This window comes from Canis lupus, chromosome 23 (genome assembly GCF_011100685.1).
Source record: "Canis lupus familiaris isolate Mischka breed German Shepherd chromosome 23, alternate assembly UU_Cfam_GSD_1.0, whole genome shotgun sequence".
Taxonomy (NCBI): Eukaryota; Metazoa; Chordata; class Mammalia; order Carnivora; family Canidae; genus Canis; species Canis lupus.
In genome coordinates this window covers 19,290,298-19,578,655 of record NC_049244.1, presented here as the reverse complement: position 1 = coordinate 19,578,655, position 288,358 = coordinate 19,290,298, and the positions used below count along the sequence as shown (strand labels likewise).

At 37.0% G+C, this 288,358-nt stretch overlaps 1 long non-coding RNA gene across 4 annotated transcripts; it reads left to right on the top strand.

Annotated features, from left to right (window-relative positions):
* The first annotated feature begins 135,843 nt into the window (after positions 1 to 135,843).
* LOC119877431 lies at positions 135,844 to 287,998 on the top strand. Of its 4 annotated transcripts, none has more exons than XR_005376953.1 (6): positions 135,844 to 136,053; positions 171,978 to 172,160; positions 206,120 to 206,366; positions 206,764 to 207,342; positions 254,036 to 254,142; positions 284,981 to 287,998. It is a non-coding gene; the product is annotated as an uncharacterized LOC119877431 (long non-coding RNA). The 4 variants fall into 4 exon arrangements; XR_005376952.1 differs by having other exon boundaries at positions 135,857 to 136,053; positions 207,244 to 207,342; XR_005376954.1 differs by lacking the exon at positions 206,764 to 207,342 and having other exon boundaries at positions 135,859 to 136,053.
* Positions 287,999 to 288,358: the final 360 nt, after the last annotated feature.

Sequence of the window (288,358 nt, the reverse complement as noted above, 5' to 3'; positions counted from 1 at the left end):
TGCTCCATTCCTCTTTCCTGTAAATTCCAATCACCTGGAAATCTAGCAGCCCTGAAATCTAATCTCTCTCCTCAGTTCAGCAAGACCACCATGCTCTGCTTGGGCTGCACCTCCTGGTACTACTGTCTGGAGGGTGCCTCTGGGCAGAAAGCCAGGGCTACTGTGGAGCTCACCTTGAAATTTCCCTTCACTTAGGGATCACAATGCTGTGTTGCATGTTGTCAAATTTATGAAAATGTTTGTTTCATATATATATTTTTCTAGTTTTGTAGGTGTTTATATCAGTAGTGCTAAGTTGATACCAGTTACTCTGTTGTGGCCAGGAGTAAACCTTGAGTAAATTATATCATATGTCAGAAAGTGACAAATGTGGAAAAAAAAAGCCAAACCAACAGATATGAAGTAAAGAGGATGGATAATGCTGACTGAGAGAGGTATGATTTGAAATTCCAGATGAGGAAATAGGTGTTAATAATTCAGCATGATAAGTTCAAGTAGAGTATTTTAGATGCTTGAAGAAGGGATATCTAAACAATTGAGGGTGTCTGGGAAGTTTGAGCATAGGAGGTTATAGCTAGTCTAAGACCTGAAGGATTAGTAGGAGCTCAGTGTACAATGGGATAGAATATGAGAGTGCCAGCCTGTTTTCCAAGATACTGGAAATGCAGTATTTTAAAGATTCAGGAAGAGGTGTCAGAGCACAGAGTAAGTTTGGCAGAATATAAGTAGCTTTTTATAGCTGGGGTAATATTGTATGATAAAGCAGTGAACAAGTTGCAGAGGCCCTTGCAAGCCATATTGAGAGGTTTACATTTTGTCCTATGAGCCTCAGAGAACCATTACAGGATTTTAAGCAAGTATGAAACTTGGTCATAACCTCTGGCTCTCCATGTCCCCATGTCTATGAAATGAACATGTTAGAATTAATGGTATCAGTTGTTTTATTTATTTATTTATTTTTATGATAGTCACACACAGAGAGAGAGAGAGGCAGAGACACAGGCAGAGGGAGAAGCAGGCTCCATACACTGGGAGCCCGACGTGGGATTCGATCCCGGGTCTCCAGGATCACGCCCTGGGCCAAAGGCATGTGCTAAACTGTTGCGCCACCCAGGGTTCCCTGTTTCTTTTATTAATGAGTCCACTTTTCACATGGAGTGTTCAAGTGTTGTATCCATATCAAAAGCCAATGCCAAATGCCTAATATAGGAGGTCCTTTAAAAAAAAATAAGAAGTCCTTGAAAAGATAATGCTTTTCAAACAAATCTGTGGTTCACATATTTTCTGAGAAGTAAAGTGACCTCAATATAATAAAGAATATTAATTGGGAAACTCTAAAAACAGAACAAAGTTTTTCTTTCTTTCTTTCTTTCTTTCTTTCTTCTTTTCTTGGAGGAGTTCGGAATCTTGCCTTCCGGACTTGATGTAATTCATTTATTCTCTTTTTCTTCTTTCTTTCTTTGTCGTTCTTTCTTTCTTTTCTCTCTCTCTCTCTCTCTCTCTCTCTCTCTTTCTTTCTTTCTTTCTTTCTTTCTTTCTTTCTTTCTTTTTAGGATTTTATTTATTTATTCATGAGAGGCACACACAGAGAGAGGGAAAGACACAGCCTGAGGGAGAAGCAGGCTCCATGCAGGGAGCCTGACCTGAGACTCCACCGGGTCTCCAGGATCACACCCTGAGCCAAAGGCAGACACTCAACCACTGAACCACCCAGGTGTCCTGAAGTTTTTGTTTCTTAATCACCACTATTAAAAGACGTAAAAGATTGAGTTATAATAGAAGATAGTCAATTGAATCATGATATTTGTTAGTACATAAAAAAGACCTGAACAGAGTGAATAAAATGTTTTACTGAAGGATTAGCAGAATCACAAAAGAGAGGAATAGACTAAAAAAGAAAGGCAGCAAATGAGAAATCAGAAGTTTTTTTTTTAATTTCCATGCCAGATGGGCCAGATAGAAAAACAGTTGCTTTTTATTTATTTATTTTTAGCTTTTTATTTTTTTGATATTATACTTGATTCAACTCAATTCAACAAACAGTGTTTGGGTTTCATGCTAGGTACTAAGGGAATGAAAGGTGGTGACTAAGATTCCATTTTCACACCAAAGGCATTTATAAACTTTTGAGGAAGCTCAAGCTTCTAATTATTTGTTACAAAGAGCAAACTGAAATGAATGACCTCCATCTTGATTTGGGAGAAAGAAAATGTGAACATTTAACTGTATTAAAAAGCACACAAAATAAATGGACAAGAGAAGTACAAAGAAACTCCGATGGGAGACATAAGGCTGATAGATTCTGAAATGAAGGACAGAACTCTCAGATGTAAAACGGTTTGGGCTATATCAAAGGTTGAGTGGGACTTGGGTAGCTGGACAGGGTAGAAAAGCTGTTTCAGGAAAGGCATGAAATAATGGATTTGCCAGGCATATTTAAAAAGCATCAAGTGTTCCTGAATGGTTGAAGCTCACGACAACAAGGTGAGATGATTTTGGTGATGGCAGGAGATGCTGTTGCCTGCTTTGCCCACATCCTGTTAGTAGGGCATGCACCCTCCTCCCAGTGGCAGTGAGTTTTAGCTGCAATGAGGTAACAACTGTACCTTTTTTCAGAGAACTGCCTTCAGTGAACAGGAGCCATCTCAATAGATAGCTTACCCACTCTGGATCTTCATTCTCTGGTCAGTGACTGACTGGCATGGGACTACAAAAGAACAACACCCTTTGTCTCAAGGTGAGGTGACTGTGGTGCAAGTCATGTGTCACAACAACCTGTGGGGCCAGGCTGAAACCAGACTCCAAATGAGACCACATCCTTGCTTAGTTCCTTTCCCTTCCCTATCCCTAAAGACTGCTCAGAAATATCGATGGCCAATAGACCCATGGAAAGAAAATCAACTTCTTTTATAATCACAGAACTGAAAATTAAAACAAAGATAGCACATTTTCCTAAGAGATTGGCACTTTGTCAATTATATTACACATTTAGAATTAGCACTTAGTCACGTGTATTCCATACACACACACTTATACTCTTTTGTCATTTTGCTTTGTTTAGTGCATCTTTGCTTGAAAAAGTGATAAAGTGTATTATTCTATCAGGTAGAACAAATTTTGCCTTTGTGCCTCCTAAATCCTCACTTGCTTTCTTCTAGATATTTTAGAGTCTCATTTAAAAAAATGTAAGGCTTTTATTGTTCTGGAATTAATTTTGTTGTAAGTAATTAAGTAGTAATCCAGCTAACTTTTCCAACTGTTACTCTACTTCCAAATACCTTTTATTAAATAATCCATCTTTACTCCATTATTTAAAAATTCCATCCTTATTACAGACTAAATCCCCATAGGCATTTGGATCCATTTCTGAATTCTGTTTCATTGCTGTCTGTTCATTCTCCCACCAATATGATACTATTTTAGATACTATAATGCTAAATATTTTAAAATGCTGACAGTGCTTATTACTTCTCTCTTTGCAGATTCTCTTAGCTGTTGTCATGTGTACATTTTTCCAGGTGAACTTCAGAGTTATCAAGTATTTTAATTTTTATTAAAAATCTTTCTCCTAAAAAAAAAAAAAAAAAAAAAAAAAAATCTTTCTCCTTTAATCCAGCTTTTTTGAAGTATATTGACAAAGAAGATTATATAATTTAAATGTAATGATTTTATATACATATTAAGTTGTAAATTATTTACCACAATTAAGTTAATTAACCTACCCATCATCATAATTACATAATTAACTTTTACTTATTTTTGCTATGTTGAGAACTTATTAGATTCGTTCAGAAGATTTCAAGTGTACAATTTATTTCTTAAATTTAATTTATTTATTGAAAGAGAGAGAGAGCATGAGCAGGAGGAGGGGTAGAAGGAGAAGCAGACTCCTCTCTGAGCAGGGGACCCAATGTAGGGCTTGGTTCCAGGACCCTGAGATCGTGACCTGAGCCAAAGGCAGAACATGTAACCAACGGAGCCACCCAGGCACCCCTCAAGTGTAAAAAATTTAATATTGTTAATCATAGTTATTATTTTGTATGTTGTATCCTCAGGACTTACTCATCTTAAAACTGAGAGTTTGTATTCTGAGCAACATCTCCTCATTTCCCTGGTAAGCACCATCCTATTCTGTTTCTATAAATTAATCTTTTTTTTTCCCACAAACAAGTGAGATCAAACAGTACTTGTCTTTCTGTGTCTGGCTTATTTAATTTAGGATAATGCCCTTGGGGTTCAGCCATGTTGTCACAGATGGCAGGATTTCTTTCCTTTTTGAAGCCAGATAATATTCCATTGTATGTATACTGTATTTTCTTTATTCATCCATCATGGGCACATAAATTGTTTCTATACCTTGTAAAAATGCTGCAATGAACATTGGAAGGAAGATATCTCTTCAAGATAATTTTTGTTCCCTTTGGATATATACCCAGAAGTGGAATTGCTGGATCACATAGTAGTACTATCTTTAATTTTTTTGAGAACTCTTTATTATGTTTTCTATAGTGGCTGCACCAATGTACATTCCCACTAACAGTGCATAAGGATGACTTTGTTTCCACATCTTCACCAACATTTGTTATCTCTAGTCTTTTCAATAAATAGCCATCCTAATAGTTGTGAGATGATATCTCATTGTGGCTTTGACTTGCATTTCCCTGAGTGATGTTGAGCAACTTTCTATGTACTTGTTGGCCATGTATATGCCATCTTTGGAAAAATACCTATTCAGATCCATTGCCAATTTCTTAATTGAATTATTTGGCTTTTCTGCTCTTAAGTTGTGTGATATACATAAGATACATCTATATCTATATACTTTATTTTTAATGCTCTTTATATATTGTAGATATTAACCTATTATGCTTTAAAAATCCTTTAAAATCCTTATCCTTTAAAATAACTTTAAAAATCCTTTAAGATCCTTATCCTTTAAAAATAATGGCTATGCAAACGATGTATCTGATATATATATATATATATATATATATAATGATATATGCAAACGATGTATCTGATATATATATATATATATATATATATATATAAATGATATATGGTTTGCATAGCCATTATTTTTAAAGCCCTGCTTCCCTTAATCTTAAACTTCGTTGTTTTTCATTAAATTTAGAATTTCATCCATTAATATTCTTTTTATTGACATTTTCTATACAATATCATGACATATCTATTTATTTATCACCACTATGGCCCTCAGCAGAAGCTTGAAGTTTTTTTTCTTCTCTTTTTTGGGGTGTGTTATGTGTTCTGCCTATGTCTCTTGAGATTTATCCTTAGACTTTTGCTATTATAGATAGTACTTTTAAATCCATTGTATTGTGTACTTGGTTATTGTTTGTATACAAAAAATGTTGACTATATATAATTATCGTGTAATTGTTTTACTGGGCTCCTACTAGGTTTCTTTAGGCATAAAGTTTTTTTTTTTGTTTTTTTTGTTTGTTTGTTTCTTCAACATGTGAATTGTTTAACCTTCAAAAATCAGATATATTCCCTTTATTTAAATAGTTTAAAAGCAAAAAGAAGAAATACTACCAAAGTCTGTTTGTGAAGCTAGAAAACACTATTCCATAGATGGTTCCTCCAAAGGAAATCACAGATCAGTCTTTTTTGTGAAAATTGTGTAAAACTACTGAATAAAATCTTATTGTTTCTAGGTTTTTCCTTCTGTTGATAATCTCAAATTTTTGTACACATGTGGGCATATCATCTGTAAATAACTGTTAAGTTTACCTTATTTCTTATGCTGATACTCTATATTTCTTTTTATCTACATACATTATTTGGTGTCTGCAAATGATAGTAAACTGGAATTTCTTTTTTTGTTCCTGATATCAAGGGAAACTTTTCTCATTTTTCATTATTAAGCATGGTGATCAGATAAATATTAGTGTCAGGGCAAGGAAGTATCATTCACTGCTATTTTTGCTCAGAGTTCTTTTTTAGGTAGGAAAGTAATTTGAACTGTATCAAAGGTCCTATTTGGCATTATTTGAGTCAATGATTAGAATATCTCTTTGTCGTATTTAAAATCAATAAAGGTCTGAATATTAAACAATTTTTGCATTATTTTTTGGCATTTTTAAATTATATTTGCTCATATTTATTTACTGCTTTCACAGTTTCCATGAGTAAGATTCATATATTGTTCTTTTGTGTTTTGTTTTATTTTATGTGGGTTATCTGTATTGGGTTTCTTATTAGAATTTTGCTGATTTCAAAAAAGGTATTTGAAAGATTTCTTCTTTATGTTTTGGAAGAGTTTAAATAGATGGGATTTATCTGATTTTTGAAGGTTGAAAAAGTTCAGTTCCCCTGACTCCTTTTTAAACAGCCTATACCTGGAAAAACTGTGGCAGAAAGCCCACTAAAGGTAAAATGATTGACCTTGGGTGTTGGCTTAGCAATTTTTTTTTCTTTGTAGTTTTCTAAATTGGGGGGATTTTTGAAACACATTTTAAATTAGGTAGAGAGAAATAAAGGAGAGAAAGGAAGGGAGAGAGGGAAAGGGGAAGACAACTTTCTATGAGATGAAGGTAGTTAGTGAAACTGTCAGCAGGAAGTTTATTGAAGAAGCTATTGCTTCTTCATTCTTCAAATGCTAAGGATATATGGATTAAAGCAGTAGCCAAAAAGGAGGAGATGAACGGAGTTGGTGACTAAAGCCTTGAGTCTGGATGAAATAGCAAAGGGAGAAATCATAGAGGTAAGAGAGAAAAGAAGGTGAAGTCAGAACCTAGGGCAGTGCCAAGCACTTAAAAGGCACTCATGAGAAAATAAACATAAGTAATATGTGCCTAGAAACTCAGCTCTGAGCACAGTACACTAGGGGAAATCATCAGAGATGAAGTTGGAAGAAAAGTGTGAGGTCACATTGATCTAAGCCAGGAAAGAAGGGAGCTTCCAGAAAAAAAGGAGATCTGTCATCAAGGTGAAAGGCTGGATGGAGATCTTTTAGGATCAGCAGATCATTGGCATCTTTGAAGAGAGCCATGATATGGTAGGGAATCAAGTCATGAATAGAAGGGAAGGGGTACATAGAGCAAATGAAGAGAATAGGAGACTTACATGGTAACTTAAGTAGCATCAGTAGAGAGAAGATTTTTCAGACTAGGGAGGGATGGTACAATAAAGAAAGTGTGGCCCTGTCATCTTGGCTAAGTAGACCAGCTTGCTGTTGCTTTGGGTTACTTTGAACCCCGGCATTACCAATTAAAAATAAATTATTTCACTTATTACATTGGATCCAGTTGAATTAGTAAACACCTACCTGAATAACTCAGGAATACTTCTTTTTCTTCCCATGATAAGGAAAGATCTCCATATTGGTCTGAAATATCAGGGAAACAGCTATTTATGAACTTTGTAGAATTCTGATTGTAGGCTGTCTATTTACTGGTGAATTCTTTATTTTTGTTTTCCTGTTTCTTCTTAGAAGTACCAACCATGGAAAGTTTACACTAACTTCTCTAAAACAACTAGAATACAATGTGTATACCTTGAAGTTGAGAATTCACTCTCCTTATTGAGAAGGGAAAACAAAGAGAGGCACAACTGTTTGTTTTTGGAGAGCCAAGCTCCTCGGCAACTGTGCCAAGGTTCATTTTGCCAATTCCTCATAAAATGGCAGGCCTCATCTTGGCCTCTCATTCTGAAAGTGTTCTGCCTTTAGAAGTGACATGGGTGTCATTTGGGGAAGTACAGCCTTGGTCATTGACCTTGCATTTCTAAAAATGTTTTCCAGCGAAAGTGATTATGTTATTTTGAAATAGAAAAGGCTACAAGTATATATGTTTCGTGTCTGAGACTTACTGGAGATAAGAAATGTAGTACACGTATAATATGTTCAGAGTGATTATATAGAGCTTCAGGATAACCTTGTTGTGGGAGGGGCAGGGGGATAGCAACTTAAAACTATGAATGCAATCATCTACAGAACATAATTAGCATTATCCAGAGAACAGCTGTTGGTGTTTGTGAAGGTCTGCAACGGTTCCAGTGAAGAGTCATTCTTTTCCCAGTTGTCAAAGCAAGTCAATGGCTTCTGGGAAGACAGTTTGGCAGATTCTTACAAAACTAAGCCTATTATTACCATCTGATCCAGCAATCACATTCCAGTACTTACTCAAAGCAGTTGAAAACTTATATCTACACAAAAACCAGCACTTAATTGTTTAGAACAACTTTATTCATAATTGCCAAAATTCCAAGGCAATCCTATATCCTTCAGGAGGTGAAGGGATAAAAATACACTGCAGTACATCCAGACAATGAATATTACCCAGTGCTAAAAAGAAATGAACTATCAAGCCATGAAAAGACATGCAGGAAACTTAAATGCATATTCCAATTTGAAAGGTGATATACTATTCAATTCCAACTATATGATATTCCAGAAAAGGCACAACTATGGAGACACTGAAAAGGTCAGTGGTTGCCAGGGTTTGGAGAGCAGGCGCAGGTATGAACAGGCAAAGCACCAAGGATTTCTAGGGTGGAAAATAGCTTGCATGATACCATTATGACAGATACATGTAATTGTCTACATTCATCCAAAGTTCACCATGAGTGAACCATAATGTAAACCATGGACTTTGATTATGCCATGTCATTGTAGATCCAACTATAAAAAATGTACCACTCCATGAAGGATGTTGATTATAGGGGATGCTGTGCATGTGTGCATGCAAAGGTTGCATGGGGACTGTCTGTACCTTCCACCAAATTTTGCTATGACCTTAAACTGCTCTAAAAAATAGTCTTAATGAAAAAAAAAAAACAATGAATTGTAATATTTTACCAGTGATCTCAAGCTTCAGAATAAATAAAGTGTCACTCTTCATTTTCCCTCACGCAGGGTTTTGTGCTACTTCAAGAGTCTTGAAAACATGTACTGACATATTCACAGGGAATGAGTTGAGGGGAAATGGATAAGGGTGCTCAATGTCGATTCCTTTTTAAGAAGTTGGTTGAAGGAAATATATATGTCAGATGCTCCTTTCTCATGGGATGTTTGCAAAGATAATGGATGCACTTTGGCACTTTGCTTTTTCAGACTCGTTCCTCATTGAATATATATCTTCATCTTACATTTTGGGTGTTTCCTTTTCTGAAAGAGTAGACTGAAGTTTCTCAGAGATCAATAAATATTTGTAGAATGTTGGTGATGGTGAAGGGTGAAATACAAATTTTATTTTTGTTCATAAATGTCCCTTCTCTTCTGGGATGTGGGAGCTCTTCTTTAGACTTTCTAAAGTCCATTCTAAACCTCTGTCAAAGATAAGAATCTATGGGGACATTTTTTATCTTTGGGATTAAAGAGAATTGATTGGAGAACATGAAACTAAATTCATGATGGCTATAAGACCTTTTTATTCCCTAACATATATAGTGGATAGTAGTTGGATTTTATGTCTATGGGATAATTAGTATTTAAAAAATAATATGAAAAGTATCTTTTACAGATATTGCAGACTAGTTAGATATGACAAATAACTTAAATATTATTTTTGAAAATCATATATTTAAAATGGGAGAGCATTTTCCCATCCCTTGGAAACAGAATGTCAGCATATCTATAAATAATGGTTCAGGGTACACACACTGGGAGGGAAAACATCCCCTAAAATTTCATGTCCTTCCAGGAACATTATATGGAAATAAGGTTATTGCAGATTTATACTAAGTTGGAGGGTATACTGGGGTAGAGTGGATCCTTAGTTCACATGATTGGTGTCCTTGTAAAGAGAAGAGACTCAGACAGATGATAGCCTTGTGAGGACACAAATGGAGATTGCAGTTATGCTGCCGTAACCCCATAATGCCGGGGGATACTAGAAGCTGGAAGAGGCTAGAAAGGATCCTCCTCTTCAGGGTTTAAGAGTGTGGCTCTGTCAACAACTTTATTTTAGACTTCTACTCTTCAGAACTGTGAAAGAATCAATTTCTATTGTTTGACGTTCTCCCAGTTTTTGGTATTTTGTTATGACAGCCCTAGGAAACTACTACATGAAAAAAATCATAATGCATTTATTTTAAAAGTCAGGAAAAATATCCAAATATGGGGAAATGAGTTAGTTCATTGTGGTATATGAATAAAATACTTTATTGCCTATAAATCTGACAAATGTGTGAACTTTGGAGATACAAAGAAAACTCTGCTAAATAATAAATAGCAATCATATGGTACGTATACAATGATTACAATCATATAAGAATCACATATGTATAACAATAGTGGTTTAGAAAAAGATCTTTATTCTTATATAATTGGTAGACTACAGTAAAAGACCGTTGTTTCTTTTAGTAAAGGGAATAGACATTTGATATTAATTTAAAAAAATAAGTCACAAAAAGAGTTTAAAAGTCCACTTTAACTAGGTCGAATTGAGATTTGAACCAAATATGATTCATGCATTGGCTTAATGAATTTTTCCTCTCTGTTGTTTTTAAACCTGAGCTAGCAGCATATATTTTTAAATGAAGCAAGCAGTCCTTTAAGGATTTAGGATTTGTGGAAGATCTCAAGATCTATAGATTATACTCACTCTAAAATGCTGAACATCCTGCTAACTGGGGCTAACAGAGTTCAAAAAAATATGTCATGGCCAAGCAGTGTAGGAAGCAACAGGCATAGAAACTTACAGCTCTTTTCTGCTTGTTTTTGTAGAATTTAAGCTATAATTAATACTTCAAGCCCACAAAATGAGTGGGATTGGAGGGCTTGGCTTCTGGAGAAATATTTGCAGTGAAAGTTAAGAAGCTGGTGAAACATTTATTAAGCTAGCCCATCCATATAAATACCATAGTCTGCGTTGTGATGAAATCCTGCTGGAAGCTTTCCAAGTGAGCTTTCAGAGCTAGGGTCAATTTTCATTATACAACCGGGGTTGGCTTTTTTCAGGCCTGCTGATGCTTTGTGCAGGAGTATGGCCTTTTGGCTTTTCTAAAAAAATTAAAAATACACATATATACACTAAATATACATATACATATACATACTAAAAGCTGTTTTTGGAAATCAGCTTGTCATTTTGGTGAGTCACAGAGGTATCAAGGAGTGGCAAATATGGAATAATTAAAATATAATAATGCCAGAAAGAGTCCTTGCCTTAATGACCATGCTGACAATAAAAAGTAGTTATTTGTTTGTATAGCAAACAAGAAATCATTCTATAAGTGAATCATGCATTAAGAGTTTACATAATGATTTACATCTTTTTCATCAAACCACCAGTATGTAAAGCAACAAATGCCTTTTGAGTTTTCTTTTTTAAAAATTATTTTTAAAGATTTTATTTATCTATTCATAAGAGACACAGAGAGAAGGTAGAGACATAGGCAGAGGGAAGAAGCAGGCTCCTTGCAGGGAGCCCAAAGTGGGACTTGATCCCGGAACTCTGGGATCACACCCTGAGCCAAAGGCAGACAGATGCTCAACAGCTGAGCCACCCAGGTGTCCCAGCGTTTGAGTTTTCTAATAAGATTTTTCTTTTTGACACACAATTAGAATACTGTGGGTGTTTGGTACATCCATGGTACAAAGAGTCAAATTATCTATTTAAACATTTTCCAAGAAAAATGTGATTGATGAGAGAAGCAGTGCAAACAAAGGGTATTGTCCTTGTAGCTTTGGTCTTTTTTCCCCACTTGGGAGGGAATCTTTCAAATGTCAGTGCTTTGTATAATCAGGGCAATCATCTCATGGGTTCATCTTGGTAAAATCTCTCTTAGATACTGTCTTAGGAAGGGTGGAGCACCTAGATGGCTCAGTGGTTGAGCATCTGCCTTTGGCTCAGGTCCTGAGACCAAGTCCTGCGTTGGTCTCCCTAGGGGGAGCCTGCTTCTCCCTCTGCCTATGTCTCTGTCTCTCTCTGTGTCTTTCATGAATAAATAAATAAAATCTTAAAAAAAAAAAGATATTATCTTAGGAAATGCAAGCTAAGTATGAATGAGTAAAGCATCATAATGATGTAGGAAATGTTGGTGTTTGGATCTGATGGCCAAGTAAGAATTCTTGAGCTGTCTTTGGTGCTAAAAAGTAGTAATATTAAGCAGGAGGACAGGACCCATGGGAAGAAAAAGCAGCACTGGGGTTGTGACTGGTGACTGGTTATATACTTTCAAGTTGGGAACGGATGAGAAATAACCTGAGTCTCTATGGAACTTTGGAAACAAGGTTTTCAGGACCTTGAGGGGGCTAGCTATTATTAGGAAAAAGTCATTTATTACTGTGGTAAACCCTAGTCATGAGACCCTTTGAAAGTATAACAATGGACCATATGCTTGGAGTGAGTGAGAGACAGGCAGAGCTACATGGGGAGAGATATGTAGGGGGCCATGGATGGGATCAACCTCATAACATTCCAAAAATGTGGAGGTAAAAGGAAACCAGAGATAAGGAAACAAATCAGACCATCCTGTCCTAGGTGTCAGAGGTGGAATCTTGTTATAATAGCTACTTGTTACCAACAAAAAATTACTGGACCCTAAAAAGGTAGCAAACCATTAAAGGTATTATCACTGATCCTTGCTCAATGGTGATATCAATAGAGATATTATTATTATTTTTTTAAAGAATAAGTTTTTAAATTACTTTTTAGATTTTATTTATTTATTCATGAGAGACACAAGGGAGAGAGGCAGAGACATAGAGTGAGAAGCAGACTTCTCACAAGGAGTCCCGATGAGGCACTCGATCTCTGGACCTGGGATCATGCCTGGAGCCAAAGGCAGATGCTCAACCACTGAGCCACCCAGGCATCCCTCATTAGAGATCATAAAGGGATTTAAGTTCCTTGGTTAAGCTTTCAATAAATGACCAACCCTACAAGCTCCGAGGGGCAACCCTGTTGGGACCCCTCTCACTCCAAAGAGCTTTTTCTGTAACCTTGCTTAATAAAACCTTATCACTTTTCTCACCTTTGTTCTCAAGATTCATTCTTCAACTCCATGAGACAAGAACCTGGCTCTCCTGCTTATGGAGGATGATTGCTTACATGTATCTTGGGAGGCGGATAGAGATAAAGGAAGTTTCCAAAGGAACTTTTGTATGTTCAAGTAGATTCATGGGATCCTGGAAGTTGGGATAATGTTAAACTAAGATTGCTTTTGCCCTTAGCAAAAAGTATTAACATCCAGGCAGCTGAGCTCCCAGAGGCAAGATCACTTTACCCGTTTCAAGGACTTGTCAATGAGTTGTAGGCATTAAGGAAATTTGTTTTCTTTTGTGTTTGTTCTCCACATCAATAGGAGTAGAAGAGGGAAATCTTCACATATATTTGAAAAAACTGTCAAATGTTTTCAGAGCTATGGGTGAAAGCAATGGTTCCTGACATTCCAGTATGAAGTTCCCAACTGGATACTGGTCGTACATTGGGTAATAAAGAGTTTGGTCAATTCCTGGTGGGCATATAGCTTCTGGGAGCCTTTGTAGGAATAATTTGTCTCCACAGGCAGCTGAGGGAGATCCATGAGTGAAAAGTTTTAGATCTTAAAGTTAGGGGATCCCTGGGTGGCTCTGTGGTTTAGCGCCTGCCTTTGGCCCAGGGCGTGATCCTGGAGACCCGGGATCCAGTCCCGCGTCGGGCTCCTTGCATGGAGCCTGCTTCTCCCTCTGCCTCTCTCTCTCTCTCTCTCTCTCTCTCTCTCTCTCTCCACCCCCCTGTGCTTCTAATGAATAAATACATTTTTTAAAAAAATAAATAAAAGTTAATAAACCCTCCTCATACAAAGAAGAATCTGAATCATGGACTAATTCTGAGATTACATCCTGAGATTACATTCTGAGATTACATAGAAAATGTCTATGTAGGAATGTAATCTCAGAATTAGGGTTCTTTATGTGAGCATGTACAATTGTGTTTTTCTTTTGAATGGCCCTAAAAATAAATAGTTTCAGGCCTTTTTCCTTTAGTTTTTACTTTCTCTAAGTAGGCCAGATGTTCCTAAGACTATAAAGATAAATAAAAGGAGAAAATTGCCTGCACTTGCCCAGATGCCTGTAGTGTAATGACCTCACTGATTTTTTTTTTTTTTTCCCATTTAAAGATGCTGCTGCTAACGTGGTGCTCCCTTCTGCAAATGACACTAACTAGAACTTAAGGAATAGGTCTTTGTATGAGGGATGCTTTTATTTGATTGTGGCGGAGGTTTTTTTGGAGCAGAAAATTCCTGGACTTTTCATATTCTCCCAGGTAATACAGCATGAGAAGTGGACCATATCCTTTTGGTATTTTGTGACTTACAGACTTTTATTATTTCCCTTTAGTGGTAATTTCTGGAAAGGTGATTCTGAAACACATTTTGTTGATCATCTAAACACTATTTTTTTTTTTCATCTAAACACTATTAACTTCAGGCCTGACAAATCCAAATAAAGCTTATTGACAGCTAAGACACATGTAATTTGTAGTCGCTGTCTGAGACTTAGGGAGCTTTATTGCTGCCTACTTTGCCCAACAGCCCATGAAAGGGTAAAAGACAATATGTATATTCCTGATGCAGGTCAATTTAAGTGAGAGGGTACTGCTGATGGCACACAGACCTCCCTCACAGGATACAATTCTCTTCATTTTGTGTTTAAATAGATAAGAACTACCCAGGAAATGGCATCTTGCCATCTAAGTCAAAATTTAAGAATGTTCCTGTTCTCTTAGACTAATTAACTCTTAACAAGCTATTTTCACATTTTTGGCTAGGTCTACATTATGGTAAGTAACGAATGGAGCTGGCCAGATGGCTCTGACCAAAAACTCTGTGTATCTTTAGTATTAATAAACATTACCGATAGTCTACCAGCAGAATACATCTGAAAATAAACAACTGTTGAATCCCAAATACCTATTTTAAGTGGACTTTTTGAGATAAGGGATACAGAGCTATTCCAGGCTAACATTCTCATATTTCATGTGAAGAATTTCAAGTTCATCATTAGCTTGTTTTGCCCTGAATCATAACGATAATTATGATGATGTCAATGAACATATACCAAGTCATGTGCTTTCCAGGTATTATTATTCCTCCCTTCAGCCTTGAAAAGTCTGAATAATCCGCAGCAGCAATAGAGAATTGTAGGTTTATTTATTTATTTATTTACTTATTTATTTATGAGAGATAGTGACAGAGAGAGATAGCATGAGCAGGGGGGAGAGGCAGAAGGAGAAGCAGACTCCCCGCTGAGTGGGAAGCCCAATGCTGGGCTCTATTCTATCACAGGACCCTGAGATCATGACCTGAGCCAAAGACAGAGGCTTAACTGACCGAGCCATCTGTGTAGCCCGAGAACTGTAGATTTATTTGTCACTTATTTTTCTCTTTATTGAATTAGAAAATCTTGAAACTAGATTAAAGCTTAAGAAATATATAATGAACCATCACCCATAGAAACAGTCTTCTGGTTTGTTCTGTGATTTTATATGGATGCTGTTGAGTGTCCAGGCTTCTGTGGCAAATTTGAACTGGTACTGAATACTGAGGAAATGTGAGCAAGCAACTTCCAAGCTAATTTTTATAATAAATGAGGACACATTCTAGAAGCAAATTATCCCTACATTAAACTAATTTTAATTTACACCCTTTCCCCTGTTCCACCATCCTCCATCAATGCATTGGTACTTTTCAGATTTGGATAGTATTCACCAGTTAGCTTATTTAATTTAATGCTGCTGAGGGCATTTTTCCTACTTGATTCAATATAACAAGTCACATGCATGGAGTTTCAGCTACAGTGACTGCTACATATCACTAATTAATACATTGTGGCAGGCACTCTCCTAACTGCTTTCCAAGTGTTGTCTCAGTATTCACAGCAACTCAAGAGGGGATTCTATTATTATTACTGTTTTGTAGGTGAGGAAACAGTTTCAAAGAACTTAAGTAATTAGCTCAAGGTCACAAAACCAGGAAAATGTGGAGTATTCACTATTTGAAATCAGTATTGCTTAACTTCTGAGTCATAACATCTGTTCTTTCCTTCATGGTCTCAGTATCTTCTCTGTTGTCTTTAAAAAGAGGATATCAATAGTATGTTTTTTTTTAGAGTTGTCACATGCTTGCCTAGTCTCTGTTTCTTCCAGTTTGCTCTTTTCTGAAAGTTTTTGTCTCTAGCTTTCATGTTACAAGAGAGGTTCTCTACTCTAAGTATGATTAAAACAACCTAGGAGGCTTACAAAAAAATAACGCTCAGGAACATCACAGGCCAATCAAATCCAAACCTCTGCTATTGGGGCATATTTCTTCAAAGCTTGCTTTAGTTGATTTTTTTTTTTTAAGTTTTTATGTATCTATTTATAAGAGACACACAGAGAGAGGCAGAGACACAAGCAGAGGGAGAAGCAGACTCCATGCAGGAAGCCCCATGTGGGACTAGATCCTGGGACCTTAGGATCACACCCTGAGCTGAAGGCAGACACTCAACTGCTGAGCCACCCAGACACCACACTTTAGTTGATTGTGATGTCAAATTAGGGGCAATCTTTAGATGTCTGGATGTTTAAATGTGTTTAAATGTGGAAGACTAAAAAGCTGATTGGAAAACTCAGGCCATGATGGTTCAAATGGTTCTGTTGAACAATTAAGGAACAAGAATACCAATATTATACAAAATCTTTCAGAAATAGAAGACAATGGCCCTAATCAACTCATTTTATGAGGTGAATAACACTCTGATTCCCAAGCCAGAAAAAAAGCACTAAAATTACCCAAAGAAGGAAAGATACCTACACACACACACACACACACACACACACACATACACATACACACATACCCCAGTATGATTCACAAACATAAATGCAAAGATTCTTAACAAAATATTGATGAACAAACTCCAGGAATGCAAAATTGATTTAATGTTTGAGAATAAGTCAGTTCACCATATTAACAGAAAAAATATGTCTCTCTGTGTCTCTCATGAATAAATAAATAAAATCTTTAAAAACAGAGACAAGTAGAAAAGATAATTTTGATAGATTAGAAAAGTATTTGAAAAAATTCAATATCCATTCATGATAACATGTTTAATCAAATTAGAAACAAAGGAAATTTCTTCACTCTGGTAGAGGCTTATATGAAAAACCTACTGCTCACACCATATTTAATGTTAAACCATTAAATACTTGCTCCCTAAGATCAGGAACAAGGCAAAAATGCTGACTTCCACCCCCCACATTCAACATTGAACTGGACAGCCTAGCCCTCAGGAGTAAGCAAGAAAGGAAATAAAAGGCACAAAGATAAGTAAAGGAGTAAAATAATCTCTATTCAAAGATGACATGATTGATTAGGTGGAATATTTAAAGGAATCAACAAACCACTATTATCTACAACTATTAAGCTAATTTAGAAAGGTTACAGGGTAAAAGGTCAATATACAACAATCAGTTGCATTTTTCCATTCTAAAAGCTAACTGTAAGCTCTTGACACAGGAGTGAGGCTAGTTGACATTTGACTTCCCGATAGATAGGGTGATCTGTTTGTTTTTTTTAATTGGGACACTAATGTAAACATTTTATATCTCTGTTCTTGGACCAGCTGGATTCCTGGAGGAGAGTTTTCTGATTTTCTGCCTGGAAGATAATGTCCTGGCTGCCACTGCTCCAGAGGTTGAGAAGATCAGCATTCAGTAGGCATATTTTCCCTTAATCCTCAGTTTTGGTTCAGAGGTTATACTTTCTGTCTTTTTTTTTTAAGATTTTATTTATTTATTCATGAGACACACACACACACACAGGGAGAGAGAGAGAGAGGCAGAGACACAGGAAGAGGGAGAAGCACGCTCCATGCAGGGAGCCTGATGTGGGATCACACCCCGAGCCCTGAGCGGAAGGCAGATGCTCAAACCTTGGGCCACCCTGTGTCCCCAGAGGTTATACTCTCAACAATGCCTGGCATTCCAGGTACAAAAGCTTTCCATTTGCCTCAAAGCTTTCGATTTGCCCCCTGTGGAGAAAAAGATTATCTTCTGCTAAGGTGAGATCCTAGGAGTTTTCATTCAGTGGCCTGCAGTGGTGGAGTGTGTGGGAGAGTAACGACTTCTTACAAGACTTTTACGCAATCATTTTTATTTTAAGCCTCTCCCTCCTTCACCCTATTCCAGAAGTGTCTGTTGTTGCCAGTTTCTGAGTCCTTTGAGAATTCTGTGGTGTAGATTAGGTTGGTTCTCAGTGTTCCCTGTTGCTAGCTCAGGCTTCAGTTCCTGCTAACTTGATTACACTCATCCATCTGCTTCCTAACTTATAGTATTTTATTGCTGTTCTCTGTTCTTCTGTTCTACCCAATCTTAAATATCTTTTTAAGAAGTACCTTTACCATCATTCCTATAAAGTACAGCGTACGTGCTTCATGTGCAATTGAAATAACAAGATCACTGTCTGATTTAAAGGGATGACTTATTTTAATCAGAAAATAAGTTGTATATTACTTTATAGTAAAACTTTATACTTATGTGAGAGAAGAAGAATTGAGCATCTGACTTATAGAATTTAGAGTAGCAAGCATTTCACATGGAAAATCCCATATTGAATTCATGTCATTTCCACTGAAAAAACCTTCCATTAAAAAAAAAAAGACAAAACTGCTCAATATCAATGAGGCACTTTTCATTTGACTCTGCCTCTCACATAAAGCCTGTATACGTACCTGATATTTTCATGTAAGAAATTTAGTATAATTGTAGCCACAACTTTGAGGAAGTGAAAAAAACTATTTTATAGACTATACTAATTAATTCAACAAATGCCAATTAAGTGTGTACCATGAGGCAGGCACTGCTCCTGCAACTGGGGTTAGAGAATTATAAACAAAATGTACAAAATCCCCAGCCCTCTGAGGATTCCATTCTGGTTAGTAGAGTTCTGGTATTAAAATGAGCATGAAAGACACCAAAAATGCTCCAGTAAATTTTGTGAAATTTGGCACCTGTGTCTATATCTATGAATATTTCTTGAGCTGCTGTGTGTTTGACTTCTGTAGTGGAGATGATTAACAGATTGGATTCTGATTTAACTAAGTTGTTTTGTTGCTGCTGTTATTTGCTTATTATAAACTCCCTTTCTAAAGATGACTTGAAATGGACCTTTAAGATATATCCAATATGATAAAACAAAGTTGGAGTAAGTCAGAGAACTGAAGCAGAGAGAGAATTAGAAGCAGAATAAAGCAAACAGTGACAACTAGGTCCAAGACACATGTAGACAAGTCCCATTTCTTGCTAGGTACAGGCCACACATGTTTTGTGGGGGTTTTTTGTTTGTTTGTTTGTTTTGTTTTTGCAGGCATCTCAAAAAAATCAGTTTCTATAAATCAAAGAACAAATAAGTGATCAAGTGACATAAAAATACAGAATTTCTCCCATGAGTCTTCATGAAGGGATCTTCATTTGGAAATGAAGCAAAGAACATCCTTACAAAAAATAGAGCAATGAGTTCCACTGGACTATTTCTTTTATATCTGCTACATTTAATCCAAACATATTAGCACTAGGCATAATTTAGTAAGAGTAGTTATACTAGGAGTCTAAGTTAAGAAAATTCTAGACCATCTTTATACATATTTATTTGAAAATACATGAATTTTGCATTCTCCATGAAGTTCTAATAAATTTCAGATTTGCAGTTCAAAAAATACTTTCATATGCAATCTCTACCAAAGCAACTTTCAGGCAAATAGTATCATTATCTTCATTTTAACACTGAGAGAATCATACATATTAAATAACTTACAGAAGATCTTCTATCTGGAGGATGGGGAACAATATTGGAAGAAAGGATTTTCAGCTCTACATCTCCTCTTCTTAACAGCACATCAATCTACTGTTTTACTATGTCTGGTTGACCAAGAAAGTGCTAACATACACAGCTGTTTTTATTTCTTTCAACTTTTTAATTGAGGTACAACTTACAAACTATGAAGAACATAAATTGCACTAAGATTAATATTAATATACATGTAGCCTATGTAACAATCATTCAAATCAAGATATAGAACATTTTTAGCAGCCCAGAAGTTTTTCTTATGCCTTTCCTTGGTCAACACTTATTCTCCCACAGGTAAGCAATATTCTAGCTTTTATTATTATTTGATTAGTTTTATCAGTTCTCGAATTTCATGTAAATGGATTCACTTAAGGAAGTGTCAGACTGCTTTCCAACATTGCTGCACTGTTGCACATGCCCACTAGCAACATGTGGCAGTTCTGACTGGCTTTTTTTTTTTCATTTACCATAATGCTTTCAAGGTTCACTCCTCTTTTAGCATATATCAGTATTTCTTCCGTTTATTGCTGAATAAGATTCCACTTTATGATAATACCACATTATGTTTGCTATCAGTGTGTCCATTTTTTTTGCTATTTTAAATAATGCTTGAACAAACTTATACAAGTTTTTGTGTGGACATACATTCTCATTTCTTAGGGTCTATATCTAGGGATGCAATTGCTTGGTTATTATCAATGTTTGGCATTTTAAGGAAGTGTCAAACTGCTTTCCAATATGGCTGCACCATTGTACATGTCCACCAGCAACATGTGACAGTTCTGACTTTTCCACGTCCTTGCCAACACTAATTATTGTCCATGTTTTTTATTGTAGCAGTTCTAGTGGGCATGAGGTAGTATTTCATTGTGGTTTTGATTTACATTTTCCTAGAGATTAATGATGCTGAACATCTTTCCTGCCCTTATTGGCCATTTATATATCTTCAGAAAATGTTTATTTGGCTCACTTTCCTATTTTAAAAATTGAGTTATTTGCCTTTTTACTGTTGAGTTATAAGTTTCCTTATGTATCCAAGATACAAGACCCTTTTTGGTATATGGTTTGGAAATATTTTCTCCCATTCTGTGGGTTGTCTTTCCACTTTCTTGATAGTGTCTTCACTGAGCAAAATTCTTAAATTTTAATGAAGTTCAATTTATCTATTTTCTTTTGCTGCTGTGCTTTTTGTATTGTATCTAAGAAATCATTGCTTAATTCATAGTCACAAATATTTACTCTGATGTTTTCTTCCAGGAATTTTATAGTTCCAGCTATTTCATTAGGGCATATGATCTATATTGAGTTATTTTTGGTATATGGTATGAGGGAGAGGTCCAGATTTTCTTTTGTATGTAGATATCAAAATTCTCAGGCAACATTGTTGGAAAGACAAATCTTTTCCTATTGAATTGTCTTAATATCTTTATCAAAAATCAACTGATTATAAACATGAAGATTTATTCCTAGACTCTCAGTTCTGTTCCTTTGATCTTTATGTCCTTTTTAATGTCAGTATGTATTATCTGTACCAGAAAATGTAAGTACCTCTATTTTGTTATTTTTCAAGATCATTTGAGCTATTCTGAGTCCAGATTGTTAATATTTTCCCCAAAAACACAGCTAGCATTTTAATAGGGTTGACAATGAATCTGTAGAACAACTTGGGGAGTATTTCCATCTTAACAATGTTAAGTTTTCTGAACCATGAACATGGGGTATCTTTCCATTTGTTTGGATCTTACCTCATTTCTTTTCACAATGTTTTATAGATTTTACTGTATGTGTCCTGTAACTCATTTGTTAAATTTTATTCCTGGTATTTTATTTCTATATTGTTGTTGTTATAAATGAGATTATTTCTTATTTCATTATTGCATTGTTCACTGCTATTGTATGGAAGTACTAATGAATTTTAAAAATCTTTATATTGTATCCTGCCACATTGCTGAACTTATTTATCTTTTTTACAGCAGCATAGTGTTTCACTGTTAGTCTTTAGCCTGTTGAGATACATTTAGATTCATCTCAGTTTTTGGATATTCTGAATAACATTTTTTTAAAGATTTTATTTATTTATTCATGAGAGACAGAGAGAGAGAGAGAGAGGCAGAGACACAGGCAGAGAGAGAAGCAGGCTCCATGCAGGGAGCCCAACATGGGACCCAATCTGGGTCTCTGGGATCACGCCCTGGGTCGAAGGCAGTGCTAAACCGCTGAGCCACCTGGGCTGCCCTCTGAATAACATTTATATGAATATTTTTGAACATGCTTTTTGGTGGAAGTAAGAATATATAAATATGGAATTTCTGAGTCATGCATCTGATTAGGTTTAGTAAACATTGCAAGTCAGTTTAGAGGATTTGCTTTTGTTTCCATACTTTGAGTATAGCAACAGTCAGTTCAAGTTAATTTATAATGATTTCATTTATTAGTGGTTAATTAGTATTTATCAAAATTGAAGAAATGGAAAAGACTGCAGTAGACTGGATTTAGTGTGATGAGTGTTGATGTATGAGATCGATAGGAGGGTGATAGGAAGATTTGGAATAAGGGGAGGAGAATACATAGCTTAAAAAGGTATATTCAATAGATTTTGTTTTTCTAAAACAAACCACATAAAAGTAAAAATTGAAAATATTTCTCAAAGGTGAGAAAGATTGATTTGGTGGTCACTTATAGATATGATTTAAATAGGAAGAACATGAGCCTTTACTATCTGTTTAGTTTTAGAGGTCAGTCTTTTCCTATAGCTAAGTCTCATCTGTAATTCTAGTCTTCAGATGTTGCATGACAAGTAGTTAAAAAACAAAGTAATTTGATTTAAATGTAAAAAAATAAGTTTAAAGCATTGATTTAAAGTCTATTTTTCCCCCACTTTGCACCTCTTCTCTGATGAAAGGGATTGGAAAAATGGTAAAAAATAATCTTTACTAGAAAGATTAACTAAAGAATGGTGGTGAGGTGAAATTTGTCATGCTTGAACAAAATCCTTGCCTATGTGGGGGAAACTTGAATAAGTTTCCTAAAATGTTTTTGCTTAAGGAGATAATGAAAAAGATAATAAAATGTCTTTTAAACTTTAACTAAAAATAGGTAAAACTATATACTTCAACATTGGCAGGATTTCAGCTCTTAATGAGAAATGAAAAGGAAGCCAAATTTGAAGAAAAATTGTTAAGTATATTTAAAGTTAATTTATTTTGTGTGCACTTCATAGAACATTTTGATTTAGAAGTTTTGGATACAGATGATGGTTTAAAGTCAGCATAGTTTTAAAAGTCAACAACTTTTAAAAGTTAGCATAATTATCAGAAAGTTTAAAAGTTTCTTGATTTAAGGGCTTGTTTTAATTTTTATTAGTTTTTAAAGATTTATTGATTTTATTATTTTTTAAAGATTTATTTATTTATTTCAGAGAGAGAGAAAACAGGACAAATGGGGAGAGGGGCGGGGGTGGTGGTGCGGAGGCTCCTCACTGCATGTGGAACTAGATGTGAGGCTGATCTCCCAATGGGGAGATCATGACCTGAGTGGAAACCAAAAGTCCCACACTTACTGACTGAGCCACCCAGGTGCCCCTGGATTCATTTATTTATTTATTTGAGAGAAAGAGAGAGAGAGAGCGAGCGAGCACATGCACAGGAGTTAGTGGTGGGGGCAGAGGGAGAGAGAGAATCCTGAAGCAGACTCCCTGGCTGAGCGCAGGGCCCAACAACAATGCAGGGCCTGATTCCATGACTTTGAGATCAAGACCTGAGCTGAGGGATCCCTGGGTGGCGCAGTGGTTTGGTGCCTGCCTTTGGCCCAGGGCGCGATCCTGGAGACCTGGGATCGAATCCCACATCGGGCTCCCGGTACATGGAGCCTGCTTCTCCCTCTGCCTGTGTCTCTGCCTCTCTCTCTCTCTGTGTGACTATCATAAATAGATAAAAATTAAAAAAAAAAAAAAAAAGAAAGACCTGAGCTGAAAGGAAGAATCTGCTGCTTAACTGACTGAGCCACCCAGCTGCCCCAAGGAGATTGTTTTAATTAACATTATTTATATTTTTGTTTCCTCTCTCTCTCTTTCTCTTTATTTCTCTCTCAATTTCTTCTCTAAAAGAGAGAGAGAGAGAGAATGAGCAGGAGAGGGGCAGAGGAAGAAGAGAGAATGTTAAGCAGGCTTCATAGTCAGGCAGGGCCTCACATGCAGCTCAATCTCATTACCCTGAGATCATGACCTGAGCTGAAATCAAGAGTCCGATGCTTAACTGACTGAACTGGCCAGGTGCCCCTATATTCCTGTTTTCTTGCTGTATTTTTCTATCCTTCTTTTTTACCCTTTTCTTCATTATTTCAGTATCTGTGTTATGACTTTTCCAATATATTGACTCTATAATTTTGTCATCCTCCTCATTTTCAACAACTTCTCTGGCTCTTCATTTCATCTGGAGCTAGTATGGATTTCTAGCTCTGAAATTCTGCTCTTGGACCACAACTTCCATTCATCTCTGTCACTGTTAATCTTATAGAACCTTTTCTTCTCTCTCACTGAAAAACCTTCTTTCCCTTATTTCTCATTTTGCTGCTTCTCTGATGAATTATTATAATTAATGCTTTTGATAGCTACACAAAAATACTCCCTCATTTGACTTTCTGCCTGCGGGCCTTGCTAATTCCCAATTTTTGGTGAATAACAAAATCAGTTCTTTCAGCTGTCACTTCTGGAAGCTGAGCTTTCCTGGAGAAGGTAAGATGACAATTATGATTGGCTGAATATTCCAGGAGGCAGTCAGTTGGCTTTTCTGATTGACCTCTTCTGTGCATAAAGCCTCAGTGTCCTCATAGAAACATGGCCCATTTGACAATTAGTTTACCCCCTACTTATTTCCAGTGGGGACTATTCCAGTCTGAACTCCTATTTCTCACCTCAGTTCCCTTTGTCTACTTTTCTCAAATAAAGAATTTTATCCTTGCCTCCTCTCCTTCCTAATACCTCTTCATCTATTCTCCCATTCTTTCCCTTCTATTGTTGTTTCTTTTTTTCCTCTCCAATATGAGCTCCTACATAGGTGCCTTTGATTCCATCTGCAAGTTTAAAACCCTACTGCATCACTTACCTTTCTTACATGGTCAATTTCTCAAACTCACCTACTCCTGTCTCTAAGGAAATATTCCTTTTTCCAAACCAGAGGTTCTCAATTGGGAACAATTTATTCTCCCAGGGGATATTTAGCAATTTCTGGAGATATTTTTGGTTGTTGCAACTGGTGAGAGAGGATCTATTGTCTTTTATTGAATAGAGTCAGGTTTGCTGCTCAACATACTACAGTGCACAAGGCATGCTCCCATAATGAAAAAAAAAAAAATTACCTAGCCCCACATGTCATTAGTGCCATCATGGAAGAACCCCATTCTAAGCCTAATTCAAACCCAAATTTTGTTTCTCCAGGAAATTTAGATAATATGTTCTTATGACTATGTTTACCACTTTGAGTTCTTCCTTTGTCTCCCACTTTTTCAGTAGCAATCTTCTAGAATAGAAGTCAATACTTGCTGGCTTAATTCCCTTAATTTCCACTCATATTTCTAAAAGACACATGATAATGATGAAAATTACTAATCACTAGAAATTATTAAGGTCTTTAACAGACTCAGCTTCAGCTTCGCCACGCCCGCCCCCTGCCTCTTGCACCCCGCAAGCTTCTCAAAATGACTCTGGGAATGAAGAAGGCACATGGGAATACTTCTCTTATCTTTACTTGTTAATTGATTATTAGCCACAGAAGCATATGATGTTGAACTTAGATACTTATTTAATTATTTGGCTTATTATGAGGGAATAAAAAAAATTATCCCTGCTGACTTTTCTGCTGAGAAACACTAGGAAACAGCTTCGTGAAACAAATATTGTTAAAGATGTATTTAAAATTCAATTGTGTAACATTAATTTTCTACAATATATGAGACTTGCCGCAATTATAGAATTAATGAAAAATTGTCAGTTTGCTTATACAGATGGGGCCAGATCTGTAAGGCTCTACTGTGGGTGTGATTCCCTGCAATGAGGCTATGATGTTCCTTAAAAACATCAACAAGATGTAGAACCATTCATGGACATACCTTGCTCCAAATATTTGCTTTTCTGTCTTTTTAGAGCATTTAATAGGATATTCTACACACAATAAAACCAACAAATTTCTAGTAAAATGGGAAATAACCCTAAATTCTTCCTCTATCCTAGAACTAGCACAGCCAGTTGAAGGAGTTCCTTGGAATCCTTGAACTCAAATTAGAACTCTTATTTTCCTTCCTAGAGGAAAAATGATGAAACATCCTAAGACACAACTCTGGATAAGTTATTAATCCTAATGATAAATAGTAGCTTTCAAGGTTGAATTCTTTCACAGATTTTTTTTTTAAGTTTAGCTCTGTTAACTACTGCCATGAAAATACAGCTTGTGATGAAGAGAAGGCTCTGAGTTTAGATATTTTTTTTTTTTTTTTTTAGTTTAGATATTTTTAAAGTATGCAATATAGATTGTTGCATTAGGTGGTTTTTAATCACCCACTTTCTCTTTTTCACTGTAAAAGGGCTTTGAGAGTATTCTTCCAGGGAAATTAGAGACCTCTCAGGGACCCAGGGAGCTTTCCTGTCTCTTTTATGACCCAAATGGCTTGAAATCTCACCAAGAGGAGAAACAGTGAAATTTCTACCCAAAGTAGCCTGAACATATACCACCAATCTTTATGAAATTCATTTCATTTTTTATAAATTGACAGTCAGTATAGCAGCATTTTATTTATTAGCCAATGAGAGAGGGAGGAAAAACTGTTTCAGAAAAGAGGCTCTGATTAGATTGGTGGCAGGGTCTTTAGAGCAAAGGTAGAGGTATTTGAAGAATAGAAGTAAAACTGTATTCTTAAAAGTGATACATGTCTTTAGTATTGGTGGGTTTGGATTATTTTTCTTACATATAAAATGTTTAATTCACAACCTCTTTTTCTAAGAAATTAACACATAACTCTTTTTACTCTTCCAAGGAATTTGTTCAGTAATTGAAAATATCTATAATGAATGAGGATATTTAATATTAATGCGTTTAAGTCATAATACCATAGTTATCCAAAGAAGGAATGATAAAATTCATAGATGACAATTTCAGTTCTCTCTAAATTATTCATTTTTAAAAGTTCAAAATCAAAGAATATAAAAAAAGATGAAAATAGCTAAAAAAGTTAAACAGGACTCCTGTTCGACAGTTGTTGGAAATGAGTGATTAGAAGCACTTGTACGATATGTTCTACAAAGGACAAAAATTTTATTTTTTGGTTGCTTTCAGAGTTCTTTGACCTTTCCTTAGGGAAACAGGTGTCAAACTGGTGTTGAAGTACTTTCCTGACTGGAGGAAGAAGTTTTGAAAAGAGAGTTGTGTGTTTAATAAACTGAATTACATCTTATTTCAAATTTTAGGAAAGAATCTTCTCCTTATTAATCTACAGTCTGAAATTTTGCTTTTCTGACAATGGAAGATGACTCCAGAAGAAAACACAGTTTGTGAACATAGTTCAGTGAATTTCTGGTTGTTTTTGTTTTGTTTTTTGTTTGTTTTGGTCCTGTTGTATGTGATAACAGTTAAGGTTTCTCACTTGGTATTTATAAGTCAGGAAGCCAATGGAGCCTCAGAAGATTTAACTGAAAAGTTCAATAAAGGGACTATTTATAGACTCATAGGAAGGGTAAGGGAAATGAAAGATGTGAAGAGTTAGGTATGAACAATAGCTAGAAGCCTATAATGTCCCTAGGCCTGATGAATCCATCAGAGGAAGCTTTTAGTAAAACCGGGAAGGAAGTGTTGTGGAAGTGGATCCACCTGAAGGAGCTGCAATCTTAAATAGATAAGCTGTGCTTTTTCCCTTACTTCCATGTCAGCTGCTTCCTGCTTGGTTGGTTTAATTGAAACCAGTTGTGGGAGATTAGAGGGCAGCAAGAAGAGAAAGGCCACAGGGATTTCCTTTCTGTCTCCTTCACAGCTTCAGTTCCTGTTAGGCCCACCATGGTTCCAGCTACTCGTTGGTAAGCCTAGCTCCTGGGCTCCAGCCATAACACTTTTTCCTACTCAGCGGTGGGAATGGGTTCTTTCTGTTGCTAATCTCTGGGTTGGCTCACTAGCCTATCTTGCTTTTTAGCTTTTCTTTCACTTTTGAAACTAATTCACAGCTTTTTTTTTTTTTTAATTTTTTTATTTATTTATGATAGAGAGAGAGAGAGAGAGAGAGAGAGGCAGAGACACAGGCAGAGGGAGAAGCAGGCTCCATGCACCGGGAGCCCGACGTGGGATTCGATCCTGGGTCTCCAGGATCACGCCCCAGGCCAAAGGCAGGTGCTAAACCACTGCGCCACCCAGGGATCCCCTAATTCACAGCTTTAATTCCATTTTAAAAACTAAAAATGGTTTATAGTCCCCTGTTTGGTCCTGATAGATATTTTATATTTTTAATTGATACTTTGAGTGGCATCTTATTTTTCCTTATATTCCTATAATCAATATCCTTTTATCTATTTGGTTATTGCTGAAGTAGAGGAATAACTATATATGCCAACTGGCTATGCTGTGTTATTAATTTTAATCTTTATTGATTCTTTTGTGTTTTTATTAGAGATAATTATATCTGGAAAGAAAGGCTTATACCTCATTTCTTTTGCCTAGCATATAACACCGGAAAAGACTTTAAGTCTTAAGTTGGATGGTGGTGGTAATAGTAGTGTTCTTTTTTTTATTACAATTTTAATTGGAATGTGTCTGAGGTTTTTCCATTTTGGTACAATGTTTGTTACAGTTCTTTTAGATCTATAGTTGTTCACAAATTTAGGGAATTTTTATTTCTAGTTTTTGGAGTGTGTGTGTGTTTTAAGATTTTATTATTTGACAGAGAGATAGAGCCATAGCACAAGTGGGGAGAATGGCAGAAGGAAAGGGAGAAGCAGGCTGGCCACTGAGCAGGGAGCCCAGTGCAGGCTTGATCCTAGGACCCTGGGACCATGACCTGAACTGAAGGCAGACACTTAACTGACTGAGCCACCCAGGTGCTCCTTCTGAGTGTTTTAGTAAAAGGTTGACGATGTACTTTTACCATTATTTTTGCAGCATGTGTTGAAATAATCATACACTTTTCCTTCTTTAATTTCTTAAGATGGTATATTGTGTGGATAGATTTCCTGATATTTCTTGAATTACTGGGATTAATCTTGCTCATACTTTATTTTTTTATAACATTGTTGATTATATTAGCTAGAAGATTCTGTTATATCATCTATTATCTCTTTAATTAACTTTGGATCATAAATGAAGATGTCATTTGATTATCTTTTGTCAGCATTTTGTCTCATTAAGGTTTTCAAAATTCTAGATTTTGATTTTATTAATCTTCTTTATTGTTTCTCTGTGTTTTATTTCTTTATTTTATTTATCTTTAGTATTACCTTCCTTTCTTTTGTCTCTTTGGATTTTCTCTATTACTCTTTACCCATCTTCCTTCATTGTCCATTTTTTTCCTTTTTTTTTTTGTTTTTTTGTTGTATGCGTTTAAATCTATAAATTTCCTACTGAGTATCATTTAGCTCTGGCCTAAATTTTTTAATAAAATGTTTACACAGTTTTTCTTAATGTTTTTAGATTTCCCTTATGTTTTTTCCTCCTTTGGTAGAGAGGTTACTCAGTAATAAGTAATTTAGTTTCTATACGTATACAGCTTTTAAACTTATTGTTATTGATTTTCTGTTTTTCTTAACAGATAATATAATAAGTATGATGTAATTTTTAAAAATTTATTGAAATTCTCAGGGCACCTCAGTGACTCAGTGGTTGTGTGTCTGCCTTTGGCTGAGGTCGTGATCTTGGAGTCCTGGGATGGAGTCCCACATCAGGCTCACTGTGGGGAGCTTGCTTCTCCCTCTGTCTACATCTGTATTTCTCTCTCTCTCTCTGTCTCTCATGAATAGTAATCATGAAAAATTATTGAGAGTCTCATTGTGGAATTCCAGGCAATTAATTTTCTTTATTCCAAGAAAATATATGTTCTCTTATTGGGTGTCAATTTCCATATAGATCCACATGTTAGTTTGGATATTTTAACTTTTTAAAATATTTGCTATGCTTAACTGATTTGATTCTGAAAGAGATATGTTGAAAACTTCAATTCTAATTGTTAATGTATCTGTTTTTTACTGTATTCCTCTCAGTTTTGCATTTTTTGATTCCATATTCTTAGGCGCCTTTGTCCATGAACATCTTTTACCTCTTTTGATATGCTTTTCCTTTTCCCATAATATATTGTTGCTATTTAGCTTTTACATCTTGATATTTATTTTGTCTGATATTAATGTATCTACTTAGGCCTACATTTAATTTGTTTTATGATTTATTAATCTTGGATGTCATAAAGGTACTCTCCTATATTGACTCTATACATTTTGAAATTTTGCCTTTTACATAAAAATCATGAATCTATCTGGAATTGATTTTTATGTATGGTGTGAGATAGGGATCAAATTTTATATTTTTCCTCCACAGAACCAATCTCTATTTTTCTCCCTTCTGAGCTGAAATATCAACTATTATATAACAAGTTTCCATACATGTTATATTCATTCTGGTCTTCCTACTTAGGTCTACTTGCCTATCTTTGCATGACATAATTTGGTCTTACTTACAAGTTCTATACCAAATCTTAGTGTTGTGAGAGTAAGTTCTCCTAATTTATTTCCCCTCCTAATTTTTTTCCCTTCCAAATGTTCTTTGTGAGTATCTTCTTTTGCTATGCTTCATAAGTTTTCAAAAAAGCTTGTTGAACTATAGAAAATCTTATTGTCCCACGTGGAAGGCCTTGAACTGATATCCTGACAATATTGCATTTCATATCATGAACATGGCTGTACTCCTTATTTGTTGTGGTGTTCTTTTGAGTAACTAATCAAGTTTTTTATAATTCTTAACATAAAGGAGATTTACTTAGAGCAATCAGCTGGAGTCAGTTCCTGCCATCACTGCCTGGTTCTCTGTAGGGCTAAAGTGACAGACACATGACAAAAGGCAGTCCCTTTTATAATAGTGTGTCTAGTCTTCTTCAGCTGCCATAACAGGAAACTATAGGCTGGGTGCCATAAGAACAAAAGTTTGTTTTCTTACAGTTCTGGAGGCTATAAGTTCAAGACCAAGGTACTCACTGATTGAATTTCTGATGAAAGCTCTCTTCTTGGCCTGCAAACAGCTACCTTCTCAGTGTGTCCTCATATGGTAGGGAGAAAGAGATTGCACAAGAGCAAGCAAGGGAGGCTGAGCTCTATGCTGTTTCTTCTAACACTAATCCCATTAGATCACAGCTCTACTTTTAGGACCTCAGAAAACCTTAATAACCTCCATAAAGACCCTATCTCCAAATACAGTGACAGTGGAGATTAGGGCTTCAACATAGGAATTTTGGGATATACCATTCAGTCCATAACACAGTGCTTCCAGGATCTTCCTCATGTAGCCCTTTGTTTTTCAAGACTAGAGGTAAAAGCCACCTCTACCAGTCTAGCCAGAACTCTCCACTAAGCTGAACACCTTCTTCCCATCCTACTATATTCTGGCAGTTATAGTTTTGATATGATTGTAAAAAGATGCTTGAGGAGTATTCCTTTGGAAACCCAGAAAGGTAGAATCATGCAGGAGAAAGTTGCTCATTTTCTTTATTGCCCAGGTCCAGTTGGGGAAAGTAGAAAAGGAATGAAATATTTACTCCATTCTTTTAAGCAAGAAGGGATGTTCTTTTTCATGGGGCAAAGCATCAGTAGGTCTCACTCTGGTTTTTCTCCATCTGGTTTCATCAGCTTAATAGAAACTCCTTCTAGATTCTGACCTTAAATCATTTGTGTTGATTTTCAGCATTATTGTGAGCTTTCCTAACATCAAAGATATTTTAGTTGGAAGTCCAAGGGGATAGCTCAACACCCTTTAAATGGGAACGCCCAACTTTACCAGTTTTCACATTAAATAAATTTATGTTTTTTGGCCACCAAAAAAAAAAAAAAAAAGAAAAAAGAAAAAGAAAAAGAGAAAACACCCAGAATTCTGGGTGTTGCAATTGGAATTTTTATGTGTTTAAATAAGATCCATATTTTCAATCATGGCTATTTTTCCCATTTTTGTGGGCATATTATCAATATTGTGAAAATCCTTAAGGCCAAATAAATGAAGACAAGCCTGCCAGAATCACACATGACATGGGTTGGATGTTTTTTAAGACTTTACTGTTTTTCTCACACTTATTTCAAGAGTATAATAGTTCAGTTAATGCTTTCCTGAGGGTGAACTCTTCTGTGGCTTTGATCGCTAGCAATTCTTTTTCAATTACATATGGGATTATATGATGGTAATCTAATGCCAAATTAATACTTCCATGGTTTTCCAGTGTTGATGATAAACAAATCATACAAATGTGTTCTTTTATATTTTGAAGACTGAGATGAAGTTTTAAAGTAAAAGAGAATTTATCCTCTTAGAAGCCAAAGTTTATCTTTATAAACTCTTGCAGGCAGGTCTAGCCTTATTGTAACCATGTATAATATAATGTTTTAGAAACACCTAGCAATCAGGCACTTCTGCCTGAGTAAATAATTTAAAACTTTCTAAATTTAGCTTTCTAATACATAAAATGTAAATTATATCTACCTCACAGTATTTATATGACATTTATAAGACTTATTTAGTATAGTACTTACCATAAATGAACAGTTCTTAAAAGTTGGCTATTGTTAACTATTACTGTTGTCATGAATCATACCAAAGACTGAATGAATTTCTTTAGTTATAAGTCTTCGAAAACATGGATCCCTGGGTGGCGCAGTGGTTTGGCGCCTACCTTTGGCCCAGGGCGCGATCCTGGAGACCCAGGATCGAATCCCACATCGGGCTCCCGGTGCATGGAGCCTGCTTCTCCCTCTGCCTGTGTCTCTGCCTCTCTCTCTCTCTCTGTGTGTGTGGCTATCATAAATAAATAAAAATTGAAAATCCTTTAAAAAAAAAAAAAAGTCTTCGAAAACAGTATTTTCCAAGCTAAATGATACTACACACTAATAGGCTATCTATATACTGAATTTCATAAGTGAGAATAAAGTGAAGCCTAACTAGTTTTGCTGAGGAGTGTCTTGAAGGGGGCTTAGAAAATCATAAAATAAGCCTGCTCCTTGAAATATTAGAGGATAGTAGTCAAATAACATCATATAGTGATATTTTTCCCTCACTAAGAATGGAAGTACATAAAGTTTTAAGAAACATGGTAATAACAGCCATGGCTTGGTATTTTCCATCCTGAGCCAATCAGAAAAACACAATATAAGCCTTTGTTAAAAAGAAGTTGAAATTTTGTCCTTTGAGGAATTTCAAACATCTAGTTTCCATCTCTAACATCTAGTTTGTATTTCAAATAACAAAATCGAAGAATTATTGCAATAAGGATATCTGCTCTCTGTGTGCCAATCAATTTTTCAAAGAGCAACATTCTGATATATGATTTGTTTTTCTTCCAAATGGGTTTCCTGACTAGAGAAGCAGTGGCCAATGCCCAGATTAGATGTGGGCTCCTTGTGCTCTGTAATAAGGATGGACAGAGACCACTGGTAGCAATGTCTCTTCTCTGCTCTCAACAACTAAAATGTCTTGCTCCAAGGATGTGTACCGTACCCCTATGTAACTGCAACTCTTATTTTTTTTAAATTTTTTATTTATTTATGATAGTCACACAGAGAGAGAGAGAGAGAGAGAGAGGCAGAGACCTAGACAGAGGGAGAAGCAGGCTCCATGCTTTGGGACCCGACGTGGGATTCGATCCCCGGTCTCCAGGATTGAGCCCTGGGCCAAAGGCAGGCGCTAAACTGCTGTGCCACCCAGGGATCCCACTGCAACTCTTATTAATGCTTAATAATCCTCAGTGACTATTTGGTTAAGCCTCATAGGGATATATTGCTTCTATACAAGTGGTTTCTTAAGTTGTTGCTGCCAATCACACACACACTATTGTTCTGGTTAACTGGTGTTGTATAACAAACTACCTCAAAACTTAGTGGCTTAAAAGAGCAACCACTTTTTTTTTTCATGATTTTTGCAGGTCAGGAATTTAGGCAGGATTTGATAGAGTGACTCTCATCTAGAGTCACCTGGTGGTATTCAGCTAGTAGCTAGTCTGGTTTAGAAAGTCCAAAATAAGCCTCCTGCCTTGAAGGAGTGTCTGTAAAGCCCCTCCACGTGTTTTCTAAGCAGGGGAGATGGATTTTTTACACAGTTGATGGCTTCCCCAGAATGCATGTTTCAAGATAAGATGGCAAATAGATGTCTTCTGACCTGGCTCCCGAAGTCATTCAGTGTCACTTCCACCGCATCTATTGGTAAGACATAAGTTATAGGACCAGCCCAGATACAAAGAGAGAGTAGTTGATTACACAAGACTATGAATCTTGAGGACATTGTTCTTTTGAGATATCTTTTGAGGCTAGTGTTTCTGAGAGGATTCTAGATAAAAACAGTTCTTTCAATCTTGATACAATTATAGTAATGCTTTTTGTAGCCTTTATAAATTGGCACGTTGGAGGCCATCTGGTTGGCCTACCCCTTTATCAGGTCTGTTGATGCCAATAACCTGTATTGTTTTTTAGCATATGTCTATAGTCTTCTCTGTGACATAAGTTGTCACAAGTTCAAGTTGACATAAGTTCAAGAGACTGATTACCATGTGGGAACTGATCAAAAGAATCTAGGTTTATAACACTGAAGCTCAGATCATCAGCTATACTCTGATTCCCATGAAAATGTAGTCGGAATACACGGCTAGCCCTAGTTCATTACTATATAGCTTAGTTTGACACCATGCTTAATGTATAACATCCCACCAGTTTTATACATTCCTGTAATTCAAACCTTAATTGTTGTGCAGAGTCTGCTGATTCTATGTCAAATGTTGTTTATTATTGAAATAGCCTTCTTCCTGTTCTTCATGCTCAGGCCTTCCTACCTGTAGTCTTATCTATTGTAAATCTAGTGATCCTTTAAAGATCCAAAAAAGATCGTAATATTTCTCTGCTTGGAGACTTTAATGGCTGCTGTTCTTACTTTAGTAAAATCCAAAGTTGTGACAGTGACTTATAAGGCTCTATGTGATCTATACCCCTTTCTTTTTCTCTGTTCTTAAACATTTGTTTATTAATCCTTTCATTCCACAAATACTTATTTGGTACCTACTATGTGCTAGACAGTGTCTCAAAGGATCCATTATTGAACAAAACAGAAAAAAAACTTGTCTTTATGGAGTACCTCCCCCCCCCCTTCTCCATTCACATTGATCTCCTTGCTGTTCTGGAACATTCCTAGCACATCTCTGGGCCTTTTTGTTTACCATTCTCTGTTTTATCCATGTGGCTTATTTTCTCATACACTTAGTTCTTTATGTTCAAATATCACCTCTACAGTTTATTTCTGGACCATCCATTAAAAGTAGTCATTATTGCTATATATCATAGTCCCTTCCCCCGGTTATCTTATTATCACCATATGGTAAACTAGATATTTAATTTCTATCTGTTTTTTTCCACTAGACTGGGAGGTCTGTGAAGGTAAGGCTTATCTGTATTACTTAATGTTACAGCCTGTCCAAATCACATTAGACTGTCAATAAGTGCTTGTTGAATGAATTTTTGAATTCAGTCATATGAATTCTGTTAACAAAAGCCAAGTAGCTCCTCAATAATTAGAAGCTCCCTACTTATCTGTCTTTGTTATTTATCTAGATCATTTAATGCAGTTAGATTACATTTGGTGGTTTGAGTCCCTTCCCTCAAAGTGAAATATTATAACCTAAATTTACCTACACTGGCATAAAGAGAGAGGCAGCAGAAGCCCTACGCTGTATTTTAACAGAACAATTAAGGAACCCTATTTGTACTTCATTAAGAGAAAATAAATGGGAGAAGTTATCTTGAATAATCATCTCTAGATTATCCATATTTTCATATTCATGCATTATCCTCATTCCTAACTATGCCTATACCATTAGGCAATGAAGCAGAAAATGTTGGTTTGCTTTAATTAAAAAGCTACTTAAATTAAACCAACACCATTTAGAGTTACATTACATTAAATGGACCATCATATATCATGCAGTAACTACAACTACACAAATAAAATGGAGAGCTGGACAGAATTCTCTTTTAATTTTGTCACTGATGAGTCTCAAACTAATTAACTTAGGTACAAAACACCACTTATTTGTAATGCAAAGAATTCCGATAATGCCGTGATATGCCATGCTGCTTATGTAAACAGATGGATTTCAATCTTTCCTATCCTCAACTTTCAAGTTACATAGGCTTTTGAGATTTAAACCATATTAACTCAAAAAAGGAAAGAAAAGTCATAATCAATTCTTAGTTCTTCCAGCACGTCTGAAGCAATATAAACTAAGCTATAATCATTACTCATGAAGGAAATATTGACGCCGTTGGTAATTTCACATAGGGTTCAGCAAATCGGGACAAATCCTGCCTCCCACTTATTTTTGTTCAGCCTGAGAGCTAAGAATGGATTTTATATTTTTAAATGGCTGAGAAATCAAATGGAGAATATTTCATGATATGTGAAAGTTAGATGAAATTTAAATTGCAGTGTCCATAAATATAGTTTCACTGGAACACAGCCACAACTGTTTGTTTACATATTGTCTAGGCCTGCTTTCATGCCGGAGTTGAATAGTTTCAAGAGAGATCATTAGGCTCCCAAAGTCTAAAATATCAACTTGGCGGACCTCTTCAGAAAACCTTTGCTAATGGTTTGGTACACTGATTTCTCCAAATTTTGTCAGTAGGTCATGCATCAGAATTAAGTGAAGAAAAAGAGTACAGATTCTCCATCTCTATTAGATATTCTTATCCCATGGCTCCAGAGTAGTTTCAAGGTTCCAGCCTCTGGGCTTATACGACTTTTCTGGGGAGGAAATAGTATCAGAAAGTCTTGGGACTCACTCACTACACATGGACTGCTGCATATTTTCCTTCCAGTAAATCAACTGTGGTATTATTTCCTTGTTCATCATACTTCACTCATTCTGTGCATTGTTGTAAATAACCTCTTCAGAAGGCAGACGCTTTGGTTCATAATGACAGCACATATTTTTCTCAGGGATTATTTTGTTTACATCCTTAGAGTATCTTTAGTTACACACTTATGTTAATATGGTAATTTTACTAGGGTAATATAAAAAGACAAAATCCATAAAGTGATATTACAGATTAAACTATTTGCCATGTAGAACAGATTAAGTACCGATATTCATAAGCAAAGCTATCACTAGTTTCACATTAATTTAGGTTGGAAGAGAAGATGGTGCTCAATCATGAATTATGCCTGGAGAAAAAAGGGGATTGGACTCATTTATTGAATAAAACATGGAAAGCTGTATGCCAGTGTATTACACAGAGGCAGAAATAATTAATCCACGTGTGGCATCTATCGTTCCATATAGAGTCTAGGTAAGAATTTAGGATCTGAATCCTTTATAAAAAGAGATGTTCCTGGCTGAGTAGACACTATGAGCAAAGTTTACTTTCTTGAGTTGAAAAAAATTTATGAACAAGAAATTATTATTGAAATTAAATGGTGGCAGACATGTCTAAGGAATATTGTGGGAGTTCGATCTATGAATCTTGTGATAGATGAATGTGTAGAGATGGCAACTAATAGGCAACAGAACAATATTGGAATGGTGGTAATACAAGGAAATAGTATCATCACGTTAGAAGCCTTGCTTTTTTTTTTTTTTAAGATTTTATTTATTTATTCATGAGAGACACAGAGAATGGCAGAGACATAGGTAGAGGGAGAAACAGGCTCCCCACCAGGAGCCTGATGTGGGACTCGATCCCAGGACCCTGGGATCACGACCTGAGGCAAAGGCAGATGCTCAACCACTGGGCCACCCAGGCATCCCTAGAAGCCTTTGGAATGAGTAAAAACAATAGGGGTGTTCATATAAGAAATGAATTGCTTCAACATATCCCCTCTCCATAGCTCCTGTTTCACTAAAATATAAAAATCAGGTCATGTGTATTTTCATATTGAATTTTTCTGTTAAATAAAAGTCAAAAAATGCCAATTTTTTACTTTTTTTGTAATAGTAAAAAAAAAATTTCCTGGATTCCTAGAAAACTATATCAAACAATCTTTAGATCTCTCTTTTTGGCCCTATTTGATAATGTGATTTATTTATCCTATGAAAATATTTGTAATTTATAGTATCATTGTTATTTTCTTCAGAGGTTAACTATCAGAAGGCTTATTTTTTAAATCCTTTTTTTTAGTATGGGTTATAAAAATAAATGTTAAATAACTAAATGTGATTTTCATGGTATTTTAAACAAAAGAGGAGAAAGTCAGTACTAACTCTGTTCTTGCTATCTTGGTCTAAAATGGAACTAGAAGAATACTCATTTCAGTTTGGTAGACAGGCAGAGGCAGAGCAAGAGACAGAGAGAGACAGAGACAGGAAAACATACAGAGAAAAATACACAGAGACAGAGAAAGAGCAAGCAGAAAGACACATACACACGGAGATGGAAACAGAGAAAGATGGAGACAGAGAGAAAGAGAAATGGAGAGAGAGAGAGAGATGAAGACAGGGAGACAGAGACAGAAAGAAAGATAGAGACACAGACAGAGAGACAGAGACAGAGAGGGAGACAGAGACAGGGAGAGATAGAGACATGGAGAGACATAAGGGGAGAGAGATAGACACAAGGGGAAAGAGACAGAGACACAGAGAGAGAAGGAGAGAGAGAGAGAGAGACCTGAGACAGAGTGGGAGAGACAGAGACTGACTGAGAAGAAACACACTGCCACAGAGACTGAGATCCTGAGACACTGAGAGAGAAAGACTGAGACATTAGAGAGGTCATATTGCAGATAGAGGAAGAGACTGGAGTTAAGCAGCCCCAAGTCAAGGAGTACCTGGAGCCATCAATTGGGAGAAGGAAAGAATGAATTCGTTCTCAAGCCCAGAGAGAGTACAGTCCTACTGACATCTTGATTTTGGACTTTGGCGCTCCAGAACTGTGAGAGAATAAATTTCTGTTGTTGCACACCACTCAATTTGTAGTAATTCATTGCCAGAGCCCTAGAAAACTAATACAACCAGATATAAAATTTGTGGTAGACAGTTCTTTTTTTTTTTCAATATAAGAAAATTCTTATGTCACTTCCCTCTAGGTTCCATGGGTTCATATGAGAATCTGTCATTCACATCGGCATTTCTTGAGGGTAATATGTTTTTCCCCCTGGCTGCTTGTAAGATGTTTTTCTTTGCCTTTAGTTTTCAGAAGTTTAATTAGATACATGTTGGCATAGATCTCTTTGGGTTTATCGTTTTTGAGGTTCTCTCAGCTTCTGGAATCTATAGGTTTGTGCCTTTCACCAAATTAGTCATTATGTCTTTGAATATTTTTTTAGTCTCACTATCTCTTTTTCTTTTGGAACTTTAATGATGTAAATGTTGGATCTTTTGTTTTTGCCCCAGAGATTCCTAAGTTCTTTCCATCTTTTTTTTTTATGTTGTCAGATTGCAAAAATTCCATTTTTATGTCCTCAAATTCACCAATTTTTTGCCTTTTGTCATCTCCACTCTATTATTAAGCCCATGCAGTGATTTTCTTAATTTCTCTTATTGTACTTTTCAGTTCTGTAATTTCCACTTGGTGTTTTTAAAATAACTTCTCTTCCTTTGTGTAGATTTTCTATTTTTTCATTTATTTCAAGGAAATTTGTACTTGATCGTGGAAGTATTTTTATGACAGCTGCTTTAAAATCCTTGTCAGATAATTCCAACATTTAATTCATCTCAGTATTGGCATCATTTGATTGTCTTTTCTCATTCAAGTTGTAATTTTCTTTGTTCTCGGTCTGACAGGTGATTTTTAAATTTTTTTAATTTCTTACTGTACCCTGGACATTTATTTGGTCTATTATGTTAAGAGACTCCAGGTCCTATTTAAATCTTTTATTTTAGCATGCAGTCATTCTGTTTAGGTTTATCTTGCAGGTCCTGGCCTACATTTGTGGACTGTGGTCCCAATGACAGTTTAATTTTAAAAGTGTTTGTGGAATTTTTTTGGTCTGCTTACTTGGTGCTGCTGGGACCCTCTTGGTCCCCACTGAAACTAAGATGTGAGGGGGTTTCTACATACTCATTCAGTAGGTTTCTTCCACTAGAGGAGGGAATCTAATCTCAGGCTTATACGGTGAAAGAGGCTTCCCTGGCCAGGCCCCTGCTTGCTGGGAGATGGAGAGCATTTCTTGGGCCAGAACCTTCTTGTGGCAAGATCTCTCACAAAGGTGCCCACCAGCCCTCCCATGATTCTAGTGGGGGAGGGGAGTCTCAGGGCTAGGGAAACAATGAGACTTGTGGACCAGGCTTGTTTTGGTGAGATCAGTTTTGGTGCTGCTGGCCCCCTCAGTGTCTTTTAATCAGAGAGGGGAGTCTCAGGCCTATGAAAGAAAAGTGCTTCTCCTGGCTATTAACTGGTAGTGGAGCTCCCAAATGATTCCCCTGTTAAATGGTATTGGACAGTCACCTGGTGTTGTAAGAGGGTCTTTTTGATTTGCAGAAGAGTAAGCCTGTATAGACGGTCTTCCTTTGCTAGTTTGGGGTCAGAAAATGTAAGGTGGGAAAATGTAAGAAAATGAAAATGATGGGTGGGAAAACGTAAGACATCCTGCTGCTGTGTTTTTACTCCAGTTCTGGGTCCCAAACCACTTTGCCATCTTCCTAACACATTTTAGAGTTCTTTTCTTTGTTTGTTATTTCCAGGGTTTAACCTATAAGACCTATAGGTTTACTAGGCAGGGAGGAGTGGGGAGAAGTAGGTTTTTGGCATCTTCTTTGAACCCAAAGCCTTAGGTAAATTTTCTATTCAAATATAATGCATGCACAGAGAAGGAACATCCTGTTATGGTTGAATTGTATCTTCCAAAAAGATATGTTGAAATCCTAACCCCAGCACCTGACGCTGTGATCTTATTTGGAAAGAGGGTTATTGTGGTTGTAATTATTTAAGATGAGGTCCTATTGGAAAAGGGTGAGCTCTTTCTCCAGTAGGACTGTTGTGGTGATGAGAAGAGGGTAAGAGACATAGAGACACAGACATAAGAGAGGGGGAACATCAGATGATCATAGAGGCAGTGATTGAAGTGCTACCTCTATGAATCAAGGAATGCGGAGAATTGCCACTAAACTAGGAGAAGCTGAAAAGAGGCAAGGAAAAATTCTTGCCTGCAGGTTTTGGAAGGAACATGGCCCTGTTGATACCTTGATCTCAGAATTCCAGGCTCCAGATTTGTGAGACAATACATTTTGGTTGTTTTAAGGTACCCAGTTTGTGGTGCTTTGTTACACCAGCCCTAGTAAAATATTATGCCTTATATTTTCAAAGTTTCTTCCAGCCAGAGGAAAGATGTTCTGGTTACGAATCGAACAACTGGTGGATCACAGAAGTGTCATTACCTTTTCCTAGTCTATAACCAAATTAAATGCTACTAGCCTCTATCGGTTATATCTAAAGGAGGAAACACAGGACAATAAGGCTTCTACATGTTTCTTTTCATAACATTTTCTATTTGGACACCTACAACTTACTATGACGTGTGGTTAGAAACAAAACCTTTACTGCTGCTTGGAAACCTTTTATTCATTTCTTGTTGAATCCCTGCCCATCTTCCCATATTTTCCCCCATCTTCTCATATTTTCCCTCTTAAAACTCTCCCACACTCTATAAGTGATTAGTATCTCCTCTTCTAAACAAACTCTCTCCAGATGAACCAGAAGCTTCATAAAACAAATTCCTCAACTCTTCTCCCATCATCTCCAAGGAAGTGTTCAAATTGTTTTATACCTCCTCCTCCATCTTTGTGTGGCCTCTTGTCTCTAAAGACAAAACTCTGCTATAGGTCAACCGGACCTATCTGGAGGAAAAGTGTTAGATAGTGGAAAAAACATAATTTAGGTGAACTTTCTGACATTTCTGGACCTCTGGATTTTTTATTCATAAACTAAGGGTATAGGATTAGATTATCCTGAAGATTCCATCCAACTCTAATCACCTTGACCCAGTTTCAGGAAATCACTTATGGTGACAGACAAATTGAAGAACAGGCTGTACTGGAAGAGGCCAGAAGATCTGTTCAAGAAAATTTGGCAAAGCATGGACCATCTCCTTCCATTACTTACACTACTTCCTGGTGGAAAGCGATGAGCAAAGAAGAAAATCAAGATGGAACTGGAAAACCTTGGCAAGCCAGTCCACGTAACTAAGGTGATGGTGTGTGCAATATGAGAAGCAAGAACCAAGGGACTCAATACCTGTTTTCATAGTCATGCTCTATTCCAGTACTGTTAAGTAGAAATATAATGTGGGTCACAAATGTCTCTGCCTCCATCTTTGTGTCTCTCATGAAGAAATAAATACAATCTTTTAAAAATAAACAACACAAAATATAAAAAACATACAGAGGAAAAAAGTCTAAAAGTTGCTTAAAATACTATTACATGTATTTGTATAGTGTTTTATGATTTGCCATGTATTTTTGCCTTATTTCATTTTCATAATGATGCTGTCAAGTTTTCTAACCAGAAATTTCCACTTGCTTCCTAGCACACTCAGGTGTGAACATGTCAAAAGCTAAAATGATCATTTTTCCTTTCTGTACTTGTATTTTATTTCTGTATTTTTATGAATAAAGAGGGTTATACCATCATTTGCTATTTCAACCTGCCCGGGAGACAGTCTATGTACCTACCTACCTACCTACCTTACTTCACTCCTCTCTTGTCTCTAAATCCCATATCTAATTAGTTAACCAAGTCCTGTTGATTCTACCATTTAAATATATCTTAAATCTAGATGTTTTCTTTTTTCCCCTCCCATCACATCGTGATGGTCAGTCCCACATCATTTCATGACTAAACTATTGTAATATCCTTATAACTGCTCACTACCTCTGTACTAGTACCCTAATCCATTCTCTGTAATCCCCCTTCCAGAACAAAATGAGTTTGACACTTCCCCATATGAAACCTTAATGATTCTATATTTCTTAGACAAGTGCTTCTCTAAGTTTACTGTAGATTCAAATAATCTAAGCATCCCATCAAAGACAAGACTTGGATTCTGATTTAGGATGTCCCAGGTTCTGTATTTTGAAGGGAGATGTTGCTGCTGCTCCTGCTTGTCCATGAACAAGTTGAGTGGTAATATACCTGGAGGATGAAGTATACACTTTGAGAATAGCATTCCCTAGGCTCTTAGGATCTAGCTCTATCTCAATCTAGCTCTTGGCCTTAAAAATTATTTTCCTTCATCTCCAATCAGCTTATGCTGCTTCTCTACTCTCTAGACTCTCTAATCTAAGTAATTAATTTTTGGCATGTGAGAAAAAAATCCACCTGAGTTGAAACCCCAAATTTAAAATTCCAGTAACTTTTTATGTAACTTTACAACTTCATCACTAAAAGGCAAATGAGAGAGGACAAGCAACAGATTCCAACCTCAGAGTTTATTCTGTCCTCTTGTAGCTTTTGCTTTCCAATGCATCCAAGGAGAATATTTTGTAAAGTCTTCACAATTCTGTTTGTTACCTGGTCCAATTCAGCATACAGAGGGTTAGAGGTCAGAGATAAGAGAACAACTCAAGCTCCCTATTTTATTGAAGCAGTATGATGGCCTGGATCCTTTGGAGCTGTTCCAGATAGTGTTGTAAAGTATGGGATACCTCTCTGAGCAACTTTCTCATCTCTTTTTTCAAGACCACTGTCCTTTGTGCTCAGGCAGCCAATACTGTCACATTGTCTGGGATTTTCCTCTGTTTTACTCATTGCACAGATCTTCTTCCCTCCCCTTTACAGTCCAGGTACCTGGGTCAAGTTCCATATCCACTTCCCCCATCTTCCCTATCTACATACCATTCTCCTCAGACTTTTGTTTTTGTTCATATGTTCATTTGCTTTCATTCTGGCAATATTTACTGAGCACAGAATATAGTGATGAAGGGGATGACATAACTCCTATACTCAACATTGCTTAAAGGCTATGAGAGAGGCAGACACTGAAACAATTTAGGGTAAGTGTTTTCTTAAAAAAGCAAAGGTGCTTTGGGAGCCTGCACCTGGAGTTCTAATGATTTAATTCACTCCAAGATGTTAATATCTGGCATTACTGGGTTACAGCTCCCACTGGCACTTCTGTTTTAAAAGTTACTCTTTCTTGGGATGCCTGGGTGGCTCAGTCACTTAAGCCTCTGACTCTTGTTTTCGGCTCAGGTCATGATCTCAGGGTTGTGAGATCAAGCTCCCTTTCAGGCTCCAATGCTTGAGAATTCCCTGCTCATCAGGGAATCTGCTGGAGATTTTCTCTCTCTCTCTCTCTCTCTCTGCCTTTCCCTCCCTCATCTCAAATAAATAAGCAAATCTTTTTAAAAAGTACTTTCTTTTTATTATTGTTACTGTTATGTTTCCAAATTCCAGATATATATTAATAGTGAGAATAAGAAATCAGAATTCTTGGGAATTTCTAAAATTATTAGTCATTCTGAAAATATATCCAATGTTCTTCACACTCTTAAAACTCATCATTATAGATTTCTAGAAATATTTGATTGATAAATAAGAAATAATAAGTTTGGAAGTTACTAAATACCATAGCCTACAGTGAAAACTTAAACACTGAAAAATTCTAGTGAACATTATTAGGTTGTATTAGGTTGTATTCAAATAAAGTAACATTTGTATCTTCTAGCAAGATTAGCAGCACCCCACCAAATCATATGCCTAAATTGCCATTTTAAGGGTATTTTCTCTCTCAAATTTGTTCAATGGAACATGTTTCATAGGATTTTTGTAAGATATACTGTTCAAGTAGGCTATGAACACACAATATGGCAACAATTGCAAGCCTGAGTGACTGACTAGATGAATCATTTCTCTTATGTAACCTTGTCCTTGTTCCTGAGAAAGTTGGTCTTGACCTTCAACTTCATATGTCCACTTTTACTTCTTGCTTTTGATTTGGCATTGGTATATTCCTTAGAACCAATAAGGTCTTTATGTTGATTGTTAGGTTTAATTCTTGCAGGGGAATTTAAATTATTTTCCCTGATTTCTCAATTGATTTTTCTTAGTATTTGGAATTTGGAAATCATTTTTAACGAAGTTCTGGGGAGGAATTCCTAGAAGAAAACTCTGATATTTATGTATCACTCCTATAGGGAAATGTGTTTCAAGTTCCAAATGACTGGTTTACCATTTTGAATACTCTTAGAAACATCCTTTATGGAATAAGGAACTTTATACTAAGACTTATGATTATTCTTTCCTGGGAGCAGAGATGGGATCATTATATTTTTACCTGTTGCTAATATGCTGGAAATGCCTCTTCTTAAAAGAATTTTATACATAATTCAGCCAAGTAAGTGGAATTGCTTTGCGTTGTGAGTTTCCTATGTAAGCTCTGTCCAGAAATCATGCTTGGTTACAGTTTTAACATTGGCATTAGAGAGTAAGAGAGGAAAAAAGAAGCCTTTTCCTCAGTTTTTTGGTTAAGTTAAATGTGCTTCAGTATTAGTACATCCCATCTATGTACCAGAGAAGTTTATAAAAGGAGCAACTCCTTTCTTTCAAGCATTTATCTCTCTGTACTGCCAAAGCTTAGGTGTGGACTATGAAAAGATTCCTCTGGGGCTGACCATTAATCTCAGGAATCCAAAAATGCTATGATATTTGAAAGAAGAAAATAATCCCTCTAGTAGAGGGCAGAAAGACAATTTGGGCAATATTTGGACTTGAGAAGATTTTCCTGCGAACTGTAAATAAAAGAGAAACAAAGTGACAAGTTACGGACACCAAAAGGATGGTTCTAATAGTCCTCTTGTGGGTCTGCCAGGACAGGTACTGAGAGATCCCTAAGGCATTAAACCCTGTAGGATGGGAGGGCAGAAAAGAAATGAAGTCAAGTGCCTGGCATGCAAACATTTGCTGCATTGAATTAAAGTCAGGGCCTTGCCTTTGAATCCTTTACAGTATAACCTGATCAATGAACCAAAGCAAGATTGAAAAACTCTTAAAATCACATTTAAAGAAATTCATACACAGGGACAAATGAGTATGGGGTAAATTTACCATAGCAAACCCTCAATTCATCATAACCTCACTAATATCAACCCTTAATTACCTAGAATTTTAAAGAAAGAACAAACCATGAGAAAATGAACTCACATTAGTGTCTATTCGGGATCTAACATTTTATTGCCCTCTCTAATTGTACCAAAAATAGTATATGGTGAAAACTAGGTTCAGAATGATCAATTTTAAATGCAGAAATAGCAGGAATAATAAAATATGCCTTTTTTAGATTTTTTTATGGAAGACAGATAAAAACATATAAAGTTTTGAAGCAAAATGAAGGTTTTATAACCACAAAAATTAAGTGCAGCAGAATAACCAAATACCCACAAACTCTAGTTAATTCAGGCTGCTTTATACCTGAGTACCCATGAGGAAACTTGGAGTCATTATATCACAGCAGCTTTTAAACCTTCTGGATTTGCAGGGAGTTATGGGGATTACTATGGTCTAACTTTTGCAACATGGTTAACCATTCCTCTAAAATTCAGCCTTCCAAGTGATATGTCCTTCTACCCAAACCCTCAGTCTTTTGGGGAATTTCCATTCAAACCAAGCAATTAATGGTAAATGGAGTCCTTCAGGAAATTTCCACTTGCAAGATCTGATACCCGACTTCTTCCCCCTAGTGCATCCTCTAGGATACTCTCAAGTGCAGTTTAGGATTATTTGAGCCATCTTCTCAGACTTATCTCCTTATTCTATTTGTCTCCACTCCAAGCTTCCCTGGCAGGTAGTTCCATAATACAAGCTTAGAGTTGAAGCAGCAAGGGAATAGGCCGTTCCAGAGTCCACACAAAACTCTAGGTGGTCACCAAAAGGAACTGCAGAGTAGCCAACCTTCCCCTCCTCAGCACCTCACACACATCTCCTGGAAATAGATATTACCATCGTCAGGTAGTGCAAATGTAATCAGTAAAAGCCTCTGGAGAAGGCTGGAAGCTTGGAATAATCTCCATCCCAAACCTAGATTGAAACTGAAAACTCTGAGAAACCCAAAGATGGTTTTCAACTCTCTAACTCCTTCAGTCTAAAAACAAATACAAATAAATAAAGGAAGGAAAGAAGGAAGAAACTAAAAAGAGTTTATTTCCCAGGTTACAATTACAAAACTGTGGAAGAAAGAAAGCCTAAACATGATAACTAGGCAGCCTTTATAGGAAGAAGCAATGCCTCACCCCTAGGAAACTACTCAGAAAATACTCTTAGGTATTTTTTAGCAAAGCTTGTTATTAAATAATAATCCAATTGTTATTAAATATTAGTATCATCAACATAATTTTTAAGGTGATGGTGGTAGTAGAGGAGCTATTAGGTGAAAAACAGTATAATTTGGCTTCTATTTTCTACCATAGCTGTTTATGAAATATATTACATATTGTGTTATATCATAGTATATATTATATGTACCTGACTACAGGGTTTTTCCATGGGGAAAAGCACAGAACAGACCAACTACAGAAAATATATGCTCTAAATTGAGATATAACTGACATATATAACATTATATTAGTCAGAGGTACAACATAGGGATTCTGTATTTGTATACCCTGAAATGATCATCACAATAAGACTAGTGATCATCTGTCTCCATATAGTTATAAAATGTTTTCTTATCGTGAAAACTTAAGATTTATTCCTAGCAACTTTAAAATATACAATATAGTACCATGCTGTGTGTTATGTGCTCTATAGTATGCTTTTAGAAAGCACATTATTTAAACAGAGAAACATAAGAAACTGAATTTAAGACAAACACTTATTCTCAACAGAAGACATTCTTTGGTCCTTTATGTGCAAATAGAATTTCCTATCTGGATATGCCCAGTCTTTGACTCATTTATAACCCACTCTGTGTCTTCCACTGTGGTTATTACTGTTGGTACCTCACCCGTATTGCCCCAGCTCCCACATTTCTGGGCACCCCAACCACTAAGTTCCTGTGACTCTTTCCTTGAGGGTTTTCTCTGGCTGTGGAAGTCCACCTAACACATATGTGGGGCAAACCAGAAATACCTAGAGGTAACATTTTTCTGGGAACCATCTTCAACCAATAACTGAGGGAAGTTGGTAGGAAAATAACCCAGCTGCCTCCCACCTCAATTGGAACAATGCTGAAATGTATTCTACATAATTAGAGTTCTTGGGAGATACTAGTCCCCTGATCTCTCATGCTACCTGAAGTCACCTTCTAAATCACCTTTGCCACATCCTTTTCTCGGGGCATGTTTTGGGGTAATTTATCCTAAGGTATCCATCACAGGCTTAATCTCACCCATTCTATCACCTTTATACTGACAACACCAATCACTTGAGAGAAATAAGTCTCAGAAAAACTTGGGCCTAAGATAGAAATGGAGCACTTAACTGCCTTCTTTCCTCTAGTTTGTGCTTGCTACAGCCCCACCTGTAACCCCGTGCCCACCTCTACTCGTCCCTCACCCTGATCCAACTCCTACCCTCCCACTAATAAGCCACCACTCCTCCTAGAAACAATAGCCATTGCTGATTCTTGTTCAAAAAAAAAAAAAAGCTGCACTGATGAAATAGCAGATGGCAAGGATAGGTACATATCAACTTCCTGCATACAACCTTTCTTAATTCAGTAAGACCAGAATTTCTGAGGAACATCCGGAAATCCAGACATTTCCTTTGATTGTTGCAGCTATGATAAAAGTAAGCAGAGCAAATCTCTGATTCTACACCTACCACCCACTCTTCCCCCACGCCAAGATAATAAATTGTTTAAAATACTTTGCTTTTAACTCTTATGATATATTGCCTCTGTTATTGCTTTCTATTTATACCTCTAGTCCAACAGTTCCTGGAACTGTTGATGCGTAAAGCTTAAACCAACTGCTCCAATTTTGAACAAAACTGACAGCTCTCTTTGGATTTGCTAATTAGGAAAATCTTTAAGGCAAAGAACTGGGTAAAAAGAGTGTATTATTCATTTCTAAGCAGTCCTTTTTGATCTAAATCAATAAAAGCTATTTCCTCCTCTGATTCGTCCTATATGTTGTTCATATTCCCAGATGATCATTCTTTAAACTCTTTGTTCAGTGGGGACCATAGCTTTGTGATGAGCTGCATGTACTGTCTTTTCCAGCCACTTGTTTCCCTAACATATGTGATTTTGGACAGACCAGTGACTGCAGAGTTTTCCAAAGCAAGGTCCCAGACCACCTGCATCAGCACCGTATGGGGCAGTGGTTGAAATTCATCAGGCTACCTTCAGCTGACTCAATGCCACTTTAAGGAGAAGCCCAATAATTGTTAGGTGTGGATTTAGTTTGGGAACAACAGATTTGGGTGTTCAAATTTGACCAGACAGTTTAGACTGTGAAGTTCAAACTATGTTCTTCTCTTCTCTCCCAGACTGAATTCATGGCTTTGGCCTCATTAGTTGGCTGTAGCTAACTAAGCTAACAAGTTTTTATGCTAATGCCATTCCTAGGAATGACAGATAAATGCTAATCCTTTCTGCTGAAAGTGAAAAAAAAAAAAAAAAAAAAAGAAAACAATGAAAAAGATTGTTTTCAAAGAGTAAAAATATACCCTTGTTTTCTAATGGGAAAAATATGACTTGTATAAGCATCACATTTTACAGGGTAGAAGCAGGGCTCATATTTTGATGATTTTGATAGACTATCCCTCTGGGAACAGATCTTTGAGGAAAGAAGTTCTAGTTTCCTGACTTAGATGTTGGAGAAAAATGAAGGAGATTGTTTTGCATTTATATTGGGGAAGAAATGTTCTTATTTTAATTTTTTTTCTAAAATCAGTGTTTTGGGGACATCCACAGTTCAAATCTCGTGCAGTCTGATGTTCTTGGTTTTTCTGTCTGTCAAGATGCTATTAAGTAAATTCAGTCTCTTTAGAAGTAATCATCGTTTCCTGGCCCTGCGTTTGGAAGGATTTCCAAAGAAGATGACAGAAGTTTGGAACAGAATCACACTTGGCAGTGTCATGACAGTATTCATTATGGGCATATAGAGTATAGTTTGGCTTAAAGAGGAGGGGGATTTTACTCTGAAATCCCATAGTGAATGTGTTTGTAGATGTCAACAAACCATTGTGAGAAAACATGCCTGACTCTGGTGAGTAAATAAAAACTTTCTTCCTAGAGTAGAGAAGCCATTGTGGGATCAGTTGATCTATGTAAGAACAGAACAATAGTGATGTCTTTTAGAAACTCTTAGCTTCCAGAGCAGTGTGCAAAATACACATATTTTGATGAAGTTCACATTTACCACTGATGGCAGTTGGCAGCATGTGGCATTTTCCCAAAAATGTTTGCATTGTTCTTTGGATATTGTAGCATGTCCTTATATCCGTGTAAGGACATCACAAAATAATATTGTTTGTGGCTCAGTATTGCTGACTAAAGTCTTTATGTCAGCACTGGTTCCATATGAGAGATGTTTATAGTAGGAGTTAATTCATAGAAATGTGCCTGATGAAAGAAGTATGAGCTCTTGTGTTCAGAATGGGCTTACAAGCTCCTCTGTCTTTCCAACCTGATAAGTTATACAGCTCCCTATCTCTTTATGTCTAGCCAAGAATTTTCCAAGGCAAAAGATCTAGAAGTATTTCTTAATCACTTGAATACCTGGCAACATAAATGAAAATATTTTGCACAGCTTTTCTGTTTATGAGTCATTGGCCCAAGGAGCATAAACCAATTTTTCAGTTTTAAAATTATTTGAACCTTTTGTTACTCTCCTCCTAATTAGTGTCCATTGTGTTTCAAAACCCATTTTTATGTATTTATTAATAGCAAAAGTATTAAATGAAACCATAGAAACCTCTGGAGGAGAAAGAGTTCTATTTCCTTTTTAAAAACAAGTAATTTACTGAACTTCTTTTCTACTGAAATCAAAAGCTTTAACTTTAATGGTTGGAAATTAACATTCAGTTAACATTTTTTCAGCTTTTTAGTCTCTTTGAACTTCTACCTCGACACATAGTCTGCCAAATCCATGAAAAGAATTATTTAAATCAATCAATCAAAAGTGCTTTTTAACAGGTTTATATATCATATACATGTTTTAAATTTTCTGCCTTACTTAATATTTGATTTTCTGAAGTGTTATGTCGAAATACCATTTTTGGAAAGCAGTTTTTATTTCTCTATCATGGACATCCTAATTGAAATTATTTTTGTTTTGGTTTGATTTTCTTGGCTTGAATTTTTAAAAGATTGACTTAGAGCTTTTGTGCTTCAATTTTATCCTAAACCCAACCTGAAAACCCCAGTTGAATTTAATATAATCTATGTAAATCCTAGTCACCGAAGAGGTGATCAGCATCATCAGCCTCATTTGGGGGCTTGTGAGAGTCATAGTTTCAGGCCCCACCCTAGACCTCTTGATTCAGAATTTGTACTTTTGTTTTTAAGATTTATTTACTTATTTTAGAGAGGAAGAGACAGAGAGACAGAGAAAGTGCATGAGCAGGGGGAAGGGCAGACAGAAAGGTAGGGAGAGAATCCTCCAGCAGACTCCCTGATGATTGTGGAACCTGATGCAGGAGCTAGGCACTTAATTGGCTAAACCACCCAAGCAGCCCAGAATCTGTAACAAGATGTCCTAGGTGATTCTTGTACGCATTAAAGTTGAGAAGCTCTATTCTGACCTAATCCTTTTTTTTAAAATAATTTTTTAAAAGATTTTATTTATTTATTCAGATAGAGAGAGAGAGAGAGGCAGAGACACAGGCAGAGGGAGAAGCAGGCTCCATGCCGGGAGCCCGACGTGGGACTCGATCCCGGGACTCCAGGATCGTGCCCTGGGCCAAAGGCAGGCACCAAACCGCTGAGCCACCCAGGGATCCCCCTAATCCTTCTATATTATAGTGGCAATTTCAAATTAAAGTCAATGGCTTGGTTTTATAAATTTAAAAGATACCATAATAACCAGAAGATAGTAAATCTTTAAGGTAGAAGGCACTACGATGACAATGTCTACTGCTGAGCATCCTGTTAACAGCTCAATCTGTGCTTAAGGTTTTTGGTGCCATGGTGTTGATATGATGACCCACTGGCCCTGTACTGGCACTAGAGAAAGGGACAAAGTATGGTGAGGGAGCTCACAGCCAAGAGGAGAGACACACTACTGACTGTAGAGATCTAGACGTAGCACAGGGAGTGCTTAATTCTGTGGCTAGAAGGCAGGCCAGAGAGCAGAACAGGAAGGCTTCTCAAAGAAGATGACTCCATGTCAAGCATTTCACTGCATGGGCAAGCTGGAGAATGTTCCAGGCAGACAGGCATGAAGAGAGTGAGACAATAAACATTGCTAAGGAAATTCACATGGTTTGGTTTGGATGAACATGAGGTCTGTGTATGTATGCAAGCGGGACAGCAGGTGGGAGAACACCTGAGGAAACAGTGGGTAATGAGGCTGCTGAAGAGTCACAGATGCCCTCGAGTGCTAAGGAGCTTGGTTTGGGTTAAAGGGAGCCTGCGGAATTTTTGAAGAGGGAGGGCCCAGCCAGCTTGGTGTTTTTCAAAGGTCATTCTGGATGCAGTATGGAGAATGGACTGGAGGTGGGTGGAACAAGAGAAGAGTCAGGGAGACCAGCATGGAGGAGGCGGCAGTGGCCTGGATGAGAGACAGTGATTGCCTGGCATGAGGTGGTAGCCATGGGATGGACAGCTCAGGATAGAACCCAAAAATAAAGAGGAGAGAGAGAGACAGAAAGAGAGAGAGACAGAGGGAGAGAGGCAGAGACACAGGGAGAGGGAAAAGCAGGCCCCCCGCAGGCGACCCAACACAGGACTCAATCCAGGGTCTCCAGGATCACGCCCCGGGCACTAAACCAATGGGCCACCAGGGCTGACCACATTTTCTGATTTTTGAACTGCTACTTTTCAGACTTGGTTTTGCATCCCTCTACAAAGCCCTCAGTTTATTTATATCCCAGACGCATTGTAGTGCCAAGAGTCAAGAAAAGGTAAAGTTAAGTGGGGAAAGGGAACTAAAAATTACTGGGTACCTAAACAAGCCAGTGCACCATAAACATTCCCTCAATTACTTCCCACAATGCTCAAAGTAAGTATTATTACGTGTTTTAGACATGAAAAGAATAAGGATTTCCCTATGATTATTGGCTTCTACTAGTAGAATCTGAATTTGTACCCAGAGATCTGTGATTCACATATTAAAGTATCTGCACTGCCTTAGAGGAGCTTAAACTACCACTGCTTCCCATGCTTTGCTGAATGCATAGGTGACAATCAGGCTTCTCTGGCTACACAACTTCCCTACTGAACAAGTTAACTGGAACCAGAAGATAAGCAGAGAAGACACCCCGAGTGGCCAGGTATATGACACAAAATCCAAAATCTTTATGAAAGGACCTCACATGCACAGCTTGTTTACTTTGCTTGTACATAATGCTCTCAAGCTGGGCCATATGTTTTTGCAGCCCACAGATGATTAGAAACATCAAATTAAGAATGAGTGGGAAGCAAGTGAGATCTACTAGCTGACAAATCGACATCAAGGGAAGAGATAGAAAAATGTAAAGAGCCATAGATATAAAAAGTCAAGAAGCCTAGGTAATAGTTTTGGTCCCTGATATAGAGGCAGACAGTCCCACAGATTTTGCTAATCCTTCAGGGCATGATGGTATTATAGCACAAGGTATAAACCCAAAGAGTCAAGATAAGATAAACCTTATCTCCCACCCAAAGGAGAAAGTCTCAATATAACATCTGGCATCAGAGCATCATTTTTGCCTCTAGCTGAGCCATTCCAGTAGTATGACAGTGTGGATCTCTTTTCTGGTTAGCAGTTATTAGCAATTCTAGAAGATCCTTATAGTCCACTAAGCAAAATCTCTCTTAGTAATGTCCACCAATTGTCCAGTAGTCAGTGTGTTTTTTTTTTTTTTTTTTTTTTTTTTACATGATAATCATCCAAACCTTAGGAGATGGGTGTTACCAGTGTGGACTGGTAACAAGAAACTCCAGGACTATAGTCTTCAAAGAGCTGCTCCTTCTTTGTCTCTCACTTTCTCTCAAGTCTGCTCTGAGAGGATGCTCTGCCCCCAGCTAGGACAATCTCATGACATCAGTGGTAAATCTCAGGAAATAAAATATTCTATAGTCACTTTAAGTTGTAAACACAGCCCCAATCCTGTGGTTTAGTGTCTAATCAAATATATTTATTGATCCTTCAGTATTCGCTGGAAGTGAGTCTTCTTCCCATCCTCCACCCTTCCTGCCTTGAATGGCAGGCTTTTCCACTCTGTTCACTGCTCATCTTCCCAATTCTGTAACTGGTGTTTCCAAACATGGAACTCTAAGCAGGGAGAGGAGGAAAAGTTGAGAGGGAACAGGAAAGCTCCTACTTGACTGGTGTGGCCCTGCCCTGGCTCTTCAGTCTCATAGGTTTAATGTGCAATGAATCACATGGAGATCTCATTAACATGAAGATTCTGATTAGGTGGCCTGGAGTGAAATCTGTGATTATGCATTTCTAATAAGTTCCCAGCTTATACAGATTGTGTTAGGCTATGGATCTTGCTTGCTTTGAGTAATAAGCATTTAGAGATTCCCCTTTGGGTCCACTCACTGCAATACTTTTAATGGAACTAGTTAATGGAATTTCATTACTTCAGCAAACTCTTTCAACTATAGTTCCCGGTGGTGCAAATCATTATACTTTATTGTTGGTGACCCTCACCCTGATGGGCTACCCCCTTGGTCACAGTAACTTTCACTATAACTTCAGGTTCCGTTTCCAAAGGTAATTTATCTAATCGCCAGGTTTCACATAACTTTGACTTTCATATTTACATGGATAAAGACAGACATCTAGACACCCATTTGCTGAGTAGCTATAGAGCACTGTAACTTTCCAAATGACAGGCACAAGCCCCTCTGTCCTCTAGATGTAGGAAATGCATATGGAACCCTCCTGACAGAGCTGTGCAAGTCCATATACTGGACTTGGGTTTGGAAGGAGGGAAATGAAACTGGCAGAACAGCTCTTTCCAAAGAAATTGCTTCACATGTTCTCTCTCCTTATCCAACAATCTTGTTTTTTAAAATTCACAGTCTGGGTGAAAGGCCATGTATGCCATAACCAATTCAGATATTTCTTTTAAAAATTTGTATCTTGGTCATTAATGTCATGGCTAAATTTTGTATCTCATAAACTACAATATACCCCTATGTTTTCTCCTGTGACAAAGATCTTGTTTTCGCATATGGTTTCTGAATTATTCACCATTTTCTAGATCCCTTTTCATTTGCCAATATTCTACCTAAAATAAGGTAGCTAGAATCAGACCTATTATTGCACATAGAGTCTGACCAGCCCAGAGTTGACTGGAGAGATGTTTTTCTGTCTTTTACTTGTTTGACTTCATTAACACTCTTGTCATTTGAATGTATATGGAAGAGAAAAGGGAAAAAGGGAAAAATCAATGATAAGTATATAATCTTGAGTGGGACTATCTGTAAAATTGAACACCATTAATAGAAAGCAAAGAAATTAAGATGATATGGGGAGTAGAGTAGCTCCATTTTAGACCTGTTGGGCTTGAGATGCCAGCAGGATACCTATGTGGAAATGTTCAGTAGGTATTAAGAAATTGGATACTGGAACATACTATAAGTTAAATCTAGAAATAGAGATTTAGGGATTATCCTTATAAAGATAATATCTGAAGTCTAGAGAATATAAGATATAGGAAGAAGGTAGCTAGTTCAAGCCTGGAAATGATGAAAGTACACACAGATTCCAAGAGAAGACAACATATTCTCCAAAACTGGATAGTTACCTATGTGACTCAAAATATTTCTACCTGTCACATTGTTTGAAAGTTGTATCAGCTTTATTTCTTAGAATTTTCCCAATAGAGAAGAGTATATGATGCTACTTAGGAGGGAGTTACATGCTAGTTGCCTGGTAATTCATAAGGAATATAATTTACCTGATTAATAACCATTGCCACCCACTACTTGTCAGGCCGGAATCTTATGAGAATGACACATGGAACTTTTGATGTGTAGGAGGAATTGGAGATGAGACCTGGTCATTTGGGGAAAAAGTAGGGATGGGCAGCCAGAAGTTGTGTGGACTAGGGTGTAGGAGAGTATTTGCAAACATGACAGGGGTACTTCAAAATTCATTGCTTCATGGAACTAACATCTACTCAAAATGAGTTATTTTGTTGAATAATCCGCACCTAGCCAATGATTTTATTTTAAAAAGCATGTATTCCAGTTAAAAATCACTTTAGGTTTACTTTTTTCCCTTCGCTTTTAAAAATTGGATTATATTATATTATTCTTCATTACATAATATATTTGTTATCTATAGTCAAAGGAGTGGGAATGTCTGTTTTACAGTAAAGCATGAAGAAATGATACTATAGAAATTTGTTTGAAAGGATATCCACAAATCTTTATGTATTTTTCTATTTCAAAAATGTAACTTTTTATTCGAATCTGGCATTAAACCTCTAAATTTCAGAATACAAATACCCCATATAAGGTTTGATTATTGTTTTACTTTCTATAAATAAATACTAAGATAATAGTAATTTAATAGTTGCATGAAATAATAAGTTTAATAATTGTATAGCTAAAGAGATATACTGTTAAGTGTGTGGTGTGTGTGTGTCTGTATATATGTGTACATAAATATATATATATATTTAGAGAGAGAGTGTGTACAGCATTACCCATTTAGTTTAAACTCTCACAAGCTGTCATCTTGACTGTATAAGCAGACTAGTGATATATGAATTATACATACATGATCTTTACATTATCGTAATACATTCTGAAAAAATCTTTGTTCAGACTTGTTACATCATTTAAAGATAACATGTTCAGTGGCAAAATTTCTGGTGGAAACATTTTAGCATTATACAAGCTTCATTAATTGGTAATGCTTGCTAGCTTTTGCCATTGACTAAAATTGCAAAGATGGAAATCAGAATTCTAAGGATTCTTTAGGAGGGTGTGGGGATATGCCAGAGATCACAACACATACCACAAACTTGGCTTTAAACAGCCACGTTTCTAATTTTCCAAAGTTAGTCATTCCCAAATACCACAGTCAGCATTAAAAACACATATGGTAAGGGCTGGATGATCCAGCATTTAGTCAACTAGAACTCTCAGCCAGTTTGAAAAATTATAACATAATAGTTAATTCTGTAATCATGACTCTTGGGATAAAAGTCTTAGCTATATTTCTTATATGCTCATTGCATAAAAGTTTTAATATAGTTTCTAATGTAACATATTATTTTATTTAAGTAACAGAAGAATTCCATGAGGGGCCACCTGGATGGCTCAATCAGGCATCTGACTTTTTTTTTTTAAAGATTTTATTTATTTATTCGTGAGAGACACACAGAGAGAGAAGCAGAGACACAGGCAGAAGGAGAAGCAGGCTCCCTGCAGGGAGCCCGATGCTGGACTCAATCCTGGAACTCCAGGATCATGCCTTAAGCCAAAGGCAGACACTCAACCGCTAAGCCACCCCAGTGTCCCAAGCATCTGACTTTTGATTTCAGTTCAGATTCTGATCTCAGGGTTGGGGGATCAAGCCCCATGTTGGGCTCTGTGCTGGGCATGGAGTCTGCTTAAGATTCTCTCTCTCCCTCTGCTCCTCTTAAAAAAAATTATTTAAAATGAATGGTATTATCCCCATGTTATGGATGAAACAAATGAAGTTCAGAGAGGTTAAATTAATTTTTCCAAGGTTGAATGGTGAGAAATAGACATCACTGTGTTCTCTTATCTCCAGGAACACTTAAGTTCCAAAATGTTGTCATGTACTCATTTTTGGCAAGCTAGTAATCTATATTTGATCTGTCTTTGACAAGATAGTGTACTTCATTTTCAATCATGTTAGATAAGAATATTGCATTTATGTATACTGGTTGCTCCTTTCATACAAATATAATGAATGCCACCATGGGCAGTAGAATACATGCTTCACATTATTTTTCTCCCAGTGTTAGTAACAGAGTTGAATGTAGTTATCCACTAAGTATCTAGACATCTTCCCGTCAGAGTCCCCTAGTAATCAATAAGCTTCTTAAGATGGACCTCTAGAGCTAATATTGGAGGTTGTGGCCATGGCTTACAGCAAAGTTAATTACCTCATTGACTGCACGTGCCCACTCTCCCTCTTGCCCTCTCTCAGATGCGCGCGTGCACGCGCGCACACACTCACACACACACACACACACAACATACACACGTGAAAAGACAGGATTTATATATAGATTTGGGATCTATTTAGAAAGTGGAATTGGTAGAATCAACCGTTTGTCATCAGCAAGTGTTTCCTTTTTTTTAAAGATTTTATTTATGTATTTATTCATGAGAGACAGAGAGAGAGAGAGAGAGAGAGGCAGAGACACAGGCAGAGGGAGAAGCAGGCTCCATACAGGGAGCCGAGGTGGGACTCCATCCCAGGTCTCCAGGATCACGCCCTGGGCTGAAGGCAGCGCTAAACCACTGAGCCACCCAGGGATCCCCTAGCAAGTGTTTCCTAATTAGATGCCTGATACCATTTCCTAGATACATCTCAAATCCTCCTACTTCTGTTTGTTTCCACAGTCACTACCCTAATCTGATTCATTATTGCCTTCCTGGACTTCAATAGCCTCCTAACCAGTCTCCTTGTTTCTACTCTTGCCCTTGGCCACTGCCAATCCATTCTCCCCAGGGCAACCAGAGTGTTACTAAAATTCAAGTCTTATCATCTCACTACTCTACCTAAAATCCTACCTTGGCTACCCACTTAGGGGCTGTCAGAGTTGACCCCTGTCTAGCTCCACAATTGGTGTCATCTTGAGCTTTCTTTACTCTAGGTTCTCTGACTTTCTTGTGATACCTCTTATTTACTGCATTCCACTCAGCCTCAGCATCTTGAGACTTGCTATTCCCTTGGTTTGAAAAACTTCTTTTCTCCCTTTTCACTTTAATTAACCATCCTTTAGGACTTAGCCTAATGTTGATTTCTCATAGTGACTTTGCATGATATCCAGGCTAGCCTATCCAATTACTCATCATAGCATCCTGTTGCTTTTGTAGTACCCCCCATAACTGTACAATTTTACTAAACAATCCTATATTATGCCTTATTAAAGTTTCTCTCTTTTTTTAAAAAAGACTTTTATTTATTTGTTAATGAGAGACACAGAGAGAGGCAGAGACATAGGTAGAGGGAGAAGTAGGCTCCCCACAAGGAGCCCGATGTGGGACTTGATCCCAGACCCCAGGATCACATCCTGAGCCAAAGGCAGACGTTTAACTGCTGATCCACCCAGGTGTCCCTAAAGTTCGTCTCTTTTTTTTTTTTTTTAAGAGTTTTTATTTATTCATGAGAGACACAGAAGGAGAGAGAGAGAAGCAGAGACACAGGCAGAGGGAGAAGCAGTCTCCATGCAAGGAGCCCAACATGGGACTGGATCCTGGGACTCCAGGATCATGCCCCCGGCTGAAGGCAGGCGCCAAAATGCTGAGCCACCCATGGATCCCTAAAGTTCGTCTCTTATACTTAGTTGTGAACTTTATAAGAGTAGGTTTTCCTCATCCATTCCTATTTCCCTGTCTCCTTAGTACAGTGCCTGACCTTTGTCAGCCACAATATATTTTCCTAAAAAAATTTGCTTGTATTTACAAATACTAAGCTTCTTACCCTTTAATGATACAAGATGATTATGGTCTATGTCTTAGAAATGGCCACAAGCTACTGTGGGTTTGAATATTTTAATAGCCAGAATTTGGCCAAACTCAGGAATTCATCACTAAGGCTGATATACCATTGCCAACTGGATCTTGAATTTATATTTGATTTTCTACCAATTATGTCACTCGCTGATAGTTAAATAATGGAGCTCAGAGGACTTCTTAATGGGAGGTGTTGAAGAAAAGTCAGGAAAAAGGCAGCAAAAAGCTTTGAATATAGGATGGTGGTAAGTATAAAACTTTGAGAGATGCTATGAGGTAGAGGCTAAAGAGAGAGAAGTTACATGGATAAAGGTATAAAGAAGAAAACTATTTTCTGAAAGAGGTCCATTAAGTAGACTACAGGTTTAGAGATACGTTGGCAAGTTTAGATTTGAAGAGGTTATCGAGAAAATTCAGCAATTTTTTTGTCTCTCTGTCTTTCTGTCTGTTTTTGTCTTCCTGTCTCTCCCTCTCTTCTACCCTTTCGTTCTTCCTTTCCTCTTCCTTACCTCTCTTGAGCAATTAATATTTGCTCATGAGAGTGGAATCATTTGACAAGCACTGGAATAAAGGTCAAGACACACAGACAATGTTTATAGAGTAACCGGGATTTCCATTAGGTAATTTTCTGGTAACACCTTTGTAAACAAATGTGAGAATAGTACAAAGTGTTTATCATGACAGTCAGTTTTTAATCAAATCCATTCACTAAGAAAGCTGTAAAATAATTTGCAAAGTGCTTTGGGATAATGAACTACTATATAAACACAGTTTTATCCTAGCAACTGAAATTATAAGACTATTTGTTTTAGAAAATTTCAACTCTGGTATTTTATTTCCCTTGAGTGATTACAATAGATCGATTTATGAAACTGAATGTTCTTCACTTGGATTAAATGATTCTATGTGTATTTGTGCTGATTAGCTGTTAGTAGGGGATGAATACTGTTAGCAATAACTTTTGCTTTTGAATTTAATTTAAAAATTTTTGAGATTCAGAAAAGCATTTTGGGAATCACATCTGGTGTGCAAGGACACGGGTGAGTTTTAAGCCTGTGCTTTGCTCTTGGAATCACGCTTGTGCCAAAGCACATGCAGAAACTCAATATTCCTGGAGTGACTGTGCTTTTTTTTTCTTTTTTATGGTGTTAAAAAGAAAGAGCTATTGGCTTGGTAAAAATGAGAAAGAGGAAGAGGGAGAGAAGGAAAAATAACACCAACAAAACCTCAGCAATACCTCAAACATGATACTCTCAATGCATTATATATTGGAGGCAAGTAGAGATTTCTAACAGGCTGCATTTAATTTTAATTTTTTTCCATAGCCAGAAGAAGAGCTACTTTTTTAAGACTCACAGTTTAATTCCCTTTTGTGTAACTTGTCTATTAAGGGCACCTTGCTAACTGGAAGTCTCCAACGTTCAGAGAACTCATAAACCCAGACTGCAGTTCTCGCTATAGTTACTCTCCCCAAAGCCCAAGGCCAGCCCATCTCAGGTTCATGATGAGTTTATCTGCTAGTTTACAGTACACCAAGACTCTAGTGAAGGATAAGGCACCTCAAACTTTTATTGGACGTCTAATGTGGGCTGTGGCTATTTTCAACATAGTTCACAGAATCAGAGATCCACCTATGCTGAAGTTGCACAAGGGTTTTTTGTTTTGTTTGTTTTTGGTTTTCCAGGAGTTTTTGGAAAGATTTATTTATTTATTTGAGAGAGGGAGAGAGAAAGAGAGAGAGCTTACACAAGGGGGAGGGGCAGAGAGAGGAGAGAGAATCTCGAGCAGACTCTTTGCTGAGACCAGAGCTGGTCTCCATCTCACAACCCTGAGATCAGGACTTGAGCCAAAACCAAAAGTCGGATGCTTGCCAATGGATCCAACCAGGTGCCCCAAGTTGCAGGAGGTTTTAAACTGGCTGTCATGGTCTGTCAAGAGGATTCCACATTTAGTAAAGAAACATGCCCCATGATCTCAGTGAAATGAAGTATCCGTAGAAGTTTAATCCCAACTCGTGTTCTTTAATCAAGAATCTGTTGGGCAGCCCGGGTGGCTCAGCGGTTTAGCACCGACTTCAGCCCAGGGTGTGATCCTAGAGACCGGGGATTGAGTCCCACATCGGGCTCCCCGCATGGAGCCTCTTCTCCCTCTGCCTGTGTCTCTGCCTCTCTCTCTCTCTGTCTCTCATGAGTAAATAAATAAAGTCTTAAAAAAAAAAGAAGAATCTGTCATAATGTCCTAATTTCCTGATGTAGGAGAATTAAACAGGAATTATTAATCATATTCAGTGTCAATTGAAATTACTAAATGCAAATCTACTGACTGAACAGCCTCATTGGTTGGTAGGCCCTACAACCAATTCCTCACTATCGGTTAGCTAATTAAGAAGTCCACACACACACATTTTTCACCCTCCTAAAAACTCAAGTTAACAGTGATTTAAAGACCATGCTTTTTTCCTCTTGCTTTGTGCTGAGTGCTTAAAGTTTTTAATACTTAAAGCATTTAAAAAAATATTTATGCCCAGGCCCCACTCTCACAGAGTCCAAGTCAGCTGGGCTCGAAAAAGACCTGGGCATTCCTATATTTTAAAAGGTGGCTGTTGGGGTGTCTGGGTGGCTCAGTGGGTTAAGCATTTCCTTTGGCTCAGGTCATGACCCCAGGTCCTGGGATGGAGCCCTGCTTCTCTCTCTCCCTCTGCCCTAGCTCTACTCCCCTCCCCCTGCTCATGTGCTCTCTATCAAATGAATAAAGGAACTCTGTTTTTTTTTTTTAAATAGTTGTTACTAGAGCCCAAGGTTGAGAACAGACAAATGCTATTGCATTTCTTCTTCCTGCTCACATTCATAAGGAGACCTGCCATGATAATTTTGCATATCCAGAAATTGACATTCAGTTTAAGGCTAAGATTTGAACCCATGTCTCCAGGATTGTTGTCTTTGCTTTTCTCATCAATCACAATTCTTAAGACTTCCAGTGAGATCAAAGCATTTTCATAGAAAGATGCTCAAAGCTATTGCACGAGAAAGGGAAAAGAAAATTCAATTATAGCAGTTAGGCTAAAAATAGAAGATTTATTTAAGGCTTAGCAAATTCTCTGAAGTTTTACACGTTTGCGGTGATGGAAAGCTTAATGTATCTTACTTGGTTACATAATGTCACATTGAAGAGTCTGGCACTGAAGTATCAAGCCATCTTCCCTCCAGCTTGTCTAATATGTGAACTTTGAAAACAGGGCAAAAAAGGTGACATTTAAGTTTTCTCCACATGCATCTTAACTTCATAGAAAACAAAATATTTTTTACCATTTTTCTCTGACATTCAATCTCTTCCATAAAACATGGATAGTATAAACTGTTTTGTACCTACCAAACTGTGGTTGACTATTTCCTTTGAATCTCTCTTCTTCTGGGGGGAGAAGAGGATGTTGAACATGCAAAATATTATCATGGGCCAACTTATCCCTATGGTATTCTCAAAATACAAATAATTACCCAAATGTAAACATCTGAATCTGAGCCTCAGGTAGGTCAGTTTCATCTAAGATTGAGCACTATTCTATTTTTCTGTCCTTCCCATTTTCATTTTCTGTCTTTGGCAGAGCCTCCTATAGCAGATGTAGTAAGAATGTGCAGAGCCGCCAAGATGCTTAATCAAGTTCCTGTGATTGTTGTGGCTGTCACCTCAAATTTCAGATTCAGAAACACAACTTTATCAACTCATCCACAGATGATGAGGCTCTTGAGGGGAAGTATAATTTGTATTGACAAAACTCACAAGCAATTAATTTATAAATCATGATGCCAATTTGTTAAATTACAATGGGCCAGGAACAGTTTGCTCATCGGATCCCCCCCCCCTTTTTTTTGTTTGTTTGTTCTTTCAATAACAATTAATTGAATGCCTCTTTCTTATAAGATATTCTTCATACTGGGCTTGTCTTTACAAGTTAACAGATGATAAACCAGAAATGTTTTTGGTTGTTTGTTGGTTAAAAAGGACAAAATCCTACTCAAGCTTGTTTGAATTAAAAGGAGTTTATAGTAAAATAATAGATACATTCAAAAACAAAGTACAGGAAGGGAATAAAGTGAAAAGCTATTAGGTATCTCTCTAACTCTTGCTCTCACTGTCTCACCTTCTCTATCATTCAGACACTCTCAGACTGAGTGGTCTCATGTCTATAGCTCTTTGTATCTCAGCCCTGGTTTGGGCAACCTTCCTTTGCTTGCACACAGCCCAACATGGCTGTCACCCAACATGATCACCAATTCAGAATGTGTAAGACCTCATAGCCAGCAGGAGCGCCCACACATCTCTACCCAATCTGCACAGTCTCCAGGCTTCTTAGCTTTATTTCCTTGGAAAGACTCTGACTCATCCTCATCTATGGATATTTCCCCAGGCCAAGTATCTAAATCCTGCCCAGTCATGATCTATATGTACCTGACCCGGACCTATCCCTCTTCTAGGCTGGAGATTCAGTTTTAATGGAGAGTTTGCAGGTGGGAGACAATGGGAGAACATCTAATATATTGGTGAATGTGAGGCAGCCTTTAGGCATTCTCCTGTTGGGTATAGGAGCAATCTGAGTGAGGACTGTAGGACTGGGACCAAACTGATAGGACAATTGAAGATGTCCTTCCTACAAGCCATAGAAAGTTAAATCATAGAGGCAAGGCCAGGAGAAAAGGGACAGCACCCCAGAGGTTTTCATGCCTCCAGGGCACATAGCTAAAGTGAAGCCCTATCATTCAGAGTTCTTTCAGGGACTCTTCCTCCCCTGCTTCAAGGAATAAGCTTTGTTGAGCCCCTGCAGGATGTTTGGAAGACAAGTAGAACAATGCCAGGAGAGGAAGACACTGAAACTTACAGAAAGAAAGGCACTGAGCCTTTCTGGAAAGAAACCTGGAAATAGGATACAGTGGATTGAATAGTGGCCCCCAAAAGACATGTCCAAATCCTAAACTCTGGTACTTGTGAGTATGCTCTTATTTGGAAATAGGGTCATTACAGATGTAAGTAAGGTAAAGATCTCAAGATGAGACCGTCTTGGATTAGGGTGGGTCTTAAAAACAATGACAATAGATGTCCTTTAAGCGATGGAAAAGAAGAAAACCCAGAGGAACAAAGGGAAGAAGGCAGAGTTTGGAGTTATGTTGTCACAAATCAGGGAATACCAGGAGCCAGTGGAAGCTGGGTGAGGCAAGGGAGGTTTCCCCTTTGAGACTTCAGGAGGAGCACAGGCTTTCACTTCAGACTTTTGGCCTCCAGAACCACAAGAGAATACATTTTTGTTGTTTTAAGCCAAGAGGTTTGTGATAATTTGTTAAGTAAGCCCTAGTAAATGAATATATTAGGCTGATGGCAGGCAGAGCTCTTCTGGGAAATGACATTTGAGCCAAGAGAGATAAGAATCAGGCACCTCAGAGCATGCCTCAGCTTTCTTCAGTAGCAGCTTCCAGACCATGAACATAAGGGATGAGCCTCTGGGTACTGGAGAGAAAGTGTAAGTCACGATCTCACTCTCAGGGAGGACATAAACTCTGAGCCAGTTTGGGCAGAGAGGGCGCCCTGTCTTCAGTTGGAAACACTGCCTTGTGAGATTGTACAAAGATGGGAGGTCCACCCCTCACTTTGCCATTGACTACCTGCACACCCTTGTGTAACTTCCTCACCCTGTAAGGTCCTCAGCTATAATGTATAAGACTATTGCAGAAGATGGCCTCTAAATATCATTGTGGTTGGGGCCCCCTGGTCCTTAGGGCTGTGTGGTTTGGATAAGAGGAGAGTCAAGCCTGAACCTATAAGAGTTTGACTGTGGCCTAGCTCTCTCAGTTGGATACACCCGCTTGATAGAGGTATTGCCTCACCCCCCTCCTAGGATCGATCCTTAGACCCAATCCTCCCCATGTCTCAGCTATACCTGGGACCAACAGTTACCTTGGGAGGATTTGGCCCTTGAGTTACCACTCATAGTCAATGTCCCTCCCTATCTCAAGTTTTTGAGGACATATAGCTCTCTAGCCATATAACCCCATAGGGATCCTGCTGGATGTCCCATAAGGTATATTGTTTTCCAGGCTCAGACCAATGTTGGAATGCCCCAGGTGACTTTGGAAGCTTATGGGAGTGAACTGTTAAGTGTCCCACCTAGGATTTTTTTTTCTGAAAGCACAATTTAGACCTGTACTCTAAAATATGTAGTCCAGAAGCTGAATGTGACTTTATAAACTTAAATTAATTAAAATTAAATCAAATTAAAAATTGAATCTGAATTGCATTAGCCATAATTGCTTGATATCCATATTCACATGTGGCGGCTAGTAGCTATATATTGGACTTTGCAGAGGGGGAACATTTCCATTATTCTAGAAAGCTCTATTGGATAGCACTAATCTAGAGATCAGTGTTTCAATTCATCTGAGGATCTTGTTAAAATACAGATTCTGATTCAGTTGGTCTGGGTTGTGGCCTGAGATTCTGTAATTCTAGCAAACACCCAGCTGATGTCCATCTGTGTGAACGCACACTTTCAAAAGCAAGGATTTTACATCACTATGAATCATTTAGGGCCACTTTACTAACTAACTATATTCTGGGGCTGGGGAAAGGTAGGAGGGAGAACATTTTATCTGCAAGAAGTAGAAAAGAGACTGGACTATCTTGGTTGGAATAGAGGCTTCATGGGAGAGGAAAATGGAAAGTCCCTTGTTTAGGTAAGTCGGGCCCTAAATGTCAGCCAAAAGGATACAGACTTCTCTCTGTAAAGCTGACCTTCCAACTAAGATGAGAGACCCATTAGTACAGGGATTGGCAAACTTTTTTGGTAAACAGCCCTATAGTAACTATTTTAGGCTTAGTGGGCTCTGGCTCAATTATTCAAGTTTGTTGATGTTGCCTAAGTGCAGCTATAAACAATATGTAAGGAAATGAATGTGGCTGTGTTCCAATAAAACTTTGTTTACAAAATTAGGTGGCATAGTTTATGGACCCCTGCACTAGTGGGTCACATTGAATGGTGGGAGCATCAAAAGAGGTTACAATTTGTCAGTTAGAATGTCTATATAACCTAAATCCTGTTTTAGCTATCCTCATTGTTAATCATTACTAATAAGAGTAAATGTCAATCATTGTTATAATTGGTTTAATTTCAGTTTTCAAGCAATAATTTCCTAACACAGACAATACCTAATTACATTTCAGTGATACCGAAGTCAAACTATAATATGCATAAATTGCAAGTTGCTCAGAAAGAAAAAGTGAAACTAGACAATCAACTTAAAAGTAAAAATTCATCCAGCAGCTGGTACCTTCTATTATCATATTACAGAAAAAGATAATGTTCTAAATTCCAGGTTGTAGAATTGCCTTATTTACCATAAGGGTAAGCAAAGACCTACAGACAATCACTGGTCTGATGATCACAGCTAATGGTTGGCCAGTTTAGGATAAAATCAGGGTTCGTATTTCCTAACCAACATATAAACCTTCCTTGACATCATACTACAGAGCAAACAAAGCACTCCTCAAATACGGTCAGTACCAGGTACCCATAGTCCAGAAAATGCTCACTGAGACCAGGGAAATTGTACTGAATTATGGCTATAAACACAACCATTGATATTACAGACATTCATTGAACATTTCATAAATCAATAAATCATTTGTTTTCTTAGACTTTACAGAGAAGGATTCAAATGATAAACATCTCTCTAAAGAGCTATCCAAGAAATTTTATTTTATTTTATTTTATTTTATTTTATTTTATTTTATTTTATTTTTTTTATCCAAGAAATTTTAAATGAAGTCTTCAGTAATTTTGCAAGAATTTCTATGTGGCAAGCAAAAAAAAAAAAAAAAAAAAAAAAATCAAGATCATTTTATTTATATTTTTTTCTTCTTTAAGAATAAGACATTCCTTGCAGCAGTTTTGTTGGAGGAAGCATTGACCTAGATAATAAGAAATTTTAGTGCTAGAGAAGGTCTGTTGAGACTTCTCATGACTTAATATTCTGATACCTGAATTCCAAATTACCCTTATCTTCTTTCTCCTTCATATCTGTCCAATTCTCAAAAACTCTTAATTGTAAATATGTTATCCTCTCAAAGACCTGTCTTTCTTCTTCTAACAGTCCATTTGGCAAGTCATTTAACCAAATCCTAGATCACTATGGGCTTCAGAGTGGGTCATTTTTAACAAGCTCATGAAGGTACCAGGCTTTGAGTTAAAAAGCAGTGATCTTGGGGCCCCCTGGGTGGCTCAGTTGGTTACTTTCAGCTCAGGTCATAATCTCAGGGTCCTGGGATAGAGTCCCATATCAGCCTCCCTGCTCAGTAGGGAGTCTGCTTCTCCCTCACACTCTCCCTCTGTGCTCTATCTACCCCCTTCTCAAATAAATAAATAAAATCTTTTTTTTTTTTTTTAAAGTAGTGATCCCATGACACTTCTGTGAGCCACGAAGGACAAATGATATCAATCCTATTTTATAGATGAGGAAACCAAAGTTCAAAGAGTTGCATCAAGACGCCCAAGGTGATCTTCTGTCTTCAAGTTCAGGTCTCCTTTCCCACACTTACAGTTCTGGCCAACCTGTTATTTTCCAGGTGTCTGATGAGACTTACATGGAGATAGGGCTCAATTATCACAGATCCAGAATGCTTCAACAGCATGGGATAGAAGAACTCAGGATCAAAATTACTTTGGTTTGAAAGAGAATAGGTAATATTTCTTGAATCTCAGCTTGTAGATTGATATATAGCTTTGATATAAACAAACAAGAATTTATTATGTGAAAACATTCAGGGGAAATGTCTTTATCTCAATGAATGGCATAACATAGTTGATCAACTGGCCAGACCAGAGTCTGGAGTTTTCTCTTGAGTTCTTATCTTATTTGTCATAATCCATCACAATAGTCAATCACCCATTAAATTTTAAGATAGTGCTTCATTGTTAGATTATTTTTTAATCCAAAAATTAATAATTTCTCATCAGGGCAAATAAAACACCACAAAGATATATGAAAAGAGAAAATAAATTTCTTTTCTTTTGACTCAGTATCTTTCTCTAGCCCTGAAGTAATTAAACATCTTGATGTATATCTTCTAAAACACATATATATGCCTATAAGTAGGTCCTTCCTTTCTTTCTTGAAAATATCTAATACCACAAATATAGTTTTTTTTTTAAAAAAAGCCATAACTTTCTTTATTTCCTTGTGAAAGTTGTACTTGTTTTAATTTTCCAAATTGGAGTGAGATTGAGCATTTTCTCATAGGTTTCATCACTATTTATATTGCATATATTTTACTAATTTTTGTATTTTATTTATTAGTATGTTATAGCTTTTAATGTGCCAGAGATATTGATCATATGGATGGCAAGTAATTTCTCCCAGTCTAGCATTTTAAAAAAAGACTTATTTTTTGCATCTTTGCTACACAATTTTTCATTTTGATGTACATTGGTCAACTTCTTCTATATCTAGTTTTTTGTGTTACTTAAAATGTTCCTCAACCACCCTTAAATTATTCATGTAGTCTTCTATACTTTCCTCTTATACTTTTATATTAAAAACATCAGATCTTCAGTCTGTTTACATTTACATTTTACACTTACATATTCAAATTTACATTTACACTTTGTTTACATATGGTGTAAGGAAGGGGTATACTTTTATTTCTTCCATATGGATAGGTCAACTGAATTAACTAAAACATCCATTATTTCCCAATTCATTGGAATGGTGGCTTTATCATATATAAAATTCCCAGGTGATAGATAGATAGATAGATAAATATATAGATATATAGATAGATAGATAGATATATTACAGGATCTATTTTTGAACTCTTCACATTCTACTCATCAATTTATTAGTTCATTTGGTAGCTGTATCCCCTTAAAATTGTCCAGAGCAGAAGCTTCTACTAACTCCCAACTCTTATTTCATGGATAATCTCTTTAGGTAACACATTTTCTCATTTCTCTTTGGAACCTGTATGACTCAATGCATTTTTTGAGAACATAAGGGGGAGGTAGTTCTGATGTTTTAATGAAGTCTTCAAGTCTTCTACTTCCTGTGACATGCAATAAACACTGACTAACATTCCATCTCAATGTTCTGAAAAGAGGAGAGGGAGAGATTGTCTCAGGAAAATGAGCAGCAGGGTATCTCCATATGTGCTCTCAACACTAGCTCCATCAGCCTGTATCCCTTACTGTATCCAGCCATTCATTAATCTCCATCCCAGTGCTGTAGCCTGCATCTGAAGCCTTGTCCATCCCATAAGTACCCTCAACCATCCATTTAAGCTTACCTTGACCCAACCACTATAAATCAGATACTACAGAGTGTCAGACACTAACAAAACTCAAAGCTTTTTCATTAAGTGCTTTAAAAGTTAAAGTAGAAAATAAAGCAATATTTGTCCCATGTAGCTCAAGCTCTATTATGAAAACATTTTTAAGACTTCGATTGATGGATAACCTCTGAGCTGCAACTTCTAAGGTAAAAAAGTAATGGAGTAATAATATACCAAGTGGAGAAACTGCTTTAAGTTGTTCAAAGTAAAAAAAAAAAAAAAAAAGAAAAAAAAAAAGAAAATCCCAGCAAATAATTTCTCCTCCCTTCCTTCTGCCTCTGACCTCCCCCTTGCTCCCACCAGGTAGCTTTGATTCCTATGTAAAAATGGATCATGTGGAGATGGTGTCCTCTGAAGCCAAAAATCCCAGTGTAGAAAGCAAATGTCTCAAATTACAAACTGGGATAGAAAAAAAAAGGAGTTTGTCTTTTACACTCTTAAATCCCTCTCCAACAAGGCAGAAATTCTTACAAGATAGCTTCAAAACACAGCAGCTTGTGAGGGAGCGGTGTGGCTGCTAGCCATGAAGTTGGCATCTAATCCAGCCTGAGACCATTCTCTACCAGCACTCACCTCGAGCCTCCAGGATTTCAGAACCTCCTCAAGGTGGATTCTCACCACTGCAAGGCTCTTATTCTTATATGCTGATTACTTCCTTCCAAAGGGTTCAACTGAACAATGCTGGTTACTCAACCCCTTCTGGGTAATACGGAAAAGTATATAAAGTATGCGTACAGACTCAGAAAAAGACCCCACCTCTGTCTCCTCTGAATCATGGGGACTCTGGAAAATTTATTGCCCACAAGGGACAAAAGAGCAAAACAGATGGTGAAATTTCATGCTTTTTCTGGATAGTTAAAAATATCATCAATCATGTACTTAGAAATTGGCAGTAACTGAATTTTTGTTATTCCATAAGTTATACCAGACAGAAAGTTTTTTAAGCAAAAGAGCATGGATGTCTACCATCAAGTAGACATCGTTCATGATTTCTGGCTGCCCCGTACATTGGTAGAATCTAGAAAATTCCTTCTCAGCTCCTCTTGTACCTAGAACTAGTGACCTAAATTCTATTGGTCAGACACAGTGAATAGGAAACCTCAATTTGGGATTGAGCAACCTGAGAAGGAAGTGCCATATGGACCCCACTATGTTAAGAGCAGAGGCCTCCAGCTTTTGGAGCGGCCACAATTGCAAGCCTGAAATTCTGTCCTGCAAGTGGCATTGACAGGAGGCAACAGCGGTGGCCCTCAATTCCTCATCAGACCAGCTGTGCTGCAGGGTTTGGGACATTGATCCTGGAAACTTAGCTTTGATATGGTCTCCATTTCTCTCATATGGTCTCATATGGTCTCAATCTCAAGGATTCTGGGAGATGCTCAGTACTTTTTCATAAACTCCTTTTATAAACCAGAGGCAGTTTCTGTTGCTTGCGATTAAGAAATCTCAAGTAAGATAACATATCTTTTATTCATGTATATCGAAAGTGAAAAATATTTGGGATTATTCTATCTGGTTGAAGCCATGAATAAATTTACCTGACAGAAGATGTTTAAGATGTGAAATTTGCCTCTAAAGGAAGCAGATTTTTGAACTCTCAGAGATCTTCTTTGGGTCCCTGAGGGCACCCCGAGAAGCTATACAATGGAGTGACTGATTTACCTGAATCTAGAGCCCTCACAACCGTTACACTGAGAGGGAGTAATCCTACTTACAGTATCTTGTGTGCCCCAAATCTGGGGAATTTATGGGCTGAGGAGATCATTTCTTTGGGGGGGGGGGTTGAGCCCCCTTCCCACTGACTTTCTTTGAATCATACATGCACTACCCAAGGAATTTTGCATTAATTATTTTTGGTATTGTTCCTTCTTTTATATAAGATTGAAAAGTCTGACTCCATGTGTGAAGAAGAAGGTGGATGGAACAGATGCCTCACATCTGATGAGCTGCTTGGGGAAGACTGTGGTGGGTTGGATACTTTCATTTTCTCAGTAAAAACTGTGAAATCTAACACATGTACAGGAAAGCATATAAAATATATATGACCTTTAAAGAATAATAATGAATACACATATTGCCATCGCTAAAAGTGAGAATATTACCAATAATCTACCAGCTCTGAGACTGTCCTTGAGTGCATTTCCCTTTCTGCCCTAAGAATAACCATTATGCTACCTTTTGTGATATTTGTTCTTTTGCTTTTCTTTGTTATCACCTATATATATATTCCTAAAAATACTATTAAGTTTTTCATGTTTTAAAACTTTATCTCAATTTGCCATATGTATTCCTTTCTCTTTTCTTTTGTAAAACATTATGGTAGTGGAATGTGTTCATATTATTGCACATGGTTGTAGTTCATTCATTTTCATTGCTGGGGAATATTCTATTGTGTGAATATACTACTATTTACTTATCTATTCTAGATAAGTGAACATATGGATAGTTTCCAGTATTTGGCTATTGCAAATAATGCTGCCATGGATATTTTGAGTGCATCTCCTGATTTAGACATGCAAGCGTCTTTGTACATACATGCCTATGCTGGATTGCAGGGTTATGGGATGTGGATATTTTTACTTTTCTGAGTAATGCTAAACTCTTTTCTCAAATGGTTGTATCAATGTTCAGCGTTACTGACTACACATTGAGAGAGAGAGTTCCTACCTTTTTATACTTACTGGTGTTCATCATCTAGTGGCTTTATAATGATACCTCAGAGTGGTTTTAAGTTGCATTTCCAAAGAACAGTAGTGAAGTATAGTATATATTTTTGTTTATTGAGTTATTGGTCACTGACTGGTTATTGGTAATTTGAAGTTTATGTACTGTTAATTACCTTTTCAACTCCTTAACTCTTTCTCCATGGGGGAAGTTACTGGCTAGGTCTGGGTTGCCCAGAAGCAGAGCTTGCTGCGAATGAATGTATGCTAGAGATTTGTCATGGAAAGCACTCAGAGAAAAGGAGACTGAAGCCTGGGGGTGGGGAGAGCACATCTCACACATGTGAGAATATTTTGCCCACCATCACTTCCCTATTCTACTTAAATAATAAATATATTATATAATCATGGTGACTTTTAAATAACTGCTTATAATATTTAAATAGAAGCATTGTTTAAGAAAACTCAATACTGTGAAGATAGCAATTTCCCATTAAATTTATCAAAATATGAACTTTTAAGAGAAATCAGTGGAAGGTCTTTGGTTTGTTTGGCTTTGCTTTTGGTTTTCAGGAAAGATACTTGGAGAAAATGAAATATATGAAGTAATGAAAGAGAAGAGTAATGAAGAAAGACTTGCCTATCATATGACATGCTAGCTGGAACAGTATTTAGACACATCAAGTGGTAGAGAAAGGGTCATTTAGAATAAATGAGGAAAATCAAAGTGTTCCAAAAACTATACAGAGACAAATGGCAGTCATAAAAAACAAGGAATGAAAAACACCCCCAACAAAACAGGCAAGACAAACCAAAGACAAACAAAACCAAAAGGTTAAAGCTATACCTAAACTCTATATCACACCCCACTCCCAAAAATTTACAGGTGAAATTGGTAGAGTAGGAACACTCTAATTATTATACAAAGTCTAGAAACTATAAAATATTGGTAGATTATTGGTAGATAATGAAAAAACATACCATAAAATAAAATTTAAAAATAATTTCTATAAAATATTTGCAGTATCTATTTCTAGATAAGGCAAAGTCTTATAAATTAAAAATTAAATACCAACTTGGAAAAAAAATGTAAAACTTCACAAAAAATACAAATGGTCATGAACATTGAAACTATGCACATCCATCCACACTAGCAATCAAATAATTTTTTTCACCTAATAGATTTGTGAAGATTTAAACAGTGGATAAAACTCAAGAGTAGGGGAGGCCATGGGGAAGGAAGAACTTTTACACAAGTTAGATGGGTCTGTATATTGTTAAACTGTCAATATATTCTTATAATTACACTGTACATTATATAACTATGCTGTGTATTGTCACAACTATAATTAAAAATGGGCAAAACATTTGAATCAGTAATTCCACTTTAGAAACTTATCACAGAGAAGTAATCAGACATTACATAAAGGTATGATGACAGAGATGCTTGTCAAAATGTCACTTATAACAGTGAAAAGACTGAAGTCTAGTATCTTTACTAATAAGGGACTTATTATATTTTAATCCAAATGTATAATGGAATTCTACTTTGCCATTAACATTGATGAGGAATATCATGCAATAACAACAAACTAATGGCCTCTCAGAAATAAGAGGACTCAAATGAAAAAACAATTTTGCATTTAATAAAAAGAGTTAAATCGATACACTTCTATCAGCTAAAGAAATAATGACAAGTAAACTTGTTAATTCTTTGCAAAGTTTGGGTCCCAGGGTATAGTGTGAAGAGAGAAAGAAAGTGTTCGGAAGAAAACCACCTGAAATTCAGGGTTATCACTGAGAAATGACAGCCCAGGGAAGGAATTCTAGGACCTCAGCCCTTCTTGGCACACCTACAAGAAAGTGGGTCTTCACACATCCTTGGAGCTCAATGGAAATCGATGGGACGAATGAGTTGTACAGAAACAAAGACTGGGTGAAATCCTGAGTGGAATCAAAATGGGAAACAATAGAAGGGTTTCTAGTGTCAGCAATGTTTGTCAATGTGAGCATCAATGTTTGAGAACATCTCAGAAGCTGCAGACCTGTTGGTCCTTCCAGAAATTCACATGCTTCTCACTGTAAATAAACCTGTGCTATAGAGATTTTGGAGGCTTTGCCACCCCCACCCTACAGCATCCCTGCAAAGTTTGCTCTTTGATTGGAAGAAAGGATACTTGGCAGTGTTTTCAAGATGGGTTGGAATTATAAGGATCCTGTTTGCCACTGTAACTGAAATATTCCTAAAATATTAGACCCTCAGAGAGAGGAGACCAAGGAGAATAGGGCAGGATTTTTAAACCTCAGCATTATGTTCACTTCGTGTGAGTGATTCTTTTTATGTTATGGAGGCAGGATTACCCTGTGCATTGCAGGATGTTGAGCAGCATCCTTGGCCTCTATCCTTGCCCCCATTTGTGACATCAAAAAAAAAAAAATCTGAAATATTGCCAAATGTCTTCTGAGCAAAATTTCCTCTGGTTGAAAACTATTGGCATCAAAATGGAATAATATTTTATAAAGTGAGATGGTATCTTTAAGTGGGAAAAGCAGATTACAAAGCAGAATATGCTATAATCCTATTTTTACTTGAGAAAGCATATCAGGCATACAGGTATGCATTAAGTGATTATGAGTGCTATTTTATTCTATATGTGTTTTGGTATGTTCAAATTTTTTGACAACAGACATGCAATTGTTACATTGAAAGATAAACATAGATATTTAAAATCTTAATATATGCATAGAAAAAATCTTGAAAGGATACACAACAAAATGGTAAGGATAGTTACTTCTTGGTTTTAAGATTTTTCTTTTTTCCCCTGTTTTTGTCTGCACTTTCTAAATTTCTTAGAGTGAACACATACTAATTTTGTAATCAGAAACAAAGTAAACAGAAATTATTTCAAACACAAATCCCAGATTTTAACTAACCACTAGATGCCTACAGATAATTAGGCCCATTAAAATGTATGCTTCTAAATTTAGTTGTTCAATCCATCTTAACTCTTAGACATGGTTTAATGACTTTTCCTAGTTGAAAACAGTAAGTTTCACAAATTTTCTCCACTCACCTCATCATACCTCCATTCCAACTGAAGATTCCCTTCTTATTTTAATGTGGAAATGGATACAATCTAGTGTTGACATCCTCAATAGTTCTCCCCTCCAAATTTTTCTGCATTTTAACATTCTTCTGTCTTAGCCTCTGTGTTCTGTAAAGAAAGCTCTTAAGTATTTTTTCTGAAATCCCCAAATAAAGTTTTCCTCTTTTGCTTTTCCTACCAAAATTAAGAATCCATGAAGGAAATAAGAACTTTCTCCAGTCAAGACTATGGTTCATAACTAAGATTTGGGATCTTGAATTGCCCAGGAGGGTTTTCTTTACAAGGCATGCTTGTCTCTTGTCTCATGTTAAACAGAGAAACTGAGGATAGGAAATGAGCATGTGAAGCTTGACAGACCATCTCCACCTTATCCCAGGTCAAGTAACAGAGCCTCCCTAACCCCCTGTAATTCCTGCAGAGCTGCTCTCCCCAGTCCTACACCTCTGTCACCACGTCGTTGACCATGTGACCCCAGCTAGGCACTTACATATCCTCTGCCTGGAATGTGAATCATGAGTGGAGACACACAGGACAGAAGGTAATCAGGAATAGATTATATGGTGCCAGAGATCGCCAAAGTTGCCATGGTTCTTGAGGGGTCATCAGATATACATTCCTGAGTATTTACCCATTCCCTACCCAGTCCAGTTCCCTAGAGAAACTTTTCAAGTCCTAGTTTTCCATATCTAGGTTGTGAGAAAAACCTCCTGAACCTACTGTTAATCTAAGGCTTAGTTCCATTGTAGCAGAGAGTAAACCGTAGTGTGAGTAAGTGCTTAGGAAAGTCTCACGCCTACCTAGTGAAAACCCACAGATAGCTGCACCATCAAATGGATGCTTTAACCTGAAACAGAGATAGTAATTAAATTATTAAAGGCTGAAAATATGGCAGTGCTGAAAACGAGGCAGGGGCAGACCAATGAGATTTTAATTTTGTGAAATTCTCCCACATATACCACAGTCTCATTAAATTAGAGTGCAAAGCTTGACATCTCCTGGGTCAAACTATAGGCACTGCCTTGGAGAAGAATTGAAGAATGGACCAACCAATCAACTAACCAACCAAACCAAAAAAACAATGAACCAGAATGGAGTGGATGGACACCAGCAGCAGTGTTTTTCCTTTCTATCTAGAAGAGATCCTATAACAGAGTGTCGGTCTAAGTTGTCAATGTAATTTCATTGCTGTAGGAATGATTTTGAAAGGAGAGTCAATTAACTAAACTTTGGAATATCCATCAAATATTACATGTGTTTGCCTTCTAAAAGATCAGGACTTCTATATTCCTAAAAGCAATACAAAAGAATCTTAATTTCATTGCTTTGAATCATTCTAAGTTTTGATAATTTCCCAGTGTTATACAGTTGCTATTATATATACTGCCTTCAGCCCATATTTAATATCCAGGTACAAAAGCAAAGATTAATTTCACCATTTTATATATGATAGGCTGAAACACAGAGAGGTGAAATGACTTGCCAATGTCAACTAGCTAAATGACCTGAAAAATCACAAAAACTCAGATCCTCTGAACTAAATGTCATTTCTACCATGCTGGTTATCAGTTATCATGCCAAGTTTAAATCAGATGATTCATCAAATTATCATAACTGAAGCAGTACCTCACTAAAAATATTCCACATTTGGTATAGTGCTACGAGGAAATGCAGCTTGTAAAGAAATTACCCACTCTCAGGATTTCCTCCAGCTATTCACAAAGCTATATAATGATCCTATTGGTTTAAAAGGTTTAATTATGAGGGTTGAATATAGTCTCTGAAGATTATGAATAATTAAAAATTGAATGTATGAAGTTATTTATATGGTCAGAGTATATGGAAAAGAAATATATACTCACTTTTAGAAACTACCAAAAGTAGAGATAAATATGCTACCATGTGCCAAGACAAAACCTATGAATGGACAGTTGACTGTGATAATATGGTCACCCTCACCTAAGGGAATTGAAAATTTTGCTGCTGAGGTCAGTGTTTGGAGCATCTGGGTATCAGTACCTCAGTTAAGAAATAAAAACTTCAAGTAGGCCATCCAAGATGCACTGGTCCAAGTACCACCTCTACTTCTGATAGCTGTGGTTCCCTCATCTCCCTCCCCTGACAGCAAACTCCCCCAGTGCATGAGGCCAAGCTGCTGGGATGTTCTGCAGGCAGGCCAGGTGTTCCGGTCTGTCTCTCTTCCTTTCTCCCTGGGTGTTACTTTCTGATTGAAATCAAAGACTATGAGCAAGAAGAATTACAAAACCAGTCCTTAGAGTCACAGTGTTTTAAATTTCCATTCTATCTTGTCTAAAGTCTACTAAACCAAGGGACAAATGAATGAACCCACTTAGCCAATTGGAATTAAAAAAAAAATAGAAGTGGACTTTTAATTATAAACCTTAGGATCATGTTACTCATTAGTCATACATACCGGTAGGATGACCACCTATTCTAAGACTCAGGACTTCTGGGAAAGTGGGAGCAAATCAGGATGTGGATCACTCTAATACCTGTATGTCACCATAGAAGATGCAATAAATTTTCAAATGCTGGTGAAGGTAGTCAGAATAAAGTCACTTTGCTGTCACCAAACATAATTATGATTTTGTTAGGTTTAAGTTTATATATTGAAACTTAAAGGATCAATGCTGGATGGTCCTTAATTCTAATTCAACCTATAGCCTAAAAACATAATCAAAATAAAAAAAAAAAAAAAACATCTCTTTAAAATTGAAGTCCTGGGCACCCCGGGTGGCTCAGCGGTTTAGCACAAACTTCAGCTCAGGGCCTGATCCTGGAGACCCAGGATCCAGTCCCACATCAGGCTCCCTGCATGGAGCCTGCTTCTCCCTCTGCCTGTGTCTCTGACTCTCTCTTTCTCTGTGTCTCTGATGAATAAATTCTTTAAAAAATTTTTTAAAAGGGTATAATTTGTGGAAAACTAAAGGTCACTCAGTACTTGGACTTTCATTTTACAGATGAGGAAATCCAGGCCTGTAGAGGTGGTCATACAGGGTCATCTCATTTTATAACATCAAATTCACACTTAAAGTCTGTGCAGAGCACTTGACTGCCAATCCAGACAATTCTCTTCTGCACCTTGTCTTCCTCTCTTCCAAGACTAAAAATACTGATTAAATCAAGGTGTGTGGGATCCCTGGGTGGCGCAGCGGTTTGGCGCCTGCCTTTGGCCCAGGGCGCGATCCTGGAGACCCGGGATCGAATCCCACATCGGGCTTCCGGTGCATGGAGCCTGCTTCTCCCTCTGCCTATGTCTCTGCCTCTCTCTCTTTCTCTCTCTGTGACTATCATAAATAAATAAAAATTAAAAAATAAATAAATAAATCAAGGTGTGCTAGAAAGGGTATCTTTCCTTGATTTAATGCTACATGTGTGGAAGGCTTAGGGGATCTCTACATAATCCTTTGTTGTTAACGCATCTCTATTTTTGTTTTTTGTTTTTTGTTTTTTTTATTCATGAGAGACATACACAGAGAGAGGCAGAGACATAGACAGAGGGAGAAGCAGGCTCCATGCAGAAAGCCCAATGCAGGACTCGATCCCGGGACTCTGGGATCATGCTCTGAGCCAAAGGCAGACGCTCAGCTGCTGAGCCACCCAGGCGTCCCAGCACATCTCTGTTTTTGATTTATACATCCTGTGGTTCTGAGGGGTGGATGGGAACAGCCCGTGAAGTGCATTGTGTTATAGTCAGTGGAACTGCTGAATCACACTCCCCAAAAGAGAAGCTACTGGCCCTGATTAGTCGCAGAAGTGATGATAAAAGGTTGACAGTAATGAGAGATACCATATCTCACTGGCTTTTAAACTTCAGTGCCTTAGAATCACCTTGCTTGTTGGGACCAGGCTGCACAGCTCTTCCCTCAAAGACACATTGGCTTTGAAACATACTGGAAATTTTGCATTTTCTACAGATTCCCAAGTGAGGCTGCTTGCTAATGCTCTGGGGCCATGCTTTGAAGACACCTGCTGTTTCCCAGTGCTTTACACACACACACACACACACACACACACACACACACACAGCAGAATTTTCATGTTAGGGGAGGAGTTGCATCAGAAAAATCCACAAAAAAAATACAGCAACACTTAATATAAAAAACTGCTAAGATTTATAAATCTTAATTTTTCCACATCTTACCTCTATATCAAATCTCAGTTTTTGTGAAAAGAAAAGATTTTAGAAATCACCTTAGTTAAATATATCTGCTGTAGTAGGAGGATAAGTATAGGAGAGCTCTTTTAATGACTTATTTACAAATTGTGTCTTTATAGCCTTGGAGTGTAACATACCTTTAGGAAAAGCTTACTAAGCTTACTTGTGAATCAATTTACAACCATAGTTAAAGGTTTTAACCCATCATTAATTTTCACAATGGTTGTTGCCTTTATGACTCAAGTAATTAAACAATGTTTCACAAACATTTTAAACAACTAGTTACATCAAGGGCTCAATGTGTGTAATAAGAAAGTAAATCAACAGGTTTATTGGCACTGGGAAAATTCTTACCTTGTTCTTGGGTGTCAGGAGCTTAAGAAGAATTAGTTTAGTCAAATCAGACCTGTTGGTGCTTTGAACCTCTCAGCTCTCAAAATCTAGTTATCAAGCTATTTAAACTGATTTTTTTTTCAAGTAGGGAGGGCAAAGGGAGAGAATCTTGAGTAGGCTCCACACCCAGCACAGAACCCGATGTAGGGCTCATCTCATGACCCCGAGATGGTGACCTGAGGTGACTTAACTGACTGAGCCACCCAGGCCACCCCCGACTTCCATTTTTAATTAAAAAAACATATTTCTGATCTTATATTTTTCTAAAGAGAAAAGTATATGCTTTCCTTTATATCCTCTCAATCTGCAGCTTATTTCAACACCATCTCTTCCTCAAAACTAAATCCCTCATATTGCTTTTAAAGCTTGTTCACCAAGCTACTCCTATGCATCCTATAGGGCTTAGTTGAAGGCACATTTCCTCAGTGAAGCCTTCGGTGATTCTGCTATTTTACTTGCCTATAGCAGCATGAGTTCATTCTTTCAGACAAGCTTTATAATAATAGAAATAAAATTATTTGTTTAAAGTCAGTTTTGCTTTCAAAATGGAAGCTTCATAAAGAAAGGATTCATGTATATTTTCCCCCTAGCACACTCCTTACCCACTAGAAGGTACTTGTGTAAGCCATTCTCCAAGGTGGATCCCACCGATCCCTGCCTCTGGGCATCCTCACCCTTGTTAGTCCTCTTCTACAGGTACCAGAGTTGATTTGTGTGACCAGTAGAATACAGAAGTGATGATAATATCACTTCTGAGATTAGGTTATAAAATACTGTGACTGCTGCCTTAGGGTGATCTCTTGTTCTTTCTTTCCTAGCTGTGGAAAGCCAGCTGCCATGTTGTGAGAACCCTTAGGGAGAGTCTTAAGTGACAAAGAACAGCCACAACTGTGTGAGTGAGCTGAAGAGTTGAATTTTCCACCCTAAACTGAGTTTTGAGTAGACTGCTGACCAGCCTCGCAGCTTGATTGCAACTTCCTAAAAGACTTCCTAAAAGAGTCAGAACTAGCCAGCTAAGGTGTTCCTGTATCCTGTATCCTGATCCTCAGAAACTGTCTGTGGGAATAGATGCTTGTTGATTTAAGCTGCTAATTTGGGGAGCAATTTATTATGTAGCAATAGATACCTAATACAATACTGACTAAATACACAATAATTCAATGAATAGAAGATCTAGAGATACTATGATTCATATAGCAAGAATCCATTACAAATAATCTGTGTCAATTTTGTGACGTTACCTTACTTCTATCAGAATAAAGTCTGATACAGATCTAAAATTGAAGGCTGGGAGTTGTAGTAATGAGTGGAAAATATTTTTTTATTGTTACAGATTTAACCAATTTAAAAACTTGGTTCAGCATAGAATTTCTGGTTAGCCCCTTAAGATTTCTCAGATATAATAATTTAGCAGGGCCATCACTGGCCCAAAGATACCACAAAAGTTGGTACATTATTTATTAATAATAACTAAAACAATGTTATTACATATGAATTACACAGATCCAATAATTACACACGAGCTTATTCTAGTCATAGTAATTAGGTGTTCAAAGCCTTAGGATTTAACAATTTGTTATAAAATAGTTGCATATGTTGCTTTCATGGAAATAAAATTCCTTATGATAGTTTCAGAGTTTACTTGCTCTGATATTTAAAGTGACAGTCACTAGATTTAACAGCTTTCTTGTGAATTTATAGTAGAACTTGTATAATTTTGAATGCATTTTGATTTGAGTATCTACATCTGCTGATTAAGTTAAACATCCTGACAGTTGCAAAGTACTCAATGTCAGATAAATTCTTGCCTTAAATACAATGTAGGACTTTACAGACATCAGTTTAGGTTTTAGAAAAACACAGGTTGTTTATTACATATTTTCTATCATAAGTATACATTCCTTAGTATGTTTATCAATTTCAATTGTACATTTTATATAGTTATAATAGTTCACATTCACTAATTCTTCAAATTTCTCATGTCATCTGGAATATAAAAAAGGTCATGACATTTTTTCAGTTTCTTAAACTTTTCTTTTAAAATAAAATATTGAAAAAAAAAAAAAATAAAATAAAATAAAATAAAATATTGGGGGCACCTGGGTGGCTCAGTTAGCTAAACGTCTGTCTTTGATTCAGGTTACGATCTCAGGGTCCCTGTGCTGAGCATCCTGCTCTGCCCCTCCCCCTACTCGTGCTCTTTCTCTCTCTCTCTCTCTCTCCCTCTCAAATAAATAAATAAGTAAAATATTTTTAAGGAAAAGCTGATATTGTATTTCATGTAGGTTGAAAATCAGATCTGCAGGAGAATCAAATTCCCTTTCTCGTTTTTTCCCCTAGTATTTTCTATATTGGAAGTTGTTGTGAATGTCAGCAGGTGACAACTTGTTTAGCATCTGTTGTAGGTTGGAGTCCCTAGAAAGCAGAGTCTGAGAGACAGATTCACATGCAGAAAGTGTTATTGGTAAGCACTCTCAAGATTAATGCCTTTGGAAGAATGGAAGGAAAAACAGGAAAGGAAAGGGAAGGATGCAGGATTGGGCAATAAGGCCTCAGCTGACCACACATCAGGATCTGGAGCTGGGGTGGTTCTTCATAGTTGTTTGGAGTTGGGGTGGGAGACCAGCCATTATGCCCCCATGTTGATCAGAGGTTGGAGTGTTGGCTGCCCCAGGAAGGACGTATACCCTCAGATGAGGAAAGTCTCTTCAGCAAAAGCAATTCAGGAAGGCGGCTGACAGACAGCTCCCACCCCAGCAGATGGGGGACTCTTGGCAGCACAACCTGGAATCTACTACATCATCAATAATATATTTTTATGAAGCTATCTTTATTTTTCCTTGAATAATTTTTATATTTTTTAATACATGCAAGAGGATTAGGCACGCTGAATTCTTATTCTTATACCACTTGTATATAATTTGTCATTGTGCCAAATTAGTCCTGACCAAATGAATTTACAAAGAAATATGGGAGTGTTTTCTAAACTACTCATTCTCTAGTGTATACTGCTCATTGCTGTCTCTGATTGAAATTTTTATGACAGGACAGCATCATCTCTAGTTTCTTTTCCAGTTGTGTATTTGGTAACAGTTTCAAATTTATGCTTGGTAAATATGTTTTTTTTTTTCAAAGATTTTGTTTATTTATTCATGAGAGACACAGAGAGAGGCAGACATAGGCAGAGGGAGAAGCAGGCTCCCTATGGGGAGCCTAAAGTAAGACTCAATTCCAGGTCCCCAGAATCATGACCTGAGCCAAAGGCAGATGCTCAACCACTGAGCCACCCAGGTGCTCTGATATGTTTTAAATCAATATTTTACTTCAGTAGACTTCCACTGAAGTCCATACTTGATTGTGTAGTGTTTGGAAGCTATAAAAAAAATGAATGGTATGGAGATTTTTAAATTTATTGTTCATGTATTGTTTTAAAATATATAGAAAAGAATAAATAATTTCTTATAAGTTTTACTTTTAAAATATTTTTAAATAAGTTCTTATGTTTTTCCCATATACTTGTGGCATTGTTGTATCCCTGGACCCACAGATTATTTTTGTCTAGATTTGATTATGGAAATTATCTACACACGTGTGTGTGTGTGTGTGTGTGTGTGGTCATGTTACTCTACTGAAAAAAAAATCCCAAAATATTCAAAAAATATTTATATTTTGGAGAAGCCATAATGCTGTGTCAGTAATCCTGGTCTTCCTTACATTGTTTATGATAGATGTTTTAGTATATGTGCTGCTGAAGCAAATATATGTTTATGATAGATGTTAAGAATAACTTAGATATTTGTAATTCCTTAACTTATTCTAAAAGATTTTGCTCACTTCATATGCTATAATTTTATGTGTTTTTTTTTTTTACTTTATACACTTAACTATTACAATATTTTGGTTTCATAGTTGGTATTCTGAATCAATATTCTGATAAAATAGTAAAATGTTTTACAGTTTCTGCTAACTAAAGGAAATTGTCATTATCATGCCCCTGTAATTTTGTTGTTGATCCCCTACTAGAAGTTTAATGTGCAAAAATGGATCAGCCCATTTTAAAATTCATATAGAAATTCAAGGGATGCTAGATAATCAAAACAATCTTTAAAAAGAGCAAAGTTGGATGGACATCTCATGCTTTCTGATTTTGAAACTTACTGCAAAGCTACAACAATCAAAATATGTGGTACTGGCACAAAAACAGACACAGAAACCAATGGAATAGAATAAAAAACTCAGATATAAACCCTTACAAATAGGGTCAAATAATTTTTGACGAAGGTCTCAAGACCATTCAGTGAGGAAAGAACAGTGTTTTCAACAAACAATGCTAGGAAAACCAAATATTTTCAGGCAAAAAAGAAAAGAAATAAAGCTGGACACCATGTACAAAAATTAACTCAAAATGGATCAAAGATATAAATGCAAGAGATAAAACTATAAACCTTTTAGAATAAAACATAGTGGAAAATCTTCATGTTCTTGCATTTGGCAATGACTTCTTAAATATGACACCAAAACCATGAGCAACAAAAGAAAAAATAAATTGTATACACCAAAATTAAATACCTCTGTTCCTCAAAGGACACAACTGACAGTGAAAACGCAACCCATGATATGGAAGAAAATACTTGCAAATCTTACATCTGATAAGGGGTTAATATCTCGAATACATAAAGAACTACCAGGCAGCAACAACAAAAACCCCAAACAGCCAATTAAAAAATGGGCAAAGGACATGAATGGATATTTTTCCAAAGAAATGGCCAATAAGCACATTAAAAAATGTTTAGCACCACTAAATATTAGGGAGATGGAAATCAAAACCACAATGAGATACTATCTCACACCCATTAGACTGGCTACTAGGAAAAAAAACCCAGTTGATAACAAGTGTTGGTAAGGATATGGAGAAATTGGAACCCTCGTGGATTATTGACGAGAATGTAAAATATTAGAGCAACTGTGGAAATTAAATGTAGAATGACCATATAGTTCAGCAATTCCATTTCTAGGTGTATTTCTAAAAGAATTGAAAGAATGATCTTAAAAAGATGTCTGTACATGCATGTTCATAGCAGCATTACTCACAATAGCTAAAAGGTAGAAGCAACTCAAGTGTTCATCCATGGATAAATAGCTAAGTAAAACGTGATATATGCATACAGTGGAATATTGTTCAGCCTTAGGATGGAGATTCTGACACATGCTACAATGTGGATGAACCTTGAGAACATTAGCCTTGAGAAATTAGCCAGTCATTAAAAGACAAGTATTGTATGATTCCACTTTTATGAGGTACCCAGAGTAGTCGAATTCATAGAGACAGAAAGTAAGATGGTGGTTGTCAGGGCTGGTGGGAGTAGGGAACTATTGTTTAATGTGTACAGAGTTTCAGCTTTCCAAGATGGTAAGAATTCTGAAGATGGATGGTGGTGATGGTTACAAAACAATATGAATATACTTAATACCATTGAACTATGCACCTAAAAATTACAAAGATGGTAAATTTTGTTATTTGCATCATAAAAAACAACTCAGAGTTAACACCAACACACCTGTATGATTTTTACCTTTCTTATGCTACAGCGTTAATAGCTAGATATTTTAAATTTCAATTTTGAATATTACCATTATTTTTATGGATATTTGGAGATCTTTTTTTTAAGATTTTATTTATTCATGATAGACATAGAGAGAGACAAAGAGAGAGAGAGGCAGAGACACAGGCAGAGGGAGAAGCAGGCTCCATGCTGGGAGCCTGACGCAGGACTCGATCCCAGGACCCCAGGATCATGCCCTGGGCTAAAGGCAGGCGCTGAACCACTGAGCCACCCAGGGATTCTGATATTTGGATATCATATCTATGTTTTACCAGGAAAATGTGATAAATTTTCTGCCGATACTTGAGCCTATTCTCTCTTTTAATCTCCAAAGAGTTTATTGATTTGTGTTTAATATGTTGCTGAAACTTACCTACTCTAACTTTTGGAAAATTAAAATTTCATGCTTGAAGTGGATAATAGCCAATGAGAGGGTCTGCTGTTTAACATTTGAGCTACACTGCCATGTAGCTCTATGAGCAGAAAGAATATTGATTTTTGTCTTTTTTTCTTATCTAGTTTTCCTTGAAATTCAACTACTATGATTAAGAAATTCATACTCTACTCCATTTGTGAGGTAGTTCTAAGTTATTAGCTCTAAAAATAGAAACATTAAAAATTACCTAATAGAAATTAACTAAAATATTTTTCTTACTTTCAACCTATTTTGCCCAAATTTATTTAGTAATACAAATATTTTTCATTTTCCTCTTTAATATCTTGTCATTTTCTGTTTTCTGGTCCTGATTTTCTATATAAAATTTTCTATTTTACATCAGGAAAAATACTTTATCTTAGAATCTATAAAATTGTAATTGGCTTGATCCTAACAGTGATTAATTTTTATACCAGTGGAACTTTCATTAAAAACAAATAATTAGAAGTAATTGGCAGAATTATAAATATATAATATTCACTTATGATTATTAAAGTTAAACATATTCAATTGTTACATGTTTAATGGCATAATTAAAATACTTTTAAATTTTATTTTCAAGCTCAACAACTCCATTTAGGAATATATGTGAGTAAAAAAAAAAAAAAAGAATATATGTGAGTGGCTGAATATATAAATAGCAATCTGAAATGTCAAATTGAGCCTAAGCACTAATAGCAACATTAAGAACAGCAGCTCTTTATTAAGTGGCACAGGACAGGTGACATATTGGATCAACAAGGTATTTTTTTCCTTTTTTTATTGTGATAAATTATGCATAAGAAAGTTTACCATCTCAACCATTTTGAGCCTACAGTTCAGTAGTGTTAAATATGTTTGCAATGTTGTGCAACCATCACTACCATCCATATCTAGAACTCTTCATCTTGTAAAACTGAAACTCTAAGACCATTAAACAATAAATACCTTTCCGCTTCTCTTCCAGCCCCTGGTACTACCATTCTACTTTGTGTTTCCATGTTGTGGACGATGTATTTTAATTGCTACACTTGTTCCTACTTTGTTAAGTTTTCATATTCTCAATATGAAGCTTTCAAAAAAATGTAACTCTTCTAAATTTTTTTATATATTTATTTTTAGAGATGAAGAGAGAGAAAGAGAGAGGGGTAGGGGAAGGGCAGAAGGAGAGGTTCCAGCCCCAGGGTGGAGCCCAACTTGGGGCTCAATCTCACAACCCTGAGCTGAAATCAATAGTTGAATCACTTAACCAAATGAGACACCCAGGTGCCCCAAAATTTAACCCTTTTAGAGTTAAGCACTTAATATCCATCAATATTATAGTATATATTTTGTGTATTTAGTATATATAATATTTTTCTTGATTATTATTGAGAAAACCAACAGAATATACTTACTTGGCTGGAAGAGGAGAGTTTATTGCCATCTGTCAGAAGTGTTCAAAATTCTCACATAAAATTGTTAAATTATAATAAAAACTTTTCAGAAACAATGAAGATATTAGATATTAATAATATTAATAATATTAATCAATGAAGATTAGATATGTATCTAATGATATTTGTATCATTAGATACAAATGGTGTCCAGTTAGATGTGGCATCTTTTTGCAGTTCACAACCTGAACAACCAAAGTTTCACCTTTGCAAAGAAGTTGGAGGAATAAATAATGCAAACATGTTCCTAAAAAAGATATCAGTAAAGAGATATTTTGTATATAAAACCCTTGTTTATAGTATGAAATTGGAAACCCTTTCTTCTTTCTGTAGATATGTTGAATATACCTTAGGTTCAGTATTCACAGCGAGGTCTGGCTTTATATTAAATACTTAAAAATGCTAATAAATCTTCCTATGCTTCTAAGTAAAATAATTTAAAGCTTTCCAAAGTAGGATATATTATACATATATGAGTATGTGTATTTGTGTATCTACATAGTGTACATATTTTAAATGTTAATATTAATGTTGATATTAATAATTTTAAATCTAAATTAAGAAATATCTCAAGATCTTTTTTTAAATTTTATTTATTTATTCATGAGAGACAGAGAGAGAGGCAGAGACACAGGCAGAGGGAGAAGCAGGCTCCATGCAGAGAGCCCGACACAGGACTCGATCCCCAGTATCCAGGATCACACCCTGGACTGAAGGCGATGCTAAACCGCTGAGCCACCAGGGCTGCCCTATCTCAAGATTCTTAAGAAGCTTTTATTTACTATATAGAAATTGTGCACAAACACATTCACATATACAGAGAAACCAGTGTGTTTACCTTAAAGAGAAAGGAAAATGAAAGGAAGTAGTGGGACAAGTTGGCACATAGGAGGTGTTCTGGAAATACTTATTAAACATGATCTAAATGGAAGGTACCATTATACATCATCTGTTTCTTCTCTTCATAGTTCCCACTCTTGCGATTTTGAGAGAAATCCATAATTTATTCCTCTCTGTATCCTCTGGTATTTTCTGCCATAGGTGTCTCTAGAACTTCCAAAAGATTTTGGAATTTTAAAATTCCATACCATGTGTCTACACTTTTTATTCATTCTTTGATTCCTTTAACTTCTTGCCACCAAAAACAACGAGACTACCATCCTTTTGGGTTTTCTTGATAATAAAATTTCTGGTATATTGCTCACTCTTTAGCTGGAATCCCTGTCTTCTTGTTGATTTATAGGAATTCTTTGTAATATTTTCTTATATACCTAAGCTTTTTTTTTTTTCTTTTTCTGGTGTACCTATTTTGTTCTATTGGCCGATTTCTTGTTCTTGAGACATTATATTATTTTTATAATTTTGACCTTGTATGCTTAATATGTGGTAGGACAAATTTACTTTCTTTTTCAAAGTTGACTTAGCTATTATCTTTTTTCCTTTCATTTATAGTTTGTTGAATTCCTAAAAAAGAAAATTCAAGAAATTTTAATATAAACTGCATTGGATTTCTATTTTTCAATTGACTATTATAATATGAAGTTATTCAATCTAATATCAAGGGATACATTTCCATTTCAGATAATTTTTTATGTCTTTTAGTTTTTTAAAAATATTCTTCTTAGATTACTTTATATTTTGTGTTATCCATGGATATTTTACAACTTTTGTTCTTATTGAGACTGGTTTTTAATTTTTATTTATAATTTCCATTTGGTTATATATGGAGTAAGATTTTTCTTTTTCTTTTTTTGGAGTAGATTTTTCTTTTTTTAAATTTTTTTTTAATTTTTATTTATTTATGATAGCCACAGAGAGAGAGAGAGAGAGGCGCAGAGACACAGGCAGAGGGAGAAGCAGGCTCCATGCACCGGGAGCCCGACGTGGGATTCGATCCTGGGTCTCCAGGATCGCGCCCTGGGCCAAAGGCAGGCGCCAAACCGCTGCACCACCCAGGGATCCCTGGAGTAGATTTTTCTAAGGTGATCTTGTATCCACAACTTTTTCTGAAGTCTATCATTATTTATGAAGTTAAAAAAATTCGGGTCCCTGGGTGGCTCAGCGGTTTGGCGCCTGCCCTGGGCCCAGGGTGTGATCCTGGAGACCCGGGATCGAGTCCCTCATCGGACTCCCTGCATGGAGCCTGCTTCTCCCTCCACCTGTGTCTCTGCGCCGCCCCCCCCCCCCCCGTGTCTCTCATGAGTAAATAAATAAAATATTTAAAAAATCTATAGAGTTTTCTAGATGCTACATCACTATCATCTCCAAGCAATGACAGTATTATCTCTAAAGTCCAATTCTTAAGCTGCTTGATTTTTATTCACAGTATTGGTTGGGACTTAAGCAGGTGTCTTTTACATCATAAAGAGAACACATCTGAAATTTCTTCATTAACTATTATATTCTATTTGTTTTTTGGTTACATCATTATGAAGTAAATGAAAGTTTTGGATTTACTAATCATAAGCAGATGTTAAACTTTATTAAATGCTTTTTTCCTAAAAGTTTTGAGATAATCATAGTTTTCTCCTTTAATCTATTAATGTGGAGAACCACTGTGATGGTATTCTGAAGATGAACTATTCTTTTAGTCTCAGGATAAATCCTATTAGACCCTGGTTAATTATTTTCAATACACTTTTTGATTTATTTAGTTTCCATTTTATTTGAACTTTTCAATTCTTACATTTATTGAATGAATAAAATGGTTTATGCTTTTTCTGTTCCAACTTTGATTTTTTAATGATTTTTTTATTTTTTAATAATTTTAAATAATAGTTTTATCTGTATAGGTTTTCATATATATTAGTATATAATTTTTCACAAATTCCATTTATCATTTGAAATATTTCTGTTTTATCTGTGATTATTTCTCATTTTTCCATACTATTTTATTTTCATATACTCCCATATTATTGACTAATTTTTTCAGATGTCTTATTAATCTTTTTAAAAACCACCTTTTAATTTTCTTAATACTTCCATTGATTTTTAAAAATAGGATAAATTTTCTATTTTTGTCTTTATTATTTCTTTCAATCATGTTTCTTTGGATTTCCATGTTGCTATTTACCTAACTTCTTGAGTTGAATTTTTAACTTGTGGTTTTTAACTTGTCTTATTTCCTGGTCAGTGAAATTTAAAGCCATATTTATCTCTTTATGTGTTGTCTTAGCTGTGTCAAATAAATTTGGACAGCAGTTGTTTTATTACCATTTAGTTTTAAGCATTTCATTGTTCCCTTTTTAGTCCAAGATTTATTTAGCAATATATAATTTGGAATTTTGAAAATCTGGTCCTTTATTAATTTCATTTTGACCAGAGAATATAGTCAATATTATAGCCAGTCTATGGAATTTATCTTGTGGTCTAGTGACCTTATCTGTAGTTTGTTTATGAAAATATCTCTCATGTGCTTGAAAAGAATGTTTTCCCACTTTGTTTATAGTTGTGGGTTTTTCATTTTTGTTATTTTGTGTGTGTTAGTCAGAGTTCCATATATATATGTGTGTGTGTGTGTGTGTGAGTCAGAGTTATATATATATCTATCTATCTGGAACTTATTAATTGAAATATTCTGATTTTTCATATATCTGCTTAGTTTTTGTCTGAACTCCAAGTTTCTGAGATGGGTATATAAAAATCATTAACTACAGTTATTGATAAACATATTTCTCACTAAACTTCTGCAAATGGCAGCTAAAATTCTTGTTCTATTATATCTTTCACCAGTGCATAAAGTTTACTCTTTATTCCTTATGCTATTTTTTGCCTTAAATGAAATTTTGCCAGATATTAAGTTTTTAATCTAAATTTACATTGGTTAATATTTCTTATATCTTTCTTTCATCTTTTTATTTTTAGTCTTTCTGATCTTTTATTTTAAATGTGTGTCTTGTAAACAGCTTGTTAGATCTAATGTTTTTAAAAATCCCCTGGCTGACTTGCCTTGTCTCCAGTGCCTTCAGATAGCTACATTGTATTGTTTTGTTTTGTTTGCATGTTACACAAGTTTTTACAGATGTTCTCGGCGGGAGGGTTGGTTTGATATTAGTTACTCTGTCATATCCAGAAACAAAAGAAACACATTTTTAAATTAGAAAAAAAATCGAATTTGGTTCAACTAAATGAGATTAAGACCATGTTTGAAAAAAATGTATACTTTACAAATAAGGGTTTTGTTAGCAGTTAGATACAGAGAGGAAAAACCAATACTTAATTTAGAATTCTCTAAATATATTTACAATTTCACAGATTATTCTTGTTTTCCATGTAGTTTTGAACTTCAGAATGATCTCTACTTAATAAAAATATCGAACACTATTTCTGAAAATTTATATTGTGAAGATAATGTTAAAATCTATCACATGCCCCGTACTGATTCACTGTGCACAGGGCATTACATATGTGGCATAAATGACCTTTATGGACACAAATGCAAACTAGAAGCTTCTAAGACACAAATATCAAACTAATCATTTTACCCATAATTCAAGGATAGGTCCATGAGTTTCAAGACTCATTTTTACAAATTGTTAATGTCTCTAATATTATGACCAAGGCTGATAGATCAATTCCCATGCAAATAGGCAGAATTCTGGTGAAAATGGCTTGGTAAATTTTATCTTCTATAAACTAATCTCATTGGCCTAGAGCAGTCACTACATACTAAATGTATAAAGTGACTTTAAAAAATCTTCTCATAAAAGATTTTTTCCTTAAAAATGCATTTAATCTATTTAAAAATATCTTTCAAATACACAGTATTACTAAAAAAGAATACTGAGAAAACAAGGTAAATATAGATAGTTCATGCTTGGGTCTACGCCCACACTCTCTCTCAATTCCCCAGGAAGATGGTGAGAGAGCAGTAAAAGACACTGCTATAATCTCCAGCCAATTTTTGCAGAAACCCAAGAATTAACCTCGAGTTTCTCAATCCAATTTCATGCAGTGATAACACGAGACAAAATTGGTGGGACAAATGTATATTTGAGACTGCATGATTTGTTTGCTCTGGCTGCAGCAAAGATGTGGGAAACCCAGAAGCACAGCTAGTATCCAGGGCTTCTCTGCACACAGGTCCAGTTTAACCACTTTTATGCAAAAACCCAACCCAACCGCTTATAATCATTCCCTTTGTCTACTGTACAAACTTCTCTCCATCTCTTTTCTATTCTTTGCCACAAGATAGAGTTGACCCCTTGTCTATGCTTGGTTAACTTTCCATGTTATTTACATAAAAATTTTATTATTTCAATATCATTAAGTGCAGAAGGTGACCTTTTACTAAGTAATCAAGATTGAGGTAATTTACTATGGTGACTAGTGTGTGGAAGTTCAGTCTTTGCTGAGACCTTGGCTCTGTTTGGTTGAATTCCAACGGCGATCTTGACTCATCTCGCACTTACAGGCATGAGTGTGGAAAAATTACAGACTTGATCTCTTTTCTATGTAATTTGTTGACTGGGAAAGCATTTTGCAATAGTCTACCCAGCACATTCTATTTTTTATTAATTAAAAGCACTCACAGCCATTATCTTCTTAAATATATATATGTGTATGTATATATACACACACATAAAACTATAATGCTAACAATGTAGAATAATATATTTTCCAAAATGATATTATTCCTTTCCTAAAACAATAAAATCTGATATAATAAAATTCTTTCTTCTATCATGTCCCATCATAATTCTTTTGTTCTTTTTGATTAAAATGGATAAAGTACAGGATGAATGCCATTTCCTGAGGTTAAAAATGAATTTATATGTATATATTATTATTTCACTCAGGCATTATGATAAATAAATAAATAATTTCATCTCTGTGGTTTGCATATTAAAATAACCATTTTTTCTTTATTATCTCTGGTAGAAATTTTTTGCTCCTAAGCACTTTTCATAAAACTATGAGATACTGTATTAGATTCTCATTTAGCACAATACTAATTTGACCAAGTTACAGATACTATTTGAAAAGAAAGTCATAGCTACAGTAGGATTATCATATTTAAATCTGAAGACAATGCAGAATGTTTTTCACTTAGATTCAGAAAATATGCATGACTGAAATTGTTAGTGTCTGAAAATGATCAAGTTTACCAAGTTCATTCACATATATATTACCATTTAGAAAAACAAAGATAAAAAGAGAGGTTATAGAAATGAAGGATTTTTAAAAACCAAGAAGTAGGAGCATATTTGTAAATTTTCAAATTGTAATGTAAATTTTCAAATTGAGGGGACTTTCTAAAGAGGATATTCACCATAAAATGACAAGAATAAAAGAGTATGAAATTCCATATAATTTAGGTTTACTTGAAAGAATTATTTTTTAAGAATATGGCTTACTAAAATATGTGACTGAAATGAGTTAAAGATCCATGATCAAAAGCTTATTTTTTGGTTCTGTTTTATTTTTATTTATTTATTTTTAAAGATTTTATTTATTTATTCATGAGAGACACAGAGAGAGGCAGAGACATAGGCAGAGGGAGAAGCAGGCTCCCTGTGGGAGCCTCACATGAAAACTCAATCCCAGGATCCCGGGACCCCAGGATCAGGACCTAAGCCAAAGGCAGACGCTCAACCATTGGGCCACCCAGGCGTCCCTTCTGGTTCTGTTTTAAAGTAGGATTAGATCAAGCAGGCTTAACCTAGAGTCTCTGTTCTGAGAGCTTTCCTCACAGGCTTCGGGGTCTTTGACTTTCCTGAAATTATATGGAAAGTCTATCCAAAGAGGAAAAGTTTTCTGTGAAGAGGGCTATGGCTTGCTTTAGATTCTCAAAAGGGTCTGGGCATAACTTCTTCTCTCCCCACAATGCTACAAACTAATGGAGAAAATGAGTTTGTAGAGCTCCTGTTGACAGCACCAAGAGTAACGACATCCTTCAATGTCTTATACAATGACTAAAAATTATCCTATACGTTAATATGAAAGGCAAAAAGAATAAATTATAAAGAAGGTTCACCTTCAGTTTAAAAACATTTATACCTCAATAAATTGCCACTTTTATATAATTGTTACTTGACAAGTGATATACAGCCAGGAATATGACCAAACTTTTACTCACATGGAGGTCATATACTCTCATTTCCTCGGGGATAATTTCAATTTTAAATCACTAATCAAGAAAAAAAAATTCCAATTTTTATCTTGTGAATTTAAATATTTGGATTTGCAAACAAAGTTGAACTTAATCAATGACATTTAAAACTAAATTTTCTTTATCTTGCCAAAGCACCTGCAGAGGCCTAGTGTTGTACTGTAGTAATGTTGAAAGATTAAGACTCATAGTTAGATTTCATTATTGGAAAAACAAAAGCTATGGTTATTGCTGCTTAGTTTTTATGTTACATATATTTCTTACAAGTAAGCAGGCCATAAAATAAACAGATGAGTCCCTTATCAAGATATGTTTATGATCCCTTTCAAACCCAGAAAACACTGCTGTCAGTTGTTTTTCTGTTTTTTGTTTTTTGTTTTTTTGCAGGAATCCTAAATCAACATGTGTTCATGACTTGAGTAATCCTTGGCAGGGTACAGGGCACTAAATCAAGTTTTATTGTTATTGCAAGACAGCAGAAGGTACAGGGTTATCTGAAAGTTATCACTTCTTTTAATAATGTTCCACTAGCAAGTCTATGATCTAGTAATTCTGATAAAATTTTAGAGTTAGGTCTTTTCTGGTAGTAATCAATTAAAAAAATGGTTGGTCCTCCCTTTCACCACACCCTCCACCTCCCCTTCCCTACCACATTCCCCCACTCACTCTAATTTTCATATTCAAAACTCTGCTTCTAGTCTTTTCTCTTAAAGCACAGTCTGGTTGGATGCAACGATGGTTGGCCTGCATATTTTTTCCCCGCTGGTATTTTGTAGTTGTTGGGTCATCATGCTCAGATATTAAAAGTTGCAGTGGCAAGGTCTCCTGCTTAACTCTCTTTCTTTTAGAAATGAATTGACCTCATCTTGCTGCCCAAAAGGTTCTTTCTTCAGTTTTAAATTTTAATAATTGTAATAGTATATATCTTAACATCACCTGTCCTGGGTTAATTTTATCTGTATTATTATGGTGTTCTTTTATAATATGTCTTTTGCTTTAATATCAGAAAAGTTTTACTGCATTATATTTTTTCCACATTTGTTCTAGTCTATTGTTTCAGTTTTCTTCTCCAGAAATGCCACTTGCAGGTATGTGTTGTTTCCTTGGCTGTCTTTCATAGACAGCTTTTTCTTTCTTTTTTTCTTTTTATCTTATATGTGTCACTTCATTGGCATGTTCCACTTCCCTGCTCTATGTTCTGTGTGTTCTATGGTATGGTATGTATTTTCTTGTGTGTTCCTTGTATTAATTCAGAAATGATTTCATCTCTTCCTTCTGTATCTTCCCTGAATTTTACTAGTTGCTGTTTCTCCTTCTCTTGTTATCTGGTCCCATTTTTCCTGACTTCTTCATCTGTTTTGTGGTCTTCATAGCTATACTTGCCTCATTCAATTTGTTTTAAATTTCCTGTTGGAATATTAATATCATTTTCATAGGGAGATTTGCTGACTTTGTTTCCTAAGAGCTCATTGATATGGATGGTGTGCCTATCTTTTTTTTTTTTAACTGTTCTGATCCTTGTGTTTTTATTTATTGATTTTAAAAAATATTTGTTTATTTTAGAGGGAAAAAGAGAAAGTGAGAGAGAGAGAGAGAGAGAGAGCAAAGGGATCAGCAGAGGGAGAGAGACAGAAAATCCAAGCAGACTCCCCACCGAGCATGGAGCCTAATGTTGGACTTGAACTCATGACCCTGAGATCGTGATCTGAGCTGAAATCAAGATTTGGAGACTTAACAGACTGAGCCTCTCAGGCACCCCACATTCTTGGTGTTTTTTAAAAAATATAAAAATATGCTACTCTTTTAGTACAATTTTACGTTTGCAGAAACATTGTAAAGCTAGTAGAGAGAGTTCCTATATACCCACTCTTCCAATTTCCCCTATTATTAACATCTTACATTAGCACAGTACATTTGTCACAATTAATGAACCAATATTAACACACTATCTGTACGTTATTCAGATTTCTGCAGTTTTTATCTAATGTGTTTTTTTCTGTGCCAGGAGCCCATCCAGGATCCCACATTACGTTTCATTGTCATTCTCCTTGGGCTTCTCTTGGCTGTGACACTTTTTCAGACTTTTCCTGTTTTTGTTGACCTAAATGGTTTTGGACAGTACTGACCAGATATTTTGTTGACTGTCCCTCAATTGGGATTTGTAAAAAAAAAAAAAAAAAATTGGGATTTGTCTGATATTTTTCTCAGGATTAGACTAGGGTTATGGGTTTTTAGGAGGAAGGCTAAAGAGGTATAAGTTTCATTTCCATTATGTCACATCAAGAGAATATACTATCAACATGTCTTATTGTTGATGTTGACCTGATCACTTGATTAAGGTAGTGTTTGCTAGGTTATACACTTCCCTCTTTTTCCCTACTGTATTCTTTGGAAGGAAGTCATTTTGGGCAGCCCACCTTAAGGAGGAAAGGTTATGCTTATCTGCTTGAAGGCAGAGAGTAGCTATATAAATTATTAGGAATTTTTCTTCATGGGAGATTTATCTGTTCTCTCCCATCCATTTATTTATTCAACCATTTATTTATATCAGTTTTTGGTGATTATAAATAAAGCTGCTACATTCATGTGCAGATTTGGTGTAGACATATGTTTTCAAATCAACATGATTGCTGGATCATATGGTAAAAGTATGTTTAGCTTGTAAGAATCTGCCAAACTGTTTCCAAAGAAGCTGTGCAGTTCTCCTTTCCCAATAGCAATAAATGGAAATTCCATTGCATCAAATCCTCAACAGTAATTGTTATTGTCAGGTCATTTTTGGATTTTAGCTATTCTAGTAGCTATTTAATAGCATGTTGTTTGACTTTGCAATTCCCTGATGATAAAGGATTTGAGTATCTTTTTATGTACTTACACATCATATGCATATCTTCTTTGATAAGATGTCTGTTCAGATCTTCCTCCCCCCACCCTTTTTAAAAAGATTTTATTTATTTATTTGAGGGAGAGAGTGTACACACAAGCTCAGGCACACATAAGCAGTGGGGGAGGGGGCAGAGAGAGAGAAAGAAGTAGACTCCTCACTGGGAAGGGAACCCTATTCAGACTCTATTCCAGGACCCTGGGATCATGACTTCAACTGAAGGCAAGTGCTGAACTGACCGAGCCACCCATGCACCCTTCTTTTGTCCTTTTTAAAAGTGAATTGTTGGCAAATTGAACACCAATAAAAAAAATAAATTTATTATTTAAAAAAAGTGAGTTGTTTTTTTCTTGCTGTTTTTAGAGTTTTTGTGTATATTAGACACAAGTCCTTTATCAGATATGTGTTTTGCAAATATTTTATTCAAGCTTATGGCATTGTTTTTATGATAGATGGTCCAACTTACCTTTTTTTTTTTTTTTTCTTTTTTTCTTTCCTGGATCATGTTTTGGTGTTTCATCTAAAAAATCATTAACAAACTCAAGGTTGCCTGAATTTTCTCCTATGTTTTTTTTCTAGGTGTTTAATAGTTTTGTGTTTTATGTGTATTTTTATAATTCATTTTAAATTCATTTTTGTGAAAGGTGTAAAGTCTAAGTTCTCTTTTAAATTTAAACTTTTTTGCATATAGACATCACTATTTGCTGAAAAGTCTATTCTGTTTCTATTCAATATGCTGTTATTATTACTTTGAACAAACATTTATTATGTCAGTTAAGAAGAAGAAAAACAAAAGATTTTTACCTTCATTTATTTGTTCTCTGATGATTTGTCGTCTTATATAAAGATCCAAGTGTCTGACCAATATCATTTTCCTTCTTTCTGAAGAATTTCTTTTAATATTTCTTTTAGAGCAGGCCAGCTTTTATTTGTCCGAGAAGGTCTTTATTTCTCCTTCTCCTTTTTTTTAAGTTTGTTTATTTATATCTTTTAGTAATCTCTACACCCAAAATGGGGCTCAAACTCATGACCCTAAAATCAAGAGTTTCATGCTCTTCCAACCTTGCCTATCAGGTACCCCTCTCCTTCTCTTTTGAAGGACAATTTTACTGGTTATAGTATTCTAAGTTGGTGGATTTTTCTTTCATCACTAATATTCCACTCTCTTCTGATTTGTATGATTTCTGATAAGCAGTCTTAACCTTTTTTTCCATAGGTAAATTGTTTCATTTCTTTTTTCAAATTTTTCTCCCTCTCTTTCTCATTCTCTCATTTTTCTCTCTCTCTTTACTTTGAATATCATATATATGATATATATAGGTAAAAATATTTTGCTGTTTATCCTGCATGAGAGTCTCTGAGTTTCCTGAATCTGTGGTTTAGTGTCTGTTATTAATTTTGGGAATTTTTCATCCATTATTCCTTCAAATATTTTTTTGTCCACTTCTCACTTCTTCCAGTAGTCCAATCACAATTATTCTTAGATGTTTGGGGTTTTCATTCTTTCTTCTCATTCTTTTTTTCCTTTTTTCTTAACACTTGCATCTCTCTGATTACGTTATCTATCTGGCCTTGCATATTGTCAACTTTTTCCATTTAGAGTCCATAATATATCAATCATATTTATTTTAAATTCTCTGTTAATTCTAAAATCAAGACATATCTAATTTCTGTTCTGACAATTGCTTTGTCTCTGTAGATTGTTTTCTTTTGCTGTTTAGCATGCTTTGTAATTTTTTTGTTGCAAGCCAGATATAATGTATTAGTAGGAACAGAGGTAAGTTGGTTTTTAGTGCGAAGTTTTATGTTAACCTGGCTAGGAGCTGGGTTATTTTCATGTCTACTGTAGTTGTACCTGCCAAAGTTGTCAAATTCCTCTAGTGTCCTTGTTTTTGTTTCCCTGTTGTCTTTGGATTTCTCTAGGAACTCTTCCTTGGAGTGCATCTTGTAGCTGTTTTAGTTGTAATCCATACTGGCATCCTGTTGGTGTTGTGGTAAGGTGCAGGTGGAGAGAAGCATTCTATAATCGTTTGATTATATCTTTTAGTGAACAGTTGAACTTCTCAACTGTTTTTTAGCTCCTCAATCCCCCATATCAGTTGATACAGTTAAGCTAGAAGGGGATGGAGTCAAAGAATGCTCTTCCCCAGGGTGAGATAAAGATGGTAATATATTTTCTCCTGGAGAATAGGCCTTTGTTACAGTGAATGCTTTGGTATATTTCACAATGATTACTCTTCCACCAGCCCCTTCCTCCTTCCTTTTCCAAGAGTCATGAGTGGTTCCTTCTTGGATCTTCAAATAAGAACTTGATGGAGTTCCTAGAGGCAAAACTTACAAAAGGGCAAGGGTCCCCTAAGACAGGGTCTCCAGGACTTTCTCATTCTCTCTAGTCTCAAGCTACTCAGCCTACAGCTATTCATCAAATACAGCTATTATTATTTATGTGTTCCTACCAGATATAGCTCTAGCAGCTTCTGTTCCTGATAAGAAGATCTTGGCTATGATCCTTTAAATTCACCTGTCTCCTCAGATTTCTTGGTGGTAGCTTGCCCTGTAATTTCAGTCCTCTGATAGAGCCAAGATAAGTCTTTGATTTTCAGTTTGTTCAGCTTTTTTCTTGTTATAAAGACAGAGTTATGATTTCTGAATTCTTTATGTGTCAGAGCTGAAATCAAAAGTCTGTTTATTCTTTTTGTTATTATCAAATTTAAATAGCTCAAATTGTCTTATACTAGCTATTATGCAGAAGGTACCTCAACATGTGGAGTGTGGGGGTGGGCAGTAGGACAAGTGAGTTCCAAGGTTTCTCTGTTTTCTCCTTTGTTGCTACCATGATGAACCATTTCTTGATAATACAATTCTCTCTGTAGTCTAACTTCCTCTGACTCTCAGAACCTGACTGGATTCCAGAATCCTTCTGTCATTAACCCTGAGCTTCCTAGGATCCTTCACTGGCTGCAGATACCAGGAGACATAGTCTGTCTTCTAAAATATGCCTCATCTTTTTCAAAGGAGGGTTTTTTTTAGATTTGCCTCTTCTGAGTTCCTCTCATAATTTTCATGCCTTTCTCTACCTTCTCCAGCAATTATGCCCTGATATATTTAATTTCTGTTCAAATTGGTTTTACTCAGGATGGGATATTTGTTGATTTTTAACATTTGATACCTAAAGCCTTCTTCTATACTCCCTATTCTTCCCCACTGCATTCTGGCAGTTTCCTGCACAGGACTTGCTGATCTCAGTTTCTTTTGGCCACATTTACACATAATTTGGAGTTTGTGGATTTTTCTCTGTCTTCTACTTTTACCAAAGATGTATTTCATGGCTTTATTTTTGTTCTCCTTTTTGCTCTATTTGGTTTCCAGGAGAAGTGGGAAGATTCAAAAATGAACAGTCACCATGTTCCTAACCTCTGTTACAAAATTGGAAATAATGAAAAAAAATTAAGAAACAACAGGAAAGAGTGCCAGAGTCACTGCATTGCCTGATGCAGAGTGCAAAGTAAATAGTGCCCTCTGGAGTGGCCTAATGCAACAGCCTTTATAAACACAACCTTTTGCCAATGGTCCTTATTCTTATGATCTAAAAATTGTGTTTTCCTTTTCTTATTGAGGTGATATGCTCCCAGGTGGGATTTTGATAAGGAAACAAGTACTGCTGTAAATGTAAAATAATTTGCTCTTCCTTGGAAGAGTCAGACTGGGAGAATTTGACTTTGGTGAAATAATATAGGAGAGAAAGGCAATTAAACTGGTTTTCATGTTGCCAGGCTTTCTCCCACCCCTCCATCTTTGAACCATGACTTTATAAGCAAATGATTGTAAATTATTTTAAAGGTCCTTCCATCCACCTAAACACACATATATTCACATGGAGGAATTTTCTTTTTTAATCTGCATAAGCACTCCAATAAAGTTTTTAAGAGAGAAATGTTTCTTCAGTAGTTTATGCCAGTTTCCTTCCTCAAGGCAGAAAATCTTAAAATAAAAATATCTCCAGCCTATGAAATTACATATGGTTTTCACATTGCCTCTGAGTAATTACTTAGACGGTAATAAAAAAATATTTTAAATACATTTGCATTTAAGCATATAATTAACTGTGTCCATGTAATTTATGTTTAAAAGAAATCTGGCACCTTATTGAGGAAGCTAAAAGAAATATCAAAATCTGTTCTTCTCAATAAAAACGATTTTATTGAGTTTTTATAAGAACGTGTGTTGGAGAAGAAATGGAATTTATGTGGTGCCAGTCATATTTTATTACAAAATTAGAGATAAATATCAATTTCAATGCCTCATAAAGCCAGCTTACTCTGACCCACACAGATCTATTTAACCATAATGCATCAGCCTGGAAGAGCAAAATGCCTTAAAGAGACTTCCAGAGTCTTCTCACACTTCGAGGACTTAACTCTTTCTAGTCCTAAGAAGTACAGCCTGACTAGCAACTTTGCAACTGGAAACATAATCTTGAGGACCCCAAACTCTAGTGAAAAATCTGGGTTAGGCTTAGCAATGTTTGTCAGTCACTTACCTAGAGAGTAGGTTAGAGCAGACATACTTAGAAAGGAAGTGAGAATCCAGAAAACACAGAGAAGATTCCAAGAAGCTTTGCAGTGGCCATCCTGGAAATGAATGAGGAAGATTTGTATTTCGGACCTTCAGTGATACTCGTTTTCTGCTTTTCCTACAAGTTGTATAGCTGCCTCTGGAATTATTAGAGTGGTTATCTATGCAGATTCTTCCAGATTCTGTCCTTTGAGGCTGTAGAGGGACATGCAGGGCTGAAGGAGCACACGGACAGAAAGGGTACTTGGTCAGCAGCCACAAGTGTACTGCTGATGGAAGACAAGGTGGTCTCTCTCCCAACATCTTAGCTCTATGACAGATGTCCAGGATCTTGACATATGCATATGGAAGGGGAGGATTCCTTTATAAGACTGAATTTACAGAATTATATATATTTCCTATTTCTTCTATAACAAATTACCACACTTAAAATAATGCAAATACAATTGACCCCTGAACAATGTGAGGGTTAGGGGCACCGATACCTCCACACACAGTTGAAAATCCCATGTAACTTTTGACTTTCTAAAACTTTACTACTAACAGCCTACTGTTGACTGGAAGTCTTACCAATAGCACACTCAATTAACACACATTGCGTATATGTATTATACAATGTGTTCCTGTAGTAAAGTAAGCTAGAGAAAGAAACTGTTCAGAAAATCATAAGGAAAAGGAAACACATTTACAGTATTTACTGTACCGTATTTATCAAAAAGATCATGTAAGCGAACCCGTGTAATTCAAGACCATGTTGTTCAAGGGTCAATTGTACATTGTCATACAGTTGTAGAGGTATGTCAAAGGTTTTATTTTTTATTTTTTTATTTTTTATTTATTTATGATAGTCATACAGAGAGAGAGAGAGAGAGAGGCAGAGAGACATAGGCAGAGGGAGAGGGAGAAGCAGGCTCCATGCACCGGGAGCCCGATGTGGGACTCGATCCCGAGTCTCCAGGATCGCGCCCTGGGCTAAAGGCAGGCGCATGCCTGTAGGAGCACCCGGCTGTCCGAGTCCATGGAGCATGTGACTTCTGATCTTGGGGTTGTGAGTTTGAGCCCCACGTTGGATGTAGAGATTATCTAAAAATAAAATCTTAAAAAAATAAGAATAAATAAATGGAAAGGTACTGTGTTCCAACAGAGGCTCTGGATGAGACTCTGTGTCCTAGCTTTTTCCAGTTTCTAGAGACTACCTATATTACTTGGCTCCAAGTTCTTTTATCGTTAAAGCTACATAGCATTTTTCCTCTCTGCTTCCATCTTCACATTGACTTCTCCCTTAGAAGGACACATGTGATTACATTAAACCCACTTTGGATAACCCGAGATTATCTCCTTCTCAAGGTTCTTAATTTAATCCCATCTGCAGACATCTGCATAAAAGGTAAAATATTGCCATATAAGATAAAATATTCATAGTTCAGACAATGTGAGATTAGGATTGACGGGCTTGTATTCAGATTGCCACACCTCTGTTCCAGTGGGTAGAGTGCTCAACATGCAAATTAAGCTTAGCTCTAACAAAATAAAACTATTTTGTAAACTTGTGGGCTGAGACTCATACCTTCTACATTAAGTTCAAACTGGGCCAAGGAAGAATATAAAGCAATCACCATGAATACTTCTATCAATGCTCGTAGCAAAAAGGGAATTTGTATTTAATAGCAGAAGATTTATCTCCCAGGTTATTATTATTAAAAGCACAGGCCAGGAGGCACAATGTGCATCTTAAAAAGTGGGTGTGCCTGGGTGGCTGAATTGGTTAACCTCAGACTCTTGGTTTCAGCTCAGGTAGTGATTTCAGGGCCCTGATCTCACCGTGCTGAGATTGAGCCCCTTGTCAGACTCTACACTCAGTATGAAGTCTGCTTAAGACTCTTACTGCCCCTGCTCCTAATATAAGTAAGTAAATGTTTAAAAGAAACCCCACACATTTCTTTAAAATACAATTCATCCTCATATCATCAATGCTATTTACTCTGTAGACAAAATAATCACCATCATTTTTATTTTCCACAATTATTCATTAATCCTATGTTGTATTAAGTCTTGTAAATATGATCTCAACATCATTTCTACTACAAATTCTGTAGGTACAGTTCTTTAGATAAAGGTAGATACAGATAGATATAGATTGAGAGAGAGCAAGAGATCCAAACATTTCCATAATCATGCTGGGATAATGCACCTGGTATCCATACTCTATGGTACATAAATTTCCTCTTCAGAAAGAATTGCTTTATTGTTCTGCATTACACTGTTTAATATTCAGCACTGAGAATGGTGATGGCCATACAAAGGACTCAGAAGTGTTTGTAGAGTTGGAATGAAGCAAATTTTATGCTAATGGGGAAAGAATCATCAAAATAACCAACTGGGAAAAAAATATAATTATCCTTCAGTTCATTTATTATGCTGTCAAATATACTGCTGGCCTCAGTTATTACCATACAGGATGAAAAGGCACCAATATTAAGGAAAAAGCAAAAATACCCTTGGTCCTGAAAGATTGGAGAGTTTATTAAGTCCATACATCTTAGAAATTTATCTTAGTTTGGCCTGCTATAACAAAATACGATAGACTGGGTGGCTTATGAAGAGCAGAAATTTGTTTCTCATAGTTCTGGAAACTGGAAATCCAGTATCAGAGTGCCAGGATGGTTGGGTTTTTGGTGAAGGCCCTTTTCCTTGTTTGTGAGTGGCAGTCTTACTGTGTTCCTTACCTGGCAGAAAGAGAGGAAGAGAGTTCTGTAAAGTCCCTTTTATAAGGACACTAATTCTATTCATGAAGGTTCCTTCCTCATATCTGAATTACCTTCCCCGGAGGCCCTGCATCCTAATACTATCATACTGGAGGTTAGGAATTCAACATGAATTTTGGGAAAACACAAACATTCTATTTCAAAGTTCATACTCAATCAGAGACCATTACTGTATGTGAATGGTATGGTAGACAGTTTGGAACTGACCAGTGGCTACTTCCTCCAACTACTTTTTCTACCATCAAACCCTGTTCATATTTTGTCTATGTATCTATTTTCCACTGTTCTTGAGGACAGCACTTCTCAATGTTCAATGTGCATATGAATTATCTGAGGATATAGGATATATATCAGAATGTAGATTCTGATTCAGCAGGTATGGGGAAAGGCCTGAGAATCCACATTTCTAACAAGCTCCCGGGTGATGTCAGTTTGTCCCTCTGTGAACTGGGATTTTGGGAATAGTGACCTCATTTTCAGTTCCAGAGGTGGATCCTGAGTGTCTAATACCAAACACCAAACACGGTAACCTCAGTCTCCTGCCAGTGAGGATTAGAAATGGGAGGGTGACCCAGTTGAAGCAATTTGATGCAAGGGTCATCCCCAGGGTGGATTTTGAGAAGTATTTTCTAAGGAAGCAATGAAGAGACATTCTCTCCTTCCTCTTCACCTGATGAGTCTGTAAATCCAAGAGTTCTGTGGCCATCCTAGGACCCCACAGTGAGCTAGCCTGAGTGCATCGCTGCTCCATGGAAGAAGGCATAGTGGAGTTAGAAGCTCTCATTGGAGTAAATGTTGGCTATAAAAAAATCAGGTATGATAAAATCCATGCATTTTCTTGTGAAGGAGATTTACATTCCAATGACAAAAAAATTCATTGCCAACTTCAGAATCTTGCAGCAACGGGAAAACATTTATGTAACTTCATACATTGAGATTTCTTTCAGTTTATGTTAAAAAATATACTACATATGTAAAGTACATAGTTTGAAAATGTCCAGACTAGAGGAAACAATTTCTATAAGTGACCCATGCTATCAAAACATTAAAAATGTGATTGCTCTAAAATCTAATGAGAAAAGTATTGTTGATTCATATTTAAAGAAATGAAATCCGGGATCCCTGGGTGGCGCAGCGGTTTGGCGCCTGCCTTTGGCCCAGGGCGGATCCTGGAGACCCGGGATCGAATCCCACGTCGGGCTCCCTGCATGGAGCCTGCTTCTCCCTCTGCCTGTGTCTCTGCCTCTCTCTCTCTCTCTCTGTGTGACTATCATAAATAATAAATAAAAATTTAAAAAAAAAAAAAAAGAAATGAAATCCCAGTGGGTTAAGAGTGGATTAAGCTGATAATTTAAGGGATTGTGCCTGGTAGGGTGGGAGTGAGGGTAAGAGGTATTCTTATTCACCATTGTAACAAGGCATACTCCATTCTACTAACATGAGTGATTGTGATTGACTTAAAAAATGTTATTTGTCAAGTAACTGTCATTTATCATCATTGCTGGGAATAAATCCAGGAGATGCTGGTAGAAAATCAGCTTTCAAAAGAAAATAACTTATAATCTCTCTCTGAACTTGAACTGCTCAACTGGTTCACCCCAATATCCCAGTCTCCCTATCACTCTCCCTCCGTGGGTCCTTCCATTGGTAGGTTTGGGGCCATGTTTCTCAATTCCAGTTGCATATTGGAATTGCCTACAACATATAAAATTACTGATGCATGGGCCTTTCCCCAGAGAGTCTGATTAGATAGACTTGGTGAGCCCCAGGCATGAGTCTTGTTTGCTTTTTATAATTTTAAATTGTGATATAATTTCAGACTTACACAAGAGTTGCAATTGTGTAAAGAATTCCCAGGTACACTTACCCAGATACCTCCCTCTTTTCTCCTCCCTCCTTCTCTCTCTCTCTTTATATAATATATACACACACACACACACACACACATACACACATATATACACATATTTATATATATAATTATTCTGAACCTCCTTAAGAGCAAGCTGAAGACACGATGCTTTTTATCCCTAAATACATTTGTGTGTATTTCCCAAACACAAGGAATTCCCAAACATAACCATATAACAATTATTAAACATCAGAAAGTTACAACACTGCTATTTAATCTGTAGACTTTATTGAGATGTTGTCAATTGTTCCAGTAATACCCCCATAGCAAAAGGAACTACCCGCTCTATCAGTAGATTAGTAGTTACTTTTTAACAGCTTGAAGGTGACACCAGTGTGCTGTTTAGAAACAGAAAACAAAGATGTGCTCAACAGAAGCTGGGAGCCAAAGGAAAAGGGAGGAGGTTACAAATCTTCCTAGAAGATTCCTGGTACTCAGGGAGCAGGCAGGTATTTGCAGAGCAGCGCATGAGAGGCAGCGGCAAGGAGTAGAGCCCGGGAGGGCTTAGATGAAACCCACAGCAGGCCCAGGTGTGGAAACTCCACTGGCCTTGGATTTTGGGGTGGGCATGGTGACCCTGAACTTCACCATTGTCCCTGCCTGCCCCTCCTTCTCTGAAGGTATGGAAGAGGGATTTTGAAAGTGTTGAAATCTTGGGTTTCTCCCCATAAGTACCCTACAGCCCCCAGGATGGAAGCAGGTGGGCTCACACAACTAAAACAGCTGTTCTCAGCAGTTGTCCAGAATGAAGGTGGCTCAGCAGGATGGGGGGATGCAGCCTGCCTCGGCCTGCAGTGGCATGACAGCCAGGGGACCCTCCCCCTGAAGGGGAGATGTGCATATGGCTGGGAGTGAGGACAGCTGGCGCACCTGCCAGGGCGCCCCAGCCAGGTGACTGGCAGGGCAGCTTCACCAGCAGTAACCTCGAGCCTTTGTGCCCAAACTGTGTTCTAGGGGCTACACAGGGGGTGAGGATCTGCAGCCCCAAAAACTGCCCAGGAGGGAGCCAGGAGAAAACCTAGGGAGGGAGTAGCGAGCCTGACCACAGCAACTTGTTTCTGGTGGAACCACAAGTGAGGGAATAGCAGGGAATGTGCACCATGGCGGTATGCTCTAGTAGTATTTGGTAAGCAATCGAGTAACAGTTAAACTGGGTGAGGAATCGATGAAAGCAGTATTTGTTAACCCTTAAGTATTTGGTGCAAGATGGCAGATGTCTTTTCTCTATTTGTTTTGGTTATCTGTTACCAGGTAACAAGCCTCTCCAAAAGTTTGAGCTTGAAATGACCATTTTGTTATTTCTCATTTATTTATTTTAAATTTTTTTTTATTTTTTGTTGAAGACTAGTTGACATACAATAATATTATATTAGTTTCAGATATAAAACATAGTGTTTTGACAACTATATATGTTTCAAAGTGCTCACTACAATAAAATGTAGTTGCCATCAGTTACCATACAAGTTATCACAATATTTTTAAGTACATTCTCTATGCTCTACTTTTCATCCCCATGTTGTATTTATTTTTCTAGTTGGAAGGTTGTATCATTTATTAATTATTGTCATGTGCCATCATTTCTGGGGGGCAAATACAGGAGATGCTGGTAGAAAATCAACTTTGATAACTGAATTTGAATTTGAACTGCACAATTGGTTCACTATTACTTCCTGACCTTCCTATTGTCTATTTTTCTTATTGTCTACTCTACTCTGTGTGTTGACTGGGGCTTAAACAAATAGATTTTTATTTTGTTTAGTTTTTTAAGATTTTATTTATTTATTCATGAGATACACAGAGAAAGGGAGAGAGAGGCATAGACACGGGCAGAGGGAGAAGCAGGCTGCGAGCCGGGAGCCCGACATGGGACTCGATCCCGGGACTCCCAGAACATGCCCTGGGCGGAAGGCAGGCGCTAAACCACTGAGCCACCCAGGGATCCCCTATTTTATTTTGATGGTCTTCTGGGCAACTGCCATCAGATGGTGGCCAGTACTGGAGTATCTAAGATGGCTTCATTCACTGGTTCTGGTGGGGATGAATGAAAGGCCAGGAAGTAGGATGGCCACTCTGTCTCTCTCTGTGTGGTCTCAGGGCTCTCTCTGTGTCCTCTCCTAATGATATATCCATATGGTATCCAGACTTTTCACATGGTAGCTCCCTAAACTGCAGCATTGGAAGCTGCCAACCCCTTGAGCTTAAGCTTGGGTTGATACAGCATCACTTCTACCCATCTTGTTAATTCAAGTGAATCACAGAGTCAGCCTCATTCATTATAGAAAGGATTACCCAATGGTCTGAATATGGCAAGCATGGTTTCTGTGAGGACCATCCTTGGAGACTAGTTACTCATTTCTTCAGGGGCCACTAATGAAGTTCCAGCCAGATGCCATAAAAATGACTTTTACTGGCAATATTTTAAAGCTTATTTTTGGCAATCACCTTGATTACATAGCTGGACATAAGCAGGTAATGGTCGTGTGGTACTTCTAGGGGTACCACATCCTCATCCTGGACTCTCAGTGTCTGCAAATATTTCTATGTCCAGAAGACACTGACAAAACAGGGGGAGCTCTGTGAACAGGGCAGTTTGCATTTAAGAGGAAGGCTATGCATATATAATATATATATATATATATATATATATATATATACACACACACATAAATATATATTATATATATATATATAATGCCATGGGGCCCGGTCCAAAGCCAGGTGCATTCCAACACAGCTCCAAATGGCCTGGCCTCTAGAGTTGGCTAATGAGCTGGGGAGCCCTTACAAATATACTTACCACAATGGTATATGATTTAAAGAATGTTAGAATTAAGATATCTTTTTGTATACTTCATTTTGTGGTTTAAGACTTGCTACAGTTTTTCTTTGTTTTCGTAGAAGAGAAACAAAAATCTTAGATTCCATGAAGCCCTCATGGAAGCACTGCCATCTTCCACACATAGTAAGTCTTTCTGCCCAACCTGTTAACTACCTACTCCACTTATACCTAGTAGGTTTAATTTTGAGAATTATAGAGTATAATTAAATGTGATATGAATAGTTTACCAATAACTTTCAGATATATACCAAGAAAAATAGATGATTAAAATTTTTAAACTGACAGTCAACTGACTTTGCATAAGGCATTTGTATCTGACATCATATATTTTTCCCTCTCCATAAACAGTATTTATACATTAAGGCATCAACACTTTAGCTCACATATTAAAGCTTTAGTTATCTTTACAAACAGTCCCTATGTTATACTCTTATTTTTTTTTAAGTTAGCTACTTTATTTTTTTTTTTTTGAAGAAAATATTTATTTATTCATGAGAATACACAGAGAGGAGAGAGAGAGAGGCAGAGACACAGGCAGAGGGAGAAGCAAGCTCCATGCAGGGAGCCTGATGTGGGTCTCGATCCCAGGTCTCCAGGATCACACCCTGGGCTGAAGGCGATGCTAAACCACTGAGCCACCCGGGCTGCCCATGTTATACCCTTATGATTTAAGCTCAGGCTCTACTAATCCACCTTAATATTCAAGATTTTTGGGGCAGCCAACATTAAAACATTCATCATGTTTCCAAATATGATTTAAATAGACATAATTGCTCTAGTTGAGTTGCTTTCTGAAACTGCCTTGTAAAAATTTAAAAGGTCAGAGTTTTCCATTTGAGAATTCTGACTAATGATCATCTGTCTTGAAGGGGGGATCTATGGAATCAGTTAAGTGAAGAAGAAGCAGAAGCAGCCTGTCCCCCTGCCTCCTGCTGACACCCACTTGGAGGCATTGCCAGTCCACAATGATGCCATTTCTTAGCAATCTGGTGCTATTGCTTTTGTGGGAAAATTATCTTCAACAGTAACATCTTCTGGCTTCTCAGTTCAAGCTGCTAAAGAATAACGGACTTTACTGTATCGGGCATCTTTATGTGTACCAAATAGGGCTCCTTTCTTTCCCCTGGGAAACTATGTTGTATTGGTCTGTTCTCAGTAATAAAGAGTATTATGAGTCTTGTTACATAGGAAGTACATAAAACCTGCTTTGGATGATGGATTTTATATCTCCAAAGAGGGTTAAACAGTTATTTAAAGCCCTTATTATCCTGCTTGAATTCTATGTTGAATTTTACAGTTTAAAAAATGACATAGTACAAAAAATAGAAAAAGGAAGATAATTTCAGTTTCCCAGGGTCAAGGCAGAAATACACAAATCAGAGTGGGAAAGAAAATCACATTAAAATATATAATCTACTAAGAGAGTTTTTTTACCTTTATTTCAAGCTTTCTGTAGTGATTAAATTATAGTTCTGCTAGGCAGATATACATGATATAATTTTCTACATAAAAGATAAAACAAACTTGAGAGATTTGTACAAAACAAAATTTGTAAAATAAGGAATATGGGTTAATTAACTTGCCATGTGAATAAAATATGTGGCTTCCTTTAGAAAGTAAGGACTTCATATAATTTGCAAATTGCTCCCATAATGAGTCCATTTACAATGAATATAAATTGCTACTCCATTTTCATAATGAAGGAATGAGGTTTTAATGAATCACACTTACTTTAACATTCTACAGAAAAATGGACAATATAGAGCTGAAATATTATGATATAATTAAACTGAAATATTCTTTATGAAAACATTAAGGTTGTAACTTGTAGATTTTTAAAATCTATTTTTTATCATTCTTTAAGATATATCTTTTATCAAATTGGTTTGAAGCTTGGTTAACCGTCACGTGAAAGTAAATTAATGTCCAATGAAAAAAGCAAGTAGACTTGGTGGTGTTGCAAATTATAAGAAAAAACATATGGCTTTAATCACAGAGCAAGATCAAACAATTTCTGTAGACAATAGCAAAATTTTAGTATCACATTTCTCTTACATTTTATATAATATGATTCATCCATTCATTAAACAAAGATTTCCTGATTGTTTACTATGTACCACCCCTAGACTAGGTACTGTGCTTACATAATTGCATTTGAGGAATTTGAGGACAGTTTGTCAGGTGATCCTCAGGGCATTCTCATGACTTAGGGAGGTTAGGTGTATAACATGATGCTCTAGTGAGAATTACATTTGTGCTTGTTTTATTTAACTCTATAGAGAGTGCCAGGAAGTTTTCTCCTTGAAAAGAGAGTGAGATTCACCTTGGATAGACTGAAGATATGTATATATTTTAACATTAGAGAATTTATGGTGGGGGGAGAAGAACACAAGCAGGGAGAAGGGCAGAGGGAAAGAGAGAGGTAGACTCCCTGCTGAGCAGCTAGGGACTCCATCCCAGGACCCTGAGATCATGACTTGAGCAGCAGGTATATACTTAACTGACTTAGTCACCCAGGTTGAGGATAACTTTTGACCTCATTCTCCAAGCCCCTCTAGCCACATCTGTATTCTGTCCTCCAGAAGTATAGGGCATTTGGAAAAGAATAGCTTTATCATCTGGAAATGCACTGTAATGATATTTTTTTCTTTTTATGATTCCAGAAGGAGAAGTTTCTAGATACTAGAGAAAAAGTGGTTAGGGAGGTGGTCTTTGGATCCTTTTTTTTTTTCTTAAAGATTTTGTTTATTCATTCATGGGAGACACAGAGATAGAGAGAGAGGCAGAGACACAGGCAGAGGGAGAGGCAGGCTCCGTGCAGGGAGCCTGATGTGGGACTCGATCCCAGGTCTCCAGGATCATGCCCTGGGCTGAAGGCAGGTGCTAAACCGCTGAGCCACTCTGGCTACCCAGGTCTTTGGATACTTAAGGTTCCAGTAGCCTAAGTCCTTATCTTATGGGGTAGTGTGTGTCCTCAAAGGAGGACTACTATACACAGGCCTCGGGCCACTGCCCCACATAGAGGTCACAATCTCCTTGTGGCCCAGGAGACATGTGGTTTCCTGGAGACATTTTTGATTGTGACAACTGGAGAGAGGAGTATTATAGACAAGAAGCAAATACTCTGGGGATGCTGCTAAACATCTTACAATTCACAAAATAATCCCTACAACAAAGGGTTGTCCTGTTCAATATGTCAACAGAGCAGAGACTGGAAAATCCTGTTGTACCTGGAGGGCCTAAGCATAGTGCCTTGTGCCTAGGATATATTCAGTAAATGCTTACTGATTGCATTGATGAATGCATAAGTGAGTAAACAACAAACCACCTAACTTTGGAAAGTGATCACTTTAACAAGTCTATATTGTGTTCAACTCTATATCTAGTTTGATTGGAGGGTCTAACTCCAAACTGACATAGGAAGGCCAGAGAAAGTGGTTTTCTACAGGGTACTACTACTGTTCTGCTATTTGCCAGAGCTTATGGTTTAATCAATCTATTATTAAGGATTATATTCATTTAACATATATTTCTTGAGTACCTACTAGGTGTTGGATGTAACTCTAGATGCTGTGTATAGAGCTGAAAAATACAATGATGGTTCTTGTCTTCATAGAGTTTGTAACCTACTTAAGAGAAGGAAAGACTGCCATATTTCCTTAGATACACATATATGGATGGATTTGGAACATACTAATGGATTTTATAGCAAGGCTAAGTTCCAGAGAGTGATCTAGGATTTGGGGTGATTGTCAAGGGAGATTTTATCCATATTGTGTGAATATTTTTATAAGAATGTACCTGTGCATATTTGTGTAATGAAAAATTAAACAATTCCAGAAAAGCAGTAATGCATTTTTTTTTAAAAAGCATTTCTTTACTTTTTGATTAACATTTTTGTACCTCACGTTTTCCCAACATTTTATTGTAAAAATTTTCAAACATACAGAGAAGTTGAAAGACTTATACAGCCAACACCCAGACATTCACCATCTGGATTCTACAAATAACATTTTACTATACTAGCTTTATCCCATATCCATCCTTCTATCCCTGTCTCTATCCATCCATCAATATGTATTTCTTAAATTTACTTCAAAGTAAGTTGCAATGCATCAGTGCGTTCCTTTCAGTATATATATCATTAACTAAAATTTTATATTTGTTCACAATTCAAACATACTTTTTATTAACACTACCTTGTTATCCAACACAAAATGCATGAAATGTAAATTCCATTCTGCCACTGGTTTCCTTATATAACTTCTTTAAGTGGGATCAAGATAGAAGTCTGACCTATAAAACAGTGATTTTTTATAACACTTTTCCTTAAGGGACATGCCCTTTTAGTCACTTTTACATTTAACTCTTATTAATGAAAAGATCTGTTGGTAGAGCCATTATTCTGTCTAATGATACATTCCCACTACAAACTAAGAAATCTAACAGACTCTGTGCATCAGCAGTAGGCCAGTTAGGTTATTAGCTGAGGGAAAGATGGTTTACACTTCCGAAAGGACTGTTGGTAGTATTCCCCATGCCTTTGAAAATCCTGCCACACTTGGATTTGGTAGCTTTGTACACAAAGCCCATCTGGAATGAGGACATGAAACTTGTTTCTTCTGTTTACAGTTTTATCTTCAGGGTACAGTCAGTGACCAGCATGTGGTAGGTCCTCAATAAATATATATTGAGTGAATATAAATGAGGACCTTGTAGACAGATGTATGCAGTCAGGTTTTTGTGAAATTTATTAATAAAATTAAAGGTCTGTAGAACATTTAGGACAATGAAGACCTACTGGCATTGGCGCTTTTAGAGTCCTTGTCTACCCTTGCCTGTTTCCAAGACATCAATGTAATTACAAGTAAATTCTGGAAATATTTAATTCAACAACTTCATAATAAAGACAGAACTACAAAATCTCACATTAATTAATTGGACAAACATTGGTGAGTTGTCTGCAAATGCCAGAATAAATATTTATTTCTTGGCTGTTATAATGAAAATAGTATATAAACTTGTCAATTTCTCTAAGTGTGGTATTGAAAAGCATTATGGTAACATGATTCGATACTTTGCAATATCATATTAAAATGTTGAAAAGACACTTGGAGTAAAGGTGAGCAATTACATAAATGGGGACTGTCCATTCTTTTTTAAAAAGATTTTTATTTATTTATTTGAGAGAGAGAGAGAAAGAGGGCAAGCAGGGGGAGGAGCAGAGGGAGAATATTTTCTGGAAATACACAGTAATGGTATATTTTTTCTGAGCACAGAGCCTGATATGAAGCTCGATCCCAGGACTCCAAGATCATGTGACCTGAGCTCTAGCCAGGAGTCAGATGCTTAACCAACTGAGCCACCCAGGAGCCCTGGAAAATGTCCCTTCTTAAAGTAGTTTAGCAAGAAAAGATAAATAGGGTGAAGAGTGTGAGCTTTGAAATCAGAAAGACAGGAGTTCCAGCCATGGTACCCACACTGCCACATTTCCTAATCTACATAGGAAGATGATGCTTGTATTGCTTTGTTGTTTCAAGAAGTAGATAAAAAATATTGCTTAGAATTCTGGAGGTAAATACTCCATAGTTGATAGTTTTTTTCTTTAAGGAAAAAAATATTTGAAAACTTACATTGCAACAGTAAGTAACTAATATTATTGAGCACCTCTTTAGAGTGATTATTTGGTAAATTTTTCTTTATAATTTTTATAAAAATTATGTATATAAATAGGTTAAAAATTTAAATGTATTACAAAGTTTAGTGCTATAAAAATATATATTTAAGATTTCATTTTCTGCTTAACCTTAACATATGACTATAATTGATTTTTATATATTGACGTATCAGTAGCCTTGCTAAACTCATTTATTAATGTTAATAATTTATCTTTAGGTCCATTTGGGCAGTCTATAACCATATTGTATTATTAGCAAATGATGCCTGCTTGATTTATTTTTTAATTTTTTTAATCTTTTCTTTAATTGTATTGCCTCTTGGCTTTGAAAAGCCTCTCCCATGTGATGTTGAAGAGAAGTGTCAGCTTTGTCATGTTTCCTATTTCAGAGGAAAACCTTTCAATGTTTTAACTTTATGATGTTAGCTATAGGATTATTGGGGGAGAAATAGCCATTGTCATATTAAAATTTATACTATATTCTAAGATAGCTAAACACATTTGCCATAAGTGTTAAATTCTATCAAATATTTTTTTGCATCTATTGAGAAATACTCATATATTTCTTTTTTCATTTCTGAATATAGCAAATTTTGAGGTTTCAAATAATCTTGCATTCCCATAACAAATGCAATTTGGTCATGATATTTTTATCTTTTTTATATATTGCTGGATTCTGTTAGGCAATATTAAGTCTAGACATTTTGCATTTATGATCATGGATGAGATTGGCCTGTGATTTTCCTTTCTCATTCCATCTGTGTTGGTTTGTGCTATCAAGGTTTTGCTATATCATGGAAAGAATTGGTGAACATTATTTCCTTTCTATTTTCTCAGGTATGTGTTATTTCTTCCTTAAATGTTTGGTAACATTTTCTGGGATTTAAATAGCTCTCAGGGGACTGGAGTAGGTTTTGTTTTGTTTTGTTTTGTGTTTGTTGTCTTGTATGTGTGTGTTTAGGAGTCATTTAATTATAGGTTCATTTTAGTGGTTATAGGATTAATCAGATTTTTTATTTCTCTTTTTAGTTTTTGATAAAATGTAATTTTCTAAAGATTGTTTCATTTCATCTAAGTTTTTCAATTTATCAGCATAAAAGTTGTTATTAATATCATCTTATCTTTTTGGTGGTTGAAGGATCTATAATTATTTTTCATTACTGTTATGGGCTATTTGTTTTACTCCTGTTCTTGATTAGTTTTGTCTCAAATATAGAAATTTTGTCAATCTTTTCAGAGAGAAAATTTTGACTTCATTGATTCTCTTTATTCTGCATTTATTCTCTATTTTGTTACTTTCTGCTCTTATATTTATCAATTTCTCTTCCCTCCGTTCATACACTTTAATAGGATAGTTTTTCTCACATTCCTTGAAGTTGGTAAATGGGTGTGTCCTCAGCTTATGAACATCAGCCCTTTTGTTTCTTTTCCTCTAGATATCACTTTAGAATAGTGTTTCTAAACCTGGGACAGTTCTGGCCTCCACCAGGGTCATATCTATAGATATTTCTGATTGGCACAATGAGGGGGAAATTCTATAGGTTTTTAGTGTGGAGAAGCCAGGAATACTGCTAAACATCTTGCAATGTACAGGACAGCCTCCGACAGCAAGAAATCATCCAGCCCTAAATGTCACTGGCTCTGAGGTTGAGAAAACCTGCTTTAAAGCATTCTGCAAGTTTAGAAATATAACATTTTGTTATAATTCGGTTAAAAATACTTTCTAATTTCCATTTTGATTACTTCTTTAACCATGTGTGATTTATAAATTTTAAGCTTTAATTTATAACCATATGGGAAATTGCTTCTTCTCTTTTTTGACTGACTGAAGCTTTTAATTTCCTGCTTTAATGAATTGTGATTAGAAAACATACTCTCTATGTTTTCAGCCCTTTGAAATTTCTTGAGACATGCTCCATGGCCCAGTAAATGATTAATTTTGTAAATGTTCAGTCTGTCTTTGAAAAGAAATTACTTCTGCAGTTGTTAGGTAAAATGCTGTTTATATATTAGATTAGTTTTTAAGATCAAATTATTGATATTTTGGGTGCGTATTTGAAAAGTCATTTAAAAATGGTTTTTGGAACACCTGGGTGGTTCAGCTTGTTAAGTGTCTGACTTGATTTCAGCTCAGGTCGTGATCAGGGTCATGAGATGGAATTGTATGGTCTCCATGCTCATCATAGAGTCTGCTTAAGACTCTCCTTCTGCCCTTCCACCCTCCCCTGCTTTCTCTCTTTCTCTAAAATAAATAAATATTTTTAAAAAATGGTTTTAGAATCTTCCACTAGGATTGTAATTATTTACCTTTTCATTGTATTTCTTTCAGATTTTGCTTTATATACGTTGAAGTTGAGTTTAGGTACATAAAAATATAAAATTCACTCCTTCCTGGTGAATAATCATTACGAAGAGACCATGAAGAATCTTTGATCCTCAATAATGTTTTTTTTTTTTTGCTTTTAAGTTTACTTTGATATTAATGAAGCTATACAATCTTTCTTTTGTCAAGTGTCGATTTATCTTTTGCCACTGTTTTATTTTTAACCCTTATGAATCTTTATGTGTTTTAGGTATGTCTTGCAAATAATGTATATGTATAGATGTATATATAAATCTACTGTGACAAGCTTTGTCTATATTCCATTTGTATTTAGTGTAATTAGTAAAACATTTGGTATTATATCTACTGTTTTACTATCTGCTTTCTATTGTCACACTAGATTTCTATATTTTGTGTTCTATGTCCTGTTCTAACTTCTTTTATTTTTCCCCCTATTTTTGGATTGGTTATTAAAAATTTTTAATTTAAATTTAATTAGCCAACATATAGTACATCCTTAGTTTTAGATGCAGAGTTCAATAATTCATTAGTTGTGTATAACACCCAGTGCTTATCACGTGTCGTGCTTAATGCCCATCACCCAATTACCCATTCCCCCACCTACCTCCTCTCTAGCAGCCCTCAGTTTGTTTCCTATATTTTGGAGTCTCATGGTTTTTCTCCCTCGCTGATGACTTCCAATCAGTTTTCCCTCCCTTCCCCTATGATTCTCTGTGCTGTTTCTTACGTTCCACATATGAAGAAACCATATGATAATTGTCTTTCTCTGATAATTTTCCTTAGCATAATACCTTCCAACTCCATCCATGTCAATGCAAATGGTAAGTATTCATCTTTTCTGATGGCTGAGTAGTATTCCATTGTATACATTCCATTGTGTGTATATATATATATGTATATATACGTATATATATATGTGTGTGTATATATATATATATATATATATATATATATATGAATTACCTTCTTTATCCATTGATCTATTGAAGGACATCTTGGCTCTTTCCACAGTTTGGCTATTGTGGACATTGCTGCTATAAACATTGGAGTGCAGGTGCCCCTTTGGATCATTACATTCATATCTTTGGGATAAATACCTTGTAGTACAATTGCTGGGTCATAGGGTAGCTCTATTTTAAATAAAAAAAAAAAAACTTCTCCTTTACTAGTTCGGAAGTTAAATACTTTTTAGTTGTTATTAAAAAAAAAAATCCCCACAATTTGTATCCTTTACTAATCAACCTAATGTTAATCTGCTCTTTGCTCCAGACAATAAAAGAGCCAACTTTTTATTTTAATTTCATTTTTTTCTCTTGACTCTATGCTATCACTTTTGTGTATTTTTTAAATTCATTTTTTATTTTATATTACATAGTACCATTTTTTATGTTTATATCATCAAATTTTACTTTTACTGATATATTCATTATTTTGTTTCTTCATTCTTCCTCATATTTCCTATCTTCAACACATAATCATTTTTCCTTTTTTAATTTTTGTTATTATTTTTAAATTTTAATTATTGTCATTTTCCACCTATTTTCACTTTTTCTCTTTTTGTCTTTCTTTCTTTCTTTCTTTTTTTTTTTTTTTTTTTTTTTTACTGTTGGTCTACTGATAGTAAATTCCCTTAGCTTTTGTTTGACTAAAATTAAAAATATTTCACCTTAAATATTGAAGGACATTTTTGCTGGGTTTAAAATTATTTTGGGGGGGAAAGTTTAAAATTCTTGACTGACAGATTTGGTGGGGGTAAACACTCTGAAAATATTATTCTAATATTTTCTAGTTTCATTGTTGCCATCACTCTATCCACTATTTGTTTGGTGGTAAATTATCCTTTTTCTCAGCCTGATTTTTATATATTTTTTTCTTTATCTTTAAACATTCTGGAGTTTTGATATGATCTCTAAGTGTGGATTTTGTCTTTTTTTTTTTTTTTTAATTTTATTTATTTATTCATGACAGGCACAGAGAGAGAGAGGCAGAGACACAGGCAGAGGCAGAAGGAGGTTCCACCCAGGGAGCCTGACGTGGGACTCCATCCCGGGTCTCCAGGATCACACCCTGGGCTGAAGGCGGCGCTAAACCACTGAGCCACCTGGGCTGCCCTGGATTTGTCTTTTAATTTATCTTGTTTGTTATCTGTTGGTATTCTTGAATTTGTATATTGGTGTCTTTCAATGGTTTGGCAGGTTCTCAGCCATCATTTTGTCAAGTATTGTTTCTGCCTAATTCTTTCTTTCTTTTGCCTCTGGAATTCTAACTGAATGTGTAACTTTTTGTGGCAACCTCTATGTTTCTCACCTTCTCTATATTTCTTATGCTTTTGTGTCTGTACTTCATTCAGAATAATTTCTTTTGGCCTATCCTCCATTTTACTAATTTTATCCTTGGCTTTATCTAATCTTCTGTTGAACCATTCATTGAGTTCCTAGATATTTTTCAATTCTAGAATTTTTATTTAGACTTTTTTTTTTCTTTAAAAATTTACATGATATTTTATATATTCTTGGTTCTTTGGAAAAACTTTTTAAATTTGTCTTTTATCTTTTACTTATTAAGCAGGTAGTTTAAAGTCTGGGTCTGATAATTTCAATGTCTGAAATCTTTATGTGTCTATGTTGTCTTTTTTTAAAGACAGATTCATTTATTAGAGAGAGCACAAAAATGAAGGAGAGGGGTAGTTGTTTTAAATGAATACAAGTTTAGAACATATTTCAATCTTTCAAAAGTGTTGAGGTTATATCATGTGTCTCAATTTTTTTTTCTTGCTACTTTCTATTATTTCTCTTATACTTTTCTCTCCCTGAAATTTTCTGTGGCATTATAAATTACAAACATGTCCCCAAAACAAATAAGTAGATTTGGTATTTTAATCCAGTCTAATGATTGTTATCATTTAATTAAGTATTTAATTAATTTAAATTGATTGTGAATACTTGTGTGTTTGCCTCTACTTCTGCCATGTTATTTTGTGCTTTCTATGTGCTTTCCTTTTTTTTTTTTTAAGATTTTATCTATTTATTCATGACACACACACACACACACACACAGAGGCAGAGACACAGTCAGAGGGAGAAGCAGGCTCTAGGCAGGGAGTCCCCCAAGTGGGACTCAATCCTGGGTCTCCAGGATCACACCCTGGGCTGAAGATGGTGCTAAACCGCTGAGTCACCCGGGCTACCCTCTGTGCTTTCCTTATTCTATTTTTCTCCTTTTTTCAATTTTGAATGTTTTTTCTCTTAAAATTCCATTTTCTCCTTAATTATTTTGAAGACTATATTCTGTATATCCATATTTTCACTGTTTACCCTATATCTTAAAGTGTATCCTTAACTAAGTCTGTTGTTAATATCTGTGCCTCCTCCTGAAAGAATACAAAGAGGAATATTAGGACATTTTAGACCACACCTTGCCAATGTAAATGCTATTGTGTTGTAGTATTTCAATTTTATCATTTTTTTTTTACTTTACAAATCATCATTATCATTATCACTTCATATATCAATACTTGTTTAAATTTGCCCACATGCTTACTGATATGTTTGTCTACTATTCCTTCTTGCATTTGAAAATAATTGCAGTAATTTTCTTACCCTTAAACTACATGATTTAGATATTTGACTTCAGTGATCATCTATTGCTGTAAGTGGTAAACTCAGTTTTTTGTTTTGTCTAAAAGTGTTTTTATTTTATCATCATTTTTGAAAAGTAATTTTTCTGGATATTTAATTATTGATTAATAGTTGTTTTTTCTCAGGATTCTGAAGACATAACTTCACTTTTTTTCCGGTCTCTATTGTTGTAGTGAACTTAGCCATCAACTTGTTCATTGTTCATTTTTTAGGTAACATGTCCTTTTTTTTTCCCTGGCTATTTAAGACTTTTTTCCTTTTTCTTTTTTGTTCTGCATTTTGACTATGCTATGTATATGTACATATGTCTTCTTTAATTTATCCTTTTTGGAATTCATTGGACTTTATAAATATAAAGATTTTTGCCTATCAACACATCTAGAAGGTTCTCAGCCATTATGCTTTCAATAGTGCTACTTCAACATTCTCCCCCAAAACCCCTTCTGAAATATTTAATTGACATATAGCACCCTTTTAACATCAGCCTCTGTGCCTCTACTATTTTCCTTCTCCTAGACTTTTTGTGCTACATTTTTGAAGTTTAAGTGTTTTTGATTCACTAATATTTTCTTCATATTTGCTTTATTTGCTGTTTAACATATTATCAAGTTTTAAATTTGCTTTAATTTTTTAAAAGTTCCATTTGCTTCATTTTCAAACATGTTTTTTTTAAAAAGTCCTATTCTTTGCTCAAGTTGCTCTACCTATCTTCGATGCTTTTAAATGTATTTGATATATTTACTTTATATTCCATATTCTGTAATTCCAATATTTAGTGTTTCATAGGTTTCATCCTGATGCCTATAGATTTCTTCAGGCACTCATTCACAGTAGAGTGGAAATATTCTGAGATAAGAAATAAAAATTAATCCCTCCAATGGAGATTTTGATGTGCTTTTAGCTAGTTGCCTGAGAGCACTAGCAATTGAAGAATAAATTAAATTTGTTCTTGAGGCTTTTTGTACTACATGTGTAGTAGGAATTCCAGCTTTTGACGGATAAGAGAATTGAGTTGAATAGAGGATTTTCCAGGAAAATAATAAAGTTTAGCAATGGGCCCCTGTGGGACTCGTTACTCTCAAGGGACTCTTCCATTGCCTGAAGGAGGCCTAGTAGTGTGCTTATGAGGACATATGTTTTATCAGTATTGTCAAAGTATATTTAAACCAAAGTCACTTTGAACCACTGCCTACTTAAATTCCAGTGTTTCTCCTCTGTCACACTTCCCTTTGTATTGGATGCTGTTGCAGTAGCCTCAGGTCTTTTGGGGATCTGAACAAAAACTGAATTGGGAATATAACATTTTTACTGCAATTTGGAAGGACATTTTAGAACACTTTAATAAAATAGTCATTAATTGTAGATTTCTACTTAGTTGTATTTTTCATCTTCAAATTTATTTCTTAGATACCTGAGAGATAATTAGGATTAAAAAAATGGAATTTGAAACAAAAGCAATAAAAATGATCAATTAAATCAGAAGAAATCATCCTGACATTAAGAAGTAAACTGTATAGAGAGGAGGGGAATAGGAGGATGGGGTAACTGGGTGATGAACATTAAGGAGGGCATGTGATGTAATGAGCACTGGGTGTTACATAAGACTGATGAATCACTGACCTCTACCTCTGAAACCAATAATATATTATATGTTAATTATTTGAATGTAAATAAAAATTTTTTTAAAAAGAAAAAAGAAGAATTGTAACAATTTTTTAAAAATCTTATACCAAAAACAGTATTTCAGGGAGAGGAAGAAATAACTTTCAAATAAAAGTAGCAGGTAGACTCTTGGATTGTTTCATAATCCAAGTGATAAAAGGACATGAGACATATAAACACATTGGAAAAAGATTTGAATTCCATTATGTTTTGACAGGAGCTATTAACGTTGAAGATGAAAGCATACAACTCATGCTACGTCAGTATGAGGACATATATGACAAAGTACTCACTGAGTATAATCAATTCAAAGCATTTAAGATATATCACTGCATAATAAATGTAAAATGTGCTTAAATTTTCTACCTCACTAACGAAGAAACAATAGTTTTTACCATAGTTTGTAATAATCTTTAAAAATCATGTTACCAATAACAAATTGTAAAGTAGAAACTTTATAAGTGTTGATTTTAAAAAATTGTTTTTCATCAAATACGCTAGAAAAGACTAATTTATCTTTTTATCCTCCCAGTTGAATTGATATAACAAAAGTTCTGTCATAGAAAAAGCTGATCAAGGAATTGGCAGCCAAAAAATGTAGGAAAACACTATTAAAGTGGTACGTCAGGCTATTATTTAATAGAACATATTATGTTTTCCTTCTGGATTTTCTGATCATTGTGACATTGGTCAGCTTTTTAAAATTTATATTTTGTTGTGATTTCTTTTCTTCTTCTAATAAGTGTTATACGTACTTAACATTATATTCTTTTTTCTTCTTTCTTTCTTCTTTCTTTCTTTCTTTCTTTCTTTCTTTCTTTCTTTCTTTCTTTCTTTCTTTCTTCTTTCTTTCTTTCTTTTCTTTCTTCTTCCTTTTTTTTTTCAAGATAGGGAGAATAGGATCAGAGGAAGAGGAAGAGGAAGAGAGAATCTTAAGCAGGCTCCACACCCAGTATAGCCTGACACAAGGCTGGATCTCACAGCCCTGAGATCATGACCTAAGCTGAAATTAAGAGTTGAATGCCTAATTGACAGAGCCACCCAGATATGCCAAACCTTATATTCTTAATCTTGTATTCTTTCTGTTTTAAGAGGCTTCCTTCCATAACTTGCTGAAACTTTGCTGAATTTATGGGTCCACACCTGGTTTGTTAGGAATCCTCAGGGAAGAATTATTTTTCTGTGTACATGGGACCAAGATGAGACAGGCAAGCAAGAATCCTGTTGTCCTCTGTGTTGTAAATTTATTTCTCACCGAGATGAGCCTTTTGGTGTCCCTGCTTATGCCTCTGTCTCCTATACCATCATCAAACACCAGAGCTCCAAGGTCACTAGGATTCTGCAAACCCCAAGATCAACCTGGGTGCTTACTTATACCCCAGATTTCCCAATTTCTTTCTTCCTTTATTTCCTATGGGTGTGTGTGTGTAGGGGTGTGTGTGCATGTGTGTGTGTGTGTGTATTCCTATCTTTCTTATCAGTTCTGCAATACACTTAAAACAGATTTTTAACACATTTTTTTCCCAGAGTTTTTGTTCTTTTTAATAAAAGGAACTCTTAGGTATTTAATTCATAAACTTCCTGAAATGAAAATACCCAAAAATCTAATGTTCAAAATTATATAAGATATTTACTTGATTTTTACCTGAATTGGCAGAAATTTTTTTTGATACATCACATTCTTTTTTTCTATAAGGTTATTATATTTACAACATGCACTAAACATTTTCCTTCCTTCTGAGACAATACTTAATATCATTTATCATTTATTTCCTGACTCTTATATAATAGTGATCATCAACCATTGTAATATGCCAAAATTATGGCTTTCTATCAATCCTCAGCCGCTGGCAACCTGCTAGAGTTAAATAGGTCAGGCCCTTGATCTAATTTAAGATATGATTCACTAAAAATATTAAAGATGACAAATAATAATGCCATTCATTTTCACACTGAGAAAGCCTTGAGGAAGCTGATTCATTCCCACCAGCCATTCTGGAAGGAGACCAAGGCCAGGGAATTGCTCTCCCTCCAGCCCCAGCCTCCACCCCCAGGGCTGTGACAGAGGTTGCTGCTATAGTTGGAGCATTTAGGATTGCACACATACACACGCACAGAGACATGGAAGCACAAACAGAATGTGAAGGTAGGTGAAAAGAGTGAGATCCAAGGAAGGATTAATATTTCCCTTTCTTCCCAAGAGTGAGATCCAAGGAAGGATTAATATTTCCCTTTCTTCCCTCTCAAAGATGAGCTGCAGAAGGAATAGAATCTTTGTACTAGTTTATGGGTTGGGACAGGTACTTATATTGTGTTTAGCACCCAAATTAAAGAAGATAGTTTCCTATAAGGGGTTGCTTCAGCGGTCAGAAAAATTACTGTTTCTACTTCTTTTTATTTTCCTTGCTTCTGTGTCATCTGAGACACAGCTCTGCTTTTATTTCCTGCCCAGCACAAAAGATCACGGACACCTGCCTGTTAGCTTGCATCCACTCTTTTGCCTTACTTGCCTTTTTGCTTGCAAATTGTGAAGAATAAGTGTACCAGACTGGAAATTCATTTCTGGAATCTGTGTATAGACTCTTTATCCTCAGAGGAGGCATTTCTACCCTTTTAACTCCAGGTTGAAACTCACCATAGGTCTAGCAGTGGACTGAATCCTGGGAGCACACAGTATTAAAAGTTGCTGCCAGAGCTGACACTGAAATCACCCCAGTTGCCTTTGTGATGAATGCATTTTTCATTAAGTCTCCTTCCACCGTCATAGTCCAGACATGCCCCAAAGCCATGCCTTCAAAGTCTGCTGAAAGGGAAGTCTTTCATTCATGACCACTGGTAGCCAATCACAGCACTATTCCCATTTCAAAATGACTCATTGATCATTGGTTCTAGTAACTGTGACATTTATTTTGTATTCTAGAGTCTGTGGATGTAGAGATGATAGGGAGCACTTCCTGCCCTGCAAGAGTTTCTGGTCTTGTTCTAATAGAAAGAGAAAGAAACCAACATTTATTGAGGGCCCGTTGTGTTCTGGTACTTTGTTCATGAGCTAACAAGATATTATTTAAATTTCATGGTAACTGTAAAGGAAAATAATTTAGAATTCAAACCCAGTCTGATTATAGGGCTGATATTCTTGATACTACATCCTTGTGCATTGGTGAGTTTCATACTTTGATTGCCAGGTTCTAAATTTTGGTTAAAAAGACATTTTTTTCTCTTTTTCTTCTGGGCCCTTCAGAAGCTTGAAAATGCATATGTATAATATATATTTGTAAATGAAGATCAGATACACCCATGTATGTATGCATACACATACATGAGAACATATGGTAATCATGGACTCAAGTGAAATTATTCATATGTTCAGTTAATTATTTGTAATTGTTATAGCATAATATATAAGTAGTAGAATTATTTTATTGTTCAACATATAAATTAGGGCATCTGGGTGGCTCAGTCAGTTGGTGCCTGCGTTGGGCTCAGATCATGATCTTGGAGTCCTGGGAGATCAAGCCCCACATGGGGTTCCCTGCTTAGCAGGGAGTCTACTTCTCCATTTCCCTCTGCCCCTCCCTACTGCTCATGCACTCTCTCTCTCAAATAGGTAAAATCTTTAAAATATGTATACTAATAAAGATTAATATGTATATTAATGATGTAATGTAAAGCTCTCTCTGTATTGTTTTTATTTTTTTGTATCTTTTTTATTGGAGTTCGATTTGCCAACATATAGCATATCACCCAGTGCTCATCCCATCAAGTGCCCTCCTCTCAGTATCCATCACCCAGTCACCCCAACCCCCCGCCCACCTTCCCTTCCACTACCCCTTGTTCGTTTCCCAGAGTTAGTAGTCTCTTATGCTCTGTCATCCTCACTGATATTTCCCACTCATTTTCCCTCCTTTCCCCTTTATTCCCTTTCACTATTTTTTATATTCCCCAAATGAAGGAGACCATATAATGTTTGTCCTTCTCCGATTGACTTACTTCACTCAGCATAATACCCTCCAGTTCCATCCACGTCGAAGCAAATGGTGGGTATTCGTCGTTTCTGATGGCTGAGGAATATTCCATTGTATACATAAACCATATCTTCTTTATCCATTCATCTTTCGATGGACACCAAGGCTCCTTCCACAGTTTGGCTATTGTGGATATTGCTGCTATAAACATTGGGGTGCAGGTGTCCTGCTGTTTCCCTGCATCTGTATCTTTGGGGTAAATCCCCAGTAGTGCGATTGCTGGGTTGTAGGGCAGTTCTATTTTGAACTCTTTGAGGAACCACCACACAGTTTTCCAGAGTGGCTGCACCAGTTCACATTCCCACCAACAGTGCAAGAGGGTTCCCCTTCTCCACATCCTCTCCAGCATTTGTTGTTTCCTGTCTTGTTAATTTTCCCCATTCTCACTGGTGTGAGGTGGTATAAGTTTTTAATTCCAGTACAGTTAACATATAATGTTATATTGGTTTCAGATGTACAATATAGTGATTCAATACTTCCATACATGACCCGGTGCTCATCACAAGTGCCCCCCTTAATCCCTAGCAACTACTTCATCCACCTCCCCTCTCTGGTACCATCAATTTGTTCTCTATAGTTAAGAGTCTGTTTCTTGGTTTGTCTCCCTCTCTCATGCAGGCACTCTTTTTTTTTTTTCCTTTCTTTAGTTTCTTAAATTCCACATATAAGTAAAATCATATGGTGTTTGTTTTTCTCTGACTGACTTATTTCATTTAGCATTATACTCTCTAGCTCGATCTATGTGTTTGCAAATGGCAAGATTTCATTCTTTTTTATGACTGAATAATATTCCAGTGTGTGTGTGTGTGTGTGTGTGTGTGTGTGTCACTTCTTTATCCATTCATCTATTGATGGACATCTGGCTGTTTCTATAATTTAGCTATTATAAATACTTCTGCTATAAACACAAGGGTGCATACATGCCTTTGAATTAGTGTTTTTATATTTTTGGGGTAAATACCCAGAAGTGGGATTACAGGATCTTAGAATTCTATTTTTAATTTTCTTAGGAACTTCCATACTGTTTTTCACAGTGCGTGCACCAGTTTTCAATCCCACTAACAGTGCATAGGGTTCCTTTTTCTTCATATCCTCATCAACACTTGTTGCTTCTTGAGTTTTTAACTTTAGCCGTCTGACATGTGTGAGGTGATAGCTCATTTTAGTTTTGATTTGCATTTCCCTGATGATGAGTGATGTTGAGCATATTTTCATGTGTCTGTTGGTCATCTGTATGTCTTCTTTGAAGAAATGTCTATTCATGTCTTCCGCCCATTTTTAATGTGATCATTTGTTTTTTGGGGGTGTTGAGTTATATCAGTTCTTTATATATTTGGATACTAGCTCCTTATCAGATATATCATTTGCAAATATCTTCTCCTATTCCATAGGTTGCCTTTTAGTTTTGTTGCTTGTTTCTTTTGCTGTGCAGAAGCTTTTTATTTTGATATAGTCCCAATAGTTTATTTTTATTTCCCTTACCTCAGGAGATCTAGAAAAATATTCCTATAGCCAAAGTCAGAGGAATTATTGCCTGTGCTCTCTTCTAAGATTCTTATGGTTTCAGGTCTCACATTTAGGTCTTTAATCCAGTTAGAATTTATTTTTGTGTATGATGTAAGAAAGTGGTCCAATTTCACTCGTTTGAATGTAGCTGTCAAGTTTTCGCAACACTATCTGTTAAAGACACTACTGTCTTTTTCCCATTACATATTCTTTCATCCTTTGTCAAAGAATAATTGATGATAATTGTGGGTTTATCTCTGGACTTTCTATTCTGTTCCGTTGATCTATGTATCTATTTTTGTGTCAGTACTATACTACTTTGATTACTATAGCTTTGTAATACAACTTAAAATCTGAAATTGTGATACTCCGATTTTGTCTTCTTTTTTCAAGATTGCTTTGGCTATACGAGTTCTTTTGTGGCTCTATACAAATTTTAGGATCATTTGTTATAGTTCTGTGAAAAATAATGTTGGTATTTTGATAGGGACTGCATTAAATGTGTAGATTGCTTTGGGTAGTATAGACATTTTACCAATATTTCTTTTTCCAATCCATAAGCATAGACTTTCTATTTCTTTGTGGCATCTTTAATTTCTTTCATGATTGTTTTATAGTTTTCAGAGTGCAGATCTGTTACCTCTTTCATTAAGTTTATTCCTAGGTACTTTATCATTTTTGGTGCAATTATATATGGGATTATTTTCTTGATTTCTCTTTCTACCACTTCATTATTAGTATATAAGAATGCAACAGATTTCTGTACATTGATTTTGTATCCTGAGACATTACTGGATTTAGTTTTAGTAGTTTTTTTGGTGGAGTCTCTGGGTTTTCTATATATAGTATCATGTCATCAGCAAATAGTGAAAGTTTTACCTCTTCCTTACCAATTTGAAGGTGGTTTTTATCCTTTCTTTTATTGTGTGTTGTATCATATTGATTGATTTGCAAATATTCAACCTATGTAAACCTTTTTCTGTTATGTGCTTGTTATATTTGGGGGAACTATTTGGATCTGTGTAATTATGGAAGCAGTGAAGTTGTCAGCTGTATGGGCTTATTGTACTTAATGCTACTTGAAATGTCATAAGGGAGACAAGTTTTATGCTTAAAACATCTGCTAACTGATTAAAATGAAGGTTAAAATTAACTGCTAAGCCACTAGATGAAGGCTATATATAAGTTTTATATTATTTGATTGGTTGCTAGTAGCTGTCTGGAATAGGGACATTTTAAATGTATTTTATTTTATGTTTTCAGAAGGAATTTGAAGCCTTCTCTTGCTCAGAAGGAGAAAGTATACTGGAAGATTAGTCAAATATTTTCCCTCACTGACCTTGATAAAATTACTAGTTAAAAAAATCTATAAATGTTTCCTTAAGAACTTTTTTTTTTCCTTAAGAACTTTTTAACTATTTAGAATGAGCAAGCCAATCCATATATCTAAATTTCAAGTGCCATTATAGAAGGAAAATATCTAAAGCAAAAATGACATTCCTAAATGTGAAGAAGGATTGGGATAATAATCTTGTTGATAAAATGTACCCTTATGATTGAAAAGCCAAATTTTTATATTTATTGATGATAATCCTGCAACAAAAGAACAGTTAAAGCAAATAAGTGTCTTTGTATCAGACTTTGATTTTAAAAAATCACCAGTATTGCAAACCATTTGATACTGATATAAATGTTTTAAATTTTTTCTTAAGATTTCACTTATTTATTTAAGAGTGAGAGAGAACACTAGAGAGAGAGAGAAGGAGAAGCAGGCTCCCCACTGAACAGGGAACCCAATGTGGGACTTGATCCCAGGATCCCGGGATCATGGCCTGAGCCAAAGGCAGACGCTTAACTGACTGAGCCACTCAGGTGCCCCATAAATGCTTTAAAATTTAAATGCTAAGGTAATAAATTAATTGCTGTGTTATTTTCTTACTAACACATCTCCTCCACAAGTCTTCTTTGAATATCAATTACGAGTGCACTCAGTGTCTCAGAACAAAAATCTGATTTTTTTTTTTTTTTGGTGGCTTGAATAAGCAAAAGTTAATTTTATTCATTTAGTGGGAAGCTGGTAAGTAAGGGTTGCCCCAGTCTGTTCTGCTACTCAACAGTGCTCTCAAGGACCTTGTTCTTCCTAGTGTTATGCTCTGTCATCCAGAATATATTGGCTTTTACTCTCATGATAGTCCCCAGATGGCTGTGACAAACCAAGACATCATCTCCACATTCCAAAGAATGATTAAAAGGGCAACTTCTCCTAAGAAGGTTTAGTCTTCTTATTTAGGATGAGCTGCCTCTTCTACAGAGATATCAGGAACTGGATCACTTGTCCATTCTGGGCCTATTATTGGCAAAGGAATTATCATAGTTTTATTTCCTGAGGCTACAGAGGCTTCCATTTCCCAGCAATCAAGAACTCTCCACCTACTCCATCAACAAAAAAGTGGCACAGTGGCTGTGAGCAATAGACATAGTCATCCACAAAGGGCAAAAATATTTTAGAGCATTCAGAATAATAACTTTTGAGTCAGAGCATAATTTTCCTATTGAAATTGCTTGAGATAAATATTGCCAAGTTCCTGAAGTTTGAATATAGGTGTATGTGTTTCTTACAAACAAACAAACAAAAAACCCAGAATGTCTTATTAAGCTATTGTTAAAAAAGATATATCATTAGCCTCTATCATCTAAGAAATCCTGAACTAAGTCTAAATAAAGCCAAGCTAAAGCAAAATTGGTCAGTTTCCACATAAAAAATCTGAAATAAACTCTTGGTTATTTTTGATAAGTATATTTTTCTCATAGTACAAGACACTGTTTAAAAATTCAGACTATATTTCACTTCAGTGCATAACACAAAGGGGTACTTGGCAGTGCCGTGTTTGTGGGAGAATGCGCCAGAATGTTCCCTAATCACTTTCTTAGAATTTTGAAAACTCAGTGTTAAGTCTGAAACTGTGAAACATCTGAGATTTTACCCTAATTGCAAACTAACAAGTTAGCGTGCCACGATTTTATGTACATATACTGCAGAAGACACCAGACTCTCGGTTAGTCAGAGGCAAAGATGGTTTATCATTCTCATGTAGCCAGGGCAGCATCTTGTGTCAGTTCCCCATGCCCTAGTTCATGAGAGATGATGTGATGGATATCTCTACATGCAGTGATGGAAGAGGAGATAAGCCCACAAACTAGGAGACTTGAAACTTTTATGGACTGTGGGCACATCTACCTGTCTTCCCCTTTGGAGAAAAAGATTACTAATTACCATGGAACTTAAGCAAATATCTCTAGGGAGGGAAGTAAAGCAATAAATCTCTACTATCCTTGGATGTCTTCAAATCTCTCCAGAAGAACACATTATCTCTGGCTTCCCAGGCAATTTGATGTACAAACATATCCTTCTAACCAAAGGATATATTTGGCTCAGACCACAAAGGAATATAAGAAATCAGTGGAGAATTGTTTGGTAACACTGAGCTGATATTCTGGAATCTCATTCTTAACAGAAGTCAGTAACTACCACAGACTAATGGGATTTAATATTGAAACCAAATAATAAAAAAAGTAAACAGTTTGTTAGTCATTGTATATAGTAAGATACATTAAATTTCTATCAAAACTTTTTCTTGAATCAATGGGGAATTCCCTTCTACATCTCTGCCAACCCATTTCAGAGCCCGTGCCACTGAGGTGACCCTGAAGAAAGGAAGGGAAACAGAGAGGAGAACAAATTATGTAGTTCAGATTTATCTTACACGATGGACATTCAGTTAATAACTTTTTAAAAATCTGAATAGCACTTGAGAATTTTAGACTACTTGTATTAGTTAGGCTGCTATTATAAAATATCATAGATTAGCTGGCAACACGTTTATTTCCTCACAGTTCTAGAGGTTGGGAAGTCCAAGATCAAGATCATGACAGATTTGCTGTTGGGTGTGTACCCTCCTCTCAGTTTACAGACAGCTACCTACTTGCTGTATCACCACATTGAAGCTGGAGTATGTGAGCCAGTGAGTTTATTAGGCTCTTCTTCTTATAAGGGCACTAATCCCATCATAGCAGCTCCACCCTCACGACCTCACCAAACCTACTCACCTCCCAAAGGCCCCACCTCCACATACCATCATATCAGATTAGGGCTACAACTAATTTGGGGAGGGCACATCTAGTCCATAGTGCTGTTCTTTGAATAATGACTACTATTTTATTTTATTTTATTTTATTTTATTTTATTTATTTTATTTATTTTATTTTATATACAAATTATTTTCAACCAAAGCCACACCAAATGGGTATGATAGATCAAATAATATTTCAACATTAGAGTTTCTGGCACAGAAAGTCTCACCAATTTTCTTGACTGAACAATTTCATGACAGAAACTATCAAATGAAGCTAACTGAATTATCTACTATCTTTGGACCCCAAACATTTTGATTTATATTTAAATTTATATGCCAGGCAAGAAGGATGAAGGGGTAGCATCTTCTATTCCTCTTCAAGTTCTTGTCCATGAGTGCCATTTCCCCAGAAGTCAAAGCTTTCTTGTGTTTAGCCTACATTTGACTGCAAAGGTGATTATCTGTGATGGAACATTATTTTTAAATTATTTTGAGTTCAGGATTAATATGAGCAAGCAAAAAGCTGAAAACTTCATGAAGAAACCATTGCCAAAAAAGAGGCAATAAACTTTTATCATATCACTTTTTTGTACAAAATTTATTTGCTTATTTTTGACCTATATTGTCTTGTTTTCATTGTTTAATTTTCATATTTTACTCTCTCTGAAATTACTTGGGTATAATGGAACATGTCATGGAACATGACATGTCATGCTTGTCTCCTATGGAACATGTCATGCTTGTCTCCTATGAAAATTTAACAGTTTTTTACTTAAGGGCAAGGTTATCAGAAATGAATTAAAGCAATTAAGCATAAAATGGGCTTATTTATCAGTTTGTGAAACTGTAGCTCTATGAAATCTCCCCCATCTCTTTCTCTCCCAGCCAGATCTGAGGGTATAAGGGAGATGGTCCCCAACTCTAGAATTATTATTGGGTTATCTCTTTAACACCCCTCCCTGATAAAAATTCTTTTTTTTTTTAAATTAATTTATTTATTTATTTATGATAGTCACACAGAGAGAGAGAGAGAGGCAGAGACACAGGCAGAGGGAGAAGCAGGCTCCATGCCGGGAGCCCGACGTGGGATTCTATCCCGGGTCTCCAGGATCACGCCCTGGGCCAAAGGCAGGTGCCAAACCGCTGCGCCACCCAGGGATCTCTCTGATAAAAATTCTTTCAAGACACTGCAATTGTCTTGCCATCAGTGGGCATGATTTTGATGATGATACCAGCAGTGGAAAATTCAGGACCTAAATTACAAGGAGGACTAGTCTGTTATAGCAAAGGCTTTTCTGTTTTATTTTAGAAAAAAAAAATACTCATTCAGGTCTAAAAGATATGTGGGATCTGGATAGACTAATAGCTTTGATGCCTAATTATCATATTCATGCTATTTATTTTTCAAGTTTTATTAAAGATTGCAAGGGGAGGAGAAGGTTGGGGGTTGCGGGAAAGGCCCCCTAGTGTCTACCCTCCTCATCTCTTCCATTGGCCACAGCCATTCAGCTCTGGCCTCAAACTTGGACTTAGCAGTATTAGAGTCCTGCCATTCACCAGATCCAGCCTCCCAAAAAGGGAGTTTGGGGCTCATCCATTGTTAACTGAGTCTGACATTGTTAAACTGAGTCTGATATCAGCTCTCACCATAGCCTCTTATCCAACCATCTCTTTCAATCACTCACAATGTTCTCCCTGAGAGGATTCTGTAAATGAGATTTTCTCTATCTTGTCATGTTTTGAGCGTCTTATAAAGATTGGCTCTCCATGCAAATGCCAAATTGACCCACCTCTTAATCTATCACTGGAGTCACTCAACAAACTCTTTTAAAGTCCCAACTCTATGCCACACATTCTGATAGGTACCAAGGTGTAGGCATAGCCCATCTTCCCACAGAACATAAAATCTGGTAAGGAAGGCCCTTGGGGCATGTTTCACTCTAGACATAGGCAGGTTTCACTATGACATATTAGACATAAGGCAGGTTTCACTCTATGATGTCTGGGAGCACATGACCTGGCCTGAGGAAGGTAGAGACAAGCTTGTCTCTCTCCAAAGGCTGAGAACCTGCAGAAGTTATGGTCCAGTTACAGAGACTAAAGAGGGTCAGATTGATTCAGATGGAGGAAATAGCCTCTTTGAAGGACCAGAGACCAGAGAGAGCCTGGAGAGGGAGTACCCAGAGAACTGAAAAGTCCAACAGGACTGAAATGTGGGAAGAAATAAAAGTGAAGGGTTATGTAGGGCAAGATCATAAAGGAACTCATGCTCAGGATTAAAGTGTCAGGGGGCACGTGGCAGGACTCAGTCTGTTAAGCATCTGACTCTTGATTTCTGCTCAGGTCATGATCTCAGGATCATGAGATTGACTCCTGCATCAGCTCCACACTGGGCATGGAGCCTGCTTAAGATTTTCTCTTTCTGTCTGCCCCCCTCCTCCCCTACCCCACTCTCCCCTCTTAAAAAAAAAAAAAAAGATTAAAGTGTCAGAATGTCTATAAGAACAATGGAGCATCCTTGAAAGTTTTGAAGCAGATCCATGTCGTGAGCAGACTTGGATTTTTGAAGGGTTACTTTTGTTACAGGCACAGTTACTCTTGTTCCCTTGAACAAGAAAACCTGAAGGGTAATATTAGAGACATGGAAACCTTTTTGATGGTGTCTTAGGACTCCCCCACCCCCCGAAGCTGGCTCAAAGATGAATATTTTTGTATAAATGACGAAGTAAGTGCTTCCCAAGGATTCCTCTGAGGAGGTAGAAGAAGTAAGCCCTGGGAGGGAGGAGGCCATGCAAGGGTACAGCCTCTGCCTGAGTCCCAGTGGCAGCCTGATCCTGATGGGAGCCTTTAAGAGGAAATTGCACTTAGGCCTTTGACCAGCCTCAAAGTAAGGCAGCTGGGTTTTAATGCTTCCACTGGCTGGTCATTGGCTGTGGCTCCTTGCCCAGGGAAGTGTAGCCCCCAGGCCCTGCCAACTCTCCTCCTTTGTGGGTGATACTGCTCCAGGAGGCCAACCGCAGTCCTCTGAAGACAGCTCACAAGTGGAAGCCATAAGAAAGCACACAAAAGCTGGAGAGAGATAGCCAGAGTGGAAGTAAGTGTGAGCAAGGGGGTGGGGGGAATGGCAGTGGGGAGAAAGAGAAAACAGTGTGTGGGGGGGAGAGAAACAGGCACATTTAAAAGATAAGATGTGTGGGAGACGTCAGAACATAGGGGTTCTGTTAGTAATCAAATACTTCATACATTTTTAAACTTTTATTAACAAGTATTACATACTCTTTTCTAAATGGTAATAAGATTGTAAAATAATAAATATGTAACAATTTATGTTTAAATACTTGAGAACAATATTTATGAGAGAATTGGCTGTAGTGATCAGAATCTGAGGTCTCTTTATAAGAATTAAAAAAAAATACTGGTAGCACTAGCCAGTTTTTTGAGGGTGATGTACAGACCAGATATAAATACTTACCAGTTCAAAGAAAGGGAGGAAACCAAGGCTGTAAACCTTACTGAGAGCAAATCAGTGCTAAAGAGAGGAACATATAAATTGCCATCTTCCCCAGGATTCTGCATGTATCCTCATCAGGCTGCTGCTTTTTTGATGAGCCCTAAACAGTGGATTCATGCCGAAATGCCCAGAAGGATTTAAATGGTGGAGCTGGACATCTCTTCCACATGCATTTGGCCATTATCTCAGAGTTGATTTAATAAAAGGAAGACAACATACTAATTTTTTTCTGAAAGGTTTGGTTGGATGCCCTTGGAAAAAGCAAACAGATGAATTGAGAAATTAGTTTCATTAGCTGATATTAAAACTCTGCTATCTCATTGAAATATTTCATTGGCTTTCAAGTCAATTTCACTAATGGAGAGACCGGCTAGCAAAATATGCAGGAAAACACAGTGTACTGATATAATTCAGTAATTTCCTACAACTCCTTAGAGAAATCCATATATAGAAAATGGAAGTCTTATTTAACAATCTTAAAATAGCATTCAAATAACTTCGGAAACAGTTTTTTTTTTTTTTTAAGATTTATTTATTTATTCATGATAGACAGAGAGAGAGTGAGGCAGAGACATAGGGGGAGGGAGAAGCAGGCTCCACGCCAGGAGCCCAACGTGGGACTCGATCCCGGGACTCCAGGATCGTGCCCTGGGCCAAAGGCAGGCGTCAAACCGCTGAACCACCCAGGAATCCCTCAAAAAAGAGTTTGATCAATGGACTCTTTGCCTAACGTATATTTTACAAACATAGGCAGCATTGTCACTCTGGGAAGAAAAAAATCCTATATTTTTAGGAACTGGTAGCATTCCTCTAAAAAGAGGAAATCAAGTTCCAGGAGGAGCTAGTTTGATAATTAGGTACTTAGGAGGAAGTCCATGTTGCCTAGTAAAAGGACATACAGGTTTGAATGAGATCTTTCTATTTATCCATGACACGCAGACATATCATTAATTTCTTTTAGGCTTAACTTCACTTGTGGGGCAAAAAGCACTAACAAAATCTAACATCCTAAGTTTTGGTTAACCTTCCTTGGGAATGGGGAGACACTCCCTGGTGTAGGATATAATTGGGCTGTTGCTTACAGCTGTGTAGGCTCTAACAGACCCTGCATGAGTGGCCTTGAGTCTCCTCGTGAACAATGGCTGGATTTAAAATTTTATAGTTTAGCCAATGACCTGTGAAGTGGAGGTAGGTGGTGGTGGTGTGTGTGTGTGGGGGGGGGGGGGGGGGGGGGGGGGGGGTGGTTAAGGCCCCTTGGAATAAATTCAATGGTACAGGGGAAGAAAGGACAAAAGAGGGTAAACAATTGTTAACAGCAGTCTTAGCTCATATCGCAGGCTTTTGTTTTGTTTTCTTTCCCAGCCTCTCTCTGGTTCTCTACGATTTATTTAGAGAAGATCCATGAATAGAACATTAATTTGCTTTAGTTCCCTGAGAAAAAAAAATTAGGTGTATCTGTACCATGAAAACCCACTGGCTCTGGAATGTAAAAAATCAGCTACCTAATACTTTTGTCTCCTAGACACTAAACACTCTGTTTTTTAAAAAATAAATAGCTGATTGTTTGGGTGTCAACTACCATAGGCTCAAGGTGCTACCATTCGAAAGGCAGTTTTATCTTAAATTTGTATTAAGCAACCTTATGTAAAAATTCTTGGTGATTTACCTGAACAGAAACTTTATTGACACCTGTACGTCCCCCTTATTTGTTCTCTGCCAGCCACTTGTTCCATTTCCCTTAATTATCAAATGACAAAATTAACTCATTCCTTTTAAACCACTGATTTAACCATCACTCACCTGTGCATCAGGATTTGCTACGAGTCACAGGCCATCACATGTGACCTTCTCTTCCTGCCCTGTGCTACTTATTTTTCTATATACACACTCACCTTTACCTCCTTTAATCCAGGTTCAAAGGATGAAAGACTAGCTCCTTCTTCTCAAGCACTTCTATACATCATCAACCCTCCGCCCCATAGGATTGGAGGAAAATGTGGTTAGAAAGTCTTACACAAGGGCACCTGGGTGGTTCAGTGATTGAGTATCGACCTTTAACTCAGGGCTTGATTCCGGGTCCTGAGATTGAGTCCCACATAGGTCTCCCTGCAGGGAGCCTGCTTCTCCCTCTGCCTCTCTGTCTCTGCCTTTCTGTGTCTTTCATGAATAAGTAAATAAAATCTTAAAAAAAAAAAAAAAGGCTTACACATCATTTCTTTTAAATATTTTAAATTCATACACTGCTCCATTTTAGGCAAAAAAATTTCTCTAAATAAATCAAGATTAATCTCTTCTTGAATAGTACTGGAGACCTCCAGAATTATTCTAACCCTAATTTTTCTATGTGCCACGTTTCTGCATTGGTCATTCTAAGAATTCTCTTTGTGTCATTTTTTCCATAGCAGATTATGTTTTCCATGTTACAAGTGAGGTTTCATTTGCTATATTTCATTTAATTTAGATGTTCCCCAGGGACACAGAGAGATAACAGAAGTCTATTAATCTCATTGGCTGTTGGATATCCTCAAGGTTTAGGACTAGAATGTCTCCCTTTCTTGCCTAGATCTGCTTCTGAGGCCCCCTCATTGACATTCACTGACTCAGTTACTGTCTGCCCATTGCCCAGAGATTTTTATCTCCAGCCTCAGACTCTCTTCTGAACTCCTCTTTATATACCCAATGGTTATTTACATATGCACTAGCTTATTCGATACCTAATTTGTTATCCATAAGTGTTCGAATAAATGAACGAATCAGTTGGATGTTTCTAAATTTCACCGGAGGAGGTGGGGCAAGAGAAAGAACATTCTATGTACTCAAAATCCAGGGCCTAGCTCATCTTCTGACTGAAGTTATATCATTTTTATTTTTATTTTGAGGTTTGTTATTTCCACAGATTCAAAAATGTTTCCCTCCAAAACAGTTTTTCACTGTAGATTTTATGTGCTATGTTTTTCACTATTGAGCCCTTTCTGCTATGAAGTGAAACAAAATCTCATTGTGGCTTTAGATTTGCCTTTCCTCCTGCCATACTTCCAGCATCACTATCCATGGACTCTCTGAATACTTACAGACTCATGATATTTCACAACCTTCCAAATGAGAAATTGCCGTATAGTGAGACATGTAAAGCAATGAGTTGATGTACATAGGATTCACTAGTCTGACTATGCACTCTAATTTCCATATGGAAAATGTACCCTTTATAGATGTGGCATAGTTTATTGAGAACTTTGATACAGCATCAGCTAGGAGAGACCACACATTAATGAGATTTGGGTGCTGTCTTGTAAGATGTATATGTATGAGGGTTTTTTTTTTTTTCTTTCCTAGCTACATGTGGTCTTGAGAACCAAGTAATGTGAGGATGTGCCTGTTATTATTTTTTTTAATAAATCAATTGGAAAAACGTGCCTTCTTTCCCTATGACTAGCAGCTGCTGGTTTAGAAATGAAGGCTTTTACCTACAAATTGCTTTCCTTGAATTGTAAGCTGAGACTGCCACTGGGCTGTTTTGGGTTTCTGTGGCCTTTGGGTGAAGAGGTCAAAGTGGGTTTCAGTGTTGGCTTTCACAATTGATGGTGTCAAGGAGATAGGGCTGCCAGTAGACTGTGGAGAAGAAGTGAGTGTGGTACTGGAGTGTTCCCTGTGATGGTCAGAGCCCTCAGAGATAGACCATCTCACCAGGTAAGGAACCCAGATCAGCTGACATCATAATAATTTGGAATGAGGACCAGCAGAAAGGAGTCATAAGTAGCAACCATTGCCAAGGGACTAGTGGTAAAAATGAGGATCACAACCCTATGATTTGTACCATACTCCCTTCCTTGCAGTAATTTGTGTATTTACTTAGGCTAACTTTTAAATTCATCTATTAAGTTAATTCTCTCCTTTTCCTATATGTTATTGTGCTGTATACGGTGTGTTGGAAATGGTTAACTATCTCGTTGAGTCCAAAGGAGAATATGGAGACAGGATCATGATAAAACTACAATAATTGATCTCAACTAGATTGGGATGTAGTAAATAATGAGATTTTAACCTTTCTTCCTTTGTGAAGTGTACATTTTTGGAAATAAGGGGTGATTCTGTTGTACCACCTAGTAGCAATGGTTTGGGATGGGAAGTAGTGGAGTGTGGAGGATATCTGTACTTTTTATTTGTTATTCAGCATCCAAACCCATGCTTCTATGTTTGGGATGTCTCCTTTTATGAGTCTTGGTAGGAGGCAGAGTCTATTTCTACTTAGAATCTTTTTCAAGTTTTTATTTAAATTCCATCTAGTTAACACTCAGTTTAGCATTAGTTTCAGGTATAGAATTTAGTGATTTATCACTTACAACATCCAGTGCTCAACACAAGTGCCTTCTTTAACCCCATCACCCATTCAACCCACCTCCCCACCCACATCCCCTCTACTAACCCTTATCTTATTTTCTATGGTTTAGGGTCTGTTTTCTGGTTTGCCTCTCTCTTTTTCCCCCTTATGTTCATCTGTTTTGTTTTTGAAATTCCACATATGAAACTGGACCACTTTCTTATACACAAAAAATAAATTCCAGCGATCCCTGGGTGGCACAGCGGTTTGGCGCCTGCCTTTGGCCCAGGGCGCGATCCTGGAGACCCGGGATCGAATCCCACGTCGGGCTCCCGGTGCATGGAGCCTGCTTCTCCCTCTGCCTGTGTCTCTGCCTCTCTCTCTCTCTCTGTGACTATCATAAATAAATAAAAATTAAAAAAAAAAAAGATTTAAAAAATAAATAAATTCCAATGGATGAAAGACCTAAATGTGAAACCATCAAAATCCTAGAGGAGAATATAGGCAGTAACTTTTTTGACATTGGTCATAGCTACTTCTTGCTAGACACATCTTCAGAGGTAAGAGAAACAAAAGCAAAACTATTGGGACTTTATCAAGATAAACAGCTTCTGCACAGCAAAGGAAATAATGAACAAACTAAAAGGCAACCCTTGGAATGGAATGGGAAAAGATATTTGCAAACAACATATATGATAAAGGGTTAGTATTCCAAAATCTATAAATAACTTATCAAACTCAATACCCAAAAAACGACTTATTTTTCCTTAGAATTAAAAAAGGCCTGATGCTCAGTTACACAGCATTCTTGGCAGCTGAAAAGCATTTACCTCACTTAGGCCAATCACATTTGTTTGGTGTACATTCGAGTCTGGTGGTAGAGATGTAAAGCCACTACCACCTGCAAAGAATACATTTTGCAGCCTGAGTAGTGTTCCATCTTTAAAGGCTACCATAGTACTTTTAGTGGAAGTAAAAGTGCTATTCCTTCTAGATGGATCTGTGCCAAGGTGTGGCACTGCCTGCCCTCATTTTCTGCTGTTTTCTGAGCTCACTTCCCTGGCCCTCATGACAATTCTGGAAGCTATCTAATATAGTTTTTTCAATAAATTGTTTTTCTGCTTACATCATTCAGGGTCACTTTCTGTTTCTTCCAGCTGAGAAGCCTGTGTTGTGTACTGAGGGTACCCACAAGCAGTGCATGAAAGAAACCTTCTCTGAGAGTTGAACATTCTAAACCCACACGGGTGTGGGATGTAGGTTATGTCTCCAAAGGATCCCTGGGATCCAACTCACTAAAAAACCTCCAGCAAGACTCCCTTAGTTGCGTATAAATACCATCTATAAACAGCTGTTTATCCTCCTTGGTGGAGTGAGGTTAATCCTGTGGTCATCTTGACTACATGATTCACAAGGACTGTCTCAATGTTCTGAATCATAGGAAACCTCAGGTGGTCTGTGAAGGCCCAGGAAATGTTTGTGGTATTTTCATCCTGATGTTGCAATACGGGTATGATCTACAAATTTTGCCTGCTGGCCTCAAAATGCTGAAAAGGCATTAACAAAAAGTTTTTAAAAAACAAATGAGTGAACTAAAGAGGGGGTCAGTAGAAGGAAGTGGGATCCAAAAATATGTGGTTGTTATTTCATTGACAAAGGTAAAAATGATTGAAAGGTGGGTAGGAGTTTTTTGATAGCTTAGAGTGGAAATCAACAAGGAGCTTATTATACAAAAAAGAAGAGAAAAGGCAAGTTTCCAAAACAACAACAAAAAAAAGGATGAATTTTTTTTTTTTCTGAGCAGTTTGTGAGATCATTAGCTAATCACAGGGCATAGCTAAAATGGACAATTTAAATTATCTAGTTGCTTATTAGAAAAAGAAAAGGTAGTATGCTTATCTTTTTTTCACTTAATAGGAAAATCATGTGACTATTCAGAATTCTCATGAGTAGGGAAGAACTACCAGAAAAATGTAACCATGGGAGGCAAATCAGATAACAGAGGTGAAAATGAGGAGTGTTTATGATCTGAAGAAGATGAACGAAAGCAATTTTAGATTGAATTGAACCTTGAGGTTACAGAAGTTCTAGCATTGAAAGGAGAATTTTGTAGCATAGCCAAAGAGAAAAGCCCAGAACTTTATATGTAAAGATATATTGTGAAATACTATATAAAGGTATTTTCACCAAAGCAAGACTCTTTTTGGCTGCGGAAATGCAGAAGGTAATTACTATGGATGAGCATAATACTTTATGAGAGTGCTTTATAATACTTTCAAAATCACTTATAAAATAATTTACAGTTTCCAGGATTAAGGTTGTTCTGTGATTCAGTAAGCAAAGTTTTGAAATTTTCCAGGTCTAGATTCAAATCCTGACTCTGTCCCTGTATATTTGCTGGGGCTACCAGAACAAAGTGCCACGGTGGCAAGGTGGCAAACAACAGAAATCTACTTCTCACAGTTCTGGAGGCTGGGAATCTGAGATTTAAGTGTTGGTTGACAGGGTTGGGTCATTCTGAGGGCCATGAGAGAGGTTCTGTTCCAGGCCTTTCTCCTTGGCTTGTAGATGGCTGTGTTCCCCCCATGTCTTCACATCGTCTTCTGTTTGCATGACTGTGTCCAAATTTCCTCTTCTTATTAGGACACCAGTCTGACTGGATTAGGACTCCCATAATGACTTCATTTTAATTGAATTACCTTTTTAAAAACCCTACCTCTAAATAGCAGTCACATTCTGAGATGGAATTAGGGAGGTAGGACTTTGACATACACATTTTAGAGGAGACACAATTCAGCCTGTAACAGCCACTTACTATCTTACTATGCTTTCTTAGATAAGTCAATTCTTCTGAGACATTTTCCTTATCTTTAAAATGGGGGCAATTGTAAGATGAGAGGTGAAGCACCAACAGCCAAAGCTGGCACATAACAAGAATTAAGGATTTTTTTTAAGTCAACAGATATTATTGCAATTGTTGTGATAAAGTACAGCATGAGCACAGAAAAGGAAACCCTCAAAATTAAAAAATTCCATTACTCCAGCCTGTCAGTGAGTTCAGAAAGATCTCTGTGCTCCACAGAACTCTTCTCTGACCCTCCCAGTCAGGGGTGTCTCTGAACACACATCAGCATCTTTCTCCTCTTTCCTGACCCACACAGTTTGTCAGTATCTCTTACTTAGCCAAGAAAATAGGCAGCTGGCTAGGAAAAAAAAAATCTAGTTTCCTGCTCAGATACTATTTCAGGTGAAAAAAACAAACAAAAAAAAGGAACTAAAAAAGGAGAGTTAGAATATATTAGATTTTTTGGATACCTGCAACCTACTTTTCTAATCGCTTTTAAACCAGCTTTCAGATGGTCTGGCCTGTTGGAGGTGAAGCTGAGAGAAGCCAGCAGAGGGCAGCAAAGTGCCAGGTAATCAGGCCTGTAGAGCCACTCTAAGGTACAGGAGGTGTGGGGGCCATCCTGGCAGGTGGGTGTCCCTCTAGGGTAGTGGTTCACAAATTTTGTTGTATTAGAGCCACCCAGGGAGCTTTAACACATTCTGATATCTCAGGTAAGTCCAGACTGACCAATTAAATCAGAATTTCTGGGGCCTGAAATCAAGCATTGGTATTCTTTGAAGGACTTTAGTTGTCCTAAGGTGTAGCCAAGTGTAGCTAAGTTTCAGAATTACCCATTAGCTTTGGTAGAGCTAAAGAGGTAGAGCTAGAAATTGTACTGAAAGGAATGTTGGGGCATAGGTGCCAGTCCATTAGAAGGCCAAAGGGCCAAATTTGGGATTTGAGAAAAGATGGGGACAGAGATGAGTAAAAACCAGCCAGGGTCATTACTCAGATTATAGTCCTCATCCTAGGGAAGTGGGTTTTGACAGTTTCTAAATTGTGGCCAAATCACAAGGTATTAGTAGTGCTTTGAAGGTAGACATTCAAATACATTGGAATTGTTGGAGTTGCTAATAACGAGATAACATTCAATAGGGTTACTTGATGAAATATGGCAAATGCAAAATGGAAACAGACCAAGTTAATAAGAATACGTTGAAAGAAACAGAGATGAATGTTACCCACCAAACAGGAGAAGGCAGGAAGTAGTAAGAAATTCCTACCCGGAGCCCTACATGAGTGACCAAGGAACCCTCCCTGCTGACTAGGTCCAGGCTCACGTTTGGCATGTAAATCACTTGTATGAAGGAGAAATGTAAAGAAGGTTCAAAGCAGTACTGTGAACCCTGAGGTCTAAAGAAAGTACGAAGGGAAATTGGTAAAGAGTTTTTGTGGGAGGAGAATTTATAGATCATAGAATTAATAGAATACAGAGGGAGGAAAAACCCTGACTTTATTCACATATGTTCTGCTCTTGATATGAGTCAGAATATGGACCAGGGGAGTTTAACATGTATATAAGGAAAGACAATTGTGACAATTACATCTCTTTGTTCAAAGTGTGATTGCTACTTGAGTAGGTAGTTTGAGGTGGAGGTGGTGAGAACCTGTTTGTCAACCACTTGAAGAAAATGATTTTGTGTGTGTGTGTGTGTGTGTGTGTGTGCATGCTATGACTTAAGTAACATCAGCCTTTTCAAACTGCGTTATCCTAGAATTTTAATAATCAGCTTTGAAATCCTGACAGAACACAAACGTGTTTCCTTAAACAGTGACTCTCAAAATCAGTGTGCATCAGGATTGTCAGAAAACAGCTGGGGGCAACCCGGGGTGGTTCAGCGGTTTAGCTGCTGCCTCTAGCCCAGAGCATGATCCTGGAGACCTGGATGGAGTCCCACATTGGGCTCCCGGCATGGAGCCTGCTTCTCCCTCTGCCTGTGTCTCTGCCTCTCTCTCTGTGTGTCTCTCATGAATAAATAAATAAAATCTTAAAAAAAATAATAAAGAATGCTCACCTTTACTTAGCTCTGTGATTTCAACTTTGTATAGGGAGTCATCTTGGAGAGTGTTAAAAATACTCCACCCCAGAGAGTATGTTATGCTTGACCTGGCAAGTGGTCTGGGCATCAGCATTTTTAAATCCACAGGCGTTCAAATTGGCAGGATTGAGAGCCATGAGCTAGTGCGTCAGCATCCCCCTCTAGTTGGTCTTGTGTCTCTGGATAGTCTCAGAATTTAGGCAGTCAAGACAATTAATAATCCCAGTTGACATTTTGTCAAGTGCTTTGTATGGGTCTGCATAGTTGGAAGCTTTTCATGTGGATTATCTCATTTAAACCTCACAACAAGAAATGTATTATCTGTTACCCCTACAGGAAAGTGTTTAGGGCTTATGGCTCTGCAACAAATTATAAAAATGGTTGAGACTTGGCAAAAATATATTGGTCCAAAACACAAAAGGAAAACTGCAAAAGTGAAATTAATATTAACCATTTTTAAAATGTTTTATTTATTTATTCATGAGAGACACACAGAGAGAGGCAGAGACCTAGGCAGAGGGAGAAGCAGGCTCCCTGCAGGGAGCCTGATGCAGGACTTGATCCCAGGGCTCCAGGATCACGACCTGAGCCAAAGGCAGATGCTCAACCACTGAGCCGCATAGGTACCCCAATATTAACCATTTTTTAGTAAAAGAGTACAATTCTCTTGAATATTTTTAAAACAATGTCTTGTATTTAATAAGGTGTATAAGTGTCTTCTAAATATGCTTATTATTTTGTAAGGTAGGACTTGTAAAATACCTAGTGCCTATGAATGTCTGCAAATGGCCCTGCTCACCATAACTTGACACAATAGATATTAACTCTATAGATGGGAAATTTGAGGCACAACAGATTTAAATGGCTGATTTAAGTCACACAGTCAAGTAAGGGATAAAAAAAAATAGTTTAAAGCAGAGTATCTGTGAGTCATTGAAATGACATGTATTGTATATATACACACATCTCCCATACACACATGACTTTTGAAAAAATTCCCCAAGGGAGTTGTAAAGAAATTTCGATTTGAGCCTTTTAAATCCCTTTCAGAGAATCTAGGGATCCCTAATCCATTTAGTCTGAGTTCAACAGGGCAGCCACTTAGGGGGTTCCTTGGAGACTGTGTGGGAAAGGCACCCCAGGCATAGATACCACTGCAGTCCTGCATCAGGGCCGCTAATTCATGCATCATGATTAGAGCACAGGTCTCATTAAATATTTCTCGAAAAGAAGAGAAAGTTAAAAAAGTATTCAGAAGACATACTTGGTTCACTTTAAAACCGTATGCTCTTGTCATTAGGTAGTACTTGATGCCTTTCATTTTAAAATAGAAGTGGGGTGCCTGAGTGGGTCACTCAGTTAAGTGTCTGACTCGTGATCTCAGCGTAGGTCTTGATCTCATAGTCTGAGTTCAAGCTCCATGGTGGGCTCCACACCCAGTGTGGAGCCTGCCTACTTACTTACTTAATTAATAAAAAATAAAGATAGAAATAAATAGAAATAAAAAAGATATGGAGACTGAACCCCAGTGACTGTCCCTCACTGCACCAGTTAATGGTGGAACCAAGGCTGGAGTGCAGACACCAAAAGTCCCCAGGACTAGCAGGTATTTTACTGGCATTTTCCACAAGCCAAATTTCAGTTAAGAAATGTGTCATGTTTCCACTATAAAGGCCTTTGCAAAATGCCCTGAACTCTTGACTTACTGTCAGAGACTTCCTATGTCTTCACAATAGGTAGAGAGAAGGAGATACTAGGCTGACAGCTTGGCAGACAAATGATTAAAAAATTGTCACACTCTAGCATGGAAGCTGATCAGCTCTTAGAGTTTGGAATTTTTTCTCCTCTCCTGCCATCTGCTGGTGCTTTGAGACACATTTTCATTCATCTGTCTTTGATCCCAAGTCATTCCTATAATACTTGTTTAGTTGTCGAGGTCATTACTGCTCAAATCATCAAGTCACATTCTTAGGAAATTCAAAAATGTTTATTTGATGTTCAGGACAAAGCTATGACTTATGATTCATTTTTATACCAGAATATTTTATTTCTGCTAAATATTTTGCTCTTCAAATTTGAGCTGATTATGTGACAATGTCAAATCATGTGACTGTGAATATATATACATCTACACTTTAAAGAGAAGGGAAAATAAAGACATGCAATTCTATTACATTGGATATTTACTTAAACATATTAAGCACTAGTTGTCGTGGTATCAAATATTGATGGAAAAAAATGCTGTTTAAAAAATTTCCTTTTGAAATTGTAGGGGCCCTAAGGCAGGCTGCCCCAAGCCATACCACTTAGTCATGAAGATCATTTCAGAGGAAGACAAACCATGAGAGACTCCTAACTCTGAGAAACAAAGGGTTGCGGAAGGGGAGGAGTGTGGGAGGTTGGGGTAACTGGGTGATGGGCACTAAGGGGGGCACTTGATGGGATGAGTACTGGGTGTTATATGTTGGCAAATTGAGTTTAAATAAACATTTTTTTAAAAAAGATTATTTCAAGCTAAAATAACGAGGCCCAAAACACTGGGAAGAAACTTTCATCTTCCCCCTAATGGTTTAAAATAATTTAGATAGAGCACCTGCTCCAGAAAATGGTCACCACAAATAACTACAATATAAGGTGAACTTGGTGTGGTAGGCCCAGAGGAATTTAGCAAAGTGTTTGTTAAAATTCCTCTCTCTGTCCCATTGTTTCTGAATGGCCTTGGCAAACATTTGTTGGCCAATCATATCGTCTTTTTCATCTTCCTGAATTGCTTTCCTTTCTTTTGAAGTAGTAGACTCCTACTCCCTTCTCCTTAGTTTGAGATGACATATAAACCTCAGTTTGCCTGTCTTTGAAATCTCATGTCTGTGTGGTTTCCTGGTAAGTATGTAATTAAATTTGATTTTCTCCTGTTAATCTATTTCATGTCAATTTAATTCTTAGACCAGCCAGAAGAATCTTGAAGGGTAGAGTAAAAATTTTCCTTCCCAACAGAATGAATCCTTGACCCTAGCTATTGTTGCTGGATTTCTGGCATTAGGTTGTTGCCACTCTTATACCTGGAGTTAATGAAAATCCATTCGGGTTCACTCACATTGTTAAAAATTAAATCCATTTCTCAAGTTATCTGAGATTTTTTTTGCCCTTCCAACAGTCATGGAGATTTTATATAAAATCCCAGATCTCCAACATCTCTGAGGAAATTAAAAAATCTGGCTAACTTTGGCCTACTCCTGCAGTTGCCAACTTTCTGTAACCTGCTGTATCTATCTATTGGGCTTCCATTTTAGGATTTTGGAGAGGGGTCATCAGTATTCCTCATTAAACTCCAGATTAACAAATGCTTCCCCTCTGGCATCCCAATCAAGTCCACCAAGTAGTAGAGAAAATCTTCATCATAGAAAAATCAAACCCCAAATTATAATGAATGAGTAAAAAGGCTGAAAGAGACTCCAAATCATCATAGCCAATCTTCAAGTGAAACCAACAATTAAAAAAAATAAAGAACAGAAAAATAAAATGCATACTTTGGAAGAATTAACTGAATATTTTTATTTACCAAATGTCAACATGTAATTAATTTGTGTTTTTTCTCGATTCACAGTGGCAACCAATACACACAAGAAGCCTGAACATGATTTGTTTATTAAGGAATATGATGAACATTAAATGCTTGAAAATTAGGTTGAAAATTGTTAGTTGAAAAAATATTTTGAAATATTGATACCACTAGTTAAAAATTTGTTGAAATGCTTGACAATTATTTGTCTGCTAAAATAAAACTAAACATGATTTGTTGATTAAATGACAATACTAAATGCTTGAAAATGATTGGTTTTACCTTATATGTACTATTTTTATCTACTCTAAATTTCCAGCTTGCTCTCTGTCCCATTTATATAGATAGAATGAAAAAATGAAATATCTGAAAGTCTTTTGTGAAATTATATTAATTAATTGGTACCAGTATGCTCGTTGTGCTAATGTACAATATACTTTTTGTAATGCCTTATTCCAAAGCTTCTTGTTTCTTAAGGAAAAGATATTTCTTCACATTTACAGCCAGGCTACTATTGTTCTCCTTCTCACTGTAATATAATTTTAGAATGAGAAACATCACATAGAAAAAAAAAAAGAGTGAGAGAGAAAGAAAATTCATTTACCCTATGACACGACTGCAGGAACAGAACATGGGCTTGATTTGCTCAAGATCAGACCTAGGAAAATGAATGAGATGAAGTCCCAGATTTCTGGCCTCTATGTCCTGTACCCTGCCCTTTGTAATTTAAAAGAACTCCAGGCATAATCAACAAATTGCAAATATAAAATGAAATCAACATTTTATAATAGTACTTCCCAAACTGATCAGTTTTCTCATGAAGTCCCTTGAGTGGACACATTTTGCTGTGATTCATAAACTGGTTCAGTGACATAACAGCATTGGCAGGTTAGGAAAATGGCAGAAACACAGCTCCACATGAATTCTCCTCTATAAGGGTGATTACAAAATTGCATACCCTTGATGTCTTTGTCAGTACTCTACCAGATGCAGAAATCCAGATACCTACCTGATAAATTCCCAAAGGGGTTGTAGCCTCTTAGATCACCCAGAGAAGGCACCAGACTGAAAGCATATACTAAGTGGAACATTCTTGAACCCATGGCAAGGAGTCTGGGACGGGGAACTTACGTGGCTCTGAGACCCCAATGTGATTCATGGCTTTGCAGACAAAAGATGATACGGTACATGAGGTATTTTTTCAGTTTTTAATTTTTTTTTATTTTAGAATTGTGGGGTTTTTTGTTTGTTTTTTGTCTTTTGGCTGGAACAGTTTCAGGCAAGGATGTTCCAAGTTTTTGGGCTGTGGATGAGATCAAGGACAGTGTAAGCTTCACCAAAGCTTCCTACGCTCGGTTCCTATAGGTATTTTTGACACCATGTTCAGAAATCATGTTTTAAAAAATAAAACACCAAGTCACTTGCCCGCTTTCTAATCAGCTTATTGTTTTTCAGCAGATAACTTTAGCTTTTAGATGTGAATTCAATGTATTTGAGAATATAAAGTAATCCTTTAGAAAATACACATAGCTCAGTCAAGAGTACATTTGCTCATAAAAACTTCTGGCTCTTCAATAAGCACTGAACCAGAGATAGGTATATTCTCAGTGCATGTCACTAAAAATACTCATATAAAACCCCCTCCAGCCATTCAAGTTTAGACCTGTGTACAATATGGCTTTTGTTCAGCAGTTTTATTTTAATCTGAATGTGCAAAGACTTTCAGCAATTGTTCTTTATGGGCCTACATGCCACATAATGTTGACAAGCGAGCATTTTATTGATGCGTAAAAGCCTTTCTCGTCAAACGAGTAGGCATAGCTATCTATTTTTCCTCTTAATATGAATATGAATCTTATGCTTCCTGGTGCAGGTGTTTTGGAGCCCTAGAGAGGGGTGGATTATCTTGTGTCTTCTAGAAAATGTACCCAGTTTGATGCTGTAGCTAACCTTCTGCAGAGTCCCACATTTGTTGCAAGATTACATTCATCCTCATGCCTTTTAATTCCCCACCTCTACCCTCTCCCTTCCTTTTTTATCAAAACCATCTCTTGTTTAGGGACAATTGGGTTTTACTGCCCTAGATCTAGACACACTCAAAGGACTCTGGTGGAGGCCCACTGTGACCAACCAGCATACTAGAGAGGACATGTGTAGGTACTCTAGTTAACAGCCCAGCTCAATACCAGCCAATAGCCAGAATAAACTTCCAGTCCTGTGAGTGTGCCATCTTGGATTTCCAGCTTAATCAAGCCCTAAAGTGACTCCAGTTTCAGCAGTTATCTGACTGCAATCTCAAGTGAGATTTGCTCAACTCAGCATTTTGCCCAGAAAGAATTTTGTAGGGCTCCCAGAGAGAATTTTGGACAGGATAGTTATTAAAAAATTGGAGAAGGACCCAGGGAGAGCTTCTGTTAGTGGTAGGAATATTTGTATCATATAAACCTGTAGTAATCTCAGACACAGCTTTTACATTTCTGTCTTTCTAGATAAAATCAGTGGGACTCTCTCATCCCTCTATCTTTTCTCTCTACCTCTTTTTTCTTCACATGTAATCTCTATCGGTGTGTCTGTTGCAATTTTGTGACAGGTTTGTGTGTGTGTGTGTGTGTTTTGTTTTAGTTTTTTTTTTTTTTTAAAGAGGCCTCACTCTCACTGAATTGTCATGTGAATGTTTGCAGTTTCTCTCTCTGTCCCTGAACAACCTTGGAACTGATGCCATTTTTTCTCTCTGCAATTCTCTTTCGTTTGCCTTCTTTGCTGAGTTCAAATCTATCCCATTTCTTCTTGCTGTTCAGTGATCTTTTTTCTTCTCCTAATTCTTTGCCAAGCTTATTTTTCTTTCTTCTAAATGCTACCAGTCCCCATCCACCCCCTGGTATAAGCTACATTATAAGCAATTATGGACATTTTCTTTAGAACAAATTTACAGAATGATAATTATGGAGAAAATCTGAGAAAAGGGAAAGAACTTACAGTTATTTAGTCTGGAGAAAGTATTGTTTAGAGAGTTTCACATATGTGAACTAGAAAAGCAATAGAATTTAGTTATGTAATGAGAGGATGTGGCTAAGCGTGGATAAGACATGGGAGGTGATTAATCCCACCAGGAAGGCTTCTTCAGGTTCCCTACAGTTGGATGGAAGTCTTCTCTTTGTTCTTCATATGTCTTATAATGTGTCTTGTTTATCCTCACTTTGGAAATCTCAATTTAAAGTTACTGTGTCTACAGTAGGCCTTCTTCCTTAAAAAAAAAAAATCTTTGCAATCTGTTTCCCTCATAGCACTGATTGCAATTTTGTAAGCACTGCAATTTAAAAACTTCTGTGGTTTCATAATTACTGTTGTTTATTTGGTTACTTATGGGCTTTCTCTCCCACTGGAATGCAAGCTCCTTGCAGAGGTGGGACACCTCTGCTATCATTGATGCTGATTCACACACATCAAGGATAGTATCAGGCATACATAGTAGGTGCTCAATGAAGATTCATCAACCAAACGTTAAACCATTGTAACATCCTCAAAGCTGCAGTAATGGTACATGCTATTGCTGCAGAAATTGAAGGTATAATAATGCCAGACCACTAGAGTTATATCGCTGGTATTATTTAGATAAACATGGAAAAGATTATCGTAGGTAAGTTTATCAAGAATACAGAGCTTGGCTATGATGATTTCCCCTACTGGGTTTCTTCTTTCTCATTTATAGACACACTAGAAATATTGGAAATTTAATAAAGATAACTTTTTAAAATATAGATAACTCTCAAAGCCTTCCTTCTTGCCCCCACAAAAAGCCTTTATGATCCCGAGAAATGGATTGAGTTTGCATGTATTTGGGTGTATTTAGGATGTCATGATAGGCAGGGGGCGGCAAGGAGTTGGGAGGAACAATTTTTAGATGATGCAACTTTCTAGCATCCATCATTTACCACACATTGAATACTAACCTCTCTGTCGATGCATATTATCATATTGAGGAAGTGATTTGGGTTTCAAAAGGAGGAAGGGTGAATGTTTTAAGCAAGTGTGCCTGACTCCATTTTTTACTCCGATTTTACCGGAAGTGGGATCAATGCCATGTGAATGGATTCCAAAAATGCAAAACTATGGAGTGGAGAGAGCAGGAGAATAAATGACCTGGAGGCTGTCAGTCTGGAGTTCATTTGCTCTTGTGCCACCCACCAAATCAGTGACCTCATTCAACCATTATAAGGCTCATGTTTTTTACCTTTATTTTTTAAATTAATTTTTAAAAATAACACATCTTAATTGAAAGGTTTTTTGGTGCAAAATACCACCACACTGTATGAAGCTGATATATGCCATTTGCCTGATGAATAACCCAAGAAATCCTGAAATCCTAAGATTCTGTGATTATTATGAACCAAATACAAGCATTTACCCTAAAGTTTTACATACAGCTTGTTATTTCCCTTAAATTAGTAAGCTATGGATAGCATGAAATATAAGGATAGATGAACTCCCCAATTATTTTATTCCCTTTTTACTTTCATTTGAGGTGTAGTTTACATGCAATAAAAGTGCACAGATCTTAGGTTTATAGCTTGATGAATTATTTTCTAATGTGTAAATCCAGGTAACCACGACACATATCAAAATAATTTCCTGCACCACAGATGGCTCCCTCAAGCCCCTCTCAGTCAATACTTCCCTCCAAAAATAACCACTATTGAGGTGCCTGGGGGGCTCAGTCTGTTAAATATCTAACTCTTAATTTCAGCTCAGGTCATGATCTCAGGGGGTTGTGAGATTGAGCCCTGTGTTGGGCTCCACTCTTATTGTGGAGTCTGCTTAAGATTCTCTTTATCCTCTCCCTCAGCCCCTCCCTACTCAAACTCTCTAAAAAAATAGAAAAGAAAAAGCACATCTACTCCACTGAAATATTTTATTGGATTTTAAATTTCACATAAATGGAATAATACTGTCTGTTTCATCATAACATATCTATGAAATTTATCCATGTTTTTATATGATTAATGACATTATTTTAAAGAGCAGTCTTGAACTCATCAAGGAAAGAGTCATTTTCAGAAATACAAATTATTCTCATCCTCTCTCAAAATTATTTATCCATTTAGTTTTCCCCAAATATATGCTACATGAATTCACTGTCCTTCATGTCCTCTCTGAATAATCTAATTCTTTCTTTACATCTGTGCTCCACTCCTCTTCATTTCTGCCATTTGGATAACCTGCCCATCATATCTAATTACGTAATCGAAGTCTGACTCCATTTTTTGGAGTGCTATCAGATAAACAGTGATGCTTCAGATTTTAGCAGTCAAGCATAAAAGATACAGTGGACTGATATTTTCACAAGTCCAGTGGCCAGGGCTTCCTGGTATCTCAAGGGTGATTCATTTATTTCTGCATTGCTGGTTTCATCATTCAGTTTGGTTTATCTAGGAGGAACAGTGTATTAAACATACCTCAGGATCAGATTTTGGAGTATTTTTACTTTAATTACTTACAATTAAGTAATTGTAAGAAGAAAGGTATGAGAAAGCCAAAAATACAGGAGAACTAAATTTAACTGCTTTATAACATATTGAACGTGACCCTTATTATATTAAAGACCTGGCACTAATCTGGGCCTGGGTATTGGGCTTGATGTTATTAATTATTCAAATTATACTACCAGTTATTTCTATACTAAGCAAGACCTTTCTGATTATATATTAGCAGCTTACAAGTTTTACATTGACAAATATACAGCTCATTGCAAATTAATGTATCAGTATGGCAATTGTAAATAATAATCTTTCAGAGCCTTGCCAAGTTGAGTCCATATCCTTGGTCAGCACAAACCTTGTTGCACTGGAGTTTCCAAGTCTGGTAGGCTGAAGGTCTATCACCAAGATAAAGGTGTGCAGTTAACTTTTTTCCAGGTAACATTTTGAGGATGCTGTGCTGCATTGCCTATCAGAACTGAAAGATTTATTCACCCAGCTGTTGGGGGCAGAGGGATTGTCTGCTGTTACTTTTCTTTCTTTTGGAATTGTCTCTGCTGAGGAGTCAACTTGTCTAAGACCTTGTTCTTTCCTAGGGCAGCTCACATGCAGTGACTGGACATTGTAGAACAATGTTGTCTTGTCCTATTTGGGGGTAGCTCTGAAGAGCCATCTATTTACAGAGTTCCCCATGGAGTCAGCTGTGGGCTTTCTTGAGACTGCATCACAGCTCAGTTTCTCTGGCACAATCCTTCTTCTTCTGCTTTCCATACTTGTTGATCCCAAGAGCACTTCCTAACAGATGTCTTGTATACCATATCAGATCTATTTCTGGAGAATTTTAAACTTCAACTCATCCCTTCTACAATGGACTGAATTGTGTTTCCTCCAAAATTCATCTGTTGAAGCCCTAACCTTCAATGTGACTATAGTTGGAGATAGGGCTTTTAACAAATATTGTGGTTAAATGAGGTCACAAGAGTGGGATCCCAATGCTATATGATTTGACCTTCTAAGAAGAGGAAGAGAGAGAGAGAGAGAAATCCCAAGAAAGGCCATAAGTATCAACAAAAAAGCAGCTATCTACAATCTAGAATAAGGGTTCTTGCCAGAACCCAACCATGCTGGTGCTCTGATCTCACACTTTCAGTCTCCAGAATTGTAAGAAAATAAATTTCTGTTGTTCAAGACCCCCTAGTGCATGGTATTTTGTTACAGTAGTCCAAGCTAACAAATATACCCTCTGTCTGATTTCATGTCTTCTAACTTTGAGAGCAATTAAAAATCATGTTCTTAGAGCTTTGTTACTTGTTAATAAGCAAGCTATTTATTGAAACTTAATATACATACAGAAAAGCACACAAATCATTAGAATACACTTCAATGATTTTTTTTAAAAAGGAACACAGCCATAAAACTAGCACATAGACCAAGAGATACATCATTCTTTCATTCCTAATATTGGTAATTTGTATTCTCCTTATTCCTAGGTAGTGGCTTATTAATTTTTTTTCATTTCTTAGAAGAACCAAGTCTTGACTCTGTTAATTTGTCCTGTTGTCTCTTTTTTATTTCATTTAATTATACTATTTTCTTTACCATTTTCTTCTACTTTAGGTATACTTCACTCTTCTTTTTTTGTAGCTCCTTAAGGTAGAACTTCACATCATTGATTTTAGATTTAAAATAAACATTCATGGGGATCCCTGGGTGGCTCAGGGGCTCAGCACCTGCCTTTGGCCCGTGGCGTGGTCCTGGAGTCCCAGGATCGAGTTCCGCGTCAGGCTCCCGGCATGGAGCCTGCTTCTCCCTCTGCTTGTCTCTCTCTCTCTGTCTATCATGAATAAATAAACAAAATTTAAAATAATAAAATAAATAATACAATACAATAAATAAAATAAAATAAAATAAAATAAAATAAAATAAAATAAATAAACATTCATGGGGATCCCTGGGTGGCTCAGGAGTTCAGCGTCTGCCTTTGGCCCAGGGCGTGGTTCTGTAGTCCCGCAATCGAGTCCTGCATCGGGCTCCCTGCGTGGAACCTATTTCTCACTCTGCCTGTGTCTCTGCCTCTCTCTCTCTCTCCCTGTGTGTTTCTCATGAATAAATAAATAAAATATTTAAAAAATAAAAATAAAAAAATAAACATTCACTGGGGTGCCTGGGTGGCTCAGTTAGTTGAGCATACAAATCTTGATTTCAGCTCAAGTCATGATCTCAGGGTGGTGGGATCATGCCCCGTGTAGGGCTCTGCACTCAGTGTGGAGTCTGCATGTCCGTTTATCTCTGCTTCTCCCCATCCCCCTACCCCCCCCAAGTAAATAAATACAATCTTTAAAAAAATAAGCATTGACTGCTATAAATTTCCCTCTAAGCACCGAAATGCATTCCTCTTATTTGATATGTATTATTTTAATTATATCCAATTTGAAGTATTTCTAATTTCCCTCATATTTTTTGACCCAAGAATTATTTAGAAATATGTGGTCTAGGGATCCCTGGGTGGCGCAGCGGTTTGGCTCCTGCCTTTGGCCCAGGGCGCGATCCTGGAGACCCGGGATCGAATCCCATGTCGGGCTCCCGGTGCATGGAGCCTGCTTCTCCCTCTGCCTGTGTCTGCCTCTTTCTCTCTCTCTGTGTGACTATCATAAAAAAAAAAAAAAAAATGTGGTCTAATTTTCAAATATTTGGAATTTTTGTATGTATCTTGTTATTCATTTCTAGTTTATTATTTGTTTTAACTTTAGCAGTTTGTTACTTTGTCAGAAAACACAATCATTATGATTTTGGTCTTCTGAAATTCATTGAGATATTTTAGTGGTATAGAAGGTGATCAATCTCACTAAATATATCATGTATATTTTGTGGATTCTACAATTTTTGGATGTGGTGTTTTATCAATACCAATTAGGACAAAGTGGTTAGCAGAGTTTTTCAGATCTTCTCTCTTTTTTTCTAATATTTTTATCTGGTTCTATTAATTTTTGAGAGGGGTATTATAATCTCATGACAATAGAATTGTCTATTTCTCACTTTTATTCTGTCAGTTTTTCTTCATGGATTTTAAAACAGTTCTGTTGGGAATGTACATACTTAGGATTGTTATGTCTTTCTTATTAATAACACTTTTACCATTATTTCTCTTCTTTGTCATGAAGTTTTATTTATCTGATATTAACACAATCACTTTACCTTCTTAAGCTTACTGTATTTGTGGTATTTGTTTTTCTATCTTTTTTACTTTTTACCTGCTTTAAGAAGGGTACATAACTGGTTTTGCTATTTAAATTTATTTGAATTTTCTCTCTTTAAATGTTTATTCTGTTAATATATTAAGCTAATTATTAACATGGCTAAATTTAAGTCTGCTAACTTATAACAAAATTTTTATCTTCTCTACTTTTTGTTTCTATTTCTCCTTTTGTGTTTTCATTTACATTCATTGAATATTTTTATAACTTCCTTTTAATTTAGTCATTGATTTTAACTATAGCTATCTGAATTTTATTTTATTGGTTGTTCTTAGGATTATATACCCATCTTTAACTTGTCACAATTTTGGGTTGATACTGTACCAGTTTATGTGAAATTCTAAAAACCTTATAATCATTTATATCCATTTACTTTCCCCCCATTAGTTATGGTATGATTTGTATGTATCACATCAGATTATGCCAAAATCCCACTATAGAGATAGAGATGTTTTTAAACTGTCATATGCATTTATTGTGTATTTATCTAGTTATTAAGAGGGCATTGTTTTTGTAATCAGTCATACGTTTACTACTTACAGTGCTCTTCATTCTTTTCTGAAAATCTACATTTGTATTTGGTATCATTTGCATTCTGCCTGAAGAACTTTCACTAGATTTGCTAGTGAAAAAGCTTAGTTTTCTTTCATTTGGAGATATCTTTAGTTTACATTCGTTCTTGAAGGATATTTTTGCTGGATATAGGGTTCTGGATTGACAGTTTATATATTCTTCTAGAGCTTAAAGAGTTTATTCCACTCTTTTCTGACTTCAGTTGTTTCTGATAAAAAGGCAACAATATTTTGAATTGTTCTTTGTATGTAATGCCACTTTTCTCTGGCTAGTTTTAAGATTTTCTCTTTACCTTTAGAATTTGACAGTTTGACCAAGATGTACTCTGGTGGGTTTTTTGTTTTTGTTTTTGTTTTTGTTTTTTTTTACTTTTTGTATTCTTCTTGTTTGACCTTGCTAAACTTCTTGAATTTATATGTTTATGTGTTTCACCAAATTTGGAAATATGTTAGCTATCTTTCTTCAATTATACTTTTTTCTGCTTTAATTTTCTGTTCTCTAGGGTCCAACTATAAGAAACTACATATTTGATGTGTAGTCTTGAAATGTAATTTTTAAAAAAATTGATCCTCTAATATTACTTAAAATGCTGACATTTGAGTCAGTATACAATTAATTTATTTTTTCAAAGAGTTAATGTTCTTAAGCATTGTAAACTGAGTGACTATAATATCTATTTTTATGCATATTGGTAATTCTTTTAACGGGGTTTCCTGTCTTCTTCACAAATAATTATCTTACCTTTGGGCATTTTCCATGTGATTATAAGATTTTCAGTTCTTCCGGGAATCCTCATATATAGGCAGATGCGTTAGCAAAAGTCATTACCAGGAGATTAAACAGGTGTAATCTGAAACCAGTAGCAGATTTTGATGACACTTTTGTTGTTTAACTCACTCATAAAACTGGTGAAAGCTGCTCAGACTAGAGGAAATTCTACTGTTATTTGTTTAGGGAGGTGGGGCATCTGATAGTTCATCTCTTCTTCATAAGGCAATGCTATCCTATTTCAGTGTAATATTTTCATTTCTGGTCAAGGTTAAATAAATCAACAGCTGACTGCAGTACCATTAGGTTTATGGTGATATTAAACCAAATGAACACAGAAAGATTCATAGAATTTTGGAACTGTTAGGCATTCTGCATTATCCTACTGCTTGAGTATCAAACCATGAAGAAATATATGGACCTAACTAATTTTATTAATTTTTTTAGAGGAAATTTCATTTATCAGTATTTTTTAGGATGTTTTTCTCAGTATTTAACAGGATGTCTCCAGCTGCTGTATATAGGTATACATAAAATCTATTTTACCCCAAAGATGACAAATAACAGCTTTTGATGATGTGGGAAAGATGTATGTTTACAATTTACCATAGGTTTTATTTTTAAATAAGCAGTTTCCTAGGGAAAAAATTAATACTGGTACAAATCATCAAGAAATAAAACTGCTGTATTGCAAAATACTGATGATTGGAACTTCAGAATAATCAGTACCATAAGGTATGCACTGTAATTTGGGAATGCACAGTTGCCTCCATAATTGGACAGTATGCCCCTTCCTTTTTGGTCATAGCCTCTCCTGAGACCAAAGCAGAGGCTAGACCCAGAGAGACAAAAAGGAGGAAAATATGGTTAATATTATACTCCTATGACATCAGACCTACAACTCCATCCGGCAGTGGAGGAATTAGGCGAAGAAGGAAAGGAGCAAGTAATTAGGATTGGATTTCTGACCTATTTCTGATTCCTTTGTAATATTTGAAGGTAGGATAGAGTTGAAATAGCTTAAGAAATAGGCAATAACAGGAGAGCCTGGGTGGCTCAGTCAGTTAAGCAGCTGTCTTCAGCTCAGGTCATGACTGGGTCCTGGGACTGAACCCAGCATAGTTGTTCTCATCTCTCAGCAGGCAATCAGCTTCTCCCTCTCCCTTTCCCCCTCCTCCTGCTTGTGGTCTCTCTCTCTTTCTCAAATAAATAAATAAATAAAATACTTAAAAAAATAAAGAAATAGGCAATAACATACTGCTTTAATATATATAGTAATTTGGGGGTGATTTTTCACCAAATAATTTATATTTACTGTTTCTTAATTACTACACACTATTGATCACTTTTACCATATGAGCATATTAAAATGGTGAGTACACCTTAAATTACTGGATATGACTTTACATTTATATAAAATCCATCAAAGCACACTTTGACTCATATTTTGCAACCATGATTTTGTATACTCTACATCTTTTAACTCTTATTATGCTATTTGAGAATTAGCTGTGCTACTTTTGGTCCGTTCTCACCAAATCCTAGAGAATTATTAACCATCACCTTGTTACAAAGACATAGTAACTATGGTCCCTCACTCATAGGGTTTGCAATCCAGTTGAATAGACAGATAAAGTAGAATATTCTATACATCATACACAAGAATCATTTGTTTTATTAGTTTTGATTCTAAGGAACTCCAACCAAGGATAGGCTCTTGTACCTTTAATATTCTACGTGGTCTAGGGCAGGGTTTCTTAACCTCTACACTATTTATCTTTTGGATCAGGTAATTCTTTGTTGGGGGTTGATGTTCTGTGAAGGATGTTTAATAGCAGCCCTGTCTTCTACCCAGTAGATGCCAACAGAACCCATCCCCCTTTGTGACAACAAAAAAATGTTTATAGATATCCTTTGTGGGGCAACATTGACAGATATCCTCTGGAGCCAATACTGGTCCTAGTTGAGATTTACTTCTCTAGGGCCTCAGCAACTATCAGAAAATACTTTGAATTATAACCATATGTCAAGATAAAACAAGTGTTTTCAATCCAAAGGCAAGCAATGGCAGCATTCTTTTGAATAAGAGGACATATCATATGTTTAAGTTTCTGAAGTCAAATGATAATAACCCTTTCAAGAAACCATTTTATTGGACTTTCAATGAAATAAATACCGTATCATTAATAGTGAACAGCAAAAAGATCTTTCACCTGCCTGTACCCACAGGTATCTGTTTCAGTTTGGCAAACACTTTTGCTGTTCCTCCAAAAGTTTTGGATTATTCACTCAGAAGTTTGAGCCCTCTAATTCAATCCAGTCCTGTCCTATTAAGGCCAAGCTCTATTGCCAGATGAATGTTGCCAGATTGGTAACATTCCAAAAGCCCTTTCTAGTTCTAATGAAATTGTATGAACTTTTAAAAGAATAACAAGTTGAATGCGGCTATCACAAGAGAAGAATTTTATGGAATAAACACAGAAGAGACATTTCCAATGTTCAGAAGTCATCAGCAAAGGGGAGAACAAATAATTGGTAGGGGAGAATGGAACTATATATAAGTGGTATTTCTTGGTATTTAAAGAGGCTTAAATTCCACCATCATCATCTAACTGCATCAGTATCATTTAAATAAAATTGCTCATATATAATCAGGGCCAGAAGCTGTCTTTGGAGGCTCTAGCTTTCCACTTTTCATGTTTTTTCCTGAATTTTCAATGATACCCCATGGTCTCAAGCAATCTTCTACAACCAATGAGTCAAAAGATCTTTTTAGATCCTTATTTAACCTTTCATTTGCATCAAAGAGACAGCACATGCTACTAAGGTATTTGTATGAAGCCAAAGTCAAAGTTTCTGCACTCAATTCTACCAACGGAGGAGGAGTACAGGGGTGGTGGAGTCTTCCCACACCAACAAGCTGTTCTCAGACACCAGCAGAGTTTAAAATTCGACTTAATTCTGACACTATCTACCCAGAGATAGCGTCAGATTCCACAGGTTAGGGACTCACCTCCTACCCGCAAAGACAGGCCATTCAAAGGCCCAGGTTGTCGGAAGCCCAGGTTGTCACCTGTGCTTCTGACTAATCCATTATAGACTAGAAGTTCCAATGACCACATCCTTAGGTTTGATTAATTTGCTACAGTAGCACACAGAACTCAGAGAAATACTTAATTTTCTAGGTTAATAGTTTATTTTTATTATTATTTTGTGTATTTTTTATTGGAATTCGATTTGCCAACATATAGCATAACAGTGCTCATCCTGTCAAGTGCCCCCCTCAGTGCCCGTCACTGAGTCACCCCATCCCCCCGCCCACCTCCCATTCCACTAACCCTTGTTCCTTTCCCAGAGTTAGAGGTCTCTCATGTTCTGTCACCCTCTCTGATTTTTGCCACTCATTTTCTCTCCTTTTCCTTTTAATCCCTTTACTATTTTTTATATTCCCTGAATGAGTGAAACCATATAATGATTGTCCTTCTCTGACTGACTTACTTCACTCAGCATAATACCCTCCAGTTCCAACCATGTCGAAGCAAATGGTGGGTATTCATCCTTTCTGATGGCTGAGTAATATTCCATTGTATATATAGACCACATCTTCTTTATCCATTCTTCTTTTGATGGACACCAAGGCTCCTTGGTTTTGCTATTGTGGACACTGCTGCTACGAACCTTGGGGTGCAGGTGCCCTACCATTTCCCTGCATCTGTATCTTTGGGGTAAATCCCCAGCAGTGCAATTGCTGGGTCATAGGATAGTTCTATTTTTAACTCTTTGAGGAACCTCCACACAGTTTTCCAGAGTGGCTGCACCAGTTCACATTCCCGCCAACTTGCAAGAGGGCTCCCCTTTCTCCACATCTTCTCCATTTGTTGTTTCCTGTCTTGTTAATTTTCACCATTCTCACTGGTGTGAGGTGGTATCTCATTGTTGTTTTGATGTGTATTTCCCTGATGGAGAGTGATGCAGAGCATTTTCTCATGTGTTTGTTGGCCATGTGTATGTCTTCTTTGGAGAAATTTCTGTTCATGTCTTTTGCCCATTTCATGATTGGATTATTGGTTTCTTTGCTGTTAGTTTAATAAGTTCTTTATAGATCTTGGATACTAGCCCTTTATCTGATGTCATTTGCAAATATCTTCTCCCATTCTGTAGGTTGTCTTTTAGTTTTGTTGACTGTTTCTTTTGCTGTGCAGAAACTTTTTATCTTGATTAAGTCCTAATAGTTCATTTTTGCTTTTGTTTCTCTTGCCTTCATAGATATATCTTGCAAGAAGTTGCTGTGGCCAAGTTCAAAAACTGTGTTTTTGTGTGGCCTGTGTTTTCTAGGATTTTGATGAATTCTTGTCTCACATTTAGATATTTCATCCATTTTGAGTTTATCTTTGTGTATGGTGTAAGAGAATGGTCTAGTTTCATTCTTCTGGACATGGTTGTCCAATTTTCCCAGCACCATTTATTGAAGAGACTGTCTTTCTTCCAATGGATAGTCTTTCCTCCTTTATCGAATATTAGTTGCCCATAAAGTTCAGGGTCCACTTCTGGGTTCTCTATTCTGTTCCATTGATCTATGTGTCTGTTTTTGTGCCAGTACCACACTGTCTTGATGACCACAGCTTTGTAGTACAACTTGAAATCTGGCATTGTGATGCCCCAGCTCTGGTTTTCTTTTTCAATATTCCCCTGGCTATTCGGGGTCTTTTCTGATTCCACACAAATCTTAAGATGATTTGTTCCAACTCTCTAAAGAAAGTCCATGGTATTTTGATAGGATTGCATTAAATGTGTAAATTGCCCTGGGTAGCATTGACATTTTCACAATATTAATTCTTCCAATCCATGAGCATGGAATATTTTTCCATGTCTTTCTGTCTTCCTTAATTTCTTTCAGAAGTGTTCTGTAGTTTTTAGGGTATAGATCCTTTATCTCTTTGGTTAGGTTTATTCCTAGGTATCTTATGCTTTTGGGTGCAATTGTAAATGGGATTGACTCCTTAATTTCTCTTTCTTCAGTCTCATTGTTAGTGTATAGAAATGCCATTGATTTCTGGGCATTGATTTTGTATCCTGCCACACTGCCGAATTTCTGTATGAGTTCTAGCAATCCTGGGGTGGAGTCTTTTGGGTTTTCTATGTACAGTATCATGTCATCGGCGAAGAGGGAGAGTTTGACTTCTTCTTTGCCAATTAGAATGCCTTTTATTTTTTTTATTTTATTTTATTTTATTTTATTTTATTTTATTTTATTTTATTTTATTTTATTTTATTTTATTTTATTTTATTATTTTATTATTTTTGGTGCCTGATTGCTGAGGCTAGGACTTCTAGTACTATATTGAATAGCAGTGGTGAGAGTGGACATCCCTCTCGTGTTTCTCTCTCGAGTGGATCGTGTTTCTGATCTTAGGGGAAAGGCTCCCAGTGTTTCCCCATTGAGAATGATATTTGCTGTGGGCTTTTGATAGATGGCTTTTAAGATGCTGAGGAATGTTCCCTCTATTCCTACACTCTGAAGAGTTTTGATCTGGAATGGATGCTGTATTTTGCCAAATGCTTTCTCTGTGTCTATTGAGAGGATCATATGGTTCTTGTTTTATCTCTTTTTGATATGATCTATCATGTTGATTGCTTTACAAGTGTTGAACCAGCCTTGCATCCCAGGGATAAATCCCACTTGGTCATGGTGAAAAATTTTTTCAGTTTTTTCAAGGATCAATTGTTGGATCCTATTGGCTAGTATCTTGTTGAGAATTTTTGTATCCATGTTCGTCAGGGATATTGGTCTATAATTATCCTTTTTGGTGGGGTCTTTGTCTGGTTTTGGAATTAAGGTGATGCTGGCCTTTTAAAATGAGTTTTGAAGTATTCCATCCCTTTCTATCTTTTGGAACAGCTTTAGTAGAATAGGTATTGTTTCTTCTTTAATTGTTTGATAAAATTCCCATGGGAAGTGATCTGGCCCTGGACTTTTGTGTCTTGGGAGGTTTTTTTTTTTTCTTTTTTTTTTTTTTAAACAAATAACTTAAGTATTTTATTTGTTTGCAACTAAGCTTGTTAACACTATATAATGAAAATGTACAAAGAATAATGTTGCAGTTTTTGGTTAGATTTAAGTCAAAGACGTTCATGAATAAGGAATCTTCAAATATGAATATTTAAGCCATCTGATCAGAACTGTCTCTGAATATTACCTTACTTTGGAAGGTACTGGCATACATTTGAATTAAACTCAGAATTTTTCAAAATAAGCCCTAATTAATAAAACTATTCTATATTCAAACTAAAACAATTTTAATAGAATTTTCCTTTCCAGAAACAATAATAAAGGAAACAAGGAATTTTGTAAAATGTGGTCCTGAGCAAATTACAGTGAAAAATAAATGTATACTTAAACTTCTACCTCCTCAAAACAGAGACTACTTTCTGTTCCACAGTCTTGGAACATTTGGTATCCAGATATGCAAGAAAGAAACAGTCTGTAAGCAACTTTGGGCAGGGTGTTGCCAAAACAAAGCTTAAGCAGTTGAACAGTTAAAAGTTGGTCACTTTTTAAAAAGAATTTGGGGGAGCCTGACCAAAGGATCCAAATTCTGTTTTTAATAACCCATACAAAGGTGAAGTGGCTCCTCACAAGTAGCAGTGCCACCAGGGGCTGGCCCCGCCCCTTGCTCACCTATGTTGTGCTCCCAAGTAAACCCTCATGCTCCTGCTCCAGGGGAGACTTTTCTTTTTAGAGGTTCAGTGTCCAGGGAGCTCTCTGTGTGAATGAGGTGAGCACAGACTCCACATGGGTATTTTAAGGCTTGGAGTCAAAGTAGTTTTCAACACGGCTAGGCAGTTCATGTGTCAAACGGCCCATCTCCAGTTTGTCCTAATTCCTCACCACACATTTGTAGACCTAGGACCACAGACCTTTGCTATGTCATCATAATCACATCTAATGTCCATTCTAACTTATGATTCATATTCTGTGCCTGGAAACAGTCCCTGTATTTAACAATAATACCTACACATAAAACAATCCACAGTCGCAACTTATATGGTCACAAAACATTAATGATCTTCTGTAGAGCAAGCAAATGTTTTTAACCATAATTGTTGTGCATCAAATTCACAGCCAAAATCCTCAAGATCAAAAAAATTTGCACAATACAAATAATAACTTAAAACACACACACATATACACACACTCTCACACACACTTCTTACAGAACTGTGCTTGGGGAAACTCCATGTGTTGAGTGCCACTGAGGGCATATTTTACTAAACTGCTGCTCCAGGTATTTTTGTTTGGAAAATCCATCACAGTAGGGTACAGCCGTTTATTGGATGAGCAGAAAAGAAAGATATGCTTGTGGCAACCAGAAAGTTTTAAGGTCTTTCAAGTTGTATAAAATGGACCTGCAGAAATGTTTAAGTGTTCTCAGGATGCAAAGTTGGAGCTGAAATGTGATATCAAACCAGTTGCAAAAAGTGTACAGCAGCCATCTCTTGAGGTCAAACCTGGTATCCAGATATGCAAGAAAGCTTCAGGACACATAGCTTGTTGGCCTTGTCCCATACTGTCGCATAATCTGATCATGTGTGAATTTCACAAAAGATTCATATCGTTCTGCTAGTTTGGTATTGAATATTTGCTCATACTCCTCCGGAATTTTATCTTCATAGTCTTTTAAGAGACGCTCACATGTTATTCCAACTTGTCGGAGGGTAAAGGTGGGCTGGTCCTTCTTCATCCGGGAGGAACCTGGAGAACTGGGTGCTGTGAGTGCTGAGGAATGAGGCTGACTTTCTGAAGTACAAGCTTCACTCTGATTAAGAACAACTTCTAAATGTCTCCACCTCTGCTAACAACTGTATTCTTGTTTTATGTTCTGAAAGATTTGTTCCGGGGTTGGAAGGCGCCGCTCACTGCCGGGCAGGGCGGGCCAGACGCGGAGGCAGCCCCGGCCCAACCTCCGGCTCCTCAGCGGAGCTCCCGAGCCAAGCCCTCTTGGGAGGTTATTGATGACTGCTTCAATTTCCTCCCTGGTTATTGGCCTGTTCAGGTTTTCTGGTTCTTCCTGTTCCCGTTTTGGTAGTTTGTGGTTTTCCAGATATGCGTGCATTTCTTCTAGATTGCCTAATTCATTAGCATATAGCTGCTCATAATATGTTTTTTAAATCGTTTGTATTTCCTTGGTATTGGTTGTGATCGCTCCTTTTTCATTCGTGATTTTATGAACTTGAGTCTTTTTTGTTTTTAATAAGGCTGGCTAATGGGTCATCTATCTCATTAATCTTTCAAAGAACCAACTCCTGTCCTTAGGTCTAAAATGAGTCTCTTGTAGACAGCAAATAGATGGGTCTTGCTCTTTTATCCAGTCTGAAACCCTGCACCTTTTGATGGGGTCATTAAGCCCGTTCACGTTCAGAGTTACTATTAAAATATATGAATTTAGTGTCATCGTAATACCTAATCAGACCCTGTTTTTGTGGATTATTTCTTTGGGCTTCCTCTTTCTTTTACAGAGTCCCCCTTAATATTTCTTGCAGAGCTGGTTTGGAGGTCACATATTCTTTCAGTTCCTGCCTGTCTTGGAAGCTCTTTATCTCTCCTAATCTGAATGAGAGCCTTGTTGGATATAGTATTCTTGGCTGCATGTTCTTCTCATTTAGGACCCTGAATACATCCTGCCAGCCCTTTCTGGCCTGCCAGGTCTCTGTGGAAAGGTCTGCTGTTAATCTAATATTTCTCCCCATATAAGTTAGGGATCTTTTGTCTCTTGCTGCTTTAAGGATTTTCTCTTTATCTTTGGAATTTGCAAGTTTCACTATTAAATGTTGAGGTGTTGAACGGCTTTTATGGATTTTGCGGGGAGGAACCTCTCTATCTCCTGGATCTGAATGCCTGTTTTCCTCCCCAAATTAGGGAAGTTCTCAGCTATGATTTGTTCAAATATGCCTTCTGTCCTGCTGTCCCTCTGGGTGCCTCTGGCCCAGGGTGTGATCCTGGAGTCCCAGGATTGAGTCCCACATCAGGCTCCCTGCATGGAGCCTGCTTCTCCCTCTGCCTGTGTCTCTGCCTCTCTCTCTCTCCTTCCCCACCCCTCTGTGTGTGTGTCTCATGAATAAATAAAATCTTTATAAATAAATAAATAATAAATAAAACAAACTCATTAAAGAAGAAATAGAGAAGGACAGAATGGGAATGAGGAATCTCACAGAATGAACTAGCACAGTATACCACTTGGTTCTGGGTGCCTGCTGGTCGTGTTTTAGAAGGTATTAACTTCTGACATTGTAGAACAAAATGAGGCAGAGAAAACAAAAAACACAAAACAAACAAAAAAACATATCTTGTATATCTCCCAAAGTTAAGTTGAGTATGTTGAAAGAATCTAGAAGTGGAAAATATATCTAGGACCTGTAATTGTAGAAATATTAAAGTCAAAAAGGACAAATTTTAAAAATGAAGAGCTGTTAAAATATAGTAGTTAAGGTGGGAAAAAAGAAAAAAATTGGAAATTTATAGTCTGATATAAAAAGGAGTTGTACTGGAAAAAGGAAGCAAAAAAATAGGAGAGGTATCCTCTGGTTCTATATACTGGAAATCCCTCGACTTCCCCTGGAGCTTTCCAGTGCTGCTCGGTCAAGCACATGCCCTCCCCTGTCCTTCCAGCTGGCCTTCTGGGGTAGGGGCTGCTGTGCTGATTCTCAGGTGTGTGCACCTGGGGGAGCTGCCCCCACCCCACCAGGTGCCGGGCTCAGGTGAGCTGTTTACCTGGTGAGGCTCCTGTTCCCTGGCAGCCCCACCCCATCCCAGGCACAGGGTAACACCAGGAGGAACAACCCCACTGGTGGCGGCCAGCTCTCCAGCCCTGGAATCGGCTCCCGCAGTAACTGCCACAGCTCCCAGTGGGCACTGGCCTAGGCATCTAGGGCGCCCGGTGGCAGGACCGTCCTCGCTGTCCTGTGCCCTCCGTGCCTCCGCCCATTCTGGGGACCACAGGATCCTGGGCTGTGTCCCCGGCGCCCTGGGATCCAGGGCCTGCGCCGCTGGAATCACGCCCCCGGGTCCGGGCTTCCGAAGGCATCAAGGCGCAGCCCCCTCCGCCCGGAGCCCCCGCCTGACCCACCGGCTTCTCCCGAGGCCCCGCCGGGTGCTCCAGCCCTTTACCGAGATCCGACCGGGTGTGTGGGGCGCTCCCCCCGGGGCCCTCCTCTGCCAGTGACCCCGGGATCCTGGAGGCCCCGCTGCCCTCCTGCGGCTCTGCCCGGGTTCCCTGCTGAGCGCCTCTCCCTCCGGAAGGATCCGGTGCGGATTCTCAAAGTACCTGCTTCTCCCGGGGGCTCTCCTGTCCCGAGGCTCTCGTCGCCTCCTCGCGGGGCCCCTCCCCCACTTGATTCTTTTTTTATTTTTATTTTTCTCTACCTCCCTACCTTGTTAGAAGCAAAAACCCTTGTCTCTGTAGCATTCTCTCTTTAAATCTCAGGTCGAATTCATAGGTTTTCAGGATGATCTGAAAGTAATCTAGGTAAGTTGGTGGGGCCAGGTGAGGTGAGGCCCCTACTCCTCCACCATCTTGCTCTACAGCCGGTTAAAAGTTAATTGTAAAGGGATCCCTGGGTGGCGCAGCGGTTTGGCGCCTGCCTTTGGCCCAGGGCATGATCCTGGAGACCTGGGATCAAGTCCCACGCCGGGCTCCCGGTGCATGGAGCCTGCTTCTCCCTCTGCCTGTGTCTCTGCTATTCTCTCTCTCTCTGTGACTATCATAAATAAATAAAAATTAAAAAAAAAAGTTAATTATAAAAAGGATATAACCCAGGAACAGCCTAATGGAAGAGATGCATGGGATAGGATGAGGAGATTCTATGCCCTTTCCAGGTATGCCAACTCTCTTTAATCTCCATGTGTTCACTAACCCTGAAGCTCTCAGAACACTGCCCCTCCCCCACCTTAGAGGTTTTATATGGAGGCTTTTTATGTTGGCTTCATCATGTAGGCACGATTGATGAAATCATTGGTTATTGGCCATGGATTCAACTAACCTCCAGCCTCTCTCCCCTCCATGAATGTCAGGGGAGGACTGAAAGTTCCAGCTTTCTTTTTTTTTTTTTTTTTATTTATGATAGTCACAGAGAGAGAGAGAGAAAGAGGCAGAGACACAGGCAGGGAGAAGCAGGCTCCATGCACCGGGAGCCCGATGTGGGATTCGATCCCGGGTCTCCAGGATCGCGCCCTGGGCCAAAGGCAGGCGCCAAACCGCTGCACCACCCAGGGATCCCAGTTCCAGCTTTCTAATCAAGTGGTTGGTTCCCCTGGCAAAAAGCCCCAATCTTTAGGTGGTGCATAAAAGTCACCTCATTAACATAATAAAAGATGCCTTTGTTGCTGTGCTCACTTAGGAGATTCCAAGGGTTTTAGGAGCTAGTGCCAGAAATGGGAAGAAGGCCAAATACATATTTCTTATTATAAATCAGACTATCACACAGGTTGGAGAAAGAATTGGGGATAGGAGGGCCTCCCTGAAAACTACAGCATCTTAGGTACACGGGAGTTATAAAAACTTAAAAACACAAGCATTAGCATGAAAGATGTCCAGATGAATATGAGGAAAGTTTAAAATTTGTGCAGAATGGAAGAAGGCAAACAGATAATGCCTAACTAGCATTCTAAGGCTAGCTGAACATGTAAACACAGTGGTATTAAGCCAGGCCTTAAAGCAGCCAGTGCAATTAGGGTGTGTTTGAATGTTAAAGAAAGGGTGAAGTAACCAGAAAACGGATGCCTGACAGATTTTGAAGATTGGATCTGCAGAGGCAAAGTCTCTAGTAAACAAGGTCAAAATATGGAGTGTTACTAAAATGTTCAGATATTTCAGGAAACAGTGGTCTCTTGAATATCAATAACTCAGACACTTCTTTTGTTGCCTTTCAGTTGAAATCCATGTACAATAGTTGCACATAATGATAATGGTTCATCTGTGTTACATCCTTATTATATGCTAGAAAATTATACAATCCTTGCAACCATACTCTAAGGTAGGTGCTTTTATCACCTTCATTTCACAGATGAGGAAGTTGAGACTGAGAGGTGAAGTAACTTGCCAGAGGTCACACAGCAACAGCCTGACAAGACTCCACTACTAAAGTATTTATCTACTCAAAATTGTGGTTCTTTAGCAGCAATGAATTAGGTACTTCCAGGACCAAATGAGGAGCCCAACCACACAGGGTTCTTCTCGGTAGACCCACTTCACCCTTCTTTCTGTACACCCAGGACCACAGATGGCTCTCATAAGATTTGTCTTGAATATATGAAAATCATTGAACTTGATGTCTGCTAAATTCGTGCTAGTTGTCTCGTTGAAGCCAGAGCATGGTAGGAGTTGCAATGAGAGCAGTGGGGATAAGGCAGAAAGAACTTGTACCTAAGTGTGCTTGGTACAATTCTGACAATCATTGGGTGGTGGAGATATCTTAGGAATTCTGTCAGTGTGGGTAGAACCAGTCTATCCAACAGGGATCCTGAATGATAGTGGAAACAGCCCTAGGCAGCTGACTAGGAGGGTGGAGAATTCCAGACCTCCTTCCTTTTTTTCTCTACCTTGTGGCCTCTAACAGCCAATTTTATTTTCCTTCTCTAGGTCCCCTTATGGCATATGAAGTGACTGGGTAAGGATATAACCTCTAAAAGCCTCCAAGAAATTCCTGATTTTGTGAAAGTACAAGTAGGATGAGAAGTTATTGAGAGAGGAGCTGTGTTATTCAAAGTGAATGTTCACGGGTCAGTGTCAGCAAATGATATCTGTAACATGTTGCTAATGCAGGTAAGGAAACATACTGATTCCCTTCCCATCTTTGTCCCCCTACATCTTGCATGTGGAACTGTAGGGCTCCAGAAATTAAGAATCTCCTTATAAACTGTGTGTTCTAACAGTTTTCATGGATTGATTTGCCTTTCTTATTTTTTTTCCCCATGTGGGTGTCAGTGTTGGGTAATGGCTAGAACATGACATCTGTAGCCATGTGAACTGAGTTCTAGTTCTTGGTTCTGTGTGACCTTGGGAGAGTTCATATAGTGGGAGATAGTCCCTTTGTGCCAATTGAGAAATCTCTAAATCAGAAAGTCGATATCTGTTACTTGAAAATGTTAATTAAATATGATATTGTACACTGCATTAATTAGGATATTTCAGTTGAAAATGGCAGAAGCTGAGCTCAAACCGATTTAAGCAAGAAAGAGAATTTTATTACCTTTTGTAAATTAAATGTTTAAGACCAGTCTCAATTCAAGCATAGATGGATCCAGGTGCTCAATGGGTTTCATCAGAATCTTTTCCCAGTTTCAGGGTTGCTTTTTTACTCATAATTTCCAGATAAGCTCTTCCCAAGAAGAAACAAGGATGGCCAGTGGGTTTCTTGATGTCTTGCCTTAGGTCTCATTTCCATTCCTGATCCACTTATTGTGGTTAGGATTGGGCTCAACAATTGGCCAAGTGTGCCAGGACATTCTTAGACAATTTTGCTGAAGAGACCTTAAAGATGATTCTTCTTGGGCAAAAATTGGAAAGACTTCTGTTGAAAAATCCCTTTGAGCTATTTCAGAGTTCTGATTTCTCACTTAGCTATTTCATGAGGAACAATTTCATTAATTAGAGCAGGCAGAAATTTTATTCTGAATCTTGGTCAAAGAGCTTAAAATACCAGGCTTTGGTTACATGCTGCTCCTAGGAGCCTGGTGTGAGGTCTGACCTCAAAGGACATTAATTAAAGGTATGGGAAAAGTGATTTCACCAAAGGAATACAAGAGTGCATTTACCAGAAGAAGTGGGAAATGGGTGCTGGGAAGGCAAAACTAAGCTGTACCTGGTGGTTACCAAACCACCAGACACACAGAATATGATAAACTGTATATCTACACAATGTTTGAGAAATGTTTTTGAATACCTACAGTAGATAAGGCATTGTCCTATACCAGAGATATAATAACAGAGAGTACTCAAGAAGTTTAGGGTTTAGTGGAGAGAGGAGAGAATACAGAAAGTAGACAGGTAATTTTACTTTTGTTAAGCAGTCTGTAATTGGAGCAGAAGCAGTTGCTATGGGAACCATGGTAGGGCAGTAATGTTAGTGTTGAGACAGTAACTAACTTCCCGGAAGAGGAGCCATCTATACTGAGACCTCAGGGGGATGGTATGAGTTAGTCAGATGAAAGTGGGTACTCCTCTAAGTCTGTGTCCACAATCTACCTGAGGTTGAAATTTACCATCTTGTAAGACTAGCAAAGATTAGACATCTTCAACCCAACTTGAGGGCTGTTGAATTCAAAAGAGAAAAATAGAATAGCTGACTGAAGTATCTTCTCAAATTTTCAAAAATCTTGTCCCAGTAGGATAGAGAAATGTCCTGGGTATGAGTATTCATTTCAGGGACACCATGCAAAGAACATTTTTAAGACCATCATCATAGTTTAGTATCCCAAATAATATTTACTTTGGATGTTAAACAAAATAAAGATTTAAATAAATAAGCAGAGATAAGAAAACATAAAACTGCCTGGAACAATGGGTATAGCTAAGGCTCTTACCATCTATGTGGAACCCGGTGTTGGTGATTATGAAAGTAGGACCTGGCTCAGTTAGCAGGTATTTGGAGCAGGAGAAATTTAGACAGACCTGGTGTAGAGTGTGAGGACCACGGACAACTCCCGAGCCTAAGCCAGGGCAGGTGGGAAGTCAGAAAGGGAAGAGTGAACATCAGAGTTCATCCATGCTTCTGTGGACCTTAGCAGAAATAAGTATTGGATTAGCCAAGAGAATTCAAACCAATGTGTCCTAGCATGCTTTAGAAAATCCACCCATGATTCCAAAAATTTATTATAAGTTATAGAATCTGACTTAATGTGTCTACTGGAACTTAAACAGGAAAACTGATTTGTTAGAGGGATTCCAGATAGTTTCAGATTGAGGAACACACCGGAAAACCAGACCTCAACAAAAGAAAAGATCCAGGATGGTACTGGAAGTTAGTAGTTCTCAAAGTGAAGTTTATAAATCAGCAACATCAATATCACTTTGGAACTTGATAGAATTGCAAATTCTCTTCCTTACAACAAATCTCCTGAACCAGATGCTCTAGGAGCAGGGACCAGAGATCCATGTTATAATAAGTCTCTATGTGATTCTGACATAAGTTCAAACTGGAAAACCACTGTCTGGAATATTAGAACTGGAACATCCTTATATACCTCTCTAGTACTGCCCTTGGATGAATCATCTCTAAACCATTTCTGTCTTTCCGTGTCTCTAAGGAGCAAACCTTAAAAAGTAGAATGTCCAAAGAATATTTTTAAGGCCACCATGATAATTTAATATCCAAAATAATATTTATTTGGGATAAATAAAACATAATTTAACATCCCAAATAAATAATAAATAAATTAATAAATAAATATTATTTGTGATGTTAAGCAAAATAAAGATTTAAATAAATAAGCAGAGGTAATAAGAAAACATGAAACTTCTGGTTATGTGTCCACTCCTATGTCTGGTAGTGCACCTTGGTGGTATGCTTGGCAACTCCCCTCCCCAAACTAGTAGAACCACATGAAATGAGAAAGGGAAATTTCCACAAGGAAGTATGAAAAGAGGTGTTTTAACAAGAAAAGGATCCACATACATAAAAATACATAATCCAATTAAAATGAGAAGACAGGAACAGACATTTTCTAAGAAGACATACAGATGGCCAACAGAGAAATGAAAAGATACTCAACATCACTCATTATCAAGGAAATACAAATCAAAACTACAATGAGATATCACTTCACACCTGTCAGAATGGCTAAAACCAAAACACAAGAAACAAGTGTTGGAAAGAATAGAGAAAAAGGAACCCTTATGCACTATTTGTGAGAATGAAACCGGTACAACCACTGTGGAAAATAGTATGGTGTTTTCTCAAACACTTAAAAATAGGATTGTCATATGATCCATTGATTCCACTACTGAATATCTACCTAAAGAATATGAAAAAGTAATTTGAAAAGATATATCCACTTCTATGTTTATTGCAACATATTTACAATAGTTAAGATTCAGAAGCAATTCAAGTGTCCATTGCTAGATGAATGGATAAAAAAGAGGCAGTATGCATATACAATGGAATATTACTCAGCCATAAAAAAATGAAATATTGCCATTTGAAATAAGTCAGTCAGAGAAAGACAAATACCATATGATCTCACTCATATGTAGAGTTTAAGAAACAAATGAACAAAGGAAAAAAAAGAAATAAAGAAACAGATTCTTAACTATAGAGAACAAATTGATGGTTGCCAGAAGGAATGAGTGAGGGTGGGGATGGGTGAAATAGATGAAGGAGATTAAAAGTACACTTACCGTGATGAGCACTGAGTAATGTATAGAATTGTTGATTCACTATATTGTATACCTGCAACTAATATAGCACCATATATTAACTATACTGGAATTAAATTTTTAAAAAATAAACAAGAAATTCTGGCCAATCAATAGATACATCAGAAGAGGAATTTTGAGGGGTGGAATATGGGGTAGAATTAGTTTCTTGCTAAAGAGATTTTTCAGCTATATAACAAGATAAATTATAAAATGAAGAACTTCACAGAGAACAGGGATTTAGCACTTCTTTTTTTCTCTCACTATAAATATTCCATGTGCTTAATGTGACTAATATTTTTGGCAATATTAATAAGTCAGGTTTTCCAAGCATTTTTTTTTCCAAGTTGAAAAAAGAAAATAGTAGAAAGAGCCACTGCCCACAGACTGAGCTTTGAAATGTATTTCTCATCATCAAGGATGGTCTTGTACTTAGAAGTGCATATCATAAAAAAAAAAAAAAAGAAGTGCATATCATAGAACCCTACGGTATAAGAGATGGACAAAAACTAGGAACCACCTAGAGCAGCTGTCCCATTTTTGGGATGAAAATGCTGATGCCAAGGAGTTTGATAGACTTCTAGGGTGCTGTGAATATTTGTTTGGAAGTGAATCCAATGTCTATTTTCCTATTTATGGCCAACTAAGAGAAAACTAATCATCTATTGGCAATATCTCTTAAGGGACCTGGCTTTGGGGAATCTTGCCCTTTTTCCTCCTTTCAGTATCCTTCATTTATCCAGCCAGCCAGCTAGTAAGCTAACCTGCCAGCAAATAGTCAGCCATCTACCTGTTTAGTATTAAATTAATGCTTCCTTAGGAGCTAATCATACAAAGACAAATAAGACATAGACCTTGCTCTTTGGCTTGGATCTAGTCTTAGAACCCATGTTTTCTGGTTTCTAATTTAGGGACCACATTTCTTATGCATTAAACAAATAGACACTGACTGTAGAAATGTCATGAAGACATTTCATGACATGAGCCAAAAGCCTGACTTTGCCTTGATCTGGCCTTCTGCCTCTTGCAGTTTCTGTTTCAATTTTAATTGTGCCTACTGCAATGAGCTAGGATTTTTTTGTACTTTGAGTTACTGGAATGAAAATTTTTGTGAAGACAGATCAAAAAATAATAAAATGAAACTACTTAGGAAAATTCTACAGTTCTGCCCTAGAAAGAAAACCCTGTGGTAATTGGGGAAAGGATGGAAGTGATCTATTTTAGAAATACTGCTTAATGTTTTCTGCAATAACAAATGTTCTATCTTATATTACATCTGAAAATCCAACCCTGAATGTCTCTATAGATTTTGTTAGATGGGAAACCTTGGGAGTTCTTTGTGGAAGCAGTTGTATTATTTTTGATCATAGCAAAAGGATAGACTGAGTTTTGGTCTCTAAACTCTTAAATCTATAGCTGTTGTACTTCCACTCTCAAGTTCTTCATCCTGATCTCCTCTACCAGACAGATCTATGGAAGTGGATCTTGCTCTATGGAGGAAGACAGAACAGCCACACGGTCTTTTGTCCATTGTTTGAAAATAATAAAGTCATAGTTCCTGCTTCAGTGACTTTGCATGTGCTATTCTCTCTGCCTGCTAGACTCTTAAGTCTTCACAAGGCCAGCTCATTTTTAACTCAAAGGACACCCACTCAAAGAGGATTCTCTGATTGCTCCCATTAAAGTGGCCATTAAACTCACTGGCATGGATTGATTTCAAATATGAAAGCAATTTTTCATACCTTTCTGTGTCCAAACCCCTTAACTTTTCAACTCCTCCCATTAAGAGGTGGAATCTTACAGATTTAATTTGGCCAATTGAATGAAAGTGAAGTCCTGCTGAAGGGTGCCAGCCCATATGGAATAGACTCAAGTTGTCTCAGTGTAGATCTCTATACATGTAAGAGACTCAAGCCAAGATCTGTAGAGCCATTGAGCCAACATGCAGATGACCACTGATAAATGAGTGAGACTGGCTGAGTCTAGAAGAACTATATAACTAGTCTGCAGCAATAATAAATTCTTGTCTTTTTAAGTCACTGAATTTTGAAATTAGTTACATAGTAACAGCTAACTGGTATATTCACCACTTTTTAGTTCTTATCACTATCTAAATGATCTCATATATTCATTTTTTGACTTCACCACTAAAAAGTAAACTCTTGGCTGGCCCCAATAACCCAACACTTAAATTAATATGTAATAATTGTTCAATATTCATTAACTGGGTAAATAAAAGAGAAGTAACATTCAAGCACCACTGTATATAAAGCTCTTTATTTCTCACTCTTATTTTAATATTCCCAGGAGCCCTGTGAAGAAGGTATTATTATTCCTAGTTTTCAAATGAAAAGTGAAAAAGTCATGTAACATGTATGAATCGAATAGTTATTTAAAAAAAACAGAGTTTACTACATGTATGTATAACATATAACATCCATGGACTGATCAAATGGTTATTGGCACTAGAAAACATACATTGTTCAGGGACACTCTAATATTTTCTGTTGCTATTAAGTAGTATATAAATATAATAAATATCTTGTTCTGAAAGATACTTAAGAACTAAATGCTGCAAACTAAAAAAGAGTCATAAATGCAAATTATTTGTATGAACCAACACTTTACATTTACTGACTCAATTAACAAGTGCATATTTTGACATGTTAACTGTGTCCACTAACAAGCAGTACAACCCATAGTGGGCCCCAGGAGCACTGAGTTTTCTATTAGAAGACACCATCGCAGGGGAAGCTCTCAGAGTCCTTGTGTCCTGCTGCAGGCTGGAACTTAGGCCCTCTCTGTGTCAGGCAAAATTCAGCTTTTCTACTCTTATAGATATGAACCAGGAGGGTCAGGTCAATCCTTAGGAGAAAGAATAATCTCCATAACACTTAAAGACCAGTTTTCTCTAGCCTCATCAGGTATTAGAATTGTGTGGGGTATTTTAGAGACAGAAATGTACCAAGTTATGGAGTCCTTTTTTTATTTATTTATTTTTTTATTTTTTACAATGGTATATAATTTACACACTAAATGGAAGGCCCTTGAGAGGTAGTTGCTACAACAAGCAAGGAACTAAGTTGCTATGGGCCAGACAGAGAACTGGGTGCTTGAATTTGGGGATCTTGTTTAACCTCCACTAAGTCCCTGTCAACCCTGCCACTGTAACTGTACATTTTACACTGCAGTAAATGGAGGCTCAGAGAGCTTCTTGGCCCAAGGTTATATAGCCTTGCCAACATCAACCTGATAATTCCTTCTTCCTTATCTCAAATGGGTACTGCAGGATTTGCAACACTTTTATATGGTTCTCCAAAATACTCAAATTCTTTGACATTGTACGTGTAGTTTTTTTTTAATGCCCATCTGCAACAATAAGGCATTTTCACTTTATGATGGCTACTTACCATATGAATAATAGAATTTATACTAATTTTGAGTTAGAATGTGTGTCTAGCAATATAGAATACAAAATGTGATGCTAATAAAATAAATATTCATCAAAAGTAGCACCTAAGACATGTTGTCTACTAGAAAATGTCCCCTCTGGGGCAAAAATAATGCCCTCATTGGCTCTCATATGATTCTCATATTCAAATAAATCTGACTTTGCTATATAGTTTTTATTTAAAGTTGCTTTATCCTATTTAAAAACATAGCCATTCATTTCTCAGTTTGCCCAGGAGGAAATAGAAAGAAGAGACAAATATCAAATCAAACAAACATTTTTGGGGGGCCATATGGTTATTTTAAATAAATATTTGGTTTGAGGAATGGGTAGCATTTGAATCCATTCCTATTTTTCCTCTAACTGCTTTTCCTTGCCAAGAGAGTAGAATTAAACTTGACTTGCTCATATTTATCCTCCAGCCCTGATAATTTCTTAGAGTATTTGCTGTTTGTGCCTTTGATGGCATAGTCTGCAGCCCCAGGATGTACTGTTGCAGAGAAGAGAGCTAGGGTTTAAGTAAGTTTGATGTGAGGTTTCTGTTTGTCTAATTCAGTGAGTCATTAGCCAAGAGTTTTTCCCTGAGTAATTAGCTATTCTTTCAGTTTCTCTCTTGGTGATCACTACTGTTTTCCAGTGGCCATAGACCAAAGGATCATTTAATGTAAAATAACTAGGGAGAAGAATGAGTGTGTCTGCTTGTATCAGCTTCAAGAATGACCCTTTCTTGTCAGTGGAATGTGGGTTGGAATGAGTAAGATTGAATCCAATTTTTCCTTTAATTCTGATAAAATCAAGCAAACTTTAAACCAAAGAATTGGTTTAAAGGATGGAGGTTTAAAGGTTTAAGGTTTACATGATGGAGAGAAATACATTAGTGCTTTTGTGAAATCAGGTCAAAATACAGCATTGTTGCAAACAAAGAGAGCAAATATGGACAAGTTGGCCTCACATGTCTCCATGAGATTGTAAACATCAGTAACAGGGAGTCAGACAAACAGAGCAATTGGAACTATGGAAACATTACTGTTCCCAAACAAACTCTGTGAAATTACAAGCCCAGAGAACACCCACGGAGCTCTCAAACAGGGTACCAAAGAAGACGAGACTACTAACTTCTAAGGAAGCAACAATAGGAAAGGAAAAACCCAGCTGGGCTGAGCTTGCCCTTCTCAGCTGGCACTAGAATAATACTGCTTGAAGAAAACAACGTGAAGTCTGGGAGTCAGAGAGCCACAATAAAAGCTGTATTATACCAAGGAGTGGGGAAAAGTTATAGTCTTTATTTCCTAAAGAAATTACTGTGTTTAGAATGTTGTTAATGGTATGTATTATGTCAAAACAATCTCTGGCTAGTGGGTGCAAAAGTAGATGCTGTATCTGGGCAAATGGTAAGATATTCTCTAAAGCACTGGCATTTATTGGTAGGCTAATACCTGCAGCTGAGGATTTACATGTAGGCTTAGATGTATGAGGCCATTTCAAGATGTTGCTGATTTCCTGAGTCCTAGAGCAGAGCTTCTCAAACTTTATAATGTGCATGATACAATCACCTGGGGACATGTTAAAATGCAAGGTCTGTGTGCCCTCTGCTGTTTTGTCTTGGCTGCTCTATCCTTTAAGGCCAGTCATCTGCAGAGGCACTCCTCCTGCTGTGGGCAGTGTTTGGTCCCTGGCCTCAATGTGGTGAGTTTTAACTAGATGTGCTCTGGTCTGCTTGTGAAATGAGACCTGACACCAACTCTACCAGAACTGAGGCCCTGAAACACTCTGTTCTAGAGACATGGTGGGAGCAGGGGTTGTGCTGGTCTTTTGGGGGAGGGTATCACTACACTGGGACTGAGACAACTTGACTGAGAAGGGCAGGCCTGCCAGAGCACAAGGGTGTGGGATTTGGTGTAAGCAAGTTAGGCAGCCTATGTCTGCACTGTGCTGCTTCCCTCAGGTGGCTCTGTGTTTGTGCTGAGGGGAGGGTGCCAGCCAGATCCTTTGTTCCCAGAGAGGCATCACTATGAATGCTGTCTCTCAGGGAAGCTCTCCAAAAAAAGTGAATAATCTCACCATGTGCCCCAGGTGTTCTTCAAATTGCTGTTTCCACACTGTCCCCAGGTTGTTTGACAGCTTGTCTTCAGTAGCAGTGCAGTGCCCTACAGGCTCTATCCCAGCCAAGCCTAGTGATCTTTAAAACTCCAAGCATTAAGCCCCACTGGTTGCGAGAACTCGTGAAATTTAGCCTTTCTCATTTTCTAAGCCAATAGCTTTGGGGAAATGTTCTCCTTGTGCATTCCCCTGTGTGCTGTTCTGTGACCACAGTTCTCTTCCCTCTGCAGCACCTGCAATCCCTTTCTCCCCTAAATTACATCTCTGCACTTCCTACCTTCTTTGAGGTGGCTTTTTCTCTTTCTTTAGTTGTAGAGTGTTTTCTATCTTCAGGTCTATTTAGGATGATCTGATAGTTATCTAGTTGTATTCATGTGATGAGACCAGCCTAGGGTCCTCCTACTCCATTGTATGCAGCACACCCAGAGATACTCCCTGAAGCATCAGGCCCTGGGCACTACATTCTAAAGCTATTACTTCAGAAGCAGGAGACATAATTAGCTTTTCTATAGAGAAGAAGGCAGACACTTAGACAAAATGCCAAGATGGATGGATTTCTCCCAAATGAAAAAATAAGATAAGATCACTACCAGACAACTAAATGAAACAGAGATAAGTAGCATACCTGATGGAGAATTTAAAGCAGCAATCAAAAGGGCACTCATTGGAGTCACCTGGGTGGCTCAGTGGTTGAGTATCTGCCTTTGCCTCAGGTCATGATCCCAGGATCCTGGAATCAAGCCCTACACTAGGCTCTGCATGAGGAACCTGCTTCTCCCTCTGCCTATGTCTATGTCTCTCTGTGTCTATCATGAATAAATAAATAAAATATTTTTTAAAGGGTACTCATTGGGCTTTAGAAAAGAATAAAAGACATCAGTGGTACCATTATCCTGGAAATCAAAGAGTTTAAAAAGAATCAGACATGCAGAATGCAATAAAGAAGATTGGAAACAGGCTTGATGTAATGAACAGCTACAGCTTGCTGAAAGAACAAGAGGAATGAATTAGTGACCTAGAAGACAAAATAATGGAAAATAAGCTGAATGCAAGAGAGAAAGAAGAATTATGTAACACGAGAAAGGACTTAGGAAGCTCAGTGACAACATCAAACATAATAACATTCATATGGTAGGAATCTTAGAAGAAGAGGAGTAAAGGGGGCAGAAAATTTATTTCAAGAAATAATAGCAGAAAATTTCCCTAATCTGGGGAAGAAAAAACAACATTTAAATTCCAGAGGCACAGAGAATTTGCATCAAAATCAACAAAAACAAGCCAACACCAAAGCAGGACAACACTAAGACACGTTGTAATTAAATTTGCTAGATACAGTGATAAAGAAAAAATCTTAAAAGCAAGACAAAAAGAAGACTTTAACTTACAAGGAAAACCCATAAAGCTAGCTGGATATTTCTCAACAGAAACTTGGCAAGCCAGAAGAGAGTGGCATGATATATTCAAAGTGCAAAGTGCTGAATGAAAGATCTGCAGCCAAGAATACTCTATCCAGCAAGGATATCATTCAGAATAGGAGAGGTAGTTTTAGACTAGTAAAAACTAAAGGAATTTGTGACCACTAAACTAGTCCTGCAAGAAATATTAAAGGAGACTCTGATTACAAAGGAGAGACCAAAAGTGACAAAGAAGGGATCAGAGGAAATCTCCAGAAACAATGACAAAATAAGTAATTAAAAAGACACTAAGTACATATCTATCAATAATTACTTTGAGTGTAAATGGATTAACTGTTCCAATCAAAACATAGAGTGTCAGAATGGATTAAAAAAAAAACCCATCTATATGCTGCCTACAAAAGACTCATTTTAGACTTGAAGATGACTGTAGATTAAAAGTGAGGGGTTGAGAAATATTTATCACTCCAATGAATATCAAAGGAAAGCTGGAGTAGCAATACTTATATTGGACAAATTAGACTTTAAAATAAAGACTGCAACAAGAGACACAAAAGGGAATTATAATCATAAAGAGGACAATCTAAGAAGAAAATGTAACAATTTTAAATATTTATGCACCCAACATGGGAGCACCAAATCTATAAAACACTTACTAACAAACATAAAGGAGCTGATCAATAATAATACAATAATATTAGAGGACTTTAACACCCCATTTACATCAATGGACAGATCTACTAAACATAATGTAAACAAGGAAACAATATCTTTGAATGACACACTGGACCAGATGGATTTAACAGATATATTCAGAACATTCCATCCTCAAAAACAGACTACAACAGCAGAATTCTTGACAAGTGCACATAGAACATTCTCCAGAATAGACCACTTATTAGGTCACAAAACAGGCTTTAACAAATATAAAAAGATTAAAATTGTACAATGCACCTGTTCTGACCACAACAGTACAAAACTAGAAATCAACCACAAGAAAAAATTGGGAAAGATCAAAAATACATGGAGGTTAAACAGCATGCTACTGAACGATGAATGGGTCAACCAGGAAATCAAAGAAGAAATAAAAAAAGTATATGGAATTAAAATGAAAGCACAATAGTACAAAATCTTTGGGGTGCAGCAAAAGCAGTCCTAAGAGGGAAGCAGTGAGCAATACAAGCCTACCTTAAGAAGCAAGAAAAATCTCAAATATACAACCTAATCTTATAGGAGTTAGAAAAAGAATAACAAAGTCTAAAGCCAGAAGAAGGAAGGAAATAAAGATTAGAACAGAAAAAAATGATAAAGTCTAAAAAAATAGAATGGATCAATGAAACCAGGAGCCAGTTCTTTTAAAAAATTAATACAATTTGATAAACTTCTATCCAGACTTATCAGAAAGAGAAAGGACCCAATCACAAATGAGAGAAGAGAAAATCCAACATCACAGAAATTCAAACAATTATAAGAGAATATTATTTAAAAAATATGCCAACAAATTAGATAACCTGAAAGAAATTGATAAATTCTTAGGCACATATAAACCACCAAAACTGAAATAGGAAGAAATAGAAAATTTGGACAGACCCAAAAACCAACAAAGAAATTGTATCAGTAATCAAAAATTTCCCAAAAAACAAAAGTCCAGGGCCAGATGGCTTCACAGGTAAATTCTACCAAACATTTAAAAAAGAGTTAATACCTATTCTTCTCCAACTATTCTAAAAAAATAGAAAAGGAAGGAAAACTTGCAAATTCATTCTATGAGGTTAGCATTACTGTGATACCAAAACCAGATAAAGACTCCTCTAAGGGGCACCTGGATGGCTCAGTGGTTGAGCATCTGCCTTTGGCTCAGATCGTGATCCTGGGGTCCTGGGATCAAGTCTCATATCGGGATCCCTGCGAGGAGCCTGCTTCTCCCTCTGCCCATGTCTCTGCCTCTCTCTGGGTGTCTCTCGTGAATAAATAAATAAAATCTTAAAAAAAAAAAGAGACTCCTAACTAACTGCAGGTCAATATCCCTGATGAACATGTATGCAAAAATTCTCAATAAAATACTAGCAAACTGAATCTAACAATACATGAAAAAAATCATTCACCACAATTAAGTGGAATTTATTCCTGGGCGGCAAGGGTGGTTTAACACTCACAAACCAATCAATGTGATACATCACATTAATAAAAGAAAGAATAAAGTTTATATGATCATTTTAATAGATGTAGAGAGAGCATTTGACAAAGTACACCATCCATTCATGATAAAAACCCTCACCAAAGTAAGTTTAGAGGGTATGTACCTTGACATAATAAAGGCCATATATGAAAAGCCCATAGCTAATATCATTCTATATGATAGAATAAGCTGAGGGACCTTATCATTGAATGTGCCTATTGTAATATGAGATAGAAAAGCCATGGGCTTACTTGTAGGAAATATTTTTTCATTGAGCATATAAATTACTGAAATTTTGATTTCAGTCCAGAAATAAGGATTTTGGAATTCCAGCCTACATACTGTAAGAGGATACATTTTTGTTGGTTTAAACCAACATGTTTGTGATCATTTGTTATAGCAGCCACAGGAAACTAATATATGTGATGGGAGAAAGTTTGCTAATCAATCCTGAACATGAAGTGGAGACCCTTTGGGCTCTGCAGAAGCAACACTAGGTGGGAAGGCTTACTCAATTTCTGAGGTCTCTGCTGACATAAAGATACCAGCATATAACCAAATTCTGCCATTCTCTTATGAAGACACTTGCTTTTAGGGATTCCCTAGTTATTCACAATGGTCTCCTCACCTGAAGACTCTTAATCTATCTGCAAAGACCCTTTTTTCCAAACAGGGTAACATTTACAAGTTCCAGGGATTAGGACCCAATATCTTTGGGGGCGTTTACTCAGTCTGTCACACACAGCCAACTACTGCATGACTCATCAGGTGTGCTCAGAAAGATTTAGTGACATGGCAAGGGCAGGATTAAAACAAGTGATCCCAAGACAATTGTCAGTTGAAATACTGAATGTCATTCACGCACTGGGTATCAGTGCAGATCAATTTCTTAGATACACATGAAGACTCTCTCCATTTGCAAGACATTTATAGATGGCATCATGTGCAATGGAATTTAGGTTGTTGGGCACTAACGTCTACACAGCTTGCCTCTTAGATCCCAGCTAAAGAGCAGCATCCTATCTTGCAAACTAAAAGCTTTTCCTATAGGACAGGAAAAACCTTTGTTGTTATTGTTTAAACTTTTAAAAATGCTTATTTTGAAAAATCATAGGTACACATGAAATTGAAAAGTACACAAAGATCTCTAGTACTCAGCCTGCCTCAGTGTTAACATCTTGCATCATTATAGTCCAATATTAAAACTAGGAAATTGACATTGATATAATTTACATAGTTTATTTAGAAGCTCCCTACTTTTAACTGACTAAATACTAGCAGATAATTATTATAATTATCTATATAATCTACCTATAATTATTTAATAATTATTAAACAATATTTGAATATTACATAATTAATAATCATTAATAATATGATTAAATATGATTATTTAATCATAGCAGAGGACTTTTTAATTTTTTATGTTTACCTTAGAAATAAGTGGCCAGATGTCATTATTACAGCCTGTTCCAGCAACACATTCAAAGATGAAATGCATGCTCCAGTTTAGAGGTACGGAAAAGCTCTCGCCAGGAGATGGCACCTTAAATGTATGTTATAAAGCTCATGAGCTAGGAACCTAGTACACTTGCTTCTCATTCCTGCTTCCCAGCATTTCATTTGCTACAATATAGCAAGTAATGAAATAAATTTAAAGGCATGAATCCAATATTATATTCCACTTAGAGTTGTTTAGTTGTTTACACATGCAGTTAGAACTGTAACGTGACAGGGTTGTGATTTTCATAGTTGGAGCTTCATGAATTGTAATGAATTGTAAAATATTTTTAGGGCAGGTTATTATTTTCTCTGAAAGTAATATTATGCTTTCAGTGTTAAGGTCTATGCACTTTTCTTTGTATCACATTTTCTACCTGTGGCGTTGTCAGCCTGAGGACAGGAGAAGGTGTCCAGGTAGAAGGTCAAAATGAGGCAGCCCAGTAGGCGAGGGCTCTGGAGTCAGCACACTCTCCATGAGGGGTCAAAAACTGTGGGGATTTCTGGGGGCTGTTATGGCAGCTAAGGTCAAATCTCTCCAAGCATCCTCATAATTTTACAGACCAACAAGAAAAATAAGATTACATAAATCTAATGCCTCTGACAGAATAAAGTCCACATTACCTGAAGGTGGAAAAACAGAAACTTTTCCTCAAGCCAGGTCAGAGGGTGGCTGGGTGTCCTACTGCGTGAAAGGAATAAGAGGAGATTGAACTAAAATCAGCACTAGAAGAAAGACAGACTATAGGAAGTACAATAGTAAAAAATAAATAAATTCTTTAGTCTTGGCAGATCAGCATACTGATGGAAGGAAAAGTGCTGGGAGTGAGATGTGCCTCAGAAGACAGTCCTTCTAGAAAGGTGACACTTTTGGAGGGGTGTCCTGTGGAGATTGTGGGAATGGGAAAACAAGGTGTGTGGCGGGTGAGATGGGAGAGATGTAAATCCCGTGAGGAAAAAGAAAACCCCCCAACTCGAAAAGACAGAGGAGTCCTTCTCCCAACGCTTTAGGCCCCAGAGAGAGGGGAAACATCTAGAGGGGAGCTTTGGGGCAATGTGGAAAACATACTGGAACCTGAGGCAATTTCAGTAATATCGATGTCTATAAATTTTGATATTTTGATCATCATGGATTTTTGTGTTCATTCTGATTTTTTTAATATTGCATTGAAATATTTATTTTGATTACCAAATTTTTGGTGTCTCCTTAGATTATATTCTTCCCTTACCTTCCCCTTGCTCTGGTCCTGACGCTGGTGTGGGGCTGGAGCTGTTATCAAGTGCTGCCCTGGGGTGAGGCACGTTTCCAGACTCCCAGCTCTCTACAAATGCTAGTGAAGCAGTTCTGGGGGCCCCCAAAATCATCTGAGAAAGAACTGTAGGTACCGGCTTTTGGACGGGAGAGCCCACCAACAGTCTGGGAGGGAGGTGCCCAAAAATAGTAAAAAGGGATCAGTGGAGATCTGGGGCAGCACATGATTTGCTAGAGAGGTTCTCAAAAGCTCCTTAGCTCAGTGCCTGCACCAACCTCACTGTCCTCATCCTCCAGCAGTTCTTTTGACTCAGTGGCCTGTTATTCTAGCCATAGTGATAGATATTTACTGTCAACATGCTCACCCATAGGGTCCCCTGACTGGAAGGAACGGGTTATTCACATGCAGGGCTGACAAGGTGAGCTTTGGAGAGCTGAACTCTGGTCTGTTCGTCACTGACTTCATTGGAATCACTGACCTAGATGAGTTATAGATTCTTCTCTCTGTTCAGTGTTTATATAGAGAATCTGGCAGGGTCAAGAGGATGAATCAGCACAAATATAGGGCCATTATTGGAAAACACATTCAAAGTAAATAACAGACTGGAAGTAGATAAAAGGCATAATCTTTGCATTTGGAAATTGTCATGTATTTTCTATACAAACTCTCTATAGCTCTTCTCTGTAGGATAGAAGACTATGAATCAGTGAAGATAACCAGCAAAAAATCCCCTACCCTATGAACAACCATAGAATTTGAGGAGAAACACAGTCAGACATTTTTTTTTTTTTCTAGGAGTAAATGGTGCTCTGGTATATGGCAAACCTTCAGAAATGTTTAAAAATTTTAAATGTTAACCTTAATACATTTTCACAAAATTACCCATGTGGCCAGCACTTAGATCAGGAACTAGCATCAGAAACCCCTCTTACCCCCACCCAGTAAGCAGCCTCCCCAGGCTATCATTCTCCTGACATCTAAGCTCATAGATTGTTAGCTTGGTTTTGTATTTTATATAAATGAAATTGGGCAATAGGTACTCTATTATATCTGGCTTCTTTTGCTCAAATATTGTGATTGTGATATTCATGTTGTTTGTGGCAATAAATTGTTTATTGTTATTGCTGTACAATATTCCCCTTTGTGAATATGCTCCAATTTTACGATTGTTTTACAGTTGTTGGACATTTGTTTGTTTTAGTTTGGGGCTGTTAGTTTAATATGGCTCCTATGACCTTCTTGTGCATGTACATTCTTGCCGTCTAGGACATGTCTGGAAACATATAGAGACATTCCTCTGAGTTATGCATAGGAATTCAACTGATATGTTTCATAGGGCTTTTTCAAAGTTTGTATGCTTATGAGTAGAATTGTATATGTGGCAACTCAGGAGACAGTTACTTGAGACAGGCAGGATGCCTCCTCCCATGGCATAAATGCATGACCATCACTGAATTTAAATTCCATTTTGAGGAGAGCATTTTCTAACATGGTAACCCCTCCTCCTAATCCAATTACAGGTATCCACTGTATCTAGTATATCTAGTATATCTAGCATTTCTCTTTTGGGTAGCTTAAAACTATTGCTTCTCACATACATGGACACATTAGGAACCCATTTTCAAAACTGAGGATAGCAGCATAATAGAGTAACTTCTAATCTGTTTCTAACAGGCGTGCAGGTGATCCCCAAATCTTATCTTCCTGCATTAAATACTACATACTAGAAATTGTGCTAACCTATTGAGACCTCTCTACTCTTCATATTTTTAATCTAGTGTGAGGTCTGATATGTTGCACATCTTTTTTGAGTAGTTTTAACTTTTTTTTTTTTTTGCCTGATTATAAGACTCATCTGCAAAAAATTAAGAATAGATTCCTAATCCAACTAGATCAAGGAGAAACCTGGGAATGGATATTTTCCCAAACTGATTTTATGATCAGGTGCAAAAGAATAATACAAATTATTGCATGATTGGTATGTTCAAACAAATTGTGTGTATAAAGTCATGGTTTCTGAGGCTTCCTATAAAAAAAGAGAGACTTGGACATCCAATAAATTGTGTGCATGTGTGTGTGTGTGTGTGTAATATATAATTAATTCTTTTATTTTATTCTGCTCTTTGATATTACTGGTCATTCAAGTAGTGTTTTCATTCATTTAACAGATATTTATTGAGTGCGCACAAATAACCCTATATTTTTAGTTATGTGTCAGATGATTTCCACCTGAAAGAATTCTAGCTATGACACTCAGAGAAATGACTTAATCATAAAGCATGGTGATGTCGTACAAAGTGCTATAGGAATGTTCAGAAGGAGAAAATAATTCCTAACCACTTTTTGCCTTTTCTGCTTCACTTCCGCCACTCCCCCATACACAGCAGAGTAACGATTGCTAGAGTTCACTGTGAACCATGTTTGTCATTACTGCTTATTAAAAATGTAGATCTAAATGGTGAGGTTAACATTTTATTTTATTCTTATTTTTTTAAAGATTTTACTTTATTTATTATGAGAGACAGAGAGAGAGAGAGAGAGAGAGGCAGAGACACAGGCAGAGGGAGAAGCAAGGCCCATGTAGGGAGCCTGACGTAGGACTTGATCCTGGGACTCCAGGATCAGGCCCTGGGCCAAAGGTGGGCGCTAAACCACTGAGCTACCCAGGGATCCCTGAGGTTAACATTTTATACAGTTCAAAAATAGAAAACAGGAGTAAGAATAACAGCCTATTATTCTTAGGTGATTTCTCAGCTTCCTACTTAATTTTAAGCTTCTGCGAAACAACAAAGTGGTCTATTTATCCACTGTTCTTTCTCCAAATCCTGGAACAGTGCCTGGAACATAGTGGTTGATCAGTAAATATTTGCTGAATGAAGAGTGAAAAGATGTAGTAGAACTTAATTACATTATTGATGGAAAAGTACATTTATATGACTCAACAAATGAAAGTACTATATGACCCTGTAATTGCACCTTTGAGGAAGGAATCTGCTAGAAGAAAGTCATTATTTAGCATGTAGATAATGTGTGGCAATGCAGACATCTTTGGTAGTCAAAGTCAGTCTAATATAGAGTTTATCAGTTGTTTGGATTTAGACTCAGAGTCTGAAAGAACTTAGAATAACTCACCCTCCCACTTGCTAACTGAGTGAATTAAGGTTTTAGTTTCCTAATCTGTAAATAAGATTGACAATAATTCTTTCTATACTCATGGGATTGTTGAGAGGATTACATGAGGTTATATGGGAAAACCTCATTGAACAGAGCCTGATGCATGTTAGACTGGAGAAATAGGAGCAGCTCACCATTAGCCTAAATCCTATGAGTTAGGGAAAGCCAGTCCTTATGCAGATACATTCCTGGTGTCTGTGGAATGCTGGCATATATCTTATGATGACTAAAATGTCAGCAGTGGCCTCTAGAGCCATGTCACATTCAACCTACACAACCATAAATGGCAGCACAGACTGAGCCACCATAGTCACTATCATTATTATTATTAATATTGTTCTGTTTCTTCAAATAGTATCTTCAGAAGAAGAAAGTATCCCAATATACCAAAAAGCTAAGCTCTTTTTCACCTAAGACACGATTATCAATAAATTTTATTGAGAGAAACTTACCATAGAAATATTTATACTTATACTATTCTATAGTATAAATTCTATGAATAGAACTCCAAATTGTACTTAAACTAGGTTGTAACTATTTATAAATAATAACATGGCTTGGAAAATAATCTTTGGAGTGATGACATGAAAATATAGACACTTGTTTCTAATTGAAAACTGTACAGTGATTCTTGTTATAATATTTATGTAATAAACACACATACTTAAATATTTATATCCATCAGCTATGAAGGAACTTTCAGCAGAAAGTCATTTAAAAATATGAGAGAGGGGGGCACCTGGGTGGCTCAGTGATTGAGCATCTGTCTTTGACTCAGGTCATGATCCCAGGGTCCTGGGATCGAGTTCCGCATCAGGCTTCCCACAGGGAGCCTGCTTCTCCCTCTGCCTAAGTCTCTGCCTCTCTCTGTCATGAATGAATAAATAAAAACTTTAAAAAAATATGGGAGAGAGCCTTTTTTGGAGAAAGGCTCTAGGAGAAAAGCAAGAAGGACATGGGGATATAATGGAAGGAAAATGAGAATTTAGGAGCAGTGGAGATAAATACACAAATAATAATGTGTTAAAAAGATTATTCTCTTTCAAGCCACTATTTTTTTTTTAAATTTTTATTTATTTATGATAGTCACACACAGAGACAGAGAGAGAGGCAGAGACACAGGCAGAGGGAGAAGCAGGCTCCATGCACCGGGAGCCTGACGTGGGATTCGATCCCGGGTCTCCGGGATCGCGCCCTGGGCCAAAGGCAGGCGCCAAACCGCTGCGCCACCCAGGGATCCCTCAAGCCACTATTTTTTAATGTTCAAGTAATTATATGGTATAGAATCTTTCCACTGAATTTTCTTATGCTTTTATATTGCTAATCATCAATTTCTAATTTTCCAGGAAGGAAGGCCCAGTGGCTCTACGGACTACATGTGAGCTTAAGGAGATAGAAATAACCCATTTTCAGCTGCATGTTTTTACTGTCTTGACATGCTTCCTTGTAGTGCTAGAAGGAAGACAGGTGTCTTCCTCCATTCTTCCAATCAAGCCAGAGTTTGTGCTTGATTAACATAGTACTTCAATTCTATCTTGTTTTCCCCATTGCCATCATCTTTTTTTTTTCCATTGCCATCATCTAATAGTGTTTCTTGCATTTCGAAACAATTAAGCTTGTTTTACTAACATTTTGAGAAAAGCTTGCTATAGTTAATGTTCTCCATCATTAGATCTATTAATTCTTCTTAGTCACTGATGAAGGATTAATTTGGTTAGCCAGGGATGGACTCTGTGTTGTTTCCAAATTAGTGACCTCATTTTTATCCAGATGATGGAAAGCCACAGTGGTCCTGCTTTAAGAGTAGAACCATTGGTTCTAATAATTTTGTTTTGGAAGTCTGTGGCCATAAGAACCAAATGATCCCGATCCTCAGCTCTTGGCTTGAGCTGTTTGTAAAATTTGTCATCTGTATTAAATTATTCAGATGGAATAAATATTAGTAATACAAAAATGGTTCACCTTGTTCACATTAATGATGAAACAAACATGGTTACATCATTTGTGGCCTGTGGAATCCTCAGAGGACTTCTGCACATATTATACCCATGAGAACCCCCAACATGGTGAGGTTGGTATGTGATCCCCATTTTAATGGTGAGAAAGATGAAACTCAGAGACATCAGATGCCTTTTCAAGGATTGTGGTGCTAGTGAGCATTAGAAACTGGACTGGAGCCCAGATTTCCAGATTCTAAGCCTATAATGCCAAGGTCAGATGCTAAGTGATAAGAAATTAACAGATATAAGTAAACTATATTTTGGCCCATTTGGTTGAGACCTTGAACCATGACTTAAATTTACCTTCTTTCTCTATGAGGCATTTCCATCTCTCCCTGTCCCACTTTCTTGAGAATGTAAATTAATCTCTGCTAATCTTTCTCAATCAGCAGGCAGACTAAAATAATACCACTGGGAAGAAAGAACTTTCTTCATTTATCTTAATGGAGAATTAATTTTGAGACTTAATTATCAGAAACACTGTCCCTTTGCACTTGTGGTAACCTATGCAGAACTACTAAACATCATCAGTTGGTGTGATTTCATTCCATTTTTGTGCAGATGTGGGATTTGCTACCTGGGAGAAAGTGCCCAGGGAAAGAAGTGTAGGCACTAGCTATTGCTCTCTGGATGAAGAGAACTTTTCTTCAGTTGCTTTTCTACATCCAGGGGTTGTAGAAAAGTTGATCCCCGACTCCTTACCCTCCTGACTACAAGAATAAAATTCTTCCAGATGTGCACACCTGATGTAAGTTGTTTGTACTGGGTCTCTTCAAAGCCTATCACAGAAAGTGTGTGAAGGTGGTAAGGGGATGTCATGTTCCTGAACAATCTTTGATGCTTTCTCCAAATAAGGATAACCAGATCATTTTATGTACAGTCGTAGAAAGTGTGGGTTTTAGAGTCGGACTGCCTCTTTCTGATTCTGGTTCTACCTCTTAGCACTGTGTGAGCTTTGGCAGCTCACAGAATCTTTGTTTGACACTGAATCCTTATCTGTGTAAGGGGGGTGACGATAACAAGTACCTGTGGATAACAAGTACCTTATTGTTGACGGTGCAGGTGAAAACCTATCTTTTAAGCACTAGAAACAATAAGCACTGGCTATTACTATTTATATGTTAGAGTAAAGCGCACCACAATTTTTATAAATGTGATAGGGCATTTCGTCAAAATTTTCATATGTAGAAACCCTCAAGAAATGGAAATAGTCCCACTGTCTTGCTAAATAATTCCCTCTTTGAAACTTACTTGTGGACTCATGTCTAAATCTTTGCGATGAGCGTATAGATCTTCCAATTTAAAATCAAATAACACTCACAAAAGTGATGTAAGCATGGGAAATTTTAGTCATGGAGCTTATTCTAATACTCATGGTTAGGTCCTCGTCCTCATTCTACCAATGCCCTTTTATGGAGCCATTGATTCCCAAAGGAAAAAAAAATAAAATCCTGAGGTTCATTTCAGGTACTTCTTTGTCATGTTTTTCTCCACCATTCAGTTCACAGAGATGTTCTCCTTCCTCTGAATACCCACTGAGGTCCCCGACTTTTCCACCACTAATTTGGTATTTAGATATTTCACTATGCCTTTGGGCTTATGGTTATATACCTTTCCCCTTCATGAGATTTTAAGCTCTTTTAAGCTAAGAATTCTTTTGCAATCCCTGAATCAACTTATAACTCTGACTCCTGAGCCCAGAGGTGTAGCCTCTTTTTCACCCCTGTCGCTCCAGGGACAAAGTTCAGAAGCCCTGTGATATCCTAGGAGATCCACCTACAAAAGGCATTTCATGCGTTTCAGAACAGTTTACACATCATCTGGGGGAGGGATGATTGTGAATGGCCACACTACTGAGAATGTATACGCTGCATATCTCCTTTCTATTTTGCTGCCCTTACTAGAGTGCCCATCCAGAGTTCCAGATTCTGTTTTCTATATTTTCGGTCTTTTCCACATTCTTTCAGTGTCTTCAGGACAGCCAGTTCCTAATAAATAATTTGGGTAAAAACATTCTCTCCAGCTACTTACTCGTTTGCTTTTCCCAGAACAGCAGCTAGCATTTTTGTAATGCATTTACAATAAGCACTCAATAAATGTTTCCTGGTAAGCCAAATGCTTGATTATGATAGAAGAAACTGTGGTAACTGGGGGCATGTGGTGAGGATTTCTTGGATTATCTGGGAAGGGATTCTATTGGGTATGATATCATACCCCCCTTGTATGGATTCAATGTCTGTGTCCCCTTCAAATTTCATCTACTGAAATTCTAGCCATCAAGGTGTAATACACCTTGAGGTGGGACCTTTGAGAGGGGATTAGGTCATGAGGGAAGAGCCCTCACAAAAGGAATGAGTGCCCTTATAAAAGAGACCTTAGAGAGCTTCCTGGCCCCTTCTATCATGTGAGGTTACAGCAAGAATATGGCCATCTGTGAGGCAGTGGGCTCTTATAGACATGGAATCTGCTGGTGCCTTACTCTCAGACTTCCAGCCTCCAGGAACTCTGAGAAATAAATTTCTGTTGTTTATAAGCCACCCCAGTCTATCAGGCCAAGCAGACTAAGACACCTCCCTAGTAGGATTACATAAGAAAGGGATCTGTTTAAAAAAAAAAAAAAAAGGCATCTGTTCTTATTAATAGTGCAAGCATTTTAGGGAGAGGTCTGTTCTTAAACTGGCCATGACCACTTCTTTTTTTTTTCTTTAAACTTGATTAATTAACATATAGTATATTATTAGATTCAGAGGTAGAGTTCAGTGATTCATCAGTTGTATATAAAAACCATTGCTCATTACATCATACCCTCCTTAATGCCCATCACCCAGTTACCCCATCCCCCACCCTCCTCCCCTCCAGTGACCCCTCAGTTTCCTATGATTAAGAGTCTCTTGTGGTTTGTCTCCCTCTCTGAGTTCATCTTGTTTTATTTTTCCTTCCCTTCCCATATGCTCCTGTTTTGTTTTAGATTCCACATATAAGTGAGATCATATGTGGAGAAAGATCATTGTCTTTCTCTGATTGGCCTTACTTAGCATAATACCCTCTAGTTCCATCCATGTTGTTGCAAATGGCAAGATTTATTTTTTGATGGCTGAGTAATATTCCATTGTATATATGTATATACCACATCTTCTTTACCCATTCATCTGTCAATGGACATCTGGGCTCTTTCCATAGTTTGGTTATTGTGGACATTGCTGCTATAAACATTGGGGAGCAGGTGGCCCTTTGGATCACTATGTTTGTATCCTTTGGGGTAAATCCCTAGTAGTGCAATTGCTGAGTTGTAGGGTAGCTCTGTTTTCAACTTTTTGAGGAACCTCCATACTGTTTTCCAGAGTGGCTGCACCAGCTTGCATTTCTACTAACAGTGTAAGGGGGTTCCTTTTCCTCTGCATCCTTTATCTAATAACCTCAGTTAGAACTAATAATCACTGGAAAGCTTATTACTCTAATTTCAAGCCTGGGAAATACCTGGAAGAGTGTGTTTCTCTTAACTCTTACTGACTGTGTGGAAGGGTCATGGGTGTCAAAAGAATACTGATGGTACACTCATATCCAAGCAGTCTGACTGCAGAATCAGGGATAAGCAAGAGCTAGCTAATACTTCCTGTATGTGGGAATCAGGTCATGTTTCTCCATCTTTTCCCCTGTGACAGGGCAAAGCAAAGGTTTCCAGAACCCATACGGCAAAGAGGGCCCATGTCCTTCACAAGAACAGCTGGTCAGAGATAAGTGCTTGCTGACTTCTAGAGAAGAAAGCCTAGAAAAGGAGGCTAGACCTCCAGGAAACAAGCCTGGAAAGGAGATGTTGTCTATTTATGGCTCAAGAGATTTAGGAGGTAAAACACTGTTGAGCTGGAGGGAGGACACACTGGCTCCTCCTACAAGAAACCGGACTTCAGGCTCAGGTTTGGACATGAACATTTAGCACATTGTAAGCAGAATTAAGAATGCATATATAGGCCTTCCAGTTAAGAGTTCAATACATTTTTTAAGTTGACACAAAAACCACATCATGGATGACAGAGAATAGAATAGACCAATATTACCCAAAGTGTGGACTACAATGTATTTTAGGTCGTATGTAGCTCATCTTTTAATTTTTTAATACACTTTCATTTACCAAAATATATGGAAAATAAAGAATTAGTACATCAAACTAGCAATTTCACACACAGATAACAATCCTCTTTAGCAAATAGCAGTAACAATAGATGATGTGTTCAAGCATGTCCAGAATTGTTTTGGGACTTTGATAACTGAAATTTTCACCCAAACCTTCTGTAATATAGACAGTACAGATGATATAGACTGCTAGTATGAATTTGTGTAGACTGAATTTCCATATTTACCAACACACGCTTTTCAGGGATACAAGAAAGGAAAGGGATTGGACTATTTAAATAATGTGATGGTGGTATGTGAATAGCCCAATTTAGGACAGTAGGTTAGACAACCACTTGGTGGAGATGTTGCAGAAGAGATTCAAGCAGTAAATGGGTAAAATGGACTGTGAGGTCCCTTTCCTGCTGGATAGTGTGTAACTCTTTTGGGACCCCAAGAAAGGAAGGAAGGAAGAGATAATGTAGCAGGCGTCAAAGGACACAGGACCTTCTTAACATTTTCATAATGACAAGGACTGACACTTGCTGGGCAGGGATTAGTTTTCTTTAGACATCTTGTACTGTGCAAGACGCCCCCACAATGAACAACTGTGCCACATCCACACAACTTTTGAATGTTTGGCTGGGTATTCCTTTGGGTGAAAATGCTCTTGATAATTATATAAACCTAAAAATTAACTGTGTTTGCTGTATTAACAGCATTTTTTCACAATTATAATATACACCTATTTTTCCAGATATACAACTGGGCCATTATTTTAACAGTGAAAATCCATTTTAGTTTATTATAAATTACCTTTATTCCTCTTAAGATCAGGACATTTGATTACTTTTTAAGACACTGTGTGTTTATTTGGGTTATATTATCTATCCATTTTTGTATCTGGTTCTGCTTAAAAATTGTTGAAGTTGTAGCTCCATACACATATTAATTTGTTATTAATAGGGCACCCATTTGCCAAAGATCAGGCCCTGTGATTTGGTAAGAGAATTGAATTCAGAACTTGTGTTATCAAAATTCTAAACACTGGGGTTTCTAGGACGCTTTTAATTAGAAGTTCCACAACAAACCCTGAAGATATCTGGATTTCTACACTATTTCAATCCCAGTAGACCTTACTTATTAGGTAAGTTTTTTTTTAAGTTAGATTAAAGAAATATCTCTATTCCACAAAAATATCTAGTCCAACTATTCATCTTTTTAGCTTAGCTATCCTCAGAATTCATTCAGTACACATTGAATCACCTTGGCCACTTGTAGAAAATGCAGGTTCCTGGGTCCCATCATTATAAACCTGCAATGTAAAGAAATGTCCCCCTATTTCTGATATAGGATGTTCTTGAGTCACAAATTTCAGAACACTGCTTGAAATTATATGGTTCCTGCTGAAGTAGAAGAGAAACAAACCAGATCTTGATATCTTGATAAAAGCATTTTGATGCTAAATGATGTACTTCATTAGGTCACTTAAGTTCAAGGCTATCATACACATCCTGGTTTATAAAATTGGTTAAGAGAAAAACAGATAAAATGAACTTTGGTTGATATTTATTTGAATCCATTAGGAAAGCTGTTCTGAGCCTCCTACTTTAAAAGAAATTCAATCACTTTTAGGCTATTGAATCTTAGATTCGGCAAAGGATGCACCAATGTTCACATGGCACTTCAGCTGCTACCTTTGCAAATAAACCTCTAAATGGCTTTGAAAATCAACATTAGAAAGGCTGAAAAATAATTAGCTGAATTTAGTTCAAATGTTGGTTACTGAGTGCCTTCACTTCAGAGGGATCTTCAGAGAAACAGAAACACTCTCTCTCTGTGTCATATATATATATATATGACACAGAGAGAGAGGCAGAGACATAGGCAGAGGGAGAAGCAGCTCCCTGCAGGGAGCCTGATTCGGGACTTGATCCCAGGACCCTGGGATCACAACTTGAGCCGAAGGCAGATGCTCAATCACTGAGCAACCCAGGTGCCCCTAGAGAGAAATTTTAAAGAATTTTTTCACGTAATCATAGGAGCTGGCAGGTATAAAATCTACATGGCAGGCTGGCAGACTGAAAATTCCAGCAGGAATTGCTAGTTCAATCCTTACCTCAAAGGCAGTCTACAGACAGAATTCTTTCTTTTCCAGGGGACCTCAGTCTTTTCTTTTAAGGCCTCCAACTGAATGGATGAGACCCACCCACATACATTGTGGAGGGTAATGCTTTACTCAAAGTCTAATGATTTAATGATTTAGCTATTCATAACATCTAAAACAAAAACAAAAACCCACCTTTCCAGCAGCGCCTAAACTGGTGCCTGACTAAACAACTAGGCACTAAACAACTAGTCTAGCCAAGTTGACACATAAAATTAACCACCACAGTAAGCTAAATAAAAAACCAAAATGAATCATAATGGAAACCTTAAACATGAAATAATGGTGTCATCTTTGAAAGCTATGCCACAGTATTACCTAACCTAAGTGGTTTTCCTTCCCTCCATACCACCATAACATTGAAAATGCCTGTTTTAGGGGAAATCTTGGCCACTTTCTATGTCAAAAATTAATGAATAGGTTATATTTATAAAATGATGAAGAAAGGTTTAAACCTCTAGGAGGCTTAAAATCAGACAGAAGGGTTTTTCTACAGTCTTCCATACTCCCTCTCACCATTTTATTTTTTTTAATTTATTTATGATAGTCACACAGAGAGAGAGAGAGAGAGAGGCAGAGGGAGAAGCAGGCTCCATGCACCGGGAGCCCGACGTGGGATTCGATCCCGGGTCTCCAGGATCGCGCCCTGGGCCAAAGGCAGGCGCTAAACCGCTGCGCCACCCAGGGATCCCCCTCTCACCATTTTAGCAGGAGTGGATAGAGTTTATCTAATGGTCCAACTCTGTGAACACAAGATGGACATCTCTCCCTCCCCTCCAGTGAAAAGACCCCCTGGAATTGTTTGTGCCAGTAATAATTGACCATCATGCCACACAATTACAAACTTTTTTCTTATCTCTTTGTAAAATATAAGCTTATAATTTAGTTCTTTTTTTTTATAATTTAGTTCTTATCACCCTCATCTTATAATATTAAGACCAAATTTCTAGTCATTAATTCAACTGCTGCTTTCTGTATCCTGCGGTTTATGACTCTAACTCTGAACCAAAACATCATTTTTCTACCTACAGGGGTATAGTTAGAAAAGAAAATACGTGGGACACTTGGGTGGCTCAGTTGATTAAGTGTCTGCCTTTGGCTCAAATCATGAAACCAGGGTCCTGGGATTGAGTCCTACATTGGGCTCCCTGCTCAATGTGGAACCTGCTTCTCCCTCTCCCTTTGCAGCTCTCCCGCTTGTTCTCTCTCTCTCTCTCTCTGTCAAATAAATAAATAAAATATTTAAAAAAGAAAAGAAAAGGAAATATGTGGTTTATGTTTCCAAATAACTCCATATTGGCCTTTCTACCTGGACTGGAGTGATCCCCAGGTAGAAATCTCTTCTTTGAGGAAGACCTTAGGAAATAGTAGATTCCAGCTTTCCAATTTCCAAATTTTCTGATCCATCCTCAGAATATTTGGGTGTCCTGAAATTCCCTTTAGTCAGCCCAACCCCACCCATTTAGCTGTGGCCTTTGAATGACTGCCCAGAAAGGCATGCAGACAGGTTTCTGTTTGGTCAAGGCTGATGCTTCTCTCATTTCTTCATTGCTGTCTTTTTTTTAAGAAATACCAGTCACACTTGAGTTGGATTTTTTGAAGCTAAAAGCCAACATTTCACTCCTTATTCCAAGAGGACCCTCTTTCCCCAGGCTCTGACACAAGCTCCTTGCCTTTTTGTCTCTGCCCCCTCCCCTGTGCCTAAGGAAGTACTGCTGTTTGTTTCCTCACCTCCACCTGCCAATCAGCAGCGTGAGGGGCGATGTCTGATGAGGTCCCCACTGATACCATTTTGCTGCCAGTCACAAACAAACACATTCCTTCTTGAGGAAACAATCTATGGCTTAGCTTTCACAATCTCAGCTTGCAGAAAGAAATCCAAGGGTAATAGTGTTATATTTGTGTCAAAGGCATTATTTATGTTCATTAGACATAGTGTGAAAACACAATGGCTTATATACATGCTGGTGCTTTGGCTATTACGCTTGCCACTTCATTGCTTTCTTTTTAGCTTTGCTTTCTTGTTAACCCATACCTACATAGTAATTGATTATTAAATATATATATATATATCCAATTTTCTAATTAATGGAAAGATAGACAGGGTTTACATATTTATCAGGCTCTGAATGTGCTTTTACAGAAAGTAGACTGATAAATAAATAAATAAATAAATAAATAAATGTTAATAGGTTCATTATCTATCTATCTATCTATTTAAGTGGGGAGCAATAGGGAGGGACAGAGGAATAGAGACGATCTCAAGAAGGCTCCATGCTTAGCATGGAGTAGAACACAAGGCTTGATCTCATAACCCTGAGATCATGACCTGAGCCAAAATCAAGAATCAAACGCTTAACTGACTGAGCAACCCAGGCACCCCTAAAAACTAATTTATTGAACCAAATTAAAACTCTCTATATTTTACTGAGAAATGGCATCCATGGTTTTGGTATTTAAGATTGATTTTCTAAGAAAGCAGAAGAAAGATTCACATATGCATGAGAATGAGGAACCACATTGATTTTTTTCATTAAATAGCAATCACAGAATTAAATTGTTTCTTTATTCCAGATATGTTTATTGAGGTCCATCTAATTGCCAGGCACTGAAGTAGGCTTTATAAATAGTGGGAAGTAAGCATGCAACGGTTGTAATTACTACAGAACTTCAATTACCATTTGTGGTATGAGTGGGATGAGAAATATTGAACAAATGAATCCTCCAAAAAGTCTATATACAGAAAGACTTCCACATAATGATAAAGAAGAACATAAAGGAGAAGATCAAGGTTTGTAGAAGAGAAAATGGAGGGGCCATTGTCATATCCGTAAGTATGCCAGACCCTGGAATAATAGAGGTACTATTCAAGACTGAAACACCAGATTTTTGCTCCAATTGGGGATACAACAGATGAACTAATGGGTAAAAATCCAGGTTGGTAGGTTCTGTGCTAACCCTCATGAATGAGGTCCTCTTGGGGCTCTAGAAAGCTTCAGTCTTTTTTGGAAGACTTAGAGAAGCCTCTTGAAGGAGGTAACAAATCACCTTGAAAGAACTCAGGTATTTTTTTGGTGCCTGGGTGGCTCAGTTAGCTAAGTGTCTGTCCCCAGACATTTGGCTCAGGTCGTGGCCCCAGGATCCTGGGATAGAGCCTCATCTGGGGGTGGAGGATGGTCTCTGCTCAGCAGGGAGCCTTCTTCTCCCTCTTCCTGCTGCCCCACCTGCTTATGCTCTCTCTCTGTGTCAAATAAATTGATAAAACCTTTTTTTAAAAAAGGATCTCGAGTGTTTCATTAATGACCACAATTCACTAAGCGCTTTTCTTGGGGTATAAATAACTTCTTTGCATAAGCTGTGAAAGGGAATGAAGCGCACATGGGTCTCAGCTGAGGGGAAAGCACTGGAAGAAAGAATTAAAGAGTGTCTGAATGTGGAAGTGAAGGCTTCTTGTTCCATTGCTTGTGGTAGAGTTTTGTGTAGTTGAACATTTCTTTGACTTTACAGAAAGGCAGTTATGTCAGAAAAAGGCCATTTACTGAAGGTATAAATCAAGGGGAAACAAATCCCTTTCTCTACAGCCACGGGTAGTGCAGTTGGGGCCTTCTGATCTGCATACTGCAGCTCCATCTGTCTTTGTACCTGCTGTTCATTCTTCATCCTGATGCCTCCTGTCTTTTCTCTACTTCACATTGGTAACTACTACCTGACCTTTGGGAATGTCTTTAAACAGCCCCTCCTTAGGACAGTTCTTCCCAAATCTTCAAGATAGAATTAACTTCTCCCTCAAGCAAGGGCTCCCACAATTTTGTCTATGTAATTCCTTGTTCCAGTTTTTTGCCACATTATGCCATGTTTGTTGTTTATTTAGTTGTCTCCACCAGTACACTTGATGAGATCTCTTAAGGAAATATATTGAACTGACTCTTCTTCTCTCATTATCAATTGCAGAGTCTAAGATCCAGCAGATGGTTAATAAATATTTGGTGAATTAAAGGAGGAATGAATAAATAAATGAATGAATCATCAGTAGGCTCATGGCCTTCTGGGAACACTCACAATATCTAGCATAATCAGTCTCTGAAAGATGACACTAGTTTCAAGGTAGATTCTTCCGTAGAATGATATCAGGACCATCCTATCCCAATCTACTATAGGTGCATGAGTTGCACTGATACATAATATATAACTCCATAAGTTAGGGCTTAAAACAACAAAAACAATTCATTATGTTGCAGTTTCTGTGAGTCAAAATTTTATGAGTCGCTCAGTTGAGGACAAGTTCTAGCTCAGGTTTCTTATGAACTTGTAGTCAGATACTAACTGAGGCTGCTGTCATCTGAAGGTTTGACTCTGGCCAGACAATACATTTCCCAAGTCACTCACTCAGGTTGCTGGTAAGTTGGTTCCTCTTAACTTGGGCCTCTTCCTGAAACTTGCTGAATATCCTAACCACATGGTAGCTAACTTCCTCAGAGTAAGCAATCCAAGAGACTAAAGTAGAAACTGCAATGCCTTCTATAACCTTACCTTGGAAGTCACACACTTTTGCCATATTCCGTTGGGTAAATAAGCTAGCTGTGATTCAGTATGGGAGGAAACAACACAAAGGAGTGTATACAAGGAGGTGAGGGTCAATGGGGCCATATTGGAAGCTTGTTATCACATTTGGCTATGTGAATCATCTTGGAATTCTAAGAGAGGAATCAAGGAATCTTCTTTACTAGGCCTTACCCCAGAAAGGTATTTGGGAAGTTCATGAAGAGAAGCTTAAATCCATGGGGAAGTACACATGAACCATACATGAATTGTTGACAGACAAAGAGTCTTGACTTATCTTCAACCTTTCACCTATGGTCCCCCATGCCTTTTGGTAACATAAATATATTCCCACAACATCCCTCTTCTGTGGGTGTCATTTTTCTTATTATAGATAAACTAGGGTCAAAATACAGTCACAGGAATTGCCCAAGGGTACACCATATGTCACCATATGTCAAAATAGGGATTACTACTCAAGGTACCTGAATTCCATGCTTATGTTTAGACTAGACCCCCTCCGGTACATGATGAGTTGTGGCATATGCTAACTTCTCTGAATTTCCTTTAAGTCTGCCTAACCCCAGATGAATCCATTCCTTTACCACCACTACACTCACTACCACCCCCAATCCATACATTTATTTTAAACATAGCACACACAAACACATACACACACACACAAACAAATCTTACTCTTTCCCCATATCTTCTGAAAACCCAAACATGACATCCTCTCTCTTGTGCCAATAGGGGGCCTCTAGGGGGTACTTTCAGAGTAAGAGCTGAGGCTCCCATGTTCAAAATGAGAAAGCTATAATTTTCATATTGTATCTCCTTGCCAATTGTAAATCAGTCATTTTAAGGATGCTTCCCATTCTTGTTTCCCTTCAGGCAGCTCTTATTCCTCTCCGGAAGAAGAAAAGATTTGCTTTATAGCTAACTGCAGGACTGAAATGACATATAAAATAGCAACAGCAGGGAACAAATGTGTCCCTAAAGTGGCAATATGGTGCCTTTTTGTGTGTTTTAAAGCTTTGGAGTGAGAGGCAATTTTTCTTTTCAGGCTTCTATTTGAATAGGTGTTGAAAATTTAGAAAACAACATTAGGTGTGTTCAGTAATGGGGCCTGACCTTAGCTGTTCTGTACTATCAGTGGTAGGGATGTCTATATATATATATATATATTAATATATTCTACTATTACTGCGGCCAGCTGCTCTGATGATATTTGCAGGGCAAAGCTATCAAGCTAATAACAAAGATTGTTCCATTATTAGGTTGGAGTTTTTGTTTATTATGTAATACTTTTCCCACCAAAATCATTGGTGTTCTGTACCATTAATTGAAGAACCAGAGAATAAAAACCTATTTTATTTTATTCCCTCCTTCATCTTTCCTTTTCTTTCCTTTCAATGTAAGAAATAGCCATTGTGACTGCCAAGCCTGTTTTCTTTTTTTTTCTTTTTGTCAAATAGGACAATTCCAACATTTCTTTTGAAACAAAGAGCCCAAAAGCCAAAGTAATGCCTATATTTCTCCAAACTCTCGGTAGTATCAATAAATCCAAAGGGCTGACAGCACAGGGAAAGTTCTATGCTGAGAAAAAGAGCAAATTGGATCAACAGTGTTGTTCATTATCCTCCATATTAGAAAACAATGCTGCTGAAGGTTATTTCCTGGAGGGGAGACCCCTGTGTGACCTGCCCTCCTCATACACTGCCTGTGCAAGGTCTTCGTCACAGCTGAGACTTGCAAGCATCACTGCAAACAAAGGAAGAACAGCCTGTTCTTTTTTCTTTTGCTTTGTGCCCCTCTCCTTTCCTCGTTTCATGTTGCTCAACCAGGGTCCTCCTTTGTCCCTTTAAACATTCATCACACGTAAGATTATGAATGACTTACTCCCCGAAGGTCACCGTTTTGCAACAATCGTTGGAAGAAGAGGGATGGCCGCACACTGAGCACTGCCCTATCCCCACACACGAGGTGGGGGAATTTCCCACAGCACCCAGCAACATGGCCATTGACTCCCATCTGATTCTTCATTTGCCACTGACAACCTGGGCAACCTTGGGCTTCTCTGCCTCACGTTCACATCTGGAAGATGGTTTGCCAATTCCTTTCCATCTCTAACAGTTTTTCTAACTGTAGGATGCCGAGCCCATGGGTGGCATTTCCAGACTGTGGGCTTGAGGAGTGGAGCCTCCTGGGATTGGTCACAACCCATGTGCACAATGGGCGTGGGATTGGAAAGAGGCAAAACAAAGCTTTACGACTGGCCTGTGTCGTAGCATAATCATGCGCTTTCCTCTTACAGGTTCTAAACCATATGAGAAGTAGATACAGGGGCCAGGAATCAAAACATCAGTCTGATTATTGGCAGCATTCGATTGGAAAACCTGGCTTGGACCTGAGGCTCAGCTGGGCTGTTCCTCCCCACTCCCTTCCCTGATTGCCCTCTGATGATCCCCATTTCGTAGGTGAGAACATGGAGCTGCAGGGAGGATAAGCAGGATGCGCCAGGTCCTATAGCTCTTGTGTGGCAGGATCAGCATACACAGCCTGCACTACCACTACACTGCTCTCAAGCAGACAAAGCCGCTGAAGAGGAGAACCAGCTTCTATACCAAACTGCTCAAGGCTTGCTGAGCAGGGAGGCGAATGCATGAGCATCTGGATGGGGGTCTAAGCAGGTGCCTTGAAGACCTTTCTCTACTCTCTAATTAGGTAAGTCTCTCTTCCTCTCTTGGGAAAAATGAGTGAGCAGGCAGGGATGTTCTTCCAAGAGGACAGATGTTTTTATTTTATGTGCTAAGGCAAGAATACAGGGAGAGGAGGAAATAGTTTGCTCTTCAGGGGCAGCATCACTTCAGAATGATATGAAAAGGTGGGCTAACATTGCACACTAGAGGCCAAGATGTAACCATTTGATTGCTTTTGAGGGAATCCAGCCCCAGGATGGGGGCAAGCAGGACAGGCTACATGATCTCAGGAGCCCAGGACAAACTGAAAATACAGGGCTCCCTGCTTAAAATTATTAAGATTTTCAAGATGGTGACAACAGAGCATTAAACCAAGAAAAGGTTCCTTCTAAGCATGGGGTGTTTGTCGTGTGGTTGCACAGGTCACATGCTGAGGAAGCCAGCCCCCATGGTAAAACTAGAACTCTGGGATCTAGGACATGCTGAATGTGGAGATATCTCCTGGAATCGAAGACAGCAAGATCATCATACCACATTGATTAATGAGAAGCAGTAGCAGCTGCACAGTAGAATCACCTGGAGAGCTCTTAAAAAATACCGATGCCATGCAGACCCCACCTAACACCAACTCAACCAGAATTTCTGGGCATAGGATCTTTTAAAATTTCCCCATGAGGGCCCAATGTGCAACAGAGTGAGAGATAGTGGTTTATTCCATTTCTAACCAACTCAAGGGTCTTCAGGAAGACACCTTGGCCATGGTTCTAGAATTCTCCTTTTTGAGATCTTCAGGTCGGAGGCGCTACAAGGCAAATGCCTACACCTGGGCCTGGCAGGTTACAAATGAGTGGAGACTGCGGAGAACAAAAAATATATACATATATCCTTGGCATTTGTCTCAGGAGGCAGCAGGGAGCAATGGAGACCATGGAAAACTCTAGAGCCCAGGTGGCATCTAAAGAGACTGAAGCTCCTCATCTTTGATCTATTGTTGTCTAGAGGTAAGTGCCCCTGAGTGGCCAGATCTCATTATCCGTCAGAAGATGGACATCCAGATTGTTAAATGAAGCATCTCAATTTTCACATGTGCTGAGGGCTGATAGGCACTCAGATGGGAAAACACTCTCCTTTCATGGATGGGGAAATGAGGGCTCAGAGAAGGGGAGGGGACCCACGCAGCCACACTTTGAGCTTGCGGACAGGCCACGTGTGCAGCACAGGATTCCTGATCTGACTCCTCACTTCTTTGACACTGAGTCTTAATTGGAGAAGAAATGCAGACAGAAGCCAAGTGCAAGGCTTTCTCACAGAGTATTTGAACTTACATGATTAACTAGAAGTTCATCTCACATTAGATTCCTCGTTCTCCTGATCATCAGAATTACTGGACATGATTTGAATGAACACAGATCTCATATTTTTTGCTCCTTTATTAACAGTTGTATCCGTAGCACCTCCGGCAGATGCCCTTCTCATGGCAGATGCTCAGTAAATATTTGTTGAATGAAGGAGTGACTAAATCAGTGAATGTCACAAAGGGTACAGACTCTCTGGGTATTGGTGGTCTTTTTTTTTTTTTTTAACCCAGGCATTCCCTAATAATCATAATTACATTATTAGGTTACATTTTAAGCTGCCTGGTTGAATTCACTAAGGAAATAAATCAATGCTGTTTTTCCTGAGCCAAAAGGAATCACTCTTTGTAGAAATAGAAATATTGCTCTAATTTAAAAGTAGTCAATAACTATAACTTCCTTTTTTCTTAAAAGTTTTCATGAGCCAAACAGTGTAGCAACAGAAAGGCTGCCTGGCTGAGAAGGGGTATCCGGGCTCCCAGACTTTTCTCAAAACCTAGGTAGTTCCAGGACACTATCAAATGTGTGCTACCCTGACTTCTCGTCCTGCTTCAATGCTCGTTTGCTTTATATGTAAAGGACTTCTAAATTGGCATGCTAAAAATAAATCAGATTTCAAAGGTAATTTGAATCAAATGAATGAGGGCACAGGTTTCTCTAACATCTTATTTACTTGCACCGGGAGGGGTAATAATAAACTTTGCAGAGTGATTGTTTTCCAAAGCATTTTGCCTGTCACGTGGGATCTGAACCTCACGACAGCTTTGTGAGGTCAGAATGCAGCATGCAGTATTGTTTCAGTGTCTCAGATAGGAGACCTGAGGCTCCAGGAATTTTCGATTGACTGAGGGTCACAATGCTGAAAAGTAGTGTTGTTAATTCCTGAAGTCCAGGGTGTATGATTTGAAAAGAATGACTCTAAACGCCACGAAGGAGAAAGAATCTGTATGCACCCTCTACCCAGATGGGCTAGTAAGGCAGGCCCAGCGTGCGTGGTCCTTCAGGGACACAGAGTAGGGGGCACATACATGCCAGGGAGGGTTTGTGTTTGGAGGAAGGGGCTTGCCTGCTGAGGTCTTTCTTCCTCCTGGGCTCTGTGATTCTCTGGAGGGAGTGTGATAACAGAAGGGAAACGTGATAGCCCAGAGACCTGGCTTGTGGGAGGTCCTGGGGGATGAAGGGGGTGTTAGGCAAATCCAGGCTGCACAGTTCATGGCTAATACAAAAGGAACTCCTGAAAGAGGAATACTAAAACAAACAAGTAATTTAAAAATAACAAACTTTTACTGACTTCCCCTGACTTCCCTGGTCTGGTGAGCCACAGGGCTCTGTTGGATTATTTTGTTAGTTCGGAAAATGGTCAAATATTGACCTCTCAAAATAGCAACTTCATAGTTTCCCTAATATTTTTAGCATACTGTGAATTTCATTATGGAGAACTGAAGTAGTTTTATGTTGTTGCTTTCTTTTTGAGCCCCTCTCTGAGAAAAAATAGTGAAGGGATTTATAGGTATTGGAGGGGAACCACTAGGCAGTAGCTTGAGGTAGGGGTGAGCCAGCAACCTTTGCCTGTAGGTAAGAGCCTGGGAAAGGAAGGCCTTTTTGTAGGAATTGAAAACTTCTTTACTGTATGCTGTGGTCCCCTACCTGGGTGAATAAACACACTGTCTGCTGGAGGCCTCTCTGGGAGGCCTCGACAGCATTCACTGGAACAATAATTATAGTGTGTGTGGACCCCGTGGAGTACCAGACACTCCACTAAGAGGGCTACATTCCTTATCTCATAGGCTCCTTCCAAAAACCCATAAGGTGGTTATTATCCCCATTTTACAGACAAAGCAGGCTCTGATAGGTTTAGTAACTTGCCCAAGGTCGCACAGTTCGTAAGTAAAAGGGTGGCATCTATTCAAATCTAGACAAGCTGCTTTTTCTTTTTTTAAAGATTTTTATTTACTTATTCATGAGAGACAGACAGAAGCAGAGACATAGGCAGAGAGAGAAGCAGGCTTCCCATGGGGAGCCTATTGCAGGACTTGATCCCAGGACCCTGGGATCACAACCTGAGGTGAAGACAGATGCTGAACCACTGAGCCAGCCAGGTGCCCCTAGACAGCCTGCTCTTCACCATTATACTATACAGACATCCAAAGGCAGCATTCGCACACACACTAAATGAGCCCCTCTGTGGACCAAACACTGTATTAGGTGCTAGAATGAGGCTGTTGTATTGATTTAAACCACTTGATGTTTTTTGTTTGTTTGTTTGTTTGTTTGTTTATCCTGTTGGTCAGTTAGTAAATGTGCCGTTGGTGGTGTATACATTCTGCTGTGTGCTTTTTGCTAAAGGGCATTGCATAGTGGGTAAACTTAGGCTTTTCAACCTAAACAGGGAGGCAGTGGTTAGGAAGCAAGACCTTGTAGAGAAATGGGGAATATGAGAGAGGAAGTTCAGAGGCTTGCATTTTCCTGGGACTGCTACTTCTTTCGGGGTGGGAGAAGTTTGAAGAGACCCCCTGCCCACCCTCCCATCAGAGGATGTTGAAGGAGTCAGACAGATGGCACCCATGTGCAAATTATTAAGACCATAGGCGCAAGACCTGAGGCCTCTTCCAGAGTTGGATGTGGATTGGGAAATTAACAGGGCTTTTTACTAATTGAGCCATTTAATCCCTGGTGAAGTTCAATGCCAGTGTCATATTTAGACTTATGAGTGTCATAAGGCTGGTTGCCTTTTGATGATAATGATAATGAGTCAACATTAGATGCACACACACATTCCATTACTGAATCTCCAGTGGTCATCATAAAAGCTGGCATTTACTGAGTGTCCACTCATTTGCAAACCCTTTTGTTGTATGTCCCTGTGCCCCTGCCTGAAAAGAGGTATCACTATCCCTTTTTTAACCTGAAAAAAATGAAGTCACAGAAGTTTAGAAAAATTAAACGATTTGTTCATGGGGCAGGGTAGGCCTTTAAACCCATGTCCACCCAGCTCTCAGGCCTGTGTGTTTGCCCTACCACATCTCTGTCAAGGACTAACAGGGGTGGAAACAACAAACTGCTGCTCCAACTCCCCTTAATATTGGGCACATTCTGGGTATGCTAGCCCTCATGGTCCTTGAATTAGCCCTGTTCCCTCTTGCCTCAGGGCATTTGTAAGTAGGACTTCATTGGCCTGAGATGCTCTTTCTTTCTCTCTCTCTCTCTCAAATAGAGTTTTTTCAAGACAAAAAAAATCTTACTTTCTTGATCTCTAAGTTAGATAAATTCCCTTTCTAAGGTCTACTCCTTATAGCTTTTCTTCACAGCCTTTATCATAGTTTTTAAACATTTGTAAGATGATTTAATGCACATCTTTTCCCAACCAGACTGGGGTTTTTCTCAGCTAGACCAAATTTCTAATGTCTGGGCCTCTGTTTTTTCATGACTACATCCCTAACAACAATATGTGGCAGTGTTAGATATGTGTTTGTTGAATGAATGACTGAATGAATGGTTGAATAAGGAACACTGTGTGTGGCACATAGAAAGAATTCCAATAAATTAAGGTATTATTACTATTATTATATGAAGTATCAAGAATCAAATCAAGAGTTATATAAAAATACTAGTTGACAATACAAATGGTAGCATAAGGTACTGTATTAGTTATCTATTGCCACAGTAATGGTGACTGACAAACAACTACAAAATGCAGTGGCTCAAAACCATAGGCATTTAGTAAAAATCTGTGGTTTTTCTGGTCCCACTGAATATAACCATTGGCTCATAGTTTTGTTGACCTTGGCTGAGATTTCCCACATGCAGAGGAGTTGGCTGTCAGGGGTGGCACAGCTGAGACAACTGGGCAGCCTTTGTGTGTTCATCCTCCTGCTTGCTGTCCTGCATGTGTTCTCATGGTGAAATCAAACTGTCCTGTGTTCCAGCACTGAAACGCATTGTGTTGACCTTAGAGAAAGGTTAGTGAAAAGGAAGAGGAGGAAATCTGATTGCAAACAGAAGCTTTCTTCCTTTACATTTGCATTTTAGGCCGTCGTTTCCTGCTGCTGATAATTGTAAACTCCTAATGATAAATGGCAATAAATTCTGACATACTGAAGAAGTGAAGATTTATTTTCTGATTTTCCTGGTAGCATTTTCCGACTGGTTAGCAACCCATCCACCACCCCTCACCCCCTGACCTTTTTTTTTTGAAAAGTTTATTTATTAGTTTATTTATTTATTATTTATTTGTTTTTTATTTTTTTAGAGAGTGCATGTATGTGCATGCATACTCACAGCAGGGTGAGGGAGGGGCAGAGAGGGGGGGTAGAGAGAGAATCTTAAGTAGGCTCCATGCCCAGCATAGAGCCCACAGTGTTCAATCTCAAGATCTTGAGATCATGACCTGAGCTGAAATCAAGAATTGGTGGCTTAATTGACTGAGCCACCCAGGCGCCCCTATTTATTTAAGTAATCTCTACACTCAATGTGGGGCTTGACCCCAAGACCAAGAGTGGCATGCTCCTCCAACTGAGCCAGCCAGGTACCCTGCAAACCCCTGTCTGAATTAACAGGGAGCTACTGAGTAGAGAGCAGAAACAAGTCTTTTCAAGCTTCTGACACAGTCTGAGATATGATGGATACTTGGGTTTTAATGAAAACACTGAGGGTCAAATGGTCAGGGCTGTGTCAATGGGCAGTGGCCTCTTGGAGTCCACACTCAAGTTCAGCTGCTGTGTTGCCCTTGACGGATTGTAAGCTCTTTGTGATAGGCTTGTTGTCGTTTCACTTTGATTTTCTTTCTTTCTCTCTGTTTCCCTTCCTTTCTTCCTCCTTTCTTCCCCTCTTTCCTTCTTTGAATAATCATTCCTCAGACAATAGTTAAGAAGTTTCTATTTATTGCTAAGACAGTGGTTATTATTTGCCCCTTTCCTTTCTGTGCAAGTAGTTTCTCTCCACAGCATTCCTTAATGAATTCTTGTGTTCTGGAAATATTTACTCCATAGCTTTGGACATATTTCACTAAGGCAAGGTGGAAAATCATTGATCCCTGTTATCAGTTAATGACCCAGAGCTGGTTATTGTGAGAATAAGCATTAAATAGAACAATCTGCTGTCTTTCCCTTTGCAACTCTACTCCCATATTTAAATGTTTAAGAGATTCTTAGTCCCAAAAATTACAATGAAATTTACAAAATATCCAACTTTAAAGAACTCATATTTTACAAATGGAGGAAACTGAAGTTCCAAAAGACAGTAAGTGGTTAAAAGTGGATAAAAGATTTGTGTAGTTCATGACTATGTTGCAGTTTCATACCAAGGAGTCAGGCTCAAAAAATACTTTCATGTTCTTGCCACTTCTCATTGGGGTCAGTCTGTTTCAGGGTCAGTAATGACGAAGGTAATCAGAGTCCTGTTTCTCCCTCAGCCTAGCTGGTGGTGGCTGAGGCAAGTGACCTCTTATCTCAGCCATCCTGGTCATTTCTTTTTCCCAAATCCAGCTCTTTCCACTTTATTGATCAAATATGCAAACACTGATACTTTTAGTCCTCAAAGAAGCAACTAGACCACGAAGCGCACATTGTATTACAGAAATATCTGGATTGACAAACTCCACTGGAAGAAACTTCTACACACTCAGAGGAAAAATATAATCTAGTGGATACGGAAATCATTAATATAAGTGTATCTAAGCTTACAACAAACATCTTTTGACCTACAAATTTAAAATTGTGAATATAATTTCTAGATTAGACTTCGCTAAAATTCTTTAAAAATGTAGAGAAGAATCACCTAGAAAGTAGTTAAAATATACTTCTTAACTGAGGCCTGAGGGACTGTGAATTCATTAACTAAAGATTTCTTTTCTATCAAATATCCAAAGTAGTGTTCCCTACAAAGTAAAGGTTGCATTTATTTTGAAGCATAAAAATGAAGCTACTACCACAATAGCATCAATTAATTGAGATAACTCTTGGGTTATTGGATAAAGCCAGGCATTTCTAATTTAAAAAGAAAAGGAGACATCCCACCACACACAAAGTTCAGAATAATTTTTCTTGTAAGGTCCCAATTCATCTGCTCTCATGATACACAAATATCGTGATCATACTGCACCTTTTATTGCACTATTACTATTTTTGCACTAATTAGATTAATGATAATTGGCATAATGGTAAATGGGCAAAGATTTATTAAATAACCAAATGACTGAACAATTAAGCTTTTAAGACAATTGAATTAAGTGACCTGATTCTTTATTTATGTTCAGCTGACTGATTCTATTCAGCCAAATAGCCCACCCTAGAAACACCTATATCAGACATTGAGGAATAGGAAATATTGTCTGACACAGGTCCCCACTTCTGGGGCCCATGACCCATTCCTGGAGCCCTGGTTTGTGCAGAATCTTCTAAAGCCCAATTTTACTTTTTCTTTTACATTCATCCATTTTTTTTCTTCATAGAACAGAGATGATTTCCTGGTCTCCTTTCCAATAATCTTTGTTGCTACCCCCAGCCTCCTTGGGCCTGTCCCATGCAGTAATGCATATCACTGTCCAGTCCCATCCAAAAGGGTAGTCGCATGTATAGCTTTTCTTTGCCTTGTTGGTTCTTCCTCTTTTTACTTGGTGACTGTAGGGCTGTTTGAGGCCTTAATACCTAGAGCAGTCTGTAGCAATGGCAACTAGTCAAGAGCTTGGAACTGCAATTCAGGTCCCTCTCAGATTCCCTAGCACTGTTCAGTTATTGGAACAGCCTGCTATTGCTCTCTGTTCAGAGAAGAACTCTCTGAAGACACTATTTCCAATTACCACCTAATGGAAAAAACTGAATCCTATTCCTCGTGACTGATATGTCTGAATATATTCTTCTGTCTCTACTAGCTGGGCCTTCATCTAGCATCCTTTCCTAATAAGAGATCAAGATGCCTCTCACTTTGGCCAAATGACTATGATGAACAGGCTCTTTCCAGGACACTTTGTGGATCATGTTCATAAAGGCCATTAGTTTAGAGAATTGCAGATATCCTTTAAATGGCAAACACATCTGTGTTATTAATTATACCAAACTAACCTTTATCCTTTGAAAGCTAATATAGTCCCCATGACACAGCTGTTCTGCAAACAGATGTTCAATCCGGATATTTGCTTGATTTCTTAAATTAACTGTGCATTGATCTGATAAATTGTTAAAATCACAGTTTTATGATTTTTTTGGTTAGTTCATGAGTATGTGGATGTGAAGGAAAAATTAATGGAAAACATGCTATTTAAAAACCATTCTAATGAATATATTTTCTTCTTCTCCCCTCCTCCTCCTCTTCCTTCTTCTTTTTTTGAGGTATACTACATGATTACAAAAGAACTGTGAGACCCAAACAAGATCGCAGGTTACTACATATAAACTATCAAAATGAGGGATCCCTGGGTGGCGCAGTGGTTTGGCGCCTGCCTTTGGCCCAGGGCGCGATCCTGGAGACCCGGGATCGAATCCCACATCAGGCTCCCGGTGCATGGAGCCTGCTTCTCCCTCTGCCTGTGTCTCTGCCTCTCTCTCTCTCCCTCTGTAACTATCATAAATAAATAAAAATTTAAAAAAAACTATCAAAATGAGATTTTGAGAAATTAAATTTCTAAGTTCGTCTACTTTCTGTCAGTTGCAGAGCTGGCATCAGACACTAACAGCTGTTTGACCATGGCATATAAATACATTTCAAATTTAACTGGCTAGTGATCTTTACTGTTTTAGAGTCATCCATCTGATTGTAGAGCTTCATGATGATATGCCTTGCAGTATATTCTTTTTTAAAGATTTTATTTATTTAATCATGGGAGACACAAAGAGAGAGGCAGAGACACAGGCACAGGAAGAAGCAGGCTCCTCACAGGGAGTCCAATGCAGGACTCGATCCCCAGACCCAGGATCACACCCTGAGCCGAAGGCAGACACTCAACTGCTGAGCCACCCAGGTGTCCCGCCTTTCAGTATATTCTAGATGAGAGTAAAAGCCAATAGTACTATGCTAAAACCCAAAAAACTGGGAATGCCAAGGTGTAAGGCACATGCGTTATTTGCCAATGCCATCATAGAATGTGTCTGTGCAGAACAGAGGCAAAATTTTAGATCTCTTGTCCTCTGGCACAATCCTTTGCGATAAATGCATTTTGAGAAGGGGGTGCTTAAAGCATTGGTTTGATTTATTTTCGAAAAGATAAATTAATAACCCATATCCCCACCTAAGGATGCTCAGTGATTTGATATGCATATACCTCTATCCCACCCGTTTACATAAAGAATCATCCACACATTAAGGTACACATGTCATCTGCCCATTAGTGAATCCTCACTGCATTAAGAAGCTTTCAATACCCAATCTTTCTAATGTCATTAGACAACCTTGACCTTCGATTTCTTGCAGTGTGAATAATATTGCATCATATCTACACAGAGCAGTGTAATCATCTTTTCTATTTGTGGCACTAAGACAGTCAACAGTATTTGATACAATCAGCATGTGTCTTGATACGGAAGGCACATGGTGACAAGCCTAACTGAATGTAGTTATTCGGCTGTCATGAAATGCACCTTATGGTGATAAACTTCCACCATAAAATTGGAAGACTATCACATAAACATGTTTCACAAAGAAATACACTAGCAGAATTCACTGCTGGGTTATTGTTGGAAAACAGTGTTCTATTTATTGTGCTGCGATTTTTACAGTATGTGTCAGTGTTTGGGTGCTCGTTACGTTTTACAATGAAGTAATTACTGGGTGGTGATTTCTTTATTCTGGACAACAATTCTATCTAATTAGTGAACAATAAATTGAAGTGGTTGGATTAGGGAAATCTGAATGGACATAGCAGGGCAGGCTGATTTTCAGTATCTTGGAAGCATTGTGTTGTTTTAAATTTAGACTCTCAAACTACATGCACATTTTTTAACTTCATGGGAAATTATTTCTTTCCAATCTGCCAGTTCTTTTTACCTCAATCTCTGCTTTTTCTGTTTCCTTCTCTTTGTCTAATATCACCTCATTATTAATAAAATAACATATTCATGGATTGATGAAGTATGTGAGATATGCCATTGAGGCTGGGGATATAATCATCATATATACCCACATAACTCCTAAACTGATAATATGCAATTTTTTAAAAGACATCTGTCCTTTAATTTTATTATGACCCTGGGAGTGACACTCATATTCCACTGCCAGCTCTCTGGGTAAGAAGGCTAGAGAAGGAGCTACTCACGGAACCTGCATGGTAGGAAACCAGCTTCACTGATTTTGCTGAGGAAAGGTCTTAAGAACTCATTTTCCCCTCACAGAGCTACAAACTGTCTATATTTATCTGGCACAAGCTTTATCCCATATCCTGGATGTTCAGTCTATATGTTTTATAGACTCCATGCCTTGAAAAATAGTCACAACCAACTTTGAATTTTATGTTCCATAAGGACAGATAAATGTTTGTTTTTAAGGAGAAAACTTAAAAATAGAGAAAACCATAGCCAGATACAAATGAAGACCCATAGGAATCAGACCCAGCCATTCCTCTGATGCTAGCCCAACCTGCCTGCTGGCAACATAACTGGGTCTTCTGAATTCCCACTAGCCTGTCAGATGGTAGCCCAAGATGCTAACGTAAGATCTGCTTCTTTGGGTCTGAGGGAGCAAGTGAAGGGATTTTCAAAAAACTGCTGCTCAGGTAGGAGTAAAGGCTGAAATCGAGGTGAGGGGTAAAGAAAATAGGAATAAAAGAAAAAAATACAATAGGCAAGTAATAATTGAAAGAATACCATTATAGCAATACTAACTCAGACAAAAATAGATTTTAAAGCAAAAACAATTGCTAGGAACAAAAAAGGGACACTAAGCAATAATAAAAAGAGCAATCTGAGAATATATTACAGTCATGTATATGAACCTCACAACACAGCCTTAAATATATATAAAACAAACACTGACGTGGTTATATGGAGAAAATGAAAAAGTTACAATCATTGTAGATTTTAATATTTGCCTATTGGAAAAGAGGATAGAAAGATATTGTAAGTATATAAGCAAACTCACAATTAATAAAATCTGGAGAGTTGACTTAAAGGGGGCAACCACTATTCAGCTTCAGAGTTCAGTTGCCAAAAGGAAATGCAGGTCTAGTGTTGCTTGGCCATCCAATCTTCCAAGAGACACTGGAACCAGAATTTTTAGGTAAGATCTTCTTGAAAATGTGACAGTTTAAGACTTCAGCATCTTCATGACACAGTGCAGGCAACACAAACCAGGTCCGTCGCCAGGGTCAGTATCTGAGTGAACTAATGTCTGCCTTTCCTTTCATACAGTTTTTGAGGTTCAAATCCTTGTTTCTCCACAGCTGTGTCTTCAATGGTATTTGAGGATTAAATGAGGAAAAAAATTAAATGTAATAATGATTTCATGAATTAATGATTTATTTTTATAACTTATTTCACAGAATGCTTTATATAGATGCATGTAGTAGAAATTTCTGGTAATCCAGGGGAGAAAAGTGATACTGAATACACCCTCTCCCCCTACTAGTCCCAGGCTGTCCTAAAGCATGGAGTAAATCTTATTCATTTGTGCTTCTCCAGTGCCTAGCTCATGAGTACATGAATAATGAATGATACAATGAATAATTGGAATGACTATGTTTATAATTCTTTTTTTTTTAATTTATTTATGATAGTCACACAGAGAGAGAGAGAGAGAGGCAGAGACACAGGCAGAGGGAGAAGCAGGCTCCATGCACCGGGAGCCCGACGTGGGATTCGATCCCGGGTCTCCAGGATCGCGCCCTGGGCCAAAGGCAGGCGCTAAACCGCTGCGCCACCCAGGGATCCCTGTTTATAATTCTTTATAAATATTATAATTCTATTGACATTTACTCAGCACTTCCTAGTGTGTCAGACATTGCTTGCTTTTTACATTTAATTTATTAATTCCCATAACTATTACAATTATGTCCATCTTACAGATGAGGACATCTAGTTTTAGAACAGAAGCAAAGTTAAATAACTCACTGAAGCTCCCCCAGCTTGTAAGTAATGAAGCCAGGATGGGACCATTTCTCATAAAAGCTTTATAATACATCATGTATTTCATAAATACATGAAAAAGAAAGTGCTGACTGCAGCAAATGTGAGAATTATAATCCTCTTTTTATAATCTCAACTACTTAACTGACATTCTCAGCAAGACTCACTTAAAATTTGGCAAATATTTATTAAGCACAAACTAAGTCTGGTGCTGTGGATCTAGCAGTGAACAAAGCAGAAAGAATCCCTGCCTTCATGGAGCTCATATTCTAGAGAAGAAAGAAAAAGTAAACAAATATGAATGATGAGTATGAAACATAGATAAATATATACAAATGCATGTATAATATGATTTTAAGTACTTCTAGGAGCTATGAATAACATAAGCCCAAGTCAAAAGGAAGAGAATAGCAGAGTGCTTCTTCAGCTAAGATAGTAAGGAAAATCTTTCATGGGAGTAGCAGGGGAAAGTGTCCCAGAGAAAGAGCTAAGCAATTACAAAAGCATAAGAAGGAGCATGCTTATTGGTTCAAGAACCAGGAGCCAATGTGGGCAAGGGAAGTGGGCAGGAGCCAGATCCTGTAAGAGCTTTTAGGTCAGAGAAATGATTTAGAATTGTTAATTTCGTGTGACGGTAAGCCACTAGAAGGTGGAGGGCAGGGGAGTGACCGGGTCCGATACAGGTTTTTGAAATTAACACTCTGGTTGCTATGTGGAGATGTGGAGTAGGGGGTTTACATGGAGTTCTTTGCAAAATTTGGGCTCATGTATATGAGTATATATTTTTTCCTTACCTACTAGCAAATCTGGGGAAAGAGTAGAAGCAAGAACACTAATAAGAAGTCTTGGGTAAATCCCTTAAGCACTCTGAACTTCTGTTTTTTCATCTATTATGTGGAGATAATGCTTACTCAGCCTTCTTACACAATAATAGTGTAAATTAAAGTAGGCAGGTACTACACACATGTAAGAGGTAATGCTTATTATTAAGATCATAGTGCTAGAGATTATAATAGCAAAAAAGATAAAAATCTGACATTAAAGTAGACTGTTTTTGGTTTCTCTGTGCACTCTATTTAGGTGTATAGAATGAATGCTGTACAATTAATAGTGGTAACTCCTTCTTATTGGAGAAAACAATACTTCTGATATCACATTACTCAGAAATACCTGCTTAGATTTTACTGACATAGTCCAAATATATGGGATATATTGTTAAATGTTAAGAAAATATTTTTAAAAAAAAAAACCTTCCATTCCTAAACTCTGAACACTTAGGAAAAGATTCATCAGATCACCTACATTTTTTTCTCTAGCAGTGGCCAACTCTTTTTTTTTTTTTTTTCTTTATTTCCTCCAACTGCTATTTTAACAGACATCTTATGTGAATGCTCTTGGTGTCAGGTAGACAAAAGCAGAGGCTGTAGTAGCTGAATTAGTGTTATGGCTACTGTTCCTGTACACTACCAGTTCAATCTGAGATGCTGTTTCCTGCCAGAAACTTGGCATGAGGGTCTGACATAGCCTAAGGAGTCCAGGTGGTATTTCAGAATAAGACCCAAAATTTAGAGGTGAACAGGACAAACGAGTTTAAATCCAAGTCAGTTTTGCTATATTTGTGACCTTGAACAAAATTTGGAAACTTCTTGAATCTCAATTTGCTTCTACATAAAATGGAAATAATAATGCTTGGCCTGAGCCTTAAATAAAATTAGTCCACAGAGCACCTGGCATATAGTAGACACACAAATCATAGCTTCTGCTCTTCTCTTTGGGGCAAATCTATTTCTCATAGTAGTGGGCTAGGGTGAGGGTGGAAGGTAACTGTGCTACTAGAATTAGTTCTGGGTTGGTTCTATAAGAGTAGGAACAAGGATTACAAGCCTGCTCCACATTATCTCTCTCACTAGCCAGTTTGGGTTCACTTTTCCACCCATGAAATAAATATCTTTAGAGCACTTTCAGAGGTTTAAAAATTAAGGCTAAGCAATTATTTCTGGAACACTACTGAAATGAAGGTAGACCTCTGTCATTAACTCATAAATAGGAATTTTTTTTTTTAAAGATTTGTTTTAGAGAGAGAGAGAGAATAAGCATGCACTCTCCGGGAATCCTCAAGCAGATTCCCTGCTGAACACCAAGCCAGACACAGGGCTCGAGCACAGGATCCTGAGATCATGACCTGAGCTGAAATCAGGAGCCAGCCACTTAACTGACTGAGCCACCCAGGAGTCCCCAAATTGACATTTATAGTGGGAAGTTAGGAGCACACAGAGCATCCCTTCGAAGACCCCATCTTGTGCCCTATGAAATCCTGGAATATTGCAATTAAAGCGCTTCTAAGAAGTCATCTCTTATCAATGGCTCCTAACTTGGTAGGGTGAAAAGCACTTGAAGCAATCTGTCAAGGTCAACTCATCTCTCCAGGAAATGTCTCCTTTACACTTACATACAAAACTTCATGTATGGTTTCAAGGTGTCCATAGTCCTTCTCATCCATGCATGAACCTCATGTTAAAAGCTCATGGCTCTCTCAGTATTGTTTTTATTTATTTTTGCCCCCTGATTGGAACATGAAACTGAGTCCTAGATTCACAGACTCCAGTTGGAGGTATAATTGCAGATTAGATTTCCCAGGAAAGAGACTGAGGTGGAGACTAGGAGCAGGATGTTTATCAGGGAATGCTCTTGGGATCAACACCTGTGTGAGGGAGAGGAAAGAAGCAGAACTGGGCAAAGGGAGAAGTTGAGATGAAATGCATTTTTTAAAGATTTTATTTATTTATTCATGAGAGACAGAGAGAGAGGCAGAGGCATAGGCAGTGGGAGAAGTAGGCTCCCTGCAGGATCTGGGACTCAATCTGATATGAGACTCAATCCTAGGACCCCAGGATCATGTCCTGAGCTGAAGGCAGATGCTCAACCACTAAGCCACGCAGGCATCCCAGAAGTTGAGATGCAATGCATTCTTAACAAAGGCCCCAGGTGACTTTTGAGGACCTCTGGAGGTAAAATGGCCTTTCTGAGCCATCTTAAGTTGGGGCAAGAGGTCCAGCTAGGCTTCTTCATAGATTAGTCATTAGATGTGGACTTCCCTGAGAGAAGCTGCACCCTTCAACTGAAGCAATCCTTGAAAGTGTTGACAATTGACAACTGAGGCTTTCTGCCTGGATTACTCCCCACAGTGGGGGAAATGTGTCCTTCAACCCTGAAGGGACAATCTGGGTAGTACATCACAGCACCCACCACATGAAGTGATTTGCCCAAGGTCACACATTATTTATCAGAGCAGCTGGCACATGGACCCAACTTCCAGGGTCTTAGCCAGTCATCTTACCATTCCCACTTTGCCTCTTTGTCCACTGCTTCTCGTGCATTTCATCCCCCCTGTCAAAACTTCTAAGCTCTTTGCCATTCTCCTTTGAAACAACTTTACTGCAGCCTGTTAGGAAGGAACATTTCCTTGAATATTATCTAAGCCTCTTTGTGTAGATTGTTAAGTGTCCCGCTACTCTTGTGTAAGACCAAATAACACCTGCACTTGGGGGGGGAAAAGAATCTAATATTAAATTCCATTACTCAGCTCAGGAGCACAAGAGACACAGAAAAGGTTCAAAAAGGGGCAATGAAAAAGAATTGAGTCATAACAGGAGTATATAGAGTAATGAGTTTAATTTCCCAAATTCTCAATTTCCACCCTCAGCTCCAAACATGTTTCTTCTTATGCAATTTAGCCATAATTTCAGAGTAGCCTTACAGTGTATTGACTAAGAACTAATTAGTGTGCTCAAGCCTTTAATGTGTCTGATTTGTGAATTGCAACTTTTGGAGTTTTCCTTTTTTTTTTTTTTTCAGTGTACTTTGACCAAAGCTAAATCATCTTTTAAAATGCTACCCTTGAGAGTAAAGTCTTTTGCTGCCAAAGGAAGTCCCACAGATATCTGATGGCAGCCAGGAAGCAAAACAAATGCATCTCTCTCCCTGATAATTTATTTTGTCTCTAAGAGTTAGGTCTCAAGAGGCACCCACTAACTAGGATGGAGATTGGACTAGGCCATATCCATGCCTCTCCTATGAGCATCTGGTCTATTTTCCTACCTGGTTTTCTTTGGCATCCTTAAGAAAAGATCTTCCATGTCACAATCAGAGACATCACAAATAATCTCTGCATTATAGAAGACTTTATTGTCAAAGACAGTATGCATTTGCGGTTAAGTACTACAATAGATGTTAGTAGGGTTCCCCAATTATGGCTTTTTCTTGTTCTCAGAATACCTATAGGTGAATGGGTCCATGTAACTATTTCTGGCCAATAAATTCTTAGCAGAAGTAATGCATTTCATTTCCAGTCTGTCAAGAAAAATGCCATGTATTATTCTATTTTCCTCTATTCTGGCAATAGCAAAGGAGGCCTTGTGTTGGAATAATGAAAGCCCTCTCCCATCCTCCAAGAAGAGGAAGCCATCTTGATCTTTGAGTTATCATTTGGAGAATGGCTTCTCCCGAGAATCATCACAGTGGACTTTGAATTCATTAAAAAAAAAAAAAATCATCACTTTGTAAAACCACTGAGATTATTGTTACTGCATCATAACATAACTTAGCAACTAATATAAGCACGTCCTCTTTTGCCTTATCTTTATCCAGCGCCAAATTTATTTAAGAAGTATTCATATTCCTAAACCCATTCTCTTTGGTCTATAACAGCCTAACAAACTTAGCTGTTGGATTCTCAAGAGTACACACATGGATCAGAGCCTTCATCACTGCCAGCCTATGAAGCAAGGCAATATTTCTTTACCCTTGTAATATCTGAACCAAGTATAAGCCCAGGCTAGAGTAAACATTCAATAGAAGTTTGCTGGACAAGAATTGATAAATGAATATTTCTTTTGGGGACAGTGCATATATGTTTTGCCTTCAGGCCTTTTCTAGTTGTTTTAATCCTCTACCAGTTCTAACTCAACCTTCTTTAAAAATCTTACAGAGAGGGCAAGAAAGGATGGGAACATACCTCAGAGGAAGTGAGGCAGGGGATGTGGAATCCATATTCTTTCTCATCATTTACTAGATCTGTGACCTTAAGCAAGTTTCCTGAGCTTCCTTAAACCTCATTTTTCTCATCTGGATAAGTTCAGGCTAATAAGGCTTCCTTCACAGGGTTGATATAAAAGTTACATGAGACAATGCATGGAGACAGCTTAGCATGATGCCGTGCACAAAATATGTGACATATAACAAATACAATCTACTGAATCTATTCAATACCTTTCCTTCCCTTTAGATTTCTTTCTCTCCTGTACCTCTGACCCTAACTTCCAGCTGCTACTTCATGTCCCCTCACTACCCAGAAATTTCCTCTCTATTTGGTGATACCTCATCATCTCAGCCTGTCTTCTTCAGACAGTGGCCTATGCAACAAGTCCAGTTTCTTCACTTTAAAAATTATAGAGGGCAGCCCGGGTGGCTTAGTGGTTTAGCGCCTGCCTTCAGCCTGGGGTGTGATCCTGGAGACCTAGGATCGAGTCCCACGTCGGGCTCCCTGCATGGAGCCTGCTTCTCCCTCTGCCTGTCTCTGCCTCTCTCTCTCTCTCTCTCTCTCTGTCTCTGTCTCTCTCTCTCTCTCTGTGTCTTTCATGAATAAAATCTTTTTAAAAAATTTAAAAAAATTATAGGTAGTTGCTTGGTTAAATAGGGTTAATAATCTAATTCCTATTATTCCTAATTAACTCAGTATGTTAATAACTACTCTGATATTGCTTTAAAAGAACACAAATTTTAAGAAGGGATACCAGCAAATCCAGGGCACCTGACACACAAGATGGTTCTATAATGGCAGAATTCTAGCTAAGAGTGACTGGCTTTGGGGAAACTGGGGCCAGTTGGCACTGAGGATGCTCATTCCTTGATTGAGTCACACCATGTAGTTTGTCACTGATTTGGTTTATGGCTGGAGTTGGTCCTGAGATCAGCATGTACCACCATAACCATTTCTAGGTATAAATGATGTAGAGGGACAATTGTTGTTTTTACATACATTTTTTACATACATTTTTTAAATTGTATTTGCATAATTGGCATATAGATCAACAGTGTCCATTCTTAGATAGTTTCCAAGCATTTGTTATTGCTACCTTTCAGCATGTCATTAAAAAAAATTCTTTCACGGTATCTACCTATTATCATTGATCCAGATTCTCAAAACCTTAATAGAACCTAAAGCAGAGAAGGTATAAGTCACTGGAGTCTTTATGGTCAGTAAATCTTTATTACATTGTACATGTGCCCAATAAAGCCGATATCAATTCCTTCAGCAGAAACAAAAGAAATTCTACTGTTCCATGCTCATTTCCAGCCTCCATGTGACCCTCTAGGCTGGATGTCTTCTGTGTGCCTCATGAAGCTCATCTCTTTTCCATCGTGCATTGTAGTCCATGAGGCAGACCCACATGGCACACAGTGGATTTCCTTGCCCTTTGGCCACAAGTTGAAGTGATGGGAAATACAGGCAGGATTTGGAATATGGGGAGTGAGTCAGGACCATTTACTTCCATAGATGCCTCCTTGTTAAGCGGCGATGGAGTGATTATGTCCCTCAGTGGAAGACCAGAGCTGCTTAATGGTCAGTTCCTTTTAATTGCCTCTTGGGTTTCTGTAACCACTCTCTTCCTTACCCCTTCAGGTGTGAAGTACTAATGGTTCCCCTGTAGATAGTTCCAGGATATTACACTACCCTGACTTGATTTCCCTAAATACCTTTGTAAATTGTAAGTTTTAATTAAATTCTGAAATACCCCATTCTTTCCTTTCAAGACATTGACATACATCCACCAACCTACTTTGTGTTTGGGTCCTGGTACTACATTGCACAGAGAAACATCTCAGATGAACTTAATCCTTTCCTTCTGAAATCATGAAAATTCTGCATATATTGAAAATTCCTGGACCAAATGGAGTGATTTTTCCTAATTTTATGACATTATGCCATCTTTCTCCTCCCCCTCCCCCTTTAGGAGAGTGTTATCTGTAGAAGCTTTTGGCTTAGCCCAGGTCCAGAATTGGAGGCAGGCTTCCAGAAGGTATGACAAATGCTCAAGCATGTCAAGCTGTGACAGTCTCAATGGGCTGAGATTTCAAAAATCTTATGAAAAGGAGACTTTGAAGTGCTTTATTCAAAGGCAGCCAAAGCTTTTATCATCAGAGGAGGAGATTCTAATGTGGCCTGATAATTAGCGTAGAGTGGGGGCATCCACTCTCTCCTAAGGAATGAGATTCCATGGCTGGAATGTTCCCTGAACTGAAATCTGGCTGCACAAAGAAACTACGTCTCATTCCTGAAATTTATAACCATATTCACCATAGTTTTATGAGCCACGGCATCATTTTTTAAAAAGTCTTGAACCCTTATAGAGCTATTCAAATAGCCATTGAGCCATTGGGACTGAAATAGGAGTTAGTTCAAAGTGGCAGTTCATAAATTAGAGGTGCTGTTGTTTCAAGGAGAGTACATACGTGCGAAGCAAAGAGGCTGATGGACTAGTTGACTAAGTTATTGTTATGCTCATGACTGCATAGGAGTGTGGGGGTGCTGAACAAGCCGACTTTGACTTTTCATTTGACTTTGCATATAATTAGAGACCATGAGCCATCAGACACATAGAGAACACATTTCATGTTGTTTATTCATGTGTTTAACATACACATTTTTAGCTTAAACTATGTACATGGGGGGAAAATTGGTAAATAACTAGGTGGTTCATAAGGAATTTCTAGTTTAATAGAGAAGGCCTAAAAACCCAGAATTATGATGTAATGTACTAGCTAAGAGCTTTGCGGCAGAATGAGCAGAAAGGGAAATGTCGTGAAGATGGGCTGAGGGAGTTGACTTGGGCATAACCAGGGAAGACTTTGTCGGAAGAGGGTATGTATGAATTATTTCTTACTAGACCAGTTGTAGTGTCTCAGTTGGGTGAGGTCAGGTTGAACTTCTCAGCAGAGAGTTCAGGAAACTCAGCTGCTTAAGGAAGCAGAAAAAATTCAGAGAACTTCAGGTGATTCCATACCAGTTTAGAACATCTTATTTGTGGGATGGCATGCCAGAAAGTAGTGACTGAATCCAGGGGTTATTAAGTATTAAAGGATCTGGCTTTTTTTTTTAAGTTTGTTTGTTTGTTTATGAGAGAGAGAGAGAGAGAGAGAGAGAGCGAGCGCGCGCGCGAACATGTGCACCAGTGGTGAGACGGGTAGAGGGAGACGGAGAGGGAGAAGCAGAGTCCCTGGAGGAAGTCTGATGCAGGGCTGGATCCTTGGACCCTGAGATCATGACTTGAGCCAAAGGCAGATGTTTAACCCACTGAGCCACTCAGGCACCCCAAGGGATCTGGCTTTAATCCAAAGGCTAGCAACCCATGTTTCAAAAGGCATTCATGTCACCTGGAGAACCTGTGAACATGTAAATTACTGGGGCCCTGTTCTTTGACATTCTGATTCAGTAGGTCTGGGATCTGCATTTTTAAAAGCAGCCTAGGGGCCATATTTTCAGAAATACTGCTACAGGAGATGGAAAGCCCTAGAAGAGTTAAATGGAGGATGCCCCACATAAGCATATCTATATGGACAATCATTCCTTTGCATTCATTTGACCCTTTTTCTTCTGATTTGACCCTTTTTTGTATATGTGAGACTGAAGGAAAGTCTAAGGATACTACTGAAATGATCCATGGATGAATATTTCCCTGGGTATGTGACACTCTCTAGTTAGTCACCTAAGAGCTACTTCATTTATCATTTTGCTATTTATAAAATTGATGTAGATCCCAAGCAACTCCAAAGTATAATTGAAGAGATTAGTAATATCAAACACAGTATGCAGTGGGGGAGTAAAATGGTTCATCTAAAGAACATGCACCAACTGAAGGAGAGAAGCTATTACCTGGGGACTCAGAAGCTTAGCTAGAAGAGACAAACTTTAAGCAGCTTTGGCTTTTCTGGTATCATAAGGAAAAGTAGGAAATATGTTGAATTACATGTTTTGCATTGTTTAAGAAAAATGGTATTCTGGGGCACCTGGGTGGCTCAGTGCTTGAGTACCTGCCTTTGGCTCAAGGCATGACCCTGGGGTCCTAGGATAAAGTTTTATATTGGGCTCCCCATGGGAAGCCTGCTTCTCCCTCTGCCTATGTCTCTGCCTCTCTATGTGTCTCTCATAAATAAATAAATAAAATCTTCAAAAAAAAAAAAAAGAAAAATGGTATTCATTTGTTGGAGACAAATACTTTCCTGTTGAAGGTTCAAGGAGTGATTTGTATACAGTGATCAAGATCATTTATTGTTCCATAAAAACTAGACAATGTATCCTGGTAATAAGAATGTGACTTTTTTAAAAAAATGCCGGATACCTGACTGAAGAAAGATCAGGAAGTTTGTAATTGCACCTAAGTAATTTTTGATGACAGTACAAATAAAAGCCCAGAGAACATAGAATGTATAAGATTGCATACATATTGGACTTTCTATTTGTTCTTACAGACAATATTATATCTTTGTTGTTGTTATAAATTAAGTTACTCTATTCAGAACCTTAGTTCTGAAAAAGCAACAGAGGCAGTTGATAGGAGTAAGGATCAGTGTCTCAGTATCTTTGGCCTGATAAAATTCAATATCTAATACATAACACAAGTGACTCTTGAGAGCAGGGGATATGGAATAAAAACATGAATTTCAGCATGAAAAATTAACAAAAAGAAAAAGGAAAATGCAATGAAGATAGTAAAGAGATAAAAAAGTAGAGAATTTTTTATGAATAAGCCTCTTATAATGAGCAAACATTGAGTATTACTATATTCTATCTGTCAAACAGTCACAAGTCCTGGCCCACAGTCAAGAGGGTAAAAAAAAGGAGTCCACCCCTTGGTGCAGGTATAGAAATAATAAAATTGTGGCTACTTTTTAAATTTTTTAATCTTTGATTGTGGTAAAATACACTTAACAAAATTTGCCACCTATTTTAAGTGTGCAGTTCAGTGGTATTAAGTACATTTACGTTGTTACACAATCACTCTCCAGAACTTTTTCATCTTCCAAAACTGAAACTCTATACCTGTTAATTGACATCTCTCTATATCCTTTTCCCTCCGACATTCTGCCTTCTGTTTCTAAGTTTGGCTGCTCTGCATACCTTGTATAAGTGGAATCATATAGTATTTGTCTTTTTTTTTTTTTAAGATTTTATTTGAGAGAGATAGTGACAAAGATAGCAGCAGCTACAGCGACAGAGATAGTGACAGAGCACAAGCAGGGAGGAGAGGGAGAAGCAGACTTCCTGTTGATCAGAGACCCCGATGTGGTGCTTGATCCCAGAAACCTGGGATCATGACCTGAGCTGAAGGTAGACACTTAACCAACTGAGCCACCCAGGTGCCCCAGTATTTGTCTTTTTGTAACTGGTTTATTTCACTTAGCATAGTGTCTTCAAGGTTCACCCACCATGTAGTGTGTGTCAGAATTTCCCTACTTTTTAAGACTGGATAATATTCCATTGTATGAATGGATTACATTTCATTTGTCCATTCATTGATGGATATTTGGACTGCTTCCACCTTTTGGGTGCTGTACATAATGCTTCTATGAGCATGAGTATATGAATATCTCTTTATGATCTTGCTTTCAGTTCTTTTGAGTATATACCCAGAGTTGGGATTGCTGGCTCATATTACATTAATTTATTTTTCATATGAATTTTCCACCTAACCTATTCTATTCTCTAGCCTGATTTTTTGTTTGTTTGTTTAATGGTATAACTAGAACAGCTTTCTATGGAAGTGCTGCCATATACTTGTGGCTCTTTTTAATTCACCAAGAAGTGTATAGATCATCAGTTTGTTGTAAACATACATGCTTGGATAATTCTTTCTGTGGGTCGGTGTTTAGAATTCAGAGGACATTCCCCCAAAAAATCATTTTGCAAATGATATTTATAAATACAATTTTTCTATAAAGGGCGAAACATAAAAAGATCATGAGAAGAGGCTTTGACATCAGATAGTGTGACTTTGAGTCTCAAGTTGCATTTGAGTAAGTTAGTTGACCAGTCCAAGCCCTGATTTTATCATCTATACAACAGGAATGATAATAGTACTCACGACAGAGTTTTGAGGATTGAATGAGATGATATACCTAAAAAACTCTGCATAGAGCCTAACAACATAATAAATGCCCAAAAAATGTAGCTCTTATTGTTTTTACCCATTGAAGATTTCTAGTACTGGTAGGCATAACCCTCAAGCCTTAAACTTGTCTTAAATTGTAGCCCTCATCTCCTCAGAGCCCTACACTCAGGATCTAGTGAAGCAAGGTTAAAACGGTAAGAGATTTGGCTGATGATAATCCTTCCCACAACTGAGGAGAAACAGTGGACATCGTATATAATGGGTGTACACAAATGGATTGTGTGTGAACAGTAAACACCAGTCAGATCAGTGTTTCACAATCTCTTTTTCATTATCATCTCCCCCAAGGGGCCTATTTAGAAATTTTTTTCTAATTGTTCTCCCAAGAAATTTTAATATTTCAGGTGTATATCTGGTTATGTTCTGTGTGTGTGAATATGTGTGTGTGTGCGTGTGTGTGTGCGCTCATGCTTTATATATTAAAAGAATAAGATTATTTTATCTCCAGTCAAACTAAGTTTCACCCCCATGAGGGCAATATTGCCTGCACATCGAGTACATGCCCTAGACTGTGCCACCTTAGAACATCTAAGGAGGATGAATAAGATCAACCTATCAGTCAATGCCCATTGTTGTCTTTATAACAGATAAAATTAATTAAATAACTCACTGCTATAATTATTGTCTATTATCTTTCTTACTCAGTTGCAAGCCTCTGTGATGGCCGAAGCATAGATTTCTTAGTCATTGTTGAATCGATTCTTTTTTTAAAAGATTTTATTTATTCATGAGAGATGATACAGAGAAAGAGGCAGAGACACAGGCAGAGGGAGAAGCAGGCTCCTTGCAGGGAGCCTGATGTGGGTCTCGATCCCAGGATCCCAGAATCATGCCCTGAACCAAAGGCAGATGCTCAACCACTGAGCCACCCAGACATCCCTTTTGAATGGATTCTAATACAAAATAGGCAACTGATACTTCTTAAATATATTGGTAAGGATTTTAATGTCTAGGAGGGAAATGAGAACAAGACATGTAAAAGTGAAAGTATTCATGAGCTCGTTTAGGGTCTTGTATGAGGAGTAGCAAGAGACAGAAGGAACTGAGGCATTTTCCCTTACCCAGTGCAGATTTAATCCTTCCCGTGAGGAGCTTCCCAGATGAAAGCTTGAGTATGGAACCATGTCTCATTCATTGTTAAACACTTTAGAGGTCTTTACACAATGTCTGCTAAATGGTGGTTGAATGTTGTTTCAATTATGAATTAATAGCTAAGATGGAAAGTCTTGAGAAGAAAGAGAGATATAAGGTCGCTTCCTTTTCTCTTTCCTATTTCATTTATTTAAAGATGAATTTAGATGTATCTGTATTTAGATCTTTTAAAAGAAGTTTTTCCAAAAAGAAACATTTTATATTTGAAGATAAAGAATCTTTGACACTAATATTTTCTTTAATTTAATATGCTAAATTGAACCTAGGTATTTTTTTTCCTCTTTTCAGTTCATCTAAAATATTACAATTCTTTTCCCTTTTTACTATAAAATAGATTCTAAAGAACCAATTATAACCCCCTTAAAAAGTAAAAGGACTGTAGGGAGATTTAAAAAAAAAAAACTAGAATGAGTTGTATATGTCAGTTCTCTTTTTTGCTACATTTTTGTGACTACCATGGGAAGACTATAAAATCTTTAAGTCTGATTTTGGTGGAAAAATTCCCAACAAACTCCCCCCTCAAGGAGTGATCAGTATTATGGACAAAAGAGTGTATTTCTTCAATATGTCTATTTGATTTTATTTTGTGAGGCAACTACCTTTGTAAACCACACTAACATGTCAGAAATATGAAACTGTCTTCAGTTCACTGCCCTGTAAAAGATGTCTGGCAAAGAATAAAAATAAATAAATAAATAAAGCCAGGAATGCCTGAGTAAGTCATTTTATTTTTTATGATTCAAGCCCCCAAAAGGTCTTGAACTGTCAGATTTATTGTCTCTCCAATTTTATGACTTTTAGTTGTATTTATTCTTTGATGTTTACCATCAACTGTGCCTACGTGTGCCGTGGTCTGTGGGATTTCATATTGCTAAATCATTTTTTAAGCTTTAGTTGTAGCTTCTATTTAGCATCAATCCCCAGAGACATGCCATTAACATGAATCATTTTTGAAAGTATTTGGTGCAATATGAACTCCTTGTTGAGCCAATCACTCATTGCGATGGAAAGAAATGATGTGACCTTCTCAGAAATACCCATCACAGTTAAATAACCCAGGACAGGACTCAACAGTCAGGGACTTCGATTGGGGTACCCCCATCGGCTTAATCATCACCCCCCAAAGCAGGAGATGGGAGATCAGTGCAGCTTCAGGAGGGAAAAAACAAAAGAAGGGGACAGGGAGAGAGACAAATGCTGACCCAAACCACAGTCACTTTTTTCCTATTTCTTTGAAGGTTATTCTCACAGCAGGTACTTCAGTGACTATCATCAACACTATCTGAATGTATTTTTTCCTAACATTCCATTTGAAACCTCCAACCATCTTTTCTTTTTCAAGACAAGAGTTTACCTTCTCTGATTTTTCTTCTCTGCTATGCCCCCCTCCCTACTTTTTTGTTTGTTTTCCTCAGTCCAAACTCTATATTTAGCTGCTCAACTCATTCAAGATCTGGAGAGTCTTATGATGGGCTAAAAAAATTTTCAAAGAATGGAGTATAATTAACATGAGCAGTAAATTATTTCCTTGGTTTATACCAAGTATTTAGATACTTTCAAATCATAAGCCAGTGTAATGACTTCTAGATTACTCCTATAGGTGGCCATTCTTTCTCTGCTTCTATTTAGTTAACTCTGGCCTCCAGACTTTCCCCTCACCTCAGGTTTTCTAGCTTCTTCCTTGGATGAATAAATACAAATACACTACATGCTATGATTAAGAAAAGACATATAGGTAATATCCTAAAGGAAGTGGCAGAAAATTACAGCCTACAGCCACAGCCTTGCCCGTTAATTTATATATTGTCTGTGGCAGCTTTCACTCTATGGCAACCATTGAGTAGTTGCAACAGACTTTATGGCCCTCAAAGACTAAAACATTTGCTATCTGGCCCTTTATAGAAAAATCTGCAATTTTAGGTTGTACCTATTCACTAATCCTATTTACTAAACAAACAGTAATGATGGTTTTATTTCCTGGGCTCATCTCAAACTCAAAGTTTAAACTGTTAACAAAAATACCAGAAAATGTTAGGAGAAAACTGAAGGAGATAATTTCTAATTTCATTTTGATTATCTGGCTCTATGCTTTTTTATATCTTTTTAGTTGTAATTTTGTTTTCTATTTAAATAGATTGTCACTAAATTGCAAAAGGAGATAATTTCTAACTTCATTTTGATTATCTGGTTCTATACTTTTTAGTACTCTTTTAGTTGTAATTTTGTTTTCTATTTAAATAGATTGTCACTAAATTGCAAAATATGAAATTTTGTCATGTATATAAAATTTGGGGGATAGTCCCAATTTCTTAGGTTTTGTCTAATTGCTCCTGTATGAACTGACAACATTCAATATTATTTAAAGTTTGTTGGTTAAGGAAAATGTCTGTTTTTGTTTTAATCTGCATTTTTTGATAAATTGTGAGGCTGAGGCTGAACAGTTTTTCCTGTTTATTAGTTACCTGTACTTATATTTTCTGAATTTTCCTTACATCTTCCATTTACTTTTCAAAATAGGCTTTTGCTGAAATTCTTGACTAAATTCATTATGCCCTTTATTTCTAGTATGAATATTCCAGTCATAATCTGTACCCCCACTAGCTTGACTTCTCATGTAAGAGGACACATAGAATGCCCTAAGCATATAGTTTAGTATCTTCTATGTACTTTATGATGTTAAAACATAAAGATGCACCTAAGACAATGGAAATTATCAAAGAGTAAGCATATTTAGGAAAGAAATGCTTGCTAAAAATTTGGATTTTATATACTAAAAGTGAATGTTTCTAATCACTGAAATTATAGCAAATCGTATTTCCTCTCAACCAAACAAGGAACTTATTATTTCCCATGGTTTGAACTTTCTTTCTTTTTTCTTAAGCTTAAACATTCTTTAGGGCTCATGTGATTATTTGGCATGATGCAGTATAATTGAATGAGATACTTACTTCCAGATGATAGATGCCTATGATTGAGAAGAAAGTGCTTTCTTTAAACTATATCTGACTTATGAAGATAAAAGGCTTGTTAGTGTAAGTAGCTTTAGATCTAGTCAATTCTAAAAAAAGGAAGACTAAAATATCTAGCCATTCTAGAATATTTGCATGACAAGTATGTGTGTATGTTTGTGTGGCATGGGAAAAGGAGAGACTATAACATACATGGACAAGTACATGCACGCACATACATACACACAAACACACACATACACACTGTAGAGAATGCAATGCTCCATGGTAGAAATACATACAGATACCCTACTGATATAATAGAGATTTTAGTTTTTAATAACCAAAAATAAAGCTAATGGGCAAAGGTAAAGTTCACTTTCTTTGCGAGAGAAAACCAGTAGTTAATAGTTTTAATTTATGGTAGTCACATAGAGAGTTATTTCATGTTTATGTGTCAGAGAACAGGGATATGTATAGCTAGTTTCCAATGGTGACCACCATCAATTGCTTCCTTCCCTGTATGTGCTTACTGTTCTTCTTGAATCCAAGCTGGCCTAAATGATTTTCTTGATCAATCAAATCCAGTGGGGATGACATTCTGAAACTTCCCAGGCTACATTATAACAGCCCTGTTAGCTTCCTCCTAAGTTCCTTGGAATGTTGATCCTTGGAATACTTTCTTCCAGAACCCATTTGTCATTTTGTGAGAAATGCAAGCTACATAGAGAAGCTATGTGTAGGTAGTGCTGGTTGGTAATCCCAGCCAACAGCCAACATCAATGCCAATCATGTGAAAGAGTCATAATCGATATCGTGTCTACTTCGGCCTTCTGTTCCTACTCAGCCTCCATCTAATTGTAGGTTCCTGAGAGCCTCCTAGCTAAGATAAGTCAACACATAGAATTAAAATACTAAATTGTTGTTTTAAGCCACTGTTTATTGGAGTGCTTTGTTACAGTGGCAAAAGATAACTGATACAGTATAAAACATTTTATGGTAACGATTTTATAGAAAATATGTCAGTAGGATAAGTAGGCTTCATATATCCCAGAGAGAAAATTTTTCTACTTTCCCAATGTCCACCAAAAAATACCTCCCAGACTTGAGGAACATCCTTCTAACTTTCTTAGTGAGTGAGGTCTGGGCCAGACACTATACGATAGAGCCTAGAATCTGGATTTCAGTGCCTCTCCAGGCATGCAATATTAGTCAAGTTAGTAAATAGTAAATGGAATATAAACTTCCAGGGTAATTCAGACATTTGAGGAACACAGCACTATAAAAGAGTAGTAAATCGAACAATTAGAAAAGATAAAACAAGGAACCAGTTTAAAATATATTTAAAACAAACATAATACTTAAAGAGAACAATAAAATGCCTAATTGAATATAAAAAGGATCCCCCAAATAGAGAAATGATATAAAGAGGGAGAAATGCATGCAAAAAAATCATTGAAGTTTTCCCAAAAGTAAAGGAAGATACTGGGCAGAAATGAACAGAATTCACAGAACAATTAAAAATAAGTAACAAAATAATAAGACCCATATTATTAAAGGCAAAAAAAAAAACAAAACGGGCACAATATATACACGAAACAAGTGTCAGACTAATATTAGAGTTCTCCATGGCAATCCTGGATTAAAAAAAAGAATGAAATTAGAAGAATGACAAAGGAGAAGACTATTTTATCTAGAGCTCGTATCCAGATGATATTTCTTTTAAATGTAAAGTCTAAATAAAAATAGTCTTATTTGTAAAATGCCTCACAGAGTTTTCTATACAAAGACCTCCATTGAAGCGTTCTTTGAGGAAGCTTTCCAGAATATAGAGAAAAAGATTCAGGCAGATACTATGGAATATATGCAAAGTAAGAATAATAAAATAATTCAGAAAAGTTTACCATTTTCTAAAGAGTAAGCAACCGACAAAAATATATTCAAAACAATGCAGAATAAAAGTCTAGATCAGCACTATCCAAAAAATGTCTCTGAGATGATGAAATGTTCTATTTTTGTGCTCTATATATCTATGGAACACTTGAAAAGTAATTCATATGACTGGGAAACAATGTTTTTAATCTTATTTTAATTAACTTTATAACTAAATAGCCACATGTGGCTAATAGCTACTATATTAGTGAAGTTCTAGATGATATCAACATAGTGAGATTGGTAAAAATAGAGAGGGTGTTAGGTAAAAGAGACCTGTGGGGCTTAGAGCACACAAAGACACTTACCTAGTTTAGAAGAAAAATTGGAATCTGCTAAGATTAAGAAATGTATAAGAGTAAAATATAGGTATATCTTAATAAATCTTAATATCTTAACAGAAAACAGATGAAAACTAAAAAGATGTAACTTTCTAACCAGCAGTTTGAAGTTCAATCAGTTTATATAGAAGATAAAAAAGTAGAAATATAACAGCATAATAAATAGAAATACAGAATGTCAAAAAAAGTCCCACTATATCAAATTCCTATGAATACAATGTTATCATGAATATAAAGTTTAAACTCACCATTTAAAGAAATTTTCAGACTACATTAAAAAATTCACCAACATGTTACCTACAAGAGGCATATTTAAAACAATAATATTCAGAAAGTTTGAAACTAGAATGACAGAGAATGCTAGATAAGTACAAATCTAATGTAATCTAGTTTAGCATTTTCTATATCACACAATATGGGATTTAAGGCTAAAACCATGTAAGTAAAAGAATAATATTATATTAGGGGAAAAACTGGTGTTTTTCATATATATATGAAATAAATATATATACTATATATAGTATACTACATATACTATATATAAATTGTATATATAAATATATATAAATATATATTACATAGTATATATAGTATATATATAGTTTTTATATATATATAAACTAGTGTATCAAGTGTTACAAATATATATAGTTTATATATATAGTTTACATATATATATATAAACTAGTGTATCAAGATGTTACAAATAGTGTCAAGAATCAGAAAGAGGAAAGGATTGTCTCTTCAACAAAAGGTGCTGGAAATACTAAATATCAAAAGAATGAAATTGAACTTTTTCCTTAAATCATATACAAAAAATCAACTCAAATGGTTTGAAACTTCAACATAGACCCAAAAGTAAAACTTCCAGAAGATAACATAGGGAAAAAGCTTCATTACACTGGTGTTGGGAATGAATTAATAGCTATAACACTAAAAGCACAGCAACAACAGCAAAACTAGACAAGTGAGACTACATCAAACTAAATAACTTCTGCCTGGAGAAAGAAATAATCAACAGAGTAAAAAGGCAACATTTAGAACGGGAAGATATATTTGAAAAACTATATATTGGAAAGGGGGTTAATTTCCAAAATATATAGGAACTCAAAAGTAAAAATACAAACAACCTCATTTTTAAAATGGGCAAATGACTTGAACAGACATTTCTCCAAAGAAGACATACAAACAGCCAATACGTTTATTAAAAGATGCTCAAGGAGCACCTGGGTGGCTCAGTCATTTAAGCATCTGACTCTTGATTTTAGTTCAGGTCATGATCTCAAGGTCCTGGGATCAGGTCCTAGGAAAAAGCCCTCTGTTGGGCTCCATGCTCAGCAGGTAGTCTCCCTTTGCCACCCTCCTGCTCGTGAGTGCCCTCTTTCTCAAATAAATAAATAAATAAATAAAATCTTTAAAAAAAGATGCTCAGTGTCACTAATCACCAGGGAAATGCAAATTGAAGCCACATGAAATGTCACCTCACACCTGTTTCAATGGCTCATATCAAAAAAAAGGCAACAAGTATCCATGAGGATGTGGAGAAAAGGGAACCCTTGTACACTGTGCATGTAAATGCAAAATGGTGCAGCCACTATGGATACCAGAATGAAAATTTGCCCAAAACTTGAAAATAGAACTATCATATGACTCAGCAATCCCACTTCTGGGTATTATCCAAAGGATTGAAAAAAATATCTGTAAGAGATATTAGCACTCCCATGTTAATGGCAGCACTATTCATAATAACCAAGATGTTGAAACAACCTAAATGTCAAGGACAGAGAAATGAATAAAGAAAATGTGATAGACATACAGTGGAATATTTTTCAGCTTTAAAAAAGAAAAAAATCCTGGGACGCCTGGCTGGCTCAATCAGTAGAGCACACAATTCTTAATTTATGGTCATGAGTTGGAGCCCCACATTGGATTGTAGAGATTACTTAAAAATAAAATCTTCAAAAAGAGAAATCCTGCAATATGTGAAAACATGGGTAAACATTTACAACATTGTATTAAGTGAGGTAAGGCAGTCACATTTAGATAAATACTGCATGACTCCTCTTATGAATTATCTAAAATAGTCAAATTCATAGAAGCAGAGACAGAGAAGAGGTTGCCAGGGAGAGGGTGAAATGGAGAGTTACTAATTGATGAGCATAAACTTTCAGTAATAAAAGATGAATTACTTCTAGGGATTTTCTGTACAACTTTGTTTGCCTGTAGTTAACAAAACTATATTGTACACTTAATAATCTGTTAAGAGAGTAGATCTTAAGTGTTCCCACCACAATAAAGTAAAAATAAAGTTGTGACAATCAACATAACCATATATATAACTAAACTACAGCCTCAAAATACAAAAAGCAACAAATGATACAGCCCAGTAATAACCACAACTAAAGTGATCATATCTTGGTTTCTTTTTTTTTTTTTTAAGAATTTATTTATTCATTAGAGAGAGAGCAAGAGCAGGGGGCAGAGACAGAGAGAGAAGTAGACTCCCCGTTAAGCAGGGAGCCTGACACAGGGTGGATCCCAGGACCCTAGGATCACAACCTGAGCCAAAGGCAGACGCTTAACCAACTGACCCACCCAGGTGCCCCCATATCTTGGCTTTTGATATCATTGTTCAATAAAAGGAGCCATGGCCTTTATAGAAACGATTTATTGTAGGGCTGGAGAAGGAAATATATAAGATGAGCCTAGAGCATGTGGAGGGCCACAAAATAAGAAAATGTTTTAAAATTTCCCCAAACGAAACAAACAAAACCCAACCCCCAACTGATGTGGGTTTATCAGGAGGCACAGGAGCCAACTGAAAGAGTATCTAATGGCCAAAGCTGGAACAACTAGAGCAACTGAAATAAAGTAATATTGGATTACTATGCAAAGTATAAAATAAATACCCATGAGTTTATACTGCGATAACTAAGTGATTGAACAAATAACAAAAGAAGAAGAGACATATTGTCCATGCAAAACAATCTCAAATAATTCCAAATAATTTATGTAGAAATTATGTAATGGTACAGTGGAGAAACCTGAGAAACTCTTCTTCAGCCAGGTGATCAAGGTCAATATCAGCAGTCATGAATCATGTTGATATGATGTGATGAAAATGTCACTTTATGCCATGATCTTCCTCCAAAAAATTCATAATGCCTGACTAATGAGACAAAATCCAACAGAGGGACACCAAAACTGTCAAGGTCATAAAAAACAAGGAAGTCTAAGAAACTGTTAGTCTGGAGAAGCCTAAGGAAACATGACAAAGAAATGCAATGTGGTGAGATAGGAAAAAAGACATTAAGAAAAACTAAGGAAAGCTATATGATTTAGTTAATAAATGTATCAATATTAGCTCATTAATTGTAACAAATGTACCATATTACTATACAGTGTTATAGTAGGGGAAACCATATGCAGGGGTATATAGGAGCTCTCTGTACTTTCTTCTCAATTTTTCTGTGAATCTAAAACTTTCCAAAACCAAGTTTATTAAGGAAAGCAGCAAATAACAGTTCAAATTGGTTATGCAAATATGTCAAAAATTTACTTTGGAAAAAAAATTACTTTGAATACTTTAACACATTCAAGGAACCTGTAGATCAAGCAGACAGATATTAACCAACATCCACATTCAGAATAAAAAGAGAATGTGCATTTTTGTGCATAAAGGGAATATTCATAAAAACTTGACCATATGCAAGACCACAAGACTCAGTCTCTAAATCTGGCATAGCAGAACACTCACTTCCAGATCACCTCTTTCTTTGTGCTTACTCCTCTCTCATGTGACTGAGTTCTCACTTTTTTAAAAAAATATTTTATTTATTTATTTGACAGACCGAGAGAGAGAGAGAGAGAGAGAGAGAGAGAGAGAACAAGCAGGGAGAGTGGCAGACAAAGAGGGAGAAGCAGGCTCCCCATTGAATGAGGAGCCAGATTTGCAGCTAGATCCCAGGACCCTGGGATCACGACCTGAGCCAAAGGCAGACACTTGACCAACTGAGCCATCTAGTCACCCCTCTCATTGTCTTTCAGTACCAGCCATGTGCTGATGCTGTGCAATAGTCTCTCCCCTAAACCCCAGATTTGTATATCTGCAGCAGATTTAACATCCACTTTTATTTTTCTAATAGACTCTTGAAATTGGCATATCCCCAAACCAAACATATACTTTTCCTCCACAAGTTCATAAATGACACATAAATGACATAACATCTCTCCAGGTGTTCAGGAAAAAAGCAAAACAAAATAAAGTACATGTAGGAATGAAAACCTCTTTACCTTACACCACATAATACTGTTGGCCCTAATTTCAAATTATTAATGGCACACTGAAGATTGACAACCAAAGTAGATTATTTTTTAATATCCCCTATCTGTCTGACTATCATTTTCAATAATAGTCATTAAATAAAAAGATAATAACACTGAAGTAAAAAGAATAGTAGTAATGGTAAAAAAAAAAAAAAGAAATGCACTGATTTTTTTCTTTCATTGAACTTCATATATAAACTTATGCCAAAAATAAATATTACAATTAAGAAGTAAAGAATAAAATACAAATTACATTATACAAAGGAAAAAATGGATTAATATTATTTGATTTACTAAAAAAAAAAAAAAAGACAGAGAACTAGGGGCACCTGAGTGGCTCATTCAGTTAAGTGCTGACTCTTGGTTTCCTTCCAAGGTCATGATCTCAGGGTTGTGAGATCCAGCCATGAGTTGGTTCTGGGCTCAGCAAGGAGTCTGCTTTCCCTCTTCCTCTCCCTCTGCCCCTTCCCACTCCTGAGCACAGGTAGGTACTCTCTTCTCTCTCTCTCTCTAATCTTTAAAAAAGTTAAAAAGACAACTATATATATATTTCTTGCATTAATGAAGTTTTGTCTCAACTTTGGCAAATTTATCAGTGACTTCAACAAAGTTGATTTTCTTCATCCATTCATGGTTAGTATAGTAGAGCCAGATTTGTCAATCTTTATAGTTTAACAAAGAGCACTATAAATTTAAATTACAGGAATTAATAAGTGCATATATGGCCACAAAAGTCTTAAAGATAGAATCCCATTTCACAATGAAACACAGGACTTTTAAATGCAAAAACTTCACATGCACACTGAATAGCAGAATTGAAGTCATTCAAGTTCTGCTCTTTCATCTGTTTTTTAAGATTTTAATTATTCATTTGAGAGAGAGAGCATGAGAGCACGCACAAGCGGGGGGGGGGGGGTGGGCAGCAGGCAGAGGGAGAGGGAGAAGCCAACTCCTTGCTGAGCAGAGAACCCTGATGCAGGGCTCAGTCCTAGGACCCTGGGATCATGACCTGAGCCAACGGCAGATGTTTCACTGACTGAGCCACCTTGGTGGCTGCTTTTTCATCTTTATAATCATTGCACTTTTCCTTATTTCAAATCTGTTGTTGAACTGCAGGAACAGGTGGTGCCTCTGCCCCACCCAGGGATGGAGACAGGAAGTGCTCCGAAGACAGCACAGGTGGTTCCCAAATCCTGTGTGCAACCGTGCTTTCAAAACCAGTGCAGGCGGCTGGGTCTATCCAAGTGTGTTGAAACCCAATTGTGTAACAGAGTTCTCTGAAATAACTTCCATCTGGCATATGATGTTTATTAAAGGATAAGAAATAAAAATATACTCAACTGGAGCTCCCAGGTATATTATTAAGGCTCTACTGAACTGCAGCAGTTGTTTAGAATTTGAAGTAATAAAAAATCCTTTCTCCAAAGAGTATTTTATCACTGCCATTGTTTAAAGTTGCAGGGCTACAGTGACAATAAAAAGCAGACTGAATTTTGGTCAGTTTTAAAGTCATTTCTGAGTTCTCAATAGATACTCCCCCACTTTATCGTCTGTATCTGGAGCAGATGGCTTCCACCACACCAGTCTTGGGATGCCAATACAGATTACATCTAGAATCCAACTATTCTCTACTCCTCATGCTACTGGCTCAGCCCAGGAAGCCATCATTTTTTGCCTGGATGATTGCAGCTGCATCCTAACTTTATAAATGGACTTGCTGAGGGATCCCTGGATGGCTCAGCAGTTTAGTGTCTGCCTTCGGCCCAGGCCATGGTCCTGGAGACTCAGGATTGAGTCCCGCGTCGGGCTCCCTGCATGGAGCCTGCTTCTCTCTATGTCTCTGCCCCTCTCTCTGTGTGTGTCTCATGAATAAATAAATGAAATCTTAAAAGAAGAACTCTTATATAAATGAACTTGCTAATTAAGCTTTTCACTCTCTTTTATCCATTGAACACAGTTGCTGAGGTGATCTTCTAAATGGAAGTTAGATCAGCTACCCCTCTACTCAGAGCTGAAGTGGGATTGCATCTCATTCAGAGTAAAACCCAGTGAAAAGACAAGCCACAAACTAGGAGGACATGTTTTCATATCATATGTCAGATAAATGACTTGTATCCAGGATACATAAAGAATTCTCTGAATTTTGTCATAAGAAAACAATCCAGTAAAAAGAGGCAAAAGGCTTGGACAGTTCACCAAAGAAGATATAGAGATAGCAAATAAGCATATGAAAAGAAGCTCAAGATCATTATCATTATAGAAATGAGAATTAAAACTGCAATATGATACCACTCAATACCCCTCAAAAATCTGGGTGGCCATCCACAGTGTCAGCAAAGGTATGGAGCAATTGGAACTCTCATACACTGCTGGTAAGGGTGTAAACGGATACAGATTTTGAGAAATCATTGGGCAGTTTCTCCAAAAATTAAACTTGTATCTACGCTTTAAAATGTATGCCTACATGAAAACTTGTACATGAATGTTCATAGCAGCTTTATTTGTACTTGTGAAAACCTGGAGGCAACAAAAATATCTACCAAGAAGAGAATGGATAAACCAATTGCAGGTTATTCATGTTATAGATGCTACTTAGTGTCAACAAAAAATAAACTATTGAAAGATATATAACAATATGGCTGAAATGCAAGATAGTTATGTTGGAAAAAAAACATACAAAAAAGAGATTGCATTGTATGATTTTATTTGTACTAATTATCAAAAGTGCAAATTAATCTATAGTGGCACAAAGTAAATCAATTGTTGCCTGGCTATGGGACAGGGCTCCCATACAGATCTCTTCTCTTTTCTGGGGCCCCAGAACCTGCCAGAACCACTGCCACGTGGTTGTTGCTGCTGCTGCCACCCATCTAGACCCAGCTGACTCTTGGGCTCTGCCACCCATCTGGACCCAGCTGACTCTTGGGCCACCAAACAGCCCACACCGTCCCACTCAAACTGCTAGGTTCATGCCATGAACATGGGCCTGAGTGCACACTTGTATGAGCTACTACTCCACCACTACTGAATGTCTCCAGTGCCGACTGCTGTTGGGTGTATCTCCTCTGCTCATATGCATGCTATGTTATCCCATCTGACTTCTCTTACGAAACACAAGTTCAATGATAAAATGTTTTCAAGATGGTGAGAGGAGAGCATTAAGTCCAGGATGGAGCCCTTCCTGACTATAGAAGTTGCACACCAATGAAGCCATTCTGGATTTTGTGATGTGAGGAAAATAGACTAATCATGCACTCTTGTATAAGAATCAACTAATGCACACATCCCAGAGCAAACCTGATATTATTTAGTCAGATGTACAGATTTAACTACCCAGTAGTCCTCCACTGCATATATAATCCAGAAAACATCTACTCTAGGTCCATAACACAATGTGCGTGAGGATGCTTATTAAAACATTACATATAGAAGTAGAGAATGGAAAGAAAGTGAGGCATCCATAACCAATGAATGAATGAATGAATGAATGGCAGTGGAAGCATGCTATGGAGCGATGAAAGGAAATGAGCTAGATCAATGGTTCTTACCCTGGCTGCTCATTTGAGGAACTTTTAAAAATTCCTAATGCCTAAGCCCCTGTACCTAAATTAATTAGTCCCGGGTGGAGTTTGATATTTAAAAATTCCCCAGGTGATTTTAGAGTTGAAAACCATTGAATAAGATGGTCATAGAGCTATGTGCACACATATTTTAAAAATTAAAATACATCTTATTTATTTTACATTCTTTAAAAATTTAATGCAGGGTATTATAAATCAAGGACACAGATACAGATACAGACACAAACATATATATGTATATGTTTATGTGTGTGTATACACACTCACACACACATGCACACACATCCCAAAATATGTTTCTTTAGGATATACATATTAAGCAAGGTAGCATGATTGTCAGAGAGAGTGAGGATAATAAGGTCATGTCTAGTATCAACGAAGGGAGTAAATGAGAAAGTAGATTTCTCCAAATTGATGATAACGGAATTTAATTCTCTGAATCTAGGTATAAAATAGGTAATAATAGTTACTAAGGACTGGCCATGCTCAAGGAATTTTGCTCTCTAAATACCTTAATCATATTATTTCATTTACTCCTCATGTGACTCTGTAACATAGGTGCTGTTTTATCTCCATTTCACCGATGAGGAAATGCAAGGCCAGGAAATGAAATAATGCAGGAGGAATCACCAGGCTTCATGGCTGAGCTATGTGTGACCCCAGGCAGAGGGCGCTAGAGCTCTGCCCTTGACCATTGTGATTTACGCGTTTCCTAAGAAAGAAGGGAAAGAGAGGAAAGAGATTCCTCATTTTTTATTTACTGTCAAGTAAATCTTGGACAAACCAAGGTTAGGAAGTTAGCAACTCAAGGGTGAAAGTTGAAAAGTACGTGTTTAGGACAAAGGAAAAATGATGAGAAAATGGCACTAATCTGAGCATAGAATTATGACTAGAAAGACTAAAAATCAAAGAAGGATAAAAAAGGTAGAAAGTAGGGCAGCCTGGGTGGCTCAGTGGTTCAGCGCCGCCTGCAGCCCAGGGCGTGATCCTGGAGACCAGGGATTGAGTCCCACGTTGGGCTCCCTGCGTGGAGCCTGCTTCTCCCTCTGCCTGTGTCTCTGCCTCTCTCTCTCCGTCTCTCATGAATAAATAAATTAATTAATTTTAAGAAAGGTAGAAAGTAGACAAACTTGTTTGATAAGAATGCCACAGAGATGATATGCCCTTCTCGGGTTATCATATAATGAAATGCATAATGTCAGTATGTTTTATTACTGGTGATGTGAGCCTTCCTCATTGGGGTCTGAGTAGTATCTGCTAGGTATCCCCACTGTAAAGTTTCTGTTTTGCCCTCTGTCTTTAATACTATTACTATTCCTAGGGAGACACATTACGATTTATGGAGATACCCTGCTTCTGATCAAATGTTCACCTGCTAATTTTAGTATTTGTCAGTGGACCTTGTCTATTACAATATTTTCAGCTTTCTTGATTCCTTCTAAACTTAGTGATTGGAATTCTTCTGCAAAGAAGAGCTATTCCATTTATTTATTTATGTACGTACTTACTAGCTTACCTTCTGACATCAGTGTGGCCTTGTTGATATTTATTTTATTCTATAGGTTATATTACAATACTATCATTTTTTGTGGTTAAACTTTGCTCAAATTATTTCAGCCATGGCCTATGAGAGTTCTTGCTGTTGCTTCCTGGGCCTTTTCTACATGCCATATCTTTTTATAAGCAGTTCCTTAATTTCTGACAAAGGTATGCCAGGCTCTTCTAGTATTTTCTGAACTCCACACCTGGAATCAGCTACATACTAAGGTGTTCTTGGATCATTTTATTTAGAAACCAAGATCTGAGAGCTATATATGTTCATTACTACTGTGGTGTAGCTAGTCCTAGGTCCTCTCAGCAGACAGACCTAGAACACGTGTGTGTGTACATACTAATCCATGAGTACACACACATTTATATTAATTTCAGTACCTATCTGCATATATAATAATAATAATAATAATAATAATAATAATAAACATGAATTTATATGGATACTGCCCATTCTAATCCAGCAACACTGAGTTCACTTCAGCTTTCCCTGTTCCTAGTTTTAACTTCTTTCTCCAACAATAAGAAGCCTACAGTATTTTTAGTGATTTGTTCAACTCTGATATATTCATAAAGTAGTTCCAGAATTCTCAGCCCATATCCTAGTTAGGAAGAAAAAAAATACTACCTTGAATACAATAACCATGTTCAGTTCTTTTTGCATTTTACATTATAACATCTAGTTTGGCTTTTTTCACTTAGCACAATAGATTCAAGATTCATTCAGGCTGTTTCATGTATCAATAATTTATTACCTCTTATCGCTGTATATTGCTTATTCATTTTATGGATATACCATTCTGTTTATCCATTCATCACTTAAAGGATGTCAGGATTGTTTCTACTTTATGGCAATTATGAATAAAACTCCTGTAAACATTCACATATAAGTTTTTATGGAAAAGTATGTTTTTCTTTCTTTGGAGGAAGTATCTAGAAGTAGATCTATTGGACTATTGGTAAGTACATGCTTAACATTTTAAGATATGGCCAAATTGTTCTCTAAAGTAGCTGTGACAATTTGCTTTCTCATCAATAGTACATCAGGGTCTGACTTATTCTACATTCTCGCCAGCATTTGGTTTCATAATTATTTAAAATTCTAGCTACTTTAATATATATGTATCTCATTGTGATTTTTAATTTGCACTTCCCTAACATGATTAATGATATTAAGTATATTTTCATGTGTTTATGGCCCATTGTATATCTGAAGTCTGTCCAGACCTTTTGTCCATTTTAAGTAGATTGTTTGATTTCTTCTTGTTGAGTTAAAAAAAATTCTAGATGGAAGTTATTTGTCAGCAATGTGATTTGATTTGCAAATATTTTCTTTGTGATTTCTCTCTTCATTCTTTTAACAGTGCCTTTTGCTCAGCAAAACTATTGTTGATAAGTACAAATTATTGGTTTTCAAAAAAATTTTTGACTCATGCTTTTGGTGCTCTATCTAAAGATCTTTTTGGGGATCCCTGGGTGGCGCAGCGGTTTGGCGCCTGCCTTTGGCCCAGGGTGCGATCCAGGAGACCCTGGATCGAATCCCACGTCGGGCTCCCGGTGCATGGAGCCTGTTTCTCCCTCTGCCTGTGTCTCTGCCTCTCTCTCTCTCTCTGTGTGACTATCATAAATAAATAAATTAATTAAAAAAAAAACAAACTTTAAAAAAAAAAAAAAATAAAGATCTTTTTGGATAGCTCAATGTCAAAATTATTTTCTTATATGTATTCTTTAAGAAGTTTTTATAATTTTACTTTTCATATTTAGATCTATGACCTATTTTGAGTTAATGTTTTTTTAAGGAAAAAGGTATGGGTATAGGTTCATTTATTTGCATATGCATATCTACTTGATCCCATAATATTTGTTACAAAGATTATTTTCCCTACATTGAATTATCTTTGCACCTTTATAAAAAAAAAAAAACAGTTGACTACATGGGTGTGGATTTATTTCTGGGCTCTCTGTTCTTTTATATTGATCTCATGTCTATTCCTCCTGTCAATACCACACTGTCTTGAACATTGTATATTTGTAAGTCTTAAATCAGATAGTGTGAGTCCTCCAAATTTCTTTTTCAGAATTGTTTTGACTATTCCATTATTGTCCAAGGACTTAATTTTGTATGATTTTAATTCCTTTAAATTTGTTAAGACTTGCTTATGACACAGAATATGGTCTGTCTTGAAGAATTGTTCATGTACACTTGAAAATAATGTACCTTCTGTTGTTGGATCAAGTGTTCTGTAAATATCAATTAGGTCAGATTGGCTTGTAGAGTTATTTGGCTCTTTACATCATTAAGTTTCTATCTACTTGTACTAAAAGAAGAGGGTTACAATATTTAATTATTATCGTGGGCTTGTATATTTTTACAAACCAGAAATTAAGAAATATTTTGCTTTATGCATGTTGAACTCTGTTGTTAAGGAATTGTTATGCTTTTTGGAGAACTGACTTCTTTATCCTTTTATAACATTTGCCCTGGATAATCTTACTTGTTTTGAAATATACTTTGTCTAATAGTAATGTAGCCACTGCAGCTTTCTTGTGATTAGCATTTGCATGTTTTATCTTTGCCCATACTTTTACTTTTAACTTATCTGTATCTTTAGAGTGGATTTCTTGAAACAGCATGCAGTTGGAACTTGCTTTTCTACCAATCTGACAATATCTTTTATTTAATGTATGTGTTTAGACTATTAACATTTAATGTAATCATTAATGTGATTGGTTTAAAATCGATCTTCTTGATATCTGTTATTGATTTATTCCATCTGTTCTTTGTTTCTCTTTTTTTCTCCTATCTCTCTGCCTTTTCTTGGGTTAGGTAAGCATTTATTATTATTCTATCTCGTCCTAACTCTTAACTTACTATTTATACATTATGTTAAATGTTTCAGGGGTTTCTGAAGGGTTTGCAAGGTACAACTTTAATCAGTAATCTACCTTGAAATACCATTATACTACCTAATGCTTAATTAAGGACTTTAAGATCCTTAAATAGTAGATTCCAAATTCCTCCCTCTCAAACTTTAAGACTTATGTTTGCTATAAACATGCAATACATTGCTATTTTGTTCATTTCATATTTTAAATGAGTGGACAAATTTAACAGAAGGCAAGTTCATTACATATTTCTAATCCTAAAATTCTTTTTTACTGGAGCAAATAACAACTAGTAAAATGGCTTACTATTAATGAAAACATTAGCAAACATTGTAAAATTGTAAATGGGAATCATATCTATTAATGATAATGGATTGAAGTAGGGTTAGAAAATATAAAATATAGAAGTTTTAGAAATTTTTAAAATTTATTTATGAATGCACATATTTTATAAATTTTATGTCAGTTATCTTTTATAATTACCTGAAGCTAATACATAAATTATATATGAAGAACCTGTTGAAAAATGGCCCGTTATGACTTTTAATAATTATAAGACAGAAAATAAATTCCTAGACCCTTGTTTTTCATTTTTTTTAACAATTTTATTTTTTTATTCATGAGAGACAGAGAGAAGCAGAGACATAGGCAGAGAGAGAAGCAGGCTCCCTGTAGGGAACCCAATATGGGACACGATCTCAGAGTCCTAGGATCATGACCTGAGCCAAAGGCGGACACTCAACCACTGAGCCACCCAGGAGCTCTAAACACTTGTTTTGAACCGAAGCATTAAGACCTAGTGATGCATTAAGAATTCTCCATTCTTGGGAAGTTAAATTTTCTATTGAGCAACATTCTCAATAGAAAATAGAATGAAGAGTAATAGAATGAAGTAGGGAGGGACAAGATTGAGAACAGCCCAAGGCTGGCTATAATTGTGGAAATAAGTAAATGATGGGAAATATTTTCATTTTTTAGTTCTTATCAGAGATTCATTGTATTTGGATATAAAACATGGTAACTATCCCATCATAAATTCAAAGCTATAGTTAGATCAACATATAAAAAACTACTTCAAAAAAATAAAAAAATAAAAACTATTCAAAATGAAATTATTTTATCATTTTGAGTTCTTTATTTCCTTTATAGAAAAATAAATGCCAGTTGGGCTGCAAAATATAGAGGATTATCTTTTCTCTTTATAAGAGGTAGCAATGTGATTATTATTTTATGGGGCATTTGATTTGGGGATTGAGAGAGTGGTCTTATTAATACCAGACTTCCCTGGCCAATAATCTTATGACTGTGGAATATATGTGGGTTTTTTTTTTAAGATTTTATTTATTTATTTGAGAGAGAGAGAAAATGAGCATGAGTGGGTGAGGAGCAAAGGGAGAAGGAGAAGCAGACTCCCCACTAAGCAGGGAGCGCAACATGGGGCTTGATCCAGTGACTCCAGGATCATGATCTGAGCCAAAGGTAGCTGCCTAACCCACTGGACCACCCAAGTGTCCCTGGAATATATGTTTTATGTATTCCTATTGTTTTATGTATCCTTATATTTCAAAAGGATTTTATATATATTTTATATATTTATTTTTATATATTTATTCATTTATATACATATATATACATAAAATCCTTTTTTATTTATATTATTGAATGTTCTGTTCTTTTTCAAATTTTTTATTCTATTTTTATCTTTGTATTTTTTTCAGTTTGAAAAGCTTGGATAACTTGTAATGACATGTCTTCCACTGATTCTTTCACAGCCTATGTCAAGACTGCTCATGAACCTATTAGTTTCATTCTTCATCTCTGTTACTGTGCTTTTCATTACTAATATTTCCATTTAATAATATATTATAGTTTTTGAATCTCTACTGAAATTCCTCATCTGATCATGTATGTAGGTGTTCTTCCTATTCCATTATATCCTTCAGCAGACTAATCATAATTAATATTAATCATATTACTTGACATATTAATCATAAAGCCCACCTCTCAGTTTCAACATTAGTGTCATTTCTAAGTCTGGTTCTGTTGATTGCTTTGTCTCTTGGCAATGTGCTGTTTTGTCCTGCCCTCCACCCCTTTTTCTTTGCTTTGAAAATAGCACATCTTGTGCTGGACAGTGGAGAAAGAGATAAATAGCTATTATACCTGCAATTGGGCATGATGCCTTTCCTTCTGCAAGGCCTTTTTTCTTTACCCTTCTAGTCCTTCATATCCATATTCAAATTAATCCAGCCAAGAGTTGAAATGTATTCCAGGTTTGTTACTATGGTTACCCACAGTGCTCCACTCCACAGTGCTTCAAATTCCTGTAGTGAGACTTTGTTTTAGGTAGGGGCTGGCTGGCCAGTAGGTTTTACTTAATACCTGCTTCATCCTCAGCTTCGGTTCTTCCTTTTGCATTGTGCCTCAGACAATGTCTGTCTCCATAATCTTTGAACTACTCCAACAGTATTCTTTTGTTGCTTTTTAACATATATTCGCTAGTCTCTGTTCTGGCTGAGTCTTGGTCATAGCAGGTGCTGTGTCTGCTGATCTCAGGTGGAGCCCTTGACTGTAGTTCTAGGTCCAGCTCCTATTTCTGATCATTCCCTAAGGGTAGAATGTTTTCTTTTCTTTTCTTTTCCTAGGCTACAGTGAGTTTTCACCATTGCCCTCAGGGTGAGAGTGTTGGCTTTCCTTCACCTCATAGATTATAGGGTTTTTTTTTTTCCACAGGAGATACAAGGAGAGGGTTTGGGCTAGACGTGTGCTTCTTCCACAATGACTGTTGTTTCCTCTCCTAGGCCTCTCTTGGGACTCTCCCAAGTCCTTCTTGTGAGATCAAGATAGAGTCTACAGATGAAATCTTGAAAAAAGGAGAAACTCTTCTCCTTTATATCTCCATATTCTATGGCTCCACAGTTTCTCACCAGCCTACTTAGCCTCTACCAACCCATAAATTATTCTAGATTAATCATTCTTACCACTATCCACATGCATCTGCCCAGGTAAACAACTACTGATGTCCCACCTCTCCCTCCATGCATCCTTCTCTCATTAGATTTCATCTAATTGGCTTCCAGAAACATTGGCTTTCTGATATGTTTAATAAAAGTCATGAACTTGCAGTTTGTTTGACTTTTTAATTTTATCGTTCTTGTAAGTTTGGGAGTATAGATATTCCCAGATTTCTACACCTAAGTGGACACTGGAAGTTTCTTGACTCCTTTGAGATAATTTCTAAAGTTAGGTTCAGAGTAGGATAGGTAGAGACACTGAGAAGATAGCATTTTTAACTTTGGAGAATGAGTTTCTACAGAGCTAAAAGAATAGGGCCACAGCTCTACTTTTTTTTTTTTTTTAATTATAAGGTTACACAGGCAAGTGGGGTTTTTTTGTCCTTTGAATATAAATGGTTGTAAGACATATTCCACTGCACCATTGTGAAAAGAAGAGAGTAAAACTAACCAAAAATTTTGCTTAATATAGGAAAGCAGAGAAAAAGTTCTTGAAAAAGTGAATCCCTCTCTTTATCTAAAAGATACCAAATGTTGAGACGTCCCTGGTTTTGCCTTGTACCTACCATTATTTATATTCTACTTGGGTGACCCAATCACAGCAAAATTATTACTGAGTAATGTAAAGTTTCATGTTGATTTCAAAAAGGAGAAAGGATTTTCCTTGTATATTAAAATTATATTTACATTACATTGCTCAGTCTGCACAAATCCCAAGAGACAGCTGTCTTTCATGGTTCCTCTTGTTTCCTAAATTTTCTTTAAACAATGTTTATTACCTTCCCTATTAAGTGGAATGATTCTGTTCTGCTTTCATATGTGTGAAGCTCACTGACCACAGTGCTCAGCAGTTAAAAGCCCTTCTCTCCACTTTTGGAGACATTTTCTTGACCATATATTGCCTCCAGTATGACTTTTGGGTTTTCTTTCCACTTTAGGTGATTCATTAAAGGATCTCTTCCAAATACACACAGCATTTTCCCTGAGAAAAGTTCTATCCATATTATTACAGATATGTGCCAAGAATTGAGAATTTTAAAAGAAATAAAATAGACTTATTTTATTATCCACAGGGTCTGGCTTAGATAAATGGGGAAAATATCCTCTCCTACATGGTATGCATATATGAACATCTGGCTCAATATCAAGGCCACCTGTTGGAGGTATAAGGAACTGATCTGTGTGTGCTGGTTTGATGGGTATCACAGATTCAGATTCACACACGACGTGTAGGACCTAACAGATGGAACAGATTAGTTTAAAATTTGTCTTCATTGCCATCATCTTCCTAGGAGATGATTTCCTTTCAAAAACTTTCATATCAATGCACAGCTATCAGAACCACCCACACATGCACACACATCCCACCTTTTCTCAACAGTTTTCAGTTTTGAGGGTCCTTTGTACTCTTTTGCACAAAGTTCCTTGTGCTCTAAGGAAGAAAATTGTTACAAATACACAAGGTAAAAGTATCTTAGTAAAATGTAAGGATTGACATTCAAGATTTAACAGCCTTTCCTTCCTCTAACATCTTGCAAAAAATATAACACTGCATCATTGGCCCAATGACATACCCCAAAGCATTTGAATTTTTTAAAGAAGATTTTAGAATAAAAGAAAGTCATTCTGTATCATCACTTGGGATTGTGGTATTTAAAGGTCATCAGAAAAGCATCTTCCTGACACATAACATCAATGGCAACCTCTTGGTATATGAGCTGAGGATAATATGTTGTTAAAAGCATTGTGTGACAAATGGAAATAAGAATGTTTGTCGTCAAATATTTTCTGCTGCTTGTACAAATAGAAAAGATAAGGTTCATGGTATTTATTCTTCTGTCTCCTAGTATATGTGAACATTCTTATCAGAATTTTATCTTTATAGAGGTATTTCCTGTAAAGATATAATAACCTTGAGTGGAGTTTTTAACCACTGGTTAGGTAAATTTTCATGTTTGTGACTGTCAGAAATAATAATGAACTATACTTCTGGCACTAGGGTGGCAAAGAAAAAGATTTAAAAAATAAAAAAAAATAAAGAAGCTGCATGGCATCACATGTCATTAGATAGGCCTTTCCCTAGGCTTCTGGATGATAACATTACCTTTATAAAATAATCTGTAAGCAGTTTTATTTTTGTGAAATGATAAATGATAGAAATGTTTAGGTGATCTTTAAATATGAATCTATGCACTTTAGAAATGTATCAAAGGGGCAGTTGCTATAGAAATTAGGATAAATTAAATGAAAAATAGTTTCAGTGTATCTTCCTTGAGTAAATTTTTAAATTTTGTAAGTTCTATTTTACTTATAATGTAGTTTATTTCTCCAGGTAAAATTAGGTTGGAGCAAGAAGATTGTGAAATCTCATGTTCCACAATGGTCCGCTGAGCAAGTCAAAATAGAGTTCGATCTCCATGATTCAAAATCTCCCAATGGGTAAGTCATTTAGCATGTCTGTATTGAGAAAAAATATTTGCAGTATGAAGCATTTACATTGGGTGTTGATTGCTAAGGACAGTTTTAGTTGTGAAAACTGTGGTTTAATTAGAATCCCAAATATTGTTTAACATCTCATTATTTGATATTAAGTTTCAAAATATTTAGTACTTTCCCTAATATACCTTTTTAAAAAATTATTCACTATTCTATAAATATAAGTTGTAAAAGTGACTGACATTGTCTAGGTCCTGGGGGAAGATATGGAACACACTCAAAAATTTAATTGAAGAAAGTTAAATGAAGGGCACATTCTAAGGGGTGTGAGCTGGGATAAGAGAACCCTGCAGGAAACCATTGCTACATAGGATGGAAGGTGCAATGATGAGGGAGAAGCATTTAAGGAAACTGGAGGGAGCTTGGAGCTAGGGAAGAGGCACATCCTCTTCCAATGGGGCTGTAACCCTGCTACTCAGCCATGGCCAGAACCTCTGTAAGGAAGAGATGGTAAAGGGTATAAATACTCCAACTTTAGTTTCCCCTCCACCTTAACTTTGGTCAATCCAACTGAACACCACAGAACTAGGAAATATGACTGGTGTACTCCATAGAGATCCACCACCATAAGGGCAGAAAACAAGGCAGAGAATGGTAGAAAATGGTTATGAGGGAGGATGATCGATGGATGTTTCAACATAGTATCCATATATGAATGAGATCATTTATATGAGTGTGCATGTGGCCGTGTGTGTGTGTGTGTGTGTGTGTGTGTGTGTGTGTGTGGAGAGGGGAATTCTCTTTGATGTCAATTTGATCTCTTTGGGTTTTGACCTCCACATTTCCACATTCCTTTGCTCTGCCTCACTTAGCCACCATTCTCAGTCCTACCCAAGGGTTTTTCATTATCAATAATGCCCCTACTTCTAATTCTAATTTCCAGCATCCCAGAGTTTAACCATCCTCTCCTATATTTCCAGTACATTTATTCTAATGTGCCCACTGCAAGAGTTCTCTAGTCTCATTAAGACCTACTATGAAAAAAAGAAAAAAAAAGACCTACTATGACATCGTATGACCTTCCTCTCAGGTTCACTTCCTCTTCATCTTGCTTAGATTCCAAAATTCTCATTATAATCTTTTATTTAACATCCTGAACTCCCCTATTCCCTCCCCTCTTTATTGTAGTTAACTGGTAATACCTCAGCCTTTGTTGAACCCAAGCTCACATCCAAACTGACTCATCTGAATACTGCTAAAAAAAAAAAAAAAAGTACACAACTCATCTGACTGATTTCGACTTATGTCAATGAACATAAAGTTTTAATAGGCACTCAAATAAAAAAAAAGCAGAAAAACAAAACTATCAATAATGGGTAAAATAAAAAAACTCATACTTTTCTCATATACTAAGAAATCTGGAGGCAAGTAGCTGCAGGTTAATTCCAGACTCAGCAATGTCAAGGTGCTAGGTTGATCATTGTCCAGAACTGGATTCATGCACATTCTTGACCAGGGACTGGGTGCACCTTCCCTGAAATCAAGTCTTCTCTTTCTAATTTCTGAACATAAGGGGATGTTCTATTAGCAAAGATGAAGTATATAGCAATAACTTACATGGAGAAACATCATCAGAGAAAACAGTTTCTGGTGTAAATACATTATAGTTCTTTCTTTGTAGGACATACAGACATATACACTCTCATTTTCAGACTCAAAGTAACTAAGTTTGGGCAGTGTATAATAGCCATAGCAGGAAATAAGAATAAGGAATGCTGAGAAATCGTGACAATCTGTACTAATCAGCATCTACCTGTGCTAGATGCTATAGGAAATGTGGAGAAATTCTTTCATAGAATTTGAATCTAGAGAATCATCTTTAAAAGTAATATTATAGGGGATCCCTGGGTGGCGCAGCGGTTTAGCGCCTGCCTTTGGCCCAGGGCGTGATCCTGGAGACCCGGGATCGAATCCCACGTCGGGCTCCCGGTGCATGGAGCCTGCTTCTCCCTCTGCCTGTGTCTCTGCCTCTCTCTCTCTCTCTCACTGTGTGCCTATCATAAATAAAAAATAAAAAAAAAATTAAAAGTAATATTATAGTTCATAGATTTAAATATTACCTTAGCTATTTTTCCTTTAAAATGTGTGAAATTCATTTATGATAAAATCTATTGATTTTTAATCAAGTTTAGCTAGTTGATTTAAAGTGTAATTAATAGACAAATATATAAAAGTTCCAGTTAAACCTCCGTGAATGCATTTACTAATTATTAGTGCCTTTTGTAGACAATAGCTGACATCTAACCACTTGCTATAATGTATATATTGTTTTATCTATCTAATTTAATATTAAGACTATACAATACTTCGTTAAAATTGATGATAGCTGGAAAAGACAACAGACTCTCATTTAAGTGATGAGAATTACTCATCCATATTTAGTGGCAAGTGAATTTTTACTGGCACCAGTCTTTGCTAAGTATCTCCCATGTTACCACCTGTTATCAAATTAAAGCTATGTCTAAAGCAAATGCTAATTTTATAAAAGGAACCTCAGGTAAAGGGAACAGAATAGGTACAAGCGTGGTATCAAAGTGCATTGCTTGTTCTGAATTCTTACAATAAGTGAATATCAAATAAATGTTACTCCCTCTCTTGACAAAGATTTGTAACCCATAATTACATTGATACATGTGCTATGTCAGGGGCAGCAGTGAAATTCATAGTATTTTTATGTGAAATGCACTGTTTTATTGCATTAATTCACATTTAATGTGTACACAGTAATAACCATAAAGTATGATAACCAAAGTTATATATTTTCTTCAGAACATTCATTTAGAGAGCTTTCAAAAGAGTCTGAGGAAATTAAAATATCAGTCAGTTTACCTGCAGGATATAGAGCAAAAGCAGAAAGCAGTATAATATCTTTTATAAGCCACCTGTTCCTCCCCATATAATGTTCTTACTTCTGGCTGATAAAATACAATAGTCATAACTCTGTACATATTTTTTTAACTATGGTACACAAAACAAAGGTTTCTGGAGTGAAGGAAAATATACTTCCATCAGTAAAATTGCATTACTCACATGATTATAAGCAGGAGGCTTGGAAGTAAGAGAAAACAGTGAAAGCAGAAATCCCAAAGCCCTTTCTTGGTAATGGGCCACAGAAAGATGACGTCCATAAAAACATGAAATCTCTTATAAGAGGTAGTAGAAACCCAGGGAGTGTTGAGAAATAACAAATGAGCAGGCATCCAGAAAACAGAACAAGAATGAAAAATCTTGGGGCCATATCGAGGGCCAGAAAAATAAAACAACACAGCAGGATATAATGTTCTAAAATCTGTGAAAGAAGAAACCAAGTAAAGCCAATTTAAACTGGGTGAACACAAAATGGTTTCAGAAATACAGGAGGCTGCCTCTGCCTTTTTTTTTCTTAATCTTCTAATACTTGAATATTCTTGCTGTCTATTACTCTGCTCTGGTATACACAAGGTTGATTATTCCAAATTAAGGCATACTTTAAGACCCAGTTTATATCCTATATCCTTCAAGTCATGACAACTACAACGCCTATGGATTCTTCCCATAGTTAAATTCCTAGTATGTTCATATTATTTATACAGTCTGTTCTTAATTCATTCTTTCAATCACTCAACATTTTTTAAAGATTTTATTTATTTATTTGAGAGAGAGAGAGAGAGTGAGAACAGAACATGAGCAGGGTGAGGATCAGAGGGAGAAGCAGACTCCTCATTGAGCAGGGAGCCTGATGTGATGCTTGATCCCAGGACTCCAGGATTATGACCTGAGATAAAGGCAGACACCCAACCACTGAGCCACCCAGGTTCCCCCCAGTCATTCAACATTTTAAGAAGCATTTTCCATGAGTCAAATGTGGCTTCAGTTTATCACCAAATCATGTTTTATCTAAGACATGGATAGTAGTAAAATATATACAGTTGGATATTTTTGTCATTGCTTAAAGTAGTTTTTAAAACACAAATCATGCACACATAATTTTTAAAAATTTAACCAAAAAGAAGGAGTAAATCCTCTTTCTTCACTGCAACCTTAGTCTCTCTCATCAAAACAATCAGTTATTATTTTCTTGAGTGTCCATTTAGAAAACAGAATATACATACTGGTTTATGCTTTTCTAAGACTCTATTTAAAAATCTAAAGAAATGGGAAATAAATATATATTCATATACACACATGCACATTCATATGCTGTTCTGCATACTGCATTTTTCTTTTAACTCTCTGTGTATGAGTTGACTGACTTTAAGCCATCATGCACATCTTATGAGTTGGTCTTCATCATCAAACCCATCTCCTCTCCTTCCTGGAGTCACTGCCAGACTACATTTCCAAAACTCCCTAGGGGTTAAGAGTGGCCATCTGAGTGAGTTCTGGCCAGTGGAATGTGAGTTAAAGTGATGTGTGTCACTTCTGTATCCATTCCATAAAAATATCCATGCATGAGCCTCCCCTCATTTCCTATGTGCTAACTGAATGTTACTGACCGTGAAAACCAGGTATTGATGATGGCAGAGCCTCCATCAGCCTGATGTGCGAAGGACTGCAAGGAGTCCATCCCCTTGACCCCTTCCCCTGCTCCTGTCTTGGGCACTCTCACTGGGCTAGAACATGAGCAAGAAATCAATTTCATTGTGTTAAGACACTGAAATTCTAGAATCAGTGTCAGCAGTTAATATTATCACAAACCTATACACACAGGCAGAGATAAATAATTGTTTTTGAATGTCTGAGGAAAACATAGTTTGTTGTTTGCAAGAACCATTATTTAAGCTCTCCCTTGTTGATAGGCATTTAAATTGCTGGCAGCATTTGTTATCAATTATACTATGAATAAACTTGTACATATGTCTTCATTTCTGAGTATCTCCATAAGATAAATTTGTAGCAGTAGAATTGTGAATCAAAGGTACATAATTTTTAAAAACCTGGTCCTTTATAGCTATGCTAACTTTTCCTTTACATTATTTGTTTCTTTCACTATTGTTTAGACATGGCTCCTTCTTCAGATCTTCTTCTTGGACACTTAGGTATTATAAAATTATTAACGCTCTTTCAATCTATTTGGTGAAAAATAGATTTGTTTAGATTTGCCTTTTTACAATTTTGAGTGAGATTGGGTATCTTTTCCTAGTGGTTTTGGCCATTTGTATATTTTAAATAGCCTGATTGCTCATACCCTTTGCAGATTTCCCTACAGAGCTATTTGTCTTTCTTATGTTGATTTATGATAGAACTCGAAGCTCCTGGAGCTAAATACATTTGAGCACTATTTGCATAATTAAAAATATTTACAGTGTTGCAATTCTTACCATCACTGTATAAACAGTTATCTTCCACATTCTCTGGAAGTGGAAGCAGAGCTGGAGAGAGTTAAATGGTTTACAATGGTGAAATAAGCACAGGAGAGAGGAGTAAGGACCTGAATCCTTAGAATGAGATCCTGTGCTTTTTCTAGTACATCACTAATTCTTATGGAATGATTTTTCTGTGCACACCTACTAGTTTGCTAAACCAAAAGTATCCAATATCATCATCATCATTATTATCCATCATCTACCATTTATTATCAATTATCGAACATCTATAGATGAATGGCACTAGCAACTAAATAAAATAGCTTATAAAGGAGATTCTCTAGAGATACCTGCAAAAGACCTTTAAAAATATAATTCTTTCTAAGACTATGCCCAGCAGTGAGATCTAGGTAAATTTTTAACAATGGTCACTGGTTGATTCCAGAGGTCATAAAAATTGAAGGAACTAGTGAATCCTATTTCAGTGGTTCATAATCCATATGAAAGCACATTTTATATACACTTTATGATAGGTGCTGAGAATACAGTGAAGAACTGTTAAGTTTCTACTCTAGAGAAGCTTATATACTTCTGAGAAAAATTTTGAGGCAAAATTATCACTAACATACAATCCAGGATTCCTTTTCTATAATTCTCTATAGAATATAATGGGGACACTCAGAAAGGAGTTAGTTATTGCGATTGAAATTCCTGGGAGCAGATTCAGTAAAGAGATGGCACTTGATCCAAGTATTGGAGATGAGTAGATTTCCTACATAGGAGATTTTAGATACTTTGCTGAAAATTGAGCTATTGTCTTGATCATTAGTTATCACCTATGTCAGACAAAATGTCCTGAGACACATGAAGCTAAATATAGTATGACAGCAATGTCAGACACCACTTGGCATTATTAGTTACCAGCATTAGAATTTAAAAGGTGACAGAGTATTCTATTTATAATTTTCATGGTCTACAACAAAGAAGGAACTCAATAAATATTTGTTGGATTTGATGGATTTCTGAGATTCATATAGACTTTTCTTGGAGCTAACTAGAACTTAGGGCAATAAGTGCTATGTCATTAGTTATATCTCCTCATGAAACAGAATCAATTTAGAAGGGAAAAACTAATAGCAAGGAAGACATCACAAGCCTCCTAGTGGCACTTGTTCTTGTTAGTGGCTCTCAGGAGGTAAAAACAGAAATCACAAGTGGCAGAGGTAGATGTTCACCAATGATTTACATTTTCCTTACTGCCTATTGCTCAGGATATGAAATTGTCAGGGGAAAGTGACTCCCCAGCCAGAGGCTACATATCCCAGGCTCTTTTGCATTCATGTGAGGCCAAATGGTTCATTCCCAGCAATAGAATGTGCTTTGAAGTGATATGTGTCACTGCTGATGCCCCTTGTACTTAAGAATGTATCCATCCAACTTCTAGCTGCTAGCGCCGCATTTCTTTTCCTGAAGGCTTTGTCCTCTAGGGCCTGCTTTGCCCACTCATGTAACCACATTAAAAGTGCATGGAAATTAGCATCCCTTGGAAATAGCTGTTAGTAAAAGCCTGGCAAGATGGGTATAAACCTATTAAACCTATCTTCTTCATTCTTCAAGGGGGATAATTCTGGGTCATGTGATTCACACTGTGTCTCAGAATTTCCCCAGAAGGATCAAGCTCTGATGGCCCTCAATGGCACCTTGTTTGCTAACATGCCCCGTATCAGTTACTTTTTCTTTCCTGTCTCACTTCCTTCCTTCATTCCCTTTCTGCCCTTAATCCCTGACTCAGAGCCAAGTTCTGGACAGTACAAACTAAGAGAATATATTTCCCCTAGATCCCATGTTTCTTTCTCTTGTTTTACTCTCTTGATTAGTTGGACTACAACCTCTAGTAGCTTTCTAGAAAGGAGCAATAGAAAGAATAATTTCTGAGATCTTGTGTGCCAAAAAAAGTCATATATTGGATTTATAATTTAGCTATCTGCATGAAGTAATAAATATTGTTATATTTAATATTTATTATATAAAATTATAATAAGTTCCAAAATTATTATCACTTCAACTTTCAAGTGTTTTATTCCATTGTTTTCTAGCTTTGAGTATTGTTCTTGAGAATCTCACTATCATCATAATTCCTCACTTTTGTATGTAATTTGCTCTCTTCATGTAAGATTTCAGAATATTCTCTTTAACTGGATTTCCTACAGTTGAATGATTATATGCCTTAATGTTGTTTATATGATTGTTTCTTCATTCTTTGATCTGGGCTCTCAAGGAACTCATAAACTAGAAACTGTTATCCTTCAGATCTGCCAATTTTTCTTATGTTATTTCTTTTTAATTTCCTCCCTTTTTTTCTTGTTTTCTCTCCCTGAAACTCATTATTTGTATTTTTGAGCTCTTGAGTAGTTCTAAAATTCCATTTAAGATTTTGTATTCCTTCATTAATTTTTGAGACACTTTCTCAACTCTGTCAATCTTTCTATTAATTTAAATCTAACATTATATGTTTGATTTCAAATATCTATCATTAAAATGAGAAGTCCTGGAATTACAGTATCTAAATATGTGTGTTAAGGGAAGGTCATTGAAGAGGAAACAAGAATGTGTTTAAGGTGCATATTTCCTATTGACAAAGATTCAGTAGCCATTGCAACTCCCCTTGCTTACCTCACTCCCAAAATTGCTACTGTTAATAATAATGATAATGATAGCTGTCAGTCTAGTCAGGAAGATGGAAGTCATTCTAGTTATTTCAAACAGAAGGACTTTAACAAAGGGAATTATACATAAAATTGTTGGAAGGACTGGGAAATCAGAGGGAAAAGGCGAGATGTTATTCAGAGATTAGTAGCCTACAGGTACTACTATCTAGTTTAGTATATCTCCAGAGCTAGAGAGACAATAGGGTCAGTGCTGTTTTGTGGAACCCACATGGGCTGTGCTGCTAAGGGTGCCAGGGTGTCATTAGCATCATAGATATTATCAAAACCACCACTGTTGCTCTGCAGGAAGCCAGGAGTTTGCACTCCTGCTGACTCTGCAGGAGCCCTGGAGCCCAGTCTTGCTGATGCTGTTGGAATTGCTGCTGAGACTTCTGGAACCCATAGTTGTTTATATCTGCTGTTACAGCTGCCATAAACATGCCACAAATGTAGCACCTGGCAGTCACCTAGAGTTGCTTGCCATGTTACAGCTGTTGCAATCAGAATCAATGAGCCCATGTTTCTGAGGCTTTGGGGATTCTGCTACTGCCACTTCCAGAGACAAAAGCAAAGGAAGAATGGCTTATCCTTTCTCCTACCTTTTATTCTTTCACCAATATATCCCAATGGTGAGCAGAGGCTAACCACAAACTAGCTGGCAAGGGAGTCTGGGTGATACTGCTTTGAGGCAGGAAAGTTGGGAATGGAGCTGAGAGTCCAAAGATAAGTAACCAACATCTAAATTTTCTGTGCACTAAGTAGATCCAGACTATATTTATATTATCTCATTAAACCTCACAACATCCATTTGAAAGTAGATACTTATTGCCAATGTTTTACAGATGAGCAAATAGTCTCAGAGATGTTGAACAGCTTGCCTAGGATTACATAGCTAGGAAAATGGTAGATTCAGAACTCTAACTCAGGTCAGTCTCATACAAAGTCTTGAGGTTGTGACCATTTTGCTTCCTACAGACCTTCAATGAACTACCCTTGGCAGTGCAGTTATCCTCTGCATTGGTGACCCCTGTTGGGCTAATGGTTCCCTATGGCCCTTCAGTCCAAGGAAGGTCCCTTATGCTCTTTATTAGAAGTCTTTCACACATTACAGCTATTATCCTAAGTGACACAAAAAGTCACTTGACCCTTACTATTCCGAGTGGAATCCATGTATCAGTACCTGAGAGGTGTTAAAAATGCTGAATCTCAGTTTCCCTCCACTCTATCTCAGACCATTGAATCAAAACCTATGTTTTAACAAAATCTCCAATTGATTCTTATGTTCTCTAGAGTTTGAGGAAGACTGCTCTATGCATCATTTTTCTCCTGCCCACAGTATACTCCTAACCAATGGGAATAGAGATGGTGGGGTGGGAGTCATAGTCTTACATCATACTTGAAATCACTGTCTCCTTGTAAATTCTGCCTTGACTCTTAAATTGGTCCACTCTGCCAGAGGTTTTCTTCATTTTACCAGTCTTTTTTTCAGTGACCACACTGTCTCCGCTGTGAATCTGGAATGTTTGGGGAATCCCATTCCATCAGATGGTCTTCCCTCAAGTGTGTGCTACTCCAAGGTCTCTTTGTAAGTCTCTGAACCTCATATAGACCTGTCCAATTGTCTAAAGATATGATTTAATGCTTCTGAATATGGTACAATAGGAGAGAATCCCGCTCTCCAGCATCTAACATAGCAGGAAGCTTATTCTAACTAGAACACACTAGAACACACAAGCTATTCCCTTTGCCCACCTAATTCCCATTATAATTACACTATTCATTCCCTATAGACAGGAAACAGATGGTGTGAACCAGCAAGCAAAAAGAAATGAGAGAACACGTCCTCAACAGCTTTCATTCTCCTCTGTTTCTTGTTCTTTTGTCTGCTCTGCATGTAACACCAGTCTTCAAGTCCTGACTGCTCCTCCACCATGGGTGATGAAATTACTACATTCTGCTTATGTGATTACCTCCACTTGGTTTCTGGGAGCTGCTGCCAAAATCTAGACATCTAAAGAGCATGATATGAATAGACTTTTCAGGAAAGCAAGAGTCATATTCTCAAGCAATACATCAATGTTTATTCTGTTTCTTGAACAGCTTCTTAATTCTCATTGGAGTTTATTAGTCACCCTTGTTCTCAGTTGATTAAATTTGTTTGTAGTTGCCTCCAAGATTATATTGACAGATATTCCTCCTTACAATTTAATAGCAACATTTTTGCAGAGTATGAGCTGACATGATAAGACAAATGGAGAAAGTGAATGCATCACACTGTATAGATCTGATTCATTTTTCCTCCTATCTCCTTATTTATTTCTGCCATGATTGGGAACCAAATGAACAGGACGACATTTGGGTTTTGTAAGATAACTATTATTTTTGATTTATGGTTTCATATTTTTTAAAGTAAACACAATAAATATAAAAATAAAAGTTACTTGGTATGATTTGTAGAGTGACTATATTTTACGAGTTAATTGTGTTAGGCTATGTTATGACTGGCACAAATTAAAAGGATATGGAAGAAAAATATAAGATTCTTTTAAAAGTATTTCTGGTTATATGTAGTTGGTTCCCCTTAAATCTGAACATTTCTGAGAAGGAGGAAGACTATAAGATATGCAGCAAAAGAAGGCTCTTGAACAATTCTGATTTAATTTGCATTACACAGTAGATATTATTACATTGATAACCTTTGTAAGGTTGCAAGGAAGAGAAAAATCAAATAGCTTTCAGAAGGATAGAAGAAAAATTTTGGCTGTTCTTGTGGTCTCACAGTCACTTTGAATTACACTGTACTTCAAGAGTAGGTTGCATATTGCTCCATGTGGAGAACTGAGCAACACTCCAAGTCAACCACGACTGTCTTTGTTTTCTAGCAGCTAGAGCCACAAAAGATGTATGAATGGTTGATTCACTGCTAAACACCATGAACAGCCTGAAGGATGGAGCCTATAATATGGTTCACTTAGCTCAGCCATTTTGCCTTTCTCTAGGATGGTTGATCTGATGTCTGTTAGCAGACTTGGTGTCTTTGCTTGGCCCAGGTCACCAGCCATGGCAGCGTTGCACAGAAAGCACCACAACCTGTGATCATGAGTATGGTTTTATAGATTCTTCTATGGATTCTTCTCTATAGAAGCACATATGATTTTACAGATTCGTCTCTATCCAGGGATCAATGAATCTTTTTTTCTCCAAAATAGAAGAATTTAAATTAATTTGACTTTTTAATAAACTGCCATTTGGGTGTCACGTAGATCATCTATATCCAAATATAATGTTATTCCTATAAGAACAAGGATTTGTCAGCTTTGGTCACTGTTGTATCCTCAGTGCCGAGAGCAGAGGTTGGCATATGATGGGTACTCGATAAATATCTGTGAAAGGAGTCGGTAAAAATAAAGCAATGGTTATTTAATACTTTCAGCTAAAGCCAGGAACAGGATGTACAGGGTAGCCTCAGTAAATAGAAGATCTGTGTGTTCTGCTTCTGCCTTTTTTAGTTCCTAGGATGAGGAACGTTTATAATTGCCTGCCTTGTAGGTGTGCTGAGAGGATTATTTAGGTGCTTTAAGTACTACAGAGTTAGAGAATGCTCCACTCAATTGAATTCTGTTTAATTGGTTTATTGTGTTTGTTAAGTTCTTAGGGGTATGAAGAAATACAAGACTCTTATAAGGCCCTTAAGGAGATTATAATCATGTTATTACTCTGATGTATTTACCCCTATAATCACTCTTTCTCCATCGTCTCACTCTTTATCTGTTCTCCCTTGTGAGGCTGGAACAAGATGGATAAGAGTGCCATCCTAGTTAGCTTGTGTGTGATGGGGATTCTAATGGGAAAGTGGGGATAGTGAGTCCTAGCTGCATCAAATAGGCTTATCTTATTGTAGTAGTAGTAGTAGTAGTAGTAGTAGTAGTAGTAGCAGACGACAAAATAGAACTTGGAAATAGGGATCCCTGGGTGGCGCAGCGGTTTGGCACCTGCCTTTGGCCCAGGGCTCGATCCTGGAGACCCGGGATCGAATCCCACGTCGGGCTCCCGGTGCATGGAGCCTGCTTCTCCCTCTGCCTGTGTCTCTGCCTCTCTCTCTCTCTCTCTCTCTCTCTCTGTGACTATCATAAATAATAAATAAATAAATACCCTACAAAAAAAGCATTTAAGGCTTAAATTTAAAAAAAAAAAAGAACTTGGAAATAAGGTGCATTTTGCTATATACTGTGCAAAAATAAAAATAGAAAAATAATCTTAAGATCAATATCTGGAAGGTCTAATGAAAGATAGAGGCAATACCTAGAAATGATTCAAAGAGAAATGTCAGAAGTCAGGTTTTCAATGAAAAGTTTCCATTCATGGGTGGACACCATTAACTCATCATACACTTAAAAATTTGGATTTTACTCTCATCAATACAAACTATCCTCCATGGGTTTCCAGCAACATTCCCAATACAATGGCAGTTTCACTATTGCTCCAGTCCCTTCTTTCAAAAAATCTTTCCTTTTCAGTTCTTCTCACCACCACATGACAGTTCTATCTAAGATGACAGCCAAATTTTCTTTGCTCAAAAATTAGTTCTTTGGTTTCCAGGTAAAGATGATTCATTGAGAAAGTACACTTACCTTCCACCCCTTCACATTAAAGTCACAGTAAGGATATAAAGCTCATAAGAGTAAAGAGAATGAAAGGAGTGATATAGCGGATAAAAACGTCTGTTCATCACGGTAATTCAAAAATGAGTCAAGAGTGATGACAAGTGAAAGCAAGTGGAGGAAACCACTGCCTTGAATGCACACTGAGGAGCTCCAACATCGTGGAAAGGGCAACCTTCCCAGCAGAATCCCACTGAGCTACCCACGTTCCCCTCGACATACACATTGTAAATGGGTGAAAATGACTTAGATGAAAACTCTTACCACTCTGGCATATGGAATGGACACCAGGATCATAAGAGATGCTTCCCTACCTGCTCCCTCTGAGAAGCCCGCCAATGACAAGCTCCACCCAAGTCCCCACAGCTAACAGCCAAGCTTCCATCATTTACACTTGTGATTGGATTGCCAAGGCCACTTGAGGAAAGCCTGGATTACAATAAAGAGACTGACAACCTGACCCAAGAAAACATTTGTATAATATTAATTAGCATTCTCAAAGAATGCAACCAAAGAAATTGCTGGTTCCTTCTAAAGGTAAATATGGGGACACCTGGGTGACTCAGCAGCTGAGCACATCAACTCAGGGAGTGATCCCCGGATCTGGGATCCAGTACCACATCGGGCTCCCTGTGGGGAGCCTGCTTCTCCCTCTACCTATGTCTGTGCCTCTTTCTCTGTGTCTCTCATGAATAAATAAATATATCTTTAAAAAGATAAAGTTAAACATGAACCTACACTATCCCACTGTACATTATACATTGTGCATTCTATAGCTATTCCATACCTAACTATTCATCAAAAATAAATAAAAATAAAAAATATAAATAAAAATCTATTACCACACAAAACTCATATGCAAATGTTCATGATATATCTATTCACAATCTGCAATCCTTTGATCTGCAATCAAAGAATTCTCAAAGAATTAAATCAAAGAAGACTTAGTAAGGCAATATATTCATAAAGCGAGAATAAAATGATCTTTAAAAAACAGAAAAAATAGCTTCTAAAAATTAAAAAAGAGATTCAAGAAATATTTTAAAAATTAAAATTCAGGGACGCCTGGGTGGCTCAGCGGTTTAGCGCCTGCCTTCAGCCCAGGGCGTGGTCCTGGAGTCCCGGTATCCAGTCCCACGTCAGGCTCCCTGCATGGGGCCTGCTCCTCCCTCTGCCTGTCTCTGTCTCTGTCTCTGTCTCTCTCAGGAATAAATAAATAAAATCTTTTTTAAAAAAATTAAAATTCAGGGACACCTGGGTGGCTCAGTGGTTGAGCATCTGCCATTGGCTCAGGTCATGATCCGGGGGTCCTGGGATCGAGTCCCGTATCAAGCTCCCCGCAGGTAGCCTACTTCTCCCTCTGCCTATGTCTCTTCCTCTCTCTATGTCTCTCATTGATAAATAAATAAAATCTTTTTTAAAATTTAAAATTCAGTAGAAATTTTGAATGACAAAAATATAACATCCTGAATATAGTTATGCATATAAAATTGAATCCCTCCTTGCTAGCATATACAATAATAAATTACATATGAGTTAACATCTTAAAACTAAAAAGTATTCAAATCATTTGAAGACAGTTTAGGAATAAAACTTTGTGACTTGGAATATAGGTTGATTTATTAATCCAGAACCCCTCTCCTATTGTCAGTAGTACCATTGTTGCAAAGTATCCACAAAGGTCAGTTTGCATGTCTAGAAGATTACATGCAGTATATTTGTATGCATATATGTCCACTCACACATCCACTCCCCCATATATATAGATCTCTTTCAGTTTACTCAAATTATATCATACTATATGAATTTTGTGGGCTTTGTTTTTGCTTTTTACTTAATAACATAGTTTAGTAATCTATTCATTTTAACGTATATTAATGAACCACATTAAAAAAATGTAGTTAAATGGAATTCCATCACTTATATGTCATACCTTATATAGCTAGTCTCTTTTTGACTTGCATTTATGTTGTTTTAAATTTGTGATGTTACAAACTCTTCAGTTAACATCTTTGTAAATGTATAATGGTAAAATCTTAAAAGTATATTCCTAGCTGTAGAATTGCTGGGTTAAAGGATCTGTTCATTTTCAGTTTGTATAGCTACTGCCAATTTGTCATTCAGAAAGCCTGCACTGATTTATGATGTATGTGAGATTGGTTCTCACGATTTCTGGACCATCATCAACCTTTAATTTTGCCAATTCAGTGGATGTAGGGTTGTATTTCATTGTTTAGATTTGCGTTTTTTTAAAAAAAATTGAGTGGAAAAGGACATTTAAAAATGCCATTCATATTATTAATGATGTAAGGTCATAAAACCATCATAATAAAAATAGAGAATATTTTCATCATTAAAAAAATGTCTTTTTACCTCTTTGCTGACTATCTCTCCTCCCTTCCCAATTCCAAGCAACCACTAATATTTTTGTCAATGTAGATTAGTTTTCATTTTCCAAAATCATATAATGGAATCATGGAGTATGCACTCTTGTAACTGTCCTCTTTCTCTCAGTATAAGAGTTTTGATATTTGTACATATTGTTGGAGAAAAAAGGAGTCTATTTCTTTTTTTTAAGATTATTTATTTATTTGAGAGAGCTAGCACAAGGAGGGGAGGGGAAGAGGAAGAAGCAGACACCCCAGCTCACTGAGTAGGGAGCTCGATGCTGGGCTCGATCCTAGGACCCCAAGATCACAACCCAAGTTGAAGGCAGACACTTAACTGACTGAACCACTAAGGCACCCCAAGAATCCATTTCTTTTAATCCATTTATTTTGTATTCCATCATATGTGTTTACTGCATTTGGCATTTGTTTCTCCATTTACCTATTCTAGTTTTTGATTATTGTGAATAGATACATAATGAAAATTTGCACATGAGTTTTGTGTGGTAATGGATTTTTATTTATTTTGGATGAGTAGCTAGGTATGGAATAGCTATAGAATGCACAATGTACAATGTACAGTGGGATAGGTAAGTTCATGTTTAACTTTAGAAGGACTTGTCAAACAACTTTCCAAAAAGTGTGCATCATTTTGCATTCTCACTAGGAACATGAGAGCTCTAGTCGCTTCAGCACTTGGTATATGTGCTGCTGAAATGAGCACATTGCCAGCACTTGGTATTATTCATCTTTTAATGTTGTATATCTTATTGTGGCTTTAATGAACAATTTCTTCATGATTAATTTTTCTGAGCACTATTTTATGTGCTTAGCAGCCATTTGTATGTCTTTTCCTTTAAAGTTCCCATCGAAGTCTTTGGCCCATTTTTTATTTGTCTTCTTATTGAGTTCTAAGAGCTAACTCTTCATGTATTCAGAATAGAAAACTTTTGTCAAATTGCAGATATGTAATATTTATATTACAGAATATGTGATGTTTTCCATCCTGTGGCTTGTCTTTCAACTTTCTTTCTTTCTTTCTTTCTTTCTTTCTTTCTTTCTTTCTTTCTTTCTTTCTTTCTTTCTTTCTTTCTTTTTTTTTTTAAGGTTTTGTCCATTCATTTGACAGAGATAGAGAGTGAGAGGGCACAAGAAGAGAGAGACAGATGGAAAGGGAGGGCACACACAGCTCAATCCCAGGGCTCCAAGATCATGACCTGAGCCAAAGGCAGACACTTATTCAACTGAGCCATCCAGAAACCCTTCAATTTTCTTATTAGTATATTTTAAAGAGCAAAATACAAGCACATTGGTTCTTTCTTCAGTCATCTCAATTCTGCTATTAAATCATTTCAATTTTTCAATGTCCTATCTTTTCAATCATTGTGATATTTTCCTTTGTATCTTTTCTTTACTTATATCTATTATAAAAGTTTTGAAATCATTACTTAGTAATTGTAACATTTGAATTATGCTGGAGTTTTCCTCTTTTGATTATATTTTCTCTTGCGAATGAGTTCTACTTCTTGGTTTTTGTATATTTTGATTGTTTGGGATTCTATCCTTATCATTGTGAGTATTACATTAGGAAGACTCTAAATTTTGTTATTCTTTCAAAGAGTGCTGATATTTTTGTTTTAGAAATCAACTTGGTTAGGGGCACCTGGCAGGCACAGTCAGAGGAGCATGTGACTCTTGATCTCAGGGTCATGAGTTCAAGCCCCACAGTGAGTGTAGAGATTACTTAAATAAATAAACTTAAAAAAAAAAAAAAGAAATCAACTGGATTAACTGGATTAGACTCAACCCAAAAATTCTGTCTTATGTATGGTTGGTGGCAGATCATATCTTGGTTCATTTCCTGTAACATTAGCTGTAATTTGCATTGAGATTCTCCCACAAATACATAATTTAGGGATAGCCAAGAGACTTGAACATAGCATATGTTCAGAATTTGAAGGTTCTGTTCTCTGGCATTCTCCATTCTAGGATTTTTTCCTTGCTTTCAAATGGCTGATGTCCTTAACTGATTCTTTGGGAAAGAAAAATGACGGGTTTCCTGCTAGAATTTAGGTTGCCCCTTGCCATATTTTATTTCTTGTCTGCCCACAGGCAAAAGCTATAATAAATGGGAAATTTTATTATGCCAGTCACTTCTCCCAAGTTTCATTTCCCCTACAAGATATACTTTTTTTTTTTTTTTTTTTTTTTTTTACTTTCCAGAGGATGAAGGCAATTGATTTCAATTTTGGTCGCAGTTTATAGTTGTTTTCATTAGAAGGATCAGTCTCTTAGAAGCTTCCCTAGAAGCCTGACTTCCAATTAACTTGCATGGCTGAAGTCAGCCAAGAACAAAATATAGATGGTGTTGTAACCCATGTGTGTGTGACTCTCACACCCAAATTCTCTATGCTTTATATAAAAGCAACCCCATCTACTGAGTACTATTATCTAATATTACTCTAGCAAGAGGCTGCTGAGTAAATAATCTCAATTGTCAGTATATTTCTAGAGCAATCAGCACTAAGTTACAGCGCCGTCTTTTGGTGGCTTTTTAAAAATTGCTGACAGCAGGTAACTGGTAAGCCTCTTCAAGATCTCATCTGATTTACCTGAGAGGACAGCACCTGTGTTACTTGGAGATTTTAACAAAGATTAAAAAACAGTTGTTAATAACAGCTGCATATTTCTAAATTAAATGAAAGCAAATTTGGAAGTGGGAAACCTACCACAAATATTTTTTTTTCTTAAATCTCATTTAGTACAATTGATTTAAAAGATACAATCCAGGATGAAATCACAGATGATAGTATTTTATTTAAATAATTCACTATTAGTATTGGTGATTACATTTTCTCAGGTCCCTGTTCTCTCAATGGTGTGAAAAAAGTTTGTAATAATTACATCATTTTTTACATGTGTCTATAGCTTAGGAAGTATTGGAGACTAATGAACCAACTGTTTATATCTTACTTTATTGCAGTTCTATTGCACCAGGGATTTCAAACTGACAAGAAGTTTGTAAGATTTTCTTCTTTTGTAGGTAAGCATAGAGATAGGAAGGAATGGAAATTTAGTTTTCTTCTGCTCATGTGGCCATTAAAGAAGTCATTTCACAAGTCAATTTCATTCAAGCCAATCACTATGCACTCATCACCTCCTAGATGTTTATTAGGTGTTTTAACAGCACTACCTTCATGCAAAGAGGGAATAATACTGCTTCTTAAATGTAGTCACTTGGCAGAGGTAGAATTCAAAATATTGTTTGTATCCTTGTGGTGGAACACCACACAAGGGCACTTGTGAATTACCTTATACACTTCAAATAAATGGAGAGCACAAAACTGATAAATCCACTAGTTTTTTTTTTCCCCCACTCTCAAAATGCTGCCATATGACTTGGTATCATGGGATTTGTCCATATTTTAGATTAGTCTGAAAGAGAAAAAATGTGTGTTATATCAGGTAATGGGTGCCTTTGTATCTTCCATTTAGGGGTCTCATGTATACACCACACATTGCATGCTGTTTGCATATTTAGACACTCCTTCAAAGAGCATTTGCATAATTTTACTTAAAAAATGTATAATGGGGCCAATCATAGCTATCTATCTTAGAGTGAGTCTTATCTACAGAACATACCTGTTTGCTTGATCCTGGAAAGGATCAAGAGCTAGTCCAAGCCTGGTCTATCATCCCCTGGTAGGGCCTGAGATGAAATTCAGAAGGCTCCTAACTCTGGAAAACGAACAAGGGGTCATGGAAGGGGAGGTGGGCAGGGGGATGGGGTGACTGGGTGACAGGCACTGAAGGGGGCACTTGACAGGATGAGCACTGGGTGTTTTACTATATGTTGGCAAGTTGAATGCCAATAAAAAATATACAATTAATTAATTAATTAAATTTTAAAAAAAGAAGGCTTTATCTTAAGAGAGAGGGAGTAGTCAACAGCTGCTAGGTGGAAGATGCCTCACAAGAGACATGCCTATATTTTTCTGCCCTAAGAGTTATATGCTAGTTATTGGTTAGGGAGGTACTTATCAACATCAGAAAAAGAGTTTTGCCACTTTCAAACTAAAGGCTAAAATGCGTAGCATGTTTTGAGAGCAAAAGAATTGGTGATTTAGCCTCCCTTCTTGGCAGCTGCTGAAACCATCTTTTATGTACATGATGGAAACAAGGATCTGCCTTCTGTCCTTTGCTCACCACCTGTTTTTCCTCGTTTGGTCCTTTCCCATCTTGCCAATAAAGGTGTCCTCACCATGATCCAATTCAAGATTTTATTCCTGTGTCTCTACATGTGTCCAGTACTAACTCACACACGACGAGAGAGCTGGGGGTAGTCTGGATACATGGCACTACCTTGGCATTCTCAGAAATCTGCCACTGCATTTCAGTCTGCTCTAACTCTGTGCTGACATGTTGAGGAGCAGAAGTGGCTCCGATGCTGCTACTATGAGTCTTCAGCTTTTATATATTGCCAAAATGATAGGTGATTAAGTTTTAATAATTAGGCTCAGGGATCCAGAGACAAATACCAAAGTAGAAAAAAATAAAGATTAATCAGAACTTCTTAACCTTCTGTAAGTAAGAAGGGCACACCAACATACTCCACACATGTATACACACACAGAATGATAAGTAAAGGTATGTTTCACAATAAGCTTTAAGGCTCTCGACTCAAAGTTAAAGGCTCTCCAGAATGCCCATCCAGTTTAAGATGCAGTAGTATGAAAAGGAAGGAAATGGTGCTGTCAATGTCAAAAGCCTGAACGTGACTGAGATGGACATCATATGGTTTCCCTGTTTTTAGAAGGGGACTGAAATAAGTACACAGTGTTTAAAAGTGCCAGAATATTTATGTATATGTAACAGAAAAGTTGTATCATGGGCTAGCTTAATATTGTTATTAAAATGGTTAAACATACATATTTTTCAGATTCTTATTTCCTTCCTCATATCTTTCCAAAATACTATATTCATTGTGTTATATTCCTCCTCAAGAATTTCAGAGGCTCTGTAGGATCTGGAATAAAATATTTAAACTCTAAAAGCTGGCCAGCCACAAACTACCTCAGTTTACCTTCAAATATGTACTTCCCTTTATGAACTTTACATTAACAGTTTGCTTTGATTAAATGTCCCATGTAGTCTCACCTGGTCACATTGTGTCTATTTCTCTCACTGAGCCCCTTTCCAGGACTTCTCTGTTATTTTTCAACCAATCCAAATCTTAGGAGCAGCAGAATGCTGGAAGTTTCAAATCAAAGACCAGACCTGATCCTGACTTCACCCCCAGCCTTTTGACCTTGGGCAAGTTACCTAATTTGGCTGGACCTCAAATTTCTCATATATTAGATGAAAATCATAATGATTAATAATGCTGAATGAGATCATACTTATAAAGTAGCCCAGTAAAGGGTCTGGCGTACAGTGCTTAATGAATCCTATTCGTCTTCTTTTGAATTGAGAATAAATTCCACCCTAGCTATAAAGGCCACTCCCTACCTCCCACCTTCACTTTAGACCATACTAATTTCTCCAACTATGTTGCTGTAACGTACTTCTTGTCATGTACATTTGTTTCCCTTAACTTAAAAAAAAAAAATCTTGGGCTCTATCAAATGGCAAAAATCATGTAAAGTGCTTTACACAAGACTTGACACATAGTAAGTGCTCCATAAATATTTCTGTGGCCGCTGCTACTATCGCAAAGGCAACAGTCACTCATACCCCTATGGTAACAGCTCTTGACTGATGAATTATGTTTGTTCCTGGAAAAAAAAAAAAAAAAAGAAAAGAAAAAATAAAAGAGGCAGTAAAGAGTCATGGCAAGGGTTCACCCTCTGGATCCAGATTGCCTACATTAAAATCCTCACTCAACAATTTCTGGCAGTATGACATCTGGCAAGTTACTTCACCTCTTTTGATTTAGGATGACCATAATAGTTATCCATCCATAGATTTGTTTTGAGTCCTGGGCAGCCCGGGTGGCTCAGTGGTTTAGTGCTGCCTTCAGCCCAGGGCGTGATCCTGGAGACCCGCGATCGAGTCCCATGTGAGGCCCCCTGCATGGAGCCTGCTTCTCTCTCTGCCTCTCTCTTCATCTATATGTCTCTGCCTCTCTTTCTCTTTCTTTGTGTCATAAATAAATAAATAAATAAATAAATAAATAAATAAATAAATAAAATCTTAAAAAAAAGATTTGTTTTGAGTACTAAATGAATTAAAATATAAAAAAGATCAAAAACACCTAACAAATAGAAGTATGTTACATGAATTTGGTATTGCTAACACATTTTAACCTTTTTCAGTCCTGACCCCCCCTCCCACCAAGTATTTTGAAACCTCCTGAAGACAGAAATATATATATTTATACTGATCTTATCATTTCATAAGGAAAAATGAAATAAAAGATGGCATAGAAGAGGTCTAGTACAAATCCTGGAGCACTGTAAAGATCTAAATTAGCCAGATTCTTTCCCCTTATCTTACCTGCCACACCTAATAAGTAGTTCTAGGAATTGCTCTTTGAGCATTTTTTGAAGGGAATAAATGAATATTGATTTTTCCCATATGCCAAGGATTATCATTAAATATAGAGCATTATAATTCAAAAGACTTCCTGTTATTCTGTGGAAATCTGGTTTGGTAAAATTATGTCATCTTCATTTTATTACTTACATCATTTACTGTATCCTGACTGCCCCAAAGCTTCTTGACATTTTGTTCTGGAGTCCTGAGTTGCAATATACTATTTAAATCAGACATTGTCTTAACTTTCTTTTAGATTCACTTTCATTTCTCTCCATTATCTCTTTTCCTTTCCTTCTCTCTACTGCTTACTTGCATTCATATGGAGATAGTGGAACTGTCACTAAATGGCAAAATAGCTTTCCTTTACAGAAGGCTAGCTAGAATTGTACTCTGCTGCTTCCATCTGCAACATTTTCAACATTTCAACATTTTATAGGTGAAGCTGTGAAAACAGCATGGGGGAAACAAACCATGCTTCTTCATGCCTTTGATCTTGAAGTCATCTCCAGGTTGACAAGTATAATGTACAGTTAATCCCTGAATAAATCTCGAGGGTAATAATGTATAGGATGACTAAGACATGGGTTGTTAGGTTGACTTTATAATATTTTCTCCCTCCACCATCATTGAACTATAATTGACATATAACATATGTAAGCTTAGAGACCAGTGTAATGATTTGATATAACTATAATTGCAAAATGATTAACACAGTGAGGTTAGTTAACACACGCATCACCTCACATAGTCACCAATTTTTTTTTTTTGTGGTGATAACATTTAAAATCTATATTCTTAGCAACTTTCAGGTACATAATACAATATTGTTTACTATATTACTATATGCTGTATATTAGATCCCCAGAATTTATTGATCTTAGGACAGGTAGTTTATACCCTTTGACCAATATCCCCTGTTTCCCCCAACCCCTAGACCCTCAACACATATATCTACTTTCTATTTATATGAGTTTGGCTTTTTTAGATTCCACATGTGAGAATATCCAGTATTTCTCTTTCTCTACTTAGCTTGTTTCACTTACTATAATGTCCTCAAGACCCATCCATGTTGTCACAAAAGTCAAGATTTTTTTTAAGGCTGAATAATATTCCATTGTATATATATAACACATTTTCTTTATCCATTCATCGTTTGATGGACACTTAGATCTTGGATATTATGAATAATGATGCAATGAACATGGAGGTGCAGTTATCTCTTTGAGATAGCAATTTCCTTTCCTTTAGATGTATACCCAGAAGTAGGATTCCTGGATCATATGATGGTTCTATTTTTAATTTTTGAGGAAACTCCATAGTGGTTTCCATAGTGGCTGTACCAATTTACATTTCCACCAGCAGTGCACAAGGTTGCCTTTCCTGCACATCCTCATCAATATTTGTCATTTCTTATCTTTTTAATAATAGCCATTCTAACAGGTGTGAAGTGATACCTCATTGTGGTTTTGATTTGTATTTCCCTTAAAGGGTTCAGGGATATTGAGCAACTTTTAATATACGTCTTGGCCATCTATATGTCTTTTTCTTTTTTAAAGTCTATTCGAGTCCTCTATGCATTTTTTATTCAGGTTTGTTTTTTTTTTTTTTTTGGTTTTATTTTTTGTTTGTTTTTTGAAAGCATATGATGCTTTCAGCTTTTGTTTTTCTTTCTCAGGACTGTTTTCTCTATTCAGAGTACTTTGAGATTTAATGTGAGTTTAATTATTGTTTTTATACCTCTGTGCAAAATTGGAATTGGATTTTTGTTTTTTTTTTTTTTTCTTTTTTTTTTTTTGGAATTGGATTTTTGATAGCAATTGCATTGAACCTGTAGATAATTTGGGGTAGTATGGTATTTTAGCAATATTAATTCTTTCAATCCATGAACTTAGGATATCTTTCCACTTATTTGTGTCCTTTTCAATTTCTTTCTTTATTGTCTTGTGATGTTCAGTGTACAGATCTTTTACCTCATTGCTTAAACTTATTCCTTAGTACTTATCTTTGATGCAACTTTAAATGAGATTGTTTACTTTATTTCTTTTTCTGATAGTTCATTGTTAGTGTGTAGAAACACAACTGATTTTTCTATGTTGATTTTGTATTCTACAACTTTACTAAATTCATCTATTAGTTCTAATAGTTTTTGGTAGAGTCTTTAGAATTTTCTCTATATAAGATCACCTCAACTGGGAGGACAATTTTACTTCTTTCTGGCTTGGTGTCTTTAGGCTTTCAAAACTATGTTGAATAGGAATGGTGAAAGTGGGCATTCTTGTTAAGTATGATATTAGCCGTCAATTGCTCACATATGACCTTTACTTTCTTGAGCTATATTCCTTCTATGCCTAATTTATTGGGAGTGTATATCACAAAAGGTTGTTGAATTTTGTCAATTGTTTTTCCTACATCTATTGAGATAATCATATAATTTTTCATTCATCTTATTAATGTGGTCTATCATATTTATTGATCTGTATATTTCAGTCATGTTTGCATTCCAGAGAGAAATATCATTTGATTATGGTGTGTGAGGTTTTTAATGTGATGTTGAATTCATTTGCTGGTATGTTATTGAGAAATTTTGCTCCCATATTCATCTGGGATATTGGCATGTGGTTCGGTTTCCTTGTAGTGTCCTTTTCTGGCTTTGGGATGAGGATAATGTTGGCATTGTAAAATGACTTTTCTCTCTATATGCTTGGAAGAATTTCAGAAGAATTGGTATTAATTCTTTTTTAAATGTTTAGTAGAATTCACCAGTGGAGCCATCTGGTCCTGGACTTTTCTTTGTTCAGAGTATTTTGGTTACTGATTCAGTCTCCTTATTAGTTATTGTTTTGTTCTGATTTTGTTTCTTCAAGAATTAGTCCTGGTAGATCCTATGTTTCTAGGAATGTATCCATATCTTTTAGGTTGTTTCATTTGTTGCTATATAATTGTTTATACTAGTCTCTAATCTTTTTGTGTTTCTGTGGTGTCAGTTGTAATGTCTCCTCTTTTATTTCTGATTTTATTTGAGTCTTATCTTTTTTTTCTTAGCTTAGTTTAAAAGGTTTATAAATTTTTTTAAAGGTTTTATTTATTTATTCATGAAAGACACACAGAGAGGCAGAGACACAGGCAGAGGGGGAAGCAGGCTCCCTGTAAAGGACCCGATGTGGGACTCGATCCCAGGACTCCAGGATCACGAACTGAGCCAAAGGCAGACACTCAACCACTGAGCCACCCAGGGTGCCCCCAGGTTTATCAAATTTTATCTTTTCAAACACCAGCTCCTTGTCTTCTTGATCTTTTCTATTGTTTTTCTGTCTTTATTTCACTTAATTCCATTCTGAGCTGTTATTTCCTTCCTTCTACTAACTCTGAGCTTAGTTTGTTCTTCTTCTTCTAGTTCCCTAAGCTATAAAGTTAGGTTGTTCACTTGGGATCTTTCTTCTTTCTTAATGTAAATATTTATTACATAAACTTCCTTCTGAGAGCTACTTTTGCAACACCAATAAGTTTTGATATGCTATGTTTTCATTTTCATTTGTTTCAAGATTAAAACAAAATCCCTTTTGATTTCTTCTTTGACCTATTGGTTATTCAGGAGTGCATTGTGTTATTTCCACACATTTGCCAAAATTTTGGTTTCCCTCCTCTTCTGATCTCTAGTTTCATACTATTATGGTCAAAAGGTACTTGGTATGATTTCAGTCTTAATTTGCTAAGGTTTGTTTTGTGACCAGCAAGGGTTAGGTTCAAATCCTGGCTCTGCCACTTATAAATGATGTATTTAAGATCAAGTAACTGAACCTTTTAGCTTCAAATGACATATCTGTGAATGGAGATAATAATAGTTCCTACTGTAGAAATTATTTAGACTACACACATTTATAATGTACACCAAGCACTTAGTATACTATTTATGACATTGTAAGAGCTATACAAATGAAAATCCTAACAATAAAAAGAACTCATTTTAGTGCAATGGGTTTTTAGTTAGGTTAGATGGCCTGACACACAAACTCTAAGATGGAGATTTGCCTGCAGATAATTTATTAGGGAATCACGTGACAACAATACCCTTGGAGGAGTGAAAAGGAAATAAGTTTGGATAAAATGGAGCTCTGATTCAGTCTGAAGAAGACTTCAACTTGACTCTTAAGGAGCACTGAAACCAGGATGACTTTCAGTGAAGTCCCATTGAGGTGAGAGGACTGGTCCTTTATACTCCTACATGGACCACATCTGAGAATGAGCTTCTCCCGGAGAGGCCACTTCTTGGGTAAGGTAGTTCTCTGGTGCTGAGCATAAGCCCCAAAGATTCAACTGTCAGCTTTCAGCCATGAAAACTCCTGACACTTGTAAAATGAGTATCATAGTCCTGAAGGTGGGGCTAGGCCATGCACAACAGCATCTACTATGGGTTCCTAATAGTAAATGTATAATAATTATATATAGTACAGAGCTTTATTTTATTACTTTTTCTAGACAGAATATTCCTGGTGGGTAAGAGCTGTGTCTGTCTTCATTGTCTGGCACACAGAAGGATAATATATATGTTTTAAATAAATGGAGTTGTTTATAAAAACTATATTTAAAAAAGTCATATTCTATCCTCCTTTTAAGAAATTAGAAAATCTAAATTTTCGGACACTTGGGTAGCTCAGCAGTTGAGTGTCTGCCTTCGGCTCTGGGAGTGATCCCCAAATTGTGAGATCAAGTCCCACATCGGGCTCCCTGCATGGGGCCTGCTTCTCCCTCTGCCTGTGTCTCTGCCTTTCTAACTCTGTGTATCTTATGAAAAAATGAATAAAATCTTAAAAAGAAAAAGAAAATCTGTCTTTGGATATGGAGAAACTACTGATATTTTCATACTGTAGTGCCAATTTTTAAATCATTTATATATTTTTAAAATGTTTTATTTATTTATTTGACAAGAGAGAGAAAGCACAAGCAGGGCGAAGTTCAGGCCAGGGCTAAGGAGAAGCTGGCTACCCACTGGCAGGGAGTCCTGATGTGTGGCTTAATCCCAGGACCCTGGGATCATGACCTAAGCTGAAGGCAGATGCTTAACTGATTGAGCAACTCAGGTGCTCTAATTTTTTTTAAAATAATTTAACTAGAACATAAAATATAGTGAGCAAAACATACCCCAGTTTCCCTTATTTAGATACACAATGGCAAAAGATAACTATAAATATTTCCAAACAATTTATTATCATTTTTGTTCATTTAATCCTATTTACAAAATTGTTTTTAAAATCTCTGTCTCTTGGGATGCCTGGGTGGCTCAGTGGTGGAGCGTCTGCCTTCGGCTCAGGGCATGACCCGGAGACGTGGGATTAAGTCCCACATTGGGCTTCTTGTGTGGAGCCTGTTTCTCCCTCTGCCTGTGTCTCTGCCTCTCTTTCTCTCTGTCATGAGTAAATAAATAAAATCTTTAAAAAATATATATAATAAAATCTCTGGGGATCCCTGGGTGGCGCAGCGGTTTGGCGCCTGCTTATGGCCCAGGGCGCGATCCTGGAGACCCGGGATCGAATCCCACTTCGAGGCTCCCGGTGCATGGAGCCTGCTTCTCCCTCTGCCTGTGTCTCTGCCTCTCTCTCTCTCTCTCTCTCTCTCTCACTGCGTGCCTATCATTAAAAAAAAAAAAATTATCAAAATCTCTGCCTCTGAATAGAGCGGAATAAAGAGGTGGATGAGTATTAATGTGATGAAGTAAACTGTTATGTGTAGAATCTAAGAAGTGCCCTTTCAGGTGATCAATATATTATTCTTTCATCTTTGCACATTTAAAATTTTTCATAATGCTTGGGAAAAAAAACATTTTAATTAAGTTGGCTATGTATTTATGAAAATATTGAACTGGGAGAGTCCCTAAGTGAAATAACAGAACAAGCCAAGCATTTTGATATGTAGAGGGCTGTAACAAAGTAAGGATATCTCTGTCTAACTAGTGTCCACCATGGGTTCCTAACAATAAATGTATAATAACCATATATGACATACTGCTTTATTACTTTTTCTAGATAATGTGTCTCTGGTAGGTAAGAGCTATGTCTATCTTAACTGCCTGGCATATAGGAGGAACTCAATAAATAGGTCTTAAATAAATGGAATTGCTTATAAAAAGCTATTCTTTAAAAAAATATACTCCTGAGTTTTTATTAGTTGTTCCTTTTTGGGGGTAGTAGATGAAGGGACATCTTGTTATAGTGACAGGTATGTTATGGAAGGAGACAGCAAAAGAAGATATCTCATGTTGAAAATGACAATACCAAGACTGAATAAAGATTTATAAAGAGGCTTAAAGATAATTGGCTCAAGGTCACTCACACTATAGGTGTGGAAACAGATTAGGCAGTCGAAGAAACTTGTTCAAAATTGTGCCAGTAGTTAGTGTCAGAGTAAGACTTTATTTTGCCTAGAAACACCCCTTCCTCCCACCCCCACCAACAAACAAACAAGGATTACAATGCCACAAACTCCCACAAATTTTCTATTTGGGGAAGAAGAAGAGATTTATGGGGTCCCATATGGAGCTTCGCTAATTGAATATGTCACTCCACTGGCCAAACATAATTTTTTTTTTAAGTTTTATTTATTTATTCATGAGAGACACAGAGACAGAGAGCAGAGACGCAGGCAGAGGGAGAGGCAGGCTCCTTGCAGGGAGGGAGCCTGACATGGGACTCGATTCCGGGTCTCAGGATCAGGCCCTGGGCTGAAGGCGGCGCTAAACTGCTGAGCCACCCAGGCTGCCCAAACATAATTGTTTAAACTATTAAATTTTTGGGGGGACTACAAAGCCTGATAAATATTAGTTGAGTAAGTTAGCCAGTAATTATGAAAATGATTGAAAGAATATTTATTTATAAAGTTTTTATTTATCCATTCATGAGAGACACAGAGAGAAGCAGAGACACAGGCAGAGGGAGAAGCAGGCTCTCCACAGGGAGCCCAGTGAGGGACTCAATTCCGGGTCCCTAGGATCAGACCCTGAGCTGAAGGCAGATACTCAACCACTGAGCCACCCAGGTGTCCCTAGTTGGTTATTTATTAAGCTATTATCACTCTGGGCCAAATTGATTACTAGATTAATATGACACATAGAAATGAGGAAATGGGCCCTAGGGCAGGTAAGTTTTGATAGGGAAGAAGGAAAAAAAAAGTAGGATTTAGTGGAGGCTTGAAGTGATGCCTGGATGGATACAGCTGTGGAAAGGCTTTGAGAGTATGGGTGGTAATGATGGGGAATATAATGAGGATAGGAGAGAGTTACAAAGGCAGTTGGACCCAAAGCAAAGAGATAGAGAAGGACTTCATCTATTTATTTTACAGAAATCTCACTGTGTTGCAGAATCCACTATCACAATGGTGAGCATCCTTTGAGAACTTGTGTTCGAAGAATCTGGATTTTCTCAGAAGCATAATTTGCCAAAGAGGCCAATGCTAGAGTAGGTTGCTTTCCTTCACTTATCCTACCCTTCCAGTCAGTTGTTTTGTTTGTTGGGTTTTATTTTGGCCATTGCCTTAGATTCGTGGTCGTCAAACTTACTTTTAGCTGGAACTACTCTTTTCATGACATCTTATTTATAAATTCTCTTGTAAATGATGCAATTGAGGGGGTATCCCTTGGGTGGCTCAGCAGTTTAGCGCCGCCTTCAGCCGCCTTCAGCATGATCCTGGAGACCTGGGATGGAGTCCCACATTGGGCTCCCTGCATGGAGCCTGCTTCTCTCTCTGCCTGTGTCTCTGCCTCTCTCTCTCTCTCTGTGTCTCATGAATAAATAAATAAAATCTTTAAAAAATAAAATAAAATACAAAATAAATGAAGCAATTGAGGTAATTCTTTTTGGAATAGAATAAGGTGGAATTGGAGGGTGCAGACCCAACTCTTCTACCTCAGCTTTGCCTATTCCACAGGAATTCTGAGGAACATAGGGACTCCAAGGAGCATGGCTATAAAAACACTGTCTCAGAAAAACAGAAAATGCATCATGGTCTCCTGAGTTCAGTAGAGAAGCAATTACAATGTTATTTATTTGAGAACCTTGAGTTATCTCTGTATGAAACTTATTTGAGAGGAGAGGGAGAAAGGACCAGCTGAAGTTGGTTCTGGGTTGCATGTACAAGGAAACCAATGAATATTTCTCATATTCTGAGAGGTTAACAACATCAGTTCAGAAAGAATTTTAAGAAGATTTTTTTCATCTCTAAAGTAAGAACTGTTTTAGTGGTAGTAGAATTCAGTTCAAGAATTTGTAACAGAAAAATGTTACCACTAATTGAAATACAGTTGGAAGAGGAAGGAATTTAATGAGCAGTTACACCATATGCTCAGAGAAACTATTGAAGAGTAGAAATCCATACTTGTGTAAGATGAAAAATCTAACTGTACTTGAAATATTGGATTGAAAAGCAATACAGAAGGTCTTAAATCTTGTGAACACTGTTGTTAGTACTGTGCTAGCCAAAGAATATGCAAAGTGATATGGAGCTATATTTGGTATGCAAGTATTTGATACATTTAATTTTCATTTTACACAAGTGATTTTCAAATTTCCTAATGCCATATATTGAGGAATTTTACTGTGTTGGTGATGCTTAATATCAAAATCACTGGTATTACACAAATCAAAATAATAAAACCCTAATTCCTTTTAGGAAGTTATTAAATTTTATTATGTGTACTTTTAGCTGAAATGTAAAACAAGGTATCTTGATATCCTCTCACCAAAGAGTAGGTTCATGAACAAAATATGACAATATGACTCCCTTCATTTTAATTTTCACCAGAGTGATATAAAGCCAGAATGAAATATTTGGAGCTGATTCATTCCAGCGGCAACCCCGACAAGGCTGTTGTGATGGTTTAAAAATATGTCTTCAAATCCTTTGACATTTCTCCCTTTAAAGGCAGAATTTTATTCCTTTCTCCATGAATTTGGGCCAAACTTAGTGACTTGCCTCTAATAAATAGAATGTATAATTTCTATCTAACTCCCAAAGCTAGGTCATAAAAAGGATACAGCTTTTACCTGGTTCTCTCTCTTTCCCTCTTCCTCCTCCCCTCCCCTCCCTTCCCCTCCTCTCCCCTCCCCTCCCTTCCCCTCCTCTCCCCTCCCCTCCCCTCCCCTTCCCTCCCTTCCCCTCCCCTCCCCTCCCCTCCCTTCCCCTCCCTTCCCTTCCCTTCCCTTCTCTCCTTGTAGGAGCAATCAGCCACCATAATGTGAGGATACTCGAGCCAACCTAGAAGAGTCCAAATGAAGAACGAAGGCTCCTGCTAAAAACCATCACCAGCTGGATAATTCTATAAGTAAACGAACTTTAGAAATGGATCCTCTAACTCTGATTAACCTTCAGACAATTACAACTGTGGCCAACAACTTAACAACAACCTCAATGAGAGACCCTGAGCCAGAAATACTCAGATGATCCAGAACCAGAAATACTAATCATTCAAACTGTGAAATCTAACAATGTTTATTGTCCTTTTGAGCTATAATATTTGGGGATAACCTGCTAAACAGCAATAGATAAGTAATGAAGTTGTGGTCCAACCCATGCTACTAACACTTTATGAAGCTTCTTTACTTCTTTTCATTTCTTTGATCTCCTTCAATCTTCCCTAAGATTCTATAAGCATCTCCCCAACTCCATTCTGCTAACATCAGTTTCAACTGCTTATTATCAAAGAACACAACTATAAAACAGTGTAATTTATTAATAATTTAAAAAGTTTGGTCTGAGAAATTTTAATTCAATATCTTGGTTTACTGTGGATCTATCTACACATTATACATTTTCACATGAAGGGTAAAAGATTGCTATTTATCTACTGGCATTTTGTAAGTCAAAAGTGATTTACCACTGATACATATGTCTCTTGATGAATATTCTAAGATTATGCAGCACTTCTTTATCACATATAATTTATAAAGAATTATGTGATCATCATCTATAAAGAATGCAAGTGTAAACTTGTAAAATGAAATTAGATGCTTTGTAATTGAAAAATATATTCATTGTAGATTTAATTGTTGAATAGTTATTTTGATTTGCCCACACAAGTTATTACTTCAGATTTACAAGTTTGGATATCCTGAACTTTAGCATGTTGCCCTCATGAGTGTGTGTTAATACTTTTTTCTTCTTCACGAATAGATGAAAACTTAAAGGAAAAAATAGAAAACTGCCCACAATGAAAATGTATCTTCCTTATTTTAAATCAAATGATTGTGTTTAATTTTTTAAATACAGTAGTGTTTTAATCAAACTTAGAAAAATTTTGGTCATTATTCTTTAAATATTTTTATTGCACTATTCTCTCCCGTCCTTCTCCTCTGCCTTCTCATCTCCTCAAACTCAAGTTATGTTTGTGTTACAACTTTTGATATTATTCCACAGGTCCTACATTGTTCATTTTCTTTTATCTTATTTTCTCTCTGTAGTTCAAATTCATATTAGCATATTGCTTTCATTGAGCTTGGTGTTATTTCTTATGTTGCCAATCTGTGATTAAAGCTATCAATGTTTGTTTTCAAATATTATACTTTTCAACTCTACAACTTCCATTTGGTTCATATTTATGATTTTTTTTCCTATTCTGAGATAGTCTCTCGGTATTCATTCATCATGACCATATTTTTCTTTAAAATTTTATAAAAGCTACTTTAAATTCCATGTCCACTAATTTCAACATCTAGATATTTGGTATTGATTTACATAGACTAACTCTCTAAAATATTGTTCACATTTTTTATCCTGTTTTCTTATTTGTAGTAACTTCTAGATATATGTTGGACATAATGGATCAGAAATTATAGAAATCTGGATTATGTTGTCCTCCTTAAATACTGGTGATGTTTTTTATGGCTGACATATAAATCACTGTAGATATTTTTGTTCTTGTCAGGCTTGAACTTATAGTTTATTAGAGCTTTATCTATATTTAGTTTTTAACTTTATCCTAGGGAATATCCTTACTCTACAGCATGATCTTTATACTTAAAATATAATTTCTCTGAATCTCAACTGAATCACGAATGAAATTTCTTTACTTCAGTTGGTCTGGACTCCAGTGAATTCTGGCATGGTATGCCCTCTAATATGACTGGCTCTCAGCCCTAAAAAGGACCAATTTGGGGAAAGATGAGGTATTTATAATCATAAGGCTCATGTCTTCTATTCCTCTTATTTTAAAGATCACAATCTTATCTAGCCTTTGTTTAATTTCTGACACAGTGATTTCATACATTTTTTCCAATTTAATAGTTCTTCTTGTCAAGAGGACATGTCTGGTGCCAGTTACTTTGTCATAGTTAAAAGTTGAAGTTGCTTTCAAATGTATATCTTCAGCCAGTTTGCTATAACATTTCTGGACTTAATAGTAAAATAAAATAGCATGTTAGAATGTTTAAATAATTTTACAAAGAAACAAAAAACCCCTAATACCCCTAATACACATACACATGCCATATACATTTTCTTTTTTTTTTTTTTGCCATAAACATTTTCAAATTTGTAGAGAACTCCTATAAACTTTTTGTATAACAGGAATTAAATATATTTTAATAAAATATTTTGTATAACAGTGATTAAATATATTTTAATAAAAATTAATTAGCTCACAAATTCCTTCACATTTTGATTTGTCAATATTTTGTATTTATACTTATAAGGATAGAAATATGTGATGAGAACTCTATTTATATTTATGTGTTATAGTAATCATTATATTTTAAAATATTAATACCTTACTTTCAATAAGAAGAACTCAATTGCTTTGATATCTCTGCAAATCACCTGCATAGAGTCTACAAATTATGCCTAATTTAGGTGCAGACCTTCGTCTCTTAAAGACAGGGTTCAACTTACCAAACCAATTTCCACCAAGTCCCTTACTCTCAGTAGAGAAAAACTCAATAAATGATTTTGCCATTAAGCTTTCTGTATTTCTTTAATATAGTAGCAATCTATTGAAAATTTAAACCTAAACCAAAAATAATATGGTATCTCAGATATTCAAGCTAAAATTTAAGTCAGAACACTACCTGAAGGAGTTTCAAAAGTGTTTACAATATATTTTACAGACTGTAGCTAAGAGCTTTGTACAATTCATCTTCCAGATGTAGACACATTAATGAATTTAAGTGTATTAATTTTCCTCTAGCATTTACAATTTATTATTGGCTTGGTTTGGCAGTGAGATGTTAAAAGGGGTTCAAGGTCCAAGTGAAATGATTTTTAAGTGCATCAGGAATGATGAGTTATATTCATTTTAACATCACTGCGTCCTTTTAAAGCCTCCGTGTTGTCAATGTTAAGGTTTTTAAATCAGAATTTCCTCTGATAAATGCCTCACTGAAACACAAAAGATTAGGATAGGCATTTAACAAACAAGGAAATACATTAGGCCAATAAACCTATGAAAAGTGCAATATTTTAACATCCCCATCAATAACCAGGAAAATGCAAAGTAAAACTAGAACGATGGATCATTGCCTGCCCAACAGATAGGCAAAAGATTTTTAAAGTTTGATAATATGAAATGTTGTAAAGATGTAAACAATAAAAATGCCCTCACA